The 288,358-nt window shown below is 41.2% G+C and overlaps 2 protein-coding genes and 1 long non-coding RNA gene across 5 annotated transcripts; 1 reads left to right on the top strand and 2 right to left on the bottom strand.

The window, feature by feature from the left end:
• Positions 1 to 64,571: 64,571 nt before the first annotated feature.
• On the bottom strand, positions 64,572 to 76,838 carry LOC142079667 (uncharacterized). The gene is made up of 5 exons (XR_012672751.1): positions 76,204 to 76,838; positions 75,016 to 75,099; positions 69,684 to 69,917; positions 68,706 to 69,419; positions 64,572 to 66,128 (listed from the first exon to the last, which is right to left on the bottom strand). It is a non-coding gene; the product is annotated as an uncharacterized LOC142079667 (long non-coding RNA).
• A 55,359-nt stretch (positions 76,839 to 132,197) lies between these two features.
• GRM3 (glutamate metabotropic receptor 3) lies at positions 132,198 to 244,665 on the top strand. Of its 3 annotated transcripts, XM_075144238.1 has the most exons (7): positions 132,865 to 132,944; positions 133,656 to 133,776; positions 194,192 to 194,795; positions 208,696 to 209,551; positions 230,431 to 231,497; positions 238,340 to 238,514; positions 244,116 to 244,665. In XM_075144238.1, exons 3-7 carry the CDS (start codon positions 194,298 to 194,300, stop codon positions 244,187 to 244,189), a joined length of 2,670 nt encoding a protein of 889 aa, XP_075000339.1. In that variant the 5' UTR covers positions 132,865 to 132,944; positions 133,656 to 133,776; positions 194,192 to 194,297; the 3' UTR covers positions 244,190 to 244,665. The 3 variants fall into 3 exon arrangements, with proteins under 3 accessions (XP_075000332.1, XP_075000339.1, XP_075000326.1); XM_075144231.1 differs by lacking the exon at positions 133,656 to 133,776 and having other exon boundaries at positions 132,198 to 132,944; XM_075144225.1 differs by lacking the exon at positions 132,865 to 132,944 and having other exon boundaries at positions 133,422 to 133,776.
• A 6,792-nt stretch (positions 244,666 to 251,457) lies between these two features.
• Positions 251,458 to 284,685, bottom strand: ELAPOR2 (endosome-lysosome associated apoptosis and autophagy regulator family member 2). Its single transcript, XM_075148334.1, has 20 exons — positions 284,507 to 284,685; positions 283,735 to 283,882; positions 280,917 to 281,003; positions 277,947 to 278,052; positions 277,146 to 277,298; positions 275,969 to 276,057; positions 272,420 to 272,600; positions 271,536 to 271,664; positions 270,485 to 270,575; positions 269,233 to 269,335; positions 267,864 to 268,001; positions 267,316 to 267,579; positions 266,235 to 266,408; positions 264,565 to 264,754; positions 260,535 to 260,631; positions 259,234 to 259,335; positions 256,817 to 256,943; positions 255,850 to 256,028; positions 254,720 to 254,885; positions 251,458 to 251,702 (listed from the first exon to the last, which is right to left on the bottom strand). Exons 1-20 carry the CDS (start codon positions 284,668 to 284,670, stop codon positions 251,643 to 251,645), a joined length of 2,748 nt encoding a protein of 915 aa, XP_075004435.1. The 5' UTR covers positions 284,671 to 284,685; the 3' UTR covers positions 251,458 to 251,642.
• Between the last annotated feature and the right edge of the window lie 3,673 nt (positions 284,686 to 288,358).

Raw genomic sequence — 288,358 nt, 5'->3', positions numbered from 1 at the left:
AGAGGTGGTAGATGCCCCATCCCTGGAAACAGTCAAGATCAGGTTGGATGGGGCTCTGAGCAACCTGATCTAGCTGAAGATGTCCCTGCTCACTGCAAGGGGGGTTGGTCTAGATGACCTTTAAAGGTCCCTTCCAACCCAAACTATTCCATGATTCTATGATTCTATGACCACTGTAGTCCACAAAAGGGTTACTTTAAGGTTGCCTTAACCTCAGCAATCCCTAGTTTTGCGTCTGTCTTTTAACATAGGACAAGTTTTATTCCTGTAAGGGAGGGGTTCCTAAAATGCCTCTATCTATCTAGCATGTTACTTCCACATTTTCTTCACTAATTCGCACTTGCACACAAATTTGTTACCTCAGCTGGCCAAAGAAGAGAGAGACAAACTTCTGCTTTTGGTTTGGATGGTCACTGATGGCTATTCATGAAGTTGGCAGTGGCCATATAGATATGCAACGCCTGTTTCAAAGGATGTTGTATCACTTGTGTATTGAGTGTGATCTGAGAGATTCTGTGTTTACAGAGTCTTTTGTGCATTTGCTAGATTTCTTGTCTTGATTTTTTTTTCAAAATTCTATATACGGTCTGAGTCAATAATTATAATGGACAAATAAAATAGCAGGGGATGGCAAAATACTTGTTCTTGGCATAGCTATCAAAATGAAGGAGGTTTGGTTTTGTGTTTAAGTGAAAATGTCCAGGGAAAAATATTGCGAGGTTAGTCTTTTGGGGTTTTTTAGTAATTGCAATATCTGTAATTTAAAATGTGTGATTGGAGCCTATATGTTTTAATTAAATCTATCTGGGCCTCTATTTTTAAATGATGTCTGAAAAATAAATTTATGCCAAAGAGGACACATTAGAACAAAGCTAACTGAAAATTTGAAGTCTGTTTCCAACCTGCCCATCCAGATGAATGATTTTATCAACCCAAAAGATTAACACACCCACAACCGTCCCAGAGAATGAAGAGTTAAATTAAGTGTGAATATTTTTAAACATGAGCTACTAAGTAACTGATTTTTATCTAATGCACATAATGTTCTACCTACAAATTTCTACTCCCTCCACCTCCATTTTATAGTCATCCAGAGAGTGTATGAAGAATGTTGCGATACATTTCCATTATTCTGAGAATGAAAAAAAGAAGAGTTGTAAGAGGTTTGTTTTATATATAGGCCTCGTTTCAGCATACATACCACTGTAATAAAAATTGCCCTGGGATTTATGGTTTAAATGAAAAATTAAGAGATGGGTTAGAAAACAATCACAGCAATGTTTCCATTTATTTCTCTTCCCCTCCCTTCCTCCCGTCTTGTATCTTGCGTTGTCAGAGAGAACAGATGGTTAAGTAATCAACTAGGTGTGAAAATATACAGTAATGTTGCTTCACACATCTGATAACAGCAAAGGCCCATTTATGGATGTCTCTTGGAAAAAAAAGAGGTGACAGGATTTTTTAATTGGATTTATCTTGTTAGGAGGAAATCAACTTTCTGTACATAAGTAATTGAAATTTACCTAAATAATGAATTCTACTATTTTTATTGTACTAACTGAACTTACATGCCTCTCTGTGTGAAGTTAGACACATACATCATCTGGACCTTCCCTGGCACAAAGATCCTATCATCTCCTGTAAACAGATGAAGAAAGGGCTGCAGACAAGTAACTAGAGTGCACAGACACAAATGCCTCGGAGGAGGCTTCAATGCCTACCTGTCACTTTGGCTGTGAAAGTACAAAATTTAGAACCTCAAAATCACCAGTGCCAAACCCAAAGAGACTTCTGTGACTATGCGGAAATGTCTCACGTGTCTACATTGCTGCTGTTGCATTGTATGCAACAATCCTCAAAGCTGTGACACTTCCAAGCTGCTCAGTGCCTGGGGGCTGACAGGATTAGTCTCTCCGCTGCGCCCAGGGAAAGAGCCAGTGATGGTGCTAGGGGAAATTCAGAGACAAAATCTGATGTTATATCTTTTTTTTTCATGCAGTCGTAAAACACATGGGACAGCAGAGTAAGGGTCTCTCCTTGCTCTTTTTGTTGCCCTGGGAGTCATTCATTTCTGTGCAGTAACCTGAGCAGTAACACAGCTGTTATAGGAGAAATGGAGGGGGATGGTACCCCTTTGCCCCATTGCTTGACGTGAGGAGCTGTCTTCTACGGCATGGCTGGGTGGTTTCAAACCTCCTTTTCTGAGAGGAGCAGAAGCTACTGGTAAAGACAGTTGCCTAATATTTCAGATGAGGCAGTGAAAACGCAGTAATCTCTATTCAAAATAAATTATAAAGGGATACATTCTATTTGTTTGTGATTTCCTCCAGTGTCATCGTTGGCCCAAAATCCATGTTTCCCACTTTCTGAGGAAGCTTTCCAATCATGACATATCTATGAAATAGGTAAGAATCACCAGCTCCTCCACCAGATAATTTAAGAGAAAATCCTTACTCCATTATTTCTCCCTATCTGCTCTTCTCTTTGCCATTTGTCTGCTGCCTGGCTTTTTCCATATCTCAAACTTCTGTGCTCAATTTCCTATTCATAGGAATTCATAGGAATTACAGTACTGACTGTGAATTTCGACTCCAAGCCAACATCTACCTTTCAGGCTACAGAGGCTGAGACATCTGTGAAACATCTGCTCTCTCTGACAATGTCAATCTGACATGGGCGCTGAAAGTTCTTGTATCTGAGCTCCAGACAAAGGCTGAAAAAAATAGTGTTTTTCTGTTATTCAGCATGTTCTGTCTGACAGCTCCTGGCTGTTTCCTGGAAAGCGGTTGCTTTACTATTAGTTCATGGTACATATTTTCCCAGCAGTTTGGAACCGGGCTTAAAATGGACTAGCCAAACATTCATCACTCCCACCCAGAATTGCCAGTGCCATGAAGCTTCATTCCTATCCTTTCACATATTTTAAGGTGCACCCCCATACACACTTCAGATCATGATATACAACATATAATCTCTTCAGTCAGAATCAGAGATTTTTGCAACATTGTTAGGAAGCTTTCATTCCACTACTGTTTCTCAAAAAATATTTAATAAAGAGACTGCATAACACAAGGGACTGCAATACCATAGTCCTTCATTTGTGTTTTACTCAGATAAATCCAGCATGGATATCTTTTGATGTTAATACTTCTGGAAAGTTGTTCATTGCAATGCTTCAAAAGAAAACTGGGGGAATAAAAAAGTAGTGAATAATAGACCCTCCATAAAGAAAGAAAAAGACTTTCAGGCAGGCTAAGACACACTACAAAAACTAGTCATGTAATGCCTGCTCAGTAAGTGGTGTACAGTAAGAGCTCTGACTCATCTACTCTGAAGAAAATACCTGCAGGGGCTTAGGACCTTACTACCACTCATTATCTGCCTGTCCTCTTACTGGTGATTACTGCTCTTAAGGCAGAAGCTACAGACTGGGATGTGTTCATGTCTCAGCACAGCCATGTTAGCATAAGCACATCTTTATCAGTTGCTTAAGCTGCTATGACAGACTGGGTACTGCAGCACAGGGGAAGTAACCTCTGGCAGAGAAAACCATAATCTTTTTAACCACTGTGGTTAGCATGGCCACTGGTCATCTGCCAGGATCCAGAAGCTGATGTCCTCACACTGGTTTCTGTTTCCAGGGAAAAGCCAGCACCATCAGCATGAGTGGGGCTCCTACTGACAGTCTCCCTGGAAGAAACCTATAACGCCTTTGTTGGTCATGATACATTTTGTTCTCATTTTCTGCTACAGGACATTACTGTGAGGTTTAGATGATCCTTTCCACTTCACCTTCAAGCTCAGGCTGGATCTAGGCATAAGGAACGTAGACAGTTACCTAGGAGGACAGACTAACAAGGGTGGTAAAGTAACCATGGCCCCAGTGGCTATCGAAACCTCTGGACAGCTAGACTTGTCCAACTCCTAGTGACAAAGGAAAGATAAAGGACAGTGGATTGGTTGCTCCTTATGACCATTTCCACCAATATGCATTACAGTTCCAACAACTTTGACCAGGAGCAGCAAGCCAGGCTATCCAGGCTTCTTCTTCCAGATCTGTCTCAGCTTCCTTGTCCTGTGGATGGAGCAGTCTGTCCTTGTCTTCATCCCCGCTTTCTCTCTATGTTGACTTCATCTTTGCATACCCCAGAGAGAAACCATGAGTCATTAACCATGGTAGCATGAGGCATGTGATTGCTTCCCATTCACTTTCTCCAAGAATAAACTATCTTTTTACGCAACCAATGGCAGTTCAATGTTTCCCACTAATGTTATACCCATGTCTTCCACACACATACATGTGATGGACCCCGTGAGTTTCACTTGACAACCAAAGTTGTAGTACATCACCGTCCCAGCTCCCTCAAACATGACATGCAACCCTTTTTCTTTATTATCTGCTCTTGACAGCTTTTCAATGGCTCGTGGTGTCAAGGGAGATATCACTTCAAAGCATTGTGTTTGCTTGAAGGGGAAATAATGTTGATATGATCAGGGATAAAGCAATAGGCAGAGAAGCCGCCAAGGAAGTTCCACATGCTCACGCACACATGCACTTTGTTGACTTTCAGAGTCTTTATTTTCCTAGAGGACATCAGGGTTTTTTTTTTTAACAGAACATTAAAATAATATTGCTCCAGGCACAGAATAGGGACAGCAATAATGAAAGCTGGCAAGTGGTGATGGCAAAAGGCAACATACTGCATTTCTTTATGAGAACACTTTTTTACCTTATCTTTGAAAGTGGGATGGCGTAAGCAGAAGGACAAGGCAGAAACACATATATCTGGGAGAAAGCATTTTCCAAAGCCAGAGGAGAGAGTGAGGAATCACTTTCCTGGAGAGAAGGAAGAGTCAAACACAAACTCCAGTGTAGATTTGATATGTGATTTAGGCCTGCCATTAATATTTTCTAGTTCTATTGGTTTCAGTGAAAAACTTCTTAAGGTAACATATGCAAACCCTGAAGGCTTCAAAACAGAGGGAACACACACACACACACACACAAAATGTCCTTTACCTAAATCCTAAATATCACAGTCTTTTTAAGGCAGTCTTGTGATTTGGGGGAACACAAATCTTGATTTTTAAGTTCTTGAGGTGTCTTGAGATAAATGTCCTTACTCCTTGCAATTTATTCTAAACTTGTTTTCAATAAAATAAAGGAGAAATGTGACTGAGCTGACCTATTGTCAGTTTGCAGTGGAACATGGGTTAATAGAATCAATAATTTTGTGAATGTCTCTGGTTTTTTTTGCCAAGAAGCTACCACAGATAACTATTGATCTGACTATCTTCTTCTCTATATGGGTACAGAATGGATTATACTTCCAACCCTCCGGCTGAGCGCTGGAAAGGAGAAACATAACCAAATATGTAAACTCGGTAGGATATAGAAAGACACTTCAGTGATCTGTGAGTACAAATATTCAATGTTTTTCAGTGATAAGGGAGTTCAGGAAAACATGCTAAATTTGTAAGGTAAAACCTGTGAACATTGTTATGTATTAAACCAAGATAATATCCCCTTAAAAACTCAGTGAGCCCAATGCCCTCTCCATTTTCTGATCTAGAAGCTATCAAAAACTGGTCAAAGCAACTAATTTTGTTGAGTATGTATACACTTCATAAATATGGTTTATATCGGCCTAGATAGGTCTGTATGGTCTCTTCAGAGAACTATGAGTAAAAACCAACGGCCACAGAAAACACATTAATTTTAGGCAGCATTATTTTACCAAATTGATGTCTTTTTTTGGCCTGCACCACTGAGAGAAGTTGTACATGGTACATTCTCTTACGAACATTTTGACAAAATTATCTGATGTAAAATACAGCTGCAGAAGCTGTTTTTTCTACAGTGAGCACAAATACCTGGATATTACCTTCTGTAAAACTTTAAAAAACTGTACTTGCAGAAATATTTGGAGGAAAAATGAGTTCTGAGCACCAGTTTCCTTGGGTATATTCCTAATCTCAGTGAGGAAGCTGGAAGACAAGCTAGGCAATAAGAGAATTCTGTTTGTCTCCCATTGAGGTGCCAGGAAAATGAAAATAGTGTTCTCTCCTCTCTCTATGCCCTCAGGTGAATTCTGGCAGTGGGAGAGGAGCAGCTGGTGGTGGGAACAGCAAGATGTAGTGAACATGATGCATGTGGGGCAAAGTATCTTCTGTGAAGCTTGAAGACTGGCATAAATGCCAAGAAGATCATAAAGGATGATGAACTGTTCTGAGACTACTACCATGTCATTTCTGCATCAAAACACATGGGTATTATCACTTCGTTATTCTTGCTCCTTCTTATTTATCTCATACATTACTGCTTTGAAGATGCTGCTGGTTAATTATTGAGGGGCTTATGTAGGAAGGAGGCAGCTGTGAAAAACAATAGGTTGCTCACCGTTTCCTACAAGGATTTCATGTAGCACTGAGCAGGGCAAAAGATGTCTTCCCTCAGGCTCTAGAGTTTCAGACAAATCAGTCTGGGGAACAAAAGCCCTGACTTCTCCCCCCTGGGTGGGTCAGAGGTGGACAGGGAAGTGTTCCCAGGGAGGCTAACAGGCTGTCACTCTCCATCAAAATGTCATTGACCCTCCATGAATAAAACACTATTTTGAAAGTTAAAAGCAATGCCAGATTTTTATCAGTGTCTGCACCTCAGCCTCCCAGTCCATTCTGCTTTTACTCTCCTACATAGCCCCACTGAACAGTATTTGCTCCAAGAATAGGTCCCGGTTCATTGTTTGTGATTTAGGGATATCATAATCTGTCAGTGATTATAGATGTAACCCTTAAGAAGAAATCATCTAAATTTAAAAGTTCATACATATTTAGTAAGAGGAGATTGAAAATGCAGTCTGAAAATTTGTTAGTTAACTCTTTTGCACACCAGCGTTGTTTAGGTGAAGAGTACAAAGTGCAGCCCCCATTTCTCATATCTCCTGATAAACAAATCAGATTTTCTGCATCAGGTAAATCCAATCCCCATTTTTGCTTCTTCTGGAACATCCAGGAACAGAAGATAAAGGAGAGGTTGCTGCCTGCTAGGCCACTGATGAATAACAGACTCTGGAAGTCATCAAAATAAAGCCTTGTGCTGCACACAACCCTCCCCTTGCCTTGCTAGCAGCTCTCGGTGCTGTAAGTAGTTCTTGCTGCTTTGAACCTCAGTGGCTGGAGGTTCATGTGGCCCTTAAAGCAAAGGGCAACCTTATGCCCCAGGTCACATTTTGTGTAACTCTTCATACCCAGAGGGGCTGCCCAAGGCAGCAGCCAGCAGCAAACAGCTCCAGTTTCAGCTGCAGAGTGCAAACAGAAAATAATCTAGCAAGTTCTGGACGAACTGGAAATAAATGCGCTTTAGAGCACCTCATTTTCATGCCCTCAGCCACAGGTCAATTAAAGCAGCAGCATACAGAACATCATCTGTACCACAGTAACTCACTGAGGGACAACACAATTGCCTCCCCTGGAGCCTCTGCATTTTTCCAGGGAGAATTCAGACTCTGTGATCAGCTTTATTTATCTTAGGAAGATTGAGAGAGTGCACCCAAGGTGCATCCATCTAACCTGTTTTAGATGTCTGCTTTAGGAAAAGAGAGTCCTTGCTGTGAAGTAATTACTGTATTCACTGACTGCAAAGAGAGGCTTTTTAACATTTTTGCCCCAGTTAATCAGACAGATGCCACCTCAGCTCAGTGACAAAAAGTGGGCAAAAGAAGCCCAGGTGGAAACTGTCCTCAGGAGCTGGAAGGTTGCGGTGGAGTACTCCATGGGGAGATGCCTCAGGTACCAAAGCATCTCTCTGCTCACTCTTCCCCCCTTCACTCCGTTTTCATAGTGGTTTATACCTCAAAGTCACAGAGTAAGTCAGGTTGGTAGTCCCAATTCCCGGTCAAAGCAGGGCTTTGACAGACTTCTCAGCCTCTCTGGGCACTCGGTTTCAGCATCTGACCACCAGTGACAAAGTATTTTCTGTGAACCTTGCAGTCTAGAATAAATGTCACCAGTGAAGATTTTTTTTCCCTTATAACCAGGATTCTGCTTGCTGCCACTTTTGACAACTGCCTCTCAATCCTTTCATCATGTACCTCAGTGCATGGCTCAGTCTTCTCTGTGAACCTTGTTTAAGTTGTGGAAAACTGCAATTACATGTCCATGAGCTTTCTGTTCTCCAGGATGCCTAACCTCAGCAAACAGAAGAACAGGCAAATGGGTGCGATTCTTCTGACTGCACAAAAATGTCTGTAGTGCAAGTGCCTAATCGTCTCCAAGATGATAATTGGAGCCTAGGTTAATCCGCTTACACATAGATGTCTATACCAGGCTTGTCTGAAGTCAGGTGAAATGAGTCCCATCCCATTGTAGAGAGTGAATGTTCGGGGTAATATACAGCTAAGTGCGAAAATTTAGGTGCCAGTCTCATTGTAGCTTTCAAAAGCTGTTGAAGTGGAATTCATTCCACTCGCTACAAATGTTTTCAATGCATATGTCTAAATCAGAACTGGTTTTCTGGACTCCTTTACAACCAACGGACACAAATAGACACTTAAAGTGTAATTTATTGGACCTGTTTTAGCTGTCAAGAGAAGACGAGAAGAGTGATGCTCCTTTGGTTGACAAAAAGGGAGTCCAGTCAACCCTTTCAGGTGTGTCTATGGACAACCTATGTATCTAAAATTAAGCGAGATTAATCTGTGCATTTCTTCGTGTCATGTTATTTCCAGCATCAGGAATTTCATTGATATTAATTCCGATTTGTTGAATGAGCATAGTCTTAAAACTCCAGTTATCCGATTGTATATATCTGTCTGATTCAAAGCTCAGTGAAGCCACTGAAAGCCCTGAAAGGACACAGATGGGGTTTGGCTTCTACAGGTTGCTGAAGTAATTGAATGGGTTGTATCCAAGTGCATTTGTACCGTGTACAAGTTGCAATTCATTACAGCCATATTAACATTCTGCAAAGACTCAGACAAAGTGACCTGGAGGGTTTTTTGTCATCAGGCCTTATTACGATGCAAATAAGCATGTGTATCACTTAGACAATTCCACAAGACGGCCTCTTCATTCAATATGCTGATAATGATGTATTAGCCTTCATCTGTGCCTGCAATGGCTGATGCCACAGGCAACATACATTAACAAAAAAAACCAAGTGGAAACCCACCAAATCTTCGGAACAGACTATCTTTAATTCAGACTGCTAGGAAGAAAAGAAAAAAAAAAAGAAACATATAGCGAAAGGCAGAGAATATTCACTGAGAATGTAAATGGACAAATGGAAGAAATTCAGAGATATAATTCCCTGTGTAAGAGCGATTTGCATCCTTGGTTTCCTTTGCAGGCATAGTCATTTCATTCTTACTGCCACAGGCAGAGACTAAGTTTTCCGTATGAAATGGATATGATAATGCAGTTAAATGGTTTACAGACAAGAGTGAGCTAAATTTCAGTCATCTCAGAATATGGGCAGAGGAACTCCAGGACAGATCCAACACAGCAGTGCAGACCTGCCTGCAGATTCATAGACTGAAAGATACCTTAAGAAGCTCAAAGGCTGCCAATTTTGTGTGGGCAGTATGACAACTTGTACCTTATTTTCCCAAAATCAGTGTTTAAGAGTATTGGTAGATTTTTCAGTCCAAATGTGGAACCCTTACATCTCTCAAATACGTCTTTTAAAGTACCTGTGCTCCAAGCACCTAGTTTATCAGCCCCTACTATGAAATATCCAACATCTATCACCTTCTGGCACATGTGCCTGTAAACTTAGGTCAAAACTGAAGCAGGGATGAATCCCTAAAGCAGCCCAACAGGGCTATAACCAGATTGTAAAAAGGTAGGATGCAATGAGAAGAGGGAGATGATGAACTGACTGAAGTGTTTGGAAGACATGAGTTTCTTTCTCCATAGTGTTCATAATTCCTCTGAAGGAAACGTTTAGCCTTTGTGTGTCTCAGTCTGTCATCTTTAACTAATGGTAATAAACTACTCTATGCAATGCACATGTGGGGCACATATAATCATGAAGACATATTCTGTGGTTGCAGTTGACAGCAACATGTAAATACCTCCTCTAGATGGTATCAACATGCACATGGGAAGGACACAAAGTAAATACACACTAAACATAAAGAAAAGGAGATGTAAAAACCTGAGCCAGGGCATTTGACATTTATTTTTCTTTTTTTGTCAAATGTGAATTGGTCAAAAACAATCTGCTCACCTGCTTTGCTCACCTGGCCTGTGTTTGGAATGATAAGTGGCCAAGAATTCATTTCCATTAGACTTGTTTCAGTCACAGACATTCAACATGCAATAATAAAGAGTGAAAGATTTTTATAGTGAATTGTTTGTTAACATTACATTCCTACCTTTCCTCAGCACTTTGAGGTTCATGGGGGAAAAACGTGCTAGGCAGGTGAAATAAAGGACTGTGGTTTTAAGATAATCAAATCATGTTTTACTTTGTTACGTTCTAAATTTTTACCATGTAAACTGCAGTACAACATTTTAAGCAGACTTTAAGTACATATTCAATCACATTTATTTCTGTTCAGCAAAAAAGAAAGAAGAAAAATTAATAGTTATGACAGCCGCTAGTTTGCTCATATTGTTGTAGATCTGCTATCATGCTGTTGAAGAGCATATTGTGCAGCCTATGCAAAAGCACTGATTTCCAAATGCCCTTATCACCCTTGAACACACTTACAGCTCTTTTCTTCACTCAGAGATGACAGCCTTATAACTCAACACATTTCTCTAGCCAATGTGTCTAGAAATTATTATGATAATGTACAAGATATGCTGCCAGCACACTTCATCACTTCTTATTATGTACAGCATCAGCTACTGACTTAATGGTTTTGTAATCATACCTCTTGCATATAGCATGTCTTTAGCCAGATGATAGAAAAAAAATTACAGGGCATGTTTTACACCTGAGCCACATGTATATGGGGGTAATCTGTGTCACTAATTTTCTTTAACTCATCTCCTTTCAGTTAATTATTGACTTCTTCTACTAACTCATATTAAGCAGAGAGATGTGGGCAACCTGAAGACTGACTGACTTAAATGATGCAGGAGCAAAACGTTAGTATGACTTATAGATCATCAGCGCTAGCCCTCATGCTTGCAATCTTTAATCCAATGGGCCCTTCAGACATCTATTCCAAGTCCTTCTCACCTCTCCTACCTTCAAAGCCACCAGACCTTTATACAAAAGATCAAACAATACAAAAAACTGTATCCTGACACTGGAAAATAGCCTGAGAGGTCTAGGGCATTCCTGATTTAAAGACATGGAAGATGTAACCATTTAGAGCTATTACAGAATAAAAATCCTTCCTCAGAAAACTCCTAAACATAGCTAGGGAAACATTTCATGCCTTGTTCTCTAAGCATTCATTGGTTCTGTACGAGGCAAACTATTGAGAGACTTTTGGTCTACCTCTTATGTTGTTACCTACAATATTTTAGACTCCTGCAACAGCAGGTGATTTGTAGGGTGAACCTAGAGCCACATTGAAATAAATGCAAGAAGCCTCAAGACAATCTGATTGTGGGAAAATTCACTGAGTGACTGGGTTACTGTGAGCAAATCTTACTGATCATGGTCATGAGACACTTCTTGTTAGCACTAGAAGAAGTAAGACTCTTCACTTAATGAAGACATTCACTTAAGAATGTCTTCTCTTCACCTATATCACTCATCTTCTTTCTAGAGGAGGACTGGAAAAAATAATGGCAGTCAAGTTATTTAGAATACAGAAAACATTCCTGGACCTGGGAGGCAAACAACAGTAATTTGAATTTATTGTGTATAAATATATCACAATAGATAGCAGTTATGCGTCCTTTCATATCCTCCTGCCTCCATTTTGGGGAATATCAAAAGATTAAAAATCCATAACTTCCTCTCACAGAATTAATTTTTTCATTCCGGGTTCATCCCTCTCCTGTCATTTTTCTTCCTAACTTACTAAGCTTCATGTTGGAACAATGCAATATTCTTACCTTATCTGTCTTATTTGGGAAGCTATTTCTACGCTTGTGATGTCAGTTAATTTTTGGTGTAAACATATCCATGATAAGTTTGTCTATATGATTTTCTGCCAGAATTATCTTCTAACATAAATATTTCTACTCTATTGCTACTGTGAAATGTTTTCTCCTCATGCCAGAATGTACTTATATGAAGTAATTCAGTTCCCTCTCACCAGATTAAACAAGCCAAGTTCTGTCCATTAATCTCTTAAGGTGTGTTTACTATTTTGCCAATCATCCAAAGAGACTTTTTTAATCTCTGTTTGATGTCTGATCTACCCCCATGATTCTACATCAGGCCTTCTTGAGGTTTATGCAGTGCTCTTAAAATCTTACTGGTAGCAAAAAAGCTACCTAATTTGATACATCCAATGGTTCCATTATCCCTTTTCATGGCCTCACTACCTTAATAATTCATAGTTGTCTCAAGAGCACCAGGGCTCCTAAGGGCATCTAATTTCTTTTGTTGCCACCCGACCACTACAGAACAAGTTATGTGATGAATCTGTAAATCAAGGACTTTGCACTGCACTTTGTATTTTTCTGGTGAAAAAATCTTTCCTTGTATGATGATCTGGCCCATTGCCTATAGCTTCCAACTTACAATCATTTCATACCTAATTCTTATACCAAGATATAAGAATATGCTGTGTTGAGTATACTCAGCAGGTCTGTTTCCAAGACCAAAACTGGAGGAGTATAACTAATAACAGCTCTCCACTCACATCTTATTCACACATCCATGAACTGCTTGGAGTATTTGTTCAGTTTCAATTATTTTCAAATTATGTCACATATGTGTCCTGAATCTATCATTAAGCCAAAAGAGAGTTCTTGCAATTGTACTTCTGTTATCAGCTTTACTTTTCAATGGCTCTTCAGTATGTAAGATGAAGAAAGAATAGATTAATTTACATCGTGATTTCTGAATGGTATTCCAACATTCAGGAATGAAGGTATGAGAAGTGAAATACCATCAGATTATGTGTTATTTCTGTGCTAAAGGTGCTGGGAAGTGCCAGTCCGAAGCAAAGGTACTAGCACAGAAATGTTGGCTTATTTCTATTTGCCTGCTCTGTTATATTGCAGCTGCTGCAGAGGACAGTCTAACAAATGTAAGGTTACCTTTGACTACATGATATTTTTATAGTAGCTGCTTGAAAATCCACAAGGAGAAATAACATTGTTACATCAAGTGTGCACCCTATGCCCCACAGGTTAGAAATGTCCTAGTCTCTGTTTTAGATTTATTTGTATGAGCTGTAAATAACATAATCACTACATTTTTTAATCTGTCTTACTGATATATTAAAGCAAATTTTCCTTAATAAAATGTATCTATCTGAACAGGCCTTGTAGGAAAGATAAATGGTATAATAAATTTGAGTAAGAGATTCAAGACGCATAGTTTAATTAAATTCTCATCAAAATCCATGGGAGTTCATTAGGGTTTAAGAATCTGACTTCTTTAAATATAAAGTTCTTCGTAGCTCACTAACTAATCTTTATAATAGATTTTTCACTTTTGGGATGCAGTTTCATGGCCAGTTTAACTCAGTCTATGGACGGGCTCTTGGAAGAAAGTATGGTTCTGCCTTTCCTCACATTCTTAGCTATATGTTTCCAAAGCTTCCCATAAGGCCATCCAATTAAAAACCACACTTACCAAAGTTGATTTGTTTTCAGCCACACTTCGAAATTCCTGGTCTGACTGACCAAATACATGTGCTGATATTAGGAAAGTGGGTGGCAAAATACATGGCTGAGACCCAGGGGAAAAGGGGCAACTGCCTCCATCAACAGTGATACAAATCAGCTGCACTGAATGTGAAATTTAGATCATCCTTATGTCAAACTGTCATATGGTTTGGTCATTTGCAATTTATCTTATTACCTTTAATTAATGTAGGTATTTGCTATCACAGACTGGAATCCATTTAGTTATTGTTATTTTAGACAATGTTATAGACAGACATCAATTGCAGGCAACTGATGCAGCAGACAAGAAGGAACAATCAAATGTCCCCTTTTGCAATGAAAGATGAGGAGTTACTGCCTAAAGCACTGGTTAGCTTGCCAGCAGCTAAACCGTGTGAGCCAAAGGGTTGATTGTAAACGGCAGAGCTGAGCTCTGGATCATCTGCTTTGGAGCATTTATGTGTCAGATGCAAGACGGAAACCAGAAACCTCAGACAACTCAGGGAATGGGAAAATTACTCTGAATACCTAAATATGCAGCGGGGAAATGCCCCATTTCTAAAATCATTTCCCTTCTTCATGGAACAAATTGGAATTGTCCCAAAAATTGTATAGAGTCTCAGATCTGGGTGTAGAAGATCTTAGTTGTCCGCTTCTTATACTGAGATCATATATCCCTGTTCTTTCTTACTGGCCCATATGTTTCATCTGATCTTCATCTGGTCTCTCTGAGCTCATTTGCTAAGCCTGTATTCCTACCCTTAAATCCCATATAAATTATTCTCTGCTGCTTATCATAAAGCTAACTAACTGGTCAATAATGTACCTACTGCTTTCACCCTTCTCCTTTCCCTTCTGACTGTCTGATCTCATGTTCTGACAAGGAGTATCCATTATTTAAAGGTACCTACGTCCTGCCTCACAATAGAAGATCTTGTTTTTCTTTGGTTGGTTTTGTTTTCTTCATGGAAGGAAGATTACGCTTGTTTGGGAAGTCAAACTAGGGAGCAGCAAGCCCAAGCCCTCATTCACAATAATTAAACGGTTTATTCCATACGAGCTGACTTTTCTGAGGTTTTCTTTTTGCAACATTTCAGTGCTATATTTTGCTTGAGTACAGCTCAGGGCAATATTTAAAATAATCTCTGTGGGATTTTTTTTTTTTTGACAACCAGAAACAAGTATGTTTCTTTATCTTTATTAGTTTCTACTGTTTAGACTTAAGCTGTTTGACAGTGTTTATCAAAAGTCTACATGCTGTTTTCCCTGTCAAAGTCTGTTATTCTCACAGTGTTATAGCAAGCAGCATAATGATTCTTTAACAACAACCTTTCAGTTCTTCGACCTTTCAAAAAAAAGCCATATTTTCATTAATTGTAGAGATGATACAATTCCACTTCAGGAGAGCTGTCTTTACCATTTTGTCATCTCTGTAAAGGAAAGAAAAATCACCGTCATCTTCTGGAACCATTCACTGGGGAGTCTCAAAGGTTCACTTTCCTTTAGACAGCTAAGAGAGGTTCCTGAATTAGGAGTGTAATCATGCTAAATTACAGCTATAGTCCAAGAAGAGAGGGACACATTTCCAAAGAGTCATTCAGAGCTCTAGTGCTTTGAATTGAGAGGTCTGTCTCTCTCTGTCTGCAAAAAAGCAGCCTGGGGACACCATGCAGAACAATACCACCAACTTTGCAGAGAACATGGAGCAGAGAGGGGGCTTGCAGGGGTACCCGGGAAGTGACTGAACAGGTTCCCAGCTGGCTCTGTCGGATAATAGAGACTGACGCTGTAAGCCATATTGCTTCATTCCACCCTAGTCATAATTATGTTAAAAAAAAAATATAGTCAAAATCACCCAAATTAGTTTGGAGGCACACTTCATATATATTTTAGCAAGATTGAGACATTCCAGTCTTTTAAATAGCCTGGAAATTGTCATCTTATATGCACATTAAACATAAGACACCAATAAAATTATCTCTAGATGAATCGTGGTCAAACATGCAGTGAAACTAGGACTGAACTAACACCACTGAACCAGCAAATATGAACAGTCCCTGCGTATTTTTAGAGATCCCTAATAATCTCTTCACAGATGGAAAAATGTAGTTTTAAAATAGCTCTGCTGCTTGGGCAAGCAAATAACATCAATACAGAACAGATGAGTCTATATTTTGCACCTTAGGTATTCTTGCCAAATTCACTATTTAATTTAAAGTGTTATTAAAGATAAAATGAGTATTTATTCAAATAAAATGGAGGGAGAAGCAAAGTCCTGGAGAATTCAATGGCAAAATTTTCTTTAACTTACAAGAAGTAAGAATGTTATTACTCAACAGATCTTGTTCCTTGAACATTTGATATTTTTACTCATTTCAATTACTGAAGTGACACAAGGAGTGATAATTGTTCTTTGTCCCTCTTATCCCCTAGTGCTGTTGAAGTGAACTAGATGATTCAACCAGACTTCCACTAGAAATTCTATCCTGGTCCTGAAACAGCTTAAAAAATGGAATTTTGAAGAGCAAAAATGTTTCATTGAAAAATACTCAGTCAATTATGGTTCTTACATCTGAAAAGGGTCCAATTTGCCTAGAAGCATATGGGCCAATCACACAGGGTGGCTTCAAGACCACATGTGCAAAGGGAGCTTAGTGCCACACACAGCAATGGCGTCGTCATCTCGACCCTGTCTTTTCCTGTATCATCACTACAGACATGCTTTGCAACTCCAAACGTGTTTCACTTACATTTCGATTCTAATGTGATCAAAATTAATCTTGTTTTGAGCTAAGGGTTGGACCAGATGACCTCCAGAGGTTCCTTGCAACCTACATTATGTTATTATTCCCTGTACACCATTGTCTTTTGTTGTTACTCTTTCTTTGTTGTAAAGTTCTTAATTTGTTTATATATTTATTAGATTAATAATATTATATTAACATTGTGCAATAGCAACCCTGCAAATTCCTCAGCACCCTATTCTTGATCCAGCAGTAAAGCCTGTAATAAACTTGAAGCCAACAAAATCACTCCAGATATTTCCTAATGTAGCCAAGTCTGCTTACACTGTGTTCAGCAGATTATTTATAGCAAATAAACAATGTCTTAGATATTCAGAAAATGTCTCTCATTCTGTGATTTTTTGCTTAATGGATTTAAAGACAAAACAAGGATTTGTTTTTCTGGTCCCTTCTACCTATCTATCTATTTATCTACCTGGGTGGTTTTTTTTTTTTTTTTAAGTTGTTTCTTTGCAGACTGAATTATAATTTCAAAAAAGGTATAAGGAAGTGAGACGTCAGAGTTACCTTTTGTTTTTCAGCAGTTCTGCCCCATGGTCTCCAAACAAACTCCCAGCCTGCTGATCTTCTGTCAGGAAAGTACCATAAACTGACAAGATAGCAAAATCCCAGAAGTTTTTATGTTGCTATCAAACTCATAGCCATGCCATAGTTCCCTTAGCTCCCTAGTCAGCCTGATACCTTTGCCTTCACTTCAGCTGCTCACCTGAATGAACAAAATTTTACCAGGAGAAAAATGTCAAATTTTAATTTTTCTGTTTCAATTGAAAACATAAAGTTAATGCTCATGACAGCAGCTAAGGCTAAACTCTACAAGTGTTCTGAAGAGTAAAGGAGATTTTCCATGCTGGCATAGGTGTGCAAGATTCCTTCAAGGGAACCTGGAGAGATTTCTTGAATCTTGGAAGCTGCCTTGTTTGTTTTTCATGGTTCATTATTCATTAGTATTTGTACTTCGCTAATCCTTAGAAGTTCCAGTTATGCACCAGAATAAACTGCACAAACACATTTTTAAGAAAAAACTTAAGAAGGCTCCTTCCCCACAGAAATCAGAGACTGAAAAGATGGAGATTTACTAGAGAAAACCTTCCCTTTTATCCTCACCTGTACAACTGGGAGTGGTGGAACACCGGGAGAGAGGATTTATCCATTGCCAGTTTCCGCAGCAGCAGTCACACAGCTGTACAGTATGTACAGGCGCATACTCCTTTTGAGAAACAGTCTTATATCTGTAGTTATTTCTCTACATGTGTATTTACATAGTTGTATATATGTGTATTCACACTTAGATACATAGGCAGAATTACATAAGCATACTTGAATCGAGGTGTAAAAAACTTACATATTTATAATTCTTACTCCTACTAGTACTCACATCTCTTATTTTGATGATCAGCTTTTAGCAGTAGATGAGTTAGATGACTCATATGGGTTCATATGTTAATATGTTATCCTGGCAGGTCTATATAAAGGGAAAAAAAAATTGGTGCTGGACTGGAACAGCAGGAACTTTTTAGGAAGTCAGAGGACCCAGATTATAGCTATAAAATCATTCTTAGTCCCTGAATATGATACAATTCTTAAATTTCTTTTATTTATAATTAATAATAACAATAATAATGCCGATCTTCAACAAGACTAAAGTAACTGAAAGAATAGCCTCTGACTTATAATGTGCTACAATGACTGAGTAATCATCATCTTAACTTTTGGGTAAACTCACACTGCACATAATAGGAACATTGTTTTGAAAGGTTTAAGCAAGCAGAGCATATTACAGACAAAAGAAGTACTTAAATTTTCAAACCACTATGCGCAAGCATTTTGTGCTGTTGCAGACAATAGAGCCTGTGTTCACAGCTCACTATCACTTCAGCTCAACCCTATAGCCAGTATTTCAGTCCCCTAAATTAATCAGAGCTGCACAATTCAAAAGCAGCACAAAATGATTAATTAGAATCACTTGTTGTCAAACAAAAGGGACCTACTGTGTGGAGAGAAAGAATGGGAAGGTAATAGGAGGAAAAACAAATCCTGATAACACAAATTAGGTTGGGAAATCTATCCCACTAGGAAACAAATAATACCAAGAGCAGCAGAACTGAATAAGCTGGATGAGGCTGATTACAAGCATTAGTTCAAGCTTTGCTTGTTGAGTTGCATCCAGTGCAGTTTCTCTGAGGTCTAATAGTGTGTGAAGTCAGCCTGGAGCTCTTCAGGACACTACGAAGATTTCTTTCTCTCCTGAAAATCACGTCTCATACACCTTCACAATGGTTATTTTTGGGACTTCTTCCTTTCTCTCAACTAAAGCAGAAATTATGCAAAAGGTTCAAAACATGTCAGTGTGGACAGACACACAAACAAAACAAGAGTGATCAAATAAGCCCTATTCTTTTAGAAAACCTGGCTTAATGTGTATGCCACAACTGTGCAAGACAGAAAGAAAGGCAATATATATATACCGTCTTTCTCAAATATTCACCTTTCTTTTTTCTAGTAGTTAGTGCCTGTACCTAGCCTCAACTGTGCTCCAGTCCTCCTCTCCACTCACTTCTTGGTTTCTCCAGAATGCCTACCCCAACTCCCATTTATCCTCCACTCAAGGCAGTTAGTCCTGTTGACCCATCTCCTCTCCCCAGCAAAAGAAACCTTTGCAGTCCATTACCCTCCCTCTATTCCCATCCCACCAACCTATAGTACACTGATCTATAGCCAGAGAAAGAGGAGGAGATCCACATCCACTCCTCCCCTCCCTTTCACCACCTGACTTTGATATCTACTGTGCTGCATAAAGGTGAATATTTTGCTTCTCTGGTAGACCAGAATGGCAGTGTGCTTGACTTTCATCTGACATTCCTGTAAAGCATCGCCTTTTTCTCCCAAGGGAGTATGTTGTCCTTTGACATGTGACTCATTGCTAGTTGGCACCACCGATGCTCTGCCCAGCTGGTCTGCAATGTTTTGTTCTGAATCCCATTTGTGCAGAAGACAAGACCTCTATGGTGCAGTCACATCTCACAGAGACCACAAAGGACATAAGCAGCAATAAGACTGGTCTGAGTTCAGTGTTTCTTTGGCTGTAGCTCATGTAGCATGGCTGATCTGGCTTTAAATGAAAAACCTCAAGTTCTCATGGCAGAAGGATACAACTTAGCCTTATTCCACTTCTACAGCTACCGTTCAGTTTCTGACTGCCGTGCCTAGACAGCTCTCTATACCCCCACCGACTGGTTTTGAGTACAGTAGTCACACCAGCTACATTCAGAGCAGTTACTGCAGTATATTTGTGCTCTGTGAGTCATCTTGATGGTACTTTGGACAACTTCTAATCTACTACCGAATGTAGTGACATCTTATCCATTACAAGGTGCGTATGTGTTGGTGATGCATTCGAGTAAGCTGGAGTGAATTGTAAGACTGGAACAGGCCCTAAGGAAAAGGTTTCCCAATCTCTCCAAAAACACCAAGGTTTTATTTCAAAGGCAATGATCAACGGGAAATAAAACAGGTTTTTGCTTAGTCTGTTATTTGAAAAGTGCATTGGTCACTTCTTGAAATATTTTCTTGGATGTATGTGTGTGGGAGGTGTTATTGTTTCCTTCAGGATGTTTTTCACACTAGAAGTTGTGAAGACAGTCTTTGTTGTCGTATGGACAATTGAAGATGTGGAGGGATTATGACAACAAAGGAAGCTGTCATGAAAGGCAAATAATATATTGTTTTTATTTGAATGAATAAAATACAAATTTTGAAAACACAATGGGGAAACTGGTAGTGAATCCTGATAACACTGAAATTTTGCTGTAACCTTCATTAGAGCTAAGATTACCTCTGTTTTTAAAAAGTTGGTACTTGCACATGCTCATACAACAGCTGGACAAGTTATGAAATACTGATATTCTTGAAAGCCTAGGTAATACACTAGTCAATGTTTCTAGTTTCACCAACTTATTTGTACTTGTAAAAACTTGCTTGTGTTATATAGTGAAACAAAGAATGGAAGCTGTTTTGTTTCCATGGTCTGGTGAAGGATCACTGCCCTAAGGAATAATGGAACAGGAAGCAATGAAGTTCATATGACTAATGTAATGAAAAGGCTGATCACCACTTACATTAACATTAAGAAAACTTAGTTGTAAGGGAGACCCAGACAATGTTATATGTCTGAATGGGGATGGCAGGTGAAACTGTCTTTCAAGGAGGCTGAAACTAGCCAGTAGATACAATAGCCATTAGGTTCATGTATCTTTTGTCCTTGATCCACGGAAGGGAGTGAGCAGGATGTTAATGGCAGTTGCCTCTTCCCAGGTCCCCCATATGTCACAGCGTTAGCACTGTAGCCATGAGAATACGCTGCCATTAGCAGCCAGGGCTGCTTGGCAGACAGACAGGCTCTGCCATTACGCTGCTCTAAGCAGCAGTACTTTGACACAGTGACTTACCGAAAAACAGCAGGTTACTTCTTCCACCTTAATAAGCTTCACTGCTTGCTCTCCTGAGCACTGAACTAAACTCTAGACTGAATCAGAAGACCCAAAAGCAATAAGAGTACTTTAATATCTTTGGACATATGCAACAACTTGTTAAAGTTGCATGCTCTGTGTGCTTGTACTGAGAATTGTAAAGGTAATGATTGAATGTGCATGTTGAAATATTTCTGTGTAGACTTGTTAAAATGTGTATACCAGAAAAGGGTATGGATATCCAAGTAGTGAGCTGTCTACCACAAGACTTAGTTCAGTCTTTGATACGCTCTTTTGAGTCCCCTGAAATGTGAGTACAGGAAGAAAAGGTATCTTCTGCTTCCTATAAAGTGTTTCAGGAAGAAGAAAGCAATTTAGTTTCTTGGAAATGCAAGGGAGGTAACTCAGAGGTAACCTCTCAAGCTGATGGAAACTAGATAAAGGGAAACTAAGACTGGGAATCCGGAGCTTACTGGTGAACTGAATCTGTGCTTTGCTTAACCAAGAAGGATGTCAGTGGTTCTTACAAGTTTTAAATCTCAGTGAATACTCTGTTACAGGTGCTTGTCAATTAAAGCTGTTGATTTCTTTTTTCCAGAGAACTGCAGCCCCATGTATCCATATCTAACTGAAGCTGGAAACTAAGCCTTGATTCAAATTCAGGAAAAGGAGAATCATGATATTCCCCTCTCAGAAAGATAGAAGGACCAAAACTTAAAGCTTGATGGAGTGTGCTCAGAGAGCATGAATCCGAGCAGCAGAGCACACTGCAGAGCTCCCAAAGCCAGCATCAACCTCAGCTAGTGCCTCCACATGAGCAGAAGCCAACTCCAACTTGAAAGCAGCATGTCATGCAAGTATGATCCTGAACCTAAACCTCTGACACTCATCAGACCTCATTAGCATGGTCATAGTTTTGTGACCACCTGGTTATTCTGCTCCTGGTCATGCATCTAACATGCTCTTCTCTGGCTTGAGTGTCCCTACCCCATCCTCTGCAGTGTGCAATGAAGAGGACAGGGATACAGAAGTATTCTGACCATGACAACCTGTTCATCCACATTCATTAGCACAGCCATACTGTTTGCAGAGAAGCATGCTTGTTGATTTATCAGCTGATAATGGCAATTTTACTCACATTTGAATAAAGGACTCGACAAGATTGGTCAATCTAGGCCATAGGTTAGCTGAGAAATAACTTTCAACTTGATTGCCTTCCTCTGAATCCTTGGGTAGGATCTGGGATGGTTTTTGGTGGTGGTGGTTTAAACTTTAAACTATAACGATGTATCTGGGATGCTTGTCAGATTTCCAAGTCAGACACTAGGGGTAGGATAACCCAGTTGTTTTCATGGCACAGGTGTGTGCCTCAGTTTTTATATATCCATACTGCAGGAACCACACATGGCAAAAAAACCCAAATACAAGTCTTTGGCAAGCCAGCTATGTCAATGTGGAGGTGCATTCAGAATAACCTCATGAGCATGTCCATTATTCCTTGTGAAGCATTTTTGCTGGCTGCACTGGTGTCTGTTCTGTTGTCGTTATTGTGCTCACTTTCTAAAGAGCTAGTTAGACTAAAACTGGCATGGAGTTATCTATACTAGTGTGTCTGCCCCAGAGACCAGTTGTGGAATATGCTTGTACCAACCCAACCCGACTCAGCTCTGGAAGGATTCATTTCAGTGCCATGTGTAAAAATATATGACAAAAAATAGACCTTTCTCATCAATCACAAAGATGCAAGGATCCTGCTGAGTGTCATGAGACATGTAGTGGGGTTTCCTTAATCAAGTGGATAACTGCAGTTAAACTCTGGAGGAAAAGTCCAGTGGATTTGAGACAGAAAATTAACAGTGGCTATTAGCAACTTTGATGCAGTTGCTAAAAGTTACTTTTGATTTTTAATATAAGTAGAAAAATCCATCACCTCAAACACTGTTCTCTGTCTCTAAAATATTTTAACATCTTCCCCCCTCCCAAAATAGCAGCACAGACTGAAATACTAAAAGCAATCCTTTCATTCTATCGTTTTTGAGCCCTGGTAGTGTAGTGCAATGCAACATTTAGCCAAGACTGGGCCAAAATTGAATAGATGAAAGATATGCACTGAGCAGAAGAGTGTGTCTTCAGTCATCTCACAGCATAGACACACTGACTAACCTGTGCTTACCTGGAAACTACATGGGATGCTAGACATGAATAAATAAGTAGCATTTTTTTTTTTGATATTTTTTGCATGTTATTGCAAAAATCGAGGATATTAATGATCATAATAAAATTTTTTAATTACTTTTGCTTTTTTATAATAAAGTTCATGTTTCTAAGGTTTTCTTTACACTTCTGCTTGTTTGCTTTCTGGCATAAAAAAAAAATGACAGTCTTAGAATGCAAGTCTCTAAAAACTCAGGTTTTCAGAAAATATCAAAAGTGAGTCATGAGAATAAGTCACATGTGTTGGAGACATGAGAAATATAACATTGTTAAGCACCTTTCTAAAGTTCTAATATGGGTAATGATGCATTATTTATCTCATCATATTTTCTAAGTATTTGATAGATACTGGAAATGCAGAATACAGTAAGAGCTACTGTCACCAGCTACTATGGTGATAAATGCTATCTATCATCTTAATCATACATGATTAGCTGATATTAAAATCGGTCCAGGAGAACTAATTTATTAGGATTTTTGTCATTCTTTAAAGTATAAAACTGTTAAAAGCCTAATAACTGCTATTTAAACAGAATGAATGCCATCAGATGGCTCTTTTGCAGCTAGATAAAACTCTTTGTTTTTCAGTAGATTTAAATTTTGAATCATTTGTTTCAACATTGTTGAGTAGCTGCAGTTTTCATGAATGTATTAAAATCAGTAATAACAAGAATCTATGCTCTCAGCCAGTAGCAGCTATGGCTTAAAAACTGAATTGTTGTCTCTCAAAAGGAATAGAGTTCAGGAATGATTTTGCATGGAAAAGGTCTATGCTTTAAAATTCCTAATCACTCAACCAGTAAAATGAATATTTTCACCTATATCAGATATGTGGAAATGCAAATATGGTAGAAACATAAAATAAGTGCAGATTGGCAGGACAGCATTACCATGAAAACAAATGGCAAATTACCTTTTCAAAAATCAGGAAAGAGCTTTCATAGAACCTTAATCTGCTGAGATATAATTAAACTTGAACAAGATCTTTTGGCTGAAACACCGGCGTTATTTACCTGTTGCCAAAATCTGCCTTTCGAGGCTCAGCACAGCAATCGAGCCAGACCCATTTTACAAAACAGCTCCCTTTATTCAAGAATGCACCTTTTGCACCATGTTTCATTTGAGTATCTGTATAAATTCCTTTGAGATGAACGAGACTTAAGCACCTATTTAAAGTGAAGAACAAGTTTTAAAAGATTACCTGAATAATAATGGACTGAAGTGAGTACTTTTTTGGATAGGTTTCATATTTAGATGCAAACTAAATAGGAGCTGTGCATAAATATTTGATTGTCCTTTAGGGTAGACTCTCAAAGCTGAAGTAATCCTTTCGAGGTGCTGAGCAACTGGGACATACCCTCATGTATTTTGTAAGCTAGTCAGAGAAGAATATAATTACACAAATAAATATTGCCAGCGTCTGGGCTAACTTTATTTTTTTCTAGTTGGACAAGAGCTGAAACGTAGTTGAAAGCTGCTGATGGCTGCAGGAGGCCTTTCTCTATCACACTATTATTATTTACTTTTCATTAATACTTATAATGTCCTAGTGGTTGATCACACCCAAGAAACTCAATCCCTACAGTGACAGAGGATGAGTCCACGTGAAGAAGTGAACTAGCTTATTTTTGCTTATTTCCTATTTGGGGAATACTTCCCTGATCACATCTACTATTGTCCTCCCATTGAAGATTTAATGCCAGAGAAGAAGAGGGTTCAGTGGGTAAACACTAACAGTATTAAGAGCTCAATGCTTTTTCTGCCTTAAATAACTTTGGTGAACCTAGAGATTTCCCTTAGTATCTATCTACCCCTTGGTTTTCCAAGAGTAACAAGAGACATAGGAAAAATGGGAACAATAATACTGCCTCTCATAGGGCTGGCACAAATTAGAGGCAGTGGAGACGAGCTAGCAAGAAGTCTCTGATGAGTCACTCATGCATTACTCCACTTCAAGCCAGAGTAACTCTGATGGGATAAAGGTTTATTCATATATTTATATGAACATTAAAATATATTCATGTATTCAAATATATTTATTCATATTACAGGAACACCAAAAGATCTCTTAATAAGCCTGGAGCCATTATAGCAGGGACTGTGATAAAATATTGGAAAAATGGTCTCTACCACAAATAATTTACTGTGGAAGTACTGTGGAAGAGGGAAGCAATTCATTTGAGATTGTAAAGACAGTAGTGAGATTATAACAGATGTAAAAGCTAGCTAATTATCCTAACACTATAAGTAAGACTATAACTCATGTCTTCTGGCTCCATTACTCTGTGACTCAAGGCACAGCATCTCTGGTCCTTCCCCTGGCATTTTTCTTTGCCACCCTTAACCGCTCTGTTGTTTCTGAATTACTCTCAAACATAGAAAGAGTTGAGTTTCTTTGGATAGCAACTACCATTCCTAAGCTTACTTTCATTGATTTTCTGTGACTTTAATCCTTAATGTATTAACCAAACTCCTGAGAGAATGTCACAGTCTCAGCAGGAGAGGTGTGAGTGACTGGGAGGAGGAGGGAAGGTACTCAGAGGGTCTCAGGTGCTGTAGGTGTGGTGCAGGTGTGCTAGTGAAGTGCCCCATAACCTCTGGCTTTCAGACAAGTAGCCTGAATCTGAACGTGAATGAACAAGAGAGTCCATTTTGTACCCAGACTCAGTTTGGAAACATCCTTGCTAAATTCAACCCAGAAAGAATATGCATTGCAAACAAGGTTCAAGTTTTACATTTAAAATAGTTTCTAACTCATGCATGAGGAGGAGTATAATGGAAATGCCAACAGAGGGATAACGATAGCAGCTGTAGTAGTGAGCGAGCGTTACAGCCTCTGAACAATACATCACGCCACAAGGCGACCTGCCTCAGCGCTATCATTTCTGCCAACAACGATGGATTGTTTTGTGAAGTGAAGGACAGATTTCTGAGTGCTTTCACAAAGACACCATTGTGGAAATGTTCCCTGATTTCTCGTATCTGCTTGTCTGAACTTCTCTTCTTTATTTTCCCTTTGCTATTTAGAGGGAGAATTATTTGGGGTAGTATGAGGCAAAAGAAAAAACAATATCTAAGAAAAAGAGTTTGAGAAAAGATCAGAGAAAAGAACAAAAAGCCCTGTTAATTCAAAGGCAGCGAGGTTGGAAACAGGACAAAATCGTTGCCCCACAGGATCATGGTTACAAATACCAATGGCTTCACAACTACTAATAGAACTGTTCAAAACCATTTCAGATTAAACTCTTTTCAAAAATGTACTTTCAGCTCCACTGAATGTTTCAGGAAAGATTCTGTTACTAAAAAGTTTTTGTTAAAAAATTTAAATTTAAATTTTTTTTGGGGGGGAAATGTGACATTTCTACTTGAAAAAAAAATTTATTCTTCGGACATTTTGTTTGTTTGTTTGTTTTCACTGACATTTTCTAAAACATAATCGTATTCTACTCTCCCAAATTACAAATTTTACAGGATTTTCAAATAACCTTCTTTGTGCTATGACAAATTCTCCATGCTCTCTTTCAGGTGGAAAACTGAAGCATATGGACTTATTAAATATCATATTGTAATTTGTTTTAAGTAATATTTTCATAGAAACATGGGAATGACAGAATGTTGAGTGATCACTTACTTGTCTCTTCTCTATGAAGCACAAAAATATAAATCTAGACAATATTTGAGAGATGTTATCCAATATTTATTATAAACTTTCAGCACAGGCGATCCAGCGGTTTACCCAAGCATCTGTTCCAGGGCCTTACTAACCTGGTAATTAGACATTTTTCCCGATCTCTATCCTACAACTTTGTTTTGAAAATTCTGCCTGAAATATTTTGTTTTGAATTAGGTCAGCATCTCTTACAACACACACAGAGGATGTGGAGAAAAAATGGCCATCATCCTCTTTAAACTAATTAATTCTTTTTTATATATAATTATGTTTCCATTTGATCTTCTTTTTACTGGATAAATAGAATTCTCTCAGCCTTTTGACATAAACTGTGCTTTCTATGCCTTGTCTTTTTTCTCTCCTTCAGAGATTGTCCAATTTATTTACATTTATCTTAATGCTTGTTCTAGACTAGGGACAGTACCCCAGCTGAGGTCTCACCACTGCTTAGTACAACAAAATAATTACTTCCATGCCATGCTGTTAATATAGCCCAGAATGAGATCTGCCTTTTGTGCAACAGCATTATCTTGTCAACATGTGCAGCTTGTGAGCCATGATCACCTTGGACCTCTCCTACTGTTCCTCCAGTTACTCTCCCATTTGTATTTGTGCACTTTGGGTTTCCTCCGCAGGCATTACTATTCATGGCACTTTTCTTTATTGAATTTCATCCTCATGGTTCAAACACTTGCTACAGTTTAGCAGGATGGTTATGAATTCTGATCCTTTCCTCCCAAGAACTTTTGTATGTGTGTTTCATTCCTTCATCCAAACCACAAATAAAAAGACTGACCAGAACTGGGACCAAGGCAGATCTCAGGGGTGCCCTACACAAAATACCTTCCTTGTTTGATAGAGAAAGGATTGAAAATCACTCCCTAAGTGCCATTTTTCAACCAGTTACACATCCACACACAGTGACTATAATTTCTTACTTTGCTGGTATAGAATGTCAAAAAGCTTAATAAAGTAGAATACTTTGTATTTTCTGCTTCTCCTCCATCTGTAAGCAAGATCATTCATCAGAGAAGGAAATTAGATAGGTTTGATATGATTTTCTTTTGATAGATCCACACTGGACATTTTTAAGTATTGCATTTTGCTCTAGTTTCTTATCTACTGATTATTTAGCAATCTGTTCTAGTATCTTCCCAGCTATCAAAGTTAAAATGACAGGTATATCAATTTTGTAGGTCTTTCTTCGTTATGTGTGAGAGTAGGTACCATGTTTTCAGTAAATTCACACTTTATTTAGCCCACTAGAGAAGTAGCCACATTTTCAAAATAGCTAAGCACAGCAGGAAACCACACTGTTATGCAGAATTTCATCATAAATGTCGCAAAGGGAAGCAAGCACTTGAAAAGCCATCTCTGCGTCGTTTTCCAGTGTCTTGCAATACATCACTAGCAAGTCAGAAATCATGTTCATATCACCTCACCTGAGTTTATTTATATTATATTAATGTCATTCTTCCCTCTTCTCTCTTTCAAGGATCAGGGAGGATTTCCACCACTTCTCATGCAAATCCAGTGTGCTTTGTGGCCAAGGGAAGCAGAGGAGTTCCCCATCCTTCAAAGCATTGAAGACTGCTCCCCATGCATGTTCTGTTTGAACCTCATTCTTCCCTAGCTCACGTAAGCATTATTCATATCCAGCCATTTTGGGGTTAGTCAGTCTGTTCCTCTTTGTACAAAAAATGTTTATTGAAACAGGGACTTGAACCCTTGGCGCTCTGTTTTTCAAATAATTTTTCAGACAATGACAGAAAATATGTTTGGGAGATGTATCTGACCCAACACAGACACATACCATTTAAACACCTCTATCTCAGCTAGTAGCACTTGACTCTCTTCTTTAACTTGAGATGATAAATTGGTGGTTTTACACATTTCTTTTTGGATTATCTGACTCATTCCTTAGGAGTAGCGTTTCTCTCTACTGGCTAGAGAAAGCTGAGGCTCATTCAGATATAGACACTGGGGAAAGATACTGCTTAATGAGGCTAATTACAGCCTTTCTGTCTCCCCTAAACTAGAAACTCTCATCAGCATGAGAGGAAACTTCTCTGACAGAATAAAATTTGTCATAAGTGATATGTTCTTAGCAAAAACTTGGTTTGACAAATGTGTATTTTTGATGTATGACCATGTAATGAGAAAATACCAGTTGCATTTAATTCTGCACATTGTTGAAGCAGAGCTTAAAATCAATTTTTAAAAATAATCCTTGTAGAAAATTATATTGTGCATCTATGAAAAAATATTTTCATGCCATAAAACTGGTTTTTCCATAACCATAAAACTACCAAGTCAGTAAAGGAACCTACTCAAGAAATCATAAACCAAGTTAAGACAAAACATATTCAGATGTTTTTAAATTATTCCCATGAAAGATTTCTGATCAGTAGCTAGGCTGAAGAATGTAGTTCGTTTTTGGTCTGAAGTCATAAACATCTAAACCAATTTTACTCAGATCTTCATTCCTCCCCAGAATTGCTGCTGAGCTGTAAATAAGACTGGAAAATTCCAGCTCACAATTCAATTTTCAAAATGTTACAAATGACTGACTGGAAATAAAGGCATAGAAAGCAGGGAAATGGAGAACAAAAATCACATTTTAACCTGACGTGTACCTTTTATAAGTTCTATCATTAAACTAACCCTCATTAAACAATTAATTCACCTATAAGTTTAAGAACAATACATCTCATTTCCTAAATTTCAGTTTAGATATTGAAGTATAATGCTTGCGTGCCAGACCATAATGCTCTCATACTGAAAACGATGTAGGAGGTGGAAGATTTTAACATTATTGTGTGGTGCCTCACTGATTTTTTCCATAAAAATATTTGACCTAACAGTGTAGGTATTCATACAGTAAATTAAAACCTAAAATTGCAAGGAATAATACTGCTTTAATTGCCTGACAGGACTGGGATTATTTCTCACATTCTGTCCCGCACAGCTGAATATAACTTTCCTAAAGAGGAAATACACTCACTGCTGAATAGAGTGAACTATGTTAATGTATTGAACTCTAGGAAGCCCCTAAATAATGTGGTATAAAGTGTTAGCATTTTTCACCCCTTTAAAGATCGAAGATGGGGAGTGTTAGTTGTGTGGTGTTAGATTCATAGCTATAGCTAGGTGAGCGCCGAGCTGATATTGCAGGACTAAGTCTTATTGGAGTACAAATCTTAGAATGAAAAGAAAGGCACAGGGGCAGGGATTTTTTGGTGTGTGTGTCCTTCTCCTGACATATCACATCCTATGAAACAATTCCCAGGTGCAGCATGCCTTTTATAACCTTGTAGCTGAAATGTGAAATTTCTGCTTCCATCAGTAGATGCTGATGAAGCTCTGAAGAAAGAGAGCTCTAGAGGAGGTCCTCATGCTCTGGCACATAGTAGTTGTCTGAGTGGTTTGAATTTGGTACCCCCTTGATGTTCAGGCATAATTCTTTGTGTTCCTGAAGGGACCAGCTGCATTTAGACCTACAGCAACTGGCTCTGAAAACCCTGTATGAAATTCAGCTGCTGGAAGGAAAGTCTACATTATGGGTGCAAAGACGGGTGAGCTGATTACAAAACCTGAGCAAACAGTCTTAATCATGTGGATGCAATACCCCGCAACTGCAGAAGTACCATTTCTGGATGCAAGCGGAGGTATCAGTGTGATTCGGTGAAGCTCACCATAGAGGCTGTGACAGTATTGGGACTTCTGTTCTCTGCTCTTAATGCAGCGCTGCTGTGAGACTCACAACAGTGCCAGCGTGGATGGCATGAGCTGTGCCAGCTGGGATGCTGTGCCAGGTGCTCTGAGTGTCAAAACCTCAACTCTGACATTGCCTCTCTCAATAGCCAGGACCAAGACTTTTAATACGGAAAGCCTGTCTGTCCCTGTATGAGTGTAGGGATTTTTCTAGCAGTAATTAAACTCTGGAAATAACTGATAGCTAGGCATGGAAGGCTCAGTAAGGATGTGTGAGCAAAAAATTAAGGCACAACCCCAGGCACTTCCCACTACATGAGGGATTTTCCAATTAATATGGAAGCTTTTCTGACCTGGAACTTGCAATGCCAAGGTGGAGTACAGCCCTTTGGGGATGGCAGCTTCCTCAGTCAAGAGAAGTGCTCCAGTGTGTAATGTGGATACCCAAGTAAGGTATTCCAGGGCTGCGGTATCCCCAGGGATAATGTAATGTATCCCCAGGGATGGGGAAATAATTAAGGTCCAACTGTGTATTTCTTTGGTAGAAGTTTGCTGGGGGGAGGGAAGTACTTGTTTGTTTGTTCCTGTATTTCTTCCCTGTCCATCATTTTGCACATAATCAGCCCCATGCAAATAGAAAATCTTAATTAAATAGTTCTAAAAAGCCAATACCTAATTGTCTCTTTACATGTGATGTTATTATTCCAGACATGTGTCAGCTATTCATTATAGAAGAGAGTCCTGCCCTTCTGAAATCAGGAAAGGCAGCTTTCAAACACCATTTCTTCCTCCCTCTGCTCCCTTTGATCGTTATAAGCAAATAGTCATCGTAGAGAACACCTGTGCTCAGTAGGTGCCTGGAGCTTCCCTGTGGCACCTAAGCCTTTGAGGGGCTGTAGCAGATCTACCAGTATGCTCAGAACAGATTGCCCCAGTAATTGACACAGAAACATGGGCTGCTGCATGGGGCGAGATGATGTGGGGAGTACATGCAGTAAGACGTGTTTTTCTTAGGGCTGTAACAAGCTGCTGATCGAAGAATTGAATTTTAGTGAACAACCCACTAGGCTTACTAGGAAAAGTTTGTAGATTCAGTGTTAGTCTCAGCTGGTAAGGAACGCTAAAATCTTTTACTATATATGGTAGGTTTGCTAAGAAAATGGTATCTCTGAGGGAAAAAATTTGAATATTCCGGAAGTCCAATAGCTTAACCCTAACTAAAAAGAATCTGTTCTCCCCCCTGTTTTATTCTCTGCTCTGTTAGTTCATCTTGTTAACTCCAGTAATTTCCAAAAAAGGCCTCTGTGTCATATTTACAGATGTGTTCTTCACCTTGGCTTCCTCATGAGTGTTGGGTATCCTATCACAGAGTAAAAAGTGATGAGCGTCAACCAGACCTTCTAAGAATTTCTTCTACATCACAACCCTGTTCTGTGTTTTGCCTGGGACCCAGGTATCACATATGTGGTTGCTGTTTTGTGTCCCTTAGCCACTGAAAACTTGTGATGGACAAACTCAGAGTCAGAAAAGTCAGCCACCTTTCAACCTGTGTTTAGGCAACTGAATCCAGCCCCTCACCAGCAAAGCCCAGAGAACGCAGTTCAGCTGCTAGGCACCTGCTGCAGGGGAGGTGAAAATCAGTCTGGTTACCCTCAACCACAACGGCTGCTGGGCCCATAACCACCTGGCCCACTGGTAGATACTTGCATGTAGAGGACTAAACTTAGATGTCTTAACTTCAACCTGAATTCCTCCAATGAGTTGCTCAGGGAACAGATTTTTACACATTTAAAACCTGAAGATTTTTTTTCCATTTTAATGTTTGTCCTCAAAGTTATTTACTTTGTGGAGGGAAGGGGGGTGCTGGGTCTTAAATATTTTACCGAAGACCACCCAGGAAAGGCTGTCACGGCAGAGAACTGAATACAAACGACCCATGCTTCAGTTATCAACATGATTACAGAATTTCCTGAGAGTACCACCGTCCACTGTGATATGTTTATGTGCGATGAATAGTCCTCTTTGTACCACTCCTTGAAAAAAAAACCCTACATTTATATGAAACACAGAATCAGAGAGGGCAAGCTGTGTGGCACTTCAGAGAGTAGTAAATAACCTCCTCTTTCTTTGGCAAGTGTGGCTGACTTGACCATTTCCAGAAAGAAGGACTGACTGAATTTGAAGAACCTTTCTGTACATTACAGGCATCCACTCATGAGCCAGAGAAAAGCCAGGGAAAATGTAATTTTGTTTTATACACACATACAGGGAAATCCAGGTGCATTCAAGCCTGACACCAAACTTTTGGCAACTCCTTGTCTAATTTCAGTTCAAGTCTCTGCTTGTTACAGGAATTTTGTGTGAATGGACACTGCTTATCAGTCATGAATATGATTGAATTCAGGCCAACAGCTGCACTTTGAATTAATGTTCAAGTTCTTCGCCTCCACTGAGAACTCAACCATAAATTCTCAATTAAGGCCTGGCTGAGGCTCAGTGAAGCATGAGTGGAGATTTTCTTATGTAAATAAGATAGCAGTCAACTAATTTAACAAAACTTCAACAGTAATTGAGCAGCAACTAGCTCATATTGCGTCTTTCACCTCATCTTGTACTTGATTAAATTGACAAGGGCTTGGCTGCATTCCTCCTTTATTTTATCAAGTCCTTACTTGTCCAGTATCATCTGAGGCCTGACAATTGTTTCTGATGGAAACCTGTGTCAAACTAATTGTGTTTTTATCCAGATCCTTACTGGACAGCTACTAATTCTGAGGTTTTTATTTGCACTAGGTAATGAAGGCTTAGATCCAAAGACATTATTTTGCAGAAATAGATAAATAGCTATTTTAAGACACTGTCATAATATTAAGAAGGATGCTACCAGCCACTGGTGGTATTTTTGCTGTTGTTTTTCCTGATGGGTATTCCTGTTTTCTTTGGAGTCTTGAGTCAGATGCCTAATTAGTGCAAATCATCGTTGTACTACTGATGTAAGTGTATCTAAAACAGAATTTATGTCAATTCCTATGTCCTGTCTGTCCTGCAGATTTTCATGAAGAGCACTAGTAGAGTGTTGTGTAAAAGCAATTAAACTCTGTGTGTATGTGCGCGTTTGTGCTCATGCGTGTGTTTTAACTGCATAATACTGTGCATCTGTATAAAGACTTGCAGAGAAAAAAAAAAGTGACATTTGTGACACAGGATTATATATAGCACATTCTGATACTTAAATTCATTACAAAAGTCGCAAAATCTCCGAGGGGTGTCTGCACATTGCTATAGTCCAGTCTGGTTTTCGTGTTAATGCTTTGAATCAGCTCATGAAACTGATACTGAGGGAGAGCTAAGAAAAGGGCTAGGGAGGCAAGAAAAGAAAAGAACAAATGCTTCTTAGCTGAAATAGCTAAAAACCCCAAAAAAATAGTTTGAACTTATGCAAATGTAGTGTCTCTTTTAGTGCATTCATCCAGTTTTAAAAGCACCTAAATGTTATGCTCTCTAAAATAATTTGTAATGTAAGGTGTAGTATGCTTCAACAGCTGGACTAAATTATTCAGTTCAAAAGAATGTGTGTGTGAGACCAAGAAATAATGTAGCGCTATATACCTCAGCAAAGGCTTGATGCTTGCACTGAGCATCCGAATTATCTAAACCACATACTTTGGCTAACAGAGTCACCTTTTTTATACTTAAAAAATATATCTGACCATCACCCTGCAGGAATTTAAGGATCTATTTACATTATTTCATATTGGAACCACACACAACTCTACCAATTTGCAAAAAGTTGAGGAAGTAAAAGAGTATTTATCAAATTAGGGTCTATATCAAGAATTAATGACATTATTTGAAATTTTTCCTACAAAAGAGAGTTCTCTGAAGATTTTGAAGGGGTTTTTTTCACCAAATTGATAATCAGTAACTCCTCCTTATGGCATGACACTGACCTCCTCTAATCCATCTAAGCTATCTACCACAGCTTTTGGACTCAGCAATGCTCAATGTGACATATAAATTAAAATACATCCCTTCTCTCACTACAGATGGATAATGAATTTAAATTATACTACATCAGGAACAGAAACACAATCTATAATTAGGTCTGGATGACACCTCCTCTTGTAAGAACATTTCCCATGTTTTCTGTTGCTAATAGAAATGTTTTTAAATTTGACTGTTCAAGATGACATTTTCTATGCTGGTATCTGCTTCTGGCTGCTTTTTATAATTATAACCAACTTTATTCAGTTGTTTCCAAGAATGAAACTAGGAAAAAAAATGTTGGTTTTATCCATATAAAAACTCCTCTAACCTTTGAGAAGATCCAGTGTCTTTACACTGTGCAGCAGGAATTAGAGACTTGGCAAGGAAGTAGGCTATTGTATCAGCCCTTTTCCTGTCCTCATGATCACCTTGCTAAGGAATATTAGTCAGCAAATCCTTGTTGATGGTTCACATCCAGCACGTCTATATTCTGTCTATTCAGAGGAAGGGTTGGAAGGAAGAAGCTGGTTTTTCCGTGCAATTTTTGAGAGCATGAAGTCTGTTTCTCTCAACCCACCAATACGGTTCCCTGCACGTATCAGGACCAGTGATGTGAAGCAAAGAGGGAGGAGAGCTGAAGAGGAGGATAATATTAAGCAAGGAGACTGTGCAGAGAAGGGCAGTAACAGGAACTGTGTGAGGCAAAATAACTGTGACAAAGAGTTGGTGGAAGAGAGTTATAGTCTGGATCTGACTGGGAAAGAGTATGGGGGATTGACGTAGGGATAAGCTGGACTGGGAATCAATGAGGTGGCAAGATCAGAACAATCTATGTAAGCATGAAAACAGGAGCAGGTGGGTAATGAGAAATTAATCTGATTAAGTGGGATCTCCCTGTCAAAAACAGGACCAAAGAGCTGGAAGGGGGTACCTTAGATGAAGGACAGAAACTGGGAATAAGTACCATGGGGAAATGTGAAAGAACTTGGATGCAGTAGCTGGGAGGAGAAGGTTGGGTGGGATGAACAGGGAGGGGCAGGGTAAGGATAGTGTGAGCAGATGGGGAGATAGGCCGGGGGCACTTGGGCAGGAAATCCATCCAGGGAAATAGAGCAGCAGCTGATTGAGGAGATATCTGACTTAGATGAGACTCGCAGTGGTGTCAGCCGGGGCAGAATGGCTGGGGAGAGAGTGGTTCACTTTGAGGACACAGAGAGTTCATGACCGAGGAAGACCTGTCCGTTCCTCAGCGCCACTCAGCTTCTTCTGGTGCTGAGCAGTGTGGGAGAAGATGATGCACTATCGCTATCAATCATCTTTCCAAATGGAAGAGCCAAAGGTGTCCCGTTTGTAACAGGCTTGTGGGAAATCAATGTTATACCAAACTGTGGAGTAACTGTTGGTTTGTCTAGTGATAGCGTAAGTAAATCTTTACACACAGACATAAACACTACAGGGATATTATTACTGTTTCAAAATCAAGACCCAGAAATTAGGGCTTTTCAGAATTAAGACTCTCTTTTAAAACTCTGGTGGCTTCTTTTAAAGCCATTTTTATAGATGGACAAAAGATTCAATATTATCATAACTGTAGGTTAAAGACAAGCCCTCCAATTTGATTAATTCTTGACCTCTGTTTGAAATATTGCCATGTATATTTGTGCTGTTCGAGGACTGCACCTTTACTGCACCTAAAACTGAAGGCACACTTTTTCCAAAACTGGGTCATGGCTAAAGCAAATATTTTATTAACAGCTTTCATTAAACATATAAAATTTTGCCAGATAGATAATATCTTTACAAATCTTTACAACATAAAAAGAATTGTTCTTTAAATTTTTTTTTTGGTCAGGGAAAGAAATTCTATACAACCTGTTCATTGAACTTGATGAATTATTGCACAGAAATATATTCTGTTACTTAGTATCCAGGATCCTTAAAGGGGACAGACAAGGATCTTCAATAATAAGCCTTATATAAATGAGTTCCTTTGCTATTGTGAGCTATAGAAGTTGTGTTTTGCTCCTATGCTTACCCTAGGGAATAGAGTATAGGGGAGCAAAAGAACTGGAGCATAGCAAGGCCTCATAGCTTTCTGATTATTTGTGCTTCAGGGACTGTAGGAAAGACAGAATAAATTATAAGAAGCCTTTAGACATGCTAGACTCTATAAGTATGTCAGCACATGCTGGGGGAGGCTATGTGGCTGTGCTGTCAGATATTTTGCCCTCAGCTGACCCATGGGGTGGTCATTCTGTTCTTAAATTCCACCTCCTGGAAAATCTATCCCTAAAAGAAAAAATCAAGCAGTGAAATCACTGCAGAGTTCCCAATGCCCTCAGTTATGCCAACAACTTTTTCAAAAATAAAATAATTTTTTTAAAAAATCAAATTTTCACTCATTCCAAGCCACTCTTTATTTCTTTACTGTAATCCATAGGGTATGTTTAATGAACAAGGAACTGGACACCAGGTCTCCTCCCGCAAGTGCTGTAACCCATAAGCTTTAGACTTGGTTTGCCTGCTTTTTCTCTAGATCTCTAAACAATTACTGTAATGATGCCATTGTTCTAGCACAAAGGATTGAGAGCACTATCTTCCATCCAGACTGGTTCTCAGAGTCAGCTCGACCTTTTTGAAGATGTGGCTCTGAGTTCTATGGGACAGGCATGGGCAGGTCGAGATGAATGTTCAGGCGCAATGCTAGATGAGGGTTCGAAGCACTGAAGTGTTGAAATCACTAGTTTGGAGAAAAGGAGATTGAGGGGGAACCTCATTACTCTCTACAGCTTCCTGAGGAGGGGAAGTAGAGAGGGAGGTGCTGAGCTCTTCTGCCTGTTACCCAGTGATAGGAAGCATGGGAATGGTTCAAAGCTGCATCAGGGGAAGTTCAGACTTGACATTAGGAAACATTTCCTTACAGAGAGGGTGGTCAAACACTGGAACAGGCTTCCTAGAGAGGTAGTCGATGTACCATGCCTGTCAGTGTTTAAGAGGCATTTGGACAATGCTCTTAATAACATGTTTTAACTTTTGGTCAGCCCTGAAGTGGTCAAGCAGTTGGACTAGCTGATTGTTGTCTCTTCTCTTCTCTTCTCTTCTCTTCTCTTCTCTTCTCTTCTCTTCTCTTCTCTTCTCTTCTCTTCTCAAGAGTCATGGTCATGCCAACAGCATTATTTACTTTTTTTTGCAGCCGCTGTGTTTTCTGCAGGCACCTCTATCATGTATATTTGGAGAAAGATTTTTGGTAAGGTAAGTGGAAGGACAGTTAGAGGTAGCACACCTTGCAGGATTTATTGTGAACCGGATGCTTAACTGCTCCAGACTGTCAAGGTACCCACAGAATGTCAGGGCATTGTTAGGCTCTATAGATTTCAGTTGTTTCTGTACATAGAAGACAGATGAGAAGTAGTTCTGAAGATTTGGGATTTAGTTGCCTAATGTTGCACTTACACGCTTGTGTTCTTTTGCTGATTTAACCAAGCTGCCTTGCTGAAAATTGTAAGATCTTTGGCAGAGCGATTTCACTTGAGTAGCGTATTCTGCCTAAGTCTACACTCATATTTCAGATTAGCCCATACATCATCTATTATTAGCGCCAGGACCGCTTTCTGTGACATCACTTGGCAACTGCCCCAAAGCCACCCCCAGTGGATGTCAGGGAATGTACAGCTGAAACACACCCAAATTCTTTGCACCATGTAAAGACAAGCCTTTGATCTGCAGATTCAATTCTCTTTACAAGATGGTTTCCACATGCACATATTTGAATGCTGGTTCAATTCCTTGAGCTTCCTGCAAAAAGAGAAGGTAAACACACTGGGAAGTGAAACTGGACTGGACAGTAAGCAGTGGGTTTCATACTAAGATGTTCAGCAGATCCTTCTGGATCCCGTTCTGCTTGGGTGGCTGGTGTGGCTGTATCCATGTTCTTAAGGGCAGATGATATTAAGATCAGAATTGCCCGTGAATATAGAAACAGATCAGATCCTTTTACCTCTGTTTTATGAATTTAAAGCTAAAAAACACACCCAAAAAAACCCAAAAAACCAACACCAAAACACAGAAAACTGAGCACTCTGACTAGCCATGCTGCTTGTGGGGCTTATGCAAGTGGACCGTGGTATATGGGCTGCTCATGCACTTGCACATGCGAACAAAAAGCATAGACCTCTGACTTAGATAAGAACTAATTTAATATTTTTCTGCCACACGTATCCATATGTGATCGGTTAAGCACCACTTTTTAAAGGGCAAGGACGGGGGGGAGGGAATTGCAGCAGACTACCTCAAACTGAAAATCCTGAGTTCAAGATAAAGCCAACTGAGACTAAACTGAGAGACACATGGATAAAAAAAATATGGTATTATTAATGCTTATCACTCTTTAGGTCCATGCAGTTCAATGACAGTTTCAAAAGGATGTACTGATAAAGGATTTCCTGGTAGTTTGACACAGTATGTGGTGGTTCCAGTAAGCCTCTTGCTGAACAAAGAGCACTGGGGAACTTCTGAAGCCTGAATGGATGACTGACAGTGCCGAGCCTGAGAGGGAAGCACTTTATCCAAGCTTTTGACATTTTTTTCAACTAACTGCACTAATACTCGAGCTGCCGTCTGAGCAATTGCCTTGTTAGTAAGAGCATGAAGCAAAGTCCTAATTGTTTGCAAAGTTTGTGATGCTTTCTTCTCAGGTCTCAGGATGCCCAGAAACCTGTCTTCAGGGCTATTAGAAATTGAGCAAAGACAGCTGTGCTTTTTGGGCTGAATTCAATACACATATGGGATCTGGGGATTCTCCATACTTCTCCTCGTGCCCACTACTCACCCCAAAACTGCGGTGAAGTTCAAAATCCAAAAAACCAGCTACCAGCTACAAATTTTGCAAACATGATTTTTCTTCTTGCACTGGATCAAGCTAAAATCTGTGGCGCTTGAAGCCTGGAGAGCGATGCAGCAGATCAGGCCTCTCTCTGACTTTGCCAAGTCTTACGTAAATGAGGCTTCATATCCCTTTTCTCTGGCAGTCTCCCCTGAGCTTGTGTCTTCCTTCCCCTGCAGCTGGAGTCTCCCCATAGAAATCAACCTCGCAGCACTGAGAAGTGCTGATCCAGTGTGATTTGGGAGACGAAAAGATAACCTGACATGAAAAATTTCTGATTGCCGCAGGGGAGCCGAAGGAGGGTAGGAATGTTCCCTCCACGGGAGGCTTGGACATCCTAGTGAAAGACAGAAGGAAAGAAAGGGAGGATAATTAAAATAGTTTCTCTGCAGATTCACTGAATCATGACAGTTCAGAACTAGAGACACTGTAGGAGGGACAAGAAGATTTACTGGATCAAGGAGCTGCTTATAAAGGAGGAACAAATTAAGAACATTTAGCGTGGAAATTAACACTGGAAGCTAAGCTTAATACTGACCCAGATACAGATAGAAAGCTACTCCCTGAGTAAAATAAAATTATTGGCAGGATGACACCCTTTAACTCTAGTCATCTAGATTTATTTAAGGAGTGTTGATACTTGAAAAGCAAGCAGGAGAGGCAGAACCAGAACCTAATCAGATAGGAGCACATTAAACAGGAAAAGAAGTGTAGGCCACACAGTATTACCCCAGGCAGACAGAAAAGCAGTGTGGCCAGAGCAGCAGAAACCCCATGGGTGCAGCGAGCACCACAAGCAAGCCTGATGTACTGGCTTGGGCTCAGAGCCACAGTGATGTGGTCAGGCAACTGTCGGACCATGTTTCCCAGCTCAGGAGCATCAAATGAGTGATTCAGGACCTGACAAAACTCTCTCATGGAGACATACCCCTTTCTTCTGCAGTAACCATGGTGGAGTCCGGCTTTTACTAGTACACTCTTGGATCACAACTCATTGCAGTGCCATCACAACTGTTGTAATGAGGCATATAGCACACTAGAAATCAACCCTGAGAGATAATTATTGTTTTTTTCCCAGTATAACCTCTCACACTACCATAGCAGTATGATTACAATACATGATACTGTTGCCAAAAAAAGCCCACCCACAACCCAGGAATGGTGAACATCCAAGGGGAGCGTGGCAAGTGTCTTTGTGAGGTTGGTAGGGCCCTGTGTGTTCCCTAGCTGCCATAACCAGTGCAATGCCTTTGACAGATCCCCTGTCGCCTGTCTTGTCACTGTGTCATAGGTATGGATGTTATCCTGCCTGTTACCCTGAAATAAGCCCACGTGTGCTAATTGAATAGTGATTCTCATCACCCGTCTGCACTGCATTTATGGACAAATGCTCAGAAAAATGCTCAGCCCCGGGAACCATGGCAAATACATCCTTTGAAGTTGATAGAAGATAATCATCTCAAATTAGTGGTGAATTTGAAAACTGCACAGATAGGAATCAACCTATTCTTTAATGCTTTAAGTGAGTTTGTTTCATTACAATCAATCCTGTCGATAATTTCCAGAACTTTGAACAAGCTAAATGCTGTCTTTATCATTACTGTGTTTTCAAATGTATTGGATGAGCTGTCTGGCACCCAAACATTGTCCACTACTTGCTTTCACATACTTAAGATTTCCAGTCCCACCTGTTAAGACACTACCTGTCTGTCAAAAAAAATGCAAGTAATCACTGCTTCAGACTAGTGGTCAAAGGATCAAAACTTTTAAGCCTTCAGACACCTAAAGATTTTCTTGGCCTGCACATTCTCAAAATGTCTGCATTGCCTTTTCTGTCATAAGTAGATCTAGCAGCTTTAGCTGGCTCAGATGTCAGTCACAGGGAGTTCATTGTGGGCTGCAATACCTCCCACCGCACTTTAAGAAAAAAGGTAAACGCTCACAGTTTTCTCAGCGTGTTCTGAGCTCTCCGCTACCACCAGCTAAGATAGCTATTTTAAAGCTAGCTTAGGTAAAACTACATGGTTCTGTAGTGATGAAACACCTCTGTCATTTCCTATTAAAAAATGCATGACCCCCTTTCTTCATTACACGGAGCTTTAGCATATACTAGATGTTACTTCCACTCTAATAATACCCAAAGGGTTGAACATATTTATATGTACATATACATGTTTCTAGTAGCTCTGAATTTTCTTGCAGCCTTCCCTTTTTTAAGTAAGTCTCTGGTAATTCAGCTGTGAAATTAAAGAAACATGGGACACTATAGTGAGCTCTACTTTCTTTTTCCCCTTGTGAAGAAATCTTAATAATGTTAAGTTTATGGCTGTCTATTAAATAGGAAATGCAAAATGCTATAGCTTAAGATAAAGAGCCAAGCTTCTGTAGACGGTGGCTGGAACAGTTCATTTTATCTTGAACTAATCCAGAGAAGTACCTGCAACTGTCAGTGAAATGCCCTACACTCTCCTTAGTAAATAGGAGAAATCTGATAGTGTTGCTTCTATTTGTGATAGCTGTGCTTTCTTTGATTTTTGTACTAAAACATCATGGACCATCTTAAAAAATGCTCCTAGATTCATTCCACCTAATTTAAGACATTTAAATTAGAAGCCTCTGTGTAGTAGTCTAGGTGAAAACCTAAGCACTCCTACAGAGTAAATCAGCCCCTCCAAGATCTGAAGAAACCTCCACTAGGCTTGGAATTATCCCACCTTCTCTAGGTTTCTAATGGAAAGGCCTCATTAGCTATTAAGCTAAATGGGAAAAAAATCATGTCTGACCATTTACATTTACATGACGTTTGATTATTGGCTCCCCATCATTTGATAGTCTTTACTGATGTTATTACAGTTTGATTTTCATGTTCAATAGTACATGACTATTCATAGTCTGCAAAACTCAGATCCCTTTCTAGAGTACAGAGCAGATAAAACAACATGGGTTTGCCGTTAGAAAACTAGGCAGTATTAAAACACAAACTTGAGGGATTATGTTAGCTGTTAACCCACTCCTGGCTGTCTAAGTAGAAGCAGTTTTATGCAAAGGCTGTTGAGAGTAAGGGTTAAGTGGGACTGGTGTGGATCGTGCATCTTCTACCAGGCTCCTGCCGTTTCAGTCTTAGCCCAAATTCCTCTCATTTATCTTTTTGCAGCTACGTACTTGCAAACACTATATGACCCAAGTTCCAGCTATAAGTAATGGAGAGAGAGAATCACCCACTCAGCTATGGGTCATCTCACCTGTCCTGGCTACCTATTTTAGAAAAGGAGATAAACCTCTCTGTGTGATACCCTCTTCTTCCACTGACTTTGGACTAAATACTTAACTTTTAGGTAGGTATTAGGTAAAACAGAACTGTGCTACTAAGTGACATTAGGTTGTCACTTTGTGACTGCTTCATCTAACTTAGGGGTGAGATTCAGCTCATGGATGAAGATACCTAAATTTAGATGTCTACTATATAGACATACCTACCACAGCTCCTCTGCTGTATCTGCCAGCTCTTTGCATATGTTTCCAATACATTAGTGCAGCTGCCATTGAATGCATACATTTAAGCAACTCACCTAAACTCTTAATAACCCAGGCACCCAATACAATTCATATTGCTTCAAAATATGCATCTAAGATGATTCAGATTCGTTGCTCATTCAAACTGCCTACTACTTGCCACTGACTCTAAAGAATAACTCAGTCATACTTAGGTATTTAGCTCTTTGATACCAAAAGTTAAGTGAGATAAATCCTACTTTCTGGTTTTGGGCCTCTGTTATTCCATCTGTAACATGCAGCTACTATTGCTCATTCGTATAGCATCTCAGAAATAGGGATAAAATTGTGCCCTGCTATTATATGTCTGACTGACTACCTAGCCTTACTCTGGCGCATTGCTACTGTTCCTGATTGAACTGACCTAATGCAGACAGTACTTGACACAGTTTGTGTCAATCATGTGGTGTCTTCCACTTGCATTGAAGGGGAAAAGTACTTAAAAATTTTGTTCAATATCAATTAATCACTGAAGAGACAGCAAAGAAAGTGGGTGATGTTAATGAATTTATTAATCCAGAAAACATTGAAGGTTAGAAAAAGGATGCATATTTAACTAGTTCACTAGTCAAGGCATTAATATAAAACATAATGAAATTGTAGGACTATATCTGACTCATGTGGAGACTATAATAGTTTGGGGCAGGTCTCGTCCCCTTATACTCTGTGTAGCAATGCATCTTGAAAGTAATGAAGTGCTATGTCTTTATGAGACTTTTCATGGACAATAAGGCTAATTGGAAAAGGGAGTATTAAAATAATGACTTTATCTTCATGTCGGTAAACTATGAAGGAGAATTAGAAAACTTGAGGGGTATTGCTTTGTTCAGCAAAGTTTCTTACATTTTTACCTTAATATCTAATAAAGTTCTGAGTGATGCTGCTTAATATTCTGGATTTAGAAAAGATTTTTATATATATTAGTAATCTTTGTATTTTTTCTATCAGACCTTCAAGGAAATTCTTCCTACTGCTCTGCACTTTATTTTCTTGATCGGATGAGAATAGAGACTAAGCATTTTTTATGTTTGTCTAGTCAAATACAATACCATTGCTGGGGTTTAAATATATAGATAGTTTATTCAAATAAGTCTGAATGATCTACTGTATCCTGCCAAATTATGGGACAAAATGTTTTGGCATGTGGTACATGAGAGATAAGATTGGGCTATTAGACATGGAATCAGTTTTTCATTATTAATGGAGATTTCTGTTCTTGCTCCCTTATTTCTCTCTAGGGAAAATGCAAGATAATTTCTCTGAAGTCCTTATTTACTATACAATCTATCCAGCTGTCACTGGGACCCACCAGCTGTAAACCAGTTTTATACCAGCTGATGATATTATAGCCTTTATTGGGAGGGCAAATTTTTGATCACTACTTTTCTATTAAACACAAATGTCCATCACTCTCTCTGTCAGTTATTTAAAGAATTGAGAACTGAGTTTAGCCATGAACTTTGACTACTCTTGTTGAGATGTAACACAGGTCTTAATTATTCAGCCTTTTGGAAGAGGAGGAGATAAAAAAGGAACATCTTCACCGAAAACTTTAAAAAGTCAAATGTGAAAACAAAGCTATCATTACGTTAGCCTGCAAACTGCAAGAAAAGGCAAGTCAACTTTAAGTATTCAGGAGAGACAAAGAATGAAACTATAGGCAATATTTTAGCTGCCCAAACTGTACAATCTGTAGAAAAGACTGACTGTGGTTTGAAGAAGACCTTTATAGATGCAATGATTCACTAAGTTTCACTAGAGTTTTTAAGGATCTTGTTTGTTTCCATTTTTACTCTTCTATGGAAGTAAACAAAAGTGCTCCTAGGATATGGCAGAAATGGAAGAATAAAACAAACAAGAAAAAGAAAATAAGAAAATGGCAGCTATGATTATTAGAGTCATGGAAAAATCATCTGTACAAAGCAGTGTAATTTATGGCTGTTCGCATTTCAATAGAAGGCAAATAAAAGATATCATGATGGATAGTGAAGAGGGGAATGTGGGATGTGTCATGCAGTTTTAAGGCAAGTTTTATAGTGAGAAGAAGAAAATGGTTTATTAGTCAAGTAATTAATCTGTGCAAGTCATTGTCACAAGGTATAATGGAGCTAAGTCCTCCTGGAAGTGAGGTATTTTTGTGAATATTAAAAACTTCATCCTTTCATCAGTCAGATTGTGTAATATACGAAAACCCTCATATCATGCTGTCCATGCTGGGCACATCTGATTAGTTTAGACTTCTTTAACTTAATATGGAAGTTCCTATGTGCCTTTATGCCGTCCGGCTCATTTGGCATTATTGGAGCAGTTAGCTTACATTAACCTGGGTGAATATACTCCTGCTGTGCTCTGGTTTATCCTTGTGATCATTTTGACTGCGTCTAGCTTGTTCTTCTTTTTCAATGAGTTTAGTTTTAGATTGTGAAGAATTTAATGAGTTTTCAGCTTTTCTATTAATCAGTGTTCAGATATAGCTAAAGATACAAATTTCTATAAACTTCTGAACAACGTTATATTAAGATTTATAACATGTGACATAAAATATATGTCTTCTTCCCCCTCTATATCCTTTTTGTTCCCTGTTCTTCCTTCTTCTCATCAATTCTCTTATTAGTGAATTATGGAAAATTCAATTTAAATGCTTTGCCTGGGGTCTTGAAGCTCTGTGTCAGAGAAACACATGTGAAGTTACTCTTCAGAGCCTATCAAAAGTCTCCAGCGGTATAGCTGAGAGGGACTCCTGGAGGTGTCTCAGGAACCCCAACCTCTCTTGAGTGAGAGTTATCGAAGACTTCTCTCCCCCACCTTCTCAAAGACCAAGCCTCAAGGCACTTAGGACCCTCTGGGCCATTCCTCCCTGCCTTGAGTGAGAGTGGCAAGCCATTTTCCTGGTTTTTTTAAGTGATTCAGAAAGACCCCCTTACCCTACAAAAAATGCAAACCATACTTTTTTCCCTCTTGGCCCACAGAGCTGAAGGTCATACACATCAAACTGTTTTCTCTGTCTGCTATTCTTTTACCCATATTTCTTCTTATGTCTGTGTAATATTTGACACAGTGTTTCAAGTCTAAAAAAATAAAATAAAATCACAGCTTCAAACTGCACATGACAAATTTAGGTTGAAATAATCAAAGCTTTCTCAAATCTATAAGCAAACTGATCCTACAATGGAAAGTTTTGAATAAGCTTAATAAAAGCCGATGCCTGCAGCCCTGCCTAGTATAAGTACACAGGGAAGTTGCATTGAGAAAAACAGCATGTTAATAACCATGAAATTCTGTTTAGCTTTTAAAAGAACAAATCTCCATCTCTTAGTATGAAACCCGCTGTTTGGGAAAAATTCCTGTAACTTCCTCTTCTCGAGAGAGACATAGGAACATATGGATGGAGGGAATAATAATGAGGGGGCTATAAGTGAGGGGATCTGCACACAGATCTGCAGGGGAAAATAAGCAAACTGTGAGGTGATTCAAGTTTTCAAATGCCAATAACTAGGTCATGGAGGGGTAAATAAAAAAGAGCATAAATTCATCCCTGGTTTATAAAAGAAGATTATACATATGAAAGTCTCAAAATTACAGGTGAATAGACAGTGATTTACAGGAAAGTGTGTCTTCAGTTGCATTAAGGCAGGTCTGGTTTCTCTGTTCATGATTTTCTAGTGCTTTTCCCTAATGCCGTTAATAACAGTAGTTGCTCAATTGTTGTTCTCGTCCTTTTTTGACCAGAAGGCACTCTTGAGTACTGAAAATTGCTTTCATTCTTTTACTAAACTTTCTAAACTTGTCTTGTTCTCTTTCACTATGTTAACTGTATTTGTTTTTCCTTCCTGTCACTATCAATTATTACTTCACTCAGTATTTTCGAGGGTTTTTTTAATTAGTTTTTTGAAACACCAAGATTAAACATTAAAGTTGACATAACATACACAACCATGTCGTGCTCACTGCTTCACATGTAACTACCAAGAGCCAATCAGGGAGCCAATTCATCTGTATTCAATAGAACACATTTTTGCTCTGTGTGAGTACTGCCTATTTTGTGACAGAAAATTGAAAGACTTCAATACCATTTTTCTTCAGAGGTGTGTATGAAGGATCCTCTGTGTGTCTCCCACAAGTTTCTTGCAGTTTAGTCACTTTCTTGCCAATGAATTTTGCTTAGTGTCTTTGAAACATGTCTCCTCCTGGGTTTTGGTAGTCAGAAAACAGACCTACCAGCTTTCAAGATCATGTAGTATTGAATTTCTAAGAACTCCAAAACAAGGAATACTGGTTTTAATAGAAAGAAGCATCTTTCTTTCTTCTTACGATAATTCTATCCTTCTTAAATAGAAACTCCCACCTAATTTTAACTTTTCAATCAAAAAGACCCACTAGGTTTTTGTGTGACGATTCTATCAAATTTCAACTGTGAGAATGTCCAGTTCTTCTGCCCCATGCTGCATTGCTCTTTGCACGATTCAGTTTTTTTCTCTTCCCTTTCATCTTTTTCTCCTTGCCCAATATGCTTGTGGTACCTTAAGTTTGAGTTGGAACCACAATTTCCTTGTTCCAGTTTGGTTGTTGGTTCAGCGTGCTCCTGGCTGCTCAAGAAAACAGAAAACTCAGCTCTCTAGCTGAGGTCTCCCCAGTGCTGAATGGAGGGATGGACTGTGTTATGTGGCTCACTCCTGCTTATACTGATTTGGCTGGAATCTGTTTTTTCCATCACAACCTGTCATTGTGTTTCATGGTCACTTGTGAGCAACAAAAACTTCTTAGTCTTTTTCTATAGACCTGCAACCCAATCATTTCTTCACTAACCTGTGTTAGGACAGCTGACTGTTTTTGCCTGAGAACAGAATCTGTAACCCAGTCATGTAGAATTTTCTCAGTTCTCACTCTCAGTTTCACAGGATCATTTGGATTCCTCCCCTCCAGTTCTTCAGGCCCTCTCCATTCAATGCCACCTGCAAAATTACAAAGCTCATAACAGCTCATAAATGACAACACTGAATAGCAACAGACTCAATACAGGTCTTTCAGGAACACCATTAAATTCAGCCTTCAGTTTCAACATTGAACCATTAAAACACATCATTTTCCAATCAGGTTTCCATCTACTGTGCACTTAATTGCTTTCTTCCATTTCTTCTTCCTCTATTTTTATAAATTACTGTGGAAGACTAGCAAGGTGCTTACTCTTGAAGTTGAGGTATGGGATGTAGGACATTTTCCACATGTCCTCTTATTCTGTAATTGAGAAAATTAGGCTTGATTTGATATTATTTATTCTTATTCAGTTTATGGCTGTTAATCTTTTGATAACTGTCTTTCAGGTGAACATGATTATTTGTCTCACTCTTCCTTCTAGGAATTTATTTCCTTCAAACATTGAACGGACCAGGTTGTGGAGCTGTTTGCAGCGCTTTGCAATGATTAATCACAGTTCCCTCATTAACTCTGTTTCCTTCTATAATCACCTTTGATCTAAGTACTTCACCACTACCATACTTTTCTGCTTTTCCAGCATGCAGAGCAGAATGTACAGTAGGAAGACTGAAGAATGGATGATGTGTGTATCACTGGATGCTATGCTGGATATGTCTACAGAGAGCTTCTCCTAGGCTACTGGGGGAGGGAAGAGGGTTTGTTTACAAATGGATTCCTTTGGAGCCACAAAGAAACCCTGGGACTTGCAGTAGCTTCCAGGTACCCAGGCTTGGGAGCATTTGGCTCCTGCCCAGGCTTTCCCAGGAGGGCAGCACTAGAAGCAGCTGAGAGATGATTCTTCCAACTCTCAGACTGGGTTCCTCCTCTCTAACTTAGTCCCCAGGGAGGAGGAAAGCAGACCAGCACTACAGCCTAAGCAGACCTTTGTTTGAACTCCTTCTCCCTAGAGAAAGGTTTTTGGGGAGTGAGTTAGAGAACTAAGACGTTCAAGCGACCTTATATATAGATAGGTCCTTCCCTGTATAGCACATGAGTATTTAAACTGCAAATTGGTACTGAAGTGGTGCATTTTCAACCCTTCATCCCACAGGAAAAAGCTCACAATACCAATATCATAGTTATTTATAATTTCCCAGTTGCTAACCTGTTTTTCCTTGGTAATGCTGTTAGCCATGTCAGAGTTTCCATTTTCTTTCCTCAGGCTCTTGTCACTTGATTACAGCAGTTCACCAGGTGTTCCAGTTTTATTCTATCATTTGCATTCTTCCCTTTTCTGTAGGGTTCCACATTGATTAGCCTTGTAATCATTAGCCTTGGAAACATCTAAGTCCAAAGTCAATGCACATAGGCACCAAGCTATATTCCCATTGAAATCACCATGAGGTTATACTGGCTTTTCAGAATCTTATTGTTCTGGTTTGTGATTAAATTAATCATGCCAGCTACTGCACAAGTAGGTGTACAATTCAGATCCATACCATAAGTTTTTCCAGCCTACCATGAACATGCTCTTCCATAGACTGTGAGAGATTTTCACTGAATAATTATCTGCAAGACAAACCACTCATCAGTGAGAGGAAAAAAAACCAAGATGTTTAAATCTTCTCCAGAAACTTTATGGCAAAACTCAGTTTTGCTCTCAATTCTTCTTGGAGGAGATCTGCTAACCTCAAAATATCCTTTCTAGTGGGCTTTGGTGGTATGAATGGACACCCAGGACTCTCTCCCATCGTTTCCGAGAGGAAAACATTTGGTCCTGGACTATGAATCAAAGGTTCTTGTGATAGAACTCCTGTGCATACCTCTGGGAGTCTACATCTACACAAGTCTCCTTGTGTAGGACCCTTTAATAGAAAATATTAATGGTAATCTGTACAGTCACTGGAGTTAGGAGGTCAATAATCTCACCCTAAAATGGGTTCCTGGGGCTGGTCAAGCAAATGACTGTACTGACTAACTCTCCATTGTTATAAGGGGATACTAAGCAATTAGTTCAGATATAGACACCTACATGTTAAAGTTAGCTGGTAAAATGATAATTTCATCCCCATTTCTATCAGTTATTCAGATGGCTTAGGTATTTCTATGCTATCTCTAGTCTTGTTACCCAATCATCATCCTTCAATCCTATTATGCCCCAATTCTCACACCTTATCTCGATTTTCCCTGACTAGCTCATCTTCCTTCTGCCTCATTCTTTCTTACATGAAGTCCTGGTTTTCCTTCCAAAGAATCTATTCTCAATCTCCACACCATTATCTGGATCATTATTTGAAACTTTTCTCTTCGTGGATCACCACTGTTCAGATTTTTTCATTCCATTTGCAATTTCTTTGTCCAGCTAGTCCTCATATCACACCACTGGACTCTCAACTCTAACATTCCCATCCCAGACATGTTTCCCTTTCTCTTTTTATTCCAATTCACCCTCTCTCGAATCCCTTCCCCTTACTTTAGTCCTGGTCCACCCATTCTTTACTGTAAATTCTCTGTTCTTAATTTTTCATTCTTCCACAGCCATTTCTCCCCAGTGTTACATTTCTTATCTGTCTTTCATCCCCACCCCACAGGTTTCCAATCCCCATTTTACATACCTATTTCAGGTATGCACCACAGTTTTCCTTCTCTTACTTCCATTTGTCTTTCCCATCATCTTGTCCTATTTTCTGCCCTTAGCATTCAAGTAATCTTCTTCCAGCTTGTTCTATCATTTCCTATGAACATGTCCAATGACATGTATAGCTTTACTTTCCTCTTCATGAAAATAAAGCATTTTACTCTTCTGGATGCTCCCTGGATCAACTCAGTTTGGAAACAGCCTGGCAACAGGGACAGTCCCTACCTCTCAGTCTGGGTGCCTGCACGTAGCACACGCAGAAGAGCCCAGATCAGCAACCGTAGTGTTCTGTCCTTCCCAGAACTGCAGATCTCAATCAACATCTTCAGAATATTTAATGACTAAATATAGGTACCCACTACAAATATGAAAACCATGATTATTTTCTTAAAGGCTGTAAATGTGAACACATTTGTGCAGTGTTTGTACATGAAGAGAAACAACACCCATCTGAAACAAAGGCTACTCTCTTTCCCTGATAACGTTTAGTCCTTGCTCCAGACTTTAAGAAAGTTAGAGACAGCTTTAATACTGAGCTTTGAAGGTTTTTCTTTACCTTGAGAACAACGTTTAACAGCAAGGACTCCTACCAGCCTCACCTATAATATGGCTTGCTGCCTGGAGAAACTGCCCGTGTGTGCAGCCTGGAGAGCCGAACCCCATGGAGACAAAGGCATATGACAAACCCTCACATTGCTTCAGAGCTGCTTGAAGAGGAGAATCTGATCTATTGACTTGTTCTGAAAATAGCACCCAGTGGGAGGTGACTGACTGGCTAATACCTGTGGTGTTTCCATTACCGATTGGGATGAAGTCTGTTGCCAGGAATCCTAGGGCGGTTTCCTTGACAACTAGAAGAAATGCACAACTGCGATGCACATGACTTTTCAGGTGCTTTTTTAACCCCTTTGAAACAATGAACTGCCCTACCAGAACCATACCTCAGATAAATAAAACCTAGTTATACATCCAAATGGTGAATAGAGTTTATGTTCAAGGACAAATTTGAGCTGAGCCTGGAATCTGTCATGGAAAAAACCCTCAGGAGAGCAAGCAGGCTGGAAGTATTTCTACTATTCAAGATGTCAGAAAGTTTGCAAGATTATCTACTTCTTTATTTTATAACCTTTGGATAAGAAATTTCAAGAGAATGATGGTATTTCCATGAGATAGATAAATCTAACATGGAAATAATTTGGATGTCCCTGTTAAACCTAAAGCCCTCAAATTTCAAAGTTGATTACATATAATGTACATCAGAAGCACTATGGGTATTTACAGAAATCAGAACATATTTTTAAATTATTTTAACACGAAAGTATGAAATCAAAACCAAAGCATACAACAATAATAGGAGTAACAGTATATAGTTACTCATCGTTTGTGTGGAAAGTTGGCCACAAATTTTCTGTGGACAGTAAATTCACTGAAAAATTCACAGTTTCATGAATTCAAGTTACACTGAGAAGAAGTTTCAGCCCAAGTATGGCCAATATGATTCAACAAAGAGTTCCATTACAAAATATTGAAATATATTATATAGTAATTTTAAAAGGAAATGTTCTTCTAGATTCCAAAGTTCTGGGTTTTGATTTGAAAAATTACCTACTTTTTAGAGAAAAATCAATTAAAAAAAAAAAAAAGATAACCCCAAGTCAAGAGATATTAAGTGCACTTGATTGACAAGTAGTGATAAGACCAAAACTATCTTTGGGATTTTGGGGGTTTTTTTGTTAGCCTCTTAAGATGAAGAACCAAAATGTTACTATTCCAGTTGAATGCAGAGTTTTATTTCTCAGTTTAATAAATAGCCAGAAACATCCATTCCCTGCTTTGTGCTCAGGAGGAATAAACACATGAGAAGAAGGTAAGGAGAAATTGAAAGGGAGGCAGCAGATCAAATAGGCAAAGTAGGGGGATTGAAAAAAAGGGACTTATCGAAGGTGACAGGTTGGATGACAAATGTAAATATTTTTGAAGTCTGTCTGCTGACATCAGGAGGCTGAGTCCACTCTCTTCCCTCTTAGTATTGATGGATGACGATCATTGGAGGTGCACCAAGGACCAGAGCTAATTCTTTTTGAGTTAGGAAAGGAGTGTCATCTGAGATCTAGAATCCCAGATAAAATTTTGACTGGCCAGATCATAAGAAATTTCAGAAAACTACCCTTATTTTTACTTGTGGCTGAGAGAGTGAGTTTCTGGGAGAGGAAGATAATAAACTGTTACTGTGGCAAAAAATAACTATAGAATACAAAGAGTGTTGCATAAGGAAATAAATCAGCCCAATCTATCATCAGTGGGAGTCAGGCAAAAAAATATCTGAAACAGAGTGAGACTGGAAGCAAACTAGTCCAGATAGAACAATATGCACTATTAAAATAATCAGAGAAATCTGGGTTGACCTGGACATTTTAAATCAGGACACTGCATGCATCTGAATGAATCATTAGCAGCGATTTAGGTGCTTTCCTAAAACAGATTACATTCATAATAAATAGACTTGAGTAGAGAATTTTAAAACCATATTAGTGGTAAAGGTTGATGCCTGGGGCCACATTAGCTCAGCATCAAGCTCTGATCTGTCATAGATCAATGAAATGTAGCAAGCCTGAATTGCTGATTCAATTTAGTATTCATTTACTTTCAGAGCAGAACATAAATAGTAAGGAAGAAAATGTGAAACATGATCTCTGAGACCAAGATCATGTTCTATGGGGAACTTAGCATGCACGCACACATTTATCTTATGAATACTTAGGAAACCAAGTATCGAAACAGCCCAATCAGTTCTGAAGCTGAATTTGTCTCAGTGCCCCAAAGGCCTTTTACCACTGAAGTTGAAAGAAACTTTGCCTTTCTCCCCCGCAGATGCTGAACACAACCATGCTGGGTGCAAAAGCAACATGAACCTTGGCAGAGTCGTAGTGAAACCCCCCAACAAGAATGTAGTGATTGTAGCATCTGATTTAGAATCATAGAATCATAGAATCATAGAATATCTCAAGTTGGAAGGGACCTATAAGGATCATCGAGTCCAACTCCCTGCTCCTTGCAGGACTGCTTAAAACTAAACCATATAACTAAGAGCGTCATCCAGAAGCTCCCTGAACTCTGACAGGCTTGGTGCTGTGACCACTTCCCTGAGGAGCCTGTTCCAGTGACCGACCACCCTCTCAGTGAAGAAATGTCCAACCTGAACTTCCCCTGATGCAGCTTGATTCCATTTCCTCGCGTCCTGTCGCTGGTCACCAGAGAGAGGAGATCAGCACCTGCCCCTCCACTGCCCCCCTTGAGGAAGGTGTAGACTGCGATGAGGTCACCCTCAGCCTTCTCTTCTCCAAGCTGAGCAAATTAAGTGACCTCAGCTGCTCCTCGTAAGTCTTGCCCTCGAGACTTCACCATCTTGGTCACCCTCCTCTGGACACACTCTAATAGTTTGATGTCCTTCTTATATTGAGGCACCCAAAACTGCACACAGTACTCGAGGTGGGGCTGCACCAGTGCAGTGTGGAGTGGGACAATCACCTCCCTCGACTGGCTAGCTATGCTGTGCTTGATGCACCCCAAGACACGGTTGGCCCTTTTGGCTGCCAGGGGACACTGTTGACTCATATTCAACTTGCCATCCACCCAAACCCCCAGCTCTCTTTCCATGGGGCTGCTCTCCAGCCCCTTGTCCCCCAATTTGTATGTATAACTGGGATTACCCCGTCCCAGGTGAAGAATCTGACACTTGCTCATGTTAAATTTCATTCGGTTGGTGAATGAAATGCCCAGCTCTCTAGCCTATCCAGATCTCATGCCTGAGTGGGAAAAGGTCCAGTAGGCATAACTGGACAACTGTGTGACAGGAGAAGGAAAGGAAATATACTTTTTCTTCTTTCAAATGGCTTCAAAATTTTTCCAAAGAATGTAAGACAACTTGACATGTCTTTAATACCTATGAAAGATTGATTAGTATTCCATTTATATTCAGCTACAGTTATTTTATACTTACATCAGATCAGATACTGAATTTAAAGTCAGTACGACATAAGTGTGGTCACCCAGTTGTTAAGATCCTTCCTGTAACGTACGTACTACAACACCGCAGCTTTTGCCATGGGAACACAAAGCTGCTGAGTGTGATCAGATGCTGGCAGTGAGAAAAAACAGCAGCTTAGAGAAGTATTAAAACTTCTCCAAAAGTTTTGAAATCTTTTCCAAAAAAGTATTTTAAATTGTAGCCCAGTCTCACGGAAATCATCCTGGGATACTTCTGCCTGAGCCAGCTCATGCTGCAGCATTATTTAGTCTTTGAAGGCAGAATTATACTGGACCCTTCCCATTGCTCTACTGATAGTCTTGACATTCTGTTTGCTGACAAAATATGATCTGCTTAGCCCATCTCTTTTACAATGTATGACCCTGTAATGCCTGAATACTCCTATTTCAACTACTCCTATGCATTTTTAAAGATTCTTCCTTTTTTTCCAAAATATCATGTGCTATCTATTCATACAAACAACAACTGACCAACAAAATGTCACCAATCATTGACATATCCTGTGAAGATTAGGTTTGCTTTTAAACTCCTTCTAGTTTGCTTCTTATTTTGGTGTGGCAATAAACAGCTTTAGATTAGAGCTGCATAGCTGATAGAGTGTGTTTATACTTAGTAACTGTCTATAGAAATAAAGATTAGCATCAAGGCTTTACTGGCTCTTCTGTCAGGATGCTGATCTTTTGAAGCTACAATGTAGCCAGCAAACTCATATTTACCTACAGAATTAACACTGCCATTTCATATATGAATATACTAACACTTGAGATAGGAATAAAAGACTAGTTTTCTTTCTTGACCAAGTTTGCAGGAATCCTACCTGTGTCAAAACAGTTTGAGAGGGGAGGCCTGCAGTGAAAAGATACAGTTACTGCGGTACACTCAGAAACAAGAATTTGTTCTGCCATTTTTCATTCAGACTTAATATTCTTAAATGGAAAATTCAAAATGTTTGTGATGCAAGATGTTTTATCTGTGTCTATATATGCACGCATTTTTGCTTGTCTCTGTGTGTGGGTGCACACACACGTGGATTCATATATATATATATATATACACACACACACATATTCCCACAGGCTCATATATATTACACTAAAATGCATTTTAATACTAACTAAATAGTAAAATTTATCTTCTTCACCTCTAGCTTTTGGACTGATATCTCATTGTAACTCCAATCTGCAAAGGCTTTAGGATTCATCAGCATTCTGTCATTTTTGTGCATCGTGTTTGTTTGGAATCTGACCTAAATCACGGAATCCCATGGGAGCGCAGTTGGACAAAGGTTGTCTCTTTCTGCAGTGTTTGGACAGGAACACATTGTTATGTTTACAGTGGGAAGAGTAGGACAGCCTTGATGTTGACAAATATTCTTGGCCAACTCCACAGTATCAAAGCTGCATAGTAATTACTATTATTATGTAGGTAACTACTGATTATAACATCTACTATGCACAGTAGCAAAATAAAAAGATATGTAGAAGTGTGCAATACATGTTTTTCTATAATGATGATCATAACAACCTCTATGAAAAATTACACTCTAGAAACACCACAGTTCTTCTAAGGGTATCTACAGAGCTCTTCTTTTTGCTGCCAATTCCTTCCTTGGTTGGTTGGGCAGTGGCTTGCAAGGGTTGCTATCTCCTCTGTGCTTGGCAAAAAGGAAAATTTTTGTGTATTTTTCAAAAGCAGCAACTAACAGCACAGATGTTAATTGTGGTGGTTTTTTTCTTTTTTTTTTTTTTTTTTAATGAAAAATGCATGTGTTTTATATTCAATATGCAGATCTTGGAATAACATTTTTTTGATATTGAAGCTGATCAAGATTTAACCGAAGATTTCCTCATTCTAAATATCCTGGTGGGCAATAATTTTCAAAACATATGAAACTGTGTAATGGACTGACTGCTTTGTATTCAGTCATTATAGCTGTCTATCCTATCAGCCATAAACATTCTGCTTTGCATCTATCATATCCTTTCCACCATCATTTTTCCTGCTGGATTAGCTGTAATGTTAAGACCAAGGTGATTTGGTGTTCTCCTGTTGGTGTACATATATATAAATGGAGTTGAATTTCGATATTGACATTTCCATTAATTTTCTTCCCAAGTAACCATCTTCCACAACATTCTAAGACTGGATGCAAGGCATAAACTCCCAAAAGCTTTCAAATGAACTCCAGGATGACACCACCTTAGAGTAGGCCTCTGGTGAAGAATTAATTACGGTGAATCATATCTGAACATCTGTGCTGAAATGATCACCTGCATTGCTAAGGTTTCGCTTTCTTGTTGCAGTGCCAGTCCTGAAGCTGCAGCTAGTACGTGTTCCTGCAGAACTTCAAGGGGAATTATCCCTCAGTCCTTTGCATTCCTGTACACTAAGCAAGACCGTGATTCTTGATCAGTGAATCATACAGCCGCACTCTTGTCCAGACCATGAAAGAGGAAAGTGATGTGCATTAGTAAGAGTTATTTTTCATCCGCAGTGCATAAATCTATGTAGTTATATGACAGCTTACACACCTATTAAAGCCAGTTAGCCCCAGAGGAAAACACTATTAACGTGCCGGAGAAGCTTTTATGTAGGTAGAAGTGACAACTCTGCTGTAAAAACAACATCATGCAGTAAACCGTAAAACCCGTATCCGACTGGGATGTGGACACTTTCGTTCTAAACCAGTGATGCCAGACGAATGTAAGGGATCCATACAAAACTGTGTTGCAGAAGTATTCAGCCTTTTCACTTACACAGACCTTCCCATAAAGACATGATCTGGACTACTAAAATGAAAATCTTCTGGAAAGTGAGCAGCTATAAAAGTGAGTGATAAGCTCGAGAAACTGAGATGGCAGTCTGCTGTTTCTTCTGAGAGCTATAGGCAATCAAAGTTAAACTCAGTGATCCTTTCTGTCAAAAGGTTTGTCTGGTAGTATTTGGGAAGTGCTGATTTAATGACACTAAAGTTTTGAATTTCTCACTTTTCTGAATTGTTTATATTGAAAAGAGACAGACAAACAGAAACAGAAGTCTAAATAATTCATTCTGATATTTTCAAAACAGTATTTTTAATTCAAAAGGATATTTTTAAACATTCATTTTTTCCTCTTTTTTAAAAGTCTATAAATGTAACTCCATCATAGATCAAAATAATATTTGTTTTCAATGAAACTAAATTACTGTGTGTCATTTTTAGTTTCATCAGTGAACATTAAAATTAAAATTGTTGGTTGTTTCTTTCAAAACTTCTCATAATTTCATTCATATCAAATCCTAAATTAGCTGTCTTGCAGTTCACACAATTTAAAAATTAAAATTAATCTACTTAAGATGATACTCCACTCTCTGGATAATAAAGAGCATGTTCTCCATTAGTAACTTTTTTTTTCACTTCCTACTCAGTGTTAGGAGTATTTGATGTGATATTCTACCATTGAAATGTTCTCTATTAAGAAAATAATCAATAAAACTCTTTCATGTATTTCATTCCAAAGGAACATTGAGTTAATTTAGAAACAACTAGTAATGAAGGAGAGAGAGATTTTGACCTTGATAAAGTCAAAATAGAAAAAGAACATTATTTGTGTGAATATGTGATAAAGGCACGGAATTGAAAACATTTGGGTTTAATTCCTGCAGATGTACGCAATTATGGGCAAATGTCTGTGCTTTATAGCAGGTTCATTCATTGTCAGGTTCTCAGTGTTCTCCCTATGGTCAGCAATATGAGATCCTTCAGAAAACACAGAAGCTTTCATCTGGTGTGGGTCGCCTTGAGATCCTTGAGGAGAAGATGTGGTAAGTGCCCAGGTCTCATCCCCAATGGAGTCAAAATGCAATTGTAACAGGGATCGGGACACGGGGGATGGAAAAACTTAGTGCATATGGGAACATGGGCAGTTAGAACATGGGAAATGAAAACTCCCGTTATAATGATGAGAGAAACTGGTACGTCTGTAACGCATCAGAACAGCTTAGGTGTCCACGCGAGGTCATGAACTACACCCTGGAGTTACTTACTACTTTCTTTTGACTATAAATGGAGATTAAATGTTCAATTCAGTTGCCTACGGAGGTGTGTCTAGTGACACAGTAGGTGTGTAGGACTGACATATGACTGTTGCGAATCAGTGGTTTAGAGGCTGCTTAAAGAATCACCATCAAAGGTATTAGCAGAAAGTGGTTTTAACAGAAATTTATAAAAGTTTATAAAAGAAATCTATTAAGCGGCTTAACAGAGTTCAATGGCAAGGTTCACTCTATCACTTACTACATAGATAAAGTATACAAAGGAAAATTGTGTTATAATTGAACTGGAATGATTTATACAGAGACGAGGACAAAAAGGGTAAGGGAGACCCTCCCATTGAGTCACAAGGTTCAGAGAAGACCCGGTTGGATCCAATCGCAGTCTCAGACTTGGGCAACGGTTTATGCCTAATACAAAAAGGGTAAGGAGGCCCTCCCCTTGAGTCACAAGGTTCAGAGTAGACCCCCTTGCTTTCCAAACTCCTTCTCAGAGAGGAGTCTAGGTGCAGCTGGATCTACCCCTAGTCTCAGACTTGGACAGTGGTTTATGTCTAGTACAAAAGGGTAAGGAATTATATGTGTTTAGCATCAGTCTAAGGTTCATTCGCAGTTTTAAGGTGGATCACAAGATTTTAGCAGCTCTTAAACATTAACTAATTTAACGTTTACAAAGTGAGTTAGTAGAGTCTACTACAATCATGACTTAATTACAAATTATGCTTAGTACTGGTTCACACGCACACACATAGACAAATATATATAAATGTACAAAAGGTACCTGTTAAAAATTCCCCTCGAGTTCAGTGAAGTACTATTCATGTCAAATGTCTAGGCATTTTTTCTCAATGGGTGAAGGGTTGAGCCTTGAGGAGTGAAGGATTTCAGCCCAGGTCCTGTCATCAGCTTTCGGCAACAGTCCTCCGAATATTGCAGACCCAAGAGGTCATGAGCTCTGAGAGGCGTCCCACTCACAGGGAGATGCTGGGCGCAGCCCGCTGCGGTCCAGGAGAGCTCAAAGGGTCTCACTTAGGACCACCGTTTATAGATTTGCAAGATGATTGGCTTTAGTGATCCGTAAATTTCCATCCTGGCCACAGTCGCAGGTGGTAGTTAGTACAAGGTTTCAGTGTTGTTACACTTGAGCTACAACTCAGATAAGATGACACCTGAGCCAGACTGTAGGAGTATGTTCCCAGCCTCAGCCATGCAGAGTTTCTGATACAGTCAAGGAGCTCTCAGCTGCCAGACTCAGTACACCAAAGCCAAGGTTTCACAGGAATTTCTGAGATCAACAAGCAGCCCAGGAGAAGGGGGGAGGGAATGCACCACCACAATGACACAGAAACTACAGGAATGTTTTGCGTTTCTGGAGTGGCAGCTAGAAACAAAAGGGATACATGAAGGCATGTCAAATAATACTACATGCCTGCATTTAGGTGTCCAAGTGAAGCCCTAGATGACTAGCTCAGATGTTGATAGAAAAGAGAACCTATGCACCTTTGGTTTTTATCTGTACAACAGGGAGAATTTTTGGCTGCCTTTCAGAAGTATTGTGAAGACACCTTCTAAAGTATACTTCTCTTCTCAAGCTTCCTTTATACCCCTCAGAGTTGGCAGAATCTTACCTACAGAAATTTTTACTATTTATTAGTTGCAACTGAGTAACCCAGTCACAGAACTGATGAACCAAAGGAAAAGAAAGATTTGGCTGCACAGACCATGTAATTTCCAAATTTGCCTTAAGTTGCAATTGAGCTCTGGAAGGGCGCTTGTACTGAGAGTTCAATATCAGCACCGTCATTCAGATCTCTTGGGTTTATGAGTCAGACAAACTGCTTGAAAAGCACTCTGATTCTTTTCTGTACGTACTAGAGAACTGATTCAAAATGAAAGCTTCTAAAATCACCTCTCTTCCTGACTTTCCAAAATGAAACTTGATATGAAGAACAATCACAGCTTTTCTGAAGGAAACCTCTTTAGAAGGAGAGATTTTTTTCCCCCTTTCCTTAATAATTAGAGTAAATTACATTGGAATAATAATATTCAGCATTTTTATGTTTTCTCTTCAATGAGATTCAGAACTTGAGAGCCTTAAATCCTCACAACAAAGCACCCCTTGATGTTGTTTTAACCAAAGCAGTTTACTTACCCTCTGATTTTTAAATAAAACAATGACTACCATGTTCTAATCTATTCCGAGACTCAAATAGCAGAAAACTGATTGCACAGAAGACAATTAAAGAACACTTTTTTTCAAGAGACAGAGAAAAACAGGCATAGTATTTTCTAGTATCTCTGCATACTCCTTCTCACACTCACACACACAAGTTCACATCCATAAACACACTGTGAAGTAGGTGGAAAAACTGCATATCGCCCGATGAATCCTGCCTTTCTTTACGTGTACATAACTGTCATGTGAGAAGCGGGATTCATCATCTCCTGATTAGGACCCAAATTCAGCTGTCAATATATAAATGTCTACATGTGATCTGGGTGTATAAGCTCCAGTTCTAGTCAGAGGAGTTCAAGAGCTCAATATAGCTGCCAGAAGGTCAGTATTTAGTGTTGTTTGAGGTGTTCTGTAGCATCCAAGGATCATGAGATCATGGGGTAATTCAGGTGTGAAGGGACCTCAGACATCAGACTGTGCAGTGATTCTTCCAAGAATTTCCAAGAGCTTCTGGAGGAAAAGTGGACATACCTTTACCTTCAACTGTATCTGTTATCTGAGACTACCAGGCACTGCCAAAACTGAAGGTTTAAACCCAAACTTATCTACTAGGACCTTACAGTCAAATAGGAATGACCATTCAAAACACTGAAATAATTACAAAGTTTTCTATTAGAGTATTTTAGATTATTCTAAATTATTAGATTATCGTTTTGCTATCACACAGCTGGATAATTGTATGAAAATGTTAAAAAAGGGCATTCAGGAAAGTAAATTGAACTACTACTCTTCTTTTTTTTATTATTTTTTATAAAAATAAATCTTTTGCTTGTAAGTCACAGATATCTTTCCTGTTCCTTGCTAGAAATGAAGTACTATAAGTGCCAATTTATTTTGCACTCTGAAGTTAGTCTTTGGAGTAATGAAAAATAATTTTCTTCATCTTTAATGAACAAATCATTGTGGGAGGCTCTGCATGATAGTTTGATCCTGCACAGCTATTTCTTCTGATTGTTAGCTGGGTTGTACATTTTAATTCCTGAAACATTATTAACTCATAATAATTTGGTTTTAGACCTTTCTGATAACTTTGCTTTTTCATTAATTCCTTTTCACTGAGGTAATAAGGAATTACTTTGTTTAATGATTCTCTAAAGATCCAAGAAGGCTAAATATCCCAATAAGGCGATTTTATTTCACAAATAACATTGCGGCCACCAATATCATTAAGTTTTAATGTTTTCTGCAGTAGGTCATGTCCTTAGCAATGGGGTATGCAACATCCTAATCCAGAAGCAATTTGGGTAAAATGAGCCTGTCCTTTCCCAGAGCTAAGTATCAGTCAGTGGAAATTCATCAAATATAGAATCATACAGGTTGGAAAAGACCTCTAAGATCATCGTGTCCAAAAATATATTGTTTATTCTGAGAGAATATTTAATATCCCAAGAAAAAGAGGGGAGAACCCTGATCACTGACTTCCTTTGGAGTAAAATTCCCTATGAGCTCTGCTCCCATGGGCAGTGAAGCTATTGAATCCCTTGAACACATCCTTAAAGGTAAAAAGCTCATGGCCTGGCCACTCTGAGGTGAGACCCTCCAACCCAACCCTCCTGTGACTGAGCCTTCAGGCTGCTTCATGGCCACCAAGACCTGCAGAAGGTTCAGTGGGCTCTGCGTGTGCCAAAGTCTGCTCCGTGGGGAGTAATGGTGTCAGAGAAGTCAGTCCTGCAAAAGAAAATATGACTTGCCAAAGCAGCGCAGTAAAGCATGGTTTAACAGAAGAGGCAGGGGCACGCACCGCAGTAGGTCTCTCGAATACTCCCTTCCAGCTCCCGCGCTGGTATGATTTATCCTTGGAACTGAGCTTCTCTGGATGCCCTGCTTGCTGCAGACTTTATGTCCTTGAAGCTTTTACTGATATGCCCTGAGGAATTTCTTCCCTCCTAGTCCACTCACCAAAAGCGGCTCTGTTTTCAATACACAGGGTTTTGTAAGAGTTAGTATCCTCCTTTGATTGTAGGTGTAGCCTCAAGAAAGGAAATTATTCTCAAATAGTCTAATTAAAAACTTCCCTGTCGTCTGTCAAAAAGTTCAAATTTTGTCATTGTTTTGCCTTTCCTACTTGGTCCTTTTAAACAATTTTCTCTGATTGAATCTGTTAAGGTTGAAAATCCTTTAAAACAAAACCAAAAACAAACCCAAGAAAAACCTTGCTTTTTGCTTAGTGAAAGTCTGTGAGCTTGCTCAGTGTTATATCCTGCCCTGCAATTACCAGAGATCCCCCTGAACTTCTGTCATGTCAGGGCCCAGGTAAATGAATGCATTTTAAATCTGTGACATGAGATACACGGCCATGGAAATGGAGTAGCAAATGAAGTTGAAATTTTGGTATATATTCCCCGCTCTACCAAAAGAATTGATCCACTAGTCAGGCAGAATCACCTGCAGTTTAGAATAAGGATTGGCTAAGGATAACACACCAGCTTTCAATTTTTTTTGATGTTTAAGGTTTAAATAGAGCTACTACATCACCCACAGGCACTCTTTTATTTCCTATATTTGAACTGGGATCTAGAATGAAGTACTTAAGGGAAGACATAGACACATCCTGTTACACCATTTTTTTAATAAAAATTGTCATTTTACTTCACATACAAAGAATATTTTTTAGGGTCGAATAAGAAAGTCTACTGACTGCATGTATCATGCTCCCTGTATGAGTAACTGAGCTCAGCCTTCCCAGAAAGGCTGATTGATTTTGATTCCTTCCTGTTTTGTGTGTCAGTCTGGGGTGCAGTTTCAGGATGGCATCAAAAATACATTAATCTCTTTGTTGGATCATAGATATATCATGGCCTTTGAATTATATCATGTCATAGCATGAATTTTGGTATCTGACTTACATATTACTTGTTTTTTATCTTTCTCAGAATTACTAGCTGGAACAAGGGGGAGATGCAAGTATCTATGCGTAACTGTTAAAACTTAAATGTATCAAGTCTCCTAGATAGGGAGCTTATAAAGCAGTTCTTGGCTGCACCATCTCTTGTTTGCACAGAATGTTAATAGTTTTCCACCATCTAGATAAATGTTTCAAAACTAGTGGTTACAGACCTTTGTCTAATCCAAGCTGTTAAAGGAAAAGTTATGAGATGGGCAAAATTTCCAGGTACCTGGGAACCATAACAGTGGCCTGCAAACATATTAGCAATCTGAAAAAGATTAGGATATGCTGCTCTAGCACTCCAGCCTATACCAACAACATAGCACTTCTTCTAATGGAAGGAAATCTTACAGAAATCACAGCTAAGTCAAACAGCTTGATCTGGTAAATAATAAGAATTTTATAGAAACCTCAGGGTATTTCATGCGTGTAGTGTCATAAACAGTCCAAGGACGTTCTGCATGCATGCAGTGTATTTCTATTCCCTGCAGTTTTTATAGTGAAGTTTCCAAGCTGTGCATAAGCAATAATATAATAGGATATCTATTCATTTCTCCTTCAGGAATGCTGTGCATATTTACTTGTTCATATTCCTTCTATTTCCCCCAATCGCTTTGCTGGAAAACAAGTGTTTGGTAATAATTTGCCTTTTCCGTCTGTTTATTTTAGCAAGCAAGTGTCATGGTTTAACCCCAGCCGGCAACTCAGCTCGCTCACTCCCCCCCCGGTGGGATGGGGGAGAGAATCAGAAGAGTAAAAGCGAGAAAACTCATGGGTTGAGATAAAGACAGTTTAATAGGTAAAGCAAAAGCTGCGCACACAAGCAAAACAAAACAAGGAATTCATTCACTCCTTCCCACCAGCAGGCAGATGTTCAGCCATCTCCAGGAAAGCAGGGCTCCATCACGCGTAACGGTGACTTGGGAAGGCAAACGCCATCGCTCTGAACGTCCCCCCCCTTCCTTCTTCTTCCCCCAGCTTTATGTGCTGAGCATGATGTCATATTGTATGGGATATCCCTTTGGTCCGTTGGGGTCAGCTGTCCTGGCTGTGTCCCCTCCCAACTTCTTGTGCACCCCCAGCCTCCTCGCTGGTGGGGTGGGGTGAGGAGCAGAAAAGGCCTTGACCCTGTGTAAGCACTGCTCAGCAGTAACAAAAACATCCCTGTGTTATCAACACTGTTTCCAGCAGAAATCCAAAACAGAGCCCCATATTAGCTGCTGTGAAGAAAATTAACGCTACCCCAGCCAAAACCAGCACAGCAGGTTTGATATTTTTCTTTTATTTTGCTCTGATATTTTTCTTCCCTTCTTTGTGACAACAGGATAATGGATGCAGACTCTGAACCAAGGTGTCCAAGGATGTCTTCAGCGTGTCCTTTATTAGTAAAATGTCTCAGTCTGGGAAGAAGGATGGTGTTATGGATATTCATTCAGAAAATTAGATCCAATATTTGGTTCTGCTAAATGCCTCTTATTGGCATTTGGAGCCAAATTTGGAAGTGTGAAGCAACTACAGCTAGAGCGAAATTCTCAAAAATCCTTAGAAATGCTGTCAGTTCACATGATACTGTCTGAGGCCAGACTCAGAATGCTGTATTATCCTGATAACATTGCTACTTATTTTGATCCCTAAAGAGGAACTAAGTTCTCTGATCATTCTCACGCGTTTTCAAGATTACTTAGAGGACCGTGCTTTAATTTTTTATGGGTCCTAGCATCCTGCCAGTCAAAGAGGATCTCTTCTTTCACTCTTAACTCTTTCAATTATTTAGCTTGTAAAGTTTTCTGTTTCTCACTGTTTCCGTGAGCAGCTTCAAATCTGTAAACAGAGATGTGTATCAAATCATCAAATGTTGGGGGGCATTCAAATCTTGTGGGTTTGTTTTTTTTTCCTCCCAACATTTCCCTGAAGTCACTATGGAGGTGCAAACTCAGCCTTTAGTCTTCTCTGAAGAGATTTGTCATCCACCATCTCTAGATGAGGTACAGATCTGTTTATCTGAGCCACATTCCCCATCTTAATCCTCTCTGTTAGAAGGATATTCAGTATGGTCAGTGACAGGGATAAGGGTAAGGAAAGAATCTGGGAAAAAGTTGAACTGGGTGGAGCTAATGAGACGCTATTTGATTCTTCAATATTATCTTTCAAGAGTAAATGACAATTTTCCTATATTCCAACATAAGGAACGATACCACACTGCAGCCTCTGGGGAGGCCTCTGTATTTTGCAACACGCAATCTAAGTTCAACTAACCAGCAGTGCATTCAAATTGAGCTTTTATTTGCTGTTTCATCTGAGCAAAAAGCTCCTTGAAAAATTTCAGGGTAACCAACTGTCCTGGTTTTGGCTGGGATGGAGTTGATTTTCTTCCTATTAACTGGTATAGTGCTGTGTTTTGGATGTAGTGTGAGAATAATGTTGATGACACGCTGATGTTTTGGTTGTTGCTAGGTATTGTTTACGCTAGTCAAGGACTTTTCATCTTCCCATGTCCTGCCAGATGTGCAGGGGGCTGGGAGGGAGTGTGGCCAGGGCGGCTGGCCCAGCTGGCCAATGGGCTATTCCATACCATATGACGTCATGCTCAGCATATAAGGCTGGGTGAAGAAGAAGGAGGGGGGCGTTCGGAGTGATGGCGTGTGTCTTCCCAAGTAACCGTTACGCGTGATGGAGCCCTGCTTTCCTGGCGATGGCTGAACACCTGCCTGCCGATGGGAAGTGGTGAATGAATTCCTTGTTTTGCTTTGCTTGCATGCGCGGCTTTTGCTTTCCCTATTAAACTGTCTTTATCTCAACCCACGAGTTTTTCTCACTTTTACCCTTCTGATTCTCTCCCCCATCCCACCCGGTGGGGGGGGTGAGCGAGCGGCTGCGTGGTATTTGGCTGCTGCCAGGTTAAACCACGACAGTCCTTTTTGGCGCCCAACGTGGGGCTCGAAGGGTTCGAGATAACGACAGGTTTGATTGGAATGTGCTAGATGATTGAATTTATAGCTGTTACTGCTGTTTAGCTATTAATTCGCAGGCTCTTGTGCTTGCCATGGGGCTTGCTTGCCTTAATGTGTATTAGAGTCTTGTGCTCGTTAGTGGCTGCTTTTTTGCTCTCGCTGCTTGCTGTACTGCTGCACTGCTGATCGTCTTACTGTGCTGTGCCTGGGAACGTTCTGATAACAGCAATGGGGATGCGCCTGGGCTGGCAGATGGCCAGGGCATCGCTGCTGCTTCTGTGCTGCTGTGCTGGACAGGCTGGAACTGCAGCGTGAACTCGAATTGAAGGGACTGTGACCTGTGGCTGAGTCCATGCGGGACAGGACACCCCGAGGCGTCTGTGACTGTGGATAAGCCCATGCCCAAGCAGGTACATCTTGAAGCGTCTGTGGCCGTGATTATGTCCGTGCCGCAGCAGGTATACCTCTGAAGGGATTGTGGCCTAAGGATAAGTCCACGCTGGAGAAGGTACACCTCGAAGCACCTGTGGCTGTGGATAAGTCCATGCTGCAGCAGGTACACCTTGAAGTGTCAGTGGCTGTGCATGAGGCCATGCTGGAGCACCTCAAAGCGTGTGGCCGTGGATAAGCCCATGACAGGGGAGGTACACCCCTGGAGAGATTGCAGCCATGGGTAAGGCCATGTTAGAGCAGGTTTACTTCTGAAGGGACTGTGGCCCATGGAGAAGGCCACACTGGAACTGGTGCACCTCGAAGCGACTGTGGCTGTGGACAAGCCTGTGCCGCAGCAGGTATACCCCTGGAGAGACTGTGGCTCATAGGTAAGGCTCCACTTGGAGCAGGTACACCCTAAGGGACTGCAGTCTGTGGATAAATCCAAGCCGGAGCAGGGGCAAGGGGAGGAGTTCATTGCAATGTTAAACCCTATGGTCTGGCCCAAAGGGACCAGGGGTGGAGATTGTAATGGATATACCTTTAAATTGTTATAACCCATGATTTGAGTTGCATGTTATAGGAATTGCTATAGCAGGAACCACCTGAACCAACGGAGGACAAACTTTACAAGAAGCAGCGCAAGTGCAGCAGTGACCCGACCTGAGCTGGCTTTGGTGCCCAGTAACTCCATGCAACACACCACCTCTGCTGACCTGAGTGACCACCATAACAGATGGAGCCCGAAGTCATGGACTAAATGAACACAGTGGACATTTTGTGGACATTTATGGATATTTTATGAACATTTTACAGGGGTGGTCCATAGACTAAGGGAATGATATCTGTGTATTATATCAAAGGATGGGAAGGGGGATGGTGGGTAATGAGAATGTATTGGATAGTGTGGGACCTGAGCATGATGTAAATGGTATGGAATAAGGGGTGGATACTGTCCTGGTTTTGGCTGGGATGGAGTTGATTTTCTTCCTATTAACTGGTATAGTGCTGTGTTTTGGATGTAGTGTGAGAATAATGTTGATGACACGCTGATGTTTTGGTTGTTGCTAGGTATTGTTTACGCTAGTCAAGGACTTTTCATCTTCCCATGTCCTGCCAGATGTGCAGGGGGCTGGGAGGGAGTGTGGCCAGGGCGGCTGGCCCAGCTGGCCAATGGGCTATTCCATACCATATGACGTCATGCTCAGCATATAAGGCTGGGTGAAGAAGAAGGAGGGGGGCGTTCGGAGTGATGGCGTGTGTCTTCCCAAGTAACCGTTACGCGTGATGGAGCCCTGCTTTCCTGGCGATGGCTGAACACCTGCCTGCTGATGGGAAGTGGTGAATGAATTCCTTGTTTTGCTTTGCTTGCATGCGCGGCTTTTGCTTTCCCTATTAAACTGTCTTTATCTCAACCCACGAGTTTTTCTCACTTTTACCCTTCTGATTCTCTCCCCCATCCCACCCGGTGGGGGGGGTGAGCGAGCGGCTGCGTGGTATTTGGCTGCTGCCAGGTTAAACCACGATACCAACCAGCCAAATCTTTCTCCCCTTTCCAAACACCTTGGACAGCTTCTGACACACCACTCTTTCACTCTTCTCTCCATTATTCTCTAAAACAAGCTTTCCCCAATGCAGAAAGGTGTACCACAAAAATAAGGACTTAGCATGTATTTGATCACTGCAATATTGTCTTTTATTTTGATTTTTCAGTTGTTAGGAAACTCTCCTGATTAAGCCAATAAAGTCTTCTTATATTCTGAAAAAAGAAATACTTGTCACGGATCAGATAGTCACATTAAAAAAAAAAAAAACCAAAAAAAAACAAAGACAAGGAAAGTAAATGTGACTGCGCAATTTCCTGGTACATGAGAATTTGCTGGATTTTTAGGAAAAATGGGTAAATTGGAACCCGAGGGATCTGTGTGGGATATTCTTGGATGTTGTTGCACTCTTTTGACAAAAAGGACCTCATCCCTGTGCTTACCTCCTGGTGCTTACAGAGCCTTCCGGAGGTGGCATGTGTGAATTTGATGAGAATAGCCTCTTCTTTTCTCACTTGCTAGGCAAATGCATGAAACCACTGGGACGTTTTAAAGAAAAGAGGAAATAGTGTCTCTTTTGTAATCTCTTCTGAATTCTTGGAAAGCGTTTCTGTAGACTTCTTCACAGTAGAAGCTTCTGGATGCTGGATATTGAATCCATCTTTCCATTTTCCATCAGCTCTGAGCCATGTGTCTGAGCTGCAAAGGAGGAGAGGAATTTCAGACACGCTGCTATGTTAAGCAGTCTTACAGTCAGTTCTCAGGGCTGTCTGCTATACTGCATGGAGTACTCTGAAGTGGCTAACACTTCCCAGACACTGGAAAATTTCCTAAATTCCATGTAAATCCCTCTGCCTTGGGTTTCGTCTTGGTGGGCTCTGTGCTGCCAGGGCATGTAGCTAGTAGGAATCATTGGGACATTGTTGGAAATCAGGCCAGAAAAACTTGAGCCAAGGTGCCTACCTCAGGAGTTTCAGTTTCTGTTTTAGGAGCCAGACATAGAAGAATAAATTTCTAGGTACTTCGGTTATTTATTAGAGCAAACATGAGTCCTTTCTGGTGAAAGTTGCCGGAAAATTATATTCCAAAGTATAAGACATCCTTCAAAGATGTAGATATATATTTTTTCCATCAGTAATAATTCATCCAGATGAAGATCTCTTTCAAGTCCTCTCCAGCTACTTCATGGCATCTCAGCTACAAAAACAGCCAACATATTGAAACTAGCACATATTTTGAAAATTGACAGTTAGGAAAACTGGTGAAAGATAATGCCGCAGCAACAATGAATCAGATTAATATGGACAACATGGGGAACATTCCGCCTACGCAGGGAGCAGTGCCTGATACAGAGGGCTCTTTCATCTATAATAACAAGACCCAGTGGTTGAAAGCCAAAACTTCAAACTGGAAATGAGATGCAATTTTTTAACACGAGCATGCTTAACCATTTGAACTATTTACTAATAGATATAGAGTATACATCTTCATTCAGAGTCTTTAAACCATGGGTGATTCTTGTTTGAAATGAGAAGCAAACAAGTTCTCAATAAACTGAAAGTTGTTAGGGTGATTGCAGCACTTTCTGAATAAAATCTAGCCCTGAGTTATGGCGATGGTCAAATTGATAACAGCCTTTAAAAAATTATGCCTCTACTAGTGAGGAAGCAGCTAGAATGTATTTGTGCTATGGGAAACCAGAATTTAGTCTGAAGATTTTCGGTGAATTTTAGGAGCTTGAGTATTGTAGAAAAACCTACATTGTGCTGGAGTTATATGATTTTTCATAAAAACAGAATTTTAAGCATTTAAATTTTAACATCCTGAATAGAACAGATTTCTTCACAGGAAACACTATTTTAAAATACATTTTTATATTAGTTACAACTTTCTTTTTTTCTGTGCAAAAAACGTTCTTCCTCTATTCTCAAGTTTTGTTTATTAACAACAATTGCTGGACCTTTGGACACTTACCCAGGTGTTCACAACAGACAATAAATTAAAACACTTTTTACCCACCAAAAGAAATCAACAGCTTCTTTAAGATGAACAACAAGAACAGAATCAACCTACGTATTTGTTATGGTGAATAAATTACAATATCTCAAATAACAGTACCAAGATCCAAAACCTATATATAAAAAAGGCACTAAAAGACCTGGAAGTAGCAATGCATGATTGACCAAAAACTCTTCAAATTCCAATTAATATGAAGACATGCCATTTCTTCTGTTGCATGACCCATTTCATATTACTCATTGCTGCTGAGTGATCTTTCAAGGGTGGCCTCACAACGTATGTGTTCAAATTTGTCCGATAGACCATGCAGAAGTGACTCTTTTATGGCTAGTATTTACCATTGGAAAAACTTGTTAATTGGCAAACTTCTACACATTCAGTCCTTCCTAAACAGATTAATCAGGAAGGTGCCATCTCATGCATTGCCACTGACTCTACTGCAGACATAAGTATCAAAATGACTTCCATATCCAGACACTGTATAATTTAATCATGCTCAAAGGATTTCCATAATTGTATCCACAAACGTTAGTGCAAGATCAGCTTTCTGCTCCACAAGTTTCAATTAGAATGTGCAACACACCAATGCATTTGAAAAAAATAATGAATGCTTCTATTCCTCTCGTCTTTGAGAGTTTTTATACAAATACTTAGCAAGTGAGCACTGCCAGTTCTCACTTTCTAAATATTGCCTTTTATAGTGTTCCTCTCTCCTGCACTACATGTCATCCTTGTAATTTCTTGCATTTTGCTAAAGGCACAGGGAACACCGAATGGTACTGGAGGTTACTAATGAAATATGGAGCTTTTCACTGCTAAGTTACTCATAAAATGTCTGGCCTAGGTTGTTCATGATGCAAAGATGTAACTACTGTCTGCTGGCTGTTCAGTAGACTATAGGAAAACCACTGTTAGTTTCAGTCTGCTTCCTACGGGGGGGGGGGGGAGGAATTAACAGACTGAGAGACAAACAAATTAAAGACAACATCTTCGGAAGTGAACGGATGAACGCCTGAAAATCAAATTGCTTTCTGAACAGTGACATTGGATCAAGGTGTTAAATTTTTTATATCCCAGTCTGAAAAATGTGGATTAAAAATCTGAATTGCTCATGATATCTTGGCAAGTCTTGGTAAAAATGAAAAAAAGAAAGGATGCTTCATGCTCAAGAGACAAAAATTTTACAGAGGTTTTAAATATACTTAAAACACATTAAAAGCTAGATTCCTAATTATCAAGTATTTCTCTATGGCTTAATCAATTCAAACTCCAAATTAATGAGTTGCAGTGAGTAATAGGTCATTCTGTTTAATATATAGCTATGTTCTGTCCTACATGAATGTGTTAAAACACTTAAATGTAAAGAGGAAACACTAGGAAAATTATTTACAACATCTAAAGAAATAATGTGGAATATGTTATTCTTCTCATGATGATTTTGTCAAATTTTGGACTAGAATAAAAATTTAGGAGAGAGAAAGAAGAGAATCAACAAGGACCCAGTATCAGTGCATTGAAAGAAAAATTATTCATGAAAGGTACATGAAAGAAAAGAAGGTGATTGTGAAATGCTACCATGGATTTACTAAAATCAGTCAGGTTTAATCAACTTGAGTGCCTTCTCTAATGAAACGTCTGACTCTGTGAATGAGGGGAGATTAGTAAATATTGTTCACCTCAAATTAAGCAGGGCTTTAAACACAGTATCCAATAAACTCTAGCAACCACACTGAGGAAATGCAGACTGGATGGGTGGACTGCAAAGTGTATGGAAAGCAAACTGGACTGCTGGGCTGAAAAGTTGATGGTCAATGATTCCAAGTCTAGCTAACCAGCTTGATGTGAGTGATATTCCTCAGGGGTTGATAGTGGGGCACAGTGCCAAGGCAGGTCTGAACCACCTGATTTAACTTTGCAATTAGCCCTGCTTTGAGCAGGACATTGGACTACAGTCCTCCAGAGGCTCTTCCTAACCTGAGTGCTTCTAGGAGGTTAAATATTGAAAATTCACAACCAGTAGTTGGCTAAACACTAATCCTTGCTCTTCTCGATTGATTCTTACTATACTCGTGGCTTATTTCAATGTGGTCTTCAAAATATCATTTTCCTGCTGTTGCTTTGTCTATAGCGACAACAGTTCTCCCAGATGTCTAAACCAGGTTGCTTTAAATAATGAATTATACATCTTGGATGATAAGCGGGAGTCTGTTGTCATGTTACACAGCTGTCTGGATATCACAAAGGGAATTTATGGGAAGAAGATCAGTTCTTCATGGGGCCGTAGATTTTCCCACCATTATAATTAGACAACATTGTCCAACAGGTGATTCCTCATCAGTTTTCACCACATAGAACATAATCAATAAAAGGTATATAGGAACCTTTCCAGCAGGAGTCCATCAAGGGTTTTCTAACCTTCAAATAAGCAAAGCTCACAATGGGGAATAAGGGCAACATAATCCAGCTGTAGCAAAAATTGACAGGGGTTTAAGTGCTTGATCAAAGTCCATAGAGACTGTTACTAACTTCAACAGGCATTGGATCATGGCTGTACTCAGCAAAGAGCTAATTTTTGCCATAATCCACATTTGCAACACATTCCCCGAGAGCTGTTTTATGATGCAGTTAGGGGACTGCCTAAGTGTTTACGTTATTGACTAATTACCCTTCCAGCTCAGTGGGTAACTATGCTCTGTAGACCATGATCAGAAACACTTTTACAACAGACAATAGTACTTGGATGAGGTGATGAGGCAGTGACATGCCACACTGTCTCCTCCACAAACACGGATGTACCAAGTGCAAAATAATGTCCAACTTCCCAACTATTTTAAGCTTAACTCCTGGGATAGCATAAAACTGCACCATCTATTATATTCTGAATTAGTGTTTGCTCTGATGATTTTACAAACAATGTATGCTCACGTGAAAATGTCCTGGTTTTCCTCTCTGCTTTCCTAAGGAACACTTGAAAAAGACAATCTGCAGTACAAATGTTGGAGGCCACCTATCTCATAAATTTTGTCTCAAAGATTTGAAAGGTAAAACCTCTGCTTAGTGACTTCACTGCTCTCTCTCTTTTTTTTCTCTTTTTCTTTTATTTTCATTTTTGCCAATATATTCTGCTTTTCAAATCCCTTGTGGTGGGGCATGTCAGCAAAAAAAAATCCAAAAAGCTTTGAAACAATGAATATCTGCAATATTAAACTTCTTTGTATATGCTCAGAAATTCAGGAAAAGAAGTGCTTTACCTTTGTTCTTTATCACATCAGTCTTTTGAGTTAATAACCAGTCTCAAGTAAATATTTACATTTCTTTTAGAATTAAGATAATTTTTTTAAAACTTTATCATTTTCGGGCAGTATTAGAAATATAAAGCCCTAATTCATCAGCTGTGACAATATGACAAGTTCTTCACATTCATTGCCCGGTGTTTAAAATAGGAGATGTTAGGTAGAGCTGGTGGCAGTTTAAGCATAGATATGTTCTAGCAGTGTAATCGCTAAGAAAAATAAATCAATTAGAATAGTTTGCTAACATAGCACCATTAGATCACATATTTTCTGTTTCATTTACGGCCATATGGTGAAGGATTCATTTTGTCTTGGCATAAGGACATTTCTGCAGAAGAAAAATTGGATTGACATTTTATTTTTACACCAAGCTAAATTTCCTTGTAAGATAATTATTTATGAAATACGATGTGTAATTTGATGCATGATCTCTGGAAGAGGTTACTAAAGAAGGAATTAAGCTGTTATTTTTAGCAGTAGTACATAAAATATATACTCAGGAGTGCTGTAAAGAAAATTGTCTGGTTACCAACATAGGAGCTGCTGTTGTGGTAGCTGCTCTGCTGGCTGATATAGCTGGGATTTAACCCAGTACCTCTACAGAGAAAATCATCTGGTTGGTTTAGCTATAAAGCTCTGCTACCAACAGCTCTCATCCTAATGGAATGAATAGAGAGGGAGGAACTTGTAATATACAATTTCTGTAAACATAACTTGTATTATACCTATGATATTATACATATTGATACGGAAATCACTTGTTAATGCTGATGATAGGCCACTGGGAATTGTTATCGTGCTACTCAGACTTAAATCTTGCCACAAGCCTAAAGCTATTCAAACTGAGATGAAAGCTGACACAACCAAGATCTGATCCAAAGATGTTGACTTTCTGTCAGGAGTGCCAGGCTTCCCCTTCACATAACCATCACTTGCCATAGCAGGCACCATTATATCATCCTCTAGTCTGAACTTTTTCATACCTCGGATATTGACGATTCATTACATTATTCCTTTGTGGAGTTAGCAGCTTGTCTGTGACCAAAACGCATCCTCTCGGAAGACCTCTGGTATGAAGAAATCAGGAGAGAAGAATCCAGCATAATTTTATTAATTTCTCAAGTGCATTTACATTTAATTACTGATTAATCACTGTATTAAAACACTGTCTTTCCCATCTGAATGACCTTTAGTGTCCAGACTTCTCAGTGGGCCTTTCCCTGCTAGATCAAAAAAGGCTAAAAAACCCAGTGTGATTCACTGCAATTCCTATTCCCCAGATCTTGAATAACTATAACAGATTTCTTTTCCAATTTTGTAATATTCCTTTGAAATTGTAGACTCTAGAACTATAGGTAGTATGATAATATCCATGTCATCAGTACTACAGAAGGAGATACTTTTTATTCTAACTGCTGCCACATACAAGACTTGGCATGAGTGTTTTTCCATGCAGAAAACCACTGCAGCATCCACTGATTCTTGCTCTACTATGATCCCTAAAGTTTTTAAATAACATCATCTTCTGGAGTCTTACTCCTCTATTGTAGGAATGACCTGCATTCCTTATACTTACATTGGTAAAACTTCGTATTTATCTGAACTGAAAAAGCATCTTGATTGAATAAACCACTTCACCAGGCAGTCTTGGTCATTGTATCTGACTACTCCATCATTTTTCACTGTTCCTCTAGTCTTTGCACCAACCACAGATTTTATTGACAGTGATGATATATTTACTACCAGATCACGGATAAAAATCTTGAGCAGTATCAGGTACAATTTCCATGGCTGAATTTTCCCACTAGAAAAAGCTATAATGAAAATTCTCCATGAAGAAAAACTCCTTAACATTTGTCAGTTATACCATTCATCAACTCCTTCTTGGTAATGCACAGTGCTATATTTTTAATTAGAATGTCACAAGGTTCTAAATCCTTACAAAAGTTTAAGTAATGTAACAATTAATAATAACTTGAATAATTCAGGTACTTTTGGCATCCAAAATTCTAATCTCCTCAAAAGTACTTCTTTTTTTTTCCCCAACCATAAAGTACACTGGCATTACTTAAATTCCAAGCCTTTAATCTTCGTTAATCAAATTCCATTATTTTCCCTTTGGTCCAGAAAAAAGAAATATGGTTAACAAAATATCCCTTTTGAATACTTACAGGTTTTACAGGTTGTTGTCACTTTTCTGAGCTTCTTCTGGGTTTTCCTCAGGGTTTGTCAAAATGTTCATCAACAGTTTGGTCTGTGATGTGCAAGTCATCTAGGCCACGCAAATTCCTTATTTTTTTATCCTTGGTAGATGATATGTGGACCGAAAGGTACTTCATCACCTTTATGTTGTACAAGTACATTATTCTTGCCTGTTTCCAATTATGGAACAGAAATATTTATTGACTGCTTCTGCTTTCTATACATGGTTGTTAATTGCATCATTTCCTTCTACAAATTACCCTTTATCATCTCTCATGACACATCTAATCTACTTAGGAAATGCTCCTGTGAAGGAAGTCAAAATATTCCCTCTTGCCCTAGCTTCTCCCAGCTGGAGAAGTGCTGTTGAGCTTAGTGCAGTGTCTCAGGAAAAAAACAAAAACAAAAACAAAAACAAACTCAAAACCAAAACAGGTCCTGCTGCTTTGATTTTGCTGTCTTTGTGTGTTAATTCATCTGACCATATTTGCTCTCACGCTGTGCCTTTCTTTGCAGAATATTTTTTTCCTCAGAGATTCAGACATAAAAGCTACATCATGAATGCTTTCTTGGGATACATTGTGGCTTTGTATTAAGACTTCTCAATAGCCTTTGTCTTATTTCAAGATTCTCTACTCCCAGATGCAAAATTATCTTTAAAGGTTTCTTGCAAAAAAGTTACCAAGGAAACAGCTAATTAAAGTCTTTGACCAGATAAGCTGAAAATTCATAGGTATTTTCTCCTTCCATTTGTTGTCTTGGAATAAATGTAACTTGTATATAACATCAATTTTGTATTAAACACTATTAAATCCTTATAATGATAGTTTTATCTGAACTGTAACCGAATAGAGCAGCAGTGATAAGAATATTAGTTGCAGTGATAAGAATATTAGTTGCTGTGTACCCATACAGTAAAAGATATTTGCTGAGCCATTACAGATACAGAACTGGAGAGACCAAGTCATTTGCCTGAAGTCACATGTGAAAGCACATGTGAAAGGCAGGACGTGAGCTATAGGATTTCTATCCCACAGCCCAGAACTTTTTCCATAAGGTCATCGGGGGGGTTTTTGTTGTTTTCGTTGTTGCTGCTGTTGTTGTTATTTTTTTGGTTACAGCTGTCAAGATTCTTTGAAAAACATTCATGCTTACGGATGGAAAATGTAATTTTTCATGAAAGAACTGGAACGAAAAGAAAGGGGCAGGGGGGAAGTCATCTTCTGCATTTTCTGAACCTGGCTGTAAAACAAGAAAAGTGACACAGAAAAAAAGCATTAATTTGCTATTAGAAAAATGACTATGCTCAAGTCCCAGCTCAAGTTGTAAGCACCAGACTGAAGCACGTTTCATTTCAAAAGTTCAACAGCTGTAATATTTATCTGGAGACCATTAGTTTTCTTCTGAGGATGAACTGAGGATCAGCAGCTGTAGAACCAGACTTTCTCCCTCCTTCCCTCTTTAATAAAAGTATTTATTTAAAAAGAAGCATAAACAAATCCAAGTAAATGATAGTAATGATCACAAGGGCCCTATCCTTGTTTACTGTGAAGCTGTCTTGCTCATGAAGCAAAAGGAGTATGAAACAGAAAAGGAACATTTTATGCTAGAGGAAAAAAAATACAATGTTGATTTAAAATATTTCCATAGGGGAGCAATGTTGGGAGGCTCCATTAAGTTGCCTGGCACTAGCTGGCAGAAAAAATAAATGAAAACACAGCTTTAAGAACACTGCTTTATTTACTGCTGACCATAAATGGAGCAAAGCTGGAAGGTGTTCAAGATTGCTGACTGGCTCATTGTCACAGCTAATTGTTTTTGACATCCAAGTGTCCTACACATTGATACACACAACCTGCCAAGCCACAGGCTGCATCTATTGGGGAGTTAAAACTCTATAAAGGAACAAAGCACCCAGTGCTAACACAATGTATAGTCATGAGTTTAGGCACATCATTTAACATAAACTGTTTTCCATACCCATTGTGTTATTATCTTTCTAAGCAGGTTTGCTACCTGACAAATTAAAATTCATTCTCTAATATATGATGACAGTGCTAAATGACTGCTTTTATAAGTTCTGCCCAGAAATTTCCTTCTTGGTTTGATAGGCATAGGTGGAACTTGGACTCAAGATTTGAAGAAATGTTAAAAGAAAGGCTTAGAAACTGACTGGTAGTGAAAGCAGTTTGGAAGGATCAGTAGAGCAAACCTACTGTCTGCTGCTTGCTGTGGCTGCAAATACAACTTCAGTACCCCCAGCAAACAAGTGGCACTTTCAGGTACAAATTCAGAAGAATGGAGCCAGTTTCTTGCTATATTTTGATGTTAATTATATCACCTGAAGTAATAATTAATCCATCAAAATTAATTATATTTTTTCCTAAATCTTTGTTAGTAAATTATGTTCTACAATAAAGTACACCTTCATCTATATTTTGAGGAACAGCGTTAATGTAGCCCTGTAAGTACAAACAGCACAAATATAACTGTGGAAACCTACAGTTAGGTAACAGCAAAGCCCATATTATCAAATCTGTTGAGAGTTTTATGATCAGTTCAAGATTTGAATGCTCAAATCAAAATATCTTGCTGTGATTTAATGTTCTGAGATTAGGTGCTCATTACTTGATTAAGATTTCTTGGTTTCTATTTGAATACTCCAAAATTGAAGCATATGAGTTCACTGATGACTCCTAAGTGTATGGACCTAAATGTCTAAGCAATAAAGATTTGAACAATTATAATTATTAGATGCTGGATTTTAGTACCTACTCTAAATAGTATATCTACAAAAATTGAGTTTTGCTATTTGCTCTCCTCTACTCATCATGCTTCACTCACTTCCAGGTCTGATTTTCTCATCATACAAATGGAAAACAAGTTTCCCCTCACAGCCATTCACCCAGAGTCCCTTTGGTTTCTGACAGTGGGCCTTTCTCTCTGACACAACATCAGTGATAACAGAGGTTCAGTTAGCCAAACCGTGATCTAATCTCCTCTTCAATTCTACCATTGTCCTCCAAATGTGATCTCAGTGACACCAGGGTAAATGTCCATCAGATTCATTGGCCTAAATGATATATGAGAGTGAGAGAGCAAAACCTGAAAATTCTTCTGTTGCGGAGTTAGAGTTCAGGGTTTATTTTATCCAGCTGACCTTCTTCATTAATATGGATGTCATTTTTTACAACATTTCCACATTCAAAATTGAGAGTTTTTTCTTAAATTATTTTTTTCCCCACATTTTCTTTCTTTTTGAAGAATCTTGAACATTTGCATTTAAAACAAACAGTTTATCTCCTCCCCTCTCTCCTTTCTAAGCTCTAGCTATCAGAGATTAAAGCCATTCCTGTGTCTCCTTTCTATATCTTGGCATACTATTACATACTATTACACAAATCAGAATGTCTCCTAAAAAAGAACTATGATTAGGGTATTTTGTAAGGATATGTGTTGAAATTCCTGCTGGGCAATGGGCAGTATCGCAGTTATCACAGTGCATATTTTCTTTCACTGCAGATCATCTCCACAGCTTTTCTTTCTCGCTCCTCTTGAAATTCCCTCTAGTTGTTGATCTCTTTCTAGGAATAAAATGTTCAAAACAGACTATAAATCATTTCAAATGTAACATTTCTGGAGGGCATGGAGCATAAAAATAAAGAGCATGTAGAAGAACTATAACTATGAGAAAATACGACTTTGAGACTAGGTACAGTTTGTGTGTTGCTGGGGGGAAGCAGATCACAGTAGACACCCACATGCAATATGCTGTCTACCATCATTCACAAGAGCTTCCAGACACCTCCCACCCATCCAAGGTATTTGTCTTAGGTTCCTTTCCCCTCTTGATACATTAGTGCTGCCACTTCATGGTTTAACTTTCTCTCTGCACAATCCTCCAACCCACTGTAATTTTTTCCTTGCTTGTCTTTGCTTCTTCACTTTATGTCATTCCCTCAATTCCATGTTCTTAAAATAATCCAACAGACAGAAACCCATTCACATGCTCAATGGAAAATCTTGTTCAAGATTCTGGAGGTTCAAAGAAGGGATTTAATGATCATGGAAATTCAGCAAATATCCATTGTAAAGATAAGTAGTATGAGTATTCCAAGCCTGCAAGTTCCAAAGCCGTTGCTGCACCATATAGAAACTAGAAGATCTTCTCTTCATTTAATGGGTAGCAAAATAACACAGGCCTTATCTAGGTCAGGGACACAAAAAAATCATGATATCATTAAAATCCAGTCTGCTTCACAGTAGAAGAGGTAACAAAGTCCCCTGCATGCAGTTATGAGTAGGACTGCCTCCAGGACTGTTATATCAAAATAATTCTAAATGAGCATCATAAAAACATTTGAGAAAGTAAATTAAATTTGTTATGTTTTTCTTGCACAGGAGAAACATCAGAGCTAATAATAATTTGAAATCTCATTGATATTATGAAGGTGATTTAAAATAAATGTCATTGATACCCTCTATGCTAAGGCCAGACTAAAGTGACTTCAGGGTAAATACATATGTCTACAACTGTCTTCTTTAAAATGTCTTTTAAAAATAACAGTAGTTCTTTGGCTAAGCAACTTTTGATCTCATTAGTGACCGAGACAAAACAAATACTAACCATCTGGAAACTAGAACTGGAAACTAGAACTAGAAAATAGGACTAACCCACAAGAAAGTCAGTTCCAATATGTTTAACCATAGTTAATTATTATTCTTTCACCAAAATCAACACTGGACAGACCATTTAACAAAATATGAGTCAAAGTCACTTGACAACTTCGTGACTGAAGAGACTACAACAAACACTATGACCATTTAGGACCAAATCAAGACTATTTCAATCGATGGTCTGGAGGACTGTTACTACCATACACATTCCAGGTGCCCACTTAAAACATGATGTGATGAATTCCAGTTGGATGGAGTATCTGACGTGCTGTCTTTTGTCAGCTATCTTTCAGCTCATATTCGTCAGCTCTCCCCTTGTCACAGACTCTCATCAAAGGTATGGACCCTCTGCAGTAACATGAAAGTGGTCTTAGGAGCAGTAAAGTTGATCTGAGTCATTGTGAAACATCACAGTTGAGCCTGGATTCCCCATTTCTAGGTTTTAGGATGCACAGGTGATAAGATTTGGATTTTGCCCTTCAATTGCTTAAGTTTCAATGACCTAAAATGAGATTCAAGCCTCATGATTCTCAAATCAATTCAGAAGATGGGATTTGAGCAAGTCTGACTTTTTTTCTCAACATTTTTATCCTGACAAATTTGATTTAGAGCTTGAAAAATACCATATGTACTTTAATTTACATGTGTCATTCTACTTTGCATTGATGACTTGTGTCTGCAGCTTCCTACTCATAACTTTTACATTTGATTCTTTGATTGCTCAGGTTGCTCACAATAACAAAGACTGTCTTCATTTAGTCCAGCAAAGATGAATGTAATATCTTCTACTTCATAGCAAATTGATTAGTCAATTAACAATGATTTGTGTTTCCACTATAAGGATTTCTTATTGTTTGATACACACTTTGACACACACTTGGGCTCTGTCACTAGCATCAAACAATTATAAATAAATAAAAATAAAATTAAAATAATAAATAAAAATCATATTGATCAAAATATACGAAATATATAAAAAAATAATAAATAATCAGAATTATATTGATCAAAGTAATTGATATAATTTTATTAATCTAAATCAAATTAAACACAAATTTGGATGTAGTTCCCATTTGACACTTATTTCCCTCATTGCAGGCTGCCAAGAAGCTTATGCTGAATGTCATCCTGTTGATTAATTCCTTGGGAAAATGACTCAGCTGATAAGAAACCAGTGATGGCATCAAAGGAAACTTGTCCTATGAACAGTGATGTTGATCAGAGGTATTATGGGCTTTAATACCTTGGCAGCAGATGGGATATGACTGAAATCTGGTATCTAAGGGAAGGATTTTGAATGCAGCTTCAGATTTTCAGTGCTTCAATTTTGCATGTTTAAATGGAGCTGTCTGGAAGTGGATTTATTTATTTTGATATAGAATTTTCTGAAAATCAGTATCTTTTAAAAAACTGTCAAACTTGTAACTGTCAAAGTTCTCAAAACTGTCTGTCTTCTATTATCAGAGTAAGTATATCTTACTGCTTTTAAATCAATCATTTTTGCACAGATTTTCTAGAAAAACATTCGGAAGGAAACCTCCTCTGTGTCTTCAGAAACAGAGATGATACATGGAGATGACGACTCATGACTTTTTGACATTTAAAGAGAGAGGACACATCGCTCTCTTCTCCTAGTCAGATGCTTGAGAATGATAAAACACACCAAAGGTTAAGCTTGCCTCCAGAGTACTATGTCTATGGAAAAGTTTCAAAAGCCAGAGAGAGAGAGAAAGAAAAGGAAAAAGAAAATATATTTCTTGCCTTAATGACATGAAAAGGAATCACACATTTAAAAATTCAGCAGTCCTTTTTTGATTCTTGGCCGCAGTTTTCTGGTAACACTTCTATCAATCACAATCATTTGAAGCATGTGGAGACACATATTGGAGATAGAAAGACAGAGTTTCTACATTTGCAACTTCCCCTCTTCAAAGTGCTTTTCAGTTTTATCATAAATCTGGAGAAAACTCTGTGATATGTGAAAGACATTTTCTCCCTTTTTCTTCTTAATTCATCACTGTTATTTTATTTAGTTTCTCCCTTAGCCAGGATGCTAATATTTATATGCCTCTAGGATAATTTTCAAGCTCTATGGAGCCAAAATCAGGTATCACCTCCAGTCAAGCCTTCATTAAACATAAATATCAACCATATATTTCAATAAAAAGGGAAAACTCATGTAAACATTGTAACAAAAAAGCTTCTGTTCTTCACTCTTAAACCTGAATGGACCTGGACTACATGTAAAAGGACCCAAGAGCTAAATTAGCATAATAGTGAGTCACCCCTATTGAGCTCCAGTGATTTCAAATATAATTGACTTTCAAGTACCCATTAGTTCTAAACAGATAATTACAGGAAGAGGAAAAAAAGACTACATGCAAAAATATTAGTTATGTGTTAAATATTAGTTATGTGTAAGAGACCACTGGAGCAGCCAAAAAACCCCTGAACAACTAGTGGAGAAGGATTGTTGTATGTCAGAAATGTGCAAAAACCTAAATAGGAAAATAAATGTTGGGTGCACAAGTTCATTTATATATATCAACAAAAATGGAAATATAGAAACTCTTTTAGAGTATTATGGAAAAGCAGAAATGTCAGTCTAGGTATTTTTAAGTTCTTCCTCTTCATCCTATTTCCCACACACAGAAAGTGCCAGTACATGTGCTTGAAACACTGTTGTGGCAGACTAGCATATAATTGACCGTGTAATGACTTCATACCTGGGCCTGATTCAGAATCTCAATAAAAAAGATCCTTGAAATGAAGCCTTATTCAGGTCAGTGGTGATTCACAGAGGTATGTGAAGGCATTTCATCCGTGAAATAGTATTTTCAGATGTCAAAATACAGAGTGATCTCAGTAAACTAGAGATTTGGCTTGAAATCAGCAAATGAAATTTAATAAAATAATGAAAGATGCTACATTTGGAAGAAGGAAATCCAGCACAGAGACAAAAATATCACTATGCTGCCACAAAGCAGTATCAAATCTGAAGGAACACAGCAAATCACAAACAGATTAAGAAGCAAAATTTTGAAAAGGCATATTGCAATGTGAAATGTATTATTAGAAGGCTTGTATATAAGACAAACTTTTTTTTATCTGTAAAGATCTTATGCATCAGACTATAAGAAAAATTGAGGCAAACTAGAGAAAGTCCAAAGGAGACTGAGGAACAATAAGAGGTTTAGGAAGCACATCCTAAAATAAAAGGTTAAAATAATTGGATTTATTTGATCTATAAAAGATTAAATGAATACACGATAACAATCTTCCAGTAGTTGTTGTTTTTACAGTAATAACAAAGAATGTAAAGAAGAGAAGAGTGATCAATTGTCCAGAGAGTTCAGTAAGGGTCAAACAAGAAATTATTGGCTTAATTTGCAGCAACAAAGATTGAGGTTAGATACCAGGAAAAACTTTCTAACTAAAAGTGTAAGGAAGCACTAGAAGAGGTTACCTAGATGGGTTGCAGAATTGCCTTTCTTGGAGACTTTAAAGCAAACATCTGTTAGAGGTGGCCTCACTACACATTACTTGTTTTGTTCAGTTCAGGGTATGGGATTAGGACACCAAAAGAACCTTCCTAGCTTTACTCTTAGAAGATTTACAATACGTGAGATCATGGGCTGTGATATATAAACCCTTTTCTTAAAGGCATATAAGAAAAACTATCACACTTCATTCTTCTTTTCATTAAACAAGCATCTAACCCTTATAGTTTTGTAAAAATCTTACTTTTTGTGATCCAAGAAGTTCTATTCAAACTTCAGTCCGACTGTTCTTTCTGTTGGAGGTCTATTGTGCAAAGGACAATGACCTATTGGCTAGCTCCTAGAAACACAAGTGCCGAGCTCTGCGTGGCGTGTTAGAATATTAAGTAGAAATTAACATTAGCATGAACAGAAATTTTACAAATTCCCACAGAGACCCAACAGCCTGACAGAAGTCAACTACCACTGTAAATTAGCAGGAAGCTACACATTGAGGCAGTATTGTTCCTAGCTCATTAAGTTCCTCCTGCAAAGGAATCCTACCTTGTTTCATCTGACAGTGCTACCTGAATATGTGGGAATATATTGCAATATATTGCAATTCACAAAGAGGAGAGAAGCAAATGATTTCTGCTGCATTGGTTAGGAATCGGGCTACTGCTGCAATGATCTTTTCTTCCTTGAGTGAAACCTACAGGCTGAAGAGGAAGATGGGACACTACATCCCAAATCACACCATTATCTCCAGCCTCTCTGCTCCATGTGTGCACCCCAGGCAGAGAATACATGAGTATCTCAAGAGCCAAAGAATATAACCTTAAAACATCAAGACAGAGACAGGAAAATATACAGCATAAACTTTGGAGGTTTTTTCAAGCAGTTTATCATTGATTAAAGATCTTCAAATTTCAGTCCCTGAGGCAGTCCTGCTTTGGGTACAGTTCCTATGAAAACACTTCAGACTTGCATGAATAATGAAGAATCTGACTTTAAAAAAAAGGCAAACACAGTTACTAGCTATGTAATTTTAAAATACTGTCTATATATTATGAATCTCTTCTGCCAGGTCTTTACTAATTGTTTGCTTAATTTGCACTGCTGTTACAGTCCAATATTTTACTGTGATGTGGCAAGGGCTGTAGCTCAGGTGGGAGCTGAGGGTGAGAGCTGTCCTGGCCCAGGGTAGGTCCTGCTGTAGCTTCCCCACAGGCTGTTGGGGGTCTCTCCCTATGGCCTTGGGGCATGGGGGACACTCTGAGCCCTGGCAGCCAGGCCTGACCTCCCAGAGGGACAAGGGTGCTCTCAACACCCTTATAGGTGGCTCTGAAAGGAGACACGTAGAGCATCAGATATTAAAGACCAGTGATGGACTGACTCACCATTCCCTTCCTCCAGCATCTTGCCAACTTTTTCCTTGATGTGACCAAAAAACGCTGGTATAGCACTGCTGTGTCACTCACGGTACGACACAGGATTGTGCTCATGTCCAAGCAGCTCGCCAGCACCATACCAGTGTAATGGATCACTTACGTCCCATTGAAGAGCTCCCAGGGCAGTCTGGAGAGCACAAGCAGACCACTAGGTCAATCATTGCTCACATCTCTTGACAAGTGAGTGGCACTCAGTTCATATGTCCTCATCAGAACTAGAAACTCAGGTAGGATTACCTCTTCTTTTTTTATCATAGTCACTATTTCAGGATCTAGCTATATTCAGCTGCTCTGTAGGATCTGTGAAATTCATGACCCACCTCCTCCAACCTTCTCAGGGCCCCATCCCATACCTATTAAGGAAGATTTCTGATCTGGGCATTTCACACGTTATGCTACATACCCAACAGGAGCACTAATATTTCACAGCGTGCAATCACTGAGGTGAGTTTTGGGAAGTGCTGATGTGCAGAGAAATATCCTTATTCATTCTTTTGTAACATCGACCCTGGATGCTGACAGCAACAATCAGCAACCTCATTCATGTGCTGCTTCTTATGAAGAATATGTATAAATGGGCCCAGAATAGAAAGTGCAGTCAGACTCCTCTATGGACAAGGTTTATTAAACACAGTGTGGACATAAACAGAGCTGCCTTTCACCCCTCTTTACTCTGCATTTTGCACTTTGAGAAGCAGAGATGGTGTCATCTGTTAATAAGGATAATTTCAACGCTGTAGTTAAGACACTGGGTCAAGTTCTGCCCTATTGCATCTCTGGGGAAAATACCAGTGTAGATGGATGCAAGTGTTATATTGCACAGGAAAAGGAAGGCTAAAATATAAACCTGAGTAGAATACATGTGTTTTACCTTCTGGCTTTAGCTCCTGGAGTGGCATGAGTGAGTTTTAGACATCTGAAGTTGGTGTATCTGCACATACTATGAGTTTATTGGAATTACAGAAGCCTGAAGTGAGCTATGGACCAGGGTCAATTTGGTAGCCAATACACCGAAACAGGAACAATTTATCTTGGGCCTCATTAGAGCAAAGTGTGAACTTGCAGATCTATAGAAATGACGGTTCTTTCATGCTGTGTTAATTGCAAAACACGTAATAGTTCACCCCTGGAAATCCATAACATCATAGGACTGAATGTTTCTACAGTGGATTTAGCTTTACCACTTGCAGTAAATAATGAAGTGAATGAGCTAAGGGGAAACAAAAAACCCAATGTCCATGTATTTGCATTCTTCAGAATTTCTCTTTATGTGTTCATGGGACAACTACTTTATAAGAACATACCATTGCCTTTAAAATAGAAAAATGTCATACACTATGACAGTAGTAGAAAAACTATAGTAATTTCTTAGTATTTTGTATCTGATACCTTCATATCAGACATGTTGGGTCCTGTCCTAGGCTATTCTCAAAGTCAAAACAAACCACTGCCTTTCACTCTCCCTGGGCATAACCAATCGACTCTCTGACCCATGGGATTGAGCATACTTGACCTTTCATGTCAAGACTGTTCTACTAAGCCTATCTGGATTTGCTCAACAATCAATGGAGAGATGTACATACCTCTTGAAGGCAACTCATACCTGTGTAAGACAGATGACTAAAAGACAGAAGATTAATTATTCTCTAGAGATATTTCTCCCACTCTGTACTCAATATAGAGAGCCAAGAGGACTGCTTTAATTTAGACACTTAAATTTCAAGGAGTTGAAGTTAGGTTAGGTGAATCCCACATTTAATCTCTATTTTTTTTCCTTTCCTACAGACAGTTCCATTATCTGTGGAGATGAAAGTTTCCTTTCAGTGGGGCTTGTAGGAATGAGCTTTTCGCAAACATTTTAACCAGAACTATTTTTGTCCTTTGTTTACGGGTTCTAAAAAAAAAAATTATAACTCCCACAAAGATTAGATCTACACATCAGTGTAGGCTATTTACATGGCGCTCTTTTTAGTTCATTATTTCAGACTTTTTCTCTTTAATACAGTTCTTTCTAGCTCACTTCTGTGAGGAAATCCTTATTAGCTGAGAGATAACTGAAAGCTTGGAGGTATGGCTTAGATGATGAGTTTATGTATCACCTGACCCACAAAAACTGTCTTTGACAACTATGAAATAACTGCACTGTCCTTAGTCCTCAGTGGGAGACAGTTTTAAGGATGAACTATCTGAGGGTACTCTTAGTCATAGAAGAATTAAGGTTTGTAAAGCTAAATAAACCTAAGTTTTCCTTAAATTACAGTGAACATCTGCACCCAAGTTTAATCACAGAAAATTAGATCTAATTGTAAATCTTTTTGTTGTTGAGATTTACAGTCTTCCTCCAAATCTGGGCCAGGGGTGGTGGTGGAGTGGTGTTCCTATTTTTTGGCAAAGCTTTCAGCAACGTTTCTTTTGTGCCACTTAAAAAAGAAAAGATGTTGTGACATTTTGTTGCATTTTATTTATGTGGTTTCATTTTGGCCTTGTCAGTGAATTCAGCATTACATTTGCAGAAGAAACAAACAAAATTTATTTGTGTCACATGTTTCTCTCGTGTGTGGTCACTGGCTGAATCCACGTTGCTCCAACTAGAATAGTGTCCCCTCCTAATGTCACACCTCCAGCAGCCTCTCCTTGTGATTCAGAGTTACTTTGGTGATTATGTCTGTCTACAGCTCTGGAGCGAGTGGGATACACCCCTGGTGAAAGGGACAGTGGTTTTGGAGATGGCTTCCTCTGAATAGCAGGATGGTCAGGCGCTGGCTTTCCCTGCGACTGCACTGGGGTTATGAGGGATCAGTTTTTGTGATAAAACAAATTTTATTTCATTTACCTGTTAAAGCAGGCGGGAAGAAAAGGAAGGCAGGAAGACAGAAGGGCAGGCAGGAAGGCAGGAAGGATCTGTCTACATTACTAAAGGGATTTGAAGGGATTTGAAAGGTGAAACATTTAATGCTGCAGACCTTCCATTACTGTAGACTCATTTATGGGAGCTGCATTTGGGATCAGTTTCTGCTTGTTCCTGTGGATTGAACACCTATTAGTGGCTGAAGCGCACTGAGTGTATTCCTCTGGCACATTTTCTGGTTTAGCTCCATATAAGATGGGCATGATTTGCGTGGTCTGAGACCACCAATGTGAAGTGAAGTATGACGCTGGGCAAAAGCAGGAGATCATCTTCAAAAATTATCTTCCTGGTTCAAACTAAAACACAGATGTAGACAAATGTTCAGTTCCAGAAAAGGAGAAAGCTCAGTGTCTCATTGCTAGTTCAAGCCATGGTGTCAGCAGAACCTCTCCCAAAGCCATGGCCGAGATCTGCAGGAGAATGAGCCAAGTAGCCACAGACAAAAACTGTTCATCATTGAAGTACTTCAGTAAGCAATGTAGCTCCCTTATCGTGAGAGGCAGCTGATGTGCAGGCTTGAGCTGTAAGTGCAACTGATCAGGAACAGGAAAAAGACTGGCAATCGGCATGGACTAGAGGGCTACGGGGTGCTGGGAGCTGCCTTTTCCCATCCTCAGACCACTCTGTTGCTGTTAGCTGAGGAAGGACCCCTGGCTGGCACTAGATCTTTTGGCTCCCACTCATTTCTTTGTCCACTAAATATCTCTGCGGTGCAGCTAGCGCAGCACTCTGCAGAAGCAGGGCATGTGTCTGAGCAAAAGAGAGCAAACTTTCATTCATTCAAATTCAGAGACACTGATGTCCGGGGGAAAACACAAGTGTGAGAAAGCAGCACAACAGAGCAGCCAGCACAACAAAGCTCCTGGAGGTGGGAAGGAGAAGGTTAAGGGCACAACATAATCTCTTGGTCTATGAGGCAGCATAGTTGCTTACTTTTTGGGATGCCAATGCTGCAAAGAGTGAGAGGGAAGAAATTGCTGAAGAGTTGTGTGCTCGTTAGGTCTTTCGCAGCTGGAGAGGAATTTGGGAAGACTGAAGATCCAATTGCTTCTTCACTTTTTCTTGCTTACTTCCAAATAATGGGAGTTGCTCTTCTGTTGTTTATTTTACTGTTGTGTTTGGAGTATACTGTTCACAAAATTCCTCCTGTTAGTGTGTGTGGGAAGAACAGATAATTTTGGAGAAAATAAATCTCCTTCTTCTAGAACTTGTTTACTTCCAAACACTAGACTGATCAGCAAAGCACTTGCTCTTGCTGCAGGGTACTGATCCCAGTTCTTTAATTTTCTGTGCATTTCTGTACTGACAGAGAAAAGATTACTGTGTGCTTAACCTGGTGCTAGGACTGGGGATTATGTAGACATTTTGCTCCTTGTTCTTTAACAGTTTAATTTCAGGCAATGTAGAATGAGATTTATTCTTTGATGACTTTGCACTTCCTTACAAGTGTTGACTGTCTTCAGGCCGTATATATATACGTATACATATATATAAAATGTGCAGAAGGTGGAGACTGACCGAAATGCAGGCAGGTTTGACGACATTGTTTTTTCTCAGCCTGCACTCACAGAGCTAAACTTGTTGCTGTGTTTTCACTCCATGGGATTTGACATGAGAGAACCACAATTTGTAAGGAGGAGAAATAAAATCTCTCCGTCACCCAGTTTTGTTTTTCTTGGTTTTTCATTCCCCACCCTCACCCTCTCCTGACACAGGATATCAACAGCTATTCAGGCTCCCTTTTCCAGCTGATGTATTGTGTGCAGGGATTACACAGCACCTAACTAAGCTTCAAGAGTGAAGTGCAAGTGGGCATCAAGAAGGCCAGAAGGAAGAAGGTGGGTTTGGATGGCTGAACTTTATCCCTCTTTCTTGCTAATATTGGGAGAACCGCTTTCTCGTAGTAGAAGAATGAGGAAGAAACTTCTCAAAAGCATTTCCCAAGCATGCAAACAAATTTTGCTTCCAGCTATCTTACAATCTTGATAGATTTACAGAGGCCACAGATAGAAGTGAAACACACATCAGTGGGCTTGCAGGATTTTTAACATAAAACTTGTGCAGAAATGCCTTACACAGCTCCTTCTTGCCAAGAAGAGATTCTAACTTATTCTGAGCTTACCTGCTCATGCACAAATAAACGTATGACAGAAGAAAGACTGAGGGTGGATTTGAATGACTAATGCATTGGGAAGTGTGAACACTGCTCCGCTTCTCACAGACATTAGAAAGCTGGCACCCTGTAGTCCTCCTAACATGACTCCCCATGTGTGAAAAGGAAGATGTTATACAAGTTCACCCATTAGAATAAAGGACTTCAAGCAATGAATTGGCTGCCATATCCACCAGTTCCTGCTGGAACAAAGTAGACATGGGCTAGCTGGTAGCTGGCATCCCTCTTTTAGCAGTTACCCTGACACATTCTTCCAGTAGCTACTGAACAGCAGAAGATAAGTGCCTGCTTTCATGGAGTCAGAGGCAAACCTCCCACTGGAAGCAATCCTAGCCCTCTTGAAATATATGAGAATAAAAAGGTGCCAGCAAAGTTACAGAGGGTGAAACTCTGCTGCCAACTCAAGACTGTATCAAAAATGCATTTGGCCCTTTTGAGCGTGTTCAAAGTTTTGTCAAGGCTAACAGAAGAGGTCTCTTGTTTCCACGCTCAGTCTACCATTTACTTTGCCAATCAATAGTTCAAGACATGAACCTTTCACAGACAATGTCTGTGGTCAGTGGCTAATAACCTCCTGCTGCTGTTGGCTGAGGTGAGCATCGAATTCACACAGACACAGATGCCCAAGGTGGGCAGTGAAATAGCATTACCTGCTGCAAAGGCAGGTTATTGGTGAGGTAAGATAGCATAAACCTTGGAAAAAACACAGGCATGAACAGGAAACTTGTAATTGTTAAGGAATTAGACTAGACTCACTGTGTATCAGTACATAGGGATTTGTCAATAAATTCATTATAGATAAGCCTTTGGTAATAGGGTCTTTTGACTATAATGTAGAAATCTGGAGCTGAAATAAGACAGTTTGCTAGGTCCACTAGAAATCTCTCTCAGAGCTGAGCTATTTATCTATCACAGGTTGGGTGTTTTGGTGTAACTTAGGAAGGATGAGCTTTCTTGTCTGACTGGCACTCTCCTGCTGAGACTTCCTCAGACCACTCACACCAGTATCTTCCTCTGCAGAAGGTGGCAGCAGTAGCTATTTGTGTGATAATCCCATCTATGAACCAAATGGACAGAGATAAACAGGATTAGCTCCACCATATGACATCAAATACATTACTCCTCAAAACTAAATCAATATGCTGAATGTGAGACTTTTGTGGTCATAACTTCATCTCTGGCATGCTCCTGTGTTTGTGGACAGCTCAGCACTATGGCAGCTGGTTGAGTTGGCTGACTCCATCATCTTCTCTATGCCGTCACTGCAGACTGCCCTTGCAAGAGCATTCAGATCCTTGTCTCCAGCCTAAGAGTTTTATTGGCAGGAAGGATGCACAGGAAAACTGAATAATTCATAAGAAAATCTTCCAAAAATATGCTGGTTGGATGTCGTAAATGGGTCTACCCCAAAAATCAAAATACTTTTTTAAAGTGCAAAAATAAAATGTTTTCTTGGAAATGTTTCTGCAGTGCCTTATGGGAGGTGACTCCCTGATTCTTCATGGTCCATTTCTCCTCTGCAGACAATATTTTTAGAGCAAACTCTGACTCTCATGAGGCATCATAAACCTGTTCTCTTGGGGATTGTGCATTATGGGAGCTGACAGTCAGCAATTCAGTCAGTTGGAAGCAGAGAAGACCTAGAGAAGAAGGGTACACTGCATTCAGACATCAACCATAACTGCCATAAAGGATTTTCACATTCAAAATATTTTGGTTTGACAGGGAGCTTGTTTTGGAGGCAGTATCAAAATTATCCATCTGAAATAGAAATATTTTGTAAAGTACTTCTGTTAAAAAGTCAGTTTTCCAAGGAAAAACAGTTTTGCTGGAGATTTTCTGGCCCAGAAAGACAATGTATCAGCACCAAAGATGATCTTGGGCTGTCCAAGTGTTTAACATGAAAAAAAGCATTCTATCACCTGCTCAGAATAACTTCTAAACCTAATATGCAAGAGCAGCTTAATTTTACCAAAAGACAGGTGGTTCAAGGATAGAATTCGTAAGTATTTGATGAAAACTGTTGGTTAGAGAGAGGTAAGAGACTCAAAGTATTTCCACTACCATGGCAAAAGGCACCTAAATGCCAGCTTTTTACCCACCGTGAGAGAGAGAAGCCAGAGCTGCTCAGTACAGGTACTGCCCCCATGTCCAAGCATTCATAATTTTGAAAAGCCAGTCCATGGGCATCCTATTCACCCAGAAAACCTGTAGAGGAATCAGGAAGGAGTTAGAAGCCCTGTGAGCTGCACAGAGGGAATGTTAAGAGCACAGATACAAAGAAAAGTCAGGTTTCATATTCCCTGTTGTTACAAGGGTGCACCATTTTTCCTCCATCAGATGTGCGGTTGGTAGCTCAATGTCCTGGGTATTGTCCATGCTGGAATGAAGGATTCATAACCACGAAACACTTTTCAATACTGCTGTTAGTATAAGAAGTTGGGTCAGGCAGTTTTTATACCAAAGGCATTAGACATAGTGCAGAGCAGGAAAAGGAATAAATTATAACTTTTCTGAAGTTTCTGAGATGCGAAGTCATGTGTTATGAATTCTTCATAGAGATGTCGCTACTAGCCGTCTTCTGTTTTATTTCTAGATGCAACACTTAGTTTCTGTGAGAAATGAATGAATATGTTAGCTAAGAATTTCCAAAGCAATGAGTCAGTTAAGATTGGCAAAGGAAAGAGGATGGGGAGCAATAGCTCCTTCCCCACTAGTATCACCTGGCTCAGAGTGCCTATTTCAAGCTACATGATTGGGTAGAAATGCCAGCACACACATTGCTCTCCATCCTCCTTTCCCCCACCATCTACAGTCCAGACACATCCATCTGACAGGTTTCCATTTTTAAGTTCCCTAGTCAATTAATTGGCACATTCCTTTAGACCTCTCAGCTCTGGCATGCAAAAATGCCAGTTATTTTTAGAAATCTGAACTGCTGCTTTTCATGAGTAGAAAATTCACATTTTAAGAAAAACTGTCACAGTTGTTTTGTCTTCAAGAAAATACATCACCAGAAGCTAAAAGTTTTAGGTTTGCAGCTTTTTGTTTCCATTGCCTGGGTCAACTGCAGAGTGGTCGAAGGCTCTGACATTTTATATGAAATTTGTAGGCACATTCAAAACAGAATGAGAGCAGGACATTTCCTTAACATCCTGGCAGAGAGGCCTTTCCTGGTTATATGTTCAGAATTATCAGGCATGTCTCTGTGTTTCTTCATCTCCTTTCTCTCTGACTTTGAGTTCTATCTCAAGGAAAAGAATTAACATTCACCATGAGTATCTTTTAGGAATTTACCTCTTGGGTTTAGGGAGATTTATTAGCCCAGAACCTCTGATGTGCTCAGACTCCAACTGTGCATAGAAGGAGGTATTCATTCTCCAGGCATGTCAGTCTGGCACCTTTTACCAGTGCTACATTCACAGAGAAAAGAAACATGGAATTATAATTCTAAATCAATAAGGGGCCAAATACAAAATGCTCTCTCTTTCTCAACATGTTGACTTCTTAAGCACTTCCCCTGTTATCATTCCTAGTTTACTGGGTGGAGGAAAGACAGCAGAAGAAGCTTTAGAAAGCTGCAAAAAGGAGTGAACTGTGTGGGTCACTAATTGCTTCTCTCAGTTTGTATCTGAACATAACTCCATTGGAGGAGAAGCTGAACTCCTAATAGTCCCATTCCAAACAGAGCTGAACTAAAATAAAATTGAGGTAGTTTAATCTCTACAGCTTCCTGCTGTACTTGCAACTCTGCTTCCAAATTGGACGGTGAATACAGCCCTGAAGGAAGCCTACAGATATTCCTCAAATTATTACATAGATATAAGGGATCTGGTGAGTCCTTTTCCTTCGGATTCTGCTGGGAATCATTTACTCAAGGCATCCTTGCTTCTAAGTAGGTTTATGCTTCATTTGAGTTAGTTCTGCAATGTCAACAGAGCCATGTAGGACAGAGATGGAGTTTATGGCTCACATTTATGGCACAGCATGGCAAGGGCTAAAAAGTGCTTCAGCTCACACCTAGTCCTGTTGAACCTTCCCTGCTGATGGAGTGAAGTATTGTAGGAGAGATTTGGCCCAGACTGAGAGCATCTGGTCTGGAAATCAACAAGCAGCTACAAAACATGGAATCTGCATGGATATTCCCCTTAGGCAAGAGATTACAATTTTAGAAGCACCCAAGACTATACCTATATGACATAAAGCAGCGCAGCATGAAGATACCTGAGCAAATGCTGAACAAACAAGCTTTATTGTGGAGCTCCACTGTGACCAATTAACACAGCTAGAAGTAGCTATATTAATCTGGGCAAACTGCCATGCAAACCTACTATACTGCTTTTTGTATCCAAGCAAATTACTTTAGAGCTACCTAAGGCAGCTGGAATGCAATAGACTTTAAGGGATGGAGAAGCCTTAGTCCCACAAATTATTAGCGACGCAAGGCTCCCAAAAGCCTTAGTCACCCCTGAATTCTATTTTAAAGTAGGAATAAGCTTAAGAGAACAAGCCACTTCAGGAAATTGGTGTCTATACAATCTTTATTTAGTAAATTCTTACTGTATTATCCACTAAAATTCTTCAATCATCTTGTCTTGTTTAGATAAAGGTTGCTTATGCTTAAGGAGTATGAAAAGAAATAACCCCTAAGAAGCCCAAAGAAAGGGGTTTCCTTCATTTTAAAAGTTACTACTATGATTAACAACTGATTTTTTTTTTTTTCATCTAGCACAGATTTAGCTCCAACTTCTCCTTTCCAAGAATGAACTCACAGTTTTTACCATACTCCTCAGCTGAGGTCCTAGCATTCTACTTTTTTGTCATTCTTTTTAAGGGCAATGTTATTCCTTCTAACTTTTACCTTCTCAAGTAACAAAGAAACTGCCTCTTGTAATGGGCTGAAGAAGGTGACATTTATTATCTTTGAAACTTTAGTGATTGTAGGTTTCATGAGCACTCCTGGAGAAATGTTTATCCTCAAAAGTAGCTGAGACAATGCAACTTGTTCAATGGATCCTTATGTGGGAGTATGTTAAGAAGAATTGTGCATTGAAGCTTACAAATATGATGAGCTGTTTTAATAAAACAGCAGATATAAGAACTACTGAGGGAGGAGAAGGGATCTGCCTGTCTCCTCTCTGCCAAGATACTGTCAACCAACATTAACAACTCCTATTTCAAATCACAATATTTCAATGAAAGGACTAATCACTACCCATGCACAGCTGTGTGAGACTGTCTTAACCTAGAGGACTGATCATACCTTGGAAGCAGTTCGACCAGCCATTCAGGCCATGAGGACTCTGCTAGGAAAGGTGCTGCAGGTAACCAGTTGCTGGTTTCTGAGAAATAAAGCCATAGCTGCTGGGAGCTGATCCAAAACCCTCTCTTAATTTGATAAAAGCTTTCCAGTGTTATTGCTATCACTTACAGTTTCTGTTACTATAATATATAGCAGTCGCATTTAAACCACTAATATAAGTGCCTGACTTAAACTTTCCAGCATGTTTCAGAGAACAGCGATGGATTTATTTATTTATTTATGCATGCATGCATGCATGCTTGTTTTCTGGAGCTGACAGGTCTGGCTCTTTATATAATAAATGACAACAAGACACAGCAGATACCAGAGGCATCTATGTAACATACATTTCCCCTAATTTTAAACATCTAGATATTTTTCATATTCAGAAGAGGGGGGAAAAAAAAAAACCACAACAAAATCAAGGAATACATTTTGAGAGTGATTCATCTTTCCTACTATAGATCTCTGTCTGAGAATGAGGTGAATCCTATCCCTGGCATAAACAGTCTGCCTAACTTGGGTAGCATGACTATTTCTCTGCTTTAGGCTTTCCAGTCATCAAAACCACCACAGTAGCTTTGTTACCAGTGCTAGGTCACTTTCTTAACTTATTGAGATAGGAAACATAGTCATGGACCATGATCTCAGCGTGATAAGTGCTGTAAAGACACTTACAAGCTTACAGTATAAAATGTAAGGCAGGAATCAGTAGATGGACAGGAGAATGCGGAGTAGCAAGAGATCCTATTAATTAATATGATGGGATGTTATCATAGCACATAAACAACGTAACTACAGTCGACCTTTGTGTGCATCATGACAGAAGCCAGTTTTAAGAAGAATTATAAAATGGGTTTGCAGATCTTCAAGGTGCCAGAATATCCAGAGCACCTGGGAATGGAAGGCAAGCCTGCTGTGGTCACTCCTTTGAGTGCATAGATAGGCAAGATAAGAATCAAGCTTCAAAAGGTCCAAGGGCTTTTTGCTCGCCCTCAGCATTTGTGTGCCTTCCTAAGCAATATGTGTTACAGTAACATCACATCAATTTGGAAAAAAATAGACACACACCACAAGGTTTCTGTGTTCCAAAGCAGATACAATTTTTCAATTATATCAGTCTAATAAAAACCCTATAAACATCGTTTCTTTGGTATCCATAGTCTAAAATAGTTACACCACCACTGGTGTTACTTAACATTAGATATTATCAAACTGCTGTTCATAAAAGATGTTTATGAGCCCTGAAACAAATCATTCGAGTGTTTTTAAGGAAATATTTTATTTTTCTATTTACTTCAAAGCGATTGTCAGGGAACAAAACGGCAGATTGATACAGAAGTTGGAAGGGTTGAGCTATGTTATTTCACTGCTGATAAATAAAACATCATTTGCACTCTAAATTACAGCATTTGTCATTAAAAATTGGTATTTCCCAAACATTTTTCTTTATGGCTCATGCAAGCACTAAAAGAAGCACCAGTGCCTGCTTCTTTCCTACATTTGTTTGAGTTAAAGACTAGTGAGGGACCTGTAATACTTTCAAGATCTAATATTTTTACTGCTACTATTTGTGACCATTTCTAATGAATTTCTCCTAAGGTTCCCAATTTGGGAGAGTTGTGGGGGTTTTTTGGGTTTTGGTTTTTTTTTTTTTTAACAAGCTTGTTTGCAAGGTGTATTTTTTCCACCTATCAACTGCAGTTGTAACTGAATCTCAAAGATGACACCAATCTTGTTTTTCTTAGGTAAAAAGAAACATTAAGATGATGCCTAACAGCAGCAGGACATAGTTGAAGTAGAGTACCATGATAAACACGTAGTTGCTAGCTGAGTAACAGTGAATACAGTGTTGTGTTTCCTCTTGACAAGCAATTTAGAGAAACTGATGTGTATTCTAAAAGACCATGGCCCAAGATTTCAGCTGGTGTAAAGGAATATTTTCACAAAGTTCAGCAGAGTGGTGAAGACCATTCAAGAACCTGGCATTTTACCATTGGATATTTTTTCCTATCCCTCAGTTTCATGTCCTAAGTGTTCATTTCCTGGTAACTCCTCAGTAAATGTCATATTCCTGAGTATTTGCCTGAAGATATGCCTACACAGCAGCGCTTGTTCCTGGAGTACAGACTCTGATGTGTAACGAACAGGATGCCCTATAACATAACACAGGAGCAGGGAACATAGCCCTTACCTGTAGCGAGATGAATCAACACGGCACCTTTCCTTCTGCCTGTGTGTGAGTAGGTGTTTCCAGACTGGGCATCACAATCAAGATTTAAGCGTTTGTGAGTAACATCGTTCCATTTATACCAAAAGGCAAAGGGAGTGTAGAGGGAAAGCAGGCTCTTTTCTCCGTAACCCACAGTGTCAGGAATGTATAATAAGCTTTAATGCTTAAAACAGTTTTCCACCTCCATTATAATTGGAAAAATACAGGTAATTTCTGGGAATAAGAGCTCTGGTTGTAAAAGTCTTTTCTATTAACCACCCAATATCACCACAATATTGTTGGCTTTCCACAGCTAGTGATTTGTGTTTTCATACCATACACCAAACTGTAGGTGTGACTTTTATGGCTGAATGTGAAATTACAGCCATCTTGAACGTGTTTTGACTTTGTTCATCAATAATGAAATATCCTGCATAATTGTTAGGTCAGTATGAAGGATTCTAATGCTCAAAACCAAAAAGCAAGTCCAATTTTCCTCTAGTGGGGCTTCTCTGAGTTCTGCTACAAAAGAACTCCCCAAACTGTCACATCGTTGGTAATAGGAGAAAATAAATTGTTTCTGAACCAAAGATGCATTCGGCAATCATTGGATTATGCACTAGTTGAAGTGCTAGCAGACAATATAACATGACTGTAAACAATTGCTTCTGCCTTTCAAAAAATCATAAAGTCAAAATGCGCTTTCTTCCAAACAAATAAAGAATGCATTTATAGGAAAATACACTCTCTAGTGAATAAGATGTACAATCAGCTATAACCCCAACTACGTGCCAGACTCCATTCTTTTTTTTTCAAGGAAATCTGTGGGTTGCTTATAAACATACTGAACCAAAATATTTAGGTTATCACTTGAAAGGGTCCCTCCACTGAGATTAATCCAGGAAAGTTAAAAGCCTAGAGGTTGTTCTACAAATATGTGTGTATGTGTCTATAAATATTCCAGCATTTCCTGTAATTAGTGTTGCTTGATACTCCCTGTTTTAAGATCTTTTATTAGTTGCTGATAACTTTCCTAATCATTTTGATTAAGAATTTTTCCATGCTGGTGCTATCCAGGCAGATTTAGAGCTAGTTTGGTTTTTTTTTTATTCAAAAGAGCTAAGGCTTTCCTGAGAATAGTGTTGTTCAATATTAGAAAAAAAAATATGGGGAACATTTTTTCTCAGAAAGATTAGATAGCTCTAGGATGCTTTGTGGAGGGATTTGAAATCTGGGCCGTTCTACTCAGTGTGAAAATCTACAAAGAGATGAGCAAATTACAAGCCTTGGAAAAAAAATCTCAGTTCATGGATTCTTAAGAGAGATTATTCTGAGCCTAGCAACAGAAATTAGCAGTAGTAGTCTCTCTCCCCTGAGCACCCTTCAGTCCCAGCAAGGCCCATCAGTGCTTGGGTGTCCCACCCATCATTTCCTGCGCAGCAAACAAGTATGCCCTGGACAGTTCCCATCTCTTTGGCCAGACAGTTTCTTCTTCACTCTTCTTTGAGATTTTCCTCTTTTTCTACTGTCTTACATCTCTGAGCCCCAACTCAAGCCTGTTCTGAGACTACAGATGCACCCAGTACTGACCTACCCCCGCACTTCTTTCGCCTTTCCTTTTTTCCTGGAAAACTGCCATCATTCTCCCTTCTCCTGGTGCCCTAAGGTCTTTCTTATTTGTACTTTGATGTTAACTCTTATTCCCTTTGATCTGTAGTCCTTAACCATCCTGCCCAAATACGTTCCACATTCCAGATTGTCCTGCTGCCCCCATGTTGTACACCAACAAATGGGCTTGCAACGTTTTCCAAACTCTCTCTCCATCCTTTCATGGCTCTTTGTCCATTTTACACACCCTACCAGTCCCAGCATCCAGCTACACTCAATCAGTTCCAGTCTTTCCTCCACATGCCCAGTCCCACCAGATCTTTTGACCCAATGTGCTCATCTGGCTTTTAGGTGTTTTTAAATTTTTCTCCTTTATTCTGCCTGAGTCCAAAAAGGGTTATTGATACTACGGAAGACTTAGGCTTTCTGACTAGCATTTAGCAAGACTGTAAGCAACTGCTCTTGACAGCAGAGGTGATGGGTAAATTTAATACCAGATGGTGTTACCAGGCCCACCACATACTCCCAGAGTTATGCTTGTGTACGTGTAAACACACATGCATGCACACATACAAACAAATACACTACTGTATATATGGAAATGTTTTCTTCAAACTACTTTCAGTAGAAGAAGCTTTATCTGTCTAGAAAGATGCAGCTGCCACTTGCCCTGGATTTGTTGATACACCAGAGCTCTTTGGCATTGCTCCACTGATGCAGAGAACCACAAATGCTGCTTATACCAGTTTACAGCTGCTTTCCATCATCTGAGATGCACCACACAGAAAGCTCATACCAACAGATCTGGTCTTATCTTTATTTCAGATATTTACAACCCTGATTACACTGTCCTTTCCCCGATTATCCTTATGTAAATGGTCTTTAGATTTTAGATGATGAGACAGATTTGTACTGCAATTTTTCGCTCTGGAAAGTGAAACTTGTTCCAAGTTTCCTTGGAACACTCCCAGGTGAAATTATCCTGCCCCATGAAATATTATGAAACATTTTCAGATCAGTATTTTCTTATTAAGAATAGGCCTTTTCTTCAGATAACTCATAGGAGGAATTAACAGCAAACTCGGAAGAGCTGGGTATGAAAATCATGGGGAAGTATTAACTAAGTTTGGAGACTGAATGATGGCCCTCAGTCACGTAGGTTTGCACTTACATCATGAAAACTGCGGGATATATAATAGATATCTAAATGGAATCTGTGTAAATATTCACTTTGAGTACTACTGAGAGTTTCATTTATTAGCACTCTGAGAGTATATTTGGTAGAGAAAATGCTGTCCAAGTATTACTGTAAGCAGCCTTAATGTCACCAGCCTATACTAACATCCAATCTTTTCCAACAGCTGAATGAAACTCTGCTTTTGTATAAACTAGTTTGGGACTTATCAGAGTTTGAAGATAGGGAAATGCCAGATAATAAAAGATACTCAACTGATGTCTATTATGATATTAAACTATTTAGAACTTAAATTTCTGAGAACAGCTATTTCATTTAAATCTCTCTAGTTTATGAAGTTTGAAGTAACGTTCTGTTTAAAGATTGAAATTATGACTGAAATGAATTGATTTAAATGAAAATTAGCATTTTCTGTGGTTATATTTCTCCTTGCAGTTGAATTAATTCTCCTCTTCTTCGGATCAGGGTAAGTCAAAACTAACTCTGCAGATGTTGTACCCGTGTATGATGAGACTATGAGACCAGCATCCAGTCAAGGTAAGTTAAACCGAGATATTAGTGACTCAGACTATGAAGCATCCCACTTCCTTGCAGTATTTTGTTCTCAATAAAATCCAGTGCATTGATGATAAAATCACTATTATTTGTTTTGTTATCCTGAAGCTTCACAGAACAGTCATCAGCCAGTTCGACTGACATAGACAATTACAGTTACATGATCACAGAATCACAGAATGGTTGAGGTTGGAAGGCAGCTCTGGAAGTCATCTTGTCCAAAGCCCCTGCTCAAGCAGGGCCGCCCAGAGCCAGTTGCCCAGGAATGTGTCTAGACAGTTTCTGAATATCTCAAGGATGGAGACTCCACACCTCCCTGGACAACCTATTCCAGCACTCAGCCACCCTCACACTAAAAAAGTCTTTCCTGATGTTCAGAGGGAACCTCCTGTGTTTCAGTTTGTGCCCGTTGCCTCTTGTCCTAGCCTTGGGTTAACCCTTGGCTGTCCACCAGGTGCCCACCAAGCTGCTCTACCACTCCCCCTCCATCAACAGGACACAGGGAGAAAATACAACGAAAAAGCTCATAGGTGGAGATAAGGACGGGGAGATAACTTACCATTCACCATTGGGGCAAAACAGACTCAGCTTGGGGAAATTAAATTTATTGTCAATTAATCAGAGTAGGATGGTGACAAATAAAAACAAATCTAAAAACACCTTCCCCCCACCCTCCCTTCTTCCCAGGCTCAACTTCTCTCCTGACTTTTCTACCTCCTTCCCCTGAGCAGTGCAGGGGGACGGACAATCGGGGTTACCATCAGTTCATCACACGTTGTCTCTGCTGCTCCTTCCTCCTCATGCTCTTCTCCTGCTTCACTGTGGGGTCCCACCCACAGGATACAGTCCTTCACAAACTTCTCCAACGTAGGTCCTTCCCACAGGCTGCAGTTCTTCACGAACTGCTCCAGCATGGGTCCTTTATACAGGGTGCAGTCCTTCAGGAACAGACAGTTCCAGCGTGGGTCCCCTGCAGGGTCACAGGTCCTGCCAGAAAACGTGCTCCTGCCTGGGCTCCTCTCCATGGGCCCCAGTTCCTGCCAGGAGCCTGCTCCAGCCCAGGCTCTCCATGGGCTACAGCTTGACACATTCACCTGCTCCAGCATGGGGTCCTCCATGGGCTGCAGGTGGATATCTGCACTGTAGACCTCCATGGGCTGCACGGGGACAGCCTGCCTCACCATGGTCTTCACCACGGGCTGCAGGGGAACCTCTGCTCCGGGACCTGGAGCACCTCCTCCCCCTCCTTTTTCACTGACCTTGGTGTCTACACAGTTGTTTCTCTCACATATTCTCACTCCTCTCTTCCAGACGTTGTTGCGCAGCAGTTTTTACACTTTCTTAAATATGTTACACATCTACCACAGCTACCACCATCGCTGATTGGCTGAGCTTTGGCCAGCAGCAGGTCCATCTCAGAGCCAGCTGGAACTGGCTGTGTTGGACATGGGGGAAGCTTCTGGCATCTTCTCACAGAAGCCATCCGTGCAGCCCCCCCGCTACCAAAACCTTGCCACATAAACTGAATACATTCTGGGCACCATGGAAAAGAGCCGCTCTGTCCTCTTTGCACCCTCCCTTCAGGTATTTATAAACATTAATAAGATTCCCCCTCAGCCTTCTTTTCTCCAGGCTAAAGAGTTCCAGCTCTCTTAGCCTTTCCTCATAGGAGAGATGCTCCAGTCCTTTAATCATCTTCATAGCCCTTCGTTGGACTCTCTCCAGTATGTCCATATCTCTCTCATACTAGGGAGTCCAGAACTGGACATAGTACTCCAGGTGTGACCTCACCAGTGCTGAGTAGAGGGGAAGGATCATCTCCCTTGACCTTGACTTGGCAATAGTCTAGTGCAGCCCAGGATACCGTTTGCCTTCTTTGCAGCAAGGACACATTGCTGGCTTGTGTTCAACCTGGTGTCCACCAGGACCCCCAGGTCCTTTTCTGCAAAGCTCCTTTTCAGCTGGGTGGACCCCAGCACGCACTGGTGCCTGGGGTTGCTCCTCCCTGGGTGCAAGATTTTGCTCTTCTTGATGAACTGCATGAGGTTCCTGTTGGCCTATTTCTCCAGCCTGTCAAGGTCCCTTTGGATGGCAGTGAGACCCTCTGGTGTATCAGCCACTTCTCCCAGTTTGGTGTCATCAGCAAACTTGCTGAGGGTGCACTCTGCCCCATCATTCAGATGTTAAACAGGACTGGGATCTAGTATTGATCCCTGGGGAACACTGATAGTCACTGGCCTCCAACTAGACTTTGTGCCACTGATCACCACCCTCTGGGCCTGGTCATTTAGCTGGTTTTTAATCCACCTCACTGTCTGCTCATTTTGCCCATACATCAACAGCTTCTCTATGAGGAACTTATGGGAAAAATTGTCAAAGACCTTACTGAAGTCCAGGCAGACAACACCCACTGCTCTCCCCTCATCTACCAGGCCAGTGACTTCATCATAGAAGTTTATCAAGTTGGTCAAGCATGACTTCTACTTGGTGAAGCATGCTGCCTATGCCTGATGATTTTCTCATCTTTACTGTGCCTGGAAATTGTTTCCAGGATTAGCTGTGATCCTAAAACCTAAACTCAGCAAAGATCTCAGGAAGCTAAAAACTGTACAAATGACCTTTGAGCAAAAGCATACAGTGCACGGTTCTGTCTATACCTTCCTATTAACAATTCTATGCTGTGTAATTTAAGCAGTCATCTAATTCAAACATCTACAGGAAAGAACAATTCAAAAAAATGGCACATTTAAGAAAATAAAAGTTGAGAGAGTAAGATCTAATTAGCACTAAATATATATCACAAAGGTAACTGAAGGGGGATATGTTAACTTAGTGTTTATAATAGTTTCATCCCACATTGCACATATTTAAACTCTGCTTTTTCGCTTTCACTGGGCTAAGTGCTGTGCAAACATACTGAAAGACATCAGGTAGCATTTCTAAATGTGACTGCAACTTAATAACCTGCAGTTCAGTTTTACAGTAAAACTTCGGGCCCGGCATTTGAGTAGGTTTTCAGTATTCACTGAGCTGCAGAAGTTTTGCCCAAAACATCCTGCTGTAAGGATGAAACCTTTGTTAAAATGTCCAGGTGGACTGTACTGCTGAGTTATGGCTTGAAGCCATGAGACAGGCTCCCAGGATCTGAGAGTCTGGAGCAGTTAGCAAAAAAGGCACTTCAGGTTTGCAGCAACTGAGGCTTTCTGCAGTTCAGTCTAAAAACCTAGCTCCATTCAAGTATTTTCAGATATTCCAGGGTCAACACCTCCTTGAAAGCCTTCTCGAGAGCTGTAAGCCTCAGTAGCCGTTGCAGAGACTGCATGAAATTTGATGTTCTTGATCATTTTGCAGCTCTTACTACTGCTGTGGAACTGACAAAAACATCAGGCAGACAGTCTGTAGGCTTAGTCCCATCCTGTGTCAGACCAAGTCCTAAATAAGAAGAAAAAAAAAAAAAAAAGTGAAAGAAAGAAAAAAGTTACTTCTTCTGAAGCAGAATTTCACTGGCTGCAGCACTCCTTAGTAGGACTGAGGGTTTGAATTAAACCCCTACGGAGGTGGTCTTTTACCCAGTAGTCTAGAAACAGTATATGGAGATACGAGAGACACCTCAACATAAATTCCATTTCTTTGTGAACAGGTATTGATCCACATCCCCAAAGTAAGCTTTACGCATCACTTCTGAGGCAAGTAGGGAGGGCACTTCAGTCAAGAACTACTTTACCTGCCTGGGTAAAAGACTCCTCCCAATTTTTTACTTCCATCTCAGTCATCCTTTAATGGTCCCGAGTGCAGTGAGAAACCTTCAGAAAGAGCAGTTCAGACACCCCTTCCCTGATACTTCTCTCTCCTCTGCCTCCAAAAGCAGAAGCCTGGTGGTTGTATATATTCCTCATACATGACAGCTGCAAGTTCATCTCTCTCAGAGAATGGAGGTATTTGAGCCTAAACAACCTTTCTACACCTCATCTCAATACAATCAAGTTATTGGGAAAGCAGAAACACTCCTTTCTTGCTGCTTATCTGCATACTGGGGACATGTAAGGTCTGCTGCTACACTGGGCTAAGTTAGAGGAAGGTGCTTTGCTTGTTACTCCAGGTGTGCTTAACCATGAGATTTAGTGGTCTTCCCAGCACTGGTTTTTCATACATTGAGTACCATGAATATATGGGCTTGACAGAGTCTTCCAAATTGAGCTATCAATGACTTCAGTCATCCACTGGTTTAAGAACATGGTATCTTGAGGTTAATATCTTGGTTATAGGTATCAGAGCATCTAACAGTTTTACATCCTGGAAAAGGTACTATTTTGGAAATTAACTTCTGGATGGTCTAAATCCTACTGAAAGTCACTGGGGTTTGTTTTCCTAAATGCTTCAATCACATTTAAATACACTCTAGACTTCTAAATGGTGTTGACATGTCTAAAACTCTTGCTGAGGAGCTCTGTGAAATATATGATGTGCATTTAAAAATGGCAGTACAGAAGAGTCTTCTGAAGCTATAAATCTGTCCAAGTTTCAGAAGCTAAGAACGTTGTTATCGACTAGCTAGGCAGAATAAAGTTTAAATGCCAACTTTCCTCCTCAAAAATCAAGACACCTTCAAATCCAGCTATTTACAATTAATTCCAAATGTGTTCTGTAAGAATAAAGTTGGAAAGGAGACAAATCCCATATATAGATCACTATTTCCTTGCAGCTGTTTGTCAAAATGAGAATGCTGGTTTTCACATGTGGCATCAAATTTGAACATTGATCATAGGACTGCAGCACAACCGGAAGAATATGCTGATTTCCCCTGTGGAGAGGTGTTAGCTAGTACTGCAGAATTTCTCCTCTTAGTCTAAAGATATGACAAATCTCTTCTTGGCAGCAATACTGTGAACCAGCAAGTGAATCCATTGCTCAAGGAGATTACTTAGATTCAGAGAAATCCCAGAAGGAGCCATGCAACTTCAAAGCATACGCTTGCGGCTTCACAGCTCTAAGAGAAAAGCTGATACTGGTCAGTCCTCATACACAGTGCTTACAGTATTTATTTATTGAATAGCTAGATATTTCCATAGCCCCACTCTTACAACTAGGATCAGATTCAATCCATATAAGCACGAATGGCCTAGTAAAACACTTCATGGCACATGGAGAATTGAGCTCAGTTATCTTAACAGAGATGTCAAAAGGTCATGAATACAAAACAGGGTTCATGAAATAGAACTAAAATCCTGCAAGCAGTGATATGTTTCGTCTTCGCTATCATAATAATCATTTCCTATGGCTGAGGATTTTACTTCTCTTTGTTTTGTATATTGGGATTTTCATTTTCTAACCCTACCCTCCTTATCCTGCTCCCCCAGTGTGTAATGCTCTAAATTCAATCTGTTTTTGTTCATTTTAACTACATGGGAAGTCTGTAGAATTCCTTAATTCCTTAATTTAATTGCTTTGCTAATGCTGCAGCCCTGGAATAATGGACCTTTACTCACTTGGGCTGAGAGGAACAGTCTGGTTCCATCAGACACACCAGCTCCCATTCTCCTCTTGCTTGCACCAGGCACTTGTCAGCATAATCCCATTGGTCTGACTTTTTTTCTGGTTTACACGGATGCAAATTAACATTATCCAGAGAAAGGGAAAAAAAAAGGATAACCCTAGCAAATCACTTATTTGTCCTACACAAAAGAGATTTTCAGGTATCCAAACCATCACTTTTAAAACATTCGTATCTGGAAAAAAAGACCGCTTCAGAACACTGAAATATTTTGTTCTGACGTTTCCACAATAGCACGTTATTATCTGGGAGGCAAGATTTAGAAAAATAGGTACTAATAACAAAACTGGAGCCCATTTTCCCAGTTTTCGCGTACACCTCCGGTACTGGAATATCCTGCAGTGTGTGGAAAGCCCACATCCAAACTGATTCTTACCTGACTTGGAGTATGGTCAGGATGTCTCTGGATCTCAGCTTACACCACTTAAACCTCAAAGAAATTTGAGTCTTTACTTCTTAAATAAACATGTTCTCTATTTCAAGCCAAGAGAAAACCCCTTGGCACAACTAATGGAATCTGAGTTCCCTTATTCAAGCTAAGATTTTTCTTTCTTTTTTTTTTTTTGCCTTTTTATCTTATGTTTTTAGACAATGACCTACACAGCCAACTATTTGCACAATTCTAATTAGGACTAACTACAAGGAAGCCAGAGGGCAGGAAGAAGTGTGTTAAGTAAATTCAGTGAAGTTACTCCTGAATAATACTGACATAAGTGAGAAGACAATCAGGCACTCTGCTTTTAACACTTCTGTTATTTGCATCCATACATTAAAAAATTTCAAGTACCAAAAGCCAGATCCCCTGTTTCTGTAACTCAGCAAATCTCCACTGAGCTTTGCAACTTTGCACCACCTGTAGTTCTGGCCCAACTATTTAAGCCAGTTAACATCATACTATGTGGGCTTGTTTTTCCATGGTCTTCATTTTTGATTGATTCTAGGAAGTGATGTGCCACACACCCACCCTGAGAACATCCTCTGGCCATGGCCCTGCTTCTGCTTGAACCACCAGTATGTTTCACCTGACCCTTCCATTCATCTTTAAGTAAATATTATATCCTGATGTGTTTGAATCCCTGGATAAAATTTCTAGTGTGACAGTGTTTGCTTGATCTTATATATTCAATGACTATTCTAAGAAGCCATGGTGTTATTTTGTTCTCTTTCTTACAAGGTTTCAATTGTTTTCAATGAAATCATTAGGCATAAGGGTACAAAATATTCACTAGAGCTTCCTTAAATGAAACTTTCACTATAGTCTTAAAGTATCCGTTTCTTTATGTAACCCATTGTGTACATAGATGATTTATTGGACTTCCATGACTTTTTAATGATTTATATGTGAACTATCTTAAAAACAATACAGCACAGAAAGGCTTATAATTCAAGTTCTCAAATAAAAGCAGTCATCCTTTAGCAATTCATTTCTGCCCTGATTGGGTCCCCAGAAGACAGATTCTTCTCTGTCCCCAGTTTCTGCTCAGTGCAGCAAAGGGGGAAAACCACCATGGGGTAGTCACAGCCCTCTGTCCGAATGGATTGGTCTCAGCCAGCATGAACTAAGAAACACCAACAGACTCTTAAAGTATGGTGAAGACCTGCATCGTGCCCGTCTCTTACCTCCACCCCTCCCATCAAATTGTGCGGGCAGGAAGCAACTCTGTTACCTCTATGCCAGCTGAAAGCTGGCCATAATGTGAGAATCCCTTGTAGGTCAGCAAGAATCAGAATCCAGATCTGTTCCTGCATTTAAGCAAGAAAATGACTGACAAGCTTTATGAGCCAGTACATTCGTTTCAGAACTTGTGTTTGTCCTAACCTCTCCTCTCTGGGCAGTACCTTGGTCCACAGGGGATTTCAGTCCATTTAAAATAAGGGCAGTAGGATCAAGACCCAGCTGAGGATGGGTCAGACTCTGGGTCTTAGGTGGATATACAGTACTATTTTCTTTCCATAAGAGTATGGGAAAATTGCAGTCCCCACGTTCAGGCAGATTTATGAACCTCTTCTTCCTTCACCCAGGAAACTGAAAAGAAAAAAGTGGAGAAGGACCAGCTATCAACCTAGACCAAGATGCTCTACTCCGAGGCAAGGAGCCTGAAAGAAAAAAGTGCCAGACTAGACATGCAAGATTTGAAGAGTCCATACTCAGGGGGGGAGAAGACTCCCTTTTTGCTACCTCTTCCTTGGCAAATGTCACATCTTAAGTCCTATGAAATATTACTGTTCCTTAACGATAAAGATATCTCCCCACATCTCATTCCACCATTTCAAATGGGGTTACTCCCAACTCAAAAATGGTGTGGATAAGGTCAGAATAAGGCCAGGTTTATTACACTTGCTTAAGTCTGAATTCCAGTCAGGATAAGCTCACAGGCCTTTGCTGCTTCTAAACTTTTCTTTCTTCTTCAAGTAATTTCCTTGTATGTTCTTTGCACACTCCTCTCCTTCCAAGTTAGCAAGCTTTGGCTAGAATAACAATAATTAATGGAAGTAAAAAGAAAATCAAACATAGTTCACCTGTAGTTCAAAAACATAACCAATAGGTAACTAAATACTAGTCTAAATGATGCAGACAGGTAAAGGCACTGTATCCAGACACAGCACCAGGAAGTGAATACATCATCCCTCCCAGGAACCACGTTGATGTGCACAGCATCAAAGTGTCTGTTACAGAGGTAGCACCATCAGATTTCAGGAAGGAAGAGGATGAAGCTACGTTTCTGTTGTTCTTATCTCTATTATGCTTTGTTCTGCAGCAACAATAACCCCCTATTGCTTTTGTATTCCAGATGCAACAAACAGTTTTTACGAGAGACTAGTACCTCAACTTTGCTTCTGCATTTGATCAGCCAGAGCAGCTGTTCATTATTTTGTGTATTTCAAGGCAGCAGAGATCGTCACTTAAATAGACATTAAAACTTTTGGTGGGGCGAGTAATCACTTCAGCTGTTGGAAAACAGATTTGTTTTCTCTCTTAAAATATTGTAAAATGTTCAAATGTTTCTTTGACAAATGTGCTGTTTTGACAGCACCCTCTATCGCTTTGGCTTAGTGTATAGGCAGTAGTTACCACCCTCCTGCTGGTCTGAGGTGTCAAAGGCTTGCAGGAAAACCCTAATTTTGATTTTAATAGAAGTCAAGACTCCTGGCATAGAATACATTTACTAGGACTCCAAAATCCAGATTTTATTGCTGGCTCTGTGTGTTACTTTGCATGAGTCACACAGGTCTGGGTATTCAAATATATTGAGCAATTAAAGGAATTTTGGAGAATCTAAAGTTTAATCTCACTATGCCCCGTATCTCTCCAAAATAAGACAGCAGTTTTCTTTAAGAGTTAGCTGCAAACTTTGAACTTGAAAATCAACATCTTTTACTGGTTGAAATACCATGACCTCTCTTACATAGCAAAGCAAATTAGATGATCATGATGAAAACTTCTGGCTTTGAAATCTGTTCATCTAATTCCCGGTGAAGTGTTTAGATACTGAGACAGTTATTTGTCTTCCTGGCCATAATATTAAAGACTATAAATTGATAAAAATGCAAGTTTGTCATCAGATGTGGCCAGAGGGTGAAAACAAAGCCCTACTCCATAAATGTTTTCAAAAGTTAAGGGTCTGGTGTGTTCTGGTTCCAGTATTCACTAAGGTCACAGGTCTCCAAATGACAGGGTTCTGTTCATTTCCAATTCATGAAGGCTGAAAGTACAGTTGAAAACACTTGTTTAGAAATTGTGTTGATTGGAGACAATCTTCTTGCTCCCAAATCTTATGGTCATCCAATTAAGTGCAGAAACACTGCACTGTTATAACAGAAGCCCTGTTGCCTGCTCATGTATATAAAAAGAGAAAGATAGTTTCTACCCTGCCAATTTTCTGAGGACTAAGATCAGCTGAAGACAGCTGTTATACTGAGAAATTAAGGGCAAAGCAGGCTGATAAAATAGGCACCTTGTGAGATTTTCAATTGTGCATATATAGAGGCACCTAAAGTACATAAACCTGAGTGAAATCAAGGAGGCAAAAATATTTTAAGCTAGTAGACTTGAAAATCTTGCTGGAACATATACTTACCTTTAGGGGTCTGAATGCCTTCGAAGATCTGGTCCAAGACTAGGTTTGTGACAGAACAAGGACTATGTGTCTCTTGTGTCACATCAAGCATCTTACCCACAGGACTATCAAGTAATGATTATAAGGAACGATATTTTGTTAAAGGTGGTTATGAAAGTGTCATGGCGAAAAGAGAAAAATAAATTTCTTGTTACAACACAAATCCTCACTGATCACTTTCCTGGGTCAAAAAGTCTAAAAGAAGCTACTCAGAAAATTTGGCAACATCCACATGAGCCTTCCTAGCTCTGAGCACCTGGGGATCAGAAATACCCGGTTTGGTAGGTTTCCTTCTAACAGCTTTCTTGTCCCTGTTCATAATCTGCCAGCTGAGGGGCAGGGATAACACATCCAAACTCCGACCCTTTCTGGCAACATAGTGTGATGAGTTGAAATCAGTTGAGTTTACCACACATCTCTCTATTTTTCTTTTGCATATATAGTGAGGCAGCTGAGTTTGCAGATATCCCCCTTTGTGTGCTAGCATATGGCTGGAAGATCAGCAGAAAGTCCCTACTGGAGTTTTGTTCTGGCATAACTGACCTTCAAAGGCATAGGGAATCTCATCATATTGAACATTACAAGTCAGATTGGGGAACGTAGCACCTGGGCAAAATAGCTTTGGGGACCGCCCATCTTTCTGTCTCTTCCTTCTCTGAGATCATAAATCAAACGCAGACTTCTATTCCTGTCTCTGAGTAGTATGTTAAGACCTGTTTTCAAATATATTGAGCATTTGTATTCACGAGGGGATTGAAATTTGGTCAATGTAAATTATAAATTCTCCAAGAATGTTATTCCTCTCTTAACTCATTGCTATATCTCTCAGCAGGTTTCATGATGCAGTTCCTTTCAAAGCTCTTTAATTTACATTCCATGAGCAGAACGCATCCTTCCATTCCGTGCATCCTCTAGGTTCAATGTACCTTGAAAAGCCGAAGTCCATTCTTAACATACAATTCACTTCTCACCATGGTAAGGCATTTGTTTATTTAAGCGCAATTTAAATTTCAGTATCGTTCTGGAGTCATCAGGTTAGCTTTATCTGAAGAAATTGTGAGCTTGCAATGAAGTATTAGTAGCTATCCTATAATTAATATCATTTTGTCAACACAGGAGTTGACAGGAATGGTTTTCCTCCAATGTCACTCTTGTTTCCTCTTTTTTTTTTTTAATAAAAATCTTTAATTCAGAACCTCATATCTGAATAATCCTTGGTGCATAGGATGCTAATTTGAAAATACCACAAATTAAACTTTTTTTTGTCCCTTTATTGGTTGGCTTGTTGCATTAACAAGAAAACTGATAAATTTAATTACTTTTATGAAAATGAAAGGGAACTATTATTATTTTGCTAAAGCGCTAATGGTAGTGCCACTTTAAACTAAGCTAAAGCATACCACAGGCTAAGTGACATGCTTGGTAGGGAGAATATCAAGCAATGGAAGAGAATTCTTATTTATTAGGACAACATTAGCATTTTATGGTACAGAGATTGATTACCCAACCTCGATTTGTTTGTTTCTTGCCTGCTATGTAGTGTTCTCCTTTAGGCTCTTGTATAATTCCCTATTTCCCAACAGTAATAATGAGTATTTGATTCAATGATAGAATATGTAGCCTGTATGTAATCAAGAGTTGGTAGCAATTACATTCCAAATTTAAAGGCTTTTAAAAAGATGTTTACATGGTAGATTTAAAATAATATAGATTAAGTGTCATGGTTTTCCTCCCTGAGAACAAAGTGAGGGATTCTTCTTTGTGTTTTGATTCGGTAAAGAACCCACCATCATGCATATAATGCACATTTTATTGATGAATTATTAAGCCAGCTTCTCCCTTGTTAAAATCACAAAGTTCTTTTGCCCTCATTAACACTGTCCAGGTGCGAATTAGGAAGTAATTCTGCCTAGGGTATACTCCCACATAAATGTAACTCACTTGTGTAATTCCATTAATTGTCTTAAGGGTTACTTTTGACTTCACACTGGTAGAAGTTAGAGGGGAATTCACTCCAGAGACTTCACTGGGAAAGTTTTTTGTCACCAAACCTCCATTGTCCCCTGGCCTCTAGCTGCTGCTCCAAAAAGATATGGGCCTCCAGTTCCTGTGTCTTACAGGCATGCAGGTAGCTCAGATATTCCAGGGTACCTCAAATGAGAATCCAAGCCTGCATTTAGGTGACTGACATACCCCAGGTGCCTACATTCAGGACAGTTGCCTAAACTCCTGTTCTAGTCAAAGAAGGTCAAATCAAAATAGTCCATAAAGTCTAGGGAATGAGTCTTCCCATCGTTAAGTTCTGCAAAAGGTCAGAAAAATGCCATTCAAGAGCTCTTCTCCTCCCTCTGAACTGCCCAGTCAGGTGTAGCCATCCATGCTGTAAGCACTATAAGCTCCCACCATTCCTGCCTGGGATGTTGCTGACGGTAAGTATAGCAAACGCGACCTCTGATAGTACAGCTCATCTCAAGAGTGAAGGAGCTGATGTAGTCTCACACTGGTAAGTGCTTAGAGAAATAATACTTCAGGCTTTGGAATAAAACTCAGGAAATAAGGATTTAGGTCCTGGCTCTGTCAGAGACTTCGTATAAAATCTCTTCAGCAGAATAGGCGATTATTCATACACAAAAATCTAGAGTCAAAAGTGTCAAGAAACAATTTTACAGATAAACTGGTGTGCTGGTTTTTGCACACAGCCCTTTTTCTGCTGGGCAGCATGGGGAACAGATGCAACTAAGAGCCATTAACTATAAAGGAAACAAAAGAAAGGACAAAGTAGAAATATTTTGTGATTTGAAGTAGTATGGTTTGTGGTCACAGCCTGAGTTGAGGTGGTGTGGCCTCTCCATTCTAGCGTTAGGATCAAAAAAAGGTCCTAAAATACAGTGAAGGAGTGCAGTAACCTCTTCCTTATCTTGTTTGTGGATTAGACGTCATTCTTAAGTTGCCTGGTTTGATTTAAACACAGTTTCTGACTGCAGGCAGAAACAGAAACCAATGAACTTCTGAGGTCAGTTTGGAGTTTTTTCTCTGCAGTGCCAGGATTTTTAGGTGGTCGTACTCCCACTTTCCTTTCATACTAGAAAAATTTGAGTAATTTAGTCTCCTTGGGATGCCTTCTTGTCTGACTTACCTTCATATACAGTTGTGTCTAAAAGGCTGAGTTGAACTTTTCTTACATGTGAAAACTAAAAGTCAGGCTGCTTCTGTGTAACAGCACCTGAAGGTTATTTATTTCCAAAATAGCTAGGTGCTTAAATGTTATACGTATTTTGAAAGTCTTCTGCTTAGCTTCTGGGCCAAATCTAGGAAAATGTTTAGATGCCTGCATTCCCTCTGAGAAAAACAGAAATTAGGCACATAAGTACTTCGCTGTATCCATCTCTGTGCCTGATCCACTAGTTTATATAAAGGAGCCATTTCTTTATTGTTCTTCCACAGTTTGTCTCACTTACATGGAAGTCTGATAACTGTGTTCTCAGGCAATCCACAGGGAACTGAACCACAAGTATCCAAGGTTTAAGTGTAAAGTACTAAAGCATGAAGGCACAAGCCAAACTTTTAGGTCAAGTTGGATCATCTTGGGACAGACAAGAAAGGAAAACTCGCCCCAGGTAATCTTGTAAGGTAATTGTTATCTGCACTTGGTTTTCTGTGTGGTCTTATTATAACACCTCACCCAGCTAGAGTTGTCATTTTAATGTGACTTCTCTACATCACACCAAAATGCACATAATAAGAAATTACAGTTCTTCTCTCTGTCTGCTATGCTTGTTATCAATGGTCTGGCTGATTAGCAGTGTGAACTTGCACAGCAGAGAAAATACTGGTTGTACTTCTTTCTGGGGAAAACATAATTGTTTGGAAAGATATCAGCTTGTAAATTTTATGTTTTATGTGTATGACTTTAGATTGCTATTCAGTGGAGGAAAGAACAGAACGGGGAACAGGAGGGTCTCCTCTTACCCCCTAAAACACTTAAAGAAACAAGCTGTATAGAATTTTCAAATACCATTAAGTAAAGCGTTGGGTATCTGAAGATTCATTGATTACACTGGTTCATTAAGCAAAAGGAAATGAGGTGTCACTTCAAGAGCACTCCTATTTTTTAAGTATTTGGGTGCTAATCTCACCATCCAAACAAAAGCATGGGATGGAAAAAAGACTGAGAAGAAAAAAGCTTCTCTGCCATAGTAATATAAGGAAGAGTGATTGTTACCAGCATCAAAATAAGCTTCTGAGATCCTTTACTAAGACCTGTTCCTCTACATCCTTTTATCTACAAGTAAATGTACCCCAGAGTGTTGATTTAAATACACGCTTGGACAGAATGAATTGCTATAGAATAGTCTCTGTGAAAATGAGACAAAGGAACCCTGGGCAAGAGGAGAAGAACGAAGAGGTAAGGCTTGATGGAGAACAGAGAAGTTTAACAAAAGGTTATTTTAACAAAACTACCAGCCCCAGTTGGGCTTTCCAAAATCAGGAGGCAAAGTTCAAACATTTTAGGATTGAGAAATACTGAGTTCCTTTGCAGTTGCCTCCTTATCTTGGAACTGTTAAAGAGGACACCAAGGTTCAAGACATCTATTCAGGCACTGAGGTATAGTGACATCTGAAAATTCAGCAGCTACTCTAACTGGGTGTATTGGATTTATGTAGCAAGGTTTTGGTAGCAGAGAGGCTACAGGGGTGGCTTCTGTGAGAAGCTGCTAGAAGTTTTCTCCATGCCCGATACAGCCAACGCCACCAGCTCCAAGACAGACCCGCTGCTTAGCCCATCAGCAATGGTTGTAGAACCTCTGTGATAACGTACTTAAGAAGGGGAAAAAGAAAACTGTGCAACTGTAGCCAAAGAGAGGAGTGAGAATATGTGAGAGAAACAACTCTGACGAGACCAAGGTCAGTGAAGAAAGAGGGAGAGGAGGTGCTCCAGGTGCCAGAGCAGAGGTTCCCCTGCAGTCCGTGGTGAAGACCATGGTGAGGCAGGCTGTCCCCCTGCAGCCCATGGAGGTTAACGGTGGAGCAGATGTCCACCTGCAACCCATGGAGGTCCCCACACCAGAGCAGGTGGATGCCCGAAGGAGGCTGTGACCCTGTGGGAAGCCCGCGCTGGAGCAGGGTCCTGGCAGGACCTGTGGCCCCGTAGAAAGAGGAGCCCACTCTGGAGCAGGTTTGCTGGCAGGACTTGTGACCCCGTGGGGGACCCACGCTGGAGCAGTTCGTGAAGAACTGCAGCCCATGAGAAGGACTCACGTTGAAGTTCATGGAGGATTGTCTCCTGTGGGAGGGACCCCACGCTGGAGGAGAGGAAGACAGTGAGGAGGAAGGAGTGACAGAGGCGACGTGTGATGAACTGACCTCAACCGCTGTTCCCCGTCCCCCTGTGCTGCTGGGGGGGAGGAGGCAGAGAAAATCGGGAGTGAAGTTGAGCCTGGGAAGAAGGGAGGGTTGGGGGGAAGGTGTTTTTAAGATTTGGTTTTATTTCTCATTATCGTACTCTGATTTGATTGGTAATAAATTAATTTTTTTTTTTTCCCCAGGTGGAGTCTATTTTGCCCATGACGGTAATTGCTGAGTGATCTCCCTGTCCTTATCTCAACCCAGAAGCCTTTCGTCATATTTTCTCTCCCCTGCCCTGCTGAGGAAGGGGAAGTGATAGAGCGGCTTTGGTGGGAACCTGACCTCCAGCCAGGGTCAACCCACCACACCGGGTGGCTAGGCTTTCTATGCAGCCGCTCAGAGCAAGGAAGGTGACTCTGAACAGTGATCCACAGAATAAATGAAAAAAAAAAAAAAAAATCACGAAAAACCCCACAAAAAAAAAACAAAATCAAAAAAACCCCAAACAAACCCAAAACCCCCCAAACCCAACCAACAAACCAAAACAAAAAAAAACACAAAACATGATCTGAATGATTAGGTGATATTTTTCTGCAGGTTGGGTGCCTGACCAAGCCCTCGGCAATGCCTCCATTGAGGGTTCAGCCCAGTTCAGAGGTTTCACACCCAAGGTATGGGACACTCCATCATTCTGTTAAAATGATGTTTCAAAGATGGAAACAGCACAACAAAAGGTGGCTTTATAGCCAAACAGCGGGGGCACTCAGCTGTGAAGGAGCCATCTCTACTACTTCTCTGTCGATTCTCTGGGGCAGGGAATGTATTTTCATCTGATTGTGGATAGGTCACAGCTGAAGCAGTTCAGGGCTACCAGGATATAGTTAATCCACAAAACAAGGGCAAATAATCGAAATATTAAAAAAAAAAATAATATGGCAAGTGACTGATTCAGAGCAAGAAATAAATTCAAGAAATATTTTGGGGATGAAGGCCAGAGGCTTTTTAAAGTCATGGAATTGAAAGCCAATGAACCTGAAAAGGCAGTCACTGGGAAGGACAGGGAGCCTGGCAGAGGCTGAGGGAACATAAAAGTCCTACCCCAGAGGTAAAAGGATGGATGAAAGGGAAAAGGGACAGGGCCTAAAAATATGGCAAGTCTTCTAAATGAATGTTCCTGTATAACCTGTCTAGGACAAATGATCATTTCCAGTGTGACAAGGTCTGAAATGATCTCTATACACTGCTTTTCTGTCTTCTGTGTGCCCTATCCCAAATTAATGTATGGTCTATATCCTGTAATGGGAAAGTAACGGTTATTTTCCAGAAGGAAGTGGAAATACCACATCCCTGAACACAGTGTGAGTGAGCTAGAATTAGGGGCAGTCCTGCCTCTGCAGGTTGCACCCACGCAGGAAGCACTGATGTATATGAGTAACCCTGCAGATAGGAGCACCCAGCAGTATGTCCCATATATAAGGGAGGGACATAAATAGGAGGAATAAACCGTTGTTACTGGGGATGGGGTCCATCTCTCCTAATTCTACAGATAGACACCTTCACCTGAGCTGGTTGCCTGAGGCTGCCTTCAGAGGCAGAGGAGAGGAAAAGGTACCTTCAGAAGCCACTTCACCTCATCCTAAAGTAGACATACAGAAAGCAAGCTCGGGATGAGTAGCTCACAGAAATATGTCTACATTATCAATGTCTTTAATCAGATGAATCCCAGCTATTCTGTCAGTGTCCTCAAACAGAAGCTCACCAACCAGAGACCCAAGGGGCAATCAGGCATTGTACCTGTCAATGGTGCAGGAGCTCCTGGCTCGATGTCTGCAGGATTTGCAGATGCAGAGGAAGCACACCACAAGCTCCCTGTAACATGCGTCAGGTGTGATAGGCTCTGGAGAAATGGATTTGTGAAAGGTCACAAGCAAAGCAGGTTTGGACCAGGCTTCACAATTAAGGCAGGGAATGTTTAGCAAACAGATAATTATTTCACTGGGGCCAATGGGACTTAAGGATTAGGTGGGTGCTGGCTTGCTCCATACCATGCAGCAGCTGCAGCGATGCAGGTTCCAGAGTTCCTTGCAGACACATCCAAAATGAGGGATTATTAGGTGTAATGAGATGAGGTTTTATGAATACCGGGGGAATCTGCATTAGATAACATCTTAGTATATCTTCAAGCCCTTAATTTCCATTTGCAAATCTCATCCCCAAACCCCCAAAACACCTAAAATGAATTTTCTTTGAATAAGTCAAGGCCTTCAAAACTTAAATACTTAGAAACCTCCTATACTAAAATAAGTGGTAAGTCTTATCAAAAAGCTGTTAGTCTCTTTTTCATGGTATAAACTTCCCTTTCACATTAAAAAGAGACATTAAATATGAAAATAGAATGATTTGGATAGGGGACCGTGTGTAAAAAACATAACTAGGGTAGAATGTGGCTCATGCTGGATCTCGCTTTTTCTAGATTTGAGACAAGTGTAATTCTGGGGACAGAGAAAAAAGTGAAGAATCCTCAATTAAATCTCAACTTTTGAGATGAGTTGAGTTTTATTTTGCTGTGTTTGTTATGTTTTTATTAGGAGCATCTCAGAGGTTTACAATAGTAGTGTCTGAGAGAAATGGATTAGGAAACAGCGCAAGTGAAAGATTGTGAAGTTCATTTTATACACAGTGAGCAAATGGCTTTGCAATATGTCCCATTCATATTGTATCACAGGTATGTAGTTGACATAGGTATATATATGACTTCTGCATATATATATGCAGAAGTTTTAGCACTCTAAGCAATTTAGCACTATAAGATAAGCAGAGTTTGTTCACAAACTTGTGTTTTTACTGAAAAAATAGCTGTTAGCAACATTAAAATTTGAAAACGAGTGCGTCATTCAGAGCAAAACAGTATACGTGTCTGTTACAAAAATATTTGCTGCTCTGCTTCTAAGGCGAATAGGACATAAATGAAAAATAAAAACCACACTATCTGTAGTTTTTATTTCCCCTTTCAAAGTTATTTCCTCTCATTTGCTAAAGGAATGCCTTCAGTCACATGGAAATGAATTTTAGGTTTAGTGTAGGTAAGGTTTTACAAATCCTAAAAAGAATGGCTTTTTTTTTTTTTTTTGCAACTGCTTCTTTTAATTAGCCTTATAAATATGTAATTAAACTTTTTGCAGTCCAGACTTTCAACTTCCTGCTGGCACAAAAGGATTAAATACATGAGACCTACTAGGAAGCCACTCTATAAATCAAGGCGATCCTGGCGTGTCCGTTTTAACACGGTCCTCTGCTGCCCCAAGGCAAAACAGCAATAGGGATTTTCTTTATCTATTTTTTTCTAATCCTCTCAGTTTCGGTAAGTGACAGTGTTAGTAACACTGCAAGGGAAAAGGATGGGTTTGTGGCCATGCTGTGGCCGTGTGAGCTGCAGGGCTGGGCACTGCGGGAGTGCTGCTGCGTAACATGAAGGGAGGAAGAGCATTGCTGGAGGGAGGCTGCAGACCCCTCTGACCACCTCGTCATGTACATCCCCACGTCTGGCAGGTCTTATTTTAGGGTTCAGACACAGGCATCAACTACAGTTTTTACAGAGGTGTTCATCTGGTCCAATGTCTAAGGTGTCTAGGTGTCTATTTGAGTTAGACCCCAAGACTCACTTTACAATTAGCAGAGGGAAACAGGCAATTTAAGGGTGTGAATCATCTAAAACCCTACATCTAAAAAGATATGTCTAAAATGGGTAAGATCAATTACACTCCTTAAATAAAAAAAGAAAAAGTGGTGTTTCTCTCCATTGACTGTATAGTGATCCAAAAGTGACTGGTCCGCTGTACCCATTTATGTCACAGGTGTTTCACACTCTTGAGGTCTCACCCTCAGTGCTATAATTCACAGCTGATGTGTCAGCTGGGTTTCAGACCTGTTTCATTCTGTCTCAGTTGCTTGGATTGTAATCTATGGCAAATCAAATCTTTCCTTTGCCTGTCTCATCTGCTTCATCAGTGTCAGGCATTTATTGCTTCCTGCACCTATGGCCTCTGCAGCGCCAACCTGAGGCAGCTGCACCTCAGCCATTCACTTTGCCTTAGCCCCACTCAGATGGGAGATGCCACACATGATTTGAGACCTGCATTTTCATATTGTACTTCCTTGTGCATGCAATAATCACCTCTGAAGCCAAGAGCTGTGGTTCTCAGCATTGCCATAGCTTCATGTGTTGATGCACTTTTTAGGAAGGGCAGAAGGGAACCTTGGAAAGCATGTGGCGGGTTAGCGTGACTCACTGTGGGGGTACAAACCAGCATCAGCATATATTGAGAGGCTGTGATACCAGTTATGGAGCTGCACCCACATGTTTTGCAGCCTGTCCCTCTTTGGAGCTATCCAACTTGAAACACAAGCACCACTGCATTGTACAAGCAATTGTATTTGTGTGTTTTGACTGAATATAACTGCAGAAAAGACGAGTCCCAGTACCACATAAAGCATTTACTGTGGTGGCACCACATCTCAGCTAAGGCTTCTATGCACCATGTTTATGCATTATGTGTAACATATATATATTAATTATGCATAATGTTAGTTATAACAATCCTTGTAATAACATAAGCTTGAGAACTATTATAAACCCTACCCTTAGGATTATATCAGCTGTGGCTCTGACTCCAGCTTTGTCCTTCCATGTGCTTTTCTTCTACGGCAACATCATCTCTTTAACATACATTTCCACCTGGAGATATTCTGATCCCCTGTGGGAGCATCAGCATGTGCTTCAGAAATGCCTTTTCTCTGTTTCCTTATGTTCATATGTGTTTGTATGTTTGACTAGCTTTTTATTACTTTATCTGTGACTAGCAAGTTAGGAAAGTTAAAGTTATTCTGACAGTCACTCACCTCTGAGCATAGGGCTGTCTCAAGTACTTAGGAATATGTGTTTATATGTTATATACAGGTAGTTGTAACTTGGTGTTTGCAATAAATCTGCCAGGCCTGTTGTAAGTACCTGGTGCCAGTTTTCCTCTTCCTCTAGTTGAGCTATGTCAACAAGACCTGTTGTGTTGGAACCAGAGGGAAGCACCTTTTCTCTGCAGACATCCTCAAGCCTTTTTATTCATTAGCATGCACAGATTTCCTTCAGGTCTGCCTAGCCTGAAGTAAAGAAAGTTAGTTGCAAGCTATGAAACCAACTAAGCCAACTTCATCTGTCTGCTGTGGTGTAAAGATGACATATATTGATCAGTCTGATGTAATAAGTTAGACTTTTTCACTTCCCATTCTCCTTTTCTGCTCTCGTAAAAGCAATTCAGGAAATATGAAACAGAGATGAAAGAAAAAAGGTCTTTTTTACTGCTAGTGTAATATCTCTGATGCCCTTAATGTTTAGATGTATGACCAGAAAGGTGAGGGAGTCAGAAATGAAATAGCCAGTCCAAAGAATGAGCATTCTTTTGAGCAGGGTCAGCAAAGTATTTCCCATTTATTTCTCTGCAAGGCTTTCTACAGTAAGCCTTGACAGCCTGAATAAGAACTGATGAAGTAAACCTGTGTCGCTGGACCGATGGGAAAGGCAGCTGGAAGTGTACTTTGAGGTTCCACTAAATTGACCTTAGGAGTCCTGGCATCTACTGTACACTTGTACGAGTTGCTTCAAATGCCATCCAAATGGCCACAAATATCCCTGCGTTTACGAATAGTTGGGAAGCTCATCTTCAGCATAGCTTATTTACATTTTTCCCGCTTCTTCAGTGGATTGCCTATTGGTCTTAGAGATAGGATTTAGGCAGTTGCTTTATGACATATAAAATCTTCAGCATCACGCATTAAACTGAAAAAGGTTTTGAGCTGCAAGGTGCAAAAAAAGCATAAAGACAAATAGCAATTTTTTTCTTTGCTACGTCAGAAGAAAACTGCCAGAGTTAAGGGGTCAATAAATAGTCCAGGTATAGAAGAAGCACTGAAGGATGTTAAGGCTATAACAGAAAACACAAATGATTTTTTTGCATCAGTGTTCACCATAGCCTTTCTTTACAGGTGATATGTCTGAGAAACTGTCTCAAATCTGGTTGTCAAGAGCAGGGATATATAAAAAAATGATAAAATGAACAATAAAAAATTGCCAGACCCAAGCGAGAAAGGGATTCAGATATGAAACTGCTGACCTACTGCCTGTGGTCTGTAACCTATTTCTTAAATCAGCCCTGTTACCAAAGGAATAGAATATGTCAGGTGGTGTTTAAAAGCATTTTGGGGGTGATCTGGAGAAATACAGATTAATAGATCTGTCTGTCATACCAGAAAATTGCTAAGAAAACTATGGCAAGGAATGGTATTAACTAATGTGTGGAAAAATCTATTGGGAATAAGTTCTTGAAACGGAGAAAGCTGTGCTGTACATGGCTGCAAGAGCACTTTGGAGCCCATGAGCAAACAGATACAGGTGACCTATATTTGCACCTTTGCAACATTTTTGACAAATCTCCTCATAAAAGACTCTCAAGGAAACTTAGTAAAGACAAGAAGAGGTAGAAGGTGCCTGAAAATGAAGAAGCAAAGGGTAGGGATTTGTGTTCAATTTTCATTATGAAGGAAGACTCCCCAGGGAGTTCGCCAAATGTCTGTTCTGGGACCTATATTGCTTAACATATAGTCTGGAAAGATCTGGAAAATGATTGACTAATGAGACATGAGAGTGTTACTCATATAGAGAAATATTCAGAATAGTAAAAAGTAAAACTGACAGCTACAAGGCACAAAAGGATTTCACAATATTGACTGACTGGACAATAAAATTGCAGATGAAAGTCACTGTCGATGAATGTGAAACACTGCAGATGAGACAAAAAATAGCGCAAGCTATGCATATGATACAATGGACTCTAAATTAACTATTACTGCTTAGGATAGTTCTCTGAAAATGCCAGCTCAGCTGTCAAATGACAAAGAAAATGTTAAGAATTATTGGGAAGGAATGGCAAAAAAAAAAAGAAAACAATTATCATCATTATGATACTGTAATAATAAGTATTTCTCCCACACCTTGAGGGCTCCAAATGGTGGTCTGCTGATCTCAGAAAAAGGTACTGTGAAGCTAAAAAGAGAATAGAGAAGGACAAAAATGTGGTCAGAAGCAAATTATGGACAAAGAAAACTAAGCAGGCTAGAATTTTTCAATTTTCATGCAGAGGAGGGATATGGCAAACGTCTAAAGCCATGGACCGTGTGAAGAGGATGAGGAAGGAAAAGTATTCGTGGTTCCTCAGAATAGAGTAAATCAGGGTTCTCACTGAGGCAGGCTTAAAATGTGAAAAATGGAAGCGCTTTTCGCCTAATTCGGTGAGGGAATTCTCCGCAGCAGGGTTTTGTAAAGGCAAACAGAATAATGGGATCAAAAGAAGATTAAAGTCCCCAAAGCATAGGTTACTGGAAGCCATAAGTGGTATATCAAGAAAAAAATTTTCTGCTTTGTCCAGTCCCCATGTTTTTCTAAGCATCTGCTACTGACCATGACCAGACAGAAAATACTGTCCTGGGTGGATATTTGGTGTGATCCCATAATACTGTTCTTGGAAAGCTATTTATGTTCCCAGGCCAGGCTCTGATAACTGTCACCACATGAGGTGCTTTTTCCACACCATAGGAAAGCTACCAGGGCATAATCCATCTAGGACCTGTACTTTGGGGATCTTCTCACTCTTCTTTTCTTTTCCCTTCTGAATCCCTTCCTCCACAGCAGTCCAAAGTCCAGACCTTTCAGAGCATGCTGTAAAGTTTAGCCAGGTGACATAAGGACATACTACAGTGAGAGGGTTTGATGTTGGTGGCCATTTTCTTGGAAAATTAAGGTTTTTTCCTTCATTAAGCCTTTGCATGGAAAATTAAGATGTGTAAATGGAATTACTGTCGTGTATCCACAGTCAGACTATCTAGTACTGATGCACAGTTTGGGCCTTATGGCTACGTAAGAGCCAACGCTGGGAGCCCCCTCTAATAGGAAGTCTGAGCAAAGTCCACCATCTCTAGCAACTATCTGCAGGTGATTTCAGCCTTCCCTTATTTGGGAAGGAGGGAGGAAAAACACGCAGAGATATGTCCTCATGAAATTTGAAAATAACATATATTTGGCAAAGAGCCTGTAAGAGACAGAGACCAATAAGAGAGCAAGCCTCCTGCCCCTTGCCATCTCATGGGACTCGTGAAATCAGCTTTGTAGAGTGAAGGTATCAATAAGATTTGGATAGTGTATGATCATTATCCTGCTGATGTCAATTAGTATTTTAAACCAAATTCTCTTCATGATTTAATATCAAGTTATTGGAGTCTGTTAGAAGTCCAGGAACAATACCAGGTAGTAGTCTACCTACTGAGCTACTATCATAAAGCTCTGACTATAATGGCTTACAATTTTGCCAAAACTTAATTGTCGGGATGGACTTTTCCATGTCTGTATGCATAATTTCATACAAAAAGATTTAGTCACTTATAATAATGAGTCTAAGAAAACTATGTTGCTCTCCCACCCAAGCTAGAACCCAATAAAACCCAACAACTGGGAGCACGGTCTTAAAATAAGGTAAGCAACAACCATTATTTCAAGGTATAAAGTGTGTACCTCCTAAATATGAAAAAACAGACACTCAGAAGCCACAAACACTTTCAGGTTGTAGTGCCTATGTCCCATCTGTGAAATGGAAATCCAAAGCACCAGCCCTTATCTCAGCAATGTAGTAAAACTAAATGTGAAAAAAAAAAAAATAATGTTGTTTGCAAAACACTTGAATGTTTTGCTGGACAAGAAATGGACCATTCTCTCTCTAATGCAAGGTAAGAATAGTGCACAGTATAGACGGCAGAGTCACTGAGCAATGCAGAGAAATCAAACTATTGACAAAGTCCTATTTCTTTAGAGTGCTGAATGTGTCAGGATTCTCTGAAAAAGAAAAAAGACGCTATTAAACCAATTAAAGAGTGTATCAACATGCACATGCACAAGGGAGCTGAATTAAGATTCCATTGTCAATGTTAATTCTCGTATTTCCTAAATTTGGATTGCTTTGCAACCTTAAGTTATTCTCCTAACCACATTTACTGGTGTGTAATTTAAATAGAACAAGCTGAAGAAAAGCATACAGCTCTCTCAATTTGCTTGTATTTCCTCTCTTTGCTTAAATTAGAGAGGATAACAGTTCTGACAAAAAAAAAAAAAAAAGAAGAAAAAAGAGGCATTCAAAAACAGGCTTTAAAACAGCCCAAGTGCTATTTTCATCACCATCTGCTCAATTATATTTTGTGCTAGTAGCAGTTTTCCAAGCACAGGTATGCCTTCCTTGTTGGAAAATGGTTTGTCTTTACTAAGGGATAGTGGAGATCCTTAGTTTGTTACTGGTTTGCTTTTTCTTTTCCTTTTTTTTTTTCCCCCAGTCTCATTTCCAGGAACTTCATTCCTTTTATTTCAGCTTTCTAACTCCGAGCTCACTGTTCCTTTCAGGAGTGCTAGTAAAATTAAATGGTTGGGAAAAAGGAAAAAAAAAACAATCAACCAAACAAAAAAAACCCACCACGACCAAAAATCCCAGCCAAGATATAATCCAGAATATCTTTCAGCAGACAAACACAATAAACTTCCTGTTTATAAATTTAGCCATTCATTTTTAACTAGTGGCAAAGCAGAATCTCAGCAGGACATTTAGACAGTAGTATATCCAGATGGATTCCCAGTGTGAAGGGAGTCTGAAATACACTCACCGACATAATAAAAACAGGGTTTTCAGGCTTGCAAAGCAGTGGCACAGGGGCTGTGAGTAAATTTATTTCACAGGAAGCCCGTATCTTGAGCTAATGGGAAAATGTAGATCTTTTGCCTTGCTCTGTATGTGGTAGGTCATAGATACGATAGGATTATAAAGGAAATGGATCTGTGTGCCACAGCCCCTGACAGCACTGTGCTACATTTCTTGGCTGGTGCCCTAATTCAGAGTCACAAGCAATCCCTTCTATCAGCCAGTCAATGCTTTAAGTGGCTCACAGCTTGACTGTGTCGCATAACCCCCCAGGGGCAAAGCAAACTTGTCAATAATTCCTAAGCACCTTAAACAAAATATGTAAATGCAGTAATTCCTACAGAGAAGAGAGATGGGGGAAGGAAAAGGGTTTCAGAAGAGAAGAAATGTTATTAGAGGATTTTCAGGGGGGAGGAAGGAGTAGCTTGAAGAAACCAGGTTGCTAGCAGCTGAAATACTAATAAAGATAATAATAATGCACAGAAACGTAAAGGTGACTTAAGTTAAAAGCAAAATGTGTTAAGTGATTCCGGTATCTGGTACCTAATTATTCACATGGTAGGAAAAAGAGATAATGGTCAGGATTTTGTAGAATGGGGTCATCTGCACGTATTAATTTAAATAATATGGCAGAGACTGGAATGTGCTACTGTGCCATGCCCTGTCTCCTTATGAGGAAGACCCCTGCTCCTTCTGGGAAAGGCTAGTCTCCTCTCAGAAAAAAAATATCACCTCCTATATCACAGACTTAGGGGATGATGGAGTGAGAAGATGCAGACTGATGGTGGACCTTGGCTCCAGAGTAATGAGCAACAGAAACTGGAGGTGGTGCGAAGTGTGCTGCACGTGTCAGGCATACATCAGGCAGAGCCTGTGTTATTCTCATCCCTGCACCTGCACAAACTGCAGTAGGATTTTGGCTAGGGAAGGGTTGTGGGGTGCAAGTGGAGTGTGTATACTTGTATATCTGGCAGGGACCTGGAGAGAGCCTTCCCTCTTCGTGTATTTCTATGAAGGAGCCTCACTTGGACGACAGCTGGGTGTCCTGTGTGTCCCCAGCAGTATGTTGGGAAACCTGATTTCTGAGACGGAAGCAGAGGTGGAAAGAGGGCAGCTGGTTCCCACAGTGAAGCCAGACCTTTTACCCTGTTGTAGCTGATGAAGATGAACAACAGCTGCTGGTTTTTTCCATGGAAAGAGGTCTCTCTGCTGAGAAGAGGCAAGAAAACCTTGGGATTAACTGGAGACATGGCCAACAAGCATAAGCAAGCAGTCAACTGTCTAAAAAGTAAAGAGAAGAAGGTGAGAAAGGCAGAGGGAAACTGTTTGAAGGAGAGAAAGTTGGCTGGAGAAAGGGGAGCTGAGGAGAAGGGGTAGGTAGAGACACTGGTGGTGATGGGAGATGGAGGCAGAAGGGAGAATGCTGCTGCATGTGCACAGTGATGAATGCAATCTTCCTTCCATGTGTAGTCTTCCTTCCACCATACCACATGAAGCTCAGGGTTTTGTTGTATTGAGCCTTATAGTCAGAGTTTCCACTGTCCTTGTGCCTAAGAAAGGCTCAGGCTGCCCAAGAAATGCCTGAGCACGTCATGGCATATTCTCCATGTTGGTGCTAGGTCAATATCCCTTCAGTCGGCTGAAAACTGGACATCTGGACACCTGACAGGAAATAACAATGTCGTTGAAGTCCCAATGGGTGCCACACGAATCAGCTGTAAGAGGGTGAGCGTTGTTAGTAGTAATGTACATGGGGACTTTTTGCACTGTGTGTATTGACCTAAAAACTCTTCAAAACCACTTAACAATAAGAAAAGAAGACATTTCATTTTGATGATGAGATTCATGATGAAGTTAACCAACTATCAGTGTTGTTAAGAGAGAAGAAAGTGCATACTTGTCGCAGGAGAAACTCACTAGATTGCCGCTTCTTGGTACAGTGCATAATTTTCCACAGCAATCCATGAGGCCCTTGAGTATGACAGAGTGACACTCCTTACACTTTTCATAGCTGTGGATCTCCTCTAGGAATTACCAGATGGGGACACACGTCCTCCTGAAAGCCCTCTGCTGTTGGGCTGTTCCTTTGGAATATGTCAGTGTCACCTACAATTGGCAGGTAGGGATGAGCCAGACAGTGTGGGACTTTGTAGATCTCTGCATCAGCCACTATGAACTTTTTGCCTTTGTATCTCCAAAGATGGAGACTGCCATGGCCATAGTGTTGTGAAGGCACATCTGGACTCCTGTGGTTACCCAAAAAATGGGACAGTACCCCTTCTGTTCCATCAAAATGGTATTTTGCATTCTGAGACTGGCAGACTCCCAGGAGAACACGATGTCATCTCTAGGTGCTGCTGATGTGTGCCCCAAACCACCGAGATATGCCAGGCTTGGTCCTGTGGTGATGACCACAGTTGTTAGCTCAGTACAACTGCCACAGAATGGGATTATGCCCAGTCACACTCAAAGGAAGCAGCTGCAGAGCTGTTGGAAATCAGGTGGCAGGGAGCAATTTGCTAGAAAAAACTCATTGATCCATGGCCCTATTCCCTGTCCATTTCTGTAAGGTCCTCAGGAAAAGAGGAAAGATCATAGGCCTCATGAATTATTCAGGTAGGCTGGGCCCAATCCATAGATCACTCACTGGCTATACATGCACACTTGCAATTTTTCTAAAGCATCACTTCAGGCTTTAATCTGCAAATAACTTAAGTGTGTCTCAAAACAGCTGCTTATAGCAAGTTAGGGAACCCTACAAAGTGTTTTGCTGGAACAGTATCTTGCCATCAAACGTAAAATTGGAAAGTTCTCATGTGTACAATCTTGAAGCTCATGCTAAAATTCCATGTAAGAAAAAGATACAGATCTGTTTATTTGTAGTGGTAAGTCTGTTAATTAATCACATTTATGAATTTGATAAAACCAAATTCTTCTGCTCATCAAAGCTTTCTATAAACTCAATTTGGTGTGATGTGGGAACTCAATTTGAAAGGAATCTATCTTTTAACTAGCTATAACTATTATTTCACTAACAGAGAATTCACAAAGGCAAAATATTCCTCTTTCAGAAGATTTTAATGCTGCTTTAACATCTTTGTGTCAGAGACAGAAAATAAATAAATAAATAAATTTCATATTAAGACTCCTTCTTTGGATCCAGGTCAAAGACATTGAGGGCTGTTGATTGTTTTCTCAAAGCTGTCCCCTGGCAGAACTTACACTGCCTGATTGCTATGTCTGACCGTGGGTATATCTACAATCAAGTGTAGCATAAGGTGCACAATTTAGCCTCAGGTGAGTAATTTGCCTAGTAACACCCAAACACAGCTTAGCACTGAGCTTCACTGAGATCTTTGGGTTGCCCTGCATTGTACCACTGTGTGTGCCCACAAATCTCAGCATCTGACTGTCTGAAAACACCTGCCCAGTATGGGACAACATGCTCTGGATGTAGCATGTGCTATCCCAAAAGGGAATTGAGGCACAGTTGTTTTCCCTACAAAAATAAAGATGGTTCTGCCAGCGTCATACACTGAAATAGAGTCTTCAGAATCCTGCTTTGGGATGACTGGGTAAGTTCCCTTGTGGTTAAAACAAGACCCCGTTGTGCTAGGAGAACCAGCTGAAGAAGTGCACTGGCAGAAAGTGGAACTGAAACGCTTGTGCCTTCGCCTACAGCTTGGTCGGCTGGTCACGTTTGTTTCCCTGCTTCTCAGTAGCCATAAATCAGGTGTAAATGCAAGTAGTAGCAGTGTTAGGGACCATTATCAGCCATTGCACAGCAGCAGGCATGGAAAAAGAATGAACCATCAGCGCCAAGGATGCTTCTCGAAGCAAAGACACGAATGACCAGGTCACCTCCTTGCTTCTAAGTGGCCTGCTGCAAATCATACAATACGTCTCAGGAAATTCCACTTGGTGCCTGTGGTGACCAATTTCATACACAGTGGGTTTTATATCCTACCCAACCAAAAAGTTACTTTCATACTCACTTTGAGCCATGAGTGCTGTGTGCAAGGCAATGAAGAATCAGATCCTTCCTTCCACTAGTCTTTCCTGGCAATCAGCCTGCAAGACTGTGAAAAAAAAGTATTCCAGACCTGTTTGTCAAATTGTGTTATGGTTTTAAAAGACATGGGACTGATTTCCTATTCATTCCAGTTTACCCTGATGTTACTGCAATGTCCCATGTACATTTTAATCCAATTTACAGTAGGGTAAACCTGAGAGGAACTGGGCTCTTTCATTTTGCTCCCTGCTTAACTTTGAAGTCCTTAATGAAACAGTTTAACATGCACATCTTAGCAAACGTCCTTGGCTTCCAAGAAAAAACCTCTTATAAAATTAGCCAAGTAGCTCAAATGTAATGGGTAGATCACAAAAGTAAGCAGATGTTAAATAACTTAACATAAAATATTAAAAAGCAGAAACAGATTTTTTTGTTTTATTTCATTTTACTTTGGCTTAATTCCTTACCGGAACCACGGCTGCTGAAACAATAGTGGCCCCATGTGAGTTGCTGGATTGCAGCTCCTGACTGCAGTGCCTCTTTCTTTGCTTTACCCGAGCACTGATGGTACACAAGTGGGGAGCTGGGCTGGGGGAAAGCCCAAAGGTGGGGGGAAGCATTCAGGGAGACGTGGATGATGGCTTTCTCCCTGCTGAAGAGTCAGAGGTGAGAAATTCACAGTGTCCCAACCAGAGCTGTGATGGAAAGGGAGGTATTGGGATTTTACAGACACCCTCTCCATACTAGGCTCAACCAGCAGGAAGCAGCTGCTTGCTGTCCCCCGTAGCAGAGAATGAGCAGTGAAGCCACATGTAATACCAGCGGAGCCCCATGCAGCATGGCTTAAACTCACCCTCTCTGAAGTCAACGCATCCACCCTCGCTGACTGTTACAGCTCACTCATCTCATGGTTTTTAATTCTCTCTTTATGACCATGACCTTCTGTTAACACTCCAGGTGATGTAAACCTTTGGTTTTCAGACATATGTAACACAAAATGTAGCTTTCTTTTTCCTTTTGCATTCAGCTTTGCTGCACTCTGGAGTGAGCTTTCCCCAGTAACTATTTTTCTTCTGTCTTCCCGTATGGGAGAGTTAAAATACAGAGAGATAACATAGAGAACACAGATATTACATATAGCATGTATAGAATATATGTTTACCTATATACATCTGCATATAAACACATATATTTGTGTATTTTGTATCTATAGCTGTATATATACACGCACAAATACATTCTTTTTCTAGGAGATGTAGAGCAGAAGCAAATTTATCAAGCCAGCTGGAAGAGGGAAGGCAGGAGGACGGTGATACAACACCCTGAACCGCCTCAGCTCTCCCGCCGGCCCTCAGTCCCCCCTGCCCGCTCCCGGCTCTCCGAGGATGCGACAAGTCGCAGTGCCAGAGCGCAGCATCCTCGGAGGGGCGTCCGCCCCCCCCCGCCCCGTCCAATCAGGGCACTGGGGGAGGGATGTTCGGGGCAGGGATGAGGGGTTGCCAGGCGACAGCAGCGTCCCCGTCTCCCCCCCTTCCTCCGTGTCCTCCCCCCGGGACGGGCTGCGCTCCTGCCCGCGCTGCCGGCGCAGTTAAACAGCCGCGGGGAGCGCCGCGCCGCGCAGCCCCGCAGCGTGGGGACAGCGGCTCGCCTCCGTCCGAGGGCTCCCTGTCACAGCCCCGCTCCCGGCCGTGCCAAGAGCAATAGCCAGCTTCAAAGTTAGAACTAGAAAGGCAGTAAATGAATAAACGGTGGGAATAAGCCTCAGCCAGCCCCTCCGCGCAGCGCCGGCTGCAGAGCTATCGCACGCCCCGAGTGCTGGGAGAGGCAGTCTGCAAATGCCAGCCGGCTCTCACTCGTTGTCTTTGCAACTCTAGGTCGCCTCCTAATTTAAAGCTTTGCACCAATCCCCTTTGCCCGGAAAGGAAAGGAAATCTAGAAAGATGCCAGGCTGCAAAAAGGGACCCCAAAGACCAGTGCTAGTACCAGGCGCTGCCTGGCCAAGAAGAGCCAAAGTTGCTCAGAGGAACGGGAAGCGTGTGCTCCAGAGGAGAGGGAAAGGGAAGGGGATCATTGCTTGGTGATTGCAGTCTCTCCTTCTCGTTGCCCCCTTCTCCTCCTCCTCCCTCCCAGCCTTACCCCTGACCGCTTAGGAGGCCTTGATGAGTTTCCATCGGGATCTGATCCAAGGTGGGGGGGAGAAAGCGTGACTGTTCCCAAAGGAAGGAGCTCACACAAGTTTGGGGGGTGACACTCCCCGGTGGATGTTTAACGAGCACATCGGGAGGCCTGCAATGCCCGGGAGCAGCTGGAGACCCTCGCTGGGACCTATCTTCATTGCACGGTAAGGAGCTGGGCACTGGTATCCCGCGTCCTGGTCCCTGCATCCCACATCCTGGTCTCTGCATCCTACGTCTCAGATCCGTGCATCCCAGTCCTCACATCCCTGTATCCCACATCCCAGTCCTCTCATCCCAGTCCTCGCATCCTTCACCCTGCAGCCTTGATCCCTGCATCCCGGGTCCCTGCAACCCACACCCCCATCCTGCCCTCCCGACGAGATGCAGCCGCTGCCCGGGGGATTGCAGGTTGTGCAACCACGGAAAAAGTTTAGAATGGAGGTTTACAAAGGGGTTTGCTGACGGGAGTCAGGGGCCAGGAGAAGGTGGTGGTGGTGGAGGGGGGTGGCAAGGGCTTTCACACCTGCAGAGGGCAGGTAGGGTACAGGGGAATCCCTGTAGTCCACAGCTGGGGGGGAGGGGGGCGGGCAGAAAGGGGCTGTCTCGCCCAGGGCAAAGCAGCTGTGTCCAGGTGTTGTCCAGAGGTTCCTGCTCCCGCAGAAGCAGGCTTTGGGGGTGAAGGGAGGAGATCTTAAGCTTGCCGTCCTATACCTTTCCTTAAGCTGGATTGGAAAGTGCCAAGCCAGCAGCTGGGAGAGCCGTGCTGGGTACCAGCTCATCTCCCTGCATCTGCTGCTGGGAGAGAGGGGGAGAGAGGTGGGGAACGTTAAAGAAACTGGAAGTACTTTGCTCCTCCTGAGGTATCTCCCCTGCAGGGACCTGGCTCACTCCAACATCCTAAAATTGGAAGGCTTCAAAAAGAAAGGAGAAATTAGCAGGGATGATAGAGCCAATGTAAACTCTCCCTCATATATGCCTGTATATCTATCTGTCCATGTGAGTATGCATCCAGCTGTATAGGTATATGCATGTGCTTCTACAGTTGTTTGTGCCTATGTGTGTGCCTTGCCTATGTTCCTATGTCTCTGAGTGTGTATGTGTGTATACCTATGTTTGTGTTTTCTTGGATGCATATAGATGTATTATATGTATAGATTCATAGGAATGTGTTTTTATTCCTAGACAGTGTTTAACTCTGTGTAGACCGAAAGGTGTGTGGGTACGTGTCTTTCATCTGTGTGTGTGTCAGGCACACAAATCTGCTGAGATACACATGTGAGTGTGAGAAAGTGTATTTCTATGCTGGTATGTAGGTAGGATTTGAGGGGTGTGTTGGATTTTGGGGTCTTTCCCCCCACCAGGTTATCCTAGTGTCTCTGTGGATCATTTTAAGCATACATCCCTGCATTTCAGCAATCTTGAAAAAAACCAAGCAGTTTTTGAAAATCTAGACATCTTGCCGATACTGCATTGAACTAAGCTAAGGATTTGCTGGTAGTTCATGAGTTCTTTGGCTTTTTCTCAGTTTATGCCACCTGCTGAAGATGATTTTAGTTCATTTTTTAAATAATTAATTCAGCTTAAAAAAATCTCCATCAGAAGACTGTGAAACAGAACAGCCTGGGACACAGACTGGTGCCTATTTCAGCTTGCATAAGTATATGTCTCAGGTTGATTAAATATGCATGAAAACAATTTGAAAAGCACACAACCCACCTGATCAAATACATATTTTAGGAAAATTACTTTTTTCTTTTTCTTCAAATACACCTAAATCATTATGAATTCTTCTGCTGTTGTTTGTGTTGATAAATGCAAGTATTACAAGAAAATGTAACTTCCCCAGTTATATTGGGGAAGATTGCACATGAAGCTACTTCTATTCACACTTAGGGTTATAGAAAAATTGTACTTTTGTAGTGTTCACTCTTTGAGTGAAATCAGTAACAATCCATACAAATCCTTCTGAATAAACTGATTACTTGAAGAACAATGGAAGCTAATTTGTCTTCTGCTAGAAGAATTCATACTTTAATTTCTGTGGCTCTCCTGCTTGTTTTTTTTTAAAGAATGATGTTGTCCACTGCTACTGTCAATACTTCTGAAGTCCTGCATTATATATAAAACATAAAATGCACTTCAAAATAGAAAATCCACCAATTGCTTTACTGTTCTGCAACGTAAAAGCAAGCAAAACGGCATTGGTATCAAGTACATTAAAACAAGAATTTCGTCCAAGAGCTGAGATGTTTTTGTAATCGCTACTGATCTTTGTCTGGGTTACTTGTGCTGATGACCTACTTATAAGCTTCTACAAATAAAGTTTTTTAGGCAAATGTTGACACCTTGTCTAGGAGTAAGATTCTAATTTTATCATTGAAAGAGTGAATCTAAAGCAAGTTGCAGGGGTAAAGTATCTTTCTGGATTCACTTAATGTTTTTATACTTAATTAAATTGTGACGAAGTAAAGTACTAAATCAGACTGGAAAGCCAAAAGAAAAGAAATACGTTACAAATGGTATCATGGTATCATTCAGTTCAGTTTTATGCATTACATAAGTGGAGTTGAATTTGGAAATGAAGAAAGTGTAAGGAGATGTGCTGGCATTTAAAGAAAGAGCTATTTGGATGTTTTGTGCAAACACAACTCTCCCTTGGAGGTGTCCTACAGAACGTAAATTATTCTGAAGCTCGCAGAGTCCCATGTAGAATACTATAAGATCTGAATGACCTGGTTCTAATGTCACTTATTTTACCTTTGAGCCTAGTGGGCTAAACTCTCTATTGGTCTACAAGAATTCAGTAAGGTCACATGAAGTGCGTACCCACCAAGAGTCTGGTTTAGCAGTGTGATTTGAGAATCCAACCTAAAGCTTTTACAGGGTGTGAGATCCTGTCTATGTTGAACTTGCCAACAGTGTCCTGCAGAAGGGACTTCACTCTCTGTTCAGTTTTTGAAAGCTCTTTCCAAAGCCCCGTAAAACTTTTATCAGGATTTCTTCACCTTGTTTCTTCCAACTTGTTGTTCTATAGTTATTGATCTGTTAGTATGAATTTTTCCAGTTGATAAAATGCTAGGCGTACTATCACTCTCAGGATGCCACAGAACAACACAGAGATATTTGACACACTCCAGGATCAGACAGCGTTACTCTTTGTGTGTGAACACGTATAACTACAGCAAGCTACATAAGCTCTTGTGAAGAAGATCATGTAATATTGACTGGTTTTTTTTCTGCTGGTTGATATAAAACTGACAGCTCGTTTAAAGCTAAATCAAGAACTTAGTCCAGGTGAGAGAGTTAAAGAGAAGATTGTCTTCTTGCTCTCTACCAGTGTGGAGAATAAGGTTGTGCTTTAATCCCTGGGTGAGTTGTATTTGCAATAGAGGGGTATCCACAGCCAAAGAGAAGGGGTGACCAGAATGGATGATCAGCCACCCTGCCCCTGCACCCAGCGCTGAATGTCCAGAGCACAGCTGTGGTGGACCTGGCTCCAAAGGTGGCAGGGAAGGAGCTTAGTCTTCAGGTGGTACCATCTTCCTAAATCTCTGCCTGTGACTGTTCCTGGCTATGAACTTAATAAGGCCAACTTTCACTGTGATAATCTAGCCCTAAACTGGCAGAAAAATCTGGGACACGTTTCATCTTATGAAAATACAGATTGGCATGAAAATCATGAGTTTATTTTAGTAGTAGGAGTAAAATGACAAAAAAATAGGAATTTCTCCTGGGCACAATGATGTCTGGGAACAGCCTCAGTGCAATTGTCAGATATTTCCACTGAGACAAAAACACTGTTCATTGTTAGAAGTGTTTTAACTATTACATATTAGTGCATTTGGTTCTTTTTTCAGGTAAGCTCAGAATCCAGTGTGTGACCTAAATGAATTTGCTGGCTTATCTATTGTCTTATGAGGTTTTCGAACATTTTATTTCAAAGATGTTCAGTTTTTCAAAAATACTGCAAGAAATATACTGTCTTGTTTCTAGCTGTCTTTCCAAAGCAATGCAGCAAATTTTCATAGGGGGTAAATTGCTCTGAACCTATTAAAGTAAAAAAGAAGAGAATTTACTAGAGCTATAGCAAATTACACCAAAAAAAGGCTGTAGAACTATACTGCTTTTATCTCACATTGGTTCTCTCAAATATAAAATGTTGTAGTTGGAACTATTATCATGCTATTGTTCATAGCTATGCTGAGATTATGGGAGCATTTATGTAGTTAGCAATTGCACTGCTTATATAGGAACATATGGGCTCCTCATATAAATCAATAAGTTGTCTCAAAAACCTAAGTAGCAGTGTAGAAGCTTTTCCAAACCTTCCAAGTTTGCGCATGCAAAGGCATGGTCTTAACTCCAATTACTGAGGCAGTCTTTCTTCAGAGCTTTTTAAAGTCTATCAAGCGGCTTGACCTTGATAGTACTGATGACCTTGACCTTGAAAGTCCTTTCCCCAGTACATCCAAAGGTATACAGGATGATGACCAAGTATATAAACTATGTCAAATATACATCAAGCAAGGTGTGGACAGAGGGAATAGTTGATGAACATTTCATGGATGAAATGGGAACTCAGAGCAGACTTTTGGTGGATGCTGTGAAACCTTGAGATTCTCCATTAGAAAACTGAATAGAGAAGAAAAAATGTTGTGAAGACAAAAAATGGTTGAGGAAAATAGATTTGTAGGAGACAAAATGGGAAAAATAAAGATAAGAAAATAGCTTGATAGGAAAGGAAAGGAAGAGCAGTAAAAACATTCAGATGAGTATTCAAGCTGGAATAAAAGTAAATGGAATGGTAAGTCAGTTGTGGGATGAAGAGATTGTAAAGTAGATGAAGGTGGTGAAGAAGACACTCTCATTAAAGAGATTAGAAATTATCCGGTGAGCCAACTAGCAGGGCAAAAATATTGCATATGTTATGGAAGTGGTAACTGCAAAATTTAGCCAGGCAGAGGATTGCATTCAGACGTACTGACTAAGGAAGGGAACAGCATCACAGATGTAGGAAAGGGTGAGCTAGTAGAGAAAATGTCATAGAGCTGATTTTTTCCATGGTAATTTGAAATAATAAGAAAGATAAAGAAGCTAGGTGGAGAGGTGGAATGTAAAAGAATTTTAAAGTCTATGGTGACCAAGAAGTCTTACCAGGTATCAGCACACAGTGAGCACTATTGACAAATTAAGCATATCCTTGAGAAAAGGAGGGAGGGGAAACTTGTAGTCATGCGTGGGCTTCAGGTAAAATCCAGAGACAGTGCAGTAAAAGCAAAGGAGGCAGAAGCAGATTGATGGGGTCTCGTAGGAAGTCAATGGAGACACTGTCAGATTCCAGAGGAAAACCAAGCAAGTGCACACAAAGGAGAATGAAGTCAAAAGCTCAGTGGGTGACCACAAAGTCAGCAAATTCATAGGTCAGAACTGTATTAGAGAATTAGTGTGTTAAAAGGAAGGTATTAGTGGGAAGAAGGACAAATATTTTAGCTTAGAGTACCCCTTAAGGTACAGGGCATCTGAGAGGAGGGGTGCTGAGAAGGGGAGGCAGAGTATGCAGGTGAGAAGAAACAGGGTTGCTCTTGAGAAAATGAGGGGTGTTTGAGGAGATGACAAAGGGAAGAATAAAATAGGGAAGGAAAATGAAAGGGTTGGGACTGAGGTGAAATGAGAGGAAAAGCACTGACAAAGGCTGGAAGCAGGGACTGCCAAAAAAAGAAATAAAAGAGGAGCAGAGGGGTGGGTGGTACGGGGGAGTCACCTCCCACGGGCACAGAGGAGGCAGGGCCTGGGCTAGCCAGGAGGAAGGAGCTGAAGGAAACCTGAAAACTGTGAAAAACCTTTGCCCAGAAGATGACATGCTGGTGGAAAACAGAGCAAAAAGAAAATGTGCAGGATGTAGTGACTGACTGCACCCTCATCTATCCAGTAAGACTTGTACATCAGCTCCCATTCCCATGGAAAGCTCCACTAACGAGTCCACGTTCAAATCAGGGACAATTTTTGTGTTACCTAAATGCTGCATTTGGAGAGGTTAATGTCCCAACAGCTGATCCTGCTGCATAAACTGCATAATCTAGGGCTCTGCAAAGCCTCAGCCTCTCTGCTTTGTGGTGGCTGGCCCTCAAAAGCACATGTTATTAGGCTGGCTGAGATATTACCTTGCAGTCTGTGAAGGAGGATGCTGCAGGCAATTTACTGAGTCTGAGATTTGGCAGTGCTGGGACTCTTCCTTGGAATTAGCCCTGCAAAGAGGCTGGCTGAGATAAGCGGCCAACAAGGGGCTGCCTGACTGCATGGTGCGACTCTGTAAACCTCTTCCAGCACAACTAGTGTGTCAGATGCCAAATCTAGCACTTAGGGACATCGGTGGTTTGCAACAGTCATTGAATACTGTGTGGTCAAACCAATGACCATTACACTGACCTATGAAGTATAGGATAGGACACCATTTGAAAAGGGTTTGAAAATCTTACAAAATATTGTTTCATCCCTAAATTGCTAAAATTTATCCCTAAATTTATTCATAAAATTTTTCATCCCTAAAAATCCCTAAATATTGTTTCATCAGTGGTGTAGCTCCCTGCTCCAGTGACATGTAACAGCAGGGCTGAGATGGTGCAGGAGCTGTCAGGCCACCCCAGTCCTCTGCTATGGGAATAAAGGGATTGTCAGGCAACCCCAGTCCTCTGCTAAGGGAATAAAGGGGTCCTGCGGGTTAGATACACTCCTCCTCCCTGGTGAGGAATGGAGCCCTATGGAAAGCTAGTCTGTTCTCTGAGAGGTTCCTAGACCATTCTTGACCTTGCTGACCTTGGCTATCTGATGTAGGGTACGCATTGCAGTTCTTGACCATTTTGATGTGCAGCTCACAGCATCAGGCTGGTTTTCTTTTTTATATAATGTAGCTGTGATTAGGGCTCCTTAGATCCCATACTGGCTCCATGCCTTGTATGTGCCATGCCTTCCTGATGGGAGACTTGAGTGAACACTTCTACAGGTATGTTTAAAGGAGGTCTTTGGCTGAGCTGTTTTTTGATCCAGTACTTACTGCCTAGCTGTTTCTGTATTATTTTATAATTATTATGTATTTATATTGCTATTATTAATTTCATTCACAGTGGTTGCATCATCCAGTGAAGAAATTATTAGGAAAACATGAGAAGACATTGTTCTGCTAGGGTTTGAAAATATTACATTATATTTGTGACACTTAAGAGAAATTGGCTGCCCTGCTGTTAGAATCACACAGCCAAAGAGATTTGATAAAAATCAAGAAGTAATTTCTGGAGATGTTTCCAGAACTCGGAGGATTTTTTTTTCCTCACTTATATGTATTTTCATGGGAAGACAGATAAACAGACAAAAGGATGGATGCAAAGAGAAAGAAAAAGATATTGTGCAGTAGGACATGTAGGGTTCAGTTCTGAAGTGTTAACATAGTTTGATTTCTTGGATCAGCTCACATGGCTAAGAAATGACAAAAATTATCCTTATCTGTAAGAACATTTAAAAATTTATATTCTATGCAAAAATATAATTGGTTTTGCCATGACAAGGAAGTTTTCAAAAAGCCCCCTAATAATTTTTAGTGAGATTATGTATTTATTTGAGCATTGAGTGTCACCAGTTGAGTATATGGACAGAGACTTTCTGGCTTTTTATCATAGATTTTTAATGGCATTTTTACTAATGTTCAGTCAGTCAGGAAGACATCTTCACTGTATGTCAACTGACACCTAATTTGGTTCCATTGTAAAAGATTCCAGATGTTTCAGTATACAACAGATGAAAGATCTTGATTTTACCTTCTAACAGATGTATTTTGCCAGTATTTAACTCTTTTCTTTGTAAAAAGCAGGGGGAAAAACACCCATATGGGACATCAGTGCAGTAATATTGGAACAAACTTTAGCAAAATTGTCTGTAAAGGATATCATACGATGCTGGTCTGTGCAGCACATTATTTGCATAGACAGTAATAAGGGTCTGCTTTTCCTCATTATGAAATATTTGTCCACAAATGGTATCGCAGAATGACATTTTACTAGAAAATTTACAAAATTTATAGAAATCTTCTTAGCATTTTTTTCCAAATGCTATAGCAAGACACTAAAGTACACTTGTCAAATCTACCTTGCAACTGTTTTCAGTGTATTCCCTTGGGCTCTCTTAATTGTGTTTGCTCATTTTCTTCCTTGCAACCATCAGGGCTTCAGAAAATCCCTGACAATAACAGACAATGAGATCAACAGACAGTGCATTTTCTTAAAAAGGTGCAAGCCCATCCTACATGGGACTGATGCACTAGGTTGAGTTATCAGGCTAGTTTTTGCTCTCAAAAGCTGAGAAAAGGGTAGCAATTGTCTGTATGGGAATGGTAGATCAACACTGAAGTCTGTTTCAGTCAACTCTCAAACCATCCAGCACATGCTTCTTTATTTTACCATTATTACAGGATAGATTTACCTTGAAAAGGGACATTTTCTTCATAACCAACAAATAAGCTGTCTGCCTCAGGGTCTTGAAAGCAGAATAAAAACAACTGCTGTTCTAGCAAAAGCAACATGCAGTCCATGCCCTTTTTCATCCATTCACTTGTCAATGTGACTGTCAATAAGGATGTATTTACATATGGCTAATCCCACAGTCGATTCATTAAGATGATTTTATGAGTGAAAAGGGAAGATGACCTAATGGGATAGCTCCAGGAATACAAATAAAGTGAGAGAACTTTCAGAGAATAATAATTTTGCTTTCTGAAGTGGACTTTAAATCTCCAAGAAGAGAATAGCTCTGCTTAAAACAACCTTTTCTTCTTCACTCAGAAGTGATCTCCGATTAATTGTGCAGTTTAGCTGAACTTTGCTTTCCTTGGTATCCTAGGAGAAAAGCTCTGACAGACTGGGAATTTTAACTTGTTTGTAATGTAAACTCAGTATACTGGTGGTGCTTTTTAACACTCCAGAAACTGTTTGGGAGGAAAAAAGAAATACATAAAAAAGCTTTGATCCTCTAAGCAAACAAAGAGGGGAGAAGGAGGTTAAAAGAAGCAACACTTGTGAAAGGCAGAGAAGGAAAATGGGGGAAAGGTGTCTTTATTTTAACAGTTTCAGGGACTATTTGAAAGACTATTGGAAATATGAGGCACTTCAACAGCACTAGAGCCTCTGATGAATAGGGAAAGATTGATTTCTTTTTATTGTTTCATTGACATTTTTGAGATTTCTAAGGACTATGAATTTCTCAATGATATCAGTCGATTTGACCAAGATTTTTCCCAGAAGCAAATATCCAGGACAAAGCTTAGAGATCAACACTAATACCTTGAGTATCAAGCTCAGATAAACATATTCCTAGTGGCATTATTCAGTATGAAGAAAGGAAGAAGAACCTAGTCTGGAAGAAAAGGTAGCTCCTGGGAGCTGGGGGATGACTTGAAGCCCAGGTTTCTTGGCCAAAGGCTGAAATGTAAATTAAAGCATCCAGTTGTAGCAGGGAGTGGTATGACCCAGCAATGTCCTGTTGTCTGCTTATCTGTGGGAGATGTTCCCGCTCCCTAAAATGTCACTGATCTAGGTATTTTGGCCAGTAGGTAAGAAGGTGGAGTCAAGTCTCCACATACTCCTTTCAATCTGCCTGTCTATTCCGCATTCACCAGTTTTAAGGAAGGAAGCAGACAAATAGCTCCATTTAGACCTAGATACCTTAAATCAATGTCCAGGGAGCGCCTGCAGAGAATAATAGGGTTTCTTAGTCCCTGTGATTTCCTGGCGAGGGCACAAGGTCCCAATTAGAACTTATCCTGAAAGGGTGCAGTATCCATTAGGGTAGAAATGGACAGAAAGAGGCCTTTTTTATGTAAGCTTCTTCATTTTCAAAGATTGTACACAACGTTCCATTTTCCTGATCACAGCATTTACAGTTCCATAGATAATGAAACCAGTAAGAACTTCATCTGATCCATCTCCCTCTCCAAAGACAGCATAAACTATCTCTAAGTCTTTATTAACCAGTATTTGTTGAATGATTCCCTTAAAATCTGCAACGAGAGAGATTTCACAGCTTCCTGCAATAGCTCATGCCTGTGCTTTACTGTTCTTATGGACAGAAGGTCTCCAAAAGTTTAACTAAATCCCATGTTTTGCAACCAAGCCTATCACTCTTGTCCTCTCTGCTATGTAAATTGGAAGCAATTTAGTACTTTCTTTTCCATTCCAGCCTTTTATATAGCGAAGGGATTAGATTTTGGCTTTTTAACTTTCATTTATGTAAAGTTCCCCTCAGTCATCTCCTCTTGACTCAATGAAATAACTGCTTTTCTTTTAGCCATGTGCTTTTTTTAGAATCTTCTTATTCTTGCTGTTTTCCTTTGGACCTTCTCCAGTTGCCCATTTGGACCCGTACCCAAAAGATGAGTACAGCTGATGAATGGCTTGACTTCACTTGTCTTGAATACAACATTCCTCAAAGAAAACCTTTGTGCCTTTTCTTTGTTCTATGCTCCAAGCCTCACTCCAGACAGCATTTTACCTAAAGAGCCCTCAGGAGCCTCTCAGGACCATAATGGTGTCCTTGTCCTGTCACCTTCCAATTTGCTTCTGGCCATTTCTAGTTCGCAATCACATACAATTCCAACCAAACAATTGTCAGCCCTCACATCCACCTTCACATTTCAGAAGAAAGTTTCTTAGGTATTTTGAACAACCTGTTGCTTTGTCTTTGCCAGAGGGAGCTATATGGGCGATGGCTTCTGTTGTTTCAATCATTCCTAAACAGAGGGATGCTTAATTGCTGCATTGTCCAGCATGAATCAGGTGTAGCATGAAACATGTTTAGCACATTTAGCATGAAGTGACCATCATGACCACTAACGTCAGCTAGCAGCCTGATTGTCCACAAGTCAGAGAAAAGCTCCCTGGGAGCGTTTGTAGAAGGGAAGCCTCCAGGTCAACACCAAGAGTAAAATACACCAGTGAATATTGCAGACCTGAGTGATGGATACATATGTGGGATTGGTATTTGTCTGGGTATTCTAGCTATAGGCCCATGAAAAGGCAGAAACTGCTCAGGCTTTCAGGATCATAACTACGGAGCAATGCGTTAGGAAGTCTCGGATGAGAAGTTTGACTTTGCTGCTGGCAAACCCACACAGAGTTCATCTACATTAAGCCTGATGAATGTGGCATTAGGCAGGAATCCAGAACTTCATGCCCCCTAGGCACACTTTCTGCCTTTCTTGTTTAATTTCTCTTCTTTTATTAAGACTCAAACTTTTCCCTGGCAAGCCTAGAACATATCCCAAACTGGCTAGGACACAGATAACATCAGAGGGGTCCTGATGGAGCTGCCACAGGTACTTGCCTGAAAGGCTCCTTAGAGAACCCTTTGCAGCTGTTAGGTTCATGCGTACGAGAGTAGCAATTACTACCAAAAACCAGAAAACCTCAGAAAGAAAGAAAAAAATAAAAAGCATTCACTCAAGAATCTGCAGCAATTCATGGAGCACCTTACCATTGCAACAAAAAAAAGTTCCGTCTGGCCTTCAAACTAACTAACATGATATTTTAATATATCTCAGCAAATTAAAACACATCCAGTCCACCTCATTAGTTCCTGATCACTAACTTCCAAGCCTAGAATTCCCACTGAACAGGTAAGCACCTGCTCTGAAGATTTAACTGCCCTGACTCTACCAGAGTACAAGCCACCATGACACATGAGAGTAGTTCCTTTCCTCCACCTTCTGTCGAACTTGGTCACGCTGGGACTGCTAAATAAACACTACTTAGGTGCACTAAGTGAGAGGGAAGGTTGGTGTCCATGTGAGAGAGAACTTTTCTACAGTCTGTGATACAAAGACACAGGGAGTCACATTCAGGAAACCAGTGGGATGCAGCTTGGTGCTCTTTCCCTCCACTGGTAATACATGGGTTCAGAGTTTAGCAATCCCAAATACTCAATTGATATGTTTTCTCTTGAACCTAGGTCATGCTAAGTAAGATAAGTACCTAAGATAGACTGTCTGATCACGGTCAGCAGAGCCTAGCATTGTAATGCCACTTATTGGATGGTCAGCATTGTGTTCCTAAGGCCTTAAAAAAAGGCTTCCATGTAAAAAGTCTTCTGTATTTAATCAACAGGGGTCATCTCAGCCCTATATTAGAGTGCTGCAAGTTCTTTGCAACACTTTGTTTAAAGCACCAAGTCATAGGCGCTCTAGCATGTCCCACTTTTCTCCATTCCCATTTATAACACAGTTTCCATGCCAATGATTACAATGTAATACTAATATGAGTAGTTTCAAAAACAAAAGCACATTTGGAATCATCCGTGTTTATCTTTAGAGAGTAAGAGCTGCAAAAATGAATGGATCGAGGGGGATTAAACACTAGGCTAATTGTTCATTAGGCAACCTAAGGCCGATTAAGTGTGCTCACCCATTTAATATTTTTTCTATTTGTTTCCATTATTATCCCTGCCAAAATTCTTTTGCATGTATTAGTTCACCTATGTTTATTTATTAATAAAGGAATTCACTTGAAATGCAGGTCTTGAATCCTATAGTCCTTTCTCAAGCAAAACTTCCATGACAGCAGTAGCAGAAGGACTTCAAGATGTGACTGGAACATTCTGTACTGCTCTTTTCCTAAAATAAAACTGAAACTTTTTAAATGAGATTAATGTGAATGCATTCTCTACCTGTATTGATTCCAGATACTCTCCATGTTTAATTAAGACATACTATTCTGCAAAATTATGCATAGTTCTATGTAATGTCCTATGAAAGTGGTCCTGATTGTACCTGACCCAAAAGAATTGTTCTAAAATTGATTGCTGATTGCTGACTAATATTATGTATTAATTTTTACATTATTTTGATGTGTAATTGACTATCTGCTTGCCACATAAGTAGAGGACAAAGAGTTATTGATAGCTAACTTGATCATCATGTCTTCCAAGTTCCAGAGAGCAATATTTTTTTCAGATCAGCTACACTTTAGTATTGCCAGATTCTGGCTCCCAAAATAACCCTTGGAGGAAAGTAGACTCACCATAAAATTATTCACATAGATATTACCACAAATATGGGAAGATGAGCAACAGGCCAGGTAGCAGTTCAACAGAAATGAATCTAAGGCTACGGAAGGTCAGAAGCAGAGCAGATACCCTGGTATCCTATTGTTGTGAAAAAGAGAAATTTCCTACTGGGATTAATAAAAAGGAATATTGTCTGCAAGATGTGGAATGTAAACATTATTCTCTACTCAGCACTAGTAGGGACACATTTGGGGTATTGTGCCCAGTTTTGAGCATCATATTTTAAGAAGAAATATAAATCACTGAGACAGATTTCAGAGAATAGCAAAAAGAAGAATTAGAGGTGTGAAAAAACAGATTTATCACAGGTGAGTAACAGGCTTAAATAGTCACACAGAAGACTAGACCTCAGGAAAAGCTTTTAATGGTAAGGAGAATGAAGCAGCAGAATAAACTGCTGGGAAGTCTAGGAAGCTCCTATCACCAGATCCTGATTTGGGTAATAGCAAAGGAAGATCAAGAAGATCTTTCAGGGTCCCTTCCAACCCTTCCTATTCTTCTCTAGGAGACCCGAACATCATTCAGGGTTCCTAGCCCAGGATCTTACAACATAGCACTCCATATTGCAAACATCTAGCTCCCTAGGAGGCAACCTAGACATCTGTCAGCAAAGCAGATCTTTCACTGCTCCCTTTGTGGGGTGAAGCAGACGCAGCAAGAGCAGAGAGCAACATGCTGCTCTTGGGGAAGAGGGGAAAAAATGGAAAAATTTCAGGAGCAAACAAGGTTTTTCTGCGAGAGAAGTAAGTTCTGCCATGCAGAGGTAGATCATGCATGTATGCAGGGAGAGAACGCATGATAAGTCTGCTTAATTCACACAGACTCGTTATGGGTGTCTGTTCAGTCCCTGCTCTACTGTAGGAGCAGCAGCATGCTGCATTGTCTTCAGTATAGGTGGCAATGTAGTCTGTCATGTAAAGACCATTAGCAGTCCCACTTCTTACTGTTAGGGACTGTGCAGAAGTGTACGTGTCTACAAAATCCAACACTAAATGAGCTCTAATATTAAGACAACAGAGAAACAAAAAAGGAAGGAGCAACACGACTTGCACTGTTAACTTTCAAGTCTACTCTGCATGTTCATACCCTCACGTGTAGGCAATATGTTATATAAGGTTCTAAAGTAAGGTATGGTTTTTGAATATTTGCATAAGGAAATGAATGCAGTAAATCTATTGATGTCGTCAATGCAGAACTACTGTAACTCTAATGCTTTCTGCACTGCAGTGATGATTATGAAACTAGTAGGTATTTTATGTTATTAACTCAAGGCATCATCTTTAATAAATACTCATAAAACACATTGGCAAAAGCATGAACTGCAGAAACATAAGTAAGTAATTTGTGGTATGTTCCCTATCACAGACAAATTGTTAATACTGTTACCCAGTAATTATTTAATCAAAAGTATACTTAAAGAAAATCTGAAATAACTGAGAGATTTCAGTTGTTAGAAATAAGGGCCCTATCTTCATGTTAATTACTGAAGCAGGGCTAAAGTATATTTTAATAAAAGTGTGAGACAGTACTGAAATTCAAATAGATCCTTGGAGGTTTTATGGCTCATACAAATGCAAAGAAATTCAGAAAGATTTTTCAAAATTAATAATTCTTTCTTAAAGAAAGATAAAGAATTATATGTCATCTTCTAAAAGGACATTATGTTTTGTCATGAGTTTGTGAAAAAATGTATTATTCATATCATTGATAAAAAAGATATTTAGCCTAAATTACACTCTTTCCTTTCTACCCTGAAATTTTTCTTCCATTCAAAACCTACTCTATCTTTCATCATTCAAGGCCCCTCTGCATTGGGGGCCTGGAGAATACTGAAATATTCCTTTTATCCATCCTAAATCAGGTGAACAATAAAAAGCTATTGATTTGTCATACAGTATAAATAGTTCACGAATATATAAAAAATTAATTCAGGATTCAGTGGGTTAAATCCTAGACTGTGATAAATTAGCAACAAAGTCAACGGAGCTGCTCCATGTTACACCAACTGGCAATGCTGTTCAATTTGTCAGGTGTACTGCACCTCAATCATTTAATAGCTTCAAGAAATCAATAAGATCTGCAGTTTCAGGTTTTCAAATATCAGCCTGCTTGCATCCTATAGGCTTACTCAAGAAGTAGAGAGGACTTTGCAGCAAAATCCTTGCATTACAATAAAGTGTTACCTTCAGGCATGCTCACTAGCCTGTCTGATTGAGACTGGATATTGCACTCTGACTCTGAGCTTGGTTGTCACCAGTGAGAAGCTGCTGAGGAGCTGATGGCATGAGAACACGAGTCATGAACATGTTATCCCAATCCCCCAACTAGAGTAAATCAGTGTAACTGCACTGTTACGAGCTCCAAGGACAGAAACAGCTTGTAAATATGGGAAATGTGGGGGTTCTGCAACATATATAAGGCTGGAAGAGACAACAGAAGACCATTTGGTCTATCTCCTGCTCCAAAGCAGAGTCAGGATTATTGTGTCATTTCTGATAAAATTTTGGTTATTTTTTTCTTGGAAACTTGTGATGGTGGAGACTCCACAGCTTTCCCAGGCAGCATGTCCCAGTGCAACATTACCTTTATGATCAAAACATTTTCCTTAGTATATAGCCTAAACATTTATTTTTGCAGTTGAGTTCATTTCTGCTTTACCTAATGGCTACAGCCAAAGTTCTCCTTTCATCCTAATTAATTTCTTACCTTCTGAACTTGCTGCAGCTTTGCTTACAATCTGATCTGGTCACATCTGTGATGAACTTGAGACTGCTGGTGTGACCTGGAAAACTGTGAGTCTCAGGCCAGTCTGTCTATGATTTCTCTAGTCTTCTGAAAGTGGCCCACTTCTCAGTCTCAGACAGCTTCCAGTCTGGTGAACTGGCCATTATTGCCACTGGAAAGACTCAAAGTAATGCTTGTGGAACAACTAGAGTCCTAAGATTGGGGTTTTTTTCTTTGTCACCTATTACAGGGACATTCTGTTGTGGTTTTTAACATAAGAAATAGAAACCAAGACATGTTTTAGACTGTTTGTGCAATTAGTGTGGTGTGTTCCAAAGGAAAACATTTCTTTCTGGTGTTTGGCACAATCTCATCAGTGGGATAATGTTTCCTTTCTAAGTTGTAGCACCAAATAATCTTATGCTCCTTAGTGAGATGACAAACTTCAGGCCGTGCATTAAGTGTTTTTCAAATGGCACTGAGTTCTTGTTGCATGATGGTTCCAACTAATGATCAGCATGATTCATTGTCATCTCTTATGCTCATTAAAGAAAATATTTAGATTCTATTAGAGTAAAGGAATAATATTGATTTGAAAAGAAAATGGAGTGTAAGTAAAGGAAAGAGCTATTGCTGGTGAAAAGGGGTTGATGAGAAAGGTATTGAGAATGGCAGAAATGTCTATTTTTCTCGGATAATTTTTTCGCTATCAATGGACTATTCTGCTAGGATCAATAAAACCTCCCAGACTGACTCAGATGGTTTAAGAGTCACTGTGCTTCCTAAGTTGATTATTGAAAAGAAAACAAATCAGTTCAAAACCTTTCCTGAGTAAACAGTTACTGGTAACCCTTCATCCTCCCTGTTCATTGTTCTGCACTAGGGCTTGGTCTTCTCTAGCAAAGTTACTTGGAGGCAGCAGCCTTGACTAAACCTGGTGGATATTTCTTCACCAAGGAGATTCACTACAGTATTTTCCTGGCCTGTGCTCAGCCTCCACTTTGTGCCAGGGCCACTTCACTTCCCTTCTGCTAAGAGGGAGGGAAGGACCTTTGCACTACCTGGTGGCAAGTGATATGTGCAGACTTTTCCATGCCCGTTGTCTTCATTGCTGACTGTCAGCCATGCTCTAGGGCCTGAAGCTCTTCTTCTGTTTGTCTAATCCTCCTATTTCACTGCAGAACACAGGCACGCAGCTTAATGACATCCTTCAGATGCTTCCAAGCCACTTTCCTTCCTGAAATTTTCTAAGAGCCTCCAGACTATTGACAGATCGTCTACCAAGTTCCTTTCTGTCTCCTGCATCCTCAGGAGCCGGTCCTCTCTAGCTTCTAACATCCATGCTGACTTTTTCAGAATGCCAGCAGAGAACAATACCTGAAATTATAAAACAGGCTTATTTTCTCAGCTCAGACACATTAATCTGGAACAAAACCACAATGTGCTGGAGGACCTTTGGGCCTGTAGAGAGTAAAATATGATCTGGATCTGTGCCTGGCACGTAGGCAGTTGTCTCCTCACTCTTGCCCACAAGCCTCCTACTGCCTGTAGTGCTGGGAATCTTGTGCCCTGAGCCCTTGGGGTCATGTGTGACTCCAGCCAGACCAAGTGTGTGGAGAGCAACTGTAAAGGCTCAGTTCATTGCACGACTATGCTAACTGTTTTGCCTTTAGATCTGAACTTCATATCATTTAGTCTCCCTGTGAACTCCTTGCAATTAACCAAGTACTTTCATTTCATCTCAGACACTTCAGACCTACATCACACAAAAATTTTTTCTAAGAAAGTAAGTAATTCTTTCCACTTCAGACCAAATACATGTATTTCTATTGAAACCTTCTGCTTGTGATTAATCCCAACAGTGAAGGTAATATTTAATTTGCCTCACATCCCTCATAAAGACCCAAACTGCATTGACTCCCACTCAGATGTCTGGAAGAACAAGCAGTCTCTCTCCACTTCCCCTTCTGAGAGATAATCTCCCTTTCACCAGGTCAGAAAGAGCTTGTGGACTTTGTGGGGGGAAAAGGGGGAGTCTCTGTAGCAATCTGTTGCACTTTTCACCATTTCTGTGACTATCCAAGAAGCGGGACTTCTTTTGGTCATTCCACTCCACAACCTCATTCTTTGTTCAAATCAAGGAAAAGAAGCATCTGAGGATGGGATTGATCTCACATAAAGACATAGCATGAAGACAGAGACAGCCACAATGTGGAGGTCTACATCTTTAGAAAATGGTATTTCATGATAAAAAGAAAAATAACATTTCTAAGGAGTGATTCAGCTGACCTATTTTAGACATCTACTATAGGAAGAGAGGAATCATGTCCAAAAAATGTTTTATTTTTTCTATAAACTGACCATAAAGGGACTTTTGACTAACCAGATGACATGTAGGAACAGGTGTCTGTTTGGTTAAAAGAATCGCACCTAAATGTCTAGGGTAGGACTCCAGGAGACCAGGCTCACTTTTATCTGTGTTTCTTGCATGATTTAAATTTTAGTCATAATTTTAGTCAGAGCCTGCTCTGTGACTGACCTTGAACAAAATGCCATGTCAGCCAGAGACGAAAACCTGGTGCTGCTGTTTTTTCTCTGGTCTTTGCCAGATTGTCCTCCCTCATTTATTTCCACAAGAGTCTGCTCTGCATCTCTTCCAAAAAGGAAATCTCTCTGCAGCAAAAGATCCTCAGTAGGAGGAAGGCAAAATGTGTCTGAAACCCTAAGATACCACCTTTATTATTTGGAGATAAGTTTATCTTGCAAAGGGAATTTTCTCTCCCAGAATCCAGAGTTTGCCTTTCCTCTGAGATTTAACTTGTTTACCACATGCAAAAGCAACAACTTACTTATGCTGATGGGGATTTTTTTGCCATCTGAAACTTTTAGAGATGCAAAATTTTTTAAAACCTTGTCATCAAAGGACGTTACCAAAAGGATCGCTGTGTATGCATTGTTACACCTATGCTTCCCTAAGCGAACACTGATGACCTCTGTCAAAGATTGACACACATGGGCTACAGAGGCCTTTGCTTTAACCTAATCCAAAGGTTTTTAAATTCCTTGTGCTAAGCTGTTGGACTTGAAGCGGGAATTAATCCAGGGAAGTCCTTTTGCTTGCTTTATATGAGAGATCAAGCTGGAAGGTCATTATAACCCCTATGCCTTTAAAGTCAGTAGATCTGTGAATTAGCTATTCATAATCTTCAGGAATGCCAAATTAAAATCGTGCTAAAGTGAAGAAAAAAATAATTATTAGAAAACCTAGCAAACATTCAAGCCTAGGCTCACTTTTCATCTTGATGTTGTTGATTTGAAAGATTTGCATTTCAGACTTTTCTGAAAATATTAAGTTATTCTTCCAATAATCTTAGTGTCAACACTCTGGTCTAATATTAAAGTATTCAAATATACAAACTCTTCTCAGTTTACATACCATGCATACGTGATAACTTTCATCTTGGTTATAATAAGGCCTGAACCAACAATTTCCTAAGCCAAAAATCTAAGATTCTTAAACTAAAACACTGCTTCCTGTTCATAAAGCTGAACTAGGCTCAGAGCTTCTGTGGTTTGAGTGTGGAGGAGGTTACACTGCACAAATTAAAACAAACACACTTCCTTCCAAGTGATGCTGTCAGAAAGTGACTTCTGTTAGACTCAAGGTTTTCGTGTAGAGGCGTTTGCAGTTTCATAAATACCTGCTCTTCCTCCTTGAGTCAAGAGTTCCTGAGACCTCGGGTCCCCTGATTTCTTTTTTGAACACAGATTCCCTGACAGGTTCACCAGAGTTTAGTTTAGTTTAAATTCAGTGACTGGTGGGTTGAGTTCTTTCTTTTCTTTCTTTAGCCTTTGCTGTCTTCTCTGTCAAAAGCTGTCATGCATTTGAAGCTCTCTGATAAAAAGCTAGACTTTGCCCCTTCTGCATAAAACAGCATGAATCTGAGTCTTATAGCCTCCAGGAGTGGATTCTCATGATTTCCCTCATGTACTCCTTTCTCCTCCTCCTAGCTACCTTTTATTCCTCCTCCCCTGCTGCACTTTGCAGTGTCTCTTATTCTGAGGTTGGCTCAATTAGAGCTAGAGGAAGTCTTTCCTGAGGCTGCCAAAGCTTCCTGGAGATTCCCGTGTACCGTAATCTTGCAAAGATTTCCCTACCCACTTGATTTTCTCCTCTCTAAGTAAGTCAGCTGACTTTAAGGCCCCAAAGACAGGACTACTAACAGAATCAGGACAAGGCCATTATAACATCCATCAACTGTTAGATGGGTCTTCACCGCAGCCAGAAATAGAATCACTTCCCTGGTATGATTTGGGTTAATATGGTTTATTCCTTTACATATTCAAATTGTTCTACTTATTAGTTCAATATGGTCCTTCTGACTTTGAGTGGCATAACCAGGTAATAGCAACAATTACAAGTACATTCCCCTGCTGAACCTCAAGAGGATGCACCATCTGCATCGTTCAGTCCTTGCAGCCTGGGCTGTATTTATGCTTTGGGGCTCAGGGATTTGGGGAAATTTTTCCTCTTTTCACCATTTTATGTCCTGTCCTTGTATCAAGGGTCTATAATCCCCCCCTCCCCCCACCCTTCCATCAGTATCTGTTAAGGTGGCAGAGGACTAGTTACAATACTGGTAGCCACTGGACCTGCACTGGGACTGCACACAGCCCTGCCCTGCTAGTACTGGTCCCCAGCACTGACCTTCCAGGGTGATGCTGTTGCACTGGTGGTTTTGATGATTTGGTTTTCCTTCTCTGGGACTGCATTACGAAAATTGGAATTTAGTATTAGCATATTCCTGCTGTGTTTAGGAATGTCCATTTTTGCTAATGTCTTTACAGCTGAAAATGTCACTCCAGCATGAAATTGAAGAATCTCCACTGATTATCACTGAATAACTTTTGAGTTACAGCACCATAAACATCAAGGAAGCAGCATATCTTTTTGCAGCATTTGAATTCACAAATCCACCAGCACTAACATTCTTGTGGTCCTAGATGTAGCTAAATAGACTAAGGGGGCTGTTTCATAGATAAACCTTTGTTTATGTCTCATCAGGCTGTGTATTTACTGCTTAAATAAGTCAAAAAATACTTACAGGACAAGGAAACAACTCTCCTTATGACTCACATATTACTAGGTCCAAACTGTTCTTAAACTGCTCCAGTCCAGAGTTAACATATTTTTAAAATAAATCCCAACTGTCAATGGATGACTAGAGGTACAGAACTCATGTCTAAAAATTATTCAGTTCTAATGTCATGTCACGTTAAGAAAAATGTGTGATATTAGGCTAGACATTTCATAATACTGGACATCTGTCTTTGACAAATAAATACGTCATATTCAAGCAGAACATCCCTAAGAGAATATTAAGGATGTTACTGATCTTTTTAAAAAGAGAAGAGCATAATGAATGGAAAGGGTTAAGGCCATGTTTTCCACAAATACAGATGAACAAGCAGCTAAAGATTATTAAGATGACATCAAAGACTGTAATTTCATAGTTTCATCCGTAGCTTGTATGTATCATACATCTGAGCTCTGCGATTTCAATGTCCCCCTCCATGATTTACTCAAAGATGTGGATTTTGCCTAATTGTTCCCGCAGATCATGGGTTTTATCTGGCCAATTAACATTCTTTTTCCTGGATGATTTTTTGGTTTGGCTTGGTTCGGTTCTAAGAATTGAGAAATGCCGCAGATATTAAGCAGAGCAGACAACCTTTGATCTCCAACCCACCTGCTAATTCTCCATTGGATATTCAACATAAATTCCTTGCACAGACCTGCCACAGAAAGGAACAGCAGCTCAACGTGCAGCAAGTGAGGAATACAGACAACGCCGAGGAGAAAGCTAGCTGTTGTTCACTGCTGACAGGCTATTTTTAGCTCACAGACTGTTATTCCACTGAGTAAACTCAAGTCAGGTAAAAGAAAATGCACTTTGCAGGCTCATCTGCATAGAGCACTGGATCAATCGGAATTCTCAATACCTTTAATGCGCTCATATTTTTAACACTTGGCTGGCGATGTTGTGTCTGGCTGATTGTTGTGGCAAATCCAGCAGAACTTCTTCTATAGAGCAGTCATCCTGTTGTATAATAAAATACCCCCAAAATTTACATTGTGCTAAAATAGGTGCCATGATCATCTAAAAACAGCTGGCTAGCAACTTGCAGAGGCAAAGGTTACGTTTATATTGTTGCAATGAAAATGATAATCAGCACTTTCCCCTCCCTAACTGCGTCTTGCTGACCCCCAGCTTCTTTCCACTGTCATCAAGGGTGATGATAAGATTTCAGGTCTCCCATTTCTCAGAGCAAAGGGCCATGACTCACACACCAGCTTGGAGATTTAGGCCACAGTCTAAATCTCCAATTCCCAGTGATCAATTTAGCAAGTCTGACTTCAGTTCAGCACATTCTGTGCTACTTTCTTTGGGCAATGACAGTGTCATTGTCGTTGACAGTGTCAATGACTGTTGCCATCTAGCTTCTCTACCTTTCAATCTTTCTTGATACAAGTGTAGATGGTCCTCCATTAACCAGGGTGTTTCCATTTAAAAAAAAAAGGCCATGGGAATCTTCATCCCTTTTCTCTTGTGTAGTGTTCAAAAATGTTCCTTTTGTACCAGCGGTTTTCACTCTTTCTCATTGCTCAACTCTTCCTATATTCCCTTGTAGATGCAGGTTCTGCTGTAAGTGTATTGGCATTAGGGTTGCTTTTCTCAGAAAAGTAGAAAACCGTGGACATCGGGAAATTAGTCCTTGGACCCATGCGGATTCACAGACCACAGGTTGAAAACTGCGATTTTACTGTTATTGCGAAATAGCATTAAAAAAACCACATTACTTTAAAAGCCGTCTCTGGGCTACCAGATCACACAGTGAAAAGCAATGTTTCCAACAGATTTCTGGCTAAGATTTTGGAAGAGCAGACAATTATATGGATTAATTTTTTCTTCATCTAAGTGCTTTTCCACAGTACTTTCTTCTACACTATCCCATGTGAGCCCATTGAAGTGGGATTTTGCACTCTCTGCTTCCTAGGAATGCATCTCTAACCCAAGGATCTACCCAATTCATCTTTGTGCTATCATTCCCAAAAACATCATCGTACTATTTGTGCTGAAATATATTAGTAGAAACGTATCTCACCATGATGACAAATCCTACCTGTGTTCTTAGTTCAGCAGGTAGCTCTCGTCATTTTCCCGGCACCCTGGCAGCTACATCTCCACAATGCCTATGTCCTGACACATAAGGTATTCTGGTTGGTGATTGCTGGGTGGGATGTCCTACGCATTTGTCCAGTTTATGCTCCAAAGATGGTGTCCAGCTCTTATTCTGTTGATCTGTTACTGGACAAAGTGAAGCAGATCTCCCTTTTCCTATCAGTGTGACCACTTCCCACGTCACTTCTTGTCAGCTCTTTTCAACCTGTTAAAGCAGAACAATAAACGGTTCATGAGAGGGCAAGGCTTCTCCAGTTTGTTTGCCTGCTTGAAGATTTGTGGCAGCTATTCTCAAATCCCTATGTGATATTAGCTCACACAGGTAACTTCCCCTTAGGCTCATGCAGGTACACAAAATGTTTACAAAGATGATATATAGGTTGTTCAGCATCCTGAGCATCTGGTACAAATTTGTAGCTCTGCTTCCAGCACCTCACATCTGGCAGAGACTTTCCAGTGCATCTAGCAAAATCTATGAGTTGTCTCTGTTTTATTAAACAAATAGAAACAGTCTCATCTCCATTCCAGGATATCAGAAATCACAAATAACTCTGCTAATCCTAGTCATGCCACAGTGACCTTAGGTCATTTTAAAAAAATTTCTTGGAGAAGGAGGAAGCTCCAAAGTGTAGCAGTTGGAGGGGTTAGAGATCTATGTGAGACTAGATTAATTAGTCTTCTCCGGTTAAGGGAGAGGCAGGGTCTTCAACTTCCCCCTTTTTAAACATTTTTCCTGGGTTGCAATGACTCTGTCTCCCTTGAGATCTCTGCCTCTCTGCACTGATGAGAGAGGGAGCTCTGTGATATATATGGCTAGGCTCCAGTCCTTTGGATGATTAAAATTAGATAGGATTAAATTCACCCATTTTGCTTATTTTTTTCACCTATTGTATCAACTGGGAATAATTTGCCTAACCTTTTTTCTCAGTAGCAGTTTGGAGGCATTAATTTTTTATCACTTTTAAGTTTCAGATTTTTTAGCACAAACTACGATGTATATTACCAGTGGAAATATTATGATATAGTAGGGACTTCACCACATGCTTCAGTTGTTTTTATACCTGTTATTGCTGTGCCATCTTAATGCAATTTTCCACAGACTCCTGTTTTATTAACCTGCATTCATCTTTTATATCCCTCTCCCGAGGCTTGTTGTATGACTCTATAGAAGACGATAAACAAATTACAGATACAAGAATTAATTGTTGCTTCATTGGAGCACCCCAATCAAGGGATTTTAGGAACATTGGTTGGAGTGAAGCAGCCCATAGGCCATGCTGATGGGAACGGTAGGAAGAAGGGTTGAACAGAACTAGAGAAAATGGTAAAAAAGAAAATGCACAGATTAGGGCAGATATGAAAATGGAATCCAGGGAAAGTGATAAAATAACAGCGGACCTCCAAGGAATGAGGCTTTGGAAGCCAGATGTCAAATACTCCTTGCAGCAAGGTTTGCTCCCCGTGGCTCACACAGCCTTTTCTACAAACCATGTCACCTCTGCCAAGCTCATTAGACAGCTCTGCCTCTTCTTTCTCTTTATTTCCCTGCCCACTTAGGATCAGGCATAGAAATCCCCACTCCCTCCGAAGGGAGAGGGGTCAAAGTGGCTTGACCCTTCCTAGCAGATCCTTGCTGGCCCCTGGTCCCAGCCCCATCTCCACCCCAGGACAGCTGCCCAAGGCTTGGCAGCAGAGCCCCGGGGGAGGGCAAGGAGAGCGTGGGGAAAAGGAAGAAGGACCACAGTGCTGAAAAGGAAGATGGTGTTAAAAGAACAGCGGAGAGAGGAGGAAGGAGGGACAGAAGGGCGACGTGAGTTCAGAGAAATGTGAGGGCACATCAAAACCATTGTGTATATCAAAGAAGCATATGGTGCCTTGAACCACACGGGAGCTGTGTTGTGCTACAGTGGGTAATGACACAAACAGACTGTCCCTTTCCCTGAAAAACTTGTGGTGGAAATGGATAAAATACGTCAGAATGGAGACGAGTGACTGGCACAGTGTCCAACAGGACCTCTGCATCAGAGCCACCGGGTAGCACCCAAGCTCGCCCCAGGCAGATGTGCCAGCAGCGAGGCACTGCTGCCCTCCAGGAGCACGGCAAGACAGCGGAAAACCTGGGAAACAGAAGACAGAAAACTGTGATGAGGCAGAGGTTATGAAAAGGGCAAGGGAAGGATGCAAAGTTTGGCTCCAGGTTTGCTAGCCTGACCTCAAACGTACACATCGCCCATGAGAGGGTGAGAGCATGACCGAGTTCTTTGCTTGGAGCAAAAATAGCGACTGTGAAAGAAATGGGAAAGAAGCAGGCAGACACAAAAGAGAAGAAAGCTGGGGAAGAAAGGAAAAGAACATGAAAACACTATCCTCAAAACCAAGGCAGACATGCCAGCCATATTAATTTCCAGTGCCAATGCCCTTCCTCCGCTGCAGCTCAATGAGGGATCTGAACACAGTTAAGTTTAAGTTGTGTTTTTTTAATAATAATAACAACAAAAAAAGCCAGTGCCAAGCAATAAAAGTCAAAGGCTCAGCTTAATTCTGCAGGAGGAACATAAGGAGAAGCTTTGTATGGAGGTGAATGTGTTCTTCTCTGTCTAAGGAAGAGATTTGTGGGTGGTTTCAAGCAATTTCAGTGGTGGAGCTGATAATCCTAAAAAACAATCTCCTCTGTTATGTTCTGTGGTTATTTTTTAGCCACAGCTATCAATCAGACTTCTTTTCAAGGAAGGCAAGTGTCAGTATCTCTGCTCTGTAGAGGCAGTACAGGGAGGTGAAACAACCCGCCCATAGGCAGCCAGCATCAGTAAGGACCCCCACCCACAGGGTCCCAGCCTGCCCCACACCTCCTCTGTGTCCCCTCTGCGAGGGCTGGGGGGCTTTGGTGTTGATCTGCTGGCGTGACAGAAAAAGACCTGCACCTCGTTCAAAACCACAGGGTAGATTCCCATTTGCCTTGACTGCTGTGTGGCCAAAGGAAAGCGGTCATTTCTATGCCAGTGAGCTGAAGCAGATTATGGGAATCTATACCAGACACATGCACTGGAATAACTAACTGTATGGGTGGAATTCAGTCTTTTTGGCTTGATTGTAGTCATTTAGTGTATGACTGGGAGGAAGCATTTAACATTTTATGCTTTGGACAATGATATCTAAAGTCTGAAATAGGTACCTCTCTGTTTCATTTTTGTCCTGTAGATAGAAATTAAATCTACACATAATAGCAGCCACAACATCAACTGGAAATTAGGAAGTTGTTTCCTCCACTTGTAAAAACATAACCTCTACAAATTCTCTTCTACCTTCCCCTGCAGCATCTGGTGCTGGCCACTCTCTGACACAAGATGCTGGACTAGATTGGACTTGGGTGCAGTCCAGCCTACAAATGTCTGTGTTCCTAAATAAGTTGTGAAGTATTCTCACATTCTGCTTCTCAACCTGTATAGAGAAGCCCAAATAAAGCATAATCTCTCCTTCGAGAAATCTCACATTACATACTTTTTTATATTCGGAAGCAAAATTCCTTTCAATGCTCTCTTCAAAGCACTTGTACTCCCAACAATGGTTTTGTAATGTGCTTATCAAGGCTTCGCTTTCCCAGTGGAGAGCCACAGTTAATTACTAACAGTCACGGGGTGTTTGCAGCGGTGGTTCTTAAACACCCTGCTGCCCTCAAAGGTGTCTGGTTGGTTCATTCTTGAAACGACTACCTAAAATAATAGAATGCGTAGAGATGCTCCAATTGCCTTGCAGATTTTAGTATGGGATTATTTATCACCCTTCCTACTTCGCATGTGCAGTTTATTAAATCAGAAACACAGAAACGGGAGATGAAAACACAGCTTTTGAATCTGAATTCCAGGGTCCCATGCGGAAATGTTTCTTTTTGTGCTACGAATGGAGGATAGATGAAGGAAAGGTATTTGTTTAGAAACCAGAGGAGCCAGATTGGTGCATGGATTAAATTGTTCATTTTCGTTATCTCTTTAAATTCAGACCAGTGTTCTTTTAATATACATCTTGCCAGTACAAAAGGGATCGTGTCTTTTATTACATGCATGTAGCTTGCTTCACAGAAGGGAAATGTCTACGTTCCTTGACTGGCACTGTTTCAAACAAACTACGCAATGACTAATCAGCAATCGCACTTCACTGTGGAAAAATGCACTGTCCCAGGGCTCCAGCAGGCAGAATTCAGGATCTGAACCACAATATCTAAAGAGCTAATGGGAACAGATGTGGTCAGTTATCTTTGAGGGTCAGGCACAGAGCTGCTGTCCTATATAAGAAGCTGGTAGATAATGGATCCAACCTTGCAAACAGTGGTGAGCAGCCTGAGCTTTCAGATAGTTCTGTGGGAATGATGAGGGAAAAATCAAGTCCACATAACCAATGGTCTTAAGCAGAAATAACTTTAAGAGAATTCTTAAGCTGAGGATTTCCAGAAGCTTGGAGTTTTATTAGGAAAAAAAATCACTAAATGTTTCCCTGTTCTTGTATTTTGTGTGCTTCCGTACCATTTAAGGAATTATGTAACATACAAAGAAAGCGGACAAATTAAAACAACCAAGCCTCTAAATCCATATAGCAAGACACAGCAGAGAAAGCAATCGGCTTGATTCATCATCTTCGGTTCATCCAATTTACACCTGCTGTAGAGCTGACCCTTGTAGGAAAATAAATACCTGGCAGCTATTGTCCAGTCACGTTAGGTATTACATTCCCTTCCCACAGACCACCAGTGGCCAATACATTGATTTTACAATCAGTCCAGAAACAACATCTTTAACACCATGCTGGGTTATTGCCCCAGCTCTGACTCAGGGAACATTTCCTCTAGCTCTTGTGTTTTCCTTGGAGATCTCTCCATCTAAGCACTGACCAAGCTCAACCTGCTTTAGCTTTTGAAATACGACAAGGTAATAAATCAGGGCTGCGGGCGAGCGGGGCAGCTGTGTTATTGTAGTTTAGCAGGAAGGCTGCCATCCAGTGCCATGACAACTTCCCACTTTGCTCCCTGTGGGCAGCAGTCTGTACATCCAAATCGTACCCCGAGGTCAATAGTCAGGGTCCCTCCTGTGTGCCCACGCCCCGGGGGGTGATGGGGAAGGGATACAAGTAGCAGGGACACAGTTGCAGGAACAGATTTTCAAAGTTAACCTGGATGTTGCAGACTTCTCAAACAGGCCATAGGACCCTACAGAGAGCACCCTCCATGGACCAGCCCTTGTCTGAGGTGATGGAAACCTGTCTCCTGCCCTGCCATCCTGCAGGCTGGAGGCAAGCAAGCAGTAAAGCTCGGTGTTCAACACCACTGCACTGCAACAGCGGACAAGTCCCATGAAGCAGTCTCCATGTTCAAAGAGGCTGCAGCAGGTGCCCACCCCAACAGTCCTTCCTCTCCCACATAACCCAGTATGCGTGGTGCTCCTCCCAGCACTCCTCAGACCGTCACACTTTTGGCAAGAAATAAGAAACTTTAGCAATTTAGTGCCAAACACTGGAGGAGTCATTGGGTGACTTTCAGATCAGTTTAGGGAATTTTTGTCCAGCGGATAAGAAGTATTAAACAGTGGAGTCCAGCCCCACAGCTGCTTCACTGCCAGGTTCATCGCAGCAAGGCTGGGGTCTCAGTCTCTAGCTGGCAAGCCCCTGCCCAGCGGACCAGCTCCCTGCTGAAGAGAGGATCCTTTTCCAGGCACTTGCAGCCAGCAAACAGCTGCTGCCACAGTTTCGAGGGAAATCTGGCCCTCTATTGCCAGCAGCAATTTATGCACATTTGCAGGTGTGACACATTTGCTTCACATGACCTCTGGGAAGGCAAAAGCGTTGCCTTGAAAGTGTGTCAGTGGTACCACTTAGCACTTACATTTTCTACTTCAAAGTGTTCTACCAACATTAATGAAGTGAGCTTTAAAATAAGAGCTGAAAACACCCTAATAACATGAAAATATTGCCCTGGAACAAGTATATAAGCAAGAAGGCAAGAAAGCCATTATAAAATGAGGTCATTATTTTTTTTTTCTTTAATGAGCTGGCTTTGCCCAATCTATTTTAAACGTAGCTCATCTGTTTAGCTGAAACCCTCCAGCCATTTCTTGATAGTACTGTGCTGTGGAATATAGCAACTAGGGATGTAAAATTTCAGTTCCTGTGACCCTGGTGGCCTGGGAGAATATAGTACTCAATTAAGGAAGATCTTAAATTACTTCATTTATTACTCCAGACTGTTTTTCTAGATATGTAAATGTATGGTACGGAGTCCCTCAAAGAAATCTTCAGCCCCTGTTTTGAAGCTCTGGGACTGAGGGATTCATCTGAGATTTGAGCGGGAGCTGTAGACAGTCAGAGGTGCAATTTTCTTCCAAAAGCATCATCAGGACACATGTACTTGTGAACAGATCGGATAGGTTTGAACAAAGCAGGCAAAATTGCCAAATCCAGGCATCTCTTAAGCTAGTCTCCTATTGCTTTTAATAGCGTTAGGATTTTGCCTGCTGGTCCGAATTCCCCGCTCAACACTGAGTTTACTGTAGTAGAAATCCCTTAATCTCTCTGTGCTTCCTTCTCTCTGTGCACTTGCCTATTTCCTCATCTGCAGATAAGGATGTGCTGATGTCTGCCTCCCTGGGTGTTATGAGAACTAATTAACTGAGCTTTCAGGGAAACTTCAGCAGCAAAGGCAAATTTCTCATCTGGAGATGAAGTACATACATACACAGGTATAGATATAGATACTTGTGTGTATAGAGATACAGATATATATATATATATGTATATAAATAAAAGCCATACCTATCACCTGCCAGACATTTCTCAACGTCAAGGCTCTTCTCTTTGCTTTGTCTTTCTGTTACAATCCCGCTATTTTTAAATGCTGGGCTTTATTCCAAGTCAGTGTGGGAATGTCAGGCAGGTAGTTGTTAAAAAAAAAAAAAGAAAAGCCTTTGCCTTCTCTTTTTTTAATAGCATTTTTGTTCTGTAACCATCATTCCTGCCAGTCAGAAAAACTGTTTGGTTTTTAATGAAAAATCTGAACACCAACAAATTGCAACCCTCCCTTTCAACACAGACATGCCCTTTGAATTTGATTATGCTTCAGGCAATGCATTATAACAAGCATGTGATAAGTGACACCAAAATCTTACAACAAACACAGCAAATATCCCCCACTGGGCAAAAATAAGTCAGTACCAGATTGCCTGGTTTGGTACCAAGTCACTTGAGGCCAGAATCTGCCTGATTTACCCGACCTGGGCTGAGGTGTTGCAGCTTGGCCCCGCTGATGCCAGGACAGCTGAACCCCTTTACAGCCACCCAGGCTCCGCTCGCTGCGCGCCCCTCGATCCCCGGCTCTGGCAGGAGGGGATGGCTGCAGGAAAACGTTAAGCCCGAGGAAGGGGTGGAGGACCCCGCTCTGGGACAGGGACATTCCTGGTGGGGTGACTCAGAGCACCCAGCGGGAGCTGAGAGGAGCCGGGGGGCAAAGGAAGCGGAGGAGGCTGGGAGGTTTCCTTTCCTCCCACAATAATTTCTCACAAGCTGTGTCAACTATCCGCAGTTAAACAAATACTCGAAATATCAACATTTCCCGTTTGGAGGGAGAGGCAGCACCAGTTACCTTCGGTTTTGTTGTCTTGGGAGCTGCAACAGTCAGCGAGAGGAGACTGCCGGGGATTTTTCTGAATGTTCGCAGAAGAAAATTTCCTTTGAAAACAAACACCCACAGCCCTGCCTGTAATGCAATATCAGGGTCAAACTCTGTCCTTTGCATCCTTCTGGATGCTAACATGGGATAAGGCAATGCCTCTGTGCTATTTAGATCCTCCGTGATGGCCAGTGACTCCCAAGCAGTAGCAGATCTGTTTTTGTCACCTCTTTGGCGATGCTGGTGGCACACGGTGGTTGGGTCTACCTATTATCAGGATGCAAGTCGCAGATGCCTCCTCACTGCTGGTGGGCAAATATCGAGACAAATTCTATCAAACAGCAAAAGTCATAAGGCTATAAACACAAAATGAAGCAATTGCAATCCTGCCAGAGAGATCCATTTTTTCAAAGTGGCTGCATTTGACCTGGTGTCCATCTTTCATTCCCCTTCTCTTCTGTACCGTGGTTTACTGACATTTTAAAAGAGGCAATTTTTTTAATTGTATATCAGATATAGCTGCTCTGGGTCCGAAGACCCTTGCTCATGTCAGGAAACGGCTTCCCTGCAGTGGTGCAGCTCTCTCATGAGCTCCTGCAGCAACTGTTTTCATTGAAATCTTAAAGACGAAAGACAGATAGTGCTTTACAGAAGAGAGGGCTGGGACGCACAATCAAGTTATTGCGGTTTAATGTGTTTCTGTGCAGCAGCTGAGCCACACCAGCCAGCTGGGTTCACACCTTCTGCTTGCGGTAAATGCAGGATTTAAGTGACACATGTTACCACGGCCTGAGTGTGTCTCTGGTCAGATATTCACAATAAATCATTCACTTCCTTGAGCACAACAACTCCACCACATAACTGAGTCCTCAGATACTTAATGTTTAATTCCTGATTTCACCACTAACTTGCCCTGCAACTGGGGGTCATATCACCTCCTTAGGTTTCAAACTTCAAGTATAAGATGGATATAGCAGGAGTGCTTACTCAAAAGGGTATTGTAAGGACAAATAGGATAAAGCCTGTGAGGTGTTGAAGTATCCTGAATACCTCAGCTGGCCTGCGGGACACACACCGTTCTGCTAAGAGGAATCAGAACAGCAGTGCTTTGCTTTTAGTCATTCACAGTGCTCCTCGCCATTTATACAGCTGTGGAGCTGACAAATGATTTAGAGTCTTGTCTTTTGCTGCAGTAAATAGAAGTTAACAGGGCTGCGTTGCTGTACAGGAACTGAGGAGCTGGACCGCTTTGTTGCATGTTTTAGTGCGAACCTGCAAGTCACAATTCTTGTACCAAGATATTTCCAAGTGTATCTCCTTTGAAAGATGAAATTTTGGGAGCTACTGTCATATATCCTGCATAAACAATCTGAAGGATAACATCAAACATTTGGAAAGTATGCAAGTACACCAAAGGGAAATACGGTGATTTACTGAGCTTTAATCAGTTCAATATAATTCCATGAATTTTACACCTAAAGGACTCGCATTGCTGTAACCGTTACCTGTGAATAAAGCTTGCTTCTGGCAAGTGATAATTAATTCTTAAATCTTGGAAGCTTCTGAGTTTCAGAGACCCCTGAGCGCATTTGTATGAAGATTAGACATTGTTTCTTTTCTCCTTTTTTCTTTGAAGTCTTTTCTTCAAAGATTGCAGCTCGCTGTTCAGACTGCATAAACCCTCTCTTGACAGAGACGGCTTCTCTGTGCTCGTAGAGGCTTTGGGTCTGAGTCTGCGTTCCCTTACTCTGCTCTGCACCCCCCCAAAGCATATAGAGAGATGGCAGCATCACATCGCTGGGAGTGGGGAGGAAAATCAAGCCCTTTACCAAATACGTCAAGTGAATTGCTCACCCCCTGTGGGGAAAATTTACCACATAACAACGCAGTAATTGATATTGATGGTGCATGTTGTTCACATTTCATTTTTTTAGACACTTCTTTCAGGGTTTTGAGAAGTCAGGTTACAGTGATCAAAGGTCGAAGCCTTAAGTTCCCTGTAAAACAACTTCCCCGGGGCTATGCCTAATGGGGGAAGAAATTAGCAGTGAGATTTATACAAGGCACGTACCTAAGCTAAAAAAGACCAAAGATGCTAAATTACAAGAGTGAGATTCTTTTCTTATTTACATCCCTATGAATTGTAAGCAACTGCTCTGATGCTGAAGGAATGACCTCCTCCCATTTTTAGTTGGAGTAGGAAGTGTTTGTTCCATAGCAAATGCAGCTGAACTCTTATGTTCACACCTTAGATGAACTTCTTACTTCTCTCTCCTCAAGCTGTGCTCTTCTTGAGTTTGTCATGAAAAAATATTTTTCAACTTCTTTTCTAATGAAAAAAAAACAACTGTGCAGTCAAGGAGAAGTGTTTGGGTTTGTTGTTTTTTTTCTATTCTGGGGAACTGCTTTCTGTCAGCTCATTATAGGGGAAAGGAAAGAGAAGGAAAGAGAAGGAAAGAGAAGGAAAGGAAAGAGAAGGAAAGGAAAGAGAAGGAAAGAGAAGGAAAGGAAAGAGAAGGAAAGGAAAGAGAAGGAAAGAGAAAGAAAGGAAAGAGAAGGAAAGGAAAAAGAAGGGAAGGGAAGGGAAGGGAAGGGAAGGGAAGGGAAGGGAAGGGAAGGAAAAAGTTCATATAATCCAGGAATTCATTTTTTTAACAGCTTGGGATAAACAACCCCCGTTAGTGAGAAACTAGAAAACCATGGTTCCACCTTTATAATTCAGAAACCATAAAGATGATTCAGTTATATATATAGCTGGACTCCAGGGTCTTAGTGTTAAACAGTACAAGTCTTCAAATATTCCTATTGCTGCCAGTATTCTCAGCTGTGCTCCCTCAGTGGTCACTTACCCCCTGACTTGTGTGAGGAAGTCACTGCTGAGGTAAATAAAGGTTGCACCACCCAGATGAATACTTGCAGATTAAGTTTCTGCTTAATGGAATCACAGTAATGTCCCAGGACATTGGGAAAGAGCAAACAGTGTTCTACAGTCTGGCCAAAATCGGCACCTTTCCATTTGGTGACAATGCAGTTTCAGCCAAATCACTGCAAGCCACTGCAGAATCCTTCACACTGAAAATACATGGCTGTATGTTCGGTGATGCAAGTGATACTTAATTCACACAGTGTCTTGCTCATTAGCAGTTATCTTTAAAAAAAGGTTATCATTAAACCTCTGTTAGGCATGACAAAACAGAAGTACTAGAGAAGTGAAGTGTCTTGCTCAAGTCATCAGGGCCAATGACAGAATCGGGAGTGGAGCCCAGAGCACTCACACATCCCATCTTCAAACCATCCCTTATGTTACGTTGCTTCCCAATTTAGTGTCCTAACTGGTCTATTCATGCTCAGTCCTTCTAAGCACTCTTGAGAGTTTGCTCTCACGTCATTTCATAGCGCACAGGCTGATGAAGGAAATGCTTCTAACTCTTGTTATGAGTCTCTTTTTTTCCCAAAAATTCAATGCACAGACCTGAAATTTTAGACCGCTTTGTGAAATTGGCACTGCAGACACCATATGCCTCTATCACCCATCCTGGACAGCACTGCCCCGTGGTGGCCCAACGTGCCAGACATGCAAGTGCAACCTCACCAGAAGACTTCTCTCCAGGGGCCACAGGCCAGATGACAAAGAGCCAAGAGAGGAGGTTTATAGCTGAATATCTTTGCCCAAGGGAAAGCAGGCCAAAGAATACAAAATGTCGGCAGAGGGCATGTTGCCCTTGATTGAGTGGAGAAGGGCCCCCGCTGGCTGGAAACCCAGAATTAACAACAACAACAACAATAAGAAAATTAGTAAGGCTTGCCAGCTGGGGAGAGACATCTGGCTAGTGATCAGAGGGGCCTGTGAGTCAATTAATCCATCTCTGAGCTGGATTAGCACATTGAAACATGCTTCCCTTCACTGCTGCAGAGGGACCTGTTGAATGAGCTGTAAAGATGAATGGAACTAAAGAAATTTCATTTAGATGAAGAAAATGGCTCTGAAATAGTGGGTGGGTGGTTTTTACATGCCTTATGTGCTGCAAGAATTAAGCACAACTCAGAGAATTTAGGACATGGAGGAACCATTTGGATACAAAAGCTCTTGGATTTAAGATCTAATGGATTTCAGATTTGCATCTAGATATCTGCCTATTTTTTTCTCATGCTTATAGCATACCCAGGACAAAAGATACTGCAGACACGGATTACGATAAATAACCCTTCCAGTCCATTCTTCCTCAACTGTGTTACATCAAGTTACCATGGGTGTCTCTGCAAAAGCTGTTCCTGGGCTCTTTTGTTATTATATGGAATGGCAGGACTGTTGCTCAAGGACATCATCCTGCCTGTAGCCCTGAAGAGACTGAGACTCGGTTTCCACCTTCTCTGTCATTGCACATCAATAGGACACGGTCTCCATAGATACTTTTCAGATCATCAGAGATAATAGGTCTTGAAGGGACTTCTTTGTCACTGAGTTCAGTCCCTGTTGTCGTGAGCCATCAGATCATATAATCCCTTCCATGGATTTCTTAAGCTCCCTCTTCAATTTTGATTTTTTTTTTCTTGTTATTTCTGCTTTTAGAAAGCTTTTCCAAAATTTCATTCCTCTGCTGTTTAGAAATTTCTTTGTAATTTCCAATGTCCACTTATTGTTACAGCCATTTGATCTTGTGCCAGAAATGTCTTTTAGTCTCCTCCCTCCTGAGTACTCAGCCCCCAGAGGTATCTATGGATAGCTGTCAAAAAGTTCAGCTTTCCTTTTACTTAGCTAAATAAGTGAAGCCACATGGCTGTACTCCCTTAAAACAGGCTCACCAGACCCCTGGCTATTGTAGTAGTCCTTTTCTGCACCTATTCCTATTTCAGTTATTATTTTCACAATAATACATGGATTATACACAAGTTTTAAATGGTATCCTCTGCAATGGCACCAACACTGCCTTGCATCTACAGAAAATGCCCTTTCTGTCTATACCCTGGAAGTTGTATTCACTGATTGGGTGCTGCATGCACTTAAGCAGTATCCACTGTTGTTTTCAGCAAAGGAGCTTTCAGCTTGAGGAAAGTATGAGGAATTTCTGTTAACACTTAGAAGCTTAACACTGGGCACCTCTTAGGAAGAGACATACGAGTTTGCTCATCCCAGGAGAGGATGCCCAGGAATAATCTTGATGCAGCTATCAGCAAAGCAAATTCAGTGCTAGGATGCATCAGGCAAGATTTCTCCAGCAGAATTAGTGAGGACTGCCTTTGTGTATTACTAATAAGCCAGTGAAAAGTCCTAGACAATACAATCCGATTGTCCATACTGAGAAATTGCTGGGGCGGTCCCTGGCATAGTTCTGACCTGAGTCATGGAGTTCTTCTGGGACATGACACTGTCCCAAATAGTTCCTAGACATGGCTTGGGACTTAGCACATAGTGGGGACTATTCACCATGTACATTTTCAATGGGGGCACCCTGTTTTAGAGGCTGAGAGAGGTTAGCTGGATAGGTGCGTGCCACTGTGGGCCTAATGATCTCACTGCCTAAGAATGGTCCCACATTTAATTTATGAGGCTAGACATAGCTGTTGATGCTAGCATACAATTCCTCGTCTGAAGGACTGTGCACATCATCCGTATTCATGACAGGGAGGCTCGAAGGCTGCAACTACAGCTCTTAAACAGTGACAGACACCAGAATATGACCATCCATATCACTTAATTGTTAACACAGTCCCTGGCCCTTGAGTTTTGGCCAAGACAACTCTCCCAAGACAACTCCTGGAAAGAGGCTGGAGACTATCTCAGCCCCAGCAACATTCACAACTGTGACCATCCAGTTCTGGAGTGCCAGACATTTTCACTGTCAGGGCACAGCACAGTTGTGCCAGGTGGTATCCGGACCAGAAAGTGGTCCTATTTGCTAAGATAATTGCAGACAAACTGGATCAGATGTAGTGAACAGCTATTTGGGTGATCAAGAGATGCAGAATTAACTCTATGAGAGCAGGTAAAACAGATTGAAAAATCCCCTTTACGCTCAAAGAGAGTTTTATGTACAGAAATTGTCCACAGTCCCTGGGAATTTGGTCCTCAATTCCTTTAACTGGAGCATCCCAAATGATTAAAGCTGTCACATGTCATGTCTGAGAGACAGTGAGCTTTGACACAATATGTACCTTCAAACAGATGCAGCACTTCTCTGGGAGGCAATGACAATTGCTGAGCATGATTTCCTTCACAATAAATATGAAAACTCCACAGGCAGCAGTCAAAAGACATTTACTTTCCTTTAAGACATTTCATATGAATCCCCTTCTTTCCTCTGTCCCTCTGCTATCTGTCACCTCTCTCAAGGAAAGCGCCAAAATGAATAAATTCAGTGCTTGCCCCTCTGAAAAACAAAGGGGCCTGGAGTAATGAAAGCCCAAACCATGAACATCTGTACATAACTAGGGTCGTATCAGGTTTGCAGATATCTAGTCCCTGTTGCTACTGTGTCGCTTAGTGTCCATTGCCAGCTATTGACCGTTATCCAACACGGACAGTCCCAGAGATAAAGAGGGAAGGACCCTCTCTTGGCGGGTGTATAAAGCATACTGCAGTGCGTGTTTTGCCTTGTTAGGACTCCTAGTTATACTTACACACTGCTTAAACTACATTATTTGTCACAAATTCAGGTATCTCCTCTGAGGAACCAGGGAGGGGATGAGAAGCACTTATCTGCCTTTAAGTGCAAAGAAAAGATTCAAACCTGGTCCCTGTTTTGGGACATGTTCAGAGCAGAGGTCTAACAATGCAAAACCTTCTTTGTCTGGGGACCACCATCAGTTCTTCCTCCTCTGATGGTGTCTGAGAAGAAGCAAGTGAAGTACATGCAAGCTTTTTGGAGAGGAGAGAATACATGCAAAGAGGGATCAATGTCATGGACTACAAGGATGCAGAAGCATCCATCCCCTTCCCTGCAGCTCTGAGGAAGGCATCTCAGGACTAATCCAGCTGGTACCTTGTCCCTCCGCACCAGCTGCAGGCACCCCCTGCTCGGTATGCCACTAGTCTGGCTTCTTTTCTAGGGCTCCTGATTTTTGTGCTGTGCATGTGCAGTGATGCATTGAGCACTGTGAACCAAGAACCAGTGGCTTAGGACTTTTGTTACAGGTGCTTCTCAAACATGTTTATCCATTCATTTCCTCCTCCCACCCCAATTAGCAGCCAAATGCTGCTAATTTTTACTGGTTTGAGAAATCTATATACGCCTCAATTCATTCATTTCACAGTTGTGTTCTAAGCAATGTATCTTCTGAAACCTTTTGAGCCATAAATCAAAAAGTAGTCTAATGAAACAAGTGATCATAAATAGATAGGTATGCTTGAAAATAAAAATTTTAACATGAAATGCAGGTAGATATAAATAGAAGAAAATCTGAATGTATGGACTTTATAAATATACTCAAACCTACTCTCACAGTCCATCAGTGTGACGAAAGGACTCCAACTTGTCCAGTGGGCAATATGGGACTTATAGGGATGGAGAAACATGCGTACAGTCACACTTGACACAGAACTGTGAATTCAGTTGAGATTTCCTGATCATCAGCTCATAAGTTAATCATGATGAGAGAAAAGAGTCGATTAGGGCAGCTCTAGGAGCATGAAATAGCTCTAAATATCCCTTTATAGCCATTAAGCCATGTTCCTTCAATATGGCACAACAAGAGACACAGGGAAAGGACCAAGGAAAGACAAGCCTGGTCAAGATGATTGTAACCCATCTAACCTCTGTCAACTATAACACTGCAGGTGTTTGCTGCCAGCAAATGCAAACCACCAGCATTGGCCATCTCAGAAACCATCAGTCCTTCATTCAAGAACGAAAAGCAAATGGGTGTTTTAAACCTACTTGCAAACTGCCCTGACCTCACACTCGTGTATGAGGGAGCCTGTGTATTATAAAAAGAAAGTGTTGTTTAAAGAGAGATTATTAGCTTGTTTAAGAGCATGTCCAACAGAAACTCTGGGAATAATAAGGAAGTCTTTAAAGCAGATTGCCTGCCTCATTCAGATGTGTCAAGAAGCTGATCCAAAGACATCCAGGAACTTTAAAAGGCGCTGGAGCAGGCCCATCAGTTTTTAGTCCTAATAGGAGCTGAGCTGTTAGTGCTTTTGCATGACATCCTGTAAGAAAAAGCACTGGCATTTGGCTTACTCAGGAGAGATTTCACCATCTGTTATTATAGAGACCCAATAATGATACAAAAAACAAATAAGCGAAAAACCCTAACACTCTGTCACCATTTCAAATTTAGTGAGGTCTTAAAATATTCCTGCACAGGTAGAGGATTTTGCTGGAGGAGAATCAACACAGCAACGAGCTCAATTACAGTTTCCTGAGTAAGATCAGTCAAGCAACTCCTATCATCACATCTGTGAGTGTGAGTGATGGGTTTTATTTAAATTCATGTGGTATTTACTACCTACACCCAGACAGATAATGGACAGATAGCAGAACGATGATCAGCTCAGCGGCTACCACTTAATTCTTGTTTTATTCTGCAGCTTGCCTACCTTCATCTGTCTTCCCTTCTGAAGAAGGAAGCACGTTCCTTCTGTCTCAGAAGGAAATGCAATGGCCTATTATGAATTCATTGCAAGTTTTCCGTTTACCATCCAAAATCATGACAGTGATAAAAAAATAAAATCCCACAGTATTTGTTTCCAAAAGCATTCAGCTCCATGCATATGTGTTTAGCTTTCTGCAATTGGATTTCTTATCCCCAAAAAGACACAGTCAACAACTGAACTTTCTAAGTAGCAAATATAACATTTAAGGAGTCTATTTGCCTTACCAAAAACAATAGGTACTAAGTATTGTGGTAAGAGCAGAACATCCTAAGAAATATTGAAATAATCTGTTGACTTGCTGCAGTTCTATTGATTTCAGAAACAGAAGGAGAATATGCTGAACAGGAGGAAAAAAAAAAACCATTAAGTAGCGTCACGTGAATGCGGTAGTAAAACATCCTACATACTCTCATCACTGTCAGCTTCCTGCAGGAAGAAAATATGTGTTCAGCCCTGAAAACTACCTCCTTTCAATACAAGTATTGGTACGCATTCATTTGCTCTAGCTATCTGAATTCCTTTGGGTTTAGTGAAGCTGTCAAAACCTTACAAGTGCGAATGCTGTTGTGTAAGTAAAATTAATGACTCCTTTTCTGCTTCCCATATTTTAAAGCTTTAAATGAGTCTTATTGCTGGGGGAAAGGGGAGGAGGAGAGGAAGGGCTGTCAAAATGGAATTGTAAATCTTTCGGCGTTTAAAATCTTAGACCTGATTGACCTCATGACGGTGCTTCAGATTGGCATTTATCTTGGTGTTGTAAAGCAAGCAAACTATCTTTACCCAGGCGTGAATCCCACTTCGCAATCTCTTGTAACTAACTAGGGTATGAGGCTCAAGTGGAACGCTGCAGTCAAGCAAGTAAACATCGAAAAACAAACAAATGCATTTGCATTTGTAGAAGTATTAAATGTATTTACGGTCTGCCCTTTGAGTGTAAGTGTTGGAGTAAGGGGACAGTAATTTGAACATAGTTGTAAGTCAATTATTAAATAAAATTGAAATATATTAATAATTAACATCAATAATAACTGGTGCTTGTCAGCCTGGTGTGTGCTAAGGTTTTAGTTGATGCTTGTCATGATATGGGGTCACAAACTAAGAGTTGTTTGGGGAGAGGGCTTCCTTGGTGTCCGGATCCCCCAGCACATTGTGGGCTGCACCCCAAGCTGTAGGCTGGCTATTTTCAGTACAGCGAGGAGGACTTCCCAGCAACACCCTGCTTACAGCTGCAAGATGAAGGCTGGCTTCAGAAAGCAGTGTCAGCCTGCCAAGCTGTCTATGCCAGTGGCTTTATCCAGGGATAATTTAGACTCAGCTCAATAGAGGTTATTGACACCCTTATATTTCAGCTGGCCATGCTATGCTCCCACCAGTCATTAGAAGGCTCTCCAGAAAGCACTTTGGAGCAGGAGCCAGACCCAGGTGCTCTGAAAATCCCCTGGGGTTTTCCTAAGGAACTTGCACGTGCCCAGAAAGGAGAGGGAGCCCTGGGAAGATGGCTAGCTTGTGACTTTTTCTCTACATGCTAGCAGCAGAGATGACCCCACATGCTTCATTTAATTGTTCTTCCATCAGTCCATTCAGACTGTGATGTAATTCTCTGGAGAGTATCTCCTGTTTTACCAGAGTGCGTGCTCCTAGTTCTTGCTCAATCTACCAACATAGCCTCTCACAACCCAGGAAAAAAAATCTTTCCTTGTAAGATATGTCACAACATTGAAGTTAGGTCTGAGGCATGTTGCCACCTGAATGAAAACTGGCTGAAGCCTGGAGAAGATGGGATTCATGTTGCTATGCAATGGGGCCAAATTTCTGCTGCTACCAGAGGCATACCTAATTTACCTCCATGCCAAGAAGAACAGAGTGTACTCACTGACTAGACTAGCATCCACTGGAGGAGTCTGTAGCACATTACAAGAATTAATTCTTACGATGCAACCACAAGGTCAGAAAGTAATATTATCCCTATTTTATATAGGCAGAGAGGTGAGCCAAAGACAGAGATGAGACTGGAACCAAGTTACAGTGCACAGTTTTACTTCCTAGACTGGAGCCCTTCCAACAAATGGAAAGGGATTTTGTATATTATATTGTGAGCCCAAAGCCAATAAAAAAAATCTCATGGATTTTAATGAGTTGACTGCAGGAAATATGGGGTGTGCATGAATTTTCCTAAGAGATTTAAGGAAGTCAGTCTTCAAATTAGAGATTGTCATAAAGTCAAAAAGTGCTGAAGGACACCTTCATAGAGAATGCCAGGATTTTCTTCTTCTCGTAAACAAAAAAAAATTAATATTGAGGGCACTTTGAGTGGTTCTGATCTAATGTTATAGAGCCCTTTTCTCTTGGTTCTGCTACTGGCTATAGCAGTCACTTCCCCACTGAAATTCATCACCTTTCTGGACAAATAACTTTGTAAAGCATTAGTGTTGTGGCCATAGTGGTCTAGTTTAAGTGAGGCAACATTTTTGTAAACAGAAATGGGAATTAAATCAATGTTTCTGGGAAGAAAACAAAGAAGCTTTGGATAATGAAGACCTTAAAAAGAATTCTGGTACCCTAAATGGTGTCTACTTTTTCCAGCCATATCAGTCAGGAACCACTTCTTCCTGCGTATGGACTGGGCCTCTAGCCTCTTGTTCTCTTCATTGTTCTTAGACACCAATGATCTCTGAGAGTTAGATCCTGGCACTGGAAAAGAAGTGATCTTTGCTGCTTCTTCCACTGATTCATGCCATGCTTTGTTTTCTCCACAGCTTCTCGGTAAAACACAAGGAACAGTACTTACCCTCAGTCATAAAGGGATTTATATGGGATGGAGAAGAAGTACTAGTTGTTTATTAGTTCAGCTAGGGAAAAGGAGAGAGCTGTTCACAACTCCATGAAAAAAAATTTCTGAGTGCAAGGGTTAGGTGTTCAAAACAGAGAAGTAACCAAAGGAAAAATGAGGTGTGTTGCAGTTTTGCTTCCCTGTTGCCTTGCTTAGCCATCCGGGATACTAACAGTCCCTGAGTGAAGATCACGCCATTACTTTAGACTCATGGTATGCACTGAAGCACAGCTAATGCTCTACTACTGTAATTGTTTCCTGAACGTTGAAAGCAGCCAGAAAGCCCACATGCATGCATACATATATATGCTCATTGCTAGTCTTAGGCTGATGGAAATTTTATAAACTGCTAACCCTTTCTGGAACTGTATTGCTTCCAAGCAAACATCAGCACATTTATTTGAGCAGCAGATCTAGGAATTGAAAATGGGTTCTCTGACACAGCAGGCTTAACAGCTGAAAGCACCAAAGCTCTGAGCCTCCATGCTGGTCAGCTGATGAGTTTTTAATTTCTTCTCTGTGGCTCCTGAGATGCAATACATAATCAGGAACAAATTAATAAGTTAGTCCTGTTGACCTTTGAGTATCGATGGAGAAAGTTTGTGCCTTCTATCAGAAATGAAAATAATCAATTGGTGTACTTATATGGACCTCTAATAGTCATGTTAATATGGTCCATGTACTCATTTTGCAGATCTGTTTGTTCCTTTACTCAATATGTTTACAATGAGGACCTACCCACACTTGCAGCAGTCTCTCAGGAGCACCAGCATGCATCTGGCAAAATTGATTAGTTCACTTGCATATGTGTCAGGCAAACTTCTGTCCCAGACGATGAATGCAGGTGTGTCCATATACCTGAGGACAAGATCCAGCTCTACATTACACGCAGGTAACTATTAAAGCTCTCTGACTTTCTTACCACACCTATTCAAATTCAATGGACTTTGTACTAGATCCATCAAACAAGAGAGGGAAGGAATTTAATTTTTCCACTTAAAAAATTATGGATCTTTATATTTCATTTCTACGCCTTCCCACACTACACTCATATTTAATTTAAGATCTTAAGTGGTTCTAAATAAGGTCCTAAGATTCAGTTTAAGCACAAAATATTCATTCAGGATGAATGAATAATTCTGAATAGCTGGAACAAGAGAACGAAAATGTTTTAATGTTAACAATGGGCCAGATCCATCAGCGAGATGACTATGATGACACAAATGGAGGCCATTGCATTGCACCATGTTTTATTTCCCATGATTACAGTCCTAGCTCAAAACAGTCTGTTGGTACAAGAGAACTCATAGTTCAAGTCTATAAGGCTTCTGATTCAATGAACCAGTGGAGCCAGTCAAAGGTCTCATGTTGACTCTAACAGATGTTGATTCAGCAACTGAGACAAATTCTTGAATTCAGTTTGAAAAATGTACGAGTTTTCTCTCAGTGTGAGATCCTTTCAGTGGTGCTTGTTGCTAAATTTGTCAAACATTTCCCACCATGTGGCTCTCTTGAGCCCTAGGTGAATGGAAATATAGGGTGTTGTCCGCTTGAGGCTCAGTTTAAAGTGAGCTGAGAGTGGGCTGAGAATGAGAAAGTTTCAGCCAGGAACTGTGTAAGAGGTACAAATGGAGATGGACGGACTGCTGCTTTGCCATTTAAAAAAATCCTAGCAAGCTTTTCTTTGAAAAGCAATTGCAGTTGCTTATGCTTTGAAGCAGGACACTGAGAGTGAGCACAGGAGTCATTTGGTCAAGACTTTTCTAAACCTTTGAGAATATCCTGAAGCTGGGTTGTTACCAGTCCTTCAACATAATCACTGCTTACACATGCTCAGGAAAACCTTCTTAAGAGACCAGTAACTGAAGCCTTTGAAGAGTCTGTCCTCACTGAAAACACTTGAGCCTCTCAGCGCTTCTAGTGCCATCCAGAATAATCCCACACAATAGAGGAGGAGGCTGCATTGCTTCACAGTGTCTGGCTGGGACCAGCTTGCCCATGCAAAGAATGACAAAAGCACAGAGGCAAAGCCAGGATTTTACTGCAATTGCTCTTCTCAGCTGCCAGCCATGGTGGGGCTGACCACCAGAAGAGTCTCTTCTCCGTTGTCAGCACAGTCAGGTAGAACGAAAGAAAAAAATCACGCCACTGAAATGTTAAGGGCATCCAAAGTGTCTTGCAATGTACAAAAAGCTTGGGAGAAAGGAGCTGCTAGCGTGAAGAGGGGGAAGACTTGGAGGAGGAACACAAGGAGATTGCAACTGGAAACAAAGAGTGGGATACGTCTGAGAGCTGCTGAGGGACTAAGCTGAGCGGTGATCAATGAAGAGAACTGTTCACAGACTGAAGAAATTGAACTTTTAGCATTTGCAATCCTACTGCAAAAAGCAAACTTCCTACATCCAAGAATCCTAACTACAGAGTACCAAGTTAACTCACCAAGCTCATGCTGGACTAACTGGGGCATGCTGTAAAAATAATAAGAGCATTTACCTGTCATGAATGCAAGCTTATAGCTTGATATATCATTTGATCTGTATGACTGTATTATGGATTTGCCATTAGTTTTCATCTTTAGCCGTGCTGACAGAATCAAAAAACATATTTATTACACTTGGAGGGTTTTAATCGACTTTGCATTTTCCTGTGAGTAGAGTTGGAACACAGATAAGCTGCAAAAGACACTGACAATCTTCCAGTTTATTCATATTTTTCGAAAAAACAAGCCAAAGAGCATATCATAGCTGTATTCTCCTGTAAAAGTTTTACATAAGATTTGAAGGAGAATAAGCTAGCATTAGCCATAGAAGAGAGAAAGATGCTGCACAAAAAAAGCTTATCCTCTGGGCTTGATGAAGGAAACAGCTCAAAGCCAGCAAATCAATGATTCCAGAATGAAACTGAAACACTACCCATGGAGAGAATGGATTTGCAAAATGTGAGTTCTTTCTATTTCATATGGTATCGCTCCTATTCACAGAGGGGGGCTTTTTAGTACTAAGGCACAAGGTCTGACGCTATCAAGGTCTGATAGCAAACAAATAATGTGAGAGAGGGACAGGTCTTTAGCTATATCAAACAGCTAAGAGTGCATGAAGGGGAATCCATCTTATCTAGACATCTTTGTTGTAGATGTCTGCATGTGAACGAACTGACTTAACATGGATTTCATCAATATACTCAGTAGAGTGCAGGGTGTGATTCAGCCTAAAATAGACACCTCTGTCTGGTGAAATGAATTGCACGCTGACCTCTTTTGGCTATGCTGACCTCATTGACTAAATGGGAGTCTAAAGAGTTCACTCGATGCAGAAAACTCCATTGTCCGGCTCCACAGGCCCTCTTCCCTGTCAGTGGAGAGAAATAGATATGATTGGGTGCAATTTATTTCATCCTATTCCAATGTCTAAAATATATTAGTTGAATCACATCCGATAATTGACTAATTCCAGGAGTAAAACTGTGCTATTGGCTTACATAACAATAGGTGAGATTTAAACGTTAGAGCTTGGGACATCGCAAGGATAGAGGAGTGCTCATAGCATGCTCTGGTCTTTTGAAGGCTGGTTTCCTAAGGAAATAGGGCGTATGCAATTGCATTCACTGTCAATTCCAATAAAGTTTGAATGTTAGCGAGTTTCAACAAAATTGTGCAAAATACAGACCTCAAAGACATTACTTTGTTACAGATTTCCTTTTGAGGAAAGGAAGGCGGCCGAGTAAAGGAATGGAGAACAAGACTAAAATCCCACTGACAAAGAAAGGCTGAAGAGTGAGCTCAGCCACAATACCAGACACCAGAGAATCCTCCCTGGAGAAAGCCACAGGAAAATATAGTTTCAATAAGGTCCCTCGCTCTGGTAGGCGATATCACTGTTGTAACCTCTTACATCAGCTGGAAACCAGATGTAATGTCAGACAATGTACCTTTCTTGGAAAAAATAAAATGCACTGGCCTTATGCAATGTCAGAAAGAAAACACAGAAGCTGGGACTCAAGTGTCATCTGGGGATAGGCTGGATTTGAGTGAAATCAGTGGAAGTTCGGCTCTGAATTAGGTAAACCCGAATTTCAAACCTTGTTTTAGAGAGGAAAGCTTACAGCTAGAGCACACTGAGAGCATTCAGTAGCTTATCCAAGCCAGCAAGAAATCCTTAAGTCAGGATGACTGACCATCTCTGACACCTGTCACTTCTGCGTGAGATACCTTCAAATTGCAGATGAAGGTGCCTGTTCTGCGACCCACTAGGACGTACTGAAAACATTCAGCCTGTGGTAAAGCAAATGCAGGCTGTTACTCAAGTATCGTCTTCATTTTATATTGGAGAGTGGCCATAGGATTTACCATTTTAGATATTGTCACCTGCTTTCACAGAACTCTCCCATTTTACATCTATGTTTTTCATTCCTGTGTGTAATAGGAAAAGGCAAAGGATTTTGGCCACGCAAATTTTGCTTTCCTGAGAAAAAGTGTGCCAGCACCCTCCATAGCCAGGCAGCTGGACCTGAGCCCTGAAGGGAGGGTATTTCACTGCTTGTTGCCAAACTGTGGTAGTCCTAAAAGCACATAAGGTCATTTAATTTAAAACTCTGTGAACTGCAGCTCTTTTCCCCTGCAAACAATCGTGTAGCTTAAAAGTCTAGGATTTTGTCAAAGCTACCATTCTGCACTGGAAAATGAATTTCAAAATTTCCCCTCAGAATTCCTTCACATTTCCATGCTTGTTCTGCTTCCATAATTCCCCTCTGCCCAGGCGCTGTCAGTGAGACCCCCAGAATTTGTCCTCCGGCTCAGCAATGGCCTGACCTGCTGCTGAGCTACTGCTGGAGCACAGCCACTTCCAGGGCTTCCTGATTTTTCTCCTTGCTTGAAGACACCTCGGCAGTTCATCACTTGTGGTGTAGGGTCCTTCTCCTCTCAGAGCCATGGGGCTGGCATCGGGGGCAACAGCACAGCCCAAGCCTCCCCCCACCCATGCGCTCCCCACACATCTGCATGATGGGAAGAATGGACAATCTGCAGAGATCGCTCTTCTCCATCACCTTCCTGCCCCGGGAAACAAGCTGTGGATCTAGAAGAATATGGCCTTGAGGGGAATGCAGCCTGAATCACAATCTGGCACATACGATTCCTAACCTACTTTCTTCGTGTGCACCTGGTCTTGTGGTTTCTCAGCTCACATTTTTCAATCACTGTTTGACAGGAGAATTTGGGACAATTATCACAGAATAACATTCATTGCGTGCCCGCTGCCACATGGACGGTTCTGCTGGCGTTCTTGCGGTCGGTAGAAATGTTGGCAGACATGGAGCTTCTCCCTGATCAAAGCCAGAAAGTGCAAGCAAAGCAATGAAATCCTCACCTCTGGTTCAGTTTTGTTAACAAATACAAGTAGTGACTCTTGGCCAGTTCCTGAATTCTTTAATGGGATTATTATTCATTCATGCTGGCCTCAGTGAAATTTAGGATACAAGTATTAATCTTAAATTGCGATGAGAATTGTAATAACAAGAAAGCTTGTTATTACAAGGCACACAGGCCACACAGAAAGAATATTCGGCCCTCCCAAAATAAATCAGATCTAACTCCTCCTGGAGTGAGAAAGGAGTACATCCCTAATGTGGACTGCACCTTCCAAGAAATAATAAACCTCTATACAAACAGCCATGCAAAACAGTTTTAACTCTTCCTTGACCAAAACTCTCTGTCTGCCTTCAGTAAGGGATGAAAAGAGCACAGTTAAGACCTAGATTCATCCTGCTTAGCTTTAGGCCTTCGAGGCAGTGAAGTTAGGGTTGTTTTCACCCTAAGCTCCTGCTTTCCACAGTGGAGGCAGCACCTGTAGAAAGTTTTTCATCCCACCCAGGACAGGAATTGCCATCTCCATCCATCCATTGTAAAGGAAACCAAACCAGGAACCTCACTTTAGATGTCTAAAATTAGATACGAAATTTGTTTTTAGTGGACAGCTTTGGAAGTTGCCTTATCTCTCCTAATTTTCATCCAGGGGTATTACCTTTCCAGTATAAGAATAAGGCGACATCAGACAAAGAAGGAAGGGGGCAGGATCAAACAAGGAGGTTTTTACCATGAAAAACAGGTGTTTTTCCTAGCTAAGCTCCAGAATCCCATTTCAAAGCTCTGAAGGTCATTTGGTGGATGCTAACAATTTCATGGGTTCAAAGGGAAAATGTACAAGATAAATCTATTGCTGGTTAATAAATTCACAATAAATCCCACCCAGCATAGGAAACCCCTGAATTGTAAGTTGTTGGAGATTGGGAGCATGTTCATGGGAAGTAGCACAATGCACTTGTTCAATTTTTGCTCAGTTCTTAGGCACCAACTTTAACCACTGCCAGAGAAGGATATAGGGAAGGTGGATTGCTGGTCTCATGCAGTGCGGCTGTTCACAATCCCTTTACAAATTAAGGTCCAGATTCTCTCTGCTAGTGTGCTTGTGTCTTCCCAGTGAAGTCAATCAAGAGACACCAATTTCCACAAACTGTGAAGCAAGTCTTAATCCAGTAAAGTCTCACAACCCTGTGCTTTATAAACGGTGACTATGAGATATAGAGAGCTTCAATTGCTCTCCCACATCTTGCAGCAGTCCATAAGGGTAAGGCAAACCAGGAGTGCAGCCTATGCCCAGAGTAAACTCACAGCCTGGCTTTCCAAGGCAGGGAATTCCTTGGGAAGAGGTGTGGTCTTCACACTTACTAGTCCAGGGTGGATTTTTCCCCCATGAACTTTTCCAGTCACCCTGAGCCTGTTCAGACATTTAGCATCCACACCGGCCAGCAGCAAGGGTTGAGCAGCTGTTGAACAGCTCAACGGTATCTTGGCAGGAGAACCCCCTGCCTTCATCTGTTCTGAGCATGCAACCTACTGCCTACCCACGTGCTCCCTCCCTCTGTAGCGGAGGAGACAGTGAATGGTCATCACCCACACCTTGCCTATGTCCACTGTGGAAATAGGTTATCAACAGAACAGCTTTCAGCTCTTGCCAGCCAGCAATCAATGGTTCACATCTGCATGCCTGCCTTCTTGTCATTCTAGTTTTTACCTTAAATTAGGGAACCTCACTGATTTCCTTTTAGTTTACTCTATTCACCCCCAGATTACACCTTCTCATACTATTAACAGGATCCAAAACATATATAACTTCCACTTTCCCAGGAGTAAATCCACTCCTGGGATGCTCAGCTGCAAAGAGAGCCTCTTTTTTCTGTCTGTAACTACCCACTCTTCCAGCCTGTGTCAGGTGCTAGTAGGTTTGACATTCTTGTACACAAGTTGTCTGACTGGAGTTCAGGAAAGTATTTCCCAAGGACTTTTTATGAAGAAGGAGCTCAGTGGCCAAAATATCTCCCTTCAAATAACTTTTACCAATTTGTGTTCTTCATCCAAAGAGTAAAGAACAAAAAAATCAAAGACAAGATACTTTGATCTTGTCTTATATAGGATGTGGCCATATGTAAGAACAGAGGACAAAGTTTGCACAGGTTTAGAAAGAAGTAAGTGAAGAAATTCCAGAATTACCAGCTACCTCCTAAATTCACTAGGAATCCTTGAGATTTTATGTGTTGGCCCTTCTGCTCTATCATCATGTCTGAGATTTGGTACCACAGAGCAACTCCTTGCAAGGAGAAGTGTCACAGACATGGGGTGTGCTTTGTCCTACAACTCAGCCAGACCCTTCATCTGCCACCAGGCATGCTGATGCAGAACACTAGTACCGTTCGAGAGACACTAAATACGGCCTGAGTCTTTCCTTGCTTTCATTAGCAAGAAATTCCCCCCTCATGCTATCAGACCATGAAGTATTCTGGCAGAGGTATTCAGGACCACGCTAGTCAGACTGTGAATTCAGTTTTGTGGCTGATCAGATGGCTGAAATGCCATTTACTGTCAGCACAGAGGAAAATAAAGACAAAGCCAGAGTTGGAGAAAGCTGTTTCCTGAGCAGAAGGTGCCAGCCCACAGGTGCCAAGGTGCCCAGGGTGTCCTGGAGCAATCGGCAACTGGAGCCACGGCGGGTCATCAAACCGTGGCTTTACACAGAATGCTGTCGCATGTCTTCTTTCATAATTTGTGCTAAGTGCCTCTCTAAATTTTGAGTTAAGCAGCTGTTGCCATAGCGATGGCCATTTAGAGCAAGAGAAGGCAGCAAGCGTGTTGGGGATGTGAGGTTCTGGCTTTTCACATAAAAATATATATATGCATGTATGTACACTGCTGTGGAGCTGCATGAAAGGAGACAAAAAACCAGCTTACACCAGATCTGAAGGATGGACAGGTGATATATGGAAAAAGGAGCAGCTTGCTGTGGGTCAGAGGTGTTTGTTCCAGGATGACCTTCACCTACAGATAGCTGGGTCCAAAATACAAATGAGCCTGAGTGGTGATTGACTTATATTTGGTTTCATACTACTAGAAGTCACTCCTCAGTCAGGGTGTTACTGCCTTTGTAGGATACATCTTTGCAGAAATAGGAAAAATTGGCTTTCATGGGTTTATTTTAAATAAAAAAAACCACTTACTGCTAGCTCTTTAGCAGGAAATGTTTTTCAGCAATCTACACCCAGTGTTTATATTAGTTTATTTGCCAAGGCTGCCAAAAAAGTCAATAAATAATGCAGGTATTTTATTACCTCATTTTAGGTCCTCTTCTAAGATTTTTCTGCACTCCTAGCACTAGCATTTCTGGTGGTCACAGCAAGACAGAGTCAGAAATCCTGGGTTTTATTCTTCACTTTATGCGAGCTCTCTGCGGGGTGAGAAAACAGTATGAGCTTAAATACCTGCAGTTAGGGCAAGATCCTGCCCACATACCTGAGCATATTTCCCTGGGGACTTTGGCAGAGTTTAGTCTTCCTCTGACTAAATTTGGCTATTACGTGGAGTTAGGTGTCGCCTTGATCAGCAAAGGCAGGCAGTGCCTGAAGGTAAGTGCTTTGGGAATTCTCAGCCTGAGAGTGAGTTTTAGGTCCCCGTAGCTCTAACTGATGCAGATGAGCAGGCAGTTTGCATCGCTGACTGGGACCCAAATTCTGTCAAAGTTCCAAGTTAGACTGATTGTGAATGGCCTTTTTAAAGTCCATAAATTCATAGCGGGGTATCCAAGTTTGAAAAATGTAGCCATAAACCTACCATGGCATACCTCGTCCGCCCGTGAGCCCAGACAGGGTCATGGATCAGAATTAAACATTACTGGCTTCCTGTAAGAATACACAATTTAAGGTTTGAAAATAATTTGAGGCCCAAAAGAGAGAAATAAATGTGAGTATTTTCTAAGCATAGCTCTGTACTGTTGCTTGTTTCTCAGCAAATAGAAACCGCCAGCTCCTGTTCCCTATCAGTGACCTTACCTGCTTCTAAGGGCAAGCCAAGTGAATGGCAGGTCTGAGAGATTGACAATATTGTTTCCATCAAGCTTCCAGTGGTGCTTTCTGGCAGAGGCAAGGCAGTCTCGCACCTTTCTTTGCTGACTGGGAAAGAAAAATGCAAAGAGGATCTCTAAGTCAGCAAAATCCATAGGTTTCAGTAATTTACTGCTTTACAACAGCTGCAAATCAAGTTCAGTAAAATTTTTAGAACAGTCCAGTTTCTGTAGATAGCTGAGGGCAGCTTTTGTTTCCAGTAAACTTCTGTGACATTTGTGATTAAAACTATAAAGGCAGTAAGCACAATTCACAATCAATTATGTTTTATTAATGTTTTTTTTAAAACACGCCACAGCCCAGTAATCATGAAGCTGTTCAACAGCGTTGTTCTAAAATCAGCTAATAGCAGGATGTAATTTGCAGCCGTCTCTGCTCACTTACAAAACACTTGCTCCGTTAACTGTGATTTCACACTCCGCTGAACGCTGTAGCCTGGAGGTACCATTCATGTGATGGAAGAGTTACCAGTCTGGGCTCTGGTGGGGGCGGGGGGGAAAGGATCATTTTGCGAGAGGCTACTGTTGTTAAATTTTTAATCCTTTTATGTTAAAAAAAACCAAGCAGCAACTCAGCAGCAAAAAGCTACAATCCACTGCTAAACAATTCTTTCCTTTCTTCATAAACCTGAACAGCCTTTCCACATTTTGATCCCTTTCAATTGCTTTGTGTTGTCATCAAGACAACAAAACATATGACCGGTAGGTGAGACCTTTTTCGTGTAATTGGGCACCTACCTTGATCTCATATTGTAGGTGCTAAGTCAACTAGTCTGCCTAAAGCAAGTGCCTGAGTTTTCATTAGAAAGATTTTTGTGCCTTTGGAGGTCTCCAGGGACACCTTGTGTCCTTCTTAAATCAGAATAGGCAGGAGATTCTCCTGGGGGAGGTCAAAGGTGCCTAAAATGTTGCCATATGTTAAGTATGCAAGTTATGCAGATTGAATCGTAAACGGTCGGTGGTGATGAGACAGAGTTCAGCACTGAACAGTCATGGGCAAGGCAACAGCTCCTGCTCTGAAGTGCTTCCAGTGCATATGTCAGAGGGAGAAATACTGCCTCGTTTGACCAATAGAAGAACCATCTTAACTTGGAAAATTCCCAGCTGAGTGTTTGGCACTGCTGTGGCAAGCTGGGAGATAGAGCTCAGACCAGACAGGGGTGGGAGCACCAACCTGGGAAGGCTTTTATTTGACTTGTGACTAAGTCATGGGGGGATGAGAAGGAGCCATGGAGGGGGCTTTGGCCACCACTGGCCATCGCCTTTTCTATTCCCAGAAAGTTTCTCCCATCCTGACCAGGGATGTGGAGGGCACCAAGCCAGGTTTCAATGCCACTACTTAGGGGTCCAGGCCAAGATTAGGTCTCATGAGAGCAGACTAGGTGGCAGCAGAAGTCATCCCATGTACAGATGGAGAAGAAAAAGGGTGCACACTTTGCTGCTTTGCAAGGCCTGTGTGACTCCAAGGCCACCTGTGCTGGCAGCCAGACTGAATCTCAACAGAAGCGAGAGTGAGAAAGGACTCTCTGCCCTCCACATATGCAGAGGCTCAGCCGTGTTTTGGCCCTGTTGCCGCAATGTGAGGGAAATGTCTTGGCAGAGGAGCGACAAGAGTGAAATTTGGCAGCTTGCATCGACGCCATTCAGAGGGAGCCAATAATGCACAGGCAGAGCACCTCGGCTGGAGCACGGGCAAAAGCTCAGGGAGAGATCCGGGCCCCAGAAAACCCCTGCAGATGTGGCAGAGAGCTGAAAAGTGATTATGAGCACAAGACAGAAATGAGCTCCATGAGGGCAGAAAAAAACAAATGCTTAAAAATCAAGTAAGAGGGAAAAGCTAAATACTTGTCCAAAGACTAAATGCACAGATAGTCTATATCTGGAGGGCTATATTTAGGTTGGTGTTAACTTCACTTAGTTAAGCTTCACTTGCATTAAGCACAAGTGTTAAAGCTCCTCTTAGCTAAAAATTGCATCCCAGGACATGAAGCTGAAAATGTGCAGGACAACTCTACATTTATGCCACTACCTCTCTCGCCCAGCCTTTGACACCGCTGACCTTAGCATGGCAATGGTGTCCCTGCACCACCTAGACGGAATAATTGCTGTGACATCCACAGGTCACAGAAGCCAGCTGCTCCTTTGTCCCCAAAGTCTTTACACTCCCACTTTATCCTATTCCATGTCTTTCTGGGACCACACAGGGAGACTGAGACTAAAGTCAACTAACACGCAATCAATAAGCAGAAGCACTTGTCTGTTCGTTGCTGTCTCTGCTGGTGTGCTTTCAGCTGTCGCCAATGCCTGGAAGAAATAAGCAGATGGATAAAAAGCAGTAGGATTCAGCTCAATCCAAAAAAGACAGACGGGAAGATGGTGGGATTTTCAAAGGTCTAACCCTGCATTACATCAAGATCATTACACCACAAATTGTCCAGATGGTGCAAAGCCTCAGGCTCATGGCTGGACTTCTCAATACACTTGAATATACTTATTGTCAAAGTACGGAAGAAACTCTAACGAGTCAGGAGACTGCATGGCCTGACCCAGATTTCTAGCTCTGGTGGTCTGCTCAATGCAGCTCCCTCTCCTGAGACCAAACTCACTACAGAAGGACTCAGCCAGTGCCAAGCGCACTCTTTTAATTTAACAAGTAGCAAAGACCCGTATTTCCACACCACATTAATGTCCTGTAATCTCCAGGGGCTCCTTCTTCCTCACTGGGCTAAATTAATAGATCTTGTTGTAATCTACAGTCCTTTAATATCTAGAAACTTCAAGAGTATCACGTCAGAGACATCTGTTTTCCTGTGTGATTAATATTTTAAATTCTCTTTTTGAAACAGGATGAATATATCATAGATCTCTGAGGAAAGGGCTGGGCATCTGTTGTATGTTGACATTGTAGAAAACATAACCTATTACTTGTTGATGCTAACAGAGTACAAACAATAATGCAGTGTTCTGATTTTTTTTCTTCTCATTCTAAAGTAACAGAACATAAGTTTGTATTTTAAGAGGAATGGTCTCGTTCTACAGTGACCTATGATCTCTTGCTTTATATCTCATCCTTTATATTGAAATTGCCCCTAAATTTTTAGGGCTTTTCAAACTCTTCCACAATATGCTAGGCGTGAGATGAACTTGTATGGCTTGTATGCTCATGCTGCTGGCAGTGGTAATTGTATTAATTGATGGTTTTCATGTATGGATTTCCAAGTTGAAATGAAAGGCAACAAAATCTCCTAGCTGTAAAGCCATTTTTGTCATTTTTCCCAAGGCAAGAAAAAAAAAATCTGAGATATAACAGCCAGCAATTGAAATTTAAAGCACTTTGATTCATTTTCAGCAAATGTATGTGTCAGCACCCGATTAACATTTCATGAAGGAAATTTCTGCATTTCCATGGAAGAAATTTACTTGTTTTCTCTACCTTACCATGCAACTTTTTCCTCTTTTTTTTTACTTTCTGATTTAAGCTATCAGATTTCAGCCAGCCCGAATCAGGGTGTGAGCAATTTGTGTACCTGGTACATACCTGTCACCATAAGGCTTGGGTTCCTTTACAAATATAATTGGTAAGAAGACTCAAGAAGATCTTGATAGCAAAGAGGAAACCACAAGGTTTCCAAGCTATTGGCCAAACTAAAGAGCACTTCCTAGTTAGCATAAGCCCACACTAAAATACTAGATACTAAACCCCAGAGTTAAGAATTTTAGGAACCTTGATTCACTGTTACAAGCATTTCCCTGTCCTTAAAGAAAAAAATATAAATTTTGCTTTTTTTCCAACGAAGCGAGACATCTTATGTTTCAGTGCCTTTCTCATCAGGCATTAAGGTCAAGTTCTGGCAGAGTACATATAAACGTGCTGAATGTGTTGGATGAGCAATGCTGTTGTGCAAGTTACCCGTGATCTTTGAGAGAAAGAAATCATGGCATTTGACTTGTGTCAGTCTTGAAAGATGCGCCAGAATTTTGAGCCAAAATTGGAATTGTTTTAGAAATGTTCTTCCCTAGGATAAGATTTGTAGGGCACAGCAAGGGCTCGAGGGAAGATATCTCTCTGATGGGGTGTCCTTGGAGACAGATATATTGATGGAACTATTAACTTCAATGTTGTAATGTACCACAAGAGCACAAGCGTGGGGAACCTCCCTTGTAACCTTCCACTGAGCACAGGCCTCCTCCAAAGAAAGTTTACTAAGGGTGGTAGGTGATACCAAGTTGACGTATAGCTCCAGGCACCACAATATCACATTATAGTCCTGAATAATGCAGTAAAAATCCATGACTGCCAAGAGGGAGCCACCCACAATAAAACTAAACATAATCTTCTCCAGCATCCACCTCAGCTCTTGTTGCATCCTTTCTCAGGAAGCTGGGTAAAAAAATGAGCCCTACAAAATACTGCAAAGGGGAACAAATGGGGGGGAATTTAGGATTTAGCACATGGTAGAGATGAGGGGAAAACCCTCCAGAGTTTTAGCCCAATCATGTAGATTGTGCCAATTGCTAGTTAATGGTGGTGAAAAATAGCTAGGAGAGCTGAGATGCCCCAGTTCTCAATAAAGTTTCCCATTCCATCCTTATAAGTGGAAAATTGGAAAGTCTACAGCTGTTGGACAGACTGCCAAGGCCAAGCATTGGTGCTGCTATGGTGGAAGGTATCAGCAAAGTTGCCATTGATGTATGAACAATCATACTCAATTTACAAGTCATCTAGCTAAATGAAAGATTCAGCTGCACTTCTTTTTAGAGTTTGACACCTAGAAAAATAGGCTGAAGACACTTAGCTTAATAAGAATTCACCCCTGCACAAATAGCACAGGTGGAGTTACTCTGTGAGCTGAAAACAGAAAGCCTGCAGAAGATCAGAGCTGTCATGTGAATACAGCCCTGGAAGAAAGCCATGAAAGACAGATTTAGTTTTGGAGATGATATCAGTGGGATACTGAATGTGGAAAACCCAGACATCCTCCTTCTCATTCTAGTTGCTTTCACAGAAACAAGAATGTGCACATCCTTAGTAAATAAGCAAACTTGCACCAAGAAATACTGGATTTGTGCAATAAACTTTTTACAGGCACAGAAATACTCCACCAAAACTGATTATTCAGACGAAGAGGCAAGGTTGTTTTCAACAAGAGCAGCTGCTGTTTAACACAAGTGAGTTGCTTTTACTGAGGGAAGTGCTGACAGTGTCCCCCAAGAGCAGATGTAGCTCTCCCCTGTGGACCTTTGCCAGTGGAAAGAGAAGGGGCTCCGGAGTACCGAGTGAAGGTGTTTCACAAGCCGAGTGTTGCTGGCTAAAGTGCACATAGGGAAGAGCTGGCAGAAACCTTCTGATCCAGACATGGAAACCTTTCTCCTTCTGCCTAGTTCTGTTTATTTTTCATTTCAATATTTGGATCGCTTCTACACCTAGGCTCTACATCTATTTCCACCACGGATCCAAAGCCTATAGGGCTGGAGTGGACCTGTTCTTAATATTAACAGAACACCTAGAACAATATAACCCTGCTTGTAGCTGGAGTTAAAACATTAAACACAAATGAAAAATGGAAGGATTGCAGCTTAATCAACAGGCACTTCTTTTTGAAATGTCCCAGAAACATGTTTTTAGTAAAAGAGGGTACTGCAAAGCCAAACTGGTGTGGTCAGTGTAGTGAAATCTCTTTTGGTAGGAAACAGCAAATCTCAACTCTGGGGTGCTACCTTCATCACCGTTAAGGGGAGGAATATGGGCTGTATTAGCTTGGAATAGGTACAGAATGTTTGTACATATAGTCGTGAGTTATGCAAGCTGCAGAGAAAGCATGTGGGAGGTGCATGCCAGAAAGAACAGGAGAGAAACTGAGTTGCCAGCCCATCTTCGCGAGCTGCTTTAAAATAACCTCCCTTCTTCACGTCAAGCTGTCTGTTCAGTGTCACCATAGTGACGCCGCTCACCGGCCACCCAAATCTGCCTTGCAGCTTCCTTCAGGAGTCCCACCGCTGAGAAGCCGTGGCACCTGGAAGCATCCCTGCCTCACAGCCCGAAGGGGGAAGCCTCCTCTGACAAACCAGCCTTCGCATTACCACCTCCGCTCGCCGACCTGTGCACGGCACCCTTGTTCCTCGGCAGGACACTGCGATGCCGCTACATGGGCAGCAGTGCACAGGCTGCCGAGTCTGCAGGAGAGAAGCACATTTGATACCCAAAGCTGTGTTCTTGGTAACTGTCTCCCATTTATAAACAAAGGATTTGAGCACGCAAGATAGGATGATCACGTTTTCCTGGAAAGCAGGACTCCGAACGCGTGGTGTCTCTCTACAGTTTCAAAGCCTCTGTGAAAAGCTCAGAGCTTCACAGGAATTGCCAAGCGGGGAGGTTAAGGCTGTTGGTGTGGGTGGGTGTCCCCCACCCGTGGGCACCCCTTACAAAGCAGTGTGTCCCCATGGGGCTGAGTCACCTGTGTTCTCCAACCCAGGTGGGGTTCCCACCATATCCTCCTTTATATCCCTGGACACCTTCAGACCAGTGCTCTCAACACAAACCAGCAAGGAAGAAACAGAGAAATGGTTGTGCCTATTCCCAATCTTCGCTTTCTCTGATCTCTCCTTGTCTTCTGCTGGGACTGATCCTCTGCCATGCCATGACCGATTTCAGTTTCCCTCAGCAGGGCCACTGTAACAAGCTTAAGTGATAAAATATAGAAATCCTTTACATTCTTTGCAGGGAAAATCAGTTCTCTCTATAACATCATTCATTTTACATATAAGCTTTTTATGTGCAATGTTGAAATAATTTTTGGTACCTTTCTAGCCCTTATTGCTGACATATCAGAGACCCATAGATCCCTGAGACACAGATGCGATGCAAGGTGGAGGGCGATGTCATTTGCAGAAGCCAGCACCTATGAAGGAGTCAGGGGGATGAGAACAGCCTCCTTGCTGTTCAGGGTAAATCCGCTGTAGCCCTAGGCATGTCCCGGGTAGGTTTTAGAAAACCTTATAGAGGACCCCATTTACAAGCCTTTTCTTCGGCAAAGTTAGTTATTCTTGGTAGTGTGGAAGGGCTGTTGAAAACAGCCTGGTTTTAATATGACCTTATAAAAGACTCACATAAAAGCCAGAAGCAGCAATGGGAAACAAGGGAGGTTTATCGTTAAGGTATCAGAGGAGCACTGGAAAAGATCAAAGTTTGATTCTTGGCTGTGCTGATAACTAAATCATTCAGGAACAGGCTTGGAAGAGAGACCAGCTTGCTTAGGAAGTTTTTCAGAGTCAGTGTCTCAGTGGGAACCAGGGGGTGCGGAGCACAGTTGGAAGCATGTTCTTCAATTCCTAAAGGGAAGCAGCGACCTTTTCAAGGTCTGATAGTGATTGTGAGTGCCAAGCAAATCAAAATCTGAATTTAGACTCTTCTGAAAATCTCATTTCATCTTTCTGTGCCTTTTTTTCCTCAAGTGTAAAACAGGGAAAATAAATATTTTACCAGTGTTGTAAGGATAAGTGTATGAATATTTGCTGAGATACATTGGTGACAGAAGCTACAGAAGTAAATAGGATGGATATTGCATTAAAAAAAATCCCAAGTCCTGTTTTTATCCAAATGGTGGATTAGTGATCAGAATAATGGAAGTCAATTCAGCTGAATTATTAAACACACAACCATTTATGTGACAAATGCCATCTTTTTGTCTGATAATTATTTCCAATGGGATAGTATCACCATTTTATATGCCCTGTACACACTTGAATAATATTTGGTAAATTATAGTACTAAGTCTGACACAGAAAGTACTGCTGAATACAGTTACTTCATTACTCCTCCTAACGTTACCAGAAAATACATTTTCTGGACCACAGGTGATCAGCAAACTAGCTTACTCATAGATGACTGAGGGATGATGAAGCTTGTTTTCCACTGACATATCACTTATTTCTGAATTGAAAATTCTGCTGAGACAGCCTGCATCTCAGACTATACACACGTTACTAGGATAGAAGAGAAAGAGCTTTAACAGTGCATCTGACACATTACTGATTTATGAGAGAACAATGTTGGACTAAATATGAATAAAAAGCTATCCTTTCACACAATTTGGTACAGCAACATTGAAATTGTACCAGGATAAACAACTGCCTTGCAATAAGCACGCTCATTCTTCATTCAGCATTAAATCTTAATTGTTGCTTAGTTCAATTTCTTTGTGTTAAGTGTTTCTAAATTATAAATAACCCTGCAACTCTAATAATAATATATACTCTACTAAGGAAAAGGTAGGTACAGAAATAAATTATTAAACTGATCTATTTAAATATTACCACACTTGATTTATCTGAGGATTTGGAGACCAAGGCAGCCACTTTGCCATATTTGAAGAGATATTAACAAGGAGTCTATGGACAAATCATGCATCTATGTTGCATAAATAGACTTTGTGTATGTGTATTTAATTACAAAATTGTTACAACATGATTGTCACTTTAAGACTTGATTTTTCTCCTTTTATGGTCATTGGCAAACTGTCTTGACCTTAGTGAGAGTAAAAACATATCCTAAGTACATATATCTTTGCTCTGTTCTCCCTTTGATCTGAGCACTGAACTGTGATTAACATCAAAGAGAGCAAGTCCAGCCGTAAGCATTTTCATGCCCTAAGAAAGCATCAAGTGCAAGACTCCTCCTTGTCATGTCTCTCCTTTTTCTCTTTCATGTCTCTTTTATTTTTTTTTTTTACCTTAATTTGCTTACAAGAGAATCTTTTGTGCCTTAACGAAGGATGGTTTTCTGATTAAGGCATTTGATGGAGGGCCAGGTTCAATTTCCAGGCCTTCCACATAATAACTACCCTTGGTGGGTCACTTAGTAAAGTGCTTTGCAGAACTACAGTGCTAATAATTAAATGGATCACGGACTATCCTCTGTTGGTGACACCAACCAGCACGAAATGGCCGAAACACTGTGACCACATCGAAACTGTTTATTGGGAATGGTCTCTGGTCTCTGCTTGTCCATGAACCATGCCCAGGCACTGTTTAGAAGAGCACTAGCTGACCTGAGTCAAAACGGTCCCAGGGAGCATGTTAACAGTTAAATGGTATGACATAGACTTGATTGCTTTTCTATTACAGACACAGCCTTCAGTTTCCACCTGGTAAAACAGGGCTTCTCCTATGTTTCAAACATTTATCACAGCCCAAAAATAGAGGTAAAGCCCCAAGAGGTTTCTCCCATCCTCTCATTGCCTGCACCAGGTGAGCAGGCTAGTAAAGAAAGGCAGGGCAGGTGGACTTCAGCAAGAGACTTTGGATCTGAAGGCCAAGTGCTGAGTTCAGCAAAAATTAACAGCAATGAGATAACCCTGTGACAGTGCTATCGCTGAAGGAATAGTAAGTAGAGGTGCAATCAACAAAAAAAAAGAAAAATTTATTAAGGGAAGGCTGGAAGCAGCTGGAGACACAGTGAAGGAGAATACATAAGACTCCAAGTCCAGTAGACAGAAAGGATGGAATAAGAGAGGATGGTATAAAAAAAAATCAGAAGTGGTCTCTGTCCTTGCAAAACGTAAACCATTGTTGAGCAATGGTCAACATCAGATATATCACCCAACATGTCTGTGGTCTTTGTGCATAGCTGTCATAGCAGCTGCTCAGCCTGTAGTCAGTTATGAAGCAAATGGAATAAGGTGCTCTGTGAGAACACAAGACAAATGTATCCCTTTCTGTGCTATCCAGCAATCCCTTAACACTGCTCTTGAATGTTTTATTGATAAAAGTTTTGTAACAGCTCACATCTCCTTTTGCCTTTTCTAATTCCTTCCATCTCTTCTTTAGAGGTTCAGTGGAAACACTTGTTGGCTTGTTCTTCTCTGGCTTGTGGGACAGCACTTCAAATTTGGCAATGGATCTGAAGGACTGAAGAGCACTTTTGCTCCCACAAATGTTTCTTAGAGCTGCTAAAACAGGACCAATGAAGATGTTCACCAGACTCCAAGTCCTTGCGCTAGCTTTATTTTCCAAAGGAGTTTTCCTTTCCCTAAGTGACCACAGCTTTGTAAGGAAGGAAATTAAGATAGAAGGAGACCTGGTCTTAGGTGGCTTATTCCCAATCAACGAAAAAGGCACCGGAATAGAAGAATGTGGGAGAATCAATGAAGACCGAGGCATCCAGCGCTTGGAGGCCATGTTGTTTGCCATTGATGAAATCAACAGAGACAACTACTTGCTGCCAGGAATTAAGCTTGGAGTTCACATCTTGGACACGTGTTCCAGGGATACATATGCCTTAGAACAGTCTTTGGAGTTCGTCAGGGCATCTTTGACTAAAGTGGATGAAACAGAGTATATGTGCCCTGATGGCTCATATGCCATTCAAGAGAATTTACCATTACTCATTGCAGGAGTCATAGGCGGTTCCTATAGCAGTGTCTCCATACAGGTAAGTCGCAGGAGCCCCATCAGGTGAGAATCATTTGTCTGCAATTCCTGTGAGAGAACCACTGCTTACATAAGTTTGTCAATAAAGCAAGTCTTAGCTCAATCACTTTACCCTAGGCGTCAATCTAGCATACAATTTTTACTGAATTTATATTAATTTGATTCACTCTTTAAAACACTTGCTGTAGTTTAAACCTCTGGCAACTGTCCACTTCCTCTAGTTATGGTGTATCCTGAGGGCATCTGAAGTTTCCAAGTCTTAGTATTTATTTTTGTCCTGGTTTCAGCTGGGATAGAGTTAAATTTCTCCCTAGTGCTGTGTTTTGGATTTAGTATGAGAAGAATGTTGACAACACGCTGATGTTTTTAGTTGTTGCTAAGTACCCTTCTACTCAAGGACTTTTCAGCTTCTCATGCTCTGCCAAGTGCACAAGAGGCTGGGAGGGAGCATAGCTGGCCCAGCTGGCCAACGGGGTATTCCATACCATGTGATGTCACGCTCAGTATATGAAGGGGAAGTGTGTTCCAGGAAGTAGTGATCGCTGGTTTTGGGCATTGTTCAGCAGGTGGTGAGCAATTGCATTGTGCATCATTCATTTTTTATATTCTATTATTATTATTATTATTTTCCCTTCCTTTTCTGTTCTTTTAAACTGTCTTTATCTCAACCCATGAGTTTTCTCACTTTTACCCTTCTGATTCTCTTCCCATCCCACTGGGGTGGGGGAGTGAGCGAGCGACTGCACAGGGTTTGGCTGCTGGCCAGGTTAAATTTTGACCAGGATAATTTTGAACTTTGCATTTCGTGAGACTTTTACAACTCTAAGTTCAGATCTCTGCTTTCACATCAATAATAAATTATTCCACCTATATTTCTGAATATATGTATGCCTGCCATGCTGTGTGTACATAACATTTGTCATTTAAACAATAGAGATTTAAAATGAAAGAAGAAATCCTTATCTTACTTCCAGGCTGAAATAAAGAAAAAATGGCATACTAGCCAGAAACTTAAATTATGCCTGACCAAATGATTGCAAGTTTTCAGTGTCTAATTAAGCACACCAAAACCAATGAAAATTATTCTGCTGATCTCAGTGAGCAAGGTCCCAAATATCTCATGCAGGCAATACAGTTGCTGAATGGATTCTAAATTTGCTGTCTTTCCTTTTGTTTCCATATATAGTTCATACTAAGACAGTTTTTGCCAGGAAATGTTGCCTGGCAGAGTGCAGTGTAAGCGCTGTCAGAAGTCCAGGACAGAAGACAGATGCCCTCAGTATATCTTGCTCTCTCCTTCTGGTGCATTATAACTTCAGCTTTTGATTGTGCAATATTGGTCCCAAATAGGGTCTCAGTAGGGTGTTGGAGAGTATTTAATGGCTTCCAAAGGTGTAAAGTTGCAGGTGGGTTAAATGCTCCATATATTCTTCCAACTATGGTTTTATTGCATGCTTGGTTTCAGTTGCAAGGGGCTAAACATAATGTTGATTCCTTTTGGTCTTGGCTTCCCATTTTTTATAAATTCATAATAAAACTTTAAGTCCTTGGATTTTTTTTTTCCATTAAATGAACAGGAAAAACATATATGCCCTCTTTTTTAGCAGAAATTCTGTATCTCACATCTCCAGACCAGGTACTCCTATGGCAGTCCAGCCTTGGATGTTCTAAAGTTCCCCACCACTGCCAGTGTCCACTATCCATGAGCAAAAATGTCCCCTAGCTTCACTGAAGCTGCCAAAACTATATATATATAATTATTTTGAGTTCAATTAAATAATCCAGTCCACGTCATTCATAACCACAAATGAGCAGTGTCTTAAGCCCAGATTCAGGTAGACTAAGACCCTGCATCTAATATTTCCTAATGATCCACTGTAGGTTTCCAAAGGCACCAAGCCTTGACAGTGCTGGACTACTATGAGCAATATGATTTTCCAGACTGAGTAGAGGCCCTAATTACTGTATCAGTGTCAAAGGAGAAAAATGTTCTTCTGTACTACAGACTATCCCAGCAGTGAGAGAAGCCTCACAGAGCTTCATTTACCTGTTTCATAAACAGGCCAAGAGTTCATCCAATGCTCATTTCAGTCAGAACTACATTGGGGAACTGGCTCCTGCTCTTGTCAAGGCATTAAATCCCATCAGCTTGGGAGCATGGCCAGTTTCCATCAGACATGCATGAGCACAGAAGAAACATTTCAACAAATTACATTTTGTTCCAGTGTGTGGCTTGTCTGTGTATTCATAGTAGGGAATACATGGGCAAGTGGTTACCCATACCACAGAAGAATAGTTTCTGCAGAGCAGAACCTCAGCCATCTCTCATGCTAGGGGTGGTTTTGTCCCACTGTGGACCAGCTAGTGCAGCAGGGATATATCCTTCACCAGTTATGTGGGTCTGATCACTTGGAGCACAACGAAAAGGTAAGTTCCAGGGCTGGAAAAGAGACATCTGAAGATGAGAAATGATAGCTACAAAACCTTGGGCAACACAAAGTCTTTGTTAGGGGAACCATTATTCATTGTCTCTTTCAATCAGACAAAGGGTACATCAAGTGAAAGCAGCAAACGGCCGGTTGTTGTGGTTGCTAAAAACTAAATGAGTTCAAGAAGTGACTAGAAAAAATCAGGAAATTCTGTATAGATTACCACCTCTGTCTCAGCAATTCCCAGAGCTGCAAGTATCTCAAGGCTGGTAAAATATTTTGAAACATCATAGGCTTGCCCTGTGCCACTGGTGGAGAGGTAGCTGTGGTTTTGCTATACCTTTGGTCTAGTCGTTTGTGGTCAGTCTGTTTCTCAGTCCACCCTAAATTCAAGTGTGCCCAAAGGACGTGAAGTAGCCTAAAAGGCACATCCATAAAAGTAGTTACAGCTGAGGAAATGGTACAGATATTTCCTTTCCTCCCAGAAACCCTGAGGCAGGCATGCCACAATTCTAAAATGGCCTGGGGCCTCTTGCACAACATCTGTCAATCTGTCCCTTTGATGCCAGTCTCTGGTGATCACTGATGTAAGACGAAATCCATATCTGAGGCAGCAGATTGGATGCAGTACACACTGAATATACAAAATATATACCAGTGCTTCAAATTCCAAAAGCTTGGGTATGGAGCACTCCTGATAAGAAACTTTCTCATTCCGTACATGGGAAAAATGGCAATATAGCTGTATGCGTACCTGTATGTTGCCCAATTTTCAAAACTTATGAGGGATGATGAAATAATAGTCATATCTAATATTACTCTATATTCTGTGCAGCTTCCCTATAGTTGTCAACAGTTGTTCAAACATAAGATATTTCTTATACAGTTCTTCAGAAAAATAAATAGGTTCACAAACCGTTCAATGTGTCATCAAGAATTTTCCAGCTAGAAAATTCAGTTGATTACTTTCTTTTGACGTAGATTGGGTTGGCCTTCCTTCAGTCTCTCTTTTCTAGCTTTCCTCTAGATTTCAAACTATCTTGGAAAGATGTAATTAAGCCATTCACTCCTTCTGCTCATCTTATTAAAGTAGCCAGTCATGACTTCTGTTTCAAAAGAAAATCCCTGTCAAGAATAATAGACATTGCAGACTCAAGCCTGAAGATGTTAGGACTTCAAGCCATGCATTTTGGTGCCACAGCAGAAGAGACTACCAAATTTCAGAGACAATCGTCTGTACAGAGTAGCTCCAGTAGCAACTGGAATCACACCACTGCTGAACGTCAAACCACTTCAGCAGGCGCGTATGCAAGGCTGAGGACCCCGTTCCCCGTGCTTTCAAACAGTACTCGGGGTGCTGGGTGCTTCCAGATGCAGCCCTGTCAAGCATTCCTCTTTTGTCTGCAAGCTGTAAACATCATAAAGTCCACAGCACAGTTTCTTAGCCTTAAAATAAACCATGCTGAGCTCTTCAGACAAGAAATTATTTCTGGCTTTTTTTTTTTCCCCCACCTGTGAATTTGCCATTGTAGTTCAATACCTTTTCTCCTCCTCCTTTCACCCTCCCTCTCCAGATTTTTGTCTGGACAGCTGTCTGCCAAATCACTTCATGATGCTCCTGCTGTCAGATTCCTGCTTCTTTCATTATCCTTCCACCAAGGAAAAAAGAATTTGCTGGTAAATCAGCAACGAACACCTTCCCCACTGAGTCAGTATGCGTGATAGGCACTTTTTGCAGAGACTAAAAACAAGAGAATGCAGAATGCTTAATTATTTTCTGGTCACACTAGGCTATTATCGTTAATGATGATCTGGATAATTAGTTTTTAGATGTTGTGTTTAAATTAGCAGTGAGCCCAATCTGCACAGCATTTGATCCCTTAAAACCCAAGCCAGGATTCTCAGTCAATGGAAGAGCTCATGCAAAAAAGGTGTTTCATGAAATAAAATTCTGACCTGAGCTGAATTTAGGATCAGGAGGTAAATTCTCCGAAGTTTGGAGGACTTAATTTTGGATTCATGGCTTTTCATTTGAGTCAGATTATCCACTCTCTCCTAGTTTACAACAGAAATTTCAAACATATTTTCCTTGGAGATGTTCAATGACATTGTAAAAAGGATAAGAAAAAAGCGTTACTCATTTGCACAGAGGAGCACCTGCACAGCTAATCCAAATGCCGTGTTTAAAGTGCTTAGGTCAGCTCTGTCAGGTATATTCATGTGTAAGCAGGAATACCACTATTCAAGTGCTAGATTTGTTCTTCTCTGTTTCTGAAAACTGGACTCATCATCTGAAAATGAAGATTGGGGTCCATTCCCTGCAGACTCTCTTAGAAACATTAAGACATTCCCTTAGGTGGGCTGGGCTTTGCATTTCCATATCCGCTACATTCATGTTGATATAGGGCTTTACTCCTATGTAAAGTTTCCTTTATGCTACCATCCCACAAGGGCTCCAGATCACGGTCATGAAAGTTATTCCCAAGTTACAGCCTCATCCAGAAAAAATGGCAGAATATAAACCAATACCCAGCTGTCTTCTCTTGAATTCCTTGCTGTGTCTCAAGTAAACTGTAGCAAAACCACTAGGGAAGGTTTAAAGGTACATTACTGCTATCACAAAAGCTAAGGTCTTTCTCCTAAGTGAGTGACCATCTGGCATGAAATTCAGAATATGTACTCATTTACTGGCAATCTTTTCCTGGCTGTTGTTTCTCTTTAGCCACACAAGTCTGCCAAGAGCTTATGAAACCTGATAACTAATCAACTCCATTTCCTTCCTCCAAGGATAAACCGTCTTCCAACCTATGAGTCTTAACAATAGTTTGTGACTTCCATAACCACTGAAAATAGTGCAAAATCCTTAGAAGAACTACATGCAAAAAAACTCCCATAACATAATAAGGGGGGTCTGTCCCCTTGTGCATGGACCCAACAGGAATGTGGGCAGGAGGAACGTGCAGGGGGCTGCAGGGGTTCACCAGGGACCACAGACCACGTATGCTATTTGTGCTGTGCTTGTAGAAGAGCTTTGCATTCAACTGTGCAGTGATAGCCTCTGGTGATTTTGTGCTTGCAAAACTAAACCAGATCCTTATTAAAAGATCTGTTCTGTGACATGGGCCACCTACCATTACCATTTAAGCTACACATGCACTTGCTGAATTCCTGGTGCCTTCTTTAAACTCTTTCCCTCTTTTATCTCTGTTCTTTCCCTCCCTCTGCTACCTCTCAGCCAGATCCTTGCTGTTTGTTCCTCTCTTTGTTTCTATCCCACATTCAGAAACTGAACAGCCACTAGGTTGAGATTTTCAAAGTGCCCAAACAGCACTGGACATGTCTTTCTTAGAGGTTTCAAAGAAATGTGAGCATCTCCCTCTGGCTGGCTTCTTTGAAAATCCCACTGATTCCTTTGCAGTTTTTTTTTGGTTTGGGATTCTTTTTTTTCTTCAATGTGAGTATTTTCTCCTTTTGCCAAAGGGAAATGATACGATTTTACAGGGATGGGTGAGTAACCCATGAGATCACAGGTAAGAAAGAAGGAGTCTTACCATGTTACAAGTGGGAAAGGATGTAACTACAAGAGAAAGTGGCCAAAAATAGGAACTAGTTAGGGACATCTTGACATCACCCACACTCATTCTGTCCCTTATGCATCAGTTAATGAGTCTCAAATAACCATATTTATCAATGATGGCTCTTTTAACTTCAGAAGCCATTTCATGCTTTTAGAACTATCAACCCCAGTTTTAGTCCCTTTTCTCACCTTGTGTAAATATGACATGAGTCACTCACAGTCAGGTTTACCAAGTCCCAGATAAGAGTTTCACTCCTCGTGCAGAGCAAGCTCTTCTGCACGGATTTCTTCCCAGTGTGCCAGCTTAGTTCTTAGATTACTTCACTTCAGCAGTTAACGCTGTATGGAGGCAGAGTGCATATGCGACAGCTCACTGTGCTATCCCCTGTAGGAAAAAAGAAAAAAAGATTTCCAAACAATTCTTCTCTCCGAGTACAACATTCCTCTGCATGTCCTTCTTGGTTTATTTTTTATTACACAGGACTCGCATATAAAAAGAAATTCCTGGGTCCTCCACAGAAATCCTAGATATTTTTCTGACAGTGTTCCCTACTTCTGATGTTCATTTTGCAGATGCAGTTATTTCACTGTTCAAACCCTGCTTCTCTGGATATGACAGCTATTGAGTCCTCTGCAAATATTTAGCTATATTTTTCCAGCTTTATTGCCAAAATTTTCAGGAGAAGAGCAAGGTTGAAAACATTGTTGTCTTCTCTCCTCCCCCTGCTAATAGAAAGCACCAGACATTTTAATTTGTTTGATAAAGAATTGTTTTTCCTGAGTTACCTTTCAGAAGGAATTTTGTAAGGAACAACATTCACTAACTAGTAAACAGCCCTCCTAATACCAAAGAGAGAGAAAGCTGATGGAAGGATGCTTCAGTCCTGCAATGTGTCAGAAGATTACACGGGAGTACAAGCCAGGCTGGGATTTCTAAATAACTTCACTGCTTCTGGTTTAGTTCCTTGCAACTGATCTTTAACAATTAAAAAGCTTGGGATATCGGCATTGCCGATGCATTCCTGGGGTCAGAGCTTGAAGTCCAGCTGAATGCAAACGGGTATTTTCTGTTGCAGGTGGTGACACAGCCCCTGTGTAGAGACTGTCTTCCATAGTGCTAATTATAATGTTCCAGGCATAGCACCCACAGTTTTAAAATGGGCTATGGAGAGAGGACGTCCCCGGTTGATAGGGGATTTCAAGTCTGGAACCAGTAAGGAACTTAAGCTCCTAATTTCCCTTTGAAAACAAATCAGAGTTTGGAATGAAGTTTTTTCTTGCATTCGAGCCGAGCAGCTGCATTTGCATCACTGAGATCTCCCCCTCCCAAACACTCCCAAACCATATGAGTACATCAGAAGTGCCCAATCTGAGTCACACTGGGTCACACTGTCCCCAAGGTGAGAGCCATGCTTTTGAGCCTACTGAATCCCAAGAGGACAGGGAAAGTTATGGTAGAATCTCTCTCTTCAGTATTGTTCATATTTATTGCCCACAATGCAGTCTGGCAGCACTGTGGGCTCACAGCATGCTGGGCAGTATCTACAGAAACATAGTTAGTAGATAGATGGAAATTATTGTTTCTATTTATTCTATTTAATTCTATTTATTCTATTCTCATTGGATCACACCTGGAATACTATGTCCAGCTTTGGGTCCCCCCAATAAAAGAAAGGTTTAATAAATACAGAGATGATTGCAAGGAGGAGAGTCTGGAGAACATACCCTACAAGAAGAAATGGAGGGAACTGGGTGTGTTTAGCCTGGAGAAGAGAAGGTTTGGTGGGAACCCAATATCAGCTTTTCACTATGTACAGGCTGGTTCTCAAGAGGACAAAGCAAGTGTCTTTACTGAGATGCATGACAAGAGGACAGAAGAAAATGGTTGCAAATTGAAAGAAGGGAAGTTCTAACTTGACATAAAATGTACAAGCCAGGATCTGGGAGCATGGGGAGGGTGTACAGGCCAGTCTAGGCAGTTGACTAGAGACAGGTACCTCATTTATTCTTTACATTAGGTTTACGTCCACCACTTATCACCCACCCACACTCCAGCCCATTCAGAACCAAAGTTTCTTTCCTGCCTTTCTAAAATGACACTTTCTGCCAAAATTTGGTTAAAATATTTTTAAATTTAACAAAAAAGTCAAATAAGCAATTAAAAAAAAAAATTAATTTGAGCAAGTGCTTTAGCTGCAGTTAGACCTGCAGCTGCCCAGATAATAACAAAAAGCCTACACTGTAGATTACCATCATTCAGGAACTAGATATAGCATACACTGGCAGCAGCACACATTTCTTCAAAGTAAAAGCTCAGCTCCTGTGCTATAGCAATGATCTAGACATTAGAAAATCCTTGGGACATGGCTTTGCTATGGTCTCGCTGTGGGAATCTGGACAAGCAACTTATCCTCATGAATAGAAGGACTTTTTCAGGTGACCAAAGGTAGCAACTGAATTTTTGTTAGGACAGATTGCAGTTCAGAGTCAGGGATTTCTCCAGTTTCTCAACAGAGACAAACCTCCTTTACCTCAATCCCATTCTGCTCAGCAGCCTAATTTACTGTCTGTTCAAAACAGCCACGGGAGCTCTTGCCTGTCTCAAAGGAGCTCTGTGAAATTAGATTCATTAAAGCCGTGTTAAGTGCCATGAGATTCTTGTGTGGTAAAATTTTAGAAGTGCAGAGAGCACTGTCATCTAAGAAGGGGCCTCCTCTGTCCAAAAAATCTGTGATATGCACTTGTGTATCGTATTGAAGAAACCCGATCTGTTCTAACACTTCCGAGATTTTTCTTTTTTCCAGAGTCTTTCCTGTGCTCTCCAACCCTGTACACATTCAAACAACCCATGTAACAGCCTCTGGGCTGTTAAGGAGAAGGGAAATTTTAACCAAAACCTTCAGAATAAATCTTACTACCGGCAAAAAACGTCCTATGGAGGATAGGCAAGATGTTTGATGGGATTCAATAGATCCATATATGGGTTTCTGAGACATAGGTGTTACCTACCTGGCCCCATATATCATCAGGACTCTTGAATGGCCAGAAATAATCATAGAATCATAGAATCATAGAATGGTTTGGGTTGGAAGGGACCTTTAAAGGTCATCCAGTCCAACCCCCCTGCAATAAGCAGGAACATCTTCAACTAGATCAGGTTGCTCAGAGCCCCATCCAACGTGACCTTGAGTGTTTCCATCAGAGGGGCATCTACCACCTCTCTGGGCAACTTGTTCCAGTGTTTCACTACCCTCATCATAAAGAATTTCTTCCTTGCATCTGTATACTCAGAAATCAGATTCACGTGTTTGATAGCTGTGCCTATTTCACAGCTCCTTGCTGGTTATTATGAAGCCATTTTCAGTGTTATAAACTAGACTGGCAATTTCCCACAAGTATTTGTACTGTCCCTGATGCGCAGGGAAGTAGAAGTGACAGATGTGGCTCCAACATCGTGAGAGGAACATCAGTCTCCTCTGGCACTGCCCTGGCCACTCCATTTGCAGGATTTGCTGGTGCAATCTGTCCCTACGGAGGGACATGGCTCACACTGGACTTTCTGTGACTTTTCTCCTGAATTCATTCTCCAAGGAGAAAAAAGTGTAAATACTAATAGTTTCTAAGAGGTGGTTCCCGAGGTACAGAGATGATGGCAATGCTGAGTACAGATACCGGATCAGACTTACAACCAATGATTTTATCACATCATAAAACAGCAGCGAAATTATAACCTTGACCCAGTTCCGAATAGTGATAAACAGCACAACAGGGAACATACACTGCAAGGTGTTGCATAACCCGACATTGAGAGCCAGCCCCACAACTTTGAGAGCCAATAAATCAACATTGTGACCAATGAATATGATGAATTGGTTATAATCAATTTTGCCTTAACACGCTTTCGTCAGATCTATCGTTATCTCAACCATTCGAGCCCCACGTTGGGTGCCAAAAAGGAACTGTCGTGGTTTAACCTGGCAGGCAGCCAAACCCCATGCAGCCGCTCGCTCACTCCCCCGCCCCAGTGGGACGGGGAGAGAATCAGAAGGGTAAGAGTGAGAAAAATTTGTGGGTTGAGATAAAGACAGTTTAATAGAACAGAAAAGGGAAAATAATAATAATAATGATAATGATAGAATATACAAAACGAGTGATGCACAATGCAATTGCTCACCACCTGCGCTGACCAATAACCAAGTAGCGATCGGTACTTCCTGGATCACGCCTACCATTCATATACCGAGCATGATGTCACATGGTATGGAATACCCCGTTGGCCAGCTGGGCCAGCTGTCCCAGCTATGGTCCCTCCTGCCTGTGCTTGGTAGAGCATGGAAGCTGTCCTTGACTAGGAGGGCACTTAGCAACAACTGAAAACATCAGTGTGTTATCAACATTCTCCTCATACTAAATCCAAAACACAGCACTAGGAAGAAATTTAACCCTATCCCAGCCGAAACCAGGACACGTGCTCATGTTGGGCAGCTCCTTATGAATCACTTGCCATTCTAGCAGCTGGGTGAGAGCCAGGTTGGCTTGGAAAGAGGACATTTTAGCACAGGAGAGTGGCTACACTAATAAACCCAGCAGCATGAGAGCAGATAAAGGTTTCTCATCACGCTGGAAGGTGACTACATGGACATGCTTTGTTCACAGCAAGCTGTGCAAAGCAGTTGTTTTAGGTTGCAGATACAGAACATCCAGCCTTATTTTCAAAGGTGCTAAACATCTGCAAACCCCACTGGTTTTGACAGCAAAAAAAAAAAAAACAGGCTACTACTGCTACTTAAGTGCCAACATATGGATTTCAGGCTGTAATTGTATGCACCACGGCTTGATTAAATTGCTGCCTGGAGCTTTGCCAAAATAGATTATTTCACTTAGCAAAAGCTGGATCTATACTGCAATTTTGAAGCTGTAGCACACATCCCAAGGCAGCACGGAGCTATGGTGTAGGTATGCCTCAGGTGGTTCAATCTCAGTGCACGTAACTCTGGTTCACATTGCACTGTCCTCTACTACACTGAGACATTGCAGAATAGACATAGCCTTAGATATCAGCTCCTCTCCTTAGATAACAGCTCCTCTGTTACCCGTGCCCTTATCTTGTTGCTCGTTTAACCAGAATCTGATTTTCAGAATCGTATGTTCAGATCAGCATGGATCTGAACTGTCTAGAAAAAGGGACAATTCTGAAACTGGCTGCATCAGCTAAATGCCTGAGACCTGAGCTCTTTTGAAAAATTAGTCCCTAAAATCAAGATGTTACAATATTCCAGAAAATCCCCCACTTCAGAATTTCCAGAAGAGTGTCCTGATCTGAATTAATAACAGATACAACTTCACTGAGCTCCATGATCAGTCGCAGCTCTCAGGGATGATTGGGTCACTATCCTCTATGATTAATCAGACTTTCTTTTTTTTATTATTTTTGGTCTATGAAAAACCTACCATCTGGACAGCATTGCAGTGAAGAGCGTTACAGCAAACAGCACTGCCACAGGAAAGCTTTCTTCTCCCCAGAGCAGAGAAGCAGAATGGCAGGCAGTTTGCAGGGCCCCTAGAAATACAGTGACCTCCAACTCTCAGGGCCCCCTTGTAAAATGGGGGTGTAGTTCTGTTTCCCTGCATATAGATACTTTTGCTGCTTAGACTAAAAGAAAAAACAATAGAAAACTGCTATATTTGTTAGGAGTATCTTTCTGTGAGCTGAAGGTTTGACTACATACTGAATAGCACTGCTTTAGCTAGAAAATGGACTTCTTTTTTAGCCATTTTGGGGGGAAAATGCAGAATGACACGTGTGCATATCCTTATTATGTTTTAGCTCAAATAAAATAATTCCTGCTAGAATAAATGGAGACAAGAATAGCAATTCCAGCCCACACAGTTCTGCAAGAAATGTTCCACAATAGATACACCGAGGACATTCTTATTACCAAATCAAAGTGCTCTTTTTGAGTGAGGACAGGTAAACCAAACCATGTGGCTACGCGGGCATGTAATCAAAAGTTACAAAGCCACAGAGGCTTAACAATGCTCAGAGCATCCATTGCACCTCAGTGACAAAACAAGCCTCTCCACCCACCCCGTTGCTTTAAAGCTGTTCATTTAAATCACCACAATGGAAATTAAATCCCATATTTCCAGTATAAGGCAGCTTAATGCATGTTACCACCTAGCAGGGAGCTTAAGGACACATCAGCTGTTTCCTGAGGGACAGTAGCTTGTTCAGGCACAGCACTTTCTGACCATGTGCCTATACCCATAGGCAAAACCGCAGGGCCTTAGCCAAAGCTCCCTGTCAGGATACTCCTTCCAAGCAGTGTAGAAGAGGCTTTACTTTGGTTTAAACAAAAATAAACCACTGTGAGTGGTTTATTTTATGAAGACATGCTTCAGCTCCCCAAATACAGGCACCTAGAGACCTGAGACGCCAGGGCATCCCGCCTCCTCTTCCCTGGGGCCGCAGAAGTACAGGAGGACAAGGGTGTCCTTAAGTTCCCTGTTCAGATAGCTCAGGGGCTGTGAAAGGCACTGTGCATGTATGGTTAGGCAGCAGAGTCTGGCCCAGACAAGAGATTACACCAGTTTACACTGGGAGACGAACCACAGCAAGACACCGGTCCAGTGTTTGCATTAAAGAAAAGACAGAATCTAAATCTATAAAATCCCAAGAGATACGGGTTGCTGAAAAGCAATAAAATTCTTTTGTTTTTTTTACCAGCCTGTCTATTTTGCTAGTGACGTCTGAGTCTCTAAAATTTGCCTTGTTCCATAACATTTTTTTCAAACCAATCCTTTGCCTTTGAATTCTCACAGACATAGTCTGTGGTCAGAGAAATATTTCGGGAAAATGTGAAAAATTAATTGATTGGGCAATTTTTAATAAGTTTCCCTTAAGAACCTCAAGTACACTATTGCTTTTCAGATGGTTTTATCAGGCTGTACTCCAAGATCAGCTTTACATTTAATTTACTGGACACAACTTCCATGCACCAAGAGCAGAACTCCAAAGTCTTCCTTTTGTCATTTAAGAAGCAATCACAGGAAAAAAATGCCATAATCTTTCTTCATTTCTTTCCAGATATTATCAGGAGCTACATACTATGAGAGTAGGAGAGTAGATTTGGGAATATTTAAGCAAGGGACATAGTAACATATGAAAAAAAAACACAAAGCCCAGGACTTTGGACAACATAAATCACAGAAGATGGGCAATTAGAGATTACTAAGAGTTTTTATTATTTACGAAAAGCTGTAGGTCAACACGACATTGTGCAGCACTTGAGGAGTACTAACATGCAACAAATATGCCATCTCAGGAGGACTGCAGTCAGAACAGCTCAGAAAAAACAGTTTAAAAGAGTAAAAAGTAAGAGGGGTGGGGACTCAGAGCTTGAATAAGTGGGGTCAGAAAGTTCTGTGAAAGGCCTGTACATGTATATCTGTGATATTTGCATAAAAGAGAAATTTATGTCTCATTTAGTTATCAAATACAATGAGTCTAGGAGAAGATGAATCACACTATGAACAACAAAGGCATGCAAATCCCCAGACCTTAGTAAGGAGCACAGGCTGAGACTGAAGTATATTGTCCATTTGTGTCAAATTCTCTGTTGGTTTAAGCAGACTCAGCCTGACAGAAATAAAACATCCATTACAGCCCCAGTAGGACCCTGGGAATTAACTGGGCAGGAGAACAGCTATTCTGCATATGCTCAGTGCACTGCTCTCACAGAGTATGTCATCAACATCCTCTATCAACACCCTTAATCTGTGATTGTCAGAACACCTCTTATTAAAAACCACTGTTTATGCCTTTCCCTAGATTTTTCTGTTCAGTTTTATAAATACCACCCTTTAAAAATCTGTCTTCTCCCGCTTCTCTCTAGGTGGCAAATTTGCTCAGACTCTTCCAGATCCCCCAGATAAGCTATGCCTCCACCAGTGCCAAGCTGAGCGATAAATCCCGCTACGACTATTTTGCACGAACAGTGCCCCCTGACTTCTACCAAGCGAAAGCCATGGCTGAAATCTTACGGTACTTCAACTGGACGTATGTGTCAACGGTTGCTTCAGAAGGAGACTACGGGGAGACAGGGATCGAAGCCTTTGAGCAGGAAGCTCGCCTCCGCAACATCTGCATCGCCACCTCTGAGAAAGTGGGCCGGTCCAACATCAGGAAGTCCTACGACGGCGTGATCAGAGAGCTGCTCCAGAAACCCAACGCCAGAGTGGTGGTGCTCTTCATGCGAGGCGATGACTCTCGGGAGCTCATTGCAGCTGCCAACCGCTTCAACGTTTCCTTTACCTGGATTGCCAGCGACGGATGGGGAGCACAAGAAAGTATTGTCAAGGGCAATGAGCACATAGCCTCTGGGGCAATAACCTTGGAACTTGCTTCCCATCCAGTTAAAGAGTTTGACAGGTATTTCCAAAGCCTCAGTCCTTACAATAACAGACGCAACCCCTGGTTCAAGGACTTCTGGGAGCAAAAATTCCAGTGTAATCTCCAGAACCGAAAACCACATAAAAAGGCTTGTGACAAGCACTTCACCATCAACAGTTCCAACTACGAGCAAGAATCCAAAATCATGTTTGTTGTGAATGCCGTGTATGCGATGGCCCATGCCTTGCATAAAATGCAGCGGACTCTGTGTCCAAACACCACCAAACTCTGTGATGCCATGAAGCATCTGGATGGCAGGAAGCTGTACAAAGATTATCTCCTGAAAGTAAACTTTACAGGTAACAACTTCTTTTTTGGTACGTACAGAATGTCACTGTAATTAATGAAATGTTCATTGGTCACAGTAAGAGCAAGATGGATTTCCAGTAGCATCTATTATCAAAGTTCAGACCAGGGTGGTACCCAGGCAAGGCCACTCCTGTCACAGGAAGGGAGAAAGAAAAGGAGGGACAAGGAGCGTGGTGAGAACCCTAAAAAAACCAAGCTTGATGCTCCTCCTGTTTCCAGCAGAAGGAAGAGGTGGAGGTGGTAACAGCTGGTCTTGGAAATGTTACCTACTTCCACACACCAACTTCCATTTCATTCACAGCCAGTTTGGCTTCAGCTGGACATGTCTGGAGGCCAATGGTCATTTCACCACCTGCTACACGAGGCAATCGCCTACTATGTCTATGCCAAGACTTGGCCTTCTCTTCCCCGTTTTTTTATGAATTTACATAATAGCTGGTCCCTGGTCAATGGCTAATGTCCTTGCAGTAGTAAAGCAATAATTCCTGCTATAGAACCAGATCAGTATAAAATATTTAAATATGTGGGATAGTGCCATTACCTATTTTACAGATCTTTAGGCTTGATGAGAAAGTATAACAATCTAGATTAAATATGTGCAGAAGGCTTGTGGAGAGAGAGTGGATGATCTGGCAGATATAAGCAAACGTCATGGGGATGGGCTGTGCAGCACATGACATCTCTGGTTTTGCCATCACATACGGCTGAGCTTAGATTTGTTATTAATATTACACCATAGCAAGGCTAAATCTACAGGGGAAACAAATGAAGTGTAGAGCATCGTGTCTTTTTGTTTTTACATGTCTAAATTTCTTCTGAAACATCTAGGTTGAGCCTGCATTTCTATGTATTATTAAACTGATATTCTCAGCTGACCGAGTTGATAGTAAGGAAACATCATGCTGTGCTTTGTATGAGAACTAGCTCCAAGAGGAATTGAAGGATAAACATGTGTATGATAGCACATACTCAGTCCCGAGAGACCCTCAATGATGGTACAACATTAATAACACTGGAAACTATGGGAAACTGTCGGATTGAACTTTTCCCTCCTTCAGAGGTCTTCTTAGCATTTGACTGAGACCTTCTTTAGCTACTGCTGAATACATCCTTAGAGCTTCTCTCACTCCCAGTGGGGTATGGCTGGTGTAACCAAGTACCCCACTTTCTTGGGTACATGTAGACATACTTCCCGGCGCACGCTGCAGAGCTCCTTGGGACCCCTGGTCTCCCAGCATCCTGCTAGCTGACTTGTTTAGAGCACATCAGGGCTTCCTGCAGTCCATATGCCTGGATTTCTTTACCATGGAAATCGAGGAGGGGCAGATTGGATGGGTCATGTCCTACATCTTAACTCATCCCTCACTCAGGAGGTGATTCAGGAGGACCCAGGAGCTTGGGCACGCTCTGGTAATATAGATTTGGTCATAAAGAAAAAATAATGCTCTTGGTGAGAGCAGCTGGAAATCGAGATGCTTCAAAACCTTCACCTGAGTGTTCCATGCAATGCAGCGGAAACAACGTGCCTGGCCTGAGCAACAGGATGCTTGTGCGCATCATGCGATTTGATGTCCTCCTAAAGACTGCTGCATCGGTAAGGATAGTCACATACCATGACCTATACAGATGCATAGGCAATGTATATATATCATATGTCATGCTGTAATTGCATTTGATTTATTTATTAATTTCATGTGTTACAGACAACAGCACAAGATAGAATGAATCAACCTTTTAGGCTTTAAACCTATGGAAAATAAGAACCATCATTTCTCCTCCCCCTCCTCACAGTACTTAATACACAGAAACAATTTTCTCGTTTGCCTACACTTATCCTTAGAGATACCTGAATGTCTTGAAATTGTCGAAATCAAAAGCACTTCCCAGATGCTGGCTCCTGGCAGACTGATCACAAGGGATGGCAGTGGTGTGCAATGTGCTTCTCCCCTGCCAGGGAGACACTTCAGGACAGTAACAGCCTACTCAAACGAGTAGGCAGTTCAGTAATTTAAACTTCAATTATTTTGAAACTTTTTCTGACACTCCAGGTATTTTTATGGGCTTAAATGCATACACTCTTAATAGAGCGCAGCTTTAGTCTGTCACTAGACAACCTTGGTTCCAGTACATGATTCTTAATCAATTTTCTATCATGCAGAGATTTTTTAAGCACCCAAGCATTTTTCCACTCAGCATTTAGACATAAAGTCAAAATAACCAAAATTATCTTTGACCAAAACTCCAGGAAAAATTTCATTTAGATACAGCCAGAAAAATTCATTATCATTTTGATTGAAGTATCTTTTATACTTTTATGAATTGGAAGTTGAAGCTGTTCAAGCTGGAAAAAATTAATTCAAAAGCTATCATTTTGCAATTTTGAAAATTCTTTGCAAGAAGGCTCTTTTTGGAATCAAATTAATTGTTTTAAAATCAACATGGAAATCTTTGAAACTTTGAAGAGCTTTAGTATCAGTTAATTTTCATTTCCAAATTAAAACATTAAAAAACAGGTCGAGTTCTTACCCAATGGCTTTGTTCCGTATATATTGTTCCTAGCTTACAGCATGATTTGCTCATCTCCTGTTTCTTTGTTATCAGTTCTTCCATTATAATGTGAATCCATGTTTTAATGTCAGTGATTTTTGATGTCAGAAAGCAGATGAGTGATTTTTATGTAGTGAGAGAATCAGCAAATCTCCCACGCCTTTTTCCTTTCAGAAAGGTGTGAAATGTTAATACATGCAAGTCTTGCCATTGATTTCCATGGGACCAAGAATTCGCCTTTGCTCTTTTCTGGTTGAAGAAAGTCTCTGGGTGTGGTGTTAATACAGCAGCATGGTACATTCGATCAGTGATGCTCTCATATTTCCAGTTCCAAATATGAGAACATATCCCCACTGCAGAGGGAGAATGGCATGGAAGCTATCAGCCCATCAGGTACCCTGCAACCAAGTCAGATTGGGAATTTTCTTACTTCTTTAGCCTAGGTAGTGATCCACACCCACCAACAGGAATCAGGCAAGAAACAGAACAACAGCGATAACCATGTCCGCACGCACACAAGCAGCTATTTCAGCAACGCCTCCTCTGCTGAAAGGCAGAGGTACAGATAGATGAGCCCTGCATGCATAAACCTGCAGCTTGCCATGAAAAAAACCCGACACACGGCCCCGAATGTATTTTCCCAGCTTCCAGGAATGATGGTGCATTTCAAACACACCAGTCTGAGTAAATGATAGGGTGCATTTATATGACTGGTGTGGGACTGTGCAATTTTAGACATTTACCCTACGCACTTGAATTAGTTTTGGTTAATCTCTGATTACGTTAGTGGAGAGGATCAGCACTGACAGACTGCAGTTCAGCCCACGTGAGGTAGCCCATGTGAGATATGATTTGCCCCTACATCTCTTGCTCTGGACTACAGATGGAGCACAGAGCAACTGAGATTGTCACTTGCCATTTAGCTGAAGGGCTGAAGTGAGACTCAGCACAGCAGTAATGGGATCTGTAGGGAAATACTCAGGGACCAGCTAACAGCAGGGTTGGAGTAGAAGACTGGTGAGGATTTGTGCACTCTCATACTGCCACTGCTGCTGACATGCTGTATGACAGGTATTAATATCTCTGGGGTCCTACTTATTTCTCCTTTTTCATTAAATTGAAATAACTCCATAGAACTGCAGTGTGGCACGAAGACAGGGTGAGATTTCATTCCTTATTGTCTGTGAGATACACCGAGCACATAATTTTCTTGCAAGTCAGTAACACGTATATGACAAATGTCTTGATATCCCGAATCTTTTCAGTAAGGAAGAAAAGAGATGCCTATGCCTGATTCCCACTTCCAGCAGCAGGATCTGAGAATGCAAAGCCCAGCCCCTAGATAAACACCCTCACTCCGTCTCAGTGCTTGTTTGGCCTTTCAAAGAGATATAGGCTGGTTCATCTTCTTGATCTTCCCATGCTCTTGATCTTCCCTCCTGCACTTCCACAAGTGCAGCACTTGGTGTTCTGAATCACGATGCTCTTCTGCTGATAAAGAGATGCTGGTTCGAGAGGCTGTTAGCTTGTATTACAGGCACAACAAAGAAGCGCTGAACAAAAGCAAAGGGCTCCATGGGAGAGAGCACAGAATAAACTCAACTTCTCGCCAGCACCCAGCCACTGCTTGGTGGAGGGAATGTGTGGAGGAGACTCAGGAGGGCTGTGAATTCGGGATGAGCCCCAACGTGAGGCAGAGCTCCACATATCCAGAAACCTCCCTCCCTCTGAGGGATAGAGGGGCCTGCATCAACCAGCTCTGCTAACACTTTTAGCTCCTTTAAGCCACCAAGATGGCACAGAAAAGCAGTGTTATCATTGCTCACAGCTGCTATTGCAAGTCGCACAACATTTGACATATGCCAGGACGGTGAACTCTAACGCAGACAGTGTGAAAGGGGTGTCCATCATTTGGGATGAAGTGGCAGGGTCCTGCACAGCTGTGCCCCACATGTTGCTACCTGGTGTAGCAGCTCCTCTGAGGCATTGGGCTCCAGGTTGGCCAAGGGAGAGGAAGGGCAGCAACGACATTTGAGGACTGGCATTAGCCCTGTCTGGCCCAAGGTTGCTGAGCTGGCTGTGCAGGATGACAGTCTTGTCACCCAAGGGTGCGGGACTGGGGTCCAGCTTTTCCCATTGCAGTTAGCAGGACTGATGGTATTGCAGGACTAAATCTGCTGTGAGTCTGGATCGTATGGGCAGAGGGAGGTTGGATTTAGGAGTGTATGCATGTCCACCTGTCTTCTGCAGCTTCCTGAATCTCCACAGCAAATGGCAGGAGGAATTTGGCTAATGTAGTAACCCTGGAGTATTAAAAATTTTAGGCAACACATATGTTTATAGTACTCAGTGTCTTTTCCTACCCCTTTCTTCCTCCACAACTACAAGAGTCACTGTCATGGCCCTCCCTGTATTATGTTCAGAAATCCAGCTCTTCTACAGCAAAGACTATATCATCAAACCTAGATCATACTGGGCAACATCCTCTCCTGTGGCTAACCAGGATGACTACTCAAAATGAGAAAAGGGTTGGAAGCCAGGTCTGATTTGCCCCCTTTCATCCACTGGACTTTATGAGAAAACTTTTATTCCTGCCTGGTCCTAAGTTTCTGTGTGGTTTATCTTCTTTCTTTTCTTCCTCCCCACTCTGTCCCAGTCAACACTCAAATAATATGAAGCGGGAACACAAACTCGCCTTCTCATTTACTCTTGAACACTGGTGACTTCTGTGGTGGGAACACACTTTCATAGAGCATTTCCATCGTAAATGTTCCACCCAAGTAGGAAAGAGCTTAAAAGTCATGGTCTGCAACAGGCAGATGTCAACTCACTTCTGAGGACAGCAGCATTGCACGCTCCCTGCTCTGGGATTTAGCCATAAATTCTTCCTGTCAAAAGTCTACCTCAAAGCTCAGTGTCCTGCCAGGCTTGCATGGAGAACAGATCAACAAATGATGCGTCTGCTATCACAAGCAGGTTACGGATGCAGACACTTCAAAGGCCAGGCATGAACTTACAGCAGGGAGTACCTGTCAGTAGATGTGCAGGCTAAAGCTAGAGCTCATAGCCCAGGCTCTGCAGCAGATGGCCCTGCTACTCCGTAATCTTACCCAATGAGCTCCTGCTCATCAGATCAGATCTCCTTCGCCTCCAGCACTCAAACAGTCATCTGTAAGGTCCTCCTGGCCTTCCTTGCGATGTTTATTTGTAAAATAAACCAGAACACAGCTTTCAGCTGAAGCTAAAACTTTCATGGGCAGAAGGTGTCTAATACCTTGTTAATCATAAAAGTTTTAAAAGTGTAATCCATTATAGATTTGTGGCCAATAAAACCAAGGAAAATGTAGAATGAATTCCACAAGATATTCATTAAAAATATACATGAAAAAGATGTCTAGGATTTATAAGAAAAATTACTGCCTTTTTCCTGGGACCACAAATGTGTCATAGCATTTAAAACCTTGAAAGCAGCTAAGGGACAGCCTCTGAAAGCACACTCGAGGCTTGCTGTTTCAGAGCAGAGGAACAGTTGAGCCTGCACAGTATTTTCCCATATTTCTCTCTATATTAGAATTACTTTGGTATACACACACACAGAGCTGTAGTGAGATTTTGACAGCCTGTTTTTCCTGATGATCCCCTCTACGTTCTTCTTCCTCCAGCTGCATCTTTGCAGACCTGGCTGCTGATGGGGATCTGCAGTTCCTTTCCTTTACGCAAATTTACCCCTCCAAGAGGTTCCTGGGCAGAAATCTCTGCTTAGCACTTCCTGAAGATTTTAGTATGTCCGAGAGAAGGGGTTAGGGTAGTGGAGTCCGGTTTCCACAAGTCACATGTATATATTCATGTATTTATGTACTTTGTGTATATACATGCATATTTTCATACACATCTATTTAATTGTGTATAATATAGAATCATAATATATAGAATCATAAAGTTAAAGAATAAATCAGGTTTCTAGGACCCTTAGGAGGTCTCTAGTGCAACCTCCTACTGAAAACAGGGTCAGCTACGTAATCAGACCAAGTTGCTCAGGGTTTTATAGATGTAAACCGGCTGAAATTAAAATACTATGGAACCTTTTCATCCTCTCATTTAGGTTTGAGGTATCACGATGGCAAACAATCCAGTCTGCACCCTGGATGTGTTGTGTGTCACACACTGCACCATGTAAGCTGGATACTTGGGCTGGCAGCAGGACACAGACATTGTCATCTCTAGGACACAACTTCCAAATAAAATTTTCATTAAAACTCCTCTTGCCATTATGGTAGGTCTGTGACCTACCTGTTAATGGTGTCTGTTATCTAGCCAGAGACCATCATAAAATGCTGGTTTTTCATGCTTTCATTTGGTACTAATTAACAGTAATTGGTCTGAGTGAGCAGGAGCAGAGATTAAACTGTGTTCTTGCCTCTTGAGATAAGCTCCAGCAGCAGAGGCCAAGATGTGCTGGACTATTGCTTCCCCATCTAATTCGGGAGCAAGGTACTTCTGCCTGCTGCCACCATGCCACCACTGCCTGCTGCCACCACCCTTCTGCCTCACCTGGGCGCTGAGCTCCCACAGACAAAAAGGTGGGAAATGCAGCATTAGCAAGACACAGAGCAGCAACAACTTTTCCTCACAGTCCTCAGGAAGACTCTGGAAGTGTGTTGCCCGAGTGTTGCCCTTGACCTTTACCCAGCTGGGTGCCATTCCTGGAAAGTCTGCAGGAACCACAGGCCAGCAATGGCCCCGAACTTCTTGTAGCAGTATATTTAGGTGAAAGTGCTTTGACATCGCTAAAACAGCAAATAGCTATCCATCTCAGTTTCCTTTACTTGATTATTTATACAACCCACCACTTCAGCTGAACTATGAAAAACTGAATACAACGTTAGATGGTCTGTGCCTTGTATGTAACTCATAGTCAGCTGTTTTTGTCATATTAATAATGTCGCCTTTAGGCATCTTATAAATCTCTAGATTGCGCAGCACCCATGCGGGTGTGTAAATGAGGAAGAGATTAGACACTGTGTTTATGGAGAAACACATGACTGAAAAACTGAGCAATGATTTTCTTTCAGATCACATATTTGAGAGACAGAAGGCTCGGTAACCTAATTTCTCTAAATCACAGATTTCTGTGCTTGCCTGCTGCCTGTTTTATAATAGTTATTATTTCATCTTTTGTTTCACTGGCAAATGTCGTGTGAATCCCAAACACCGAGGGTCTGCACAGTCAAAGTGCTCGGAGGAGCAGGAAGACTCATACAGCCTTTTCATCCCCCAACCGTGCACGCTCACTTTTCAAATCCCACTGGTCTCTACAACAGCGGGACAACTCAGGACATACCATGGGATTATATTATTATTCTTCATGCAGATTTACCTGTGCAAGGCATCCACACTTAGCTGAAAAGATGTCAGGTCTGCTTCTTTCTCCTTGTGACCTGGAAGAACAAGATATGTGAGAAAAGAGCTTGGTTCAGATTCCTACCCCTTATATTTTAGCATTTAATTTGTCTCTGAAAAACCAATGGGAGGAGCAGATTCTGCTCTATTACTTCCTATGGAAGAGCACTTTAGCACTTCCAGAAGTAATCTCAGTTAGTCTCACTTGCATGCTGAGGTGCTATTTTAGGGACTGAAAAAGGCCAAGGCTGTGCTCAGAACATGACCACAGCAGTGTTAATGAGGATGAGGACAAGGACATGAGAAGGATATTCCATAGGGACACACGAGGACAGTGTGACACATTGGGAAAATAAATTACTCTCTTGTGTAATCCAGGTGTGTCCTAGACTTCCAGTGAGTCGCCAAGAAAATTGGTCTTTTCAAAAGGTGGTGAAGAAAACTACGGAAAGTCACAAACCCAGGTGTCTAATCCCAAAGATAACTAAATGTTATGTTATTTTTTACCAAACCTCTATTTTTGTTGGCAGCTAATAATTATACTAGAAAGGCGGAACTGAAAGCATGATCTGCAGAAAAGTATCTTTTCTCCTGAAATAACCTTAATATCACTACATTCCTGGAAGACACCTTTGCTTCATCCAGTAGAGCACAGCGCAAAGATATTCCCAGCCTAACACTGACTAAATGGGATCTGGTACCAAACCAATATAGCTGCATTAATGTGACGCTAACCTTCAGCCCAGCCTGGTGCTGCAATCTAGACATGGATCTTGCTCTGAATCCTACATCACTTCCACGTAGCATATTTCAGGCAAACTTGCCACAAGCCGACTGCTGGACTTGTACTTATTAAACCGCAGCCCAGATAAGCATGTGAATTTATTTCAGCTTTCTGCAAAGCCTGAACTATTCCCTTCCATCTTGTCGCTGCCCATTTCTGATACTTAGTCCAGAAAGAGCCAGCTCAGTGACAGTCACATTTCTCTATCTCAAAGGGAGAAAGGAACACAACCCAACCTCAAAACATCTCTGGTGTAAACTTTACACTAACACGCATTTCTCCCAAATATTCACAACCTTTGTGTAAATGGTCTCATGAATCAAAAGAAGTACTTAGAGCAAAAGTTTCAGAGCAATGACTGCAAGGATTTGCAGATCCTATCACAAATTTACCTTTCTTATCCATGCAAGGGTTTGTGAGTATTTTTATCAAAAAAATTACTCAGGCCAGTAGATCACACCTACCTTCTAAAAGCGAGTTCAAAAAGCAAGCAGACATGCACTTTCATGGAGCAGAAACTCCTTTTACGTATGAGTAGTCTTCACAAACTGACCTTCTACACAATTCCCATCAACTGCAAACTGGGTGGACCTGGCAGACAAATGTGCTAAAGGGTGACTTTCATTCACTTCCTCATCTGTTAGAGCCATGTTTCTAAACACCTCTAAAAGCATCTCAGAGAATGTCTGCTTTGGCATCACTGCAATATTTATGGCTATTTTGTTAGCAGATACAGAATATAATATAAAAAGATATTTCATTGCCGTTAGCTGGCTGAGTCATTTTCTTTTGTTTCCTTCTTCCTGCCATGAAAGTGTATTTTGTCTGAGGATATAACAAGTGAATACAAAGAATATTAAAATTCTTCAAGGAAGGGGGAACAACGCACATATTTATGCACAGGGGTATCAGAAGCAGAGAAATTTCTAACAAAAATGTCCACAAAATCCTAGCTGTAGCATGGCTTAGGCACAGGAGTGATCCTTTGATTTGCTTTCTCACCCCTTGCTCCAGCCATGGAGCAGTAAGTCAACATCAACTCACCTGCTCACTATTGGCATGCAAAGGAGTTCAGCCCTAAGCCAGAAATGACAATATCTTCAAATATAAGTCTTTAAAGGTATATAAATTATAAAATAATTACCAAGCTCATTAAGTTGGCTTGTAGGATTTCCACACCAAAACTCACGATCTCCTTAGTGCATAGGAAGAACAGCAAAGAGCCAAAAGCGGTGGTGGTGTGAATGGTGGTTGCAAACAGCCAGTAAATAGAAAGCAGAGGCTAATGTGCCTCACACTCTGAAGGCCCCTGCCCCCTCAGTCTTGCATCCACTTTTCATCTCCTACAGTTTTGCTTTTCTTCTTACAAGCCCATCTTTCTACTTGCCAGTATATGAATCATCTCGTCTCTTCTTGACTAATGGCACATATATATCTAGCACTTTTCCTACAGAAGAAATTCAAGAGTACTTCTGAAGGCTGAGAGATATTCACTTTCCAAACGTGTACGTGCAATTGCTCCTCAATTCAATACGGGTTTCATGCAGTACATTTTTCTATTTGCTGCTATACACAGATTCCAGAATATTTGATGGACAACAGAATAAGCTAAGGCAGCAATTCCTTTGTACGTATGAAATATTTAGCACTTTTGCGGCTGAAATACGAGGCTCAGCTAAGAAAACACTGTAGTTTTAACCAGGGAAGGAATTGCACTGTGCTCAGTGGAAAAAGGGAAACTATCAGTGTGAGAAAGATGAGCACAGCCCAGCCTTGAACAAAGTCCTCACACAGAATGTACGTGCCACAGAAATCCCGTGTAACTCTGTAGCTGAGAGCGCATGGACTTTCAGGGTGGACTGTGATTCCTAACAGCTGCGTCTGACATCACTTTGACTCCGTGACTCAGTATCAACCACACTGTCGTATGTTGGATCCTGTTGGATCAGGAAACACACACACACACATGCACACACACACTCTCACAAGAGCACTCAATTCACTGTTCTTTACAATTCGGATTTAACCCAATTCTACAGTAAAAGATAATATTTGATGTATGATTGTTGAATTTGCATTAGCAAAAAGTGAACAGCAAATCAAAAAGCAGTGACCTTTTCCTATGGAAAAGGAGGGAGAACCTCCTGGTGTTTAGGCAGCAGCACTGATGAGTTGCAGCATCCATCACCGGGTGCAGTCCCAGAGTGATTCTTCTCTCAGTTTTCCCCTTGTTCCTTTTCTTGCAGAAGCCGTTACTGTCCTTGTAGCTCCTTGTTATCTCTTTTATCTTTTCACCATACACAGGATGTTTTACATATGCTGGATACATGTTCTTCTTTCTATTGATTGTGCCCTAAAAACAACCCCCCCTTGTTGCCAAGGTTGAATTTCTTTAGCGATCAGTAGCTGACTGTATGTAGCTCCGGAGCCTCAAGCATCTTCCTGTGCTTCTGCTACAGAACTCGCCCGCTCTCTCCATGTGGGAACACTTGCTCTGTGGCCCTTTATCCTCTACAGTAGGTCTTAAATTTGCTACAAAACACTAGAAAATGCTTGATCATACGCAGAACTGTATGGGATGGGTTTGCTGTACTCTTCTAGTCTAAGCAGCAATGACATAGTTGCCCACAACTGCAGAAGGTTGTGCTCTTGAGGTCCCTTCCAAGTCTATTCCTTTGATCTAAATAATTATACATCATGTACCCCTATAAATAATTTTTACCTATAGTTTCTCTGACAGTAGAGTTTTTCCACGCTATTTATCTATGGCCTTGATGGATGAGGCAGCTGATCACTGCTCCAAGATCTTGAAGCCAGGTTGGTAGCAGAGATTGGCCTGTGGTGCCAGGACAGACCTCCACCAGACAGTGGCAAATAAGACACTGTATGAAGCTGCTATTGGGAACTGACAAAAATGTGCTGAAAAACTTTGTTAAACTTCCTCTATTACATTTGCACATCTATTTGTATAAATAGCAAATGTCTAGTTAATGGTCCAGTAACTGAAAGAATAAAAAGCCCATCTTTAAAGGCTCTTTAGAGAAGAAAATATCTCAAGTCAGATGGAGGTTTGAGGCAGTGCTCTTAATGTCCTTTCTAGATCTCTGAAACACTTTATCAGTCTAAGCCTATCAATGTGTCTCTGCTTCCACCATTAAACAGGCAAATAAATCAACATTTTCCTTTTACATTTTCCCCTGAGGTCCAGTGATTGCTGTTGCTGTTGCTGAACTGATTCAGTGGAGCAAAACATTAGCAAAAACGATTCTGTGCTCTCAGCTTTATCTTTTCTTCCTGCGAGCAGAAGAATTTGCAAGTATTAATAGGACATGCAGCTTGCATGTTATAGGATAATGCACGCCAATGAACACTGATGATGTCGGGAGAGGTGACGTGCTACCTTTGCAGCTGGTGTGTGATATGCAGGAATAACCAGCCAGGAGTTCTTATCCTTTATCTCACTATCTTTTTACTGAAATTCATTGTCGTGAGTAGCCCACTTTCACCTGACTCAGCATTTGTCATACATGAGATATTCTCTATTGAATACTGACTTAACCTGTCATTTTAGTAGACGTGCATTTCTAGCCATCACATTATTATATGAAAATAACTAAAAGGAAAATCCAGACTCAAACCTTCACAAAGGAAGATGAGTTACATTTAATGTGTGTGGTGGGCCTTACTGAAAGCGTTAGTTTGATGATTTCTCCATCGGTGACCAAAATTCAAGCCAGCCAGCTTTCATATCTTCTTTGACACAACTCACTTTGTAGTCTAATAACTGGAGAACTACCGATGGAGGAAGCTGCCCACCTTCCTGACGGCAACTCGGTTTAGCCAGAGCCCACCTTTGGAGGTGTCTATTTCTCTCCACAGATGATAGGAGCTCTGTAAGAAAACTCCACTCCCAATATAGACACTCTAATTAAGTTTAGGTTAAAGAAATATAGGCCACTTTTTTCATGCACATATTATATTCACAGAGAAAAGTGATCTGCTCCAGAATCTTACACCATAAGATGTGTGAAACCTTTACATTTCCAGCTGAACTCCAACTCTTCTTTGTCTTCAACCAACATTATGTCAGATGTGCCAAATACTATAACTGAGCTGCATCATATGTCTGAGCATAGAGATTTCTGAGTGTGTTTCACCGTAGCATTGTTTTATTCCAGCGCTGAAGTATCCTACAACTCCTTTTTTTCCACAATATTTTCAATCAATTTGAGCTTCGGTTATTTCAAAAAACAGTCTCCTTAGAATTCACTACTTATGGTTTTATTTTCCTACTGGAAATACAATTTCATTTTGCAAATTACCTCATTATTAGCAATTTGTAGGGTGATTGCTGAGAGTTTTCAGTAGCTTCTTAGCAAAAATAATAGCATAGAGTCATAAGATTTGTAGGAAGAGGCAATACCTTTAATACACTGCCCACATATCTAGAAAAAAATGAGAAGCTTTCAGCATAACATCTCTTTGCTGTATCTTGTCTTGCATCTTGATCAGACCTTGTGTTTCTAAACTATATACTTTTAAAGAAGCTAAAAAAAAGCTCTCAGCAATTACTCTGCAAATAGATAGTAATAAGGCTGTTTGCAAAGTGAAATTGTGTTTCCAGTAGGAAATAAAAACCTGATATACTGAACTCCAAGCAGAGCTGTTCCTTCAAAATAATTGAAGGTCGAATTTAGTGAGCAATTTTTCTGATGACCTAATGAAGTGACCTTGTACCTGAAAGCTTGTGCACTTCTTCCGTCTATAGACTAGTCTCATAAAAATACTGCCTTTCTTATGGGCTTGAAATTTCTTGAATCTTAGACCATCACAGCTACAGTATTACTACTACTAAATAATAGCATTGCATTTTAAGTAATTAAATCTATGTCAGCCCACCTGATCTGGGAGTGTCTTCATATCAAGTCAATTAGGAAATAACAGCCAGAGGGTCTATTTCATGGTTCATTTGGTTCTGATCTCTAAGGGCAAACTATCTAACTAAATTATTCAGAGCACTGTCTGGAAACACCTCTCTAATCCTCAAGTCCCCACAGAGGAGATAATGTTTTAACCAACTTCCTTTAATATCTTAATAACTGAATCTATTCATATTTCCTTCAGGCTGACAAAGAAGGACAAAAAAATATTATTAGGTATTCAACACTTCCTTAGCCATCAGCTATTATATTCTGGGGGTGGAATTAGCACATTGTGGAATGGTGCCCCCAAAAAGAGAAAGATTTATGCCCCTGTGACGTAACCGAGTCCCTCACTTAGTCCAAAAGTGGATTTCAGCAAAATTAAAACACAGCTTCAACTTCTTTCAGCTGCACCCCAGATGTATCGAGAAGAGAGGGTTAAGGCACGGCACCAGTTCCCAGCACTGAGGTTAAATGAGAATGTCCCTCACCCAGAAATCCAAATCGGACACAGGGAGCTCATAACCCCGGGACTGGCAGAAATTCCCAACTAAAATCTCAAGCTCTGAAAGCAATTTTAGTGTTCAGCAATTGGCAGATAGCTCACCAGCGAACCTTTTTTTTCTCAGACCAGAACGTTTCAGGAGATGCCAAAGGCCAGCCCCGAACTTATAGTTCCAGCTCCCAAGCTTTTGTGTTGTCACCCTAACAGTGGCCATAATTCTTCATAATGCGATTGGGTTCCCCTTGCTTCTGTTTACAAAATAAGTTGTTGGCCTGAGGGAGGAGTTAGGCAGTTTAAAGTCATAGTTTAATTTCCTTTGTAATTGCAAGTTGATTGCTAGTATAAATTACCTTGCATGCATTTTGGCCCTTTGCCAGACATTTCCTAAAGTGGATAATCTTAAATTAAAAGAGTGATATCAATCAAAAGGCATTGCTATGTTGGAATCTCACAAATCATTCATATCAATTACCAAGCTGGCAGACTTACTAAAAAAAGAAAAACACCTTGGATGTTTTTCCATGAATGCTTGATTTATTTTAAAGTTGGACCAATGCAACTTTAACCAAAACATTTCAAGAAATTTTCTTAATTTCAGGGATATGTTTTGTATTTTTAAGAAGAAATATAATGACTGTAAAACATTTACATGCTTTCTGCCTTCCATGTCTCAAACTCCGAATCCTTTAAGGAATCAGTAATCCCCTTTCTAATTCTTTAAATTTCCTTTAAAAATAAGAGTGATTTCTTAATTTTCTTGATGAAGGGTTGTATCTTAGCATCTAGTTCATTCTCCCCAGTTCCTAAAGACCACACGTATGTCCAAGGGCCACACAAGCGAGAGGACAACATGCACCTGAAAATGTAAAACATTATTCTGGAGGCAAGCATTTCACAGGAGAGGTAGCTAGGGAATTCTGTGTTCAGCCAGGCTGAGGACAATGACAAGCTGAATGAATTCTTCTAATCTTTTGGACCCTTTTTAGTTTGTTTTGCCAGCGTCCACACTAGTGTTCTCCTGGACTGTTCTCTCCGACAGCCTCCGCAGCAGTCACAGCAGCCTGTGCAGACAACTTGCAAGAGACAGCCCTTCGCAGGTACCTTGCAGAGAGCTTGTACGAGTGGCTGTCACTTGGCTTACCAGCTGTGAGCCTTTCTGTTCCAAGTATCTGGGTGATATTCATCTCACCTAACTTCAAATACCTATGTTGTAGATGTATCTTAGCTAGTCACTCTCATATGGTCAGCAGAAAAAAACAGGTACAGTTCAGCTGAGACATCCTGGATGCCTACTCTAAGATGAACCCTAGAAATACCCATTGTCTTTTGTAGGACAAAAGCTTGGGATAATTAACTCCTATGCAGATATCCGTGTGATAGACCTTTGCAATTAGGTATGGGGAACCATTTCTGTCTCTGACTACTGCAAACCCTGTGGGGGTCTATGACGTGTTAAAATTCCCTACAGCAAGCAAGCTTCTAACCCAGGAGAGGAGCCACAGAGCTGAATGGAAAATCTGTAGACATGGATAGGAAAATTACATTTCTAGAAGACTAACCAGGAGTGGCCATAGTCAAATGCAATCCTGTGCCTGTCTCACAAAATGACCTTACACTGCTCATGTTTCTACACAGTTGCATGTATCAGGCCTCTCCATCATACCCTGCCTAACCTGTTTCCAGGTAAAGCTGAGCCTAGGGATAAGGCATTCACAGGTTTGAGCACGTTTCTTGCATGAGAAGAAGCCATACTGCGTATAATCCAAACACATCCAGAAACGATGGTGCAGAGGTTACACGTGACTTGTCTCTGTGAAAATTGATATTTTAAGCCCATTCATTATTTATTAATTGTGGAGAGGTACAATCTAGTGACACTTCACTCTGAGCATTCCCTATACTAACTTTTAAATTGCCAAATTTCAATGTCCCTTCTGCCAATCAGGTGTGAAACCAGCTGCGTTATGCTGAGATAGAAACAAGAGTGGGTGCATCAGGTCTCCATTACTCGGTCTGAATGTTCAGCCAAGCAGAAATAAGTCACTTTAACCTCAACAAACCATATCTAGCTAAAAGTAAAAGAAAATGAAAAGATATATGCATTCTCAGTGTCCTTTGTGATACTTTTCAAGATAAGGCATCATACACACAGATGAGCCTGTTGGACAAACACACCATATCCCGTTGTTATATTATTATCAAGGCTCTTCCTTGCAGTGCTTTAATAAGGCATTGCCCAGGATATGTAACAGGAAGGAGTAGGGGGCATTAAAAAAACATGTATTTTTCTGTTACATAAACAAATGCCTTGTTTTTCAGTCTTAAATCAGAAGTTCAGAGTTTTTGCAGCACCATCTAGTGAGACTAAAGAGGTTTTACTCAACTTTTCAGAAACTCCAGCCTGTTCCCTCGTTACATTTGCATTTCTTTTTAATCATGATCTCCTTATAGTCTATTGGCTGAAAGTCTTTCGGGCCAACAAGCTGTTGAAGAAGGTGCCTTTGGTGCACACAATAGTCCTTTTTACATTTCTTTCTGAACTGCATGAAATCCTACAGCTTTGCTGAGCTGAAAAACCGCAGAGCTTTCATCAAGCCTTGTTATTAATGAACTGCCTCCTAGCAAGCGAGCTGTGCCTCTGATCTGTACCTTGTTTTGAAAGAATACACTCTGCAGGCAAAGAACAGATGTGTGTTTTATTGGATATGAGGGATGTTCTCAGATGTAGGCACACGTGTCGTCATTCCTACCAGGAAGTGTTGCAGATGATATTTTCTATAAGACAACATCTATACACTCAGCTCTGTGCCAGACACATGCAAGACTCTGTATGCAAGATATCCTTCCTGGCCCAAAGATGTTGCTGGCAAACAAAACTCGGTCTGATTCCAAGCCAGTTAAGATGACGGTCATCTTTTCCTAAGCTGCCCTGTTTCTTAAAAGTTTCCCTGTGCCTAATTAAAACTGTTTTGTTTTCTTCATCTACTCATCCCTGGTTAAAAAATCCTGGAGTACTTTCACCCAACTGAGCCAATGTGCGGAATCAGAAGCATTTCAAAAAAGATTTCCCATACCACTTCTTAAAATAATGTTTTTGACGAATAAGAAAATAAATACCCCGCCTTCAGAATTTTCTTTCTGAATTCTTTCATGTCACCAAGAGCTGTACATCACTGACACCAAAAATAACAAAGATTCCAAATGAAAGCAACTCACCTGTTTCTAACAGCACCTAAGCACGTAAGTTATGTGATTGTTGGAAAAGATGATCCCACTGTAGGAAGGTGGAAACAAAATTACATAATTCACTATAAAAAAGCTATGATGTTATTTTATGTTCTTATCTATATCTGCTACCAAAACAGTTGTAAGACGACACAGTTTTTCCTCTCTTATCTGAAGCTGAAGGCGTTTGTCCCCCACTTACACAATGGCATCCTCTCCTCCGATAGGATTTCTTCAGTGAGCCGATATAGGCGGGCTGCCTGCACCATGGCTCCATAGGTTTCTGTCTCCTGCACTCTGTATACCTGAGTGTTTCTCCTGTTGTGATAAATGTCACTGCTGTTGCATCTTCATTGCTGAACTGCTGCAAGCTGGAGCACAAAGCATCACTGATTTATCTTTAAGTCACTTTTAATTATCTTTCCTTTTGCTTGATAACTTCTTTTATAGAATTTCTCTTGGATAACCTTTGCATAAGGATAATTCATTTCATGAAGTGCAAGGGGAAGAGAAGATTCAAAGATACTGCTCAAAGGAGACAAAGTTTGTATTGTCATTCAGATAGCCTCTTAGCTAACAGCACGGGTAGACCCAGAGAGTCTTGTCTCTCATCTCCCAAGGGACAAATCCAAAACAGCTTAGTTACAACTCTGAAAAAGACCTGCCAGAAATACCTGTTATAAAGAGTGTAGGTTTACTCTCAAAACTGAAATTTAACTACAAAAAAATTCTCAGTGTGACTTATGACATGGCTTGACATCATCTCTGGGAAAATATGCAATACGCAAAAATTATTCTTTTTACTCTAGAACATAAAGTCCCGCTTTCTTATGATATTACATTCTTGCCTATAAGCATCTTATTTTTATGATTATTATTAGATCATGTTTTCTGAAAACATGACTTTTTGGAAATGGTTCTACAGGATCTAGAATATGTTGATAAATATCAGTTAAAATGCCTTAGTTATTTTATATGTAATCAGTGAGTTTATTAATTGCTGCCACCCAGTGGTCTCATTTGTAGGCTTTGGCTCACCATACTATAATTTAATACATCATTGTTTGGTTAAATGATTTCATCCTTTCCATCTGAAGGAGTGTGATTTATTTTCCTCTATCAGCAGCCACTAAAAATGAATGTTTCAAGCTACAAGCTGTGGCTGACTTAAAAACATATTGTCCTGCAAATACCTCTTCTTCATATTTATAGCGTGGGAATAGCCTCATGGAAGGCAACACATACATAAGCTTCAGGATAACTATACGTGAGATTATCTGCTTTGCCTTCTGGAAATACCTGCAAAGTCCAAGGCAAATCCTTTGCTCTATTTAAATGATAAATATTCTATCAGAACTAAGAAGTTGTTAAACACGTTACATGGAGGGATCTCTTTCCTGAAAAGTGCTGATATTTCTGACCCTCACTTGCCCTGGGGTACTCGTGCACTTGAAGTTACGCGCTTGACTGAAGATAAGCCATGCAACCAGTCTGCAGTTTGTCTTGCCTACCTGCGGTCCACTGGTGCCAGGAGAAGTCACGGGCTCTCAGCACACCTCAGGAGCGGGCCTGTATAACACTGAAGTGAATAAATTGGCTCTTAAAACTGGGCTGCTGTGTTAACAGCTTCTACAATCTATATAAGTGTTATGAATAATGAAATAAGACACTGGCAATGACAACACATTATTGAAGAGCTGTTAAGTGCTGCATTATGAATTCATTTTAATGCTGCTCCTGATGAGAGAGCTTGCATGCCTGTGCGTGAGGAGGAGGAGGCAGAGAAGGGAAGCTCCTTAATATCCTTCTTGTTGACCTATATTTTGAATTTAGCTACCTGTTCAATTTAGAGCGTGTTATTTCCAGGAGGACTGGCCATTTGGGGGAGTGTTATGCTGCCCTGAATTTTTGTGCACTTAGAGGTCTTTTTGGGCTAGCCAGCAGTGCAACTAGATGCCAACAGTGAAGAAAAAGAGAAAATAACCCTCTTACACATTCCTGGGTTATCCAGACCTCATCTGTAATCCTGCAAACCAAGGCTGTCCACCACTGTTGTTGACACAGGTGAGGTGGCAAAGAACGGGAGAGGGCAGGGATAAGAACAGGCAGAGTCTTGGCTCAAACCCAGAAGGGACTATAGGTGGGCGTAAATTATCTTCCAACCTTGCCCTAAGATAAGAATAAAATTGGGAAAGAAATGCACTCCAAGGCCCGCACCTGGGGAGGTGCAGGTTATGCATCAACCCTCCAATCAGGGTTTCTGTGTCAAAAACCACTGCCCCTTTTACTGACCTTAGTGGGAGTACTGCAAAATAAGGTAACACTCTGAAGGAATAAAGGTGAAAGAATTTGACCTCAGTGTTTTATAGAAGCTAAATAAATCTACTGCAAGAAATCCAAAGTATCTGGAGGTTGAAGTGGAGGAAGATATTACATCCTTATACGATATTGCTCATGCTCAAGCACAGCATGGGCACAGATGCAGGGAAAAAGATTTATTCCAGCAATGACAGTGGAACCACTTCTGTAACCAAAGACACTGGGGAATGAAATCACCTTTATTGCTCATCAATGGCAAAAAAAAAACCCTTTTGCTTCCTGCCTATAAAGCTTTTCACCTTTGATGCTACAGCAAACGACCAATAAATCACATGGTAAATGAAATTTCTTCCTACATTTTTAATATTTCTTCATTCCCTGCATGAGCCTCAGCTGGAGGGAGAAACAAAAACTCTCCAGAGCTTACCAGTTGGAAGTGTTACAATATTGATTTCACAGAAGGTCACAGATCCAGTTTGTGGTTTTTTCATCTATTCCCCAAACAAGATATAGGACCAAAGCAGCAATGCTGGGAACCTCAGACCAAACAAGAAATATCAGAAACTGGTAAAATTGAAGCAAAATAGAAGGGATTCAAAACTTCCTACAACACAGGGAGAAGTGAAAAAGACATAGTAAGAAATTGTTGAGGAGTTCATAGTTACTTCTCCATCATCCTTCAAAATGAATCCTCTATTCAGCTGCATTCCAGACTGTTGGCCTCAAAACTGATGTTTATTGATCATCTGACCATTTAAATTTCCTTATATCATGATGGCCGCATTTCACCAAGCAATGCTGAGTCTCAGTTAGAAGCAGATCTCCTTCTTTCAAGGCAAAATGTGAAAGGTAGCAGTTGTGCGTACTGGGGGAAATAATTGGAGAATTCATCTGTATCCAGGGCAAAAAAAGTAAGGACATTGGTAATCCAATGTAACTCTCCACATTTACAAATATTTCTCATGCTGTAAAGTGAAATAGAGTTCTATTATCTGAGTTCTTTTATTCTTCCATGTTCAGAAATGAGACAGATACAGACCTCTCGACTTACCTGTTGACACTTGAATTGGATTCTATAAGCTGTCAGGTGTCTGTGCTTGCCAAAGGGATGAAAAAAGTCATTTGTGGTTTTGATAATAACATTCTCTATTTCTTTTTTTTTCACAGCTCCATTCAACCCTCCCAATGCTGCGGACAGTATGGTCAAATTTGATGCCTATGGAGATGGGATAGGACGATACAACGTGTTCAATTTCCAGTACACTGGAGGCAGATACTCCTATGTGAAGGTTGGACACTGGGCAGAAACCTTGTCACTTGAGGTAGACTCTATCCACTGGTCCAGGAGCTCCGTCCCTGTCTCCCAGTGCAGTGACCCCTGTGCTCCTAATGAGATGAAGAATATGCAACCAGGAGATGTCTGCTGTTGGATTTGTATTCCCTGTGAAACCTATGAGTACCTGGCTGATGAATTCACCTGTGCAGACTGTGGGCCTGGAAAATGGCCCACAGCTGACCTGACTGGCTGTTACGACCTACCAGAAGACTACATCAAGTGGGAAGATGCTTGGGCAATAGGTCCTGTTACCATTGCATGCCTGGGTTTTATTTGTACTTTTATGGTCATTGCAGTGTTCATCAAGCACAACAATACTCCCCTGGTCAAAGCCTCTGGCCGTGAACTGTGCTACATATTGCTCTTTGGGGTCTTCCTGTCTTACAGCATGACTTTCTTCTTCATAGCCAAGCCTTCTCCAGCTATCTGCACCCTGCGTCGTTTGGGGCTAGGAAGTTCCTTTGCTGTCTGCTACTCTGCCCTTCTGACAAAAACAAACTGCATAGCCAGAATATTTGATGGTGTAAAGAACGGTGCTCAAAGGCCTAAGTTCATCAGCCCCAGCTCTCAGGTCTTCATCTGCCTGAGTCTCATTTTGGTACAGATCGTGGTGGTGTCCGTGTGGCTTATCTTGGAGGCCCCTGGCACCAGGCGGTACACTCTTCCTGAGAAAAGAGAGACTGTTATATTGAAATGCAATGTCAAAGATTCCAGTATGTTAATCTCCTTAACATATGATGTAATCCTCGTAGTCTTATGCACTGTATATGCCTTCAAAACACGGAAGTGTCCAGAGAACTTCAACGAAGCCAAGTTTATCGGTTTCACAATGTACACAACGTGCATCATTTGGCTGGCCTTTCTCCCCATATTTTATGTGACATCCAGTGACTACAGAGTAAGTCTTTGGCTATCTGTTTCCATAAATCATGTGCATCACTTTAAAGGACCCTGTCGTCATTCACTAAAAGCTTCTTTCACTTCTTTTGTCCTCTGGATCCCTTGCAAACCAGCTCTGTTTCAATGTTCATGCCCATCTAAGCATATTACCAAATTTTAGCTTATTTCTAAGAAAGGTGGTCTCATTTCAGACTGAGCATGTACAGTTAGAGGTGGAAGGGATTAGTACTATCAGTCTGATTGTGATAGAGGCATAGCGTATGGTATTCATACTGGTACATCAGTATGTGAAGTCATAGTCCTAAAAGAAAAACCTAGTAGATCATGAGCTAGAATGAGTCATAATGAGTTATTTGGTGGAGGTGGGCCTTAAATTAAGAACTGAACTAACTAGTCTCCTTCTGCAAAAGAATCTGCCATTCAAACATGGTATTTTCTACCAAATAAAAAAGATAAGAAAAGAATTTCAAAATTTCCTATGAAACAGGGTTGTTTAAAAAAAAAAAATCCAACAAATGTTATGCTTGAATATAGAACTTTTTATTCTTTCTTCACGATGTAGGGGATAAAACACGTACCTCACTGAGCAGAAAATACTGATCAGCCTTCACCAACAAACTTAAAAAACATTAAATTGTTTAAATTGTCACATAGTGTTGCAAAGCTTCAAGTTCAATAAAATCGTATTTTTGGACAGAAGGAAATTGCCACAGAAAAAGATTCAGATCTGCTCCACTGGAAATCTCACACTTATTATGATGTGAGAAGTGACTGCTGGAGTTGGCTCTTACAGCAGTTTGCGGTGAATTAATTCAACTTTCTGCCCAGAAGAAAGGTAGATCAGTTTAGGGTGGTATTATTACCAGTAGTATGTACATGAAATAGCATGTAAAACTGTGGAGCTAATAATGTCACTTAAGATACTTTTGGTGTGACCACCCTGGAACAGTATATTTAGTACTATTTTTCTCAGCTTAGGAAAGGTACTGAAAACCTCGAGAAAACAAGGATAGATAACAAACGATGCAGTAAGACACACAGAGTGACAATAAAAGAGCTAAATATATTTAGTCTAGACAAGAGTAAACCCAGGGAGATGTGATCACAGACTATAAATAATTTCAAGGCAACAAAAAGAGAGAAAGGGATTATTCTGTCTCAGGAGAAATTAGAATGGTGGGTAATGGATGGAAGCTAATGAAGGAAAAGTTTAAGGAAGACACTGGGGAACAGATTCGGACACCTAAAGTAATCAGGAAGATAGACACAGAGGGAGGGGTACTCTCCATGCAGACAGTCACATGAGTGGGCAGCACAGACACTAATGGTCAAGAGGAGCATGACTTGATTGCTCAAGCAGCATTTTTCAGCCTTATCTCCCTAGTGGGATTTTCAAAACTACCTATAAGCATTTAATTTAAATACAAGATTCCAAATATGCTATCTAGAGTCCTACCAAAATGACAGAAAATGCTTTTAATACCTTTTTTGATACTTTCATGACATGTCAGGAGCTTTTTGAAAATCCTATCCTAGATGTCTACACTTCTGGGGTTCCTTTGAAAAGCCCATATTTAATTTCTATGCTGTGTTACGTGTTGACTCTGAATCAACCTGTGCCATCCTAATGTAGACCAATAATGGTGGCATCACCAATAAACAACCTTAGAAACATAATAGTAGCAATGAAAAAAAAGAATGTTGACTGGCTTGAGATTTTATCATTAAGCACAAACATCACTCAGGACTCACCCTCCTGAAAAAAAAGGGAGAGCTCCTGGAAATTTATCCAGAGATTTGCTGTTGAACACACTGTAGTGGTTAAAGAACAAACAAAAAAAAGTAGTTCAACATAGTATGAATGTTGAATACTGAAGCAGAAATGTCCCTGTATGAACCCTATATGACAGGTGCCGGACAGCATGTTAGATATGCTGGGATGTCATATTACTGTATATCTTACAGATTCACCCACCAGATTAACTCGCCATTAACCCTACTATTTGGTTAAGGCCTTCTCTGCTGTGAGAAGGGTTTATGGTATAGCTATGCCTCCAGTACATAATACTTTTTTTCTGTTAGACTAAACTTGCTTATATTGGCATGACCACTCTCATCTCCCTGAATTGAATAAATTTTAACAGCAAAAGGAATTCTGGGGGAAGGGTTTACAGTAGAGCTCTTGGTGATTCCATCATGACGTCAGATGTGGGATTTTTCCACACACAACATATCTTCACATAATCACCAAGATTGGAAGGGACCTCTGGGGATTGTCTTGTCCAACCTTCCCTGCTCAAAGCAGGTCGCTCAGGGCTGTGTCCAGTCAGGTTTTGAATATCTCCAAGGATGGAGATTCCACAACTTCTTTGGGCAACCTGACCAGTGTTTGACCGCCTTCATAGTTTTCTTATGTTTAAACAGAATTTCCTGTATTTTGGTCCAGCCCATGGACTCTTGTCCTGTCACTGGGCATCACTAGGAAGAGTCTGGCTCCATTTTCTTTTCTCCCCCCGTGAAGTACTTATACACACTGATAAGATCCTCCTGAGCCTTCTCTTCTCCAGGCTGAACAGTCCCAGCTCTCTCAGCCTCTCCTCATTTGACAGTTGTTCCAGTCCCTTAATCATCTCCATGGCCCTTTGCTGCACTTCCTCCAGTATGTTCATGTCTCTTGTACTGGTGAGCCCAGAGCTGGGCACAGCATCCCATATGTGTCACACCATTGATGAGCAGAGGGGAGGGATCACTGCCCTTGACCTGCTAGCAACGCTCTGCATAATGCAGCCCAGGAGGCACATTGCTGGTTCATGATATACTTCTTGTCCCAGGATCTTCTCTGCAAAGCTGCTTTCCAGCTGGGTGGCCCCCAGCATGTACTGGTGCCTGGAGTTGTTCCTCCCAAGGTGCAGGACTCTGCTCTTCCCTTTGTTGAACTTCATGAGGTCCCTGTCATTCCATTTCTTCAGCTTGTTGAGGTACCTCTGGATGGCAGCATGGCTATCTGGTGTATCAATGACTCCTCCCAATTCTGTATCATCTTCAAACTTATTGGGGGTTCATTCTGTCCCAACATCCAGGTTGTTAATGAAGGTGCTAAGCTGCATTGGTCCTAATATCAACCCCTGGAACAACTACTGACTGGCCTCAGGTTGGACTTTGTGCCACTGATCTCAACCCTTTGAGCCCAGCAGTTCAGCCAGTTTTCAGTCCACCTCACCGTCCACTTATCTTGTCACTGAGGATGTTATAGGAGAGAATGTTAAAAGCCTTACTAAAGACAAAAGAAATAATATCAACTACTCTCTCATCATCCACCATTTCACAGTAGAAGTCTATCAGGTTGGTTAAGCATAATTTCCCCTGTGTAAACCCTGACTGACTACTGGCAGTCATTGCTCATCCATGCAAGCCTCCTGCCACATTTACTTGATTTCCTGCCCATTGGGATGGGCAATTCTTAAGCTTGGATGAGGCGATTCTTGAAAAACAGCCAGGCCTCCTGGACCCCTTTTCTTTCCAGGGCAGTATCCCATGGTATTCTTTCAAGAAGATGCTTGAACAGGTCAACCTGCTCTGCAGGGTGACGATCCTACTTTTTGCCTTGCTTCCTCCCTTCGGAATCCTGAATTCCATGATTTGCTGGTTGCAGCAGCCAAAGCTTTCCCTGCCTATCACATTCTTGACAAGTTCTTGCTTGTTTCTAAGTATGAGGTCATGCGGAGCGTCTTCCTTCACCAGTTCCTCAATCGCCTGTTTTAGGAAGTTGACCTCAGCATGCTCCAAAAACCTCTTGCATTGCCTCTGCCCTGCTATGTTGTCCCTCCAGTGGGTATCAGGGTGGTTGAACAGCCCCAGGAAGACCAGGGCGTACAAACATGAGACTTCTTCCAGTTGACTGAAAAATGCCTCTTCTACCTCTTCCTTATTATGTGGTCTATAGCAGACACCCACCACAATGTTGTCCACCTTGGTCTGCCCGCTAATCCTGACCCATAATCTATCAGCTAGCTCAAGACCCATTGCTGGGCAGAGCTCATTCACCCTCGCTGCTCTCTCACGCAGAGTGCAACTCCCTCTCCTCGCCCTGCTGCCGGGTACTGACCTACAGAACTGCAGTTCTGTAAGTAGAGCAGGATCCATCTGCCTGCTGCCCACAAGTCACAGACTTCCAGCCTTCGTCATCACGGGAGTCTTCATTTCCCAGCTCAACAAACATTGGCTGCCTAGTTCTTCTCTAGTACAGGCCAGGCTCTTGTAGTTGTAGAGTGTCAGAGAAGATCCACTCCACCTTTTTCTCATCATGTCTGGCGCTGCAAAGTCTGCTGACCTCTTCCCGTAGCTCCTTAACTTGGCAATAGAAGTTGTCCACATCTCCTGCAGAAAAGGAGGACAACTCCCTCAGCCCCTGTGAGAGGCATCAGGCATCCCTGCAGCCCCAAAGCTGCAGAGCTGCATCCTCCCTCGGGAGCTCAGTCTGGGTCAAACCTGATATGCCAGGGATAGTTGCCCCTGTGGGCACTGGGCACCATGCCCTGTGGCATCCCCCTTGCTCACAAACACAGCCTTCAGCAAGGTTTCTAGTCCTCTTCTGTGCACATTTCTGCACGCTGCTGGACCTGTTAGCACTTACAGAGGGCTCTTCCGAGCACCTACGACAAGAGTGCCCAACCTTACCTAACCAAGAGTCAGCTCAGACAAAAGCTCCAAGCTGGTCTGGGACAGCTGACAGAGCTCCTTAGGAGCTGATGGAGGTTGCTAGAAGTCACAGCCTCCTGCAGCAGTATTCTCCCAGCAGCAGCAAGGCACCCTGGTGTTCCTTGAAGTGTTCCCAAGAGTCCTCCAATGATCCCAGAAGATGTTCGCAGAAGATCTAGAAGATCCCAAAACAGAGGCCAGAAACTGCTCTGCTGCATTTGGTGGCTGACCCTTTTAGCTGCACTGTCAAAAATTTAAAGGAAAGCTCCTGGAAAAGATAGATTTCTGTGATGCCATTGATTTTCATGCAGAGATCCACACTGGTTTCAGAATCAAAGATACAATGAAATAATTAAATAATATGATTGAATAAGTACACGTAACATAAATTCACAGCAGCCCCAATATCTAGCACATTTAAGGGAATTTTCAACATGCTCACCTTAGACAAAAGCTTACGAAATGCTGCAATAACACAGGAAGGGAAAAGTCTGGGCATTAAACTGGTTATAAGGAAACCAGGTGTCCAAAGTTCCTACTGTTTAGATAGTTTTCCCCTGCATTTTCTTTAGGGGTAATTCTGGCTCAAGGAGCTGCCCCCCCCCGCCAGTTGTTCCTGCCTGGTCTAGCAAGATTGCCTCCGTTCTGCCAGCACGCCAGTGTCTGTGAGGCTGGCTTACACACCAAACCACTGAACTGACCTGGGTTAAAAGGAACTCTGTGAGATGGGGCTATTTTTAACCCAAATCATTTCATCGATCGAGCGTATAATTGTGTCAGCACAGCTGAGCTGCTCCGGGAGGCACAAATCCTAGCAGAGCAGGCTGGGGAGGAGGAGGGCTTTGCTAATGAAGAGAACTTACCTTGGAACTACTACCTTCATTTATTCTTGTTTTATAAGAAAATTTCCAGTCCTGTTTTACCAGTTCAAGACCCACCCAGGAGTGATGGCAGAGCCCTGCGGGCCAAATGCAGGGAAGTGAAGGAGAAAGTGCAGCTGGAATCACTAAGGTGTCCCTTGCTCATGCTGCTCCTGCAGGGTCTTCTGTGTTCACTCACCCTGTGAGAGCTGAGCTCTTTTTCGTGGTGCTTGCCACATCTACCTTGGGTAAAGAGTGATTATTACATGATCACATTCATTATACTCACTGCTGACAAAGCATTTGGTGCCCTGTATATATATATATAAAGCAACAAAGTCCATTCCCTACTCTATTTTTCATTTTGCACCAATTATTTCTGACAAGGAGATATGAGAAGCATTCCCATGGAAGAAGGTTAATCTCCAAGGACTCGGGAGTGTAACTAAGGAAAAATGAACCATGGATGTATAATCATTCAAATTAAGCAGTGGAGTTTAAAGCGGTTTAATTCAACATCTTAATTAAGGAATCTGCTTGCAAGAAAAGAATATGAACTGAAAATGAGGCAGTAAACTGGCACCTAGTTGTACCATTGAACAAAAAAGGAAGAAAGATAGACAGTGCCAGCAAAGTTACACTAACAACGTCACAAGGCAACTACTCTAAAATCCTGCAGCCTTACAAACAATTCATTTCTGAGCCCAAACACTTATGTCTCAAAGTCAGGGCCTTTCAGGTCCAGTCTGACAAATGTCACCAACTCTTACGTTTACTCCAAATCACACCTATGTTTCTGCAAGGGATTGTTCAAGTTCTCTGATTAGGATTGAGGCTGGAGGCTAAACTGGTTTTCAAGTAGATGCTTTGCATGAGGCAGAACCCCCCACAAAGCCTGGTATATGCAAGCCGCTTTCCACTGCAGCCAGCTTTGCCCAGTTGTTGCATGGCAGGCGTTACAGAGAACTTCCTGATCAATTTAGGAATCAAGGACATGGAGGATGAGAGAAAGAGAGCAGAACTACCCTTCCTTTGCTAAACTGAGGGAGAACACACTCAGTCAAGCTCCCCCTGACATGCAGAGCACCATCAGCACCATGCACCTCCCTCATAGGATCCTAGGATTGTGGAAGCTAAGGATGCGACCGATGTTCAAGCCAGCCCGTACCAATGCAAACCCCCAGGACTCTGGTTCCTACAGTTGCATGATAATGCTTCTAATATTCTGCATTTCAGAGTTTTCCATACTGAAACACAGCGCTTTGCGCCCACTCTCTCCTAGGTGCAAACCACCACCATGTGCATCTCTGTGAGTCTGAGCGGCTTCGTTGTGCTGGGCTGCTTGTTCGCGCCCAAGGTGCACATCATCCTCTTCCAGCCCCAGAAGAACGTGGTCACTCACAGACTCCATCTCAACAGGTTCAGCGTCAGTGGGACCGGGACCACCTACTCCCAGTGTAAGTAACAAAACTGCCACCTTTCTATAAGGATGTGGGTGAGTTTGGGTAAAGACAAGATGGGTTTTATACCAGCAACAAAAAGTCCTTTATAGGCGGGGCTTTGTACCCCACGGAAGCACCACTTCACTTGGGTCTGGAGAGAAAAACTCATCCCTCTCCCATGGGAATCAGCCCAGAGTCTGCTCTAAAGCTCACTGAAGTCAGCAGAAAGCTTTCGGCGGGCTCTGACTCCATCCCTGCACAGAGCAAGTAGAGCCCATTTCTCGCTGCCTCTCGCAGCAGCGACAGGAACAGGTTGCCCTGGAGTATTCCTGTCAAAATGACAGGACCTGGGCCACAATGCAGGATGCTCTCAATGGCTCTTATCACCTGCATTATAAGGAAAGGCTCCAAGTCTGCAGCAAACGCATACAAGGGATGCCGTAAAGTGTATCTGTATGCTGAACGTTGAGCAATACCCTTTGTAAGTGCCACAGCCGGGAGAAGCAATCAGTGCTCTGTTGCAAGGACACCTCATCTGCTCTGCCTCCCGCCTTTCCCTCATCTTCAGTCTCTTCATCCCAAACAGATTCACATCTGTGATTTTGATTTGAGGCTGTCGTTCCTCTTCTGGGTGAGTTGCTGAGAGATTTTTTTGGATTTAAAAAAAAAAAAAATAGGTCACCTCTATGTTTGGTTTTTTTTTTTTTCCTTGTCAAGCTTAACTAGTGAGGGAGGGGAGCACACAGCACCTTGTTCACGGAGCTCTGCAGACAGCATGTCTGACCTGGAAAGCTAATTGAAAAAGCACACTGCAACTAGAGAGAGGCAAGGAATAAGAAACAGAGGAAAGGGGGGACACAGAGCAAGGCTTGCCAGCAAGTTCATACTAACCTAGCCTGAGGTTTTTGAGTATGACCTAAATTTCAAAATTGGCTAGAAATCTTTGGCACTTCAGGTTTCAGACAGAATGTGGAAGGAACTTGGGGCCCTGCTGTGTATCACATCGGCAGGGATTAGGAGGTAATGGGGTCCCAGCCATCTCTGGCTCTCCCACCCCAAACCATACTGTGCGTGAATGCCCATGGTCCCTTAACAAGAGAGCAGCCATGTGGCTTTACTCGTCCCCCATCTCATCAGAGTCAGGACAGCATCCAGCCCTGACACCAGAAACGAAAATCTCCTTGCTGTTTTGGAAAACTTAAACCAAGATGGATTAAATGTCCCTAAGTGTCCAAAATGCTGGGCACCCCCAAAAGGGCTGGATTTGCAAGATTAATGGATTCCCAATAACCTTTAGAAGTTTGGTCTCTTGGTGAAATGGTAAGTCCCGTGAGATTACTTTCATCCCTTATGAATTTTGTGTACGCGATCTTTCCAATTGTTTTAATTCTCTCATACTACAAAAAAAGCTTAGTCAGACACCATTTTGATTCATGGATATTTTTTGTACAGGATTGCATTTTGGAATTTGATATTTTTATTATAATGGTTGGATAATACATGTGTGTGCGCAAGCATGCATGCATCTGAAAGACATCCTCAGTGCACACCTTTACATTAAAAGCCTACTTTTTCAGGATTGTGATTAGCTTTAAGACATTAAGGAAAGCATAAAAATCCAGGCTTGCAATCTCTTGCTACTTCATTGTTTAGAAAGGAGGCCGCAGTCATTTACTTTTCCTACTTACACCTAGCTGAATAAGGGCTGCTCGTATTTGTTGGTCTTTTCAGACCATGGCGACACATGGACCTGGAAGTAAGACTAAAAGGTTTCGATATACAATGGAAAAAACCCTCTAGTTTCCATTTCGGACAATTTTGGGGAAAATAACACTGAGAATAACACTGTCTATCACAGTGCCAATATTTTTAAGAAGGAAAATTTTCCCTTACTCCTTTTCATTTATTTGTAAATTATTTTACATAAATTATCTTTTTTTTTTTTAACGTTTTGTCATTTATAAACCTCCAAAAAGGTTGTCATCCAAATTGATTCTAATCCATGTCTAAAATATTCCTCTCATTGGTCCCAGGGCTGTCAGCTTGTTTTTATTTTGTTCTTGGTGGTGTTTTCATCAGTCAGAAACTGTTTAATATGAGACTGATCAAAATTAGCTCCGGGGCATTCTAGTAACAGCACGTCCAAAAAGCCAGTTCTTGTTCATTATCAGAACTTCAGAGGACAGGAGTACTCAAGTTGCTTGAATGGGCAGTGTGTTTCCTATCTCCACGGATTCCCACCTCTGTTGCATCTCAGGGCTGCCACCACCTCTTCACTCCATCAGTCATTAATGCCATGAGCGTGGTGGGTCATGAACAGCAAGTGACTCACAGACAGTTTTTAACCCAATTCTTTGAACCGTGAAAACTAGTCAAAGACTATGAGAAAAGGTAAGTAACACTCATGATGCTCTTGGGTAGCGTGAAGTGTTAGCTGTAAATGTGTATCACAATTACATCCCTAAACTGAGCAGTGGAGGGAGGGCCCGAGTCAATGGTCAACCATATAAGCTGCAGTGTGGTAGTGGTCATGAGAGCTAAACTGAGCACCTCATGTAGTCACCTGAATACAGCTCCGCTTTGCTACACGCTCTGCAGAAAGCGAGTAGAGGTGAATACTTGACTGCTAAGCGAGAAAACTCATTTTAGAGGCACCGAGCTTTGATCATTTTGACAGCTGAAGTCTGGACTACAAAAGAATATAGATTTAAGCTGAAGAGAGGCAGGTTGTATGTGTACCTAGGTATATGACATGTTTTGAAACGTATATACCCATACACGTTTATTTGAATATGAAAATTCACATTTGGCAGAGTGCTACGTAAGTTCTGCTTCCCCTGCAGTGTTTCCTCCATCGGGATGTTCCCCAGTTTTCCTGTGGCCTGTTTTATGGGCTTGGCAGAGGTATTCCCATAAGGTAGGAGGTCAGCACTCATAAAACTTCCCAGAGAGCTCAGGACTGATTTAAGCACCTACATGATTCAGGCTGAGCTTTTACACCCAGAAGGTGTCATTCATCCAAGTTATGTCCATGTGGAGAGCAGCACAGAGACTTGAGCTCCTCCAGGTGTCCTCCACAGGGGTCAGAAAAAGAATCGAAGCTACTGTTTATAGCCAGGTTGGTAAATTTTCTCTCTCAGAATTTATTTTCCCAGCCCTTGCTCCAAACTAGCCCTGATATATGGCTTTTATACATGATTAACTCACAGTTGTCCGGCTGCGAGCGTGAGTAGAGGAAGCGGCAGACAGAAAGCAAGTTTGAACCTGCCTGTTCCTGACTATGTAGGCATGCTGCAAGGTGCCCACGGCAGTGCTGGGCTCTTGCATTTTACCTCTGGTTCTTTGCCTTGGATTATCAAAGCAAAATGAGGGACTTCCAGGAAAAAGGAGATCAAAAGCATGAATTGCAGCCAAATCAGGACTTCTGGTCACATCACACATTTTTCGCTGGCCTCAACACAAGGCAAAATGGAGGTGAAGTGTCTCTAGCAGGTCCAGCCATATTTCAGGAAACCCCTTGGCTGCTGCTATAAGACACGACGTGAAACTCAGAACCCTGCGGGGCCGGCAATTAACATTGCTGAGGTCTGTAAGGAAAAGCAAGATCTTCAGTCTCAGAGAGAGCTGGATACTCAGTGTGAACACTTGACTCCATCCAGCAGCGTTAATAACTGCCTCCCAGCACTACAGGAGAGGTAGATGCTGCGGAGGAAGCCTGGGAGCTCAAAAGGCAAGCCCACTTGTTTCTCACCTACCACCATATTTCTCTGTCCAACTTTGACATCCTCCCAATCCAGTTACTGTAGTATTTGAGCTATTCATGCCCTTCAAGGTGTTGGACTTCAAAAAAACCCTGAAGCTAAAAAAGTTCTGGGTGGGTGACTGATGTTCACAGAAACAAAATGCTTTCGCCTGTAGTCATGCTGCAGTAGAAGAGGGATTTGAATGAGGTGTCTTAAGCAGTACTGATTTTTCTATTTGCCAACAATAAGTAGAAATAAAAATAACCACAATAATAAAAATTTCAGGTCAATGTGCTGCCATATTATACCCAGTTAAAAACTGAATACAAAGCCTGATAGTTAATTTTCACAAAACCATAGACATGATGCCCTGTGCCCTTTTACCTACAACTGACTCTTTTCAACACATATCCAGGCTATGAGAGATCAAACTCCATCTACCTAATTCAGAGCAGGGGCTCATTCTTGGCTCACCTGTTTATCAGGAATATGTCCTGCCCTCTAAGTGGTAGGTTAGTCCGGTGCCTCTAAATTTCTCCTGTTAAAGCAGTTCTGTTTTCCATTTATATTTATTCAGCCAATGAAAGAATTAGAAACAGTAGCTGATTTGAAGAAAGAATGATCTGTTCCGAAAATGATGCTGAGCATCTTTAGAGAACCAGTCTGCAACTGAGAGTGTAGCTAGCACCAGTTTTGGAAGACTGAGCATGCCCTTGTCAGCTACATAAATTGCTTTTTACACTGGATGATTGAGTTTACTAAGTCATTGCTTGCCATGTGTTTTCTTTGATGAAGGCATCACATTTCTCTGGGTCACTGTTATCATTAACCTAATGTATCTTTCAAAAAACGGCTTTATGGTTCCTCGAGCAGAGATGTCACAGAGTATCTGAAAACACATTCCTGATGCCCAATGGATAATTTTAACAAAGATGGACAAACCAGCTTGCTTTTAAATTAAATCCACAAGGCTTTAGCAGAATGGTAATATATCCCACAGTCAAAATATAAATACATTCAGAAACAGATTCTGATACTCAGATTCAATTGTCATATCACTGAAGCAATGAAAACCTATTGTATAAAATATTAGGCAATGTAGACAAGGGTATCAGAATCTGGCCCTCACCTCTGGATGCATATTGAATCCTGATCCAGAGCTCCTAGAAATGAAGGGTATTATGGCCAGAAAATATTCTGGGATTAGGTGAGAAATAATCTTGCTTTCAAATTCATTTAATCAAAAATTTCTTCACTCCATCCAACATGTACATAGAATTCTTATTTTTTTTAATTAAAAAGCAGATCAACCCATAGTTCTAATATGCAGAGGTGGATTCTCTCCTGGATTTAAAAATGCATATATTTTATTTCAGGAATGTCCATTCCAATTATGTGAAAGCTCAAAGGATCAGACCTTAGTATTTCTTGCCAATAAAACACGAAAAATCCAAAGGTTCACTTTTTATTCTACAGGGATATCTTAGCACCACTCTAGCTATATTAATTCACGCTACCATGCAAAGTGCTATGAAGTGAGACCCAGTGGCCCAGAATCGTCAAAAATATTTCATGTATTTTATTCAGACACTTCTCGTAGAAGCTTAATCACCCTAAGTGCTCTCAAAGGTCAGCAAAGAGAAGTCAGGTTCCTCCAGAGGGTGCTTCACCCTCAGATCTGAATTGCCTTGCAGAGGTGCAAGCAGTACCTCCACCAACTCCACTGCCGACACAGTCACATACAGTGACTTTTCATTGAGCATCTTGGTTAAATTGGGTGAGATGGTCCAGATCAACCTAAGTTCTAATCCTCTGTGTTGTAATTTTTTGCTGCCCTGAAGTCAGTTGATTTTCCCCTCTCTTTCTCTTTCAGCATCTGCTAGTATGTACGTACCGACTGTCTGCAACGGAAGGGAAGTTCTGGACTCCACCACTTCATCTCTGTGATTGTGACTTGCAGTTCAGTTCTTGAGTTTTTAGACTGTTAGGCAAAATTTTGCACATGTTGTGCACTCCGGAAAACACCAGAAAACAAAAGAAATCAAAACAAAACTAGTACCTTTTTTTAGAAACAGTGTAATAAATTATTTTTGAGGATTGTACAGTATATAGTGATGTTCTGGAACTTTTTAGACTGATTTTAGCCCTTCTGTTGTTAACGGTTGTAAGGGACATGTAAATAACCATGGTTCACAATGTGCATAGTCCTTCAGTAAGGGAGTGATTTGTTGCAAGCACAGTTGCAATGTTAGGTGACTTCTTTCCTACGAAATTTTTTTGTAGCTCCTTGTTGTAATTAACTTAGACTGCATTTCTATGTTGTATATTACAGTTACCTTACGTGTAACAGATTGGTTTTCTCAGCACAAAACAGCAGTATTAATGTAAAGGCACCAATAATAAAAAGATAAAAGTTTTTCAGCATGGTTTCATTTTTGTTTCTTCCTCCCTCAAGGTCATTACATTTCCCTAGACACCAGGATAGCCGCCCTCACTCTATTGAAACAATTTGAAATCCTCCCTTCTGCCTGGTCCAAAAAGTCATTAAAGAAACAAACACACCTTTGATTACTCTGTCTGAGCATATTTACCGAAGGGCTTGTTCCTGTTGATCTCATTCCAGCTCAGGTCAATAGCAAAATTCTCATTGACTCCAAAGGCAACACCACTGAGGCTTGAAAAGCAGACACTACAGATATATACTGTTGGACGTACAAGTTCTCTGGACCCCCATTCTCCTGCGTTTGCAGAGGTTTTTACACATTTCTGGAAAGGTGCAAGTCCTTAGGGCTGAACTGGCAAAGGAAATAGCTGTTATTTTGAATGCAAAAATTAAAGATGAAGGTTCTTAAAATTCCTACTCACAGATAGATGTCTAATTTTTCTGGACATCCACATGTCCACCAGCAAAGACCTCTTCAGTGAATGGCTACACAGGCAGCTGTTTAAGCCTCTGCATCATGGAGCTGTCTAGTAGAGAAATCCCTGTGAGTTTCCCCAAAATAAGCATTGCTCAGCCCGCATTACATGCAGAGCTCTGTTTTCAGCTTCTTTCTCTCCACAAGCTCTGGAGTGCCTAATGTCTCAGGCTTGGTTCCCACCTTGATGCACGGCACAGGGGTCAAGTTTTGAAAGGTTGGGAGTCTTGCTTTCTAAATCAAGACCCCTTAAAGCATCTCAAGTTGGGCAGCTACATTCATTTGACTTTTGTATGTTCTTTTGTGGATTAAGAGGCTGTTCGCAGTATGGCAAAAGCTCAGAATATCTGACCATAATGCTGATGTCTCTGCATCTACATTATCTTTATGGAGCTCTCAAAAATGCCTACACCAATGAGAATTTCTTCTCAATTTTTATGGAAAGCAACAATCAGGGTCAAATCCACCTCACCTCACATTCATTGCCTACCGTATAAATAGCTACATATCAGATTGTCAACCCCTTCTCCCTTTGTACTCAGTGGAGGGAAGTAGGCACAATTCCCCTGGCTTATCTCAGACTGCTAGTTTAGGCTGAGATGAATCTCTCCAAACAAAGGCTAGCACAGCTTGCTCAGAACACAAAGTTTGCACTGAAAATAAAGGCATTGTGTCAGATGAATTCCAACCCTAGAATCTAAATTGGCATCACTGAAGCTAATTTATAGCACGTGAGGATCTTACTGTCCCAGAGTTTTCATTCATTTTGATAGCACTGTTGAGAAAATGACCCAACGTCTGTGTCTGAACACGTGTTATGAATACTTAGGTGGTTTGAAAGCCACTTGCATGTGGGTTTTTCACAGAAATAAAAACCACGTGGAGCTCTGGAGTTCCAGCCCCACTGAATGTTCCTGATATTCTTGTACTTTACTTGGTTTTGTCTTGAAAGCTTTTCCCTACTTTCCGAGGGATGTCCAGGGATGCAGATTACCTGGTGTTGCCCGATGATTTACATAATCCAGATTCAAAACACAGCAAAACAAAAAAGGAATATGTCAAAGTCTGGCAAAGGCTTTGCATTCCATACTGGCATGAAAATCTCTTGAGAAAGGGATTTTTTCTTTTTTGCAGTTGTCCCACATCATCATTTTAGTTTCTCTATTTAAAACAGTTTATAGTTTTTGTTCCCATTTGTGTAAAACTTGGCTTTAGAGTATAAACCTCTTCTGGTCTCTTTATTGTTCCCATCATATATAAAGATTTGAGTAATTCACCTCAAAGCACAGTGGGTCCTGTCACGGTTCCTTGCATGGTGGAGGGGAGCCCCAAGTACCTTGGCTGAGGGCCTGAAGAGTCGTCCCACTGCTCTGAGCCCTGCACGCAGCCAACCAGGGGAAATGCTGGGGATGAGAGCAAGGCTTAACCCAGCATCTACGGTGCCTTACTGGAGGCTGCAGAAAAGTTTAGTTTTTCATTCAGAAGCCGTAACTTCAGAGTATCTTAGCTCTCTGACACAAATCAAGAGTGCAGCAAGGTTTGTGAAAAACTGATCAATTTTATTCATTGGCTGAGCAGAAAAATAAGACTCAAAAAAATCATCGCAGGTCAATCTGAAGTAAACAACGTTTCGGGTTTTTTTGTCTTTGTTTTTGGTTTTGGGTTTTTTTTGTAGGAGAGGTGTTTATTTTAAGTCTTGAGTGAAGTTTGAAAGCAAAACCAAAATCTACTGTGGTAAACCAAAACATTTTATTTTGTCTTCAAGTGGTTGTTTTTCCTGAATTAATTGAACACAACTAGTTTCAGTCATAGGAAAGGAATTGTCTTTTCGAATTGAAAAATGATCAAAACATATTTAAAAAATATCATGTTCTACCTGAACAAAACAAATCCCAAAAATCAATGAAAAATGTCCAAAATATCCTGGTTATACCCAGAAATCTCAGCTCTGGTTAAAGAGGTTTCCACTGCAGTCCTTCACCCAGTTAGTACACTTAGAGTAAGGGAGACCAAAACAACCCTCTAACTCATCCCAAACGCAGTCTGATGTCCATGACATTGCCTACTCATTAACGCTTGCAGTCTGCAAGAGGAAAGGCAGAAGATCTTTATCCAGAGCCACCTCAAAGCTTCTCAGCAACATACATAAAGCTGAGTTTTGTCACTGCAAGGAGAAAAGAGGCCAGGGCCAGGCTGGGCTGTTTTTGCAATAGGAGGGGGATGGGTAGGAAGTAAAGGCTGGGGGGAGACCTGGAGCGCCAATCTTCTCACTTCTCCTGCCTCCGAGGAAATGGCAGGGTCAGGAAGGGGCTTCTCTCTCCCCAAAAGTCCCACTTCCCTGCACACACCAACCCCTCCTTTACAGGCAGCAACGGCAAGCCAGGCAACGACTTTACCACTACCTACAACCAGCTGGAAAACAGAGCGTGTTACCCCTAAAGAGAGTGACTTTCTAGTATGTTGCCATTTTAAATATGGAAGGAGGCAAGGACAGGAATGGGCTGTATATAACACCAAAACTCTCAGAGGTCACTCTTGCATGTCTTTTATTCAAGCAAACACACATCCGCACAACCTCGCTTTGGCTTTTAGGTGCTGTTAGAGCACCAGCTTCACAGTGCTTGGGACCTTAGAGTTTTCTTCCTGATGAGGTCCAACTCTATACATCCAGAGAAATAACCAAAACACAGTGGCAGCTTATGATCAACTCAATTCTCATGTCTCCCTCGTTCCTGCTGCACGTATTCGGTGTGGGCACATCCAACCAGCTGACTGGGGATATCACCATACATTGTGACATACAGCGTATATTTTAGGATGAGCCTGACCTCCTTTCATTTCTGTTCCTATCTCCTTACATGCTTGCCAAAGAAGCACGGTTCACAAGAATTCAAAAGCAGCAAGAAATAAAAGCAAGGGGATTCGGTGAAAGAAGTATACAAGGGGAAAGACTAAGAGAGAACACCACCAAAGATAAGCAGAACTTCCCAAGATTTCTCTCGAGGTTATCATTCCTTGTTACATTACCTCAAATAGCTATTTAAGGCCTCCATTCTTCATGATATGGACCAACCAGCAGCATTCCTTGCTTAGGAAGAAATGTCATCCCCATTGGCGTGTCAGCACCAATTGCAGCTGCTTTTAATCTTACAGAGAAGCATTTGTGTTGGCCACTGCTGGAGATGAGTCAACAGCCACTGGCTCCTAAATGGCAACATCTGCTGCTATCTTGTCTGATTATAATTAAGTACCTCAATTTTACGGGTACTACTGGCTCTGGCAGGACAGACAAACCAAAAACTGCAAACTTTCCCCTTTACTAACGGAGACTCCCAGAACCTCTTTTTCAAGAGCAGATAGTCAAATCCTTTCTTTGAACAAAGATGAAAGCTCCTTGAACCTACTCACTAACTTCCCATTGTGGCTCTAAGACAATTTTCCCCAAACCTAGAATCTTAATCAATCGTATTATATATTACATCAACCAACATAATCAGAGCCAAGATAGAATACATTCTTTGCACATTTCCCCCCTAGCAAGTACTGTCAAAGCTGAGACAATAACATTCTGCTAATTTGCCAATAATTTATACAGAGACACCACTAAAATGTGCTTAATCCTCAAAGAGATTCAGTTGCTTGACTCCAGATTTCAAAGAAAAGCATGCAAATGCAGCAATAAAATGCATTCCGTTTAATCAAGTGAACACATAACAGACTGATTCACATTGTTTTACGGCATCAAATAACAGTTTCTGATGTGATTCCATGTGGGAGAAAAGGGGGAGGTTGCTGTAAGTATATTTTGGCAGAGTACTAGAAGAGGTCACAGACAGATGATTTCCTAATGAAGTGTTAAAGGCTTTCAAAATTTGCCTCTTATGGGAAAATGGAAACTTCCCCTCTCTAGTATATCTTTAACAGAAAGTAAAGAATGGCAGAAGTCAGCTAAAATATGCTAGTTTTAACTTGCTTAATTGTTGGAAAATGCACTTCTCTTATTTTAAGGTAAATAAAGTCTACAGTATTGGTTTGTATCCTACTATGTTAGCAGTGCACCAGATATGCTATTAGATTGCCTGGAAGAATTTTCAACAATATCATGACAAACCATTTGGAAGCAGAGCTGAGAAGGGTCATACAGCAAAGTCTGTCAGAGCTGACAAAAAAATTTCCACTCTCCATTTTATTTGGAAAATAAAAGGGAAAGAGAAGGGAACCAAACAAACCCTCTGTGGTATTAAGTCAAATTAAATATAATTCATAAAAATTAAGGCATTTTGACTTTACAGAGATATGGGTCCAGTGATGAAAGAAGAAATTATGTTCTGGAGAATGAACTGTAATTATGGCTTGGAAAACGTATGGAGAGAGAAGGGAAGAAATTAAAGGAGATGTAGACAGATGAGTTTGATGGCAGTGAAAAGCTCCAGCCACCACTGCAGACCTGCAACGTTCAGGAAAGGCTGCAGTTCCACCAAACATCTCAAGTCCAAAATTTCAAATATATTTTCACTTTATTTTATGAATGCCCATCAGATATATATCTTTGATGCTACAGCACACTAGCTGAATAAAAATCAACAACATAAAAACCCTCTTCATAAAAGATCCAAGAAGTGAAATCCTAAAGCCATAACCATTTACTCCGTAAGCATATCATCTTTGACAACCATATATAAATGACATCATGACAACAAATACAATGTACAATAACAAGTGTGCAATGGTACAAAATATACAAAAAGGAATGTGTATTTAATATACATTCAACAATACCCCATAAAAATCTTTGTTGGGAAAGTGAAGTGCCTTTTCGAGAACAACAGAAAATGTACACCAGTTAAGATGCCTGAAGTATCTCCCATCAAAAGAGTAAAGCCTCTCTTCTTTGACTGGACATATAAAATAACCGAGCTGAATTTTTCCTAAAGAAAAAAAAATCTAAACTTCATAAAATTTTTGTCCACATCTATAGTATAATAAAATATTTAGAGTGCAGAAAATCCAGTTTAATTTAAATTTTACTTAAAAGTGGGCCCTCTTATTGATAGATCTAGCTCAGTCATATAAAATCAAAAATCTATATTCCTTATAGTAAAAAGACCATTTCTGCCCATGTTTCTTTTCCGGTTTTGATGCGTTCCACAATTCACATAATTTCGCTCTAATGGAAATATGAGTGTGACCAGAGGTCAATACAAGAATCATTCCTCATTTTCTCCTGGCTCTATACAAGTCTTGCATAATTTTACTCAAATATTTTTTGCCTAAGTTTCAGATTCCTTTGAGTTCGACCTCAATGGGAATTTCAGGAAATTATTACAGTGGATATTACAAAGATCACATGCTTATGATGTGGCTGATTTTATGAAAAAGTCCACCTGGCCTCCAGTTTTCAAGGCACCATTTTGTGCCCTGGCATTGACAGCAGAAAGCATTTAGATGCTGAGCTGCACCAGAACGTAACCCACGCTCAGCTCTGCTGGGCATCCGTCCTCATTCCTTGAGTGGGTCCAGGATAAAGGTGGCTGAGTATTTCTAATAAGCCTCCCAACTGACAAAGCTGATCCCTGATTTCCAGAAGTAGAGATTCTTCCAGAGTTCAGTCTTTGTTGGTTTGCAACCCAGGGAAAGGTGACATATTGGCAGCCCAAGGGAGGTACTGAAACTGCCAACGACCTCTCTTGAAAGGACAAGCTTCTACAGAGAGGGACAAGTGCAACTTGCACCGTAGGTATCCCTTTCCTTCTCTTTATAGATTTTGAGCCTGCTACTGCCTATAAACTCATGGGCCCAGACGTATAATTCATACAACAGCAGTTAACACATTTAAATTTAATAGCACCAGGTTTTACCCCAACCCTGATGGCCATGACTTAGGCATCAGAATGGGTTCAACTTGCAGGTGCAACACCATGCCTCTTGTATTAGAGGCCAACACAGACCATCTAGCCCTTCAAAGCATTAAAATCAAAAGTATTTTCCAAAGTTCAAAACTCACCTGAGGCTCATTCCGAGTACCATTCACAATTTTGATTTTAAGAGAGACTCGTAGCTATGCTACTAAAGGACAATACACAACCTTTGCAGGAGGTTTCAGGCCTCTCTGAAAATCATTTCTTATGAATATGCGTAGGAGGAGTGATGGGAAATGAAAGGTACCTATAAATCATATGGCATGCCTGAGCGATGCCCTGGTGAATGCAAAAAATTCATGTTATTTGCAGTATGTATATCTCTTCCTGAGTTGAATTTCATTCCCAGTATGGAATCCAAGCGTCTGCTTTCTTTTTTGGCAAGGTACTCAATCACATGGTAAGGCAATCCAATTTTCTGGTTTGCTTCCTGTCTTCTTTCCTCCTAAATGGCCAAGCACTTCTCACCAAGATCACCACTACAATGTGTGCCAGAATATGTTTAAAATATGGTCCTGTAAAAATAGAAATTAGGTTTGTTTCTTTGAAGGCAGCATTAACTCTTCATATATTCTGGGATCTTGAAGATTTCAGCTGAACAGATTCAAAATGATCTTCCTTTTCCTGCAATGGAAAAGACAGGTTCCCATCAACTGGGATTCCTCAAATTCACTCCAACAGTTACTGCAGTCACTTCTCTTAATATCTCCAGAGCGGCCTTTGCCAAAGACTTCACTTTATTTCTACCACAGTCATTAAGAGCACAATTTGACCCTTTATTATTTAATAACACTACTAATTCTGTGAAAATTTGCAAAATCAATAAAATTATGCCATGTATATTGTTCACGGTACTTACTCTAGAGGTACAGGGGAAGTTTGCATTTCATACTCATAGTATAGGACAAGTAGTAGTCAGAGCTGGTGAATTGCAAGGTAGTCATATCTATGGTTCTTATTACTTATTAATGTGTTTCCTACAATAAATAAAATGTTTGGAGCAAAGTCTGTGAATGTGAACACCACTGCCTCACTCCCAGATTCCCATCCCAACTCCTCCTCTGGAAGACTCACAGGACAAAAAGAGTCTACAAATCCTCCGCCATCTTAAAAATCAGGGCTGGAGGGTTGAGTTTTCTTTCTGTTTTTATTTGCTGGGTGGCAGCCTAGGCCATCTGGCCGCAGGCATCAGGGTGAGAAGTGTGGACATACGCGTTACGGCGTATGTGAATGACCCAATGGTCCATGCAGAAGCAATGAATGAAGGAGCCCTAATAAAACTACTCACTAGAAAACGCTGGTTCTTGCTTCGTGTACCTTTTATACTTGTTGATGTATGCAAACAGTTTGGAAACTATGTTAAACTAACCTCATGATCTGATCTTTAAAGCCATCTCACTCAGATCAGGACAGCCTAATGCAGATGTGAGAAAAAGCAGGGGAGAAAATTGTCCTACACTAGCCTACCGCAGCGTATATATTTCTTGTTCTGAAGGACCTGGTATTGTTATGCTGGAGGTAACAGATGGAACTAGAACAGACTCCAATCTGAAGCAGTTTCATAATTCTTTAACTTCTATATTCTCATTAAAAATAACAGTAATTTCTTCATATATTACAGGTCTAGCCCTGAATTCCTTGGGTACTCAAAACCACTAATAGCTTCATGAGATGTTTTGCTTCATAGAAATGCCATTGCCTGAAGCTTGCACATAGAGTTAGGATACTTCAGATTTTTCTTTATCTCTCAGTTTACATTTCTCCTCTTTTTCTCCCCTGTTTTCCTCCATATATTTTTTCCACTTTTTACATGCATATGCAGCAGGAGATGAATTTCCTCATCTTTTGCATAAATGAAAATTGATGCCTATAACATTTGTTTTGGAGAAATATGTATTAAATTCCAGTTATCTGCAGGGATACAGGATTTCAGTAAGCTAATGAGGTACTGGAAGCTGAGTTTGCCAGCTATGATTATCTAGCAGGAAAAAAGGAACCAGCTTAGAAATATTTGACAGGCTTGTTTAAAAAGGAGAGAATACTCAGGGAGCCTGCTACAATGGATATAGGAACCTTAAAAAACTCTTTTTGAGTCCAAATAGCCATTCAAATGGTCTGAATACTAAAATACTAAAGTTTACTTTAAAGAGAAAAAAAAAAACACTTCTCCTACGCTCTCATCTCTACACTTTTAATCAGGAAGGAGCCAGTGGTTGGTGCTGCAAATGGAGTCAGCAAAGCTTTTACAGTTATCAGGTGTACAGCAAAACATGACCCTCACCAGCAGTACTGGTCATTACACTCAGCCACAGCCAGCCAAGCCATTTCGCAGACAAAAAAACATCATCAGTGTTTCAAAGTCAATCCCTATAGGATTCAAAATGGAATCAACTTCTATTTTTTGCAACACCACCACAAAATTTGATGTGATTTGATTTTATTCACATTTTCAATATTCTTAATATTGAATTAAGAATTAATATTGAATTTCTGCTCCTTTCCACAAGGAACAACATTGATTTTGCAAGACAAATTGTCAGGCTGGGGTCAAGGGGAAATTCCGCATATTAGCTGTGTAGTGGTAACATCTCCTAGGAGGGAGATCTGGGGAGCAGCTAGCATGGAAAGAGGACAGCAGCCAAACAAAAAAAGTAAAAGAACAAACAGAAGAGAAAAATAAGGAGAAGAAAGGAGGCACACAGGTTTTAATTACATTGCAGTCAGTCACAGAAAGGAAAAAAGGAATAAATGAAAAAGATCTTAACATTCAACATTCTGAAATATTATTTGGACAAGAAACAAGATCACAATAAAATTTTTTTTTTAAGAAACCCTCTTATTTTAAAATAACCCTCTTCAGCAAAACTGTTTGAAAGGGAAAATGTCATCCACCTTTATCCTGATCATAATAGATGCCCCAGCTAGACTCCCTTAAAGACAGCACTACCTTCTCATTGACTTCATGGCATTTGGAATAAAGACCAAAGTGTTTGCCGGATCTACCACGACGGACCTCTGGTGCTCCTCTCAGAAATGTTCAAAGGACACCAAAGACCTTTGTGCTACGAATTCAGACATGTAACAATCCACATCACATGTGCTGCAGAAAAAAATGCTTTTTGCTGTTGCTTCCTACTGAAGTGGAGGAGGTTGCTGTACTGGGTAACAGGCTGCGGCTGATGCCTCCTCTTCAGCTGAACCCTATAGTACTCAAAGTTACGGTTCTCCAGTCAGTCATGAAGCCAGTCCAGGTAAGCTGCAAGCAGCTGGCTGGTAGCTGTTCCCAATGTTAATTTTCTGTATCTATAATAGCTGTGTTTGCCTCAGCAATAGAGGTGTCTGGTAGGAATCTGGGAAGAGAGGATCCCCCCACCATTAACTGCTCTTTTGAGGTATCACCCATACAATAAAGAATGCTACTGAAATCTCTCTGCAGAAGAGGGAGCATTTACTCAATACCCTGCAACATTTCTTATCATTATCCATACTGTGGATTTCAGCAGATCCGCTACGGACTGGGTGATGCGTGTGTGGGAGGCTGCACAAAGCACTGTGCAAATTAGCATCACAGCCTCATCACGTCCAGTAATAAATAAAGGTAATAATTATTTTTAGTATTAATAGTAGCAATTACGACTCACCTTCGTTGCCAAGGACTTGAGCTTCCCCAGCAGTGACTGCTTATTTGAATACACTATTTCTTCTTCATTATCTTCTCCTTCCATTATAGCACAGCTGTCAGCAGCTGGCAGCTCACACTCTTTTGAGTTCGCTGTCATCACTAATTTGGAATATTTATACTCCAGCCTGAAGATATAAAGCCAGACAGGCACAATTTTTTTTACAAATGTCCCATATTCAAGGTTTTTGTAATTTAGATTATCTGCAGTCCTTCCACGTGGTTACTTCTGAGGTATTTACCAGAAATTAGATATTTTTCAATCATTAAAAACATGTAACCAGAATAGTACTAACAATACATCGAGCCATGTTTTCCCAAAAGACCACAAGTAGGTCGAGAGGATTTCCTACATGAAGAAGTGCGACCTGTGTGCTGGTTGGGGCAACAGCAGGTCTGACTTCAGCCTGTATCAGATTCTGCATCACACCCATGTCCAGGGGGGCTAGGGGGAAGAGGAGAGATGTGTAACAGTGTGTGGTAGGAGGCAGCAAAAGGTGAGGACCATGATATTGGAGTCTGGGTTTGGTGAAGCTGGATGTGCTATGGAGCGATGAAATCCCATGGAGGTGGAATCACATTTTGAAAGTTTATGGCATGAGATTTGGGAAGCAGAGGACAATGGGATGGGGAACAGTCAGTATGATCAGTCTGAGAAGCAGGGATCTTTTGGGTGTGTACCAGACATGTCCTGCCAAAATAGACCTAAGCAATATACAGTCAAGAACCATATTTTAACCCAGCTGAAAGGGACTAATTAGACTGAAGAGATATCCTTTTGGTCTTCAGACCTTAAGAAAGCTGTGTTGCTTCAGGACCTAAGGTCAACTTCAAACCCTTGGGGTTAAAAAGATAGTTCTTGTTGGGAAATTATGCCATAACAAATTACTGTGGATTTCCTATACTTTCCTCACTAGCATTTTTGATAGTCACTGTTGGCAGAAGAAACCTCAACTTGGTGGATTAACGGACTGATCCAACATGGTATTTCTCATCAACATTGTCATAAGGCCAGATCCATGAAATGGTTTTCTGTTCACTACATCAAGCTTTTAGCTTACTTTTATATGGAACACAATTTGCAGTACTTACTTCTGGTTCTTCTTCCAAAAATAGCAGGTCAAGGCTATGAGCAGAACGGCTGTGAAAGCACCAACACCAGCTCCAACTTTTAGCCAAAAGTCCACTGTTTCACAAGTGCTGGTCCTTTTTTCTGGCAAGGGAACCCCTTTAATGCAATGCTTTGGCTCATTCCATACATACAAGGTTTCCTTTCAAACGGAAAACAGAAAACACCAAAAAGTGAGCTGCTTATATGAAAAGAGAGAACTATTTAGAGTTGAAGAAAACAAGCTGTTTTGAGGTAGACAGGTTAGACATCTTTTTAATGAAAGCCAAAGCATGTACTTCAGGTTTTCAGACTCCAGGTTGAGTTATATTGTCTACTCAATTGTCCCCTTGATTGCATCTGCAGGTTCAGACATGGCAAAAGGATTTCCTCTTCCGAATTGCTCTTCACCTGGCACAACATGGGTTGGACGACTGTGAATATGTTGTGCCTGCACTGGAGCCATTGATCAACAGGACAGTTCTGAGCCCGTGAAAGGACTTCCTAATATTTGACTAGAGAAGGCAGCAGCAAAAAAATTGCAAGCAAGGAAGGATGAATTCAGTTCAGAATTTTCTGAACTGAAATTCTGAATCCTTTCCTAGCTGACCCCTGATTTTTATGGCTATTAAAGGATTGAAGTCCTTTGGGCACTCTGTCCTTTACAAATAACTTGCCTGCATGTCTGAGTGCATCAGAGTTCGCGTCCCTACCCACATAGCTGGTCAGCACAAGCCAGCTCTCCTCCAGGAACCATGTTGCCATTGCACAAATATCCCTGAGTCTCAACACAGCACCTCACCAATAAGACTTGCACCCAGCCAGCTCAGAGCCTGGACTGAGATTTCCCAACTCTACCTGCACTTACATACCAACTTGCACACCGAATTTCACCAGAGTCCAAATTACATCCAAATGAACCCATCTGACTTGGAGACATAGGTCCTGTACCTGAAATCCTTTTTTGCAGGCTCCCTCAATCTCGTGGTAGTCTTGCTCCGTGCAGAGAGGGCAAGCTTCTGCACTTTCCCATACAAAGTAGAAAGTGCATCCATCGCAGGTGCCCGCGGGGCATGAGCTAGGAGGAGAGCAAAGCTTAGTTATCACTTATGAAACACTCTGGAGTTTGCATCCTCACTCCACATTCTGCTGCTGAAGATCAGTAATGGTAAGTACAACAAATGGGTAAACATCCATCAAGTCAGCAGATGGAAAAATCTAGGGGAAGAATTTTTCCCAGTTTATAAAATGCTTTCTCGAGTGAAAACAGATGTTGGGCTGTCAAAGGTCTAAAATAACAGTTCCGTTGCTGGCAGTAAGTGCTACTCACGCACCTACGACAGAGAGAAGAGAAAGAAGCAAGCCTTGGAGACCAGCAGAACTACTCCAGTGTTTCACCAGCACGGGCTAGCCCAGCGTGCACCTCTATCGCTCTTCTCCTGCACTGGGTGACTGTTCCACATGAATGCTGCTATCTGGTTCCTGCTGCTGTTCTAATGATGTCTGGGTGATTTTGTCCATATGGAATGGACTTGTCCTGTCATGGTTAATTACTAAAAGAATGTTCACCAGTTAATGAAGAGATAACAGCTTCTCTTAGTCTAAGAAAGACTAATGACCCTATTTTGTATTCAGCCTGCAGAAGAAAGTTGTACTGGCAATGGCAGGACATTCCCGCAGCTTTTGTTACTGCCAATTACATCAGATCTAACAGCAGCAGTGGCCAAAAGTCCATGCAAGAAGCTAGGTCATGTAAATGTAAAATATATCCATACAGAAAAATGGATTTAAAGTTTTTTTTCTATATCATCTGGAAATCTGTTATCCTGATCTGAAGGACTGAAAAATCCACAGCCCTGAAAGCCCATCCTGGCTTATCCTGATTTGAATAACTGACAACTGTCCTCTCTGGATTATGGAACATTTTTTTCAATGTACATGTCAAAAGCATTGACAGACCTTTCTCCTCAGCCTCCTTCATCTTATACTGCAACTTCATATGATACTAAACACCATGTCTGGAGGATCAAGGAGTTACACGCAGTATTATTTGACACGTCTCAGATACCTCCCTGTTTGTAAACAGCTGTCTGACTGCTGAGCTAATCAAAGGGGGCTAGGAAGAAGTCAACAAGAACTGAGATAAGTTACACCATGTCAGCTGTGTGCCGTTTCTGTCCGTGCTCACACTTTTAAAAGCAAGGTAGGTTACTCCTCCCTCACTTCTGGTGAGTTATCACAGCTCACATCATGTTTAACCTACAACATTAGGACACCTGAAGGATTTTCACACGGCAGCTGATAGATGGTGGCTTGTTGCCCAGCATAATTTGTAGTGTGTCAGGTCCCTAAGAAACCGGGGTAAACATCTCCAAAAGCATTCAAACACCAATCACTCATTTATCACCTGTGAAGTAGATGCCTCCTTGCCTTCATTCAGGTGAGTATGTTTCACCTGTCCCAACAGGGACAGGAATCAAAGAGGATCCCACACTTCTCACACTGTTAGCTTTTGGGAAGGGGACTTAACTTTTGGGAAGGAGGATCAGTGAGGGGGCAATCAGCAGATTTATAGCAATATCCAGATGGACTAAGATGAGCCAAAGAGGAAGGTTATCAGAGTTGAGGGGAACTTCTGAAAAATCATAGGGTGTTGCTGAAGAGTAACAGAATTAATTATTTTATTGTTTTTTCTCTGCAAGTTTTCAGGTGCAGGATAAACAGTATTTTTGAAAAAAAAAGAAGGTTTTTTTGAGACACTTGAATCAGAGTGAAGGGAAAAAAAAGGTCAGGCAAATTAAACACAACTGGTACAAGGGCTCCAGAGTAGAAACTGGAGTGATGAGACACATAAATAAATACATGTAGAACTTGAACTAGACAGAGTCAGGGCTCACATAAGCATTGCAATAGCAGATTTCATCATTCCCAGGACAGGTTGCTCTTTTTCAAAAAAAATCGATTTGTTCACAGACACTGCTGTAGATCAAGGAAGAAAAACTACCTCTCAAAGCCCAGACTAGGCAGTTTTAATCAGGAGGCCAAAGACCAAAATAAGGATCTGAAATAAAGGAGAAGTGGAGACAAGAAAACATCACTACATTTGCTTCTGGCTTTAAGCTTGGAACAACCTGCCCGAGCTCTAACCTCTCTCACCGCACAGCCTAAATACACAGCAGTTGGTCTGCTGGGTGAAAATGGACACACACGTCCTTCATCTAGGAGAAATGAGTGAGACCTCCTGGGTGGCTGATGAGGGAGACAGCACTCCTCATCGCTGTTAACTATAAAGTTACTAACGAGTTTTGTAAAAGTTGCCTGAGGAGAAAAGGTTTTTAGGCACTACTAGGATACAAATACTTAAATACCTGGGCACAGAAAGCTCTCCTTGGTCTGGTTTGTTGGGGCTGCATCTCATTGTCACAACAGTTGCACGGCCATTTTCACAGGAGGTTGTTACTGTTGAAGACCTAATGTCAAACAAGAGGAGAAATGCAATACGTTTCCGCTACAGTAAATACATGTTGCTGTTTCATCGGTCTCTGGTCATTCATGCAACTGCCGTACTAAAGAAACACCCTTTACCGCAGTGCTTTTGCCTTTGTCAGCTGGAAGAAGAAAAAGGAGCAGGGGTAGGTTTCACCACTTCATTTAAATCTCAAAGTGCTCTGAGATGCCACTCAGGGAACCGCTCTGTTTTTCTAGCTAGTTTGAATTCTGCTGAGTCAAGGAATAAACCTGCCCGCAAAACAGAATAGAACAATTAAAAAAGAGAATCGCAGGTTCTATGGTTGGTGTGTTACTCTGCTGGAGAGTTTATGATGACTCTCTCCTCGCCTAATAGTCTGAGAACCACACTGTCCTGAAATCGCACAAGGCAAAGGGGATTCAAAAAATGGACCTTTTTCCAACGTGATAGACATTGTAAGCCAAGTTCATAATATTCTCAAAATAGGGTCACTGGTGTGGGGTTCAGTTTGCACAATCAGACACGTAATTTAAGTATTCACGTATGCATAAAGTGTTGATTCCCAAAGTGCTATATTAAGCCAATTAAGATCTATCACTAAAGCCAACACAATCTAGAGAGCCAATCAGTAGAAGAAATATAGGTATGTGCCTTAAGATAAGTTGAATAGCCCCACGGGCTCCAGAGTCCAAGCTTAGAAACCCAGTTCACATGAAGACACCAGCAGGCAGACATCTTAACTGAGGTGATCTTTGAGCTAATTCTTACCCAAGCTGAGGTATTCTTTTTATGGAGAAAAGTGAAGAACAGGAAAAGCACACTAGTAACTGTGCCGGTTGGAACAATTATTTTTCCTCCCATTAGTTCGTTTTTGTAACATCAAAGTAAATACAAATGAATGTGAAAGAAAATATGCAAAGCCATATATGAGAAATTATGAAAAGGAACGTGACACTGAAAGTGGCACCTGGATGAATCAAAGCTCGGGTATCAACCTCTACAGATCAAGCGTAATTTAGATTTGAGTAAACAGTGTTTGCTGATTTCATAAGATGTTCTTCAACATGCCAATCGATATCAGCCAGATACTGATTAAAGTGATAAAGATTAAAGGTGGATTACAGATCTCCCCTCTCAGTTTTCGTTTCCTTTAAACAAATGAAGAAATTTGACATACCAATAAACAGTATTTTTACCTACTTGTAAAAGAAATGCACATCAGGTATTTTGCTTGGAGAGGGAGGAAACATATCTGTCTTGATGCTGATATTTTCCAGCGTTGTTTCAACAGTAGCTCCTAAAATTTGAGAAGAAAAAAAAAAAAAGAACAAGCTAAGAATGGATTTCTGAGGGGTTCACATATAACATTTTCTCAGTCTGAAAGGTATGGGTCTCACTTAATAGCATTTAATAACATTACTATACATTATACACTTTCTTCTATTCTAACTAGACTTTGCAGATTTGTATGTTCCTCATAGAGTCTGATTTCCTCATATAGACATAACAAAACAAAAAATGAATAAAACAACACCTGTGTAAATAAGTTTTACTCTTTTGTATGAATTTAAAGCAATCATGGGATATTACAGAATCATAAAATAATTTAGGTTGGGAAAGGACTGCTGAAGATACCCGATCCAATCAACTGCTCAAACCATGTGCCTTGAATGTATAACCCTAACACATCATAACCACGTAACACCCTGAGCAATCTGCAGTACTGTGGGAGAAAAACTGAAAGATGCAATGACAAGATTCAGAAGGATTATGGAGTCGTAGGCAAGCCTTGATGGCACATTTTGGAACAAATGACAGGCAGGTGTGTGGAACAACACAGGTTACACAGCTAACCTGGATTTTGGAGAAGAGGAAAATTCAAGTAACCAAAGTTCTTAGAGATCCTTCCAATCCCATGAACCAAAGAAGACAGACAATATTGGTGTTGCACTGCAACATTTCAGAAGAAGAGGGAGCTGTACAAGAGGGAGCTGTACAAATGGGGCTGCATCCTGCTAGGGAGGTCAAAAATTGCTAGAACAACAAGAAAAAGTGGTAGCAGCCAGCAACTGGTGGGAAGATGGGAAAGATCGAAGAAAATAAGTTTTCCACTTGTTCTTGTAACAGTTCAGACAGCCTAGCTGAATTCTTGGCTTTGACTTGGCTTTGACTTGACTGGCATTACATTTGGGAGGACAATTCACACAGCTGGAAAATCCATGTCTGGTTATAACCCTTTTAGATAAATATAGCAGATAACAAAGGTGACAGTTTGCACTAGACACTGCTACCTGGTGTAGGACAAGTCAGAGCTTGGGTCTGTGAAAGCACATGGATCAATGTGCTCAGTCACATTGCTTAGGAGGGCTTGCAGGTGAGGGATAGCTAAGGAGCATCACATCAACAGACAGAACAAAATGAGCTGTGCTGCAGCAACCATCAGGAACATGTGCAGAAAGATGTCAGGTTATTGTGGAGGGACCTCTGGTCTGAGAACCGATGCTGACGTCAGCGAGGATGATCATTTCCTCTCATCAAAGACATTGCATTGAACACAGGGTAACTTAAATTTGGATTGCAACACAATGGACAGAGATTAGTTACTCACTAGAGTGGAAGATGATAGCTCCTAGGGACCTTATTATATTCAACAGAGGCAATGACAGAATATTCCCATCCAATATGCAGTACTGTAGAGATGGCATCTCAAAGTGCAGTTTCTCAAAAATAAGAACACTAGAAGCAACATCAAGTGTAAAAAAAAAATGTCATTCTTCGGAGGATATTAATTATATGGCTAAAAAGCCACAATGACTCTCTCAAGAATGACAATAGCTTTGACTAAGAGTCCACCTTGGATCAGAACAGTAGTAAAAGAGCAATTCAAATAAAAACATTGGCACAAGCTTAATGGAGGGAGAATAGAGAATCAAATAAAATAAAAAGTTATGAGTTACAGAAAAATTATAATGGATGCTAAAGACTTCAGGGAAAAGCCTGTGTTTGGCAGCACTAGAAAAATTATAAGTTTGGAGCTTTTTTAGAAATACTAGAAATAAAAGTACATCTTATGGATAGGAAAGGCAAACTTCAACCATTTTAAAATGTAACAATTGTGATAAAGAAAAGGCAGCAGAAGAGCTTGATATCTTTTCTCCATATTAGAAAAAAATCAGGACTATCTCCTTGCTTTCCAAGACAATGACTGAACACCTCATTCCTTCAGTGGCAGGAGAGGATATTGGCATCTACTTGGCATGCACGCTTATAAACTAGCAAACCTATACCTAAGAGTGACCTTTAATAGAGCTTTTAATGATAGTGAAATGTCAGAAGTCTTATGGAGAGAGGATATGGTGAGCCAAATTACAATGAGGCAAAATAGCAGGAACGGTAAGTGGAAAATGGGTTTCAGTTAATGGATAGATACATAATGAGTGACAGTCAACACGAATTTATAGAGAACAGCTCTTGTTGAACAAATCTGATTTCATTCCTTGAGTGCTGGTGAATTTGGTTGCTAAGGAAAATTATGTAAATTTATCAAGTATTTCAGTAATTACTACATGAGATTCTAATTTAAAAATTAGCAGTGTAATATCAATTAAGCGCATACTCTGTATTAGCACACTCTGTATTAAAAATTATTTAACTAACTAATTATAAAATTATCTGGCCATGGGAAATTGTCATCAAATGTGGTATGTCTCCAGGCTTCTCTAGGCATTGATATTGGAGTCCCAAAATGGATCCCCAAGATTATCATCAGGGATCTGCAAGTAACTATATAATCACTGTTGGTAAAGTGTGTAGATGAGTCAAAGGTTAAGAGGAATAGGAATAAAATACAGAGCACCTTGGTTCACTTGGTAAGCTGGTCCCAATCAAACTAAACATATTTAGTGCAGACAAGTACAGCAAGGGATGAAGGTCAGTCCTAAGGAAGAGAGATTTTCCCTTGGACACTGTAACTCTGAAAAAGATCTAGAGTGGAGATCAGATCCAAGAAGCCATCATGAAATCCCATGAGTCTGGAGAAAGAAGGGCTCAGGCATTCCATCCTTGCATGTAAATAAAAACACGGAAATTATTTTTATTGCCATTATAGTGAATTAAATACTGGAATACTATTCCATTCTGAAGCCCATGCTTTAAGAAAATATAATAACAAATTACAGAGGCTGCAGAAAGAGCCTCAAAAATTATTCAGATGCTTGAGAGAAAGACATGATAGCAAGAGACTTAGAAGAACTCGGTCTACTTAGTTTATCAAAAGAGCAGACTGCGGAGGGTGTGATGATTCCAGCACACAAAATATTTCTGCAAGGAGGAAAATGTGGGTGTGAAATGGAGAAAGAATAACAAGAAGCAAGAGCTGAAAACTGAAGCCAGGCAAATTCAAACAGGAAACAAGTCTGCTTTAAAACAAAATACGGAGACGGCGTTTGACCAGTGGAAAAAAATACCGATGGCTGTGGCAAAGCTTTTACTTCTGGCAGTCTTAAAAGTCCGGGTTGAATGCTCTTCCAAAGACGTGCTTTTGTCAAACATGAGTTTCTGGGCTCAGTGCCAGGGAGAAAGTACAAACACTCAGTGCCTGTAATAGATAGGTGAGCAGACTAAATGACTTCATTGTCTAATCTGGCCTCAGACTCTGGGAACTCGTAAGCCAGAGCAATGCAAGACTTAATGATGTGCACAGCCCCATGCTGCCCTAAGCCTCCTCCTTCCTCGCCTAATTATGTCCCAGCACCAGCTTCTTCTTCTGAAATTGCCCGAGTGGGGACTTGGCATGGGCAGAAACACTTGGACTAATGTGACTACTACAGTGATTGGTCTTCCCTGCATGAGGTGGGTAGGAAACATGAAAGAAAACCAGTGCTTTTTAATTACATTCTCCAGATTTTTGTGCTGAAATTCTATGCACCATGGGACCCGCTAGACCAAACACGGGGAAGAGTGAGTAATATGGGCATGGAAAGCAAAGAATGGGGGGAGCGTTTACTCTTCTCCTCCAGCCATCAGCTGTCCTGAAACAGCAGCAAAAAGCAGTGGCATCTGTCCACATCTGCTTCGCAGCTCAGGACAAAGTGGGACTGAATCTTGGGCTGCCCCTTTGCTCTTCTCCCAAGGTAATGCAGCACTGCTGACCTGAGAAAGATGTACTCTGCAGCCCTAAATACATGAGAGTACATCCGTGATAACAACATGCAGAAGACAAACCATGTACCTAAGAACCTGTCGGCCAGGCTGTTGGACTGCAGAGCCAGGGCTGTTCGGAAACCCTTGCTGTCTGACGGGATGATCGTGGACTGACAGACAAAAGCTCCCACAAAATTGGAAAAATCTTCTGATTCTGCAACCATGTCCTTCAGAGTAACATCTGTGATATTGTCAGTGCAAATAGCCATCTTCTTCCCCTGTGGACAATCAGGAAAAAATGGGGAAGCTGTTGGTTGTTGATAGGACGTGAAAAAGTTTGAGAAAGGAGAGATTGCAAACCTCCTGATTGCAAACTGGATGAGTTTCACTCCTGCATCTTAGAAACAATTTGATGTTTCTATCATGAGAGGGACAAATTGCAACAACAAACGGTGCCAATTTGAAAGCTCCAATTAAAGCCTTGTACAGACCGAGAAACACAATGTCACCTCTGGTATGTGTCTTATCAGAAACCTGTGCTACGAAGCACTCTTCTCTGTTTATCTTGACAGCACAGCGTTTACTTGCAGAGCATAATAAAATGGCTTGCAAAGGAAAACCATATTTCCCTTGCCTTTAAATAATATACTGTAGAATACCTCTTTATTTGGGATTTAATCCAGATAAAGTATTTTCAAAGCACAAATACATGAAATCCCTAAAGAGATATATAGCCTTCAAGGCTGCATTAACGTCACATGTCAAGACCGGTGCCAGAATCTCAGAGCAACAGCAATGAAAGACAAATCACCAGACTCAGTTGTCCTGACAAAATGCCAAGCACTCAGGACCTAATCATATGGTTAGTAGTACCGTAGTATCATCTTAGTAGTTTGGGAAAATAAAGACCAGATCCACAGGGGAGTGAGCATATCTGTACCTTTGTGGATCTAGTTGTCAGCAGCTCTAATCCACGTGGTGCTTAAACACACATTTAAGCTTAAAAGTATGCAAAACACTGTGAAGAAATGTGACTACTCATTTGCCTCAACTCATGCAAACCCTTTGATACATGGGAAAGAGACTTCAGATCTCTACAGGGCTGAATATCAATGTAAACTACGTGCACGGGCTTTCATGGGACAATACAAATCACTGGTCCTGCTCTGAAACTTCAGTTTATGTATGTGACAACATGCTCTGGTACAGTCCAAGCCCCAGACAGAAAAATCTTGACTCTGGGGCAGAGTCTGTTTGCACTCATGGACTAAACACATTTTTTCACTACTTTAAAAGGCTGCAATCAAAGTCAGCAATGGGCACCTCGGCCACTGGCAGAGAGCAGGGTGACCTGCTGACAGCAACATCTCCAGCCAAGTCACGAGAGAAACATATGGAAAGAAGTTGGCAACTGAAAGACTCAGAGTCTTCGCTTGAGCTCCTTGGTGGCAGCACAAAAAGGCCAGGGTTTTGACCCAAGTGACTTGAAGGCACAAGAACTAAGAAAAGGTAGGGATGTGACAGGGTTTTTCTTCTGAGCATTACTTATGCATAAAACACTGTCATCTCTGCTCTGGAAAATCACTTGGCTGCTCAAAAGTCCTCTTGCACTGCTGAGCAAGATCCAGAGTTTGCACAGTGTCAGTGACATCTCAGCTGTAGGGGAGTCCTTGTCCTGTCTCAGTGTGATCCCACAGAGCATCAACACAGGCAGCAAATTGGTTAATCCCCCCGACCCTCAACACCAGCTGAGCTCACCTCATTCCCACACAGGCTGATGTTAAAGAAGTGGAAGAACTTGGTCCCTCGGGAGGTGAAGCTGGGTCCGCTCATTAACGAGCCCACCTGGCTGAGGTTTCTAAAATCATAACTCAGGCTCTGGTTATCCTTGATATACGACACCAGGCAGTCACTGAAGCAGGCAGAGTGGTCCTTCAGAGAAGGAGAGGCATCCATTAAAGAGCAGTTATGGACCAGCAGCAAACCATTCACCTGGGAGTTAAAGCAAGCAGGTGCAGACAGGACTGCTTTCCTTGTCAAGGATGGAGGGGAACATTGTCCTATTCCTGTAATTCACCTTTCCCTTGGGAGAATTCCCATTCCTGTTTCAGTCCCTTGCAATCACATATCAAGACTTTAATGTCCCTAAGCCTGGCCTTTCTGCTACATTAGCCAAGAAAATGGAGAGTTTCTTGCTTTGTTTTGCTGTGGGTGCCTTTACGGTCTCAATATCCCAGCTTAAAGCCCTGTAGATAGACCAGAATATGGCCTCAGTTACACTTGCATCATGCGAAGCCAACACAAGAAAGAGCTCAAGAAACAGGGACAGGGTACGAATCCAGATGGAGAAAGGCAGAATATGAACAAATTGGAGCAAATTGGAGTCCCTGTGCAGCTCCTTGCCAAAGGATGCTGCACATGATAAATGTTTATCTAGGCTTAAGGGCAATTTCATATAAAAGGAATTTGTTACAGGTTTCTAAAGGCACAGAAACATCATCCAGCTGAGGAAGTCCCTGAGTTTAAAACAGCAGGAGTCTGGGACAGTTTTAGGTGGAAGTAATGTATATGCTTGCCCTGTTCTTACACTGTCCCCAGTACAGCTTCTTGAAATGAACCTTTTTTTGAGCCAGTAGCATCAATTTTATCTTCTTATTGCATATTTACAAAGAGAAATTAGACTAGGGACATATTTGGAAGAGTGGGATCATTGGTTATAATTATACTCCAATGCTTACAAGGCACGTACCTGTAGGAAAGCACTAAAACTGGCCCTTTGAGTGCTTAAATCCCAATAAACCCTGTCTGCCCATCGCTCAGAGACACTCGCTTTCTGTACCTTGGTGCTCTTGCTGCCAGGCCCACACGGGATGCAGGCCTCCCTGCCGTAGACCTGGTGGATGGACAGGAAGGTGTTGGCCGGACACTCCTTGCACTGGCTGGTCTCCTTCTCGATGTAGTGTCCCGCTGGGCAGGGCACGCAGGACGAACCCGATTGCTCAGAGCCCAGCGCACAAGCCCGGCAAGAAGAGGCGACTCCATCCACTGCGTTGGTCACCGTGATGGAGTAGATCTTTGCCATGTCATTGATGAACTGTCTGCTCTGGAACAAGAGCCGAGGAAACCACCCTGGTGCCTTTGGGCCATTGCACATGGACACTAACCACAGCACTGTGCAACAGGGCACTGGTTCAGGGATTGACTTATGCGTGCACCTCTCTGTCAACACGGATGGTTTATCCACAGCTGCCTCCCAAGGGACGCTATATGGTGACAGCCACTCACCCTTTACAAGAAGCTGTGAGCTTCAATGCAGAGCAAGAGCTCTGGCGGTGAGTGTCCAAGGAAAGCTGTGCTGTAAAGCCCTATATGTAAAGAAGCACTTACATCTTGGCCTTCGTTTATTCTCTGAAAGGCCCAGGTGAACGTGAAGGAAGCGTTTTTGGAGATGATGTGAGTGTAGGATTGTTTCTCTTTACTTCTTTCCCATGATTCCACCACATTGGTATTTTTTCGATTAACATCCTATAAAATGGGCATAAAATTTTTTTTAAAAAACGAAAAGTGTGGTCATACTACACTAAACACTAGTGTTTTATAATACAGAGATTAATATACATAAAGGACTTTACAATTGCATTTAATGTTTAATAAAGGAGAGCAAACATATTTATTCTGTTTTCCATGACAGGCAATTTTTTAATTGAGAATTGCCTGTTCCAAAAGATGCTCTAGTTCACACAACAGTTAAGTTCAAAGTCCTGTAGCAGGTTATAAATGTTATGAGGACAGATTCAGCACAGTGGTTCTTTCAGATTTGAAATTCCATTTTTGTATAAAATGTGTATACCCAAAGCACAGAGAGGGGAAGGCCAAAATTCAAAGAAAAATTGTAGTTTCTGCCATCTTCAGATACCCACTTTGTTGGTCTCTCAAGTGAAACAGAACTGGGGCCAATAAGACAGCATCAAAGTTTACACAAGAAAAACCTGTTCAATTTATGTTCGTGTTTCTTATTCTCCATCAGCTGTAAGTGTTCCAGTGAAAGATGCTTTTCCTTTAAAACAGATTCCTTTAAATTATCACTAAAGGCAGATTCCTTTAAATTACCACCTAATTTCCACTTAATTCTCTTTAAATTAAGAGCAAATTCCTTTAAAGTACCACTAAATACAAAAAAAGAAAGGACCGGCTTCCCTTTGGAATGGCAGGGGCAAGGGAGCCGTCACAGATCCAGTCACCTTCCTCAGCTGATGGACTTTCGATAAGCAGATGAGGAAAGTAATAAATATGGCCCTTTGCTTTCCCAAACAAATGTCTGTCTCTGCCCTACTGATTCTCCGGGTCACTGACAGGTTCAAGAATAAAATTCCAAGTTTTCTGTTTCCCATCCCTCTGTCCCACATTCTGACTTGTGACTCCGTGAAACCTCTGGAGGCTAACTCAACTGCATGGGAGACACTGAGAGTTTTATCAGTCAGTTTAACAGGGGCAAATTTGGCTCTTTGGTGCCCAATGATATCTTTTAAAATAAACAGATAACCAAGAATGGTTCACAATTCACGTGGTGGAGGAATTTTGCTAGGTCATTCATTAGATCCTTCCTGCAAGGGCACCGCAGATATTAAACTAATGTCAGATTTAATCTTAGTCATAATAAACCAAGTGCAACTAATCGCACCTATGTAGAGGTATTAAAGTGACATGTGGAATACCATGCTCGGTCCTCAGTCATGGAGAGAGAGGTCTCACTTACCGCCATAAAGTACAGCACACAATCTGCTGAACAGATGGTCTCAAAAATAAAAGTAATCCGTCCTAGTTCTGACCCAGTTGCTCCTGTCACCGATGTCGGAGGTCTGTTTAACAGAGAAGGAACAAAACATTTACAAGATGCTCTCCATACAGGCAGCAGACAACCGTTCAAATTGCTTTTCGTACAACGGGGAAACCGTCAAAGTGCTGTCACGTAAAACCTGCCCTTGCAGAACTGCGGAGGCCAGGTTTGCAGAGCGGCTCTGCACTGGCTATTGGGCACAGCAGGATTATTTTTTAAGTGTCTGACTTCTTTATGGTACAGTGCCCTCCTTATAATCAACACCCTAATTTGACCATATTGGTAGGGAATCTTGTCGTTTAATTGCATTACACGCTTTAAGTGATTTACACCGATTTAATTGCATCTACCCTCCACTGGTGGAGACGCTTTCAGGAGTTTCATGCAAACCAAAAGTATTCGGGGTGCTCCCCTGCAAAGTACTAAACAATAAACAGTAAACTGTGACACGCTGAACTTTTCCAGGGATGTGTTTCTTGCTTCTTTCTTATTTTCATTGCTGTTTGCCCATACTGTAAAATAAAAATCAGGGTTTGCTCATTGGGTGTAAGAAGTCACAACCCCCCCTCAGCTGAGATGCAGCAAAGGGAGGGTGAGGTTCATTTTGCCATACCTTACCTGTCTTAATAATCGGCACCTGGTCTGAGCTAGGAGTCTAAGCTCACTCTTTTAACAAAGAAGAGGCACAAGCACCACATCAGCTAATTCATACTGTCTGAGGGTCCAGGAGAGGTGGGGTGTCCTGTTCTCCTGCCATGTCTGCATCTCTCCACTGGCTCCAGGGGAAGCACAGACTGTGCGGGCTGGCCGAAGCCACAGTGCAAAGTAACACACCTTCAGGGCAGGCACCAGTATACACTCCGTGGCAGATTTAGCTGGTTACTTTGGGATAATTTAGAAACAGAGGGATAGGAATATCTTTTCTCAGTTTCCAGACAGCCAACCAGATTCTCAGATGGAAGCAAACACTGCTGAAAACCAAGGTCTTACAGAATCATCTGCAATGAGCTAACTGGGGACACAGGAATAAAATCCAAGTTTCCCCTTGTCTCTCATTTGTGACATCATTGCACTTCAGAAAGGAAAACTCTGTTCATTCCAGGGATAACGTGAAACAGGTGTAAGAAGCAGAGATAAATGAGAAATAGATGAAAAAAATCCTGTTCCTTACTTAAATCCTGGGATATGCAGGTTCAAGATAAGATAGTCATTGTCAGAGCCTCCTGCCCCACTCTGGATGTGATCACCAGCCACCTCCCAACCTTCACAGGACAAAAAAAGAAAAAAAAATTCAAGAAATGAATGGTTTCTGGGTCATATGGCAAAAAAATTTCTATGTTACCACACTTTTTTAAGCAATTCAGTATTTAAGTACATTTTAAAGATGTCTGTTATAAACTATAAAGCAATATAATATTGCTTTTGAATGAAAAAATTTAGTAATTGTATGAACTGCTGATTTTATAGGCAAACGTCACCTTGAAATCAGCAAAGCAATTGAAATTCCCTGACCTGTGCTGTGCAGCTCAAGGGGGATGATCCAGCCTTAAAACAGATGAATCAATGAATCTATGTGTTAAACGTTAAGCATATACTTCAGTGCCCCTCTGTTCAACACGCATAATGCAAAGCTTGAGTTACATCAGCCTGACAGGGCGGATCAGACTGAGGAAAATCTCTCAGAGAAGGCTGGAGGTGGGAGAAGTCCCGAACAGGACCACTTTTACTGGTGAGCTGTGACTGCTCTCTGCTGCAATCTTAGCACATGTGCAGAGAGAAAGCTCTGAGTGCTAAATGAACAAAGATCACAGACTTTAATTAAATTTTCCAAAAGAATTATGTGGGACCTCAAAGGGCATAGTTATCAAAAAACATGAAAGGAGATAAACTAGAGAGAAGTCAAATAGTTGGGGTTTTTTTCCATAGGGATATTCATATGTATCAAAGTCTACGGTGGGACAGGTCCTTGGCTGAGGAGACTTCACGTAGGCTGCAGCTCCTGCCCTCTTCCAGTATATAAGAGATTTTTTATTTTTTCTTTATTATATTATGATATTGCTTCCTACAGGAAATTTCAAGCCTGGTACAATTAAAGAAAAGGGGGGAAACTGTGTTGTGACTCACATAGCAAAGAGCATACTCATTTTGTTGAGTGCTCCATTACAACACTGACCAGGGCAGGAGAAAGACAGGCGGGTAACAACACAGGGAGTTTGGCTCACCGTTCATCCCATCACACTTGGAGTTGCCGACATTAAAGCAAGACGTCTTCATGTTGCCTGGCAGGATGTTCCACCACTTGTACTCAAACCCAAGAGCTGGTTCAGTCCCAGCAGGGCAGGCTTTGCACTCTACAGGGCGAGAGCGCGGGAAAGAAAATCACATGGCCAAAGCACATCTCAAACAGCGTTTTAAAGAACACAGACATTATTGTTTTACTCTCTGGGGCAAGTAATGAGCAAAGAAAATTATTTATTTCTTTACGATTAAACTGCCGAAGACTTATCAGGACCAGAAGAGTGGAAACAAGACCAGCATTTTACAAATAGCAGATCATAACCTTGTGGTAAGTAATCCGCAACTAGTCCCCCAAGCCACACTTCCTTTTTAATGGCTTCAGCTGAAGACTTGATCATACTGATAAACATGAGTTCCCACAAAATGCTGTAGGTGACCACTGGGCCAATACATCTCAGAGTCAACATGCCGGAGTTTAGGCTAGCAATGTTGGCAGGGTACTCATCTGACAGTACTTAAAATGAGGTTTTCACAGGGAAGAACTTGGCATGGAGAGGAGAATGGGTGAGGAGGAATTACTGACTGTAAAAGTTCTGATTCCCTTCTCAGAATCCCTTAAAATAACCCTCAGGATGTTTATATCAGCCAAGAAATGCATCCAGAAGACAACAGGTCAACTTAGAGCAGCAATCCCTGATAATAAAGGACTTCAGAGAGAAAACAGATACCCAACTCCTTCTCTCCAACGTTATTTAATAAGTATTTTATGCAAAATAAACTCTGGCTTATGATGACGTGTCATTAAACTAATTCACATGCAAGCAGACAACTGCTTTTGGGGACACAAGCAATTTTTTTGGACTCCTACCCTGTGTCCCATCCGAAAATGTGCCTGGGGGGCAAGGAGTACAGGAAGATGAGGCGTTGTTGTAAAAGCCAGGATTGCAGGGTGGACAATCCTTCCTCTCTCCAGAAGGAGGTAGGGCCAATGCATCAGGGAGATCCTCTCTGCAGATCTTGGGTTCAATCCATTTGTACATGATCTGAGTCTGGAAGGAGAAGACACTGAGCTCACATGGTGTGTTAGGAAGCTTTAGGACTAGATGTACCAATTGAGGTCCCCCTTGTAAATGAAATTAAGGTATTCCCAATGTTTCAGGCCAGAAACAGACCTTGCACATCCAGGACAATAAAGGGAAGGGCAGAGAAGGGAAACAGAAGTGACTGTGTTCACAGGCGATTCCAAGATTTCAGGCCTTAAGAGCAAAGCAAAAACGTGAAGCTTAAAACAATTGCTACTGTTCATTCTTATTTATCTAGTGGATTTTCCCGTGAAAATGTTTCTGAGGAACGTCAGATAAATAATTCTAACAAGTGCATAAGCAACCTCTGCATTTTAACCATAGTAACCCAAAATATAACTTCTGCATTATAAAATCCCTTTATCAGAAAGGCATCTGTTAGCAGAGAACATCACAAGTTCTGCATTTTCTCCATACTGGCCTGTTCTTTGCAAAGTCCTCAATTTCTCTCCAGCCATTTTCACCTACTGAGCAAATGCCAAAACCATACAGGAACTCCTCCAGTCCCTCTCCAGTCCCTCCACATTACAGGAGGGAGCAGGCTATGAACACTAACATGAGCCAGTCCTTGGCGTTACCATATACAATGGTATCACCTCTCTGACATCAGAGGGATGGCGAGACGCAAGTTTTCTGACTTCAGGAGAAGGCTTAGGTGAGATGCATCACCCATGGTGTTGGGTTTCAAATTTCATCTGTCTTTGGGTCTATCCTTGAAAGGGTTTAATATCTCAAGACAAAAATTAGTTGAGTTCCAGAGCGGAGAAACCCAACTGGCAAGACTTTAACCTGACCACCGCTCCTTCTCTGGGTATTTCTACCCTTTGGTCCCAGCAGTGCAATCAGGGATCCTTGAGGCCAGAGGCATGGGTACAGAGGTTGACAGGGCAGATTTCACCTTATGAATTTGGTTCCGGACCCTGAGCACATGCCCCTGCCACCCTGACATTGAGCTGCTTGCGCTCAAGGTTAACCCTCTGATAACATAGAGCTGTTCAAGAAGTATTGACCAGCTTTGAACCTGTTTGAAAAAAAAGCTGGAAGAAACTTCAGTGCGGGCTCAGGCCTGGGAGCTGCAGCTCCTGGATGCTGCAATTAAGCTGAGGCTCTCGCCCTTTGTCCCTGCCGGCGCTGCGTTGCAGCCATGCCTGTGCCAGGTCATGTACCCTGGTTGATCCACACCCTGACTGACCCATGGTCTTGATGTCCCAGCTTGACATTGGTCCTGCCTCATCACTATGGACTTGTCTGGCAGCCTTGGCTGAATCTGGTCACGGACGTTGGGTCTGCTTTGTTCACTTTGCTGAGGTACTGTGGTACTGCTCCTGCTGCCAGAGTGGCATCTGCCTCTGCCTGCCTTACTGTCACGCTTGGCTCCTGGCTCCCTGTCCCTTATGGATCAGTCTGCCCTTGCTGCTCCTGAACACTTACAGGATTTTCTAGAGTATTCCTCCAGAAATGCTTCAACAGCATCAGGGTGCACAGCATTTAAAATAAAAAGGATCAGAAGATGTTAAAGTAGGCTGCCCAGAGCCCAGACGCACTGTACACACTAAAGTAATCCTACTGCATCTGAGCAGAGAGAAGAGGGTCAGAGAGCGCCCACAGCCACGCGGGTGAGGGCTGCTAAGACTGGGGCTGAAGCAACCAGCCTGGGATTTTTAAAGCAATAGATAGTGTAAAAGTCAATAGGAGTCAAGTGCCTAAATCTCCCGAGGCCCCTTCTACACATGGAGTGGGGATAGCAGGAGGGAGACAACAATCTCATGTCCAGTGAAAAACCTGGCTGATGTTAGTAAGCCATGGGTCAATAGGCTGGTGCTTTACAGCCACTGTTCACCTGAAGACGGGCTGCAGCGCCAGTCCCTCTCATTGCACTGCATCACATGGAGAGATGGCTGGGGCGTACGGCAAACCTGGACTGATTTCCAGAGATGCAGAGCACTAAGTGGTCAAAGCAGTCCTGAAAACCCAGCCGGTATCTGTACATTTGTGACACATGTTGTTGTTGCAAGTGGAAGATGAAGGGTGTCTGCAGAAAGACCCACTTTCTATTCTGATGACGTCCATCAGTGAAGGCAAAGGCCATTGAGAAGGCAGGAAGACGGTCAATGGTGGGAGCTTATTCAATGCCAGGGAGCCTTGAATTGCACTGAGCAATGACAGGGTAACCCGCAGGAGGCTGCAATTAAAGCAGTACCTGGGGGTGTAGCAGTGAACACTCCTGCTAATTCCTCGAGTCATTACAGGAAGTTAACAGAGCGAGAACCAGTGAGTGAAGACCAGGTTGTAGAGCCTGCCTGGGGCTAAACTCACCGATGATTCGTTATTAAAGCACACTAACTTTCAGCTGCATTTTGGAACTGGTTGACCAGGAGACTCCAAAATACTCCATCCTGCCAGCAAATATTAGGCTAGCAACCTACAGGTGCTATGGATTTTGACGACTTGCCATCCCATCGAGATCTAAGAGACATGGGAAAGGGAAGAAAAGAGACAAAACAGACCTGACCATGTGTCCACATCTCTGTGGGCTCCATATCCCAGTAAATAGGAGTTTCTTCTCCAAATCCCACCAAAATCCCTACGTGACTGCTGAGACAAAGGCAGGAGAGCTCCAAAGTCAGGCTGCTCCACCAGCAGGTCCCTCTATGAGACATCCAGTGGATCTAAGATCTCTGGGTGAAACAATCCACTGAGAGTCCAGGTGTTCCGAGGCACCCCATGAGGCAAGCACATTATTAGCAGCTAAGCTCTGCTCCCAGGCTATGTATACACCATTATTTCCACAGATCATGGGCTCTTCTAAAACCAAGGGACATGATACACATCATACCTATGCAGCCAAACGCTCTTCCACCTGCAAGAGGTATGGTCATGCTCCTGTGCCACAGTAGCACCTGAATCATGCCTGGGCATTTCTGGGACAGGGCAAGTTGTCACAAGCCAAAAGTATGCCAGGAAAGATTGCTAACAACTAAACAGTAGGGTTTATTCTGGGACAGTACTTCAGCCTGTGGTCCAACCCTGGTTTTTTATGAGCAGGGAGGTAGCACCAGTGATCCAGTCAGACTAACCACAAGTGCAAGGAGCTCAGCATTTCACAATGACAGATCCTTTAAACAGATCCATGACAGGCAGATTCTTACAGATGGATAAATGCTGGAGAGAAAGCAGATAAAGGACAAGCCCAAAGCCTCAGAGAGATTCGATGCTGGAAGCAAAACTGGGAAAGCAATTGGGAAAGTCATTCCTAGAAACCCTACCTTGTTTTCAAATCAAGAGATCACAGTAAGCTCAATGAGCTTAAAAATAGTATCACATCTTCTACTTACTTTTCCTTCCTTATCACATGGGGTATGGATCTGGAAAAAGTCTTTGTTTGTGCATGGAGGACGCTCTATACACGCACTGGATCCCTCATCTAAAAAGAAAGGGTGAGGAACAGGATGTTAAACTATCAAATGGTCCCTGGAAACAACGGTAACGAGCTTAAAATCTGGAAACTAAAGTGAGTCAGCGGAAAAATACAAAATGAAAATGAAAAATCAAACTCTTAATGGAGTCTACGTGAACCTTCCCCTGAACTGAAGGGGGAGAACAGCGAAAATACCAGCTATGCTTTTACTGTCACACTGAAATTCATTGATTCAGTATAACCAGGGAGTCACCCAAACCCTCACGCCACCCCTTCACCTTCAAGCAGTAATTTGTGAAGTTTGCCAAGCATGGAAATATGTTCTCACTTGATAAGGAACAAAAACACTCTAACCCATTAGAAACTTCCTTACAACACTGGCCCAATTTTTCCTCTCCCCAGATATTTTTGCCAAATTCCCATTCCCATCACGAGCACAGGCACAGGTCCCCAATCATTTGCCATAATCTGTGATAGGAGGTTCTATGGTTGGCAACTAATTCTTCAAAAACTTTCGTATAAAACAACTACAAGGAAGAAAACTGAAGACATTTTGACCATGAAGAATGGATTTTGCCCGTGTTATTTGACGATCACCAGCTAACCACAGCTGGGAATGCAGAGGGCTTTGGGGACGAGGGTTTGCAACTGGAACACCACATCCTCCAACCACACAGGAGACAGGGACAGGCCAGGAGAGGATTTGGAAGAGGGATTCCTAGAAACACGACAAGTCTGAAGGCAGTGATGAAGCCAATTCAGGTCATCGCCAACCGATAACACAAATTACCACGAGAGGGCACAGCACAACTGTTATTATCTTTCAGAAGAACTGTTCCCTTCAAGGTCATAAAGATCTCCATCCCTTCATGTCAGCATAGGTGACCTTAGCCAAGATTGATTGTGGCCCACTATATATATATGTGTCTTCTGCAGCTTTTGGAAAGCCCCATCTTCATTTCCCCTTTACATATCAACTGGAGACTAAACCTCTTTGTTGGATAAAACCATTCTCACATCTGCACACAGAAACAGCTTATGGCCTGACGTACTCAGACTCTCCTGGTTTTGCTTAACCCATTTGATTTATGTACCTGCATAATACATTTCTTCTTTACACTCGGTGCACTCTTTAGCTCCTTTCTCAGAATAAGTATTTCTTGGACACACCTGGCACCCAGATGAACCTGGTTTGTCACTGAAGGTACCAGGCTTGCATGCGAAGCATTCAGAAGTATATGCAACTCCTGTAAGGTAAATTACAGGTAAAGCACTGAAATACAGAGAGGTATGCTCTGTAACTACTGCCCACCTGCGTATGGGGGAAAGCAAGCCAGCTGGGTCACACAGCTTAAAAATCACAGACTTTCGCCACTCACTTTAGACACTTTGGCTTTGCTGACTCTTGATTTAGGTCTTTAATCTTTGCTCCTCAATGCAAGTCTGGCCCATGTAAGAACCTTATATGACACTCCAAGTTTGATTACACTTAGAACAGGACCAAAAGAGCAAACCCAGATTAATTAAATTATTTAAATAGTAATTTAACTGTCACTGTTATGATATATACATCCATTTATCACTGCTGAGAGGCTTACCAATAAGCATGGTCTTTCTGTACTACATTAAAGAAAACCTGTTTTCCTTTTTCTCTCTCTTTATTTGCTAAGCCAGTCTTCTCCAGTAGACGGCATCATTTACCAGCTAAATTAATTTTTCAGCCTTTTCCTGACCGTGAAGTTTTGCTGTTCTGTTTCTGCACCTTAGAGGAGGAGACAGCGGACGAGGGGGCTAAAAAAGCCACTTCGGTGCTGCAGGCGCACCAGTAGAAATGGCACTTGGCAAACACTGTGACGAAAGAGCGAGATAAGACCTAAAGAGCAAATACCACTTACCTTCAATTGTGATGTTTTTTACCAGAACCGGTTTTACTACTTTGGACCCCATGAGAATCCCTGTTGTTCTCCAGTATAATATATTGCTACCTGATTTCAGAGTTACCTGAAACAATATGCATGACAGTTAGCAGGCATCCCCTCACCAAGAAATTGTTTTATTTCTTACTTCCATTACTCAGATTTCTTGCAAAGCAATCTCGCAAAAGCAATCCTGGCTTTTCCTAAGCTGCTTAGTGAGTCAAGGAGTAATGGGGAGACAGCTAGGCAGATGCTGTAGAGACATCTCTGAGGTGTGCCAAAGTGGATTTAATAAAAAAGCTGCTCGACACACCAGTTTTATGGAAAAACACCGAGAGCTGCTTCCGACCTTGTTGTAAACAGAACCGGGAAAAAGCTGTTCCTGCCTTTATCCAGCTACCCCTGGCGCTCAGGAGCTTTTACCTCTAGCTCTGTGTTCAGATACAGTCAGTCAGTTTGGTTTTAAAGCCTTGAGATACACTTTTATAAAGAAACCCAACACGACCCAGAGTTCAAAAACCCAGGCTCACAAGCAAGTTTTGTTTATAGGCTTTAAAAATCAAGCTCTGCCTGCATCTAACACTTCAGCATCACGAGCAGTAAGCCAGGCACAAACCATGAATATCTCCAGCAGCACTCCCATCCCTCCTGCTCATTTCTGACCCTGAACAGCAGATGAGATGCAGAAAGCAACCCAGTTTCCAACTCCTTTGACCTACTTGCCTTCACAGCGTGGTTCAGTATAACCCCACAGGAAGGGTGGTGGGTTGGTGGCACCACGGCTGGGATAAGGAGGAGGAGGAAGGCAGGACCACTTCTTTCAGCAGCAGTGTTGATGCCTGCTGCCTTCAATTCACCTGTGTAACTACAGTATCACTCTACTTACTGGAAGCAGCAAGTTTACTAAGACCCTGCCCGGCCTGCAAAGCTGTATCATACCTACTAGCCCAGTACAAGATGCCTACTGCCAACACAGTGATACTGGCCTGAAAGTGCTATATTTTCACACAAGAAGAGGGATAAACTCTACCAGCATAAGGGTCCAGGATAATGAGATTTACAGCAGTGCTGTACAGGCCTGGATGGACCACAGTTTTTGTTCACCCAGGATAAAGACATTGAGGTGCTGGAGCGTGTCCAGAGAAGGGCAACGAAGCTGGTGAAGGGCCTGGAGCACAAGTCTTATGAGGAGCGGCTGAGGGAACTGGGACTGTTTAGCCTGGAGAAGAGGAGGCTGAGGGGAGACCTCATCGCGCTCTACAGCTACCTGAAAGGAGGTTGTAGCGAGGTGGGGGTTGGTCTCTTCTCCCAAGTAACAAGCGATAGGACAAGAGGAAATGGCCTCAAGTTGTGCCAAGGGAGGTTTAGATTGGACATTAGGGAAAATTTCTTTACTGAAAGAGTGGTCAGGCCTTGGAACAGGCTGCCCAGGGAAGTGGTTGAGTCACCATCCCTGGAAGCATTTAAAAGATGCGTAGATGAGACGCTTAGGGACATGGTGTAGTGGGCATGCTGGTGTTGGGTTGAGGGTTGGACTCGATGATCTTAGAGGTCTTTTCCAACCTTAATGATTCTACAATTCTATGATAGAGTCCAAAAACTCAGCAAAGTGGAGATACAGCATATTGTATCTCCCACTCCCCAAACACCTACTATCCAGGGCAGAGGAGAGCTGGGTTACCGCAGGTAACAGCAGAGCTGGGACCATATTGAATTAAACATCACGTTGTGTGGTGTAGAGATACCCAACGTCAGCTCTGGTGCAGCAGGACTAGCATGCTGAAAGCAGAGGCTGCAGCAATGGAAAACTGGGCTCAGAGATGACAGGATTTACAATGCAGACAAAAGCCTTGAGGAGAACCAGAACAGTCATCTCACCTAGCTCATGTCTACACTTCAGCCAAGCATCCAAGCAACTTTCATGGAGTCTTCATGGAGACACTTGCACATCCCAGACAATGAGCTCAGATGCCACCATCTCCCATACAGACACTGTCTACATCTCTCAGCTCACCCAAGTCGATGCCCTGGTCTTGAATCCACCTCTCAGCCCGTGCCACTCACCTCTCCTTGCCCAGCTCTCCTGCCTCCCCATGTGACTCACGCGGGGCTTGCACCTGAGCTAAAAGGCACTGCCAACCAGAGCTGGCTCGGGAATACGGTTTCTCCTCCGGGAGGACAAGCAGACCATGGAAAACAGAGAGCTGGCTGCTACCTATGCCAATAAAAACTTTTTTCTTCTGGCATGATGTCACTTACGCTAGGCCTTTGCTAGCATGGCTCTGGGAATTAGGGTATGGTGGTATAGTGGAAACCAGGCATCAGCATGAGCTAGTGGGTTGGTCTACACGTGGTCTGTGCACCAAACAAACTCAGCCAGCTGGGTCACAGGCCAGCCAAAGGGCTGCTGCTCCCAAAACGGACGTGCTCATATGAGCACTGCAAGAGCCACCCTGGTGCTGCCAGCTTGCTTTCCAACCACGGTAAGTCACCACGGAGGACAAGCTGGGTGCAGTCCGGCTCTTCAGCATACATTTGAGAATAAAATGTGTGTCCTGCCTGCCTCCACGTACATACACTGCTCCTGCCGCTCTGCTGAGCAACAGGATTTAATCTCGTGCTCTCACGAGCAAACAGCTGTTGTAGAAGATTTCAGTTATAATCATGCAGAGTGACTGTGGCGTGTGGATTTGCATAAATCTATTTAACCTCATAAAGCACTTGATTCAAAGCCCAGAGAAATCAATACAAAAAGTCTTGCATCTATATCATGTGCTTTGGGATCAGCCCCTTAGACATCTCGGTGGCTTTGCCCACAATACTTGGCAAACCATGCTCCTTCAGATGCATTCACAGGATCTGGCCCTTGTTTGCTCTCTGCTCAGAGGAAATCACAGACATTTATAAATGGGAAAAAAGCTTCAGGAAGGAATTTTTTTGCGCACTTACAGAATGAGAGCCCCATTCCCCGTTGTCTGTTAGCTTCACCCACTTGTCTGCCGTGGATTCCATCTCTTTGCACTGGTCATTTTGTATCTGTTAATTAAACACACAAAATCAGTCACCACAATCAGATGCATCTGTCTGTCAGCATAATGACTGCTGTCTACATATTTAGGACAGCAGCTGCCTTATTTGTGGCAAAAAAAAACCCAACTTTCAAAATCTGCTAGGAGCTTAACAGTGCCTCCAATGACCACCTCTGATGCAGATGGAAAAAAAGAGCAGGAGAAGAAGATCTCAGCCTTGTCCTCTTGCTATCTGGTCAGACTCGGATGCTGAGCATCTTGTCTTGGCTGCCTCCTCCTTCTCTTGAGCCCACCAAGACCCAATTCTCTAAAAGCCAGAGACCATGGGCTTCTAAGTCAGAGGAGAGCTAGGAGTGGATGGGCCAAAGCCAATATCTGCCATGTCTTTGGCTCCCTGCCACCTGACCTCACTAGGGATGAGAGTAATGTTATCAAGGGAGAGGCAACATGCCATGGAGAGTCTGCCCTGGCAGAGGCCTGAGGTTGATTGTCCCTTGCCCAGGTCCAGCGCAGCTCAGCAGTCTTTCCTTGCAGCAGGATTTGGTGCATGGCCTCACAGTGGTCCACTTCCTTCTTCTCATAACTGTCTTCTCTGAAGAAAAAATATCAAGTCCCTTTGAGGCACGAGTTCAATTGCTCAGTTTTTATTCCACCAGGGAGAAAGGCCAGTTCAACACTTTCAGAAGACCTGGGGTCAAGCATCCTCCTCAAAGTTGCTCCACGTCAAGACTGAAATAAGTCACATAACCCCACATCCTCCAAAGCATCTGTGCACTTAATTCCCATCTAGATAAATAGCACTGAGGAAAAGAGGTAAGAAGAAGCACCTAAATAGAAGATAGATCCCTAATTATCTTGTGCAATCTGAGCTACAGCATCTTTGTGCCTTGGTTCCCATCTGCAAAAAGAAGGTAAGAATATATAGTCTCTTCTCACGAGGTGTAAAGGGCTTCAATATGTAAAAAGAGCCTGGGAAGGGCAGGCTGCAGAATCACTGGGTATCTAACAAGAAACATCCACACTTGCTTCCCACGTTTGAGGACATCTCCTCGCTCACCCTCAGACTGGCAGTGCACCTGGAGAGCCCAAAAACTTCGGCAGCCTGCAAGGCACTGCCACTGAAATGCCACTGTCCAGAGCTGAAGTGTCATTGTTAAATATATTTAAGCACAAAGACATGCTGGAGAAAAAAAAAAGGACTTTTAGAGGAGTGTTAAATATGGTTTCCCTGAAATACTGAGGCTGACCAGGTATTATTTACACAGGCATTTCTATAAAGGACTGCACCACTCACTGCTTCTTGAACAGGGAATGATAAATTTAAGGAGGTGAATGAGTGGGATATGGATAAAAGTAATATTCAAAAAGCCATTTTCAAAGCCAATGCTCAGAGAAACAATATATTTTCCCCATTGCATGAGTAGATGAGTCAGTCAGTCAAGCAACTGGAGCTAGGATTCATCATCCTGATACATACATCTGACAGCAGAAAGCATATTTGCTGCTTTCTCCCCCTGAAGAAGGCAGGATAGTCTAATATAAAAGTGAAATGGCTAAATAATATTGCCTGTACTGTCTGTAATCAAAGTGCAATAGATTGCACTGATGTAGCAGCAAGAGGGTGTCTCCAACAGGTTATTTTTGTCTTCCTTTCCCATCTTTACTAAGGATAAGAATATTTCACACTTTTCTCCGAGCTTCAAGAAACATTAACCAACACCAGCTAAGGCTTCGCACTCCTGTGAGATACCATGAGCTGTGTTTTTCAGATGAAAACCAGAGCTCACCAGACAGGGAGAGAGGCAGTAATAGAGGAGATGATTGAAAAAATCCAGTCATCTCCTGCTCTAAGTTGCCCTCTCATTAAGTTTTTTTCTGTCCCAAATGGCAGGTACAACATGCCAGGGAAAGCAACCTGCTGGTGAAACCTTCCAAAGCATCTCAGTGACGTGCAGCATCTGCACCGCACTGCGGACCCTGGTGCTGGGAACCCCCTGCTCCCTGGACCCCAACCAGTCCATCCATGTGGGCAGAGCAGGGCTGTCCTTCCCATTCGGGTCCTTGCTAATCAGATTGGTTTAGTAATTTGAGTACGACGTGGTGCAAGCCCAGCCATGCTGCTCCCATTTCAGAGCTAATGACCCCTAGCCCCTCTATTTCACAGTGCAGACATGTCCTCAGAGCCTAATTCCTACTGAAAGTCATCTGAATTTTTACTCCTAAATCTCTTTGGAGAAATGTTGTTTCTGGCTTTTTTTAAAGGATCACCATTTTGTGTCTTCTCCTGCTTTTCTTTTCACTTTAATTGCTATGACCCAAACTGACCTAAAACTAAAGTTAATGTTTCCACATACTAATGCCTTGGAGCACATCAGGTTCTGGACGCCTGCCTTGTAAGAAGTCTTTTTAAACGTCAAGTCCCTTCAAAGGCATGTCAAGTCAAATACTCCCAAACTGAAGCATCTACCACCAACAGCTGCCTTGTAAAAGGCTGGACTAACAGGGGCAATCATGACCCCTAATGGAAAAATCCCAGCCTGTGGTAGAAAGGATCAGTTTAGCCTAAGTATTGAAGCTGAAAAAAATACCAAAAAGCAGCATCAGTGGCATCTTGTTCAGCAGTAACAAGCTATGGACATATGGGGAATGGAAAGAAAGGAAAAAGCTGTTTCTGGTGGTCTTTATCTGGATAGAATTCTTACAATATAAGGTTGGATTCATCATCTAAAAGGCCTTACAAAAAATTCAAAGAAGATGTTGTTGTCAATATACTGGTATTCGAAGAAGACAGAACCGGATTTCTTCAGGTGCACAGCATAGATGAGAGAAACTGTACAATCATCCCTGTTCGACTCTATGTAATTCCCTCGAGGCGTCCACGAAGAGCTGATGAACATAAACAAAACAAGCCTCAGCTGAGATCACAGACACTGAGGAGACTTTTCTTACACTACTATACAAGAACATGTTACTTAATGAAGAACCTGGAATCCCACAATAGCTAACTGCAGTGAATTTATAACTTTATTACTGGATTCCCATTTATTTTTCATGTAAATATAATACTTTTCATTAAACCTGTGCATGGGAAGAGATATGGTACTAGAAATTTAGGACCCAGCCTACGCAGGAAAGGTTTATTATCCATAGGTTCAACACACTTTCAATTATACTCAGAAACAGTCTTCTGCAACCACCTTGGGTCTCTAAAAAGGCTGTGAAATACCTTTTAGCCACATTTACTATACCATGACCCTGGAGCTTTCCAGCCACAAATAAGAGCAGCTCCAGGCCGGTCTCAGACTCACTAGCTGCTGATGAGCCCAAGGAGACTGTGATGACAGCAAAGAGATGGCAAAAAATTTCACTTTCCAGCCACTCTTGTTTGCCATTACTAGGGCTGGTTACCCTCTGGAGAGCTTAGATAAGTCATTAAGCTGGCTTTGTGCTGCTGAGCTGTCTCAGGTTTACCCATGGCTGCGTAGCTCAGATGCAAATAGAACTTCTTACTTGTTGCAGCTGTCGGCTTTATTCTCAGCCGAGCCAACCGCCGTGTCCATGAAAGTCGCCACGTTGGAGAATCCTGCCGGCAGCTCATCCCACTCGTCAAACTTGATCCCGCTGCCCAGTGAATAGGTCCCTTCTGCACATTTGCTGCACACCTGGTTCTTCATCTCCAGGTACTCGCCAGAGGCACAGGAGAAAGCTGGGGAGACAATTGTTTCTAACATATGAATGAAGAAATTAATCCCAATTAATTTCCATTATTTTTTTGCCACTTAATTAATTAAGAGTCAACTGTCACTAAAGGGAATCAGACGGGAATGCCCCAGCCCCTAGCTGAACTACCAACATTGGCTACAGAATTGAGATGTTCACCAGTGCCTGTTTTTTCACCGACGTGGCAGCATTGAAACCAAATCTCAGATCCTGCTCCTGATTTGCAGCTTGTCTCCGTTGGCAAAATAAGATTTTAGAAACGAAATGTCTACCCACAGACTGTGTCCAAAAGCAATTTGTGAAAATGAGGGCTTGTAATACAGTTCTCCTCACCTTTGCTCACCCACCTGTTACACCTTGAACTCAATTAAAATCACCAACACCTTAGAGCCAGAGCAGACTCGTCTCACCCACCTGTACGGTAGCTAAGAAGAGTACACAACGGCACCCTGACTGTAATAGAACACTGCAAACCTCAGCTGAGAGTTGCAGACCTAATCCAAGGCTCTCTCCGTATTTCTCCTCACATGGGCTGCCTACAAAGCCTTGAACATCTTGTCTGATAGACCAGGTGGTCTTGGAAAAGATCACCAAGGGGCCTGAGTCTTGCAAATGAGGATCTTTGACTGGGGGGATGTTAGCACGCTGAGAAAATAAACACGGGTTGCCAGCACAGCAAAGACAGTACTCAAACATATGTAAGTAAGAGAAGTATAATTTAGAAGGAATGTTCACAAAGTGCTTTTTTACAGATGTCTTTAAAATGACTTAGTCCAAGTAAGTATATATCCCTTGTTCTGGTCTGATCGCATCTCTACCTGCTAAGGGAAGAATATTCCCATTATATAGAGGAAACCTGGACGGCAGCTGAAGTCCTGTATGCCCCAGAGCCCCGTGCCTGTGCCGGGAATCGTAACTCCTGCCTGGACATTCATTTCAACAGCAGACCATCCCGCTTTCCCCCAGCTCCATGCTGCACCACGTCCTCTCTGAGACTGAACATCCTGGATGGAAAACAAATGAGCGCTTTCTGCAGCACATAATAGTTCCTATGTCGCTTGCAGATTTTCAAACTTAACTGTGCCAGTTTAGCCAAAGCAGGATTCAGAGCAATGCACGCAACTCACATCCCAAGAAATGGGGGCATTTTTTACTGTTTCACGCATGCCATGTTGTGCAGTGACAGATATTTCATAAACTCTCTTTAAGAGACATAGTCTGTAGGATGAGACTGTAGTCTCATAGTCTGAGAAACTGTAGGACGAGACCAGATTGCTAGCCAAAGTGGTGAAACTGGCCCAAAACAACTGACACCAGCTAAAGTCTCAGCATATGCGGTTTCCTAGATGTGCTGACGTTTATCTAACTGCAGAAAAACTTTGATTGTAAGCACTTTGGTAAAGTCATGGCTGCATAACACCAATTTCCATCTGAATCCAACTGCAGTTCAGGCTCCCGTTTCTGTGCCGGCTTCTTGCAGCATTTCTTTGTGTAATTGTCCTTGATGGGCAGCACTGGAATGCAGATAAAAGGTCCATTTTGATGGAATGATCTGCCAAAGGGTCATTTTTCCCTCTTGGTCATATTAACATACTCTGAATTTGAACCACTGGACTTCAAGCCAACAAATCTGTTTTTCTAACCCCGTTGCTCGCTGGGGACAGACCAAGAAAGAAAGTGGGCAGGACCCTAGCAGGGTCGGGTGCGAGGGTGGGTATATGCAAGTAAATCCTGCCACATCAGATTTCTGTGAAAGACTGATAGACAGGCAAAAAATCCACCCTCAGTGGGGGCAAGTGGTTTTCTGTAGGCAGTGGCACATGATAGAGGGGTACGGCTAACATCCCACCTGGCTGCCGCTGCGACCTCAGCCCAAGCCATAGGATGTACCTGCGGCTGGGGTCAGAAGCACGGCTTTCTTCAGAGATCTGGAGAAAAGCACTGAGCACTTCCCTGCGTGTCTGAACTGAGACCACAATTGCACAGCTTTTCACCTTAAATGCATAAAGGTGTCCTGACTCACTGCTTTAGCTTTATTAATAAATCCTGCTTTATTTTTTTCTTTTGAAGGGTGCACGGAGAAGCCATCAGGAAGGGAAGTAAAAAAGTGAGCTCTCTCGTTACGTATTCAAATCCTTTAAAGGTTTCAACATTTTTTTTTTAAGAAAGTTAAATAGCAAGAACTGGAGAGCGCTGCTTAACCACACATTCCAGATTTGTGAATTTGAAATAAGGAGTCAATAACTGCGAGCGATTCGCTGCCGTAATGAAAACGCAGAAGGCAGCAGAGCTTCCTCTTCCATTGCAGTGAGCTTGAGCGGAGATTATTGCTTTTACCGAATTAATATCTTTTAACTCTTTGCAACCTGATCATTTTAGAGAAAAAAAGGGTATAAGAGATCAGGCAGGCTGCCGCACAGGACACTGCCATCCATCACTCACCTTCCAGGAGAGAGATGAACCTTTTTCTTATTTAGGTGGGGAATTACCTTCCTTCCCTTTTCTAAGAATCGTATTTCAAAGGCAGCAGCAATTCCCGTCAAAACACATACGTCTGCAAGCAAACTAGCTCTGAGCATGCCAGCTGCTTGCCAGGTTCAATTTGGGGCTGAACGTGGCTAATGGCAACATGAACCACTTTCGACATTGGAACAGATGCATCATTTGGTCTCGTTCCAGGCAGTCGGGAGAGGCTGCAGGGGGATGGGAAGGAAACATGGCGTGTGATGAGCACGGAGATGGTCTCCTCTCCTAGTGTCACACAACTTGCTCTTCCAGCAAGGGAGGAGACCAAAAGCCAGACCAAACCCTTCCTAATCTAAGCAGCAACAATTCAGGAGTCCATCCCAGCTGGAGACGGGCAGGTTGTGGCCGTGCCCAGGGGGACCCTGCAGAGCAGATGTCCCCCACGATGGGCCAGGAGGCACTTGCCCGGAGTGGGGACAGGGCACAGACAGATGATCCGTCCCAGGGCACTGGTGCTTTGCCTTGCTCGTGGCTGCTCCATCGCACTAAGACGTAGCTGAGCACAGATCCAGCACTGAGCAGCGACCGCTTGTCCACAGAAATGGTTGACATTATCGCAGCACTGCTGTGTTTGTGGGGGTGACACACGCATGATGCTGTCAACGGGAAGGACAGCATCACCACATAGGAGGTTAAGGTGCGATGTGAAGTTTCAGGAATCTAAATCATATATTTTAGGTGTGTGCTCTGATTCGTCCTCCACTAAACCCTCCCTCTTGCTTCGGACTCCAGAGGGAAAATTAGAATCCTGGCTTAGAGGTAGCCTTTGTGAACACTATCTGCTCCTGACCCCAGGGGCATTTGTTTAAGTGTTTGATACTTAATTTTCAGAGAAAACATGTCTATTGAATAACTCTTTACATGTCTATCCTGTTTCAGAAAACAGAACTAAGGCTGCTAAATCACATAGGCAATTCTGAAAATCTTTTCCAGAATCGATACTATTGATCCTGTTTGGCCACCACTATTCCTCTCCCTCTGGACTGCAAACTTTCCATTACACCTTTCAAATATCAGCTTGGGTGCTACACACCAACTGACACAGAGCAACGCACATTGTGAAGACTGAATTTGAGCTTCTTTCTTTCTCTGAAAAAAACTGTGAAACACATTAAA

This window comes from Calonectris borealis, chromosome 1, assembly GCF_964195595.1.
Source record: "Calonectris borealis chromosome 1, bCalBor7.hap1.2, whole genome shotgun sequence".
Taxonomy (NCBI): Eukaryota; Metazoa; Chordata; class Aves; order Procellariiformes; family Procellariidae; genus Calonectris; species Calonectris borealis.
This window is presented reverse-complemented; position numbering and strand designations above follow the sequence as displayed.

Excerpts from the sequence above, each read along its gene's own strand:
- ELAPOR2 (XM_075148334.1), bottom strand. The coding sequence starts at position 284,670 with ATGAAGAACCAGGTGTGCAGCAAATGTGCAGAAGGGACCTATTCACTG. Across the intron at positions 281,004-283,734 it reads ACATCTTCTTTGAATTTTTT|ATACAAAATGACCAGTGCAA; the intron begins GTAAGGCCTTTT and ends TTTAATTAACAG. Across the intron at positions 271,665-272,419 it reads ATTTTCGGATGGGACACAGG|AGTGCAAAGCCTGCCCTGCT; the intron begins GTAGGAGTCCAA and ends CTCGCCCTGTAG.
- GRM3 (XM_075144231.1), top strand. The coding sequence starts at position 194,298 with ATGTTTCTTAGAGCTGCTAAAACAGGACCAATGAAGATGTTCACCAGA. Across the intron at positions 194,796-208,695 it reads ATAGCAGTGTCTCCATACAG|GTGGCAAATTTGCTCAGACT; the intron begins GTAAGTCGCAGG and ends GCTTCTCTCTAG. Across the intron at positions 238,515-244,115 it reads CGGGACCACCTACTCCCAGT|CATCTGCTAGTATGTACGTA; the intron begins GTAAGTAACAAA and ends TTTCTCTTTCAG.